Consider the following 233809-nt stretch of genomic DNA (forward strand, 5'->3'; position numbering starts at 1 on the left):
TTCCATCACCTTTCCTGGCATTAAGGTCAGGCTGACAGGCCTGAAAGTTCAACCCATACAGCTAGGACATTACTGCGAGCCTGTATGACTTTAGTAATGGGAAGGAGAGGTGAGTAGAAAGAAATCTCTTCTTTAGATCGCTATACAGAGTCCATTTGGTTGTGATGAGTATGTTGTAGGTCAAAATCCTTTTCAATTAACTGGTTATACACACGGCTATAGATAGCTATAAAATCCTGACCTAATGTTGGATTTTACCTCACAAATTCACATCATTGCTGCAAGTAGTCTCACATTACCAATGACAGAAGTATAGCAAATAGTATAGTATATAATAGTATATAATATTACATAATATTGCTTATAATAGTATAATATCTTTTTTCTAAATCAGAATGACAGCATTTTCCGGTGATGAAATTTCTTACCAAAAAATAAATAAATAAATTAGGACTGATTAGAACATTCTGTTCTGTTGAAATAATAATGAAATAATAATAATAATAAAAGGATTTCTGGTGCTTAAAAAATAATCACCTTGCAATACGTAACAATATATTTATATTATTTTCATTGAGAGTTTGCTAACAGAAATTCTACTGAAATCAGCTTGTTCCTATTAAATTTTTCACCTGAGGGAGAACTGCATTTTCTAGAATATTGTGCAGTCAGCTGTAGTATCCCTGTTACCAAGAGTCCTCTAAGTCTCAGTGCTGGCACTAAATATCATTGCCAATGTGACTCAAATAAGTTGGGCAGCTCTGAACACTGTAATTACCAACTCATAGAATCTTAGAATGGTTTGGGTTGGAAGGGACCTTAAAGACTACCCAGTTCCAATGCCCCTGCCATGGGCAGGGACACCCCCCACTAGACCAGGTTGCCCAAAGCCCCATCCAGCCTGGCCTTAAACACTTGGAGGGATGGGACATCCACAGCTTCTCTGGGCAACCTGTTTCAGTGTCTCTCAATATTCTGAGTGAAGAATTTCTTTCTCATACCTAATCTCAACCCACACTTTTTTAGTTTAAAACTGTTACCCCTTGTCCTGTTACAACATTCCTTGCTAGAGTATCTCCCCATCTTTCCTGTAGGCTCCCTTTAAATATTTTTGATCTTAAAAGCCCAGTGTCTTACAATTAAAGAAATTTTGACTGGACTAAGCCTCACTGGTTAGGATGAAGTAAGCAACCGATTTTAGAGTAATCGTGGAATTGATATGCAAATAACTGTATTGCAACCAGGCTCTTTGCCAAAACATTATTTATGTATTTCATTTCTTAGCTCACAGGGGTTTTAGAAGTGATTTGTGTTAACAGAGTTTATAGGTTCACTGCTAGGTGTCTTCACACTGGTCTGCAAGCATGAAGCAGAAAAAAGCTCCCTCCTGAATCTGATGCTTTCCCAGCTATCTGCCAGGTGTGAGTTGTTCTGCTTCATGCTATATTTACTCAGTTACTTATGGTAAATTCAGAAGGATTGTCCCCAAGACTCTAGCACCGTATGGGATGCTCTAGAAATGGTTTGATAGATTGTTCAGCTAAAATCACAGGAATAAAATTGGTTCAATTTTTCTCAAGCACAACATCTCCATTTTTGATAGGAGTGAAACTCCTATCATATATATTTTTTGATGGTTTGTTTGTTTGACAAACATTTCTTTCATTCAGAAATACAATAACATGAACTATCATAGAATCATAGAATCATAGAATCATAGAATATCCTGAGTTGGAAGGGACCCTTAAGGATCATCAAGTCCAACTCTCGACACCGCACAGGTCTACCCAAAAGTTCAGACCATGTGCCTAAGTTCACAGTCCAATCTCTTCTTAAGTTCAGACAGGCTCGGTGCAGTGACCACTTCCCTGGGGAGCCTGTTCCAGTGTGCAACCACCCTCTGTGTGAAGAACCCCCTCCTGACGTCCAGCCTAAATTTCCCCTGCCTCAGCTTAACCCCGTTCCCGCGGGTCCTGTCACTAGTGTTAATGGAGAAAAGGTCTCCTGCCTCTTGACAACCCCTTACAAGGAAGTTGTAGACTGAAGAACTATCACAAATAGGAGCAAGATCTTTGCTTCTCTCAGGAGACTTACTTATAGAGCTACATCCCATGCCAAGACAATCTGTGGGAAGGTAATGACCACAGCAAGGTAGCATTGGCCAGCATGTAATTTTAATCTGAAGTCAAAGGAATAAAACAACTATGCAGAAGTGGTCAGAACCAGGACTTTGGGGTTTCTGGCAGTCAACTGAGTAGAAGTCTTGAGTCCAAGATGAAGAAGAACTGGGGTTATGGTGAACAGTAGCACTGTGGAAAGAAGACGAGAGGAGCTGAGCAGGAAAGTTGACACGTAGACAAAGACATTTCAGGTAAAATAAGGATACTGGAGAGTCTGGAGTGGCTGGAGGAGTTCTGGGACAGGAAGACCTTTGGGACAGGAAACATCTGGGGAAAGAGTACGTTGGAATATGGGAATATTGAAGAAGATTGGGAGAAAGCAGTAGGAAGAGGTGGGGCATGAGGTCTAGCACTGTGGGAGCCAGAAATGATTGCTCAAGGATTAAAGAGATTCTGAGGAAAGAAGACAAGGAGTCTTCACTCTAGTAATTTCTATTGTGAAGATGAGCATATCACTATTGTGACAGAGCACCCTGTTGACATGTGGAACACACTGGTATGGACAGTGCTGCCAGTGTCTTGCCTCTAGATGAATATAAATGAATGTGACCTTGTGGGTGTCTTGTGCTGTGGTAGCCTGAAAAGCAGACTGAAAATGTATTGTCTCCTCAGAAAAGGAACTTTGTATTAACTGCAGGTGAGTGTGCAATGGGAATGGGGCATCAATCTAAAGGTTCGCTTCTCAGTTTTTAACAGGCTGAAATAGAATTTGTTGACACCTAAATTCCAAGGTATAACACAGGGGAACTACATTCTTCCCATTCTAGGAAGACAGGTCTTCTGAGTTGTGGTGGAAAGGATGCTGAGTCAAAAAGAGCAGCTGAACACCTTCACTGATCTGCTGCCCATCTGACTGAGTTTATATTCACGATCTTCCTTCCATCTCTTTTTCTTCCTTCTTTCCTAATAGATTTAAGATATCTTTCCACAGCTTCATCTTGAAGTGTGATTCCTGACCTCAGATGAGAGACAGACGGTGACAAAGCAGAAAGCAGCTGAGAAGGCCAAAGTCTGAGAAGGTGCTGCCAGATGATGCAGCTGAAAACTAGGTCAGTGAGGAATCTGGAAATGAGTGCAGCAGCTAGTGATAAGAGCTAGCAATGAGGATAACACTGGCCACTGATGATAGCCAGCTGAATAGGAGCCAGCAGTGTGCTCAGGTGGCCAAAAAGAGCAGCAGCATCCTGGCTTGTATCAGAAATAGCGTGGCCAGTAGTACCATGGAAGTGGTTATCCCTCTGTACTCAGCTCTTGTGAGGCCACACCTCAAATAGTGCATTCAGTTTTGGGTGCCTCACTGTACAAGAAGGATATTGAAGCCCTGGAGCATGCCCAAAGGACAACAAAGCTGGTGAGGGGTCTAGAGAAAGTCTTAGAGGAATGGCTGAGGGAGTTGGGGTTGGTTAGTTTGGAGAAGACAAGGTTTGAGGGAGATTCTATCATGCTGTACAAATACCTTCAAGGAGGTTGTAGCAAGGTGGGGATTGGGCTCTCCTCCCAAGAAACAAGTGATAAGACAAGGGGAAATGGCCTCAGATTGTACCAGAGGAGGTTTAGGATGGATTTTAGGATAAATTTATTTACTGAAAGGGTTGTGCAGCATTGGAATAGGCTGCCCAGGGACGTGGTTGAATTACCATCCCTGGAGGTCTTCAAGAAACGTAGATGTAGAACATACTACTTTGTGGTGGACTTGTAACTACTAGGTTAAAGATTAGATGAGGTGATCTTAAAGGTCTTTCCCAAACTGAATGATTCTATAATTCTGTGATTCTATAAACCATCCTCACCAACCCTGACAGAGAGAAAAGACATCCCTTCAATCTAACGGCACCTTAACTGGGTGACATACAGTCTTATTAAATATCTGTATTCAGTATTTAGGCAGATGACTGCTGCCTACATGGACCTGGCAGGAAAAATAACCTTTAAATAGGCAGGAAAATGGAGAATCCAACACTGAATGCTGTTTGGCCAGTTCATGCCCAAGGTGATCAGGATATGGATATAGCACAGCACCATGCCCACAGATAAAAACCAGCACAGAGTTTTGAAGCTGCTTTCACCATGGGCAGGCTGACTGTAGGAATAGACTCTCATGTTAATGCCATCCGTTCTCTACCATGCAAAACACATGACTGCTTAAACCATTTTTGTAGACTAGAATCTAACTGTGTCCCCACAGAAAATGGTATTTCATGTCATTATTTCATCGTTTTCAGCAACTGATCATCTCACATGTGTGAAATGCCTACAGCTAGGGCTAGCCTAGGTCTAGGACATATGAAGATACCCCAATTTATAAACTTGTTTATTCCTTTTTAGAATAGAATTAGATGAGAAAATCAATGGCAGTTTGTAGTTAGGTGACAATTTCTGGGAAACGTTAAAAATTTCATTATTGTCATTTCTCACATAGGCTAAGATAAAAAAAATCAGGCTTGAGGGAGAAAATTTCATGCTCACAGCTCCCAACAGATGGGTGAAGTTTGTTGGTAGGGGTGATACCAGTGTAAGCAGCAACCTCATACACACCCTTGCCATTTAAACTCATGCAGACATTTTACTACAACAAGGCATGAAGTACCAGAAAGGATAATAGTAAGAAGTATGGTGGAAAATGTATATGTGCTTTTCTTTTTCCTCTTTCTTCTTCGATCATTGAGATGTATTGACCCTGACTTGTTTTCCTGCCTGAAATCTCTGTTAGAAGTGTAGAAAATCATAAATGAAAATTAACTGTATTTTTGACAGGTAGTCTGCAGCATTGTTTGTTGAGCATAACAAAGTATCTGGAGGACTAAAAACTTGAATCTCAAATTCCTAGTGCTTGTATTGAGTGAGACAAAGCAGCATGTTGAAGGACAAATCAATAAATGTCTCTGAAATTTCATTAATTTTAATGGCAGAGTTCTTTGTTATTAGTGAAGGCTTAGAATTTAGCTAAATTTCTTGTAAATTTACCTGATTTACTCCCTATTTTGTACCTCTCTTCACATGTTATGTGAACACAACATTTGGTAAAAGGAAGATTTAGTGTGCAGCATGCTGCAACCAGTATGCAACAGAGTAATGGTGGAGGAAAACATTGTCTTTCTGAGTATAGACCATGATGAAGATGCTTACATATATATATATATAAAAGGTTGGAACAGTTGTATTGAAACACAGTGCTCAAAGTTGTCTTGCCAGTAGTTGTTCAGGTTTGTTTCCCTCTCTTGCACTATCCCAGTTGCAGTGCTCATCATTGAAGACAATCATGACTGCAGTCTGGTCTCCATGAAACAGAAGCACCTCAGAAAACTTGGGGAAAAAATAATGTATTTCAGTAATTAAATTATAGGCATAAATAACAGGGAACAACTTAGGAAACCAAGCAAGAGATCAAGCTTGACACAGGTTTAGGAAAATATTCACATATGGTGCTTTAGATAAAACACCTAAATAAGATTCTTGGGAACAGGCTGGAGTAGGGTGAGGCAAAAGGTTTGTTGAGCAGATGTGGATTGTATCTTCATTTTACTCACATGTTTGTGCATATGAATGCAAACAGAAGGCTGGCACCTCTGTTTCCTGTACCTGGAAAGCTGTTACTACAGAATATGGTAGAGCATACTGGGTAAGATATAAGCGGATATCCAGCATTTATAGATATCACCATTTTTGTATAAATGCAATATCATTCTACAAAGGTGAAAAGGTATTTGCCAGGTGATAAATTACAATTGTGAGAGCTCCTTTAACAGTAAATCCCTGCATGGCAAAGTTTATTAAACTGAAGGGCAGTGTTTCAAAAAGTTTGAGCCAGGTAGGAGTGTTCCAGTTGTCTAAGGACTGTGAGTTTTGCAGAGCTCCATGCTGCTACCAAGGTGTAATTGAGCAAATTTAAAACCAACACATACATATCTCCATATGGTATTGCAGACACACACATGCAAACGCTGAGAAGTGTCTTCTCCAGATCACAGACGCAATATTATCTCAATCTAGCCCTGTTTGGCAGTAGCACCGTGATCATTAATATCTCTTCTGTGATGGTTATTCAGTCCAAAGCAGAAGCAGAGCTCTGCAAGGACGGACGGGCTTCCTACACCAAGCAGGTGGAAACTAAAGTTGACAGTGGTGAAGCTGAATACAGTTAAACAAAGCACTGTCAGCTGAAATATGCTGCTGTGGTCTTCATAAAGTGTGTCTGTCCAGGCTGCCACCTGAAAGAATAGCGTGGCACTCAGTAAATGTGCCAACCATCCAAAATCATGGCACAGGCACACAGAGAGGTTTAACTCTTTGTTACCCCATGCTTCTCTGAAAGTTTGTGAGTGACCCCTCAGAGAAAGAAAAGGCAAAAACAGAGCAGAAGTTTCCAGTACCCTGTCTCTAAAAAAGCTGGAAACACAGTGCTCAGGGATGAAAAGGGTTTTGGACATTGAAGTGACTTCTCTCCTGGCTCCAGAGCCCTGCTATTTTCAGGAAAACGGGATGTTAATCAGAAGCAAATAAATAAATAAATATAAAAAATAATAATAATTTTAAAAAATCCATCTATCAGTCAGTCAAACAAACGAACACCAGCATTTATTTATTCACGGTCGCTTCTTCCCCCGCGGGGACCCAGCGCAGTGCTGCAGCCAGGCCGTCAGGTGGCGATGCTCATTTACGCTCAGAAAACGGAGCCGGGGGCCCCCCGCCTTCCTCCCCCGCCGGCACAGGGTCGCCGCGGTTGGTTTTGGTCTAAAATGCCGTTTGCCGATTCCTAAGGGCTATTTAGGGTGGTTTTCTAGCAATGGGAGGAATTATCGGCGCTGCGCAGCGGGGGAAGAAAAGGGCTCATCCCATGCAGCCCACAGCCTGAAAAAAATAAATAAAATAAAATAAAATAAAATAAAATAAAATAAAATAAAATAAAATAAAATAAAATAAAATAAAATAAAATAAAATAAAATAAAATAAAATAAAATAAAATAAAATAAAACCAGGAAAATGTGAATGTGCTTGTTTTTCCTGTGAGCTGCTGAAATGGTTGTATGAACAAAGTTCCCACTGTCATTCAAAACTTCGCTGCTATCTGTTCTGCGTTGTGCAGTCTGTGTGTCACCCTCTGAACTGCGTTTTGCTCCTGTGAGCAGAATATGTCACTTCCCAAAGAAAAAAAATATCCCATGAGATTTTTCAAACAAGCATACAAACAAAAAAGTAACAAGTAGGAGTAACCTATATTGGGTTTAAAAAGCTCATTTTCAGTGCAGAAACTGGGTGGGGTTGCCACGTCACACATCCGTAACGCTCCACGCTTACATAAAGGAAAGACAGCAAACTGTCCCTGCACATTCAGTACTTCCGTCTGTTTGCAAACCCAGAGCACCCCTTCAGCCAGTTACAGGATGAATACCCTGCAAATGAAGAATTAAATAGGCCCCACGTGTGTTTTGTGACATGAAAACCTTATGAGACAGCAGGAGTCAGAACATCCTACCCTCAGTTTCCACTGTGTCTTAATTGCAAAGGATGAGCAAGCACTGCACAACCAGGCACAGCTGGAAGTTGATTTAGCCTGTCTTTATAGAGGATATAAAGAGGATAGTTATTTTTCATAACAGCTGATTGGATTTCTATTTCATGCCACAGGTGTATGCCTAAATGGAGGATTATATCTGTATTTTATTTGTAACAGATGCAACATTCACGTAGTGCTCAAGATGAACTAAGTGCCCTAGAGTAGTAGTATCAAAACATACTTTGGTTATACACCTCTATTTGCAACAAATTTCTGGTTACACACCCCCAGTATATGTAGATTTATTTGTAAGTTATATACATGTACTACTGTACTAATATATAAATAAATCATAAAACATACATACACACACCAAAAATAAAAGCAAACCCAAACCCCACAGAAATTAAAGAAACATGACAATTTACCATACCATAATGATAAAATTATTTTCTTCTGGTACCTTAGTGGATTGTCTGCTGCACCCCATGGGGTGCGTACACCCTTCTTTGGGCACTGTATAGAGATAGAAGCTGTGAGGTCTGATATCCATTGCCCCATATCCAGGCACCCTGCATCCAGGGTGCTTCTGTTCTGATTTACCCAGGATATGAGGTATCTCCCCCTTCCAAAGGACAAGATCCTGCATCATCCATTTAACCTGCTTTATGTATGTGGATGGTTGAAGGCATGAGGCTTTCATAGGTAAACAGGACTAAGAGGTATGGCAAGCCTGGCACCTAGAAATTAATCAGCTCCTGAGAAATCACATGGCAAATGACACAGGTTTTGAGGGATAAAAAGATTCAGAGATATGCTTGTGTGCATATGCATTATAACAGGTTTGTGTAAATGTTTTTAACAGCATGTTGGGAAATGCTTAAAATTGAAATTTAATGGAGAAGCGCTATTAGAAACAAAAGAATTAGATGAAATTAAAGAAATACAGATATTGAGAAGGGAAGAAGAGAAAAATGTGAAAAGCAAAGGGATGAGGAAGGGCAAACAAAAGAGCAGAGAAGGAAGCAAGATGTTTTGCCAGCACTTCAGAAGAGGAACCAGCTCTGCCTTATGAAACCAGATGTTCATAATAGCTGTGAAAATCTCACAGCAGAAATACATGTATAGTTTTCCCAGTGCTAACCCTATATTTTAAAGTATTTTTTTGTCAGCCCTGTACTAGAACCATGCCTTTCCTGCTTTTTAGACAGTATTTTTGTATAATATGATCTTCAGCTCCTAAAATTGAAAATATTCGTTTAACCCCATTTTCTAGCTACTGATGACCAGTTAATAATATAGCATAATTAGAATGAAAAAATATATATTCTGTTAAACTGCCCAGACATTCTTACCATTTGGCTTCCTAAAAGTCAGAAATAATTGATTAAGTTAATTTTAAATGTCCTTGGCCCTCCTGACAATTTTGTCATGCAGAAAGGCCTCTCCATAGCAAAAGTCTCCCTAGGGTTAAATTCTGATGGACCCACAAAAATTGTAGGTGAATTTTTTAGTTAGGAGTTTAAGCACTCAAGGCAAAAGGTCATGAGTTCCCAGCCCTGCCTCGACTCCAAGGCCAGCTCTCATGATCACATCTACCCAGTGACTCCTGCAAGCCACAGCTCTACATCGAGCTGCAAGGCACCTGCTAGCATCTGCCTCAGCAGGGCACAGGAGCAGGTTTGGTCCAGCCCAAGAGCTGGAACCACGAGGAGACTTCACCCTGCCCCCATTTCAGGTTATAACATTCTCAAGCACCAAATTTTAACACAGCCAATACTCTCTCGGTTGCCTAGACCATGTCATAGCTGTTTGGCTCATAACCAAAATCTGACATTTATGCAGTGTTAAGTGATCCCTTTATTCTGAAGTATAAAGGATTACCATCTGGGCCCTATTATCACCAGCCATAAATTAGCATCAGGACCCCTTCCAGACCCAGCACCAATCATAGTTAATCATTCCCCTTGGGCCCCAAATTTAGGTTAAAACTTGAATTTAGCCAAACCATCATTTATCCCAGCAGCTGTTTCTGGACCTGTCCCTACTTAGTTTATTAGCCTTCCTTATGACAAACCTTAATCTCACTCTTAATCTCAATGTCAGAAATAGAACAGTAATGGTTGGAAGTGTGAGATCTGCTAACCATGTGGGAAGTTTTATCACAAAGTAACATCTCCATCTGTATGCAGCCTTAAACCCAGCTTCCTACAAGGCCAAATCCTAAACCAAATATTACTTATAGGCTCAGGGTTTGCCCAATGGCTGCTGCCAGGCAGAGATGCAAACATAACTACTTCTAAACAAGGACCAAGCGACCCCGTGTTTAATAAGCAGTAATTGAGGTTTGCAGGTCACCTCTTAACCCTGATCCAAACCCCAGCCTTCATGTGGAGATCCCTGCCATCCCCCAACCTCTTCTAAACACTGCATCCCCTGCAAAACTCAGAAAGAAGAGAAGAGAAGAGAAGAGAAGAGAAGAGAAGAGAAGAGAAGAGAAGAGAAGAGAAGAGAAGAGAAGAGAAGAGAAGAGAAGAGAAGAGAAGAGAAGAGAAGAGAAGAGAAGAGAAGAGAAGAGAAGAGAAGAGAAGAGAAGAGAAGAGAAGAGAAGAGAAGAGAAGAGAAGAGAAGAGAAGAGAAGAGAAGAGAAAAGAGAAGAGAAAAGAGAAGAGAAAAGAGAAGAGAAAAGAGAAGAGAAGAGAAGAGAAGAGAAGAGAAGAGAAGAGAAGAGAAGAGAAGAGAAGAGAAGAGAAGAGAAGAGAAGAGAAGAGAAGAGAAGAGAAGAGAAGAGAAGAGAAGAGAAGAGAAGAGAAGAGAAGAGAAGAGAAGAGAAGAAGCTATAAGAGTTGCAAAACAGTTTGCAAACATGATCTGAATATAATGAGCAGTCACATCCCTGAGGTCTAGGCAAAACTTAAAAAACGGTAGTTTGAGGCCTGGAATAGACTAGAAAAACTATTTCTAGCCGTAACACTAATCAGCATGTGTTAGCTGAAGGAATGTAAACACCATTAGGGGATGAGACAGAGGGACTCAGCAAATCCCTCTGCAGCTGTGCACAGGGTGGCTGGCCCTGGCTTTTGACCTCTGCCTGAAGCTACAGTCCCCACAGCAGGGACATTGCCAGACGGCTCCACCTCAGTGTGGATCCCACTCCCACTGCCATCTTTCAGAGGCCTGAATTCAACTCCTAGGAGGTTTACTGGCTGCATTGAACCCCAGGGTTTATTGAGGAAAGCAAGGCAAAAACCTGAATAAGGAACCGTCTCCTTCAGAGACATAATTGGCAAGACTGACATAGTTTTATATAGTTGATTAGTAGAGTTTAGCCAAATTATTTACAATCATATGGATTAAATATATATTTTTTAAAGACAAAAACTACAAATTATTAACTGCAGTTGCAATGGAGAACTTCACTGAGTGCTTTTTTTTTTTTTTTTTTTTTTTTTTTTTTTGGCAATTTGCCATTCTATAAATGCTTAATGATATATTTAAAGTAAAACAAAAAAAAAATCTGTTCTCACATTTAGCCCAATTTTACTTTCACTAATTTAGCTTTTTCTTGTCTGCAATCCAAAGCAAAAAATTTTGGAACTGTGTCTGTGTTGTTATTTCACCAATAATCTCACCATTTTCAACTAATAGCATGCATTTAAATCACTTTTAAATATTAACATTAGTGCCAGAGAATACAACTTCAGTACATAAAAGCCTGTCTGAATAAGTACGGAATTTCTGAGTAGGTATGAGCTATGGTTATTTACCTTATATAAATGAATTTTGCTGCAGGTATACCCTGTTATAAAGATTATATCCTCTACTGGAAATTAAATCAGCTTGTCAGCAAATTTGGGTGTCCTGATATTACATTAATTACACAAATATTTAGCAAGTGTATTCTTGCTTCCCACAGAACTCTTTTTGTTTGAATCCATTTTAGAAAAGCTTTGCTACCTAAAATAGCTCGAGGAACGCATGGCATTACAGAGGCCTTTTTAAGGAAAAGGTAAATCAGGGAATCTAAAGGGAGAACTGAAATTCTGGTGTTTCATATTCTAATGCCACCTTCGATGCTGATCTCATGCACACAAAACAAAAACAATCTCAAAAGTTGTTTGGTGCCAAAATGGACAGAACTGTGGCAGGAGGATGCAGAGTTTCTGTAAAACTTCAGAAAGCCTTCCTCAGCCGGTGTTCTCTGAGTTACCAGTCTTCAGAGCCCAGTCACAACTGCGCTTTCCATCTTGAGATCAAGGTGGGAATGGTTGAGAAAGGCAGGCACAGAATTTAAATAACAAAGTACAGAAATGCTGGCATGGCATCACAGCAGGGAAAAGGCAAAGGGCTTGGTTGCCTGGTGGTCTGAAGAAAAAGAGCTCCAAAGAGAAATGAAGTAAAAAGAAGGGTCTGTGAATAGAAATAAAATAACAGGTTTATTTAAAAGAAGGGCAGTGTTTGAATTCAGAACATAATTTAGTGGGATGTAGAGAATCCCTGAATGTCAGGCCACTTCTGTCTACTACAAATTTAAAAACCTGATTCTGGACACTTGTTTTGGAAATGTATGCCTTTGATTTACAGATCTGAGTTTTGATGGCAGGAAAACCCATAATGTGGCCACTGGGATGATCCTTACCAATATCTTAAATGAGGTTCAGTGCATTGCCAGCAAAATGGCACTTGCACTTTCTTTCTTTTTCTCTCTTGGCTCAGCCAATCTGGTAGGTTATTGTCTTTGTTGTTAACATGGCAATTTTGTACTGTCAGCGAAGAGCTTGCTGTTAAGCTGTTTAAACAGTCTTAGAAATTGTTGTTGCCTTTCAGTTTTGACTTTGGATTCTATTTCAGATGTTTTTTGTTTGTTTGTTTGTTTGTTTGTTTGTTTGTGGTGCCAGCCCTGTAATTGTGTTCTTACTGGGTTTGCATGACTATAAGAAAAAAAAGATTCCACAGCTTAGACTTTGTTAATGTTTCTGTAAAGTGGGGAAACAAGGTAGTATGGTTGGTCTTCCCATTAGGTCTCAACCTCCTATATACATCTAAGAGTAAAATGCTGGTAAAGGTTATTTTACTTAGAAAAGCAAGCAATAGGCTCTTACAGAAAAAATAATAATAAAAATAAAAATATAGAACCTTGGACAAACAAGTGGCTACTGCTTTAACATTTGCGCTTTTGGGGGAATTTGTAAGTCTGTTTTCAGTCTGTTAACTTCAGTCTCTACAGGAAAATAAAAGCATAAGATTGCTGGAAACAGTGATTGCTTTGAAGAACCAGAGCAGAGTTGCAGTTAATATAAATGTGCTCACAGCACAGGAGGAGTAAGGACTACCTGGAGGCTGCAATCAACACACACTAAGGAAGAGCATCACATTTTGCATTCTATCATGCTATAGAGATTTTTAGGATCTATATATATATATTTAATGCATGTACATTGAATAAAAATAGTGTCTGCGTATCTGAAGACCTGTGCTTTGAAATGAATTATTGCAATGCTTCATAAATCAGGGACTCATGGTGACCACCATGAGTAGCCCCCCCACACTCTCTAGTAATGGAAAAGTCAAAGCCTTTTCCTGCTGGACTGCTAGGACTATCTCTGCCTCTCTACTCCAAGCGCAGCCACTTTTACATTTAATCTTTCACTGGAATTAAAAAAGAATACTGGAAGTAAAACTTAAGCAAAACATACCAATGTGTTTTGTCACTGTAATTTTTCTTATTCTTACACAATTATCACAACCAAAAGGTCAGGCTATGAAATGCCAAGAACATCCCCATGGCGGATCTGTTAATCCTGGGAATGCATAACAAGGACCACATAGTCAGTCATAAAATTTTAAAGAGCTACAGTAAATCTATCTGCAAAACCTCCTTCATTTTTACAGTAAAGCAGCTGAGTGAGATACAAAGGGGTCACTCATCTCCACTGAGAAACCCATTTAGTCCACAACAGCACACCTTATTTTAGCCCCTTTCTCAGAATGCCTTTTGCTTTCCCAGTGGTATTTCTGAAAGAAAAAAAAAATAAAAAAAAAAACAACAATGAAACACATGAGGTTTAAGTACTGATACTGTAAGCCATTAACTAAGTTTTGTTCACATCATCATTGCTCACTGCAGGATGAGTAACTTAATTGTTTTCTTGTCAAAATGTTTATCTGTAGTTTCCTGGCAGATCTGCTGAACACAGCACATTGACATCGTTTGAAGCCCTCTTGCTAAAACTCAGTTCCATCTTTTCTGCAGTTGATCAGAAGCAACAATTATGTGCTAAGAAAAAAGAGCAGTTTCTATATGGAATGAAGCAATGGAATGAAAACTAAGAGAAATCATTCCGTCATTTTTTCCCTGTATGATTATAGTCAGAGATCCCACATGTACAATAATTACATTTACAAGAAGAGGCAAAGGAAGGAGTTATGCCTGCCCACTGTACAAGCACGTTGAAGCTCCACTCTGTAATGATTAAACTTTCAAAAACAATGCTTTATGAATTAAATTCCACAGAATTGCTGTATGGTACTTCCATTTTTTCTTTCTTATCAGAAAAAAATACAAATGCACAACAAGATTTCTTCTTATCCTTTCATTGCCTTCCCAGGTTGTTTGGGAATTCCAGCTCCCTCCCCAGCATTAGCGATATTTGTTTATGAAGGTTCATCACAGAACAGAGACACGGTACCTCCCTTTTATGTAGAGTTTACAGACAGAGGCATTTGTCCTGCTGTCAGACCTATAGGGGCAGATATTTATATAGAAGTGTAACTCCAATTCTGTCAGCACTGGCCTAAAGGAACAACTTTTTTTTTTTTTTTTTTTTTTTTTTTTTTCAATCAGATTACAGGCTTTGTATGAATGAAATCCCAAAATAAAGTGGTTCCCCAGCTAGAATTTGTTACTGGAAGGGACTGCCCAGTGATCAAAGTCCATTTTCTCATAGCCACAAAGCACAGATAAAAGCTGTCAAACCCAGATCAGTCTACACACACCCACCCTAGCACCAACCTACACTACATTCTCACTTCTAGCTCTGGGCATTCAATGGAAAGGTCATGTTGGCAATTGTCATGGGCATTGTCCCAGCTCCATGCATAGCAGAGGTTTGGGGAGGCAGAAATGCTTGGCTGGCCCCTTGGAGCATACAGCCCTTGCAGCAGAGGGGGACAAGGCCACCCATCCAGCTCCTGCTGAGAGATGTGAACAACAGAGAGGGGAGTGAAGCAGGCAAACATCAAACATCCGAACGTCAGGCCACAGGACTGAACAAGGAACATCCACGAGTGTAAAAATAACAGAATGCAAGTCTCACTGATTCCCTCGTGTATAGGGGAATGGCTCTAATGAAGCAAGCTGAGCAGTGGAAAGGCAGGGGGAGGAGGCTGTGTGAGATGCTGAGGCTGTGGTCTGGTTACGTGTATGAACTGTACCCATTAGCTACAGCATCCGCAACTGCTCGCTAGTGACGATAATAGCCTCTCTGAGGTTACAGGAGTGGGAATGGCCGGTCAGAGCTCAGCAAATAGGAACCACACAGGCTTCATTTCTATCGTGCTGTGGGTGTGCACTTACAGTCCAAGCCCAGGGTGAGGCTAAAAGCAGTCAGACCAGTGATAACTTCTCTCTTACAGTATTGCTTCCCTCTGGAAGGGACAGTGCCGTGCGGACACAATGTGGTGCTGTGGCAGAGGAGTAGCGAGAGTGTTTGGAAAGGAAATTGTTTATTACCTGAGAAATTATCATATTATCATCCTGCTTTGAAGTAGGCATTCAATTCCCTAGGCTTAATGAGAAAAGAGACTGCAGCTCTGAAGTGCAATAGGAATTGTATTGACTAATGAGCATGAACATGGTATCCGAGTAACTCCTGTCCAACCTGAGTTTCTTCTCTTGGATGGCCAGTTATTTCTCAGGAGATAGGGAGTACAGGCTATTCTTCTTCTCAGTCCAGGTCTAAAATCACAGACTCTATCCTCTCTTCACACCAAGCATAGCAGAAAATTTGGCTACCCTTGCTAAAATTTCTCATCCGTTGGAGTAGCTTACAAGTTGATGACCCTTGTCACCTGCTCTGTTCCTGTGATTCTTGGAAAACTTCAGTTCTGTCCTGTGCCCTTCTTTGAAGTTCCCACCCCATAAGAAAAACAGGAGAGAGTTATAAGAAAAAAACACATTAGAAAAACTCTTAATACCTTTTCAGGAACTTTTTCTTCTTTCCCTAGCAGAGAAAAGATTTGGCCTCCTACAGCACAGTTTTGAATTCAAAATGTCGATGAATTCTGGAGGAATCAAATCCTTTTTGTTTTAGACAAGCCAGAGGGAGCTCACCAGAGAGAACAGACCTCAAACATGGAAGGAAATCTGTGAAAGGCTGTAGGGGATTTGGTAAAACTCAGTTTGAAGTCTGTCTGCAGGCAGCAATATTATACATATTGATATATTTTAAAGTCCTTTAGTCAATTTGCATCCATTAATGAGAGAATTGTTCCCCACATATCTGAGGTGCTTATTTTATGATAAATCCAATGTACATAAAAGATAAAGGGTAGGGGAAAATGAAGAGCTTATCAAAGTGTCATTGTTCATGGAAAAATAACTGATGAAAAAGTTAATATGGCAATAAAGTACCAGCAGACACTTCAGTTTTGAATTATTATGACAAGCATTTAGTGCATATTTTTGTGTTATGGCAGACTTGGGTGATCCCATGTTGAACTAATCATACAGTGGTAAGTTCTCAGGATGCTACAGTCATATTTGCTAAGATAACATGACAGCAACTGAGCAAATTCACCACAGATGTAGGCAGACATTCAGAGCTGCAAATCTCAGTTTTTCAGAGCTGTGCTTTGCTATATCAGGATTTCATTTTGGAATAACTAAGTGATTATGACTCTTGCTAGGTTAAGATATAAAGAAACATTCTGTAAGCTAAATCTGATTTTGAAGCTTTGCTCCAATCTGTTGATTTCTTACAATACCTGCAGTACAATAACACTCTTTTACTGCTGAACGTATTTTATCTTAATCAGTTTGTTTATATCTTTACCCATATAGCAATTAAAAGTTGGTTCAAGTATATTCACCCAGCATTTGTGTGCCATTTGTCCACATAGAAGGTAAACATCTGGAGTCAAAGGTGTTGTCTTTCCTTTGTCTGGGTGTCTCTACACCACTGTGATATAAACATTTAATAATAAATTAGAAATTACAGAGTTGCCATGACAGCTATTGCTCATTTTCAGCAGCTAACACAGGATCTGTAACTATTAATATATACCCAGGATGCAGTACTGCCTGTAGCTTTGTGAAGATTATTATTAAAGTTAGCACTGAATTAAACATTATACATTAAGATAATTTGTTTTCTCAAAGATCTTCAAAAAAGTCTTCTAGGATAGGTTAGTATCCACGATTAGCTAGCGTGACTTTTGTAGTATGACTTTTACTGTGTGGTTCAAATAATTTAAGGCAGCATTGTAAAACAGCGTTAATATTTTATATTAAAGAATTCTTTACAAAGAATTAGTAATTCTTTAAGTTTTATTTGATTATATGTAATACAAATATATATACTGTATGTTTAAAAGAGGTATGTATTTTGTGTGTATTATAAACAGTTTATAGATAGAGGACAAATTTTAAAAATAGACAATGATGGGAAATTAATTTAGCAGAGATTATGATATAATAATGAGAGACACAGAGGTGATGACAGTGAATTTATGATTAGTAAGTGAAAATTAAACCATGAATGACCTACACTGCAGTCCTCAATAAATGAAATTATCAACATTGCTTTGCTTCATTGTATAGTTTATTTATATCAAATAAAATCTTACCTTCTGTGGCTTTTGCCTTTTTATTAGATTTTTTCCAGGGACAGCTCTGTTTAATAAAATGAAGACTGTTTGATTACTCTGCCGGCTTCAAGTCAGAATGCTAGTCATTACTTTTACACAAGGATAGATTTGCATCATGTTAACATTTGTTATGGTTAACTAAAGATGGAAAAAGTGTTGTAAACTTTAAGGTCACGCAGCTGCACAAACCATTATACAAGTGTAGGCTTTTACTTGGAAGGTTGTGCACTTTTGTCTTTAGCCCTGTATTTTACCCAATAACTGTTTAATGTAAAACACAAAAATAGGCTTGAATGGAAGGTAAGATGGAAGCAAAGGACACCCTCTTACAAAACAGATCTCCTACTGGTAAGCAGGCAGGCAGCTGGGGAAATTTGAAGGAAGACTGTAAGGGGCCTTTGGGATTTAAGCAGCACCTGAGCAAAGGTTTTCAGGTTCTTTCTTTTGAACGTGGGCACTAACACTCAGCCTGACTTCCCTTCTTAGTAATGCTGACTCCACACTATGCTGTGCAAAGATTGTTAAGCTAATGCCACAAGACCTAATGTCTCCATACTTCTATACAATTTTGAGTATATGTACTAGGTCACTTCTGGCAGACTCAGCCTCCCTAACCCTGTGTAGTCTATTGTACTGCAAACACACACAGCTCAAAATCTTTATGGAATTTTACCTGCATTTCCTGAACAGCAAAAACTTAAAGACTTATCAAGATTCATTTTCTCAGAGATTTAACATCCTCACAGATAACACACACCAAAATATTTTTTATTTTTATTTTTTTCCCCACTGAAGGTTTTTCACCCATTTTTATAGATCTTGACTGCAAAACTGAGCATTTTCAACTGCATGTTTGGCTGTGATTTAGTAATAAGATCCGTGATGTCATTTCCTAGTGCCAAGCATTAAAATAAATCCATCATTGGCACATAATGAACTAAATCACCTCTTCCCTTGAAAATTCTGATTCCAGCAGAATCCAACAGAACAAGCTGGCAGCAACAAACCCCTACTCAGAGAAGACGAATCTGTCTTCCCAACACCTTCTGACTCACTCCATCTTCACAAGGAGATCTCTTTTGAGCTCTGCCAAGTGAAACAACATGTCTGTTGAATAGAGCATCTATGAAATACGGAATTCTCCAGAATTTTCACATTTATTCAGATCATTAAAATATATATATATAAAATAATAAGGCTGCTTTATATGCAGCTACATCTCCTGCATCCCCTTTGAATATGACTGTGTCTACTTGCTACAGACAAGCAGAAGCATTCCAGGGATTTCTCAAATCATTTCAGATTTCCTGCAAAATACATGGATATGAATCCTGCTACTTCGCTGACTGACTCCTTAAAATGGAGCTTGTGGGAGAACTCTCCCCATACTGAAACATTACCTCTGGGACTGCTCCCCCATTCAACCTGGAGGCACTGGAGATGGATCATATCTGCTACTTACAAAACTGGTCCCAACCCTGCTGGAGCAGTGCAGTGGGAAATACATACTGTTCTTGGGAAGAGAGTTAGCCAGTTTCTCCATCGAAAAGGCAAATTTTCATATGTAGTTGAAAGAATATCACAGACTAAAAAAAAGCCTGTGCGTCAAGCAGCCTCACTGAATGACACACATTTACCAGTTCTCTCCCTTTTGGCAAGATTGCTAAAGCTCAGTCTCCTGCAACATCACCATAATAATATATATCTCATAGTCATGCTTCTCACTTAAGCATACATCAAAATAGTCTCAGAAATGCTAACAAACTGAAGAACTTTTTTCTTCTGATCCTCAGAAATAAAGAGGTTTCTACAGTGATCCTTCTAGGTATCACAATGCAACAATGAAATACGATGATCGTATGGTATTGGTGGCAAGCATGTATTTCACTTACAGAGTAAATACAAGGACACACAAAATTCTTCCTCTGTTAATCTACAGGTTTCAGAGAATCATTATGGACACTTTTTACTTTCCAAAATTTTCAGTGTACAAATCATTACCATCCTGTACTTCCATATCAATCAATGGCAGTGTCTTCTCAAGGTTAGCTCCACTTTTAAATATTTATTTCATAAATAATCTTCTAAATAATACAATTAATTACATTTTAACAGCAAGGGCTGAATAATTTGGGTTAGTTTTAATAGAATTATACCATTTCCAAAGCATGTTTATTAAGGACATTGCCTTTTTTTTTTTTTTTTTTCCTTCTATTAAGTATTCAGACATTTCATATTGTCAGTGCAGATGGCAGATCAAGTTTTGAATTCAGAAAGTTCAGCCTCCTTGATCTTCTGGCTTAGAAAAGGAAGGATATATGCTGAGTGCTTGAGAGGTCTCCAGATCTTGAGCGAAACTCATTTTGGCACTGGGCAACCCATACATTTCAGGACTGCAGTTGCATTTCTTTCTTACACATATGAGCTGGGCAAGTTATGTCATCACAGGCTGTTACCCACGATCTGTGTCAGAAGCTTTTGGCCTGTCAAATTATAAAATGTTCTCTAGATCCTCATGTGTGAATATTTATTCCTATCCTCCAGCATCTCCAGTGTTTCTGAACATTTTCTTTCAGCTTCCTAGTGACAAGCTACTATTAACACTCATTGGCCAGAAGGAAAGTATTAAATTATGCATAAGTTTACTTCCATTCTTTGTTTACTTAACATTTGGAGATCAGAGAGTGAGTAGGAGGTTTTTGTGATGTTTCACTCCACTAAACTTTGCTTTTGTGCACTCACCGTAAAGTTTCAGAATGAGCTGACCTGTCTACCAAGCATAATGAAACCCACACTTCTTAGGGGCAGCAAATAATTTTTTGCGTCAGTTGAGAAGGGTTTCCTGAAAGCGAGACTTTTCAGTCTCTTTATCCCAAATTAGAGTGCCTGTATTAGGATTTCATCAGGTCAAACTGGTCTCCAACCTTGACAGCAAATTAAGGCACTAATGTTCATGTGCATTGGACGATGAGAATTACTGCAGCTCAAATAGACTGGATAAAATAAATAATTGTTTCAGGGAAAAACAGGTTAAATTAGATCGCAACACTGATGTGAGATGTGAGAGTAAAACTCTCCAAAAAGTAGGAGAAAATTCATCTTTAGCAATTGTATTAATAGCCAATTCTTAAGTGCTGATCTGCTTGCAATAGTCACTGAATCTACATAACATTTTATCCTAAGATTACATGTGTATTTTTATTTTAAGTCTGTTCTCAAAAGGTAACATCACATGGGAGTTATCTCTGGAAATTCAGAAGATGAAATGTTGTATGTGCCTAGCTAAGGCAGAACACAGCATCTGAGGTTCATTTTTATCTTCTGTGATGCATTTTAGAACAGCCTTTTATTATTTTAAGATGTGCAACCAAGGAAAGATTACCAGGCAAGGTATAATTTTTCCTCTACTGGCTCTCCAAAGATGGTTCCATAGCCAGTTTTCTTTACAGGCTTCCACATATGGTTTTGAAGATTTCAGAAACTACTTTCAGAGGATTCTCCCTTAATGTAAACCAAAATAACGACAAAGCATGACAGCAGCTTTGGCCATTAGCTGCAGAAGCTAAGAAGATAAAGCTTAGCCACAGCAGAGTGCACCCATCACTCAAAACTGTGTTGGAAAAAGCTTCAGCTTTAGTATCAGGCAGCATACCCAGGTGGCAATTCTGCTAACTCCTTTTCCTAAACAATGTGTGGCCTTGAGGGAAAACAAAACAAAACAAAACAAAACAAAACAAAACAAAAAGTCACAAACTTGACCTATGAAAGCCATAAAAACAACAACGATAACAAAAGCAACAAGAACAATAAAACCAAAACCAACAGTAATACCCTCTGAGGCCATGTCTGCTTCCCAGGCTTTTAAAGTCAGTTTCCTGCACACCTGCTTTTATACCACCTCCTCCACACTTTCTTACTCAGCCTCAACTTTCTTTCCTTTCGAAATGCTTTTAATATTTATAACCTATATATCAACACTGCCAGAAGCATCTGGGAGATCCTTGCTGCCACCGCACCGTTCACTCTGCCTGTCTGTAAAGCCCTTTTCCCCTGCACCGTGTGTATGTGCCCTTTCCTTAGATGATAAACTCTTTCAGGATGTGCCTTCCTCTGTGTTTGTACAGCTCTTACCTAAAATGTTTTTTTTTCTTATAGCCGTTACTGTCACAGACATAATAATTAATAGTGTAAGGAAAGCCAAATGTTGAAAGGAGTTTATAAGGAGCCAGTAACCAGTTTCAAACTTTGCCTACAACTGGGCACACCCTCAATCAAATGCATCAGCTTCAATCTTCACATATAATATTCAACAAACATGAAGAACTTAATTTGCAAGAAGTGCCACACTGACATGCAGTGTTGATTTCTGCGGTTCAACAGAGGTCATTTTTTCAGATTCTTACTGTTCTTGAATATCACAATGTTGTAGTGTAATCCAAAAGGAGAAACTATGCACAAGCTCTATTCCTTTTAGACTCCACAGGGTGTGGAGAAAATACCAGTTACCAAAAGGATCACAGGCAGAGCATTTAGTATATTAACTACGTTAGTTAAAGGCAACACTTTTCACTCCAGAATGCAATCCTCCCTTCTTTTATTCTTTGTGGTCAGCATCTTATGATCAATTGAAGGATGATTTGGAATTATAGATGGTGAACTGCAGTCTAGATTCAATTTGTCAGACTGAGTTCTGCCTCTTGTCTGTGTTTCAAGTGCTTCATCATGGCAATAATATGCCATCATTATTATTGTGAAATTGCCCCAAATAATTGATACTGGTGTCACATTTGACACCAAAACAAAGTTAGTCTGGCACAAGTGGCAAAATATTTTAAAAAGTATTTAGCAATTATTTTCACTATTTTGGACACGTAGAACCTACATCTTAAGACTGATTATGAAGGGCATAAAATATTACTACTACGGAAATATTGCCCGAGTAACTTGTTATAAAAATACCCCTTTATGAAATCTTTAGCTTTTTTATTGTGTGAAAGTTACAGTAGGACTTTTACACTAAGCCTTTGTTTTCAATGGCAAATAAGATTCACTGTTGGAATCACAAGCAAGTACTTACTTTGCTCATGCTTCAGTCTAAATAGAGGAAACCTCCAATATTTGTTTACATCAAACTATCCACTGTTCACTTGACAATAGCAACTGAATATTTTATTGCAGATGGGTGGGGTGTAGGCATTTGGACAGTAACAGGAAATGCAATTTGACAGAGAAGTTCTCATCTTTCGAGAAATAAATAGGTTTGTGGTAAATATGGAGCAAGAGAATTTGGTTCATTCATGCTCGTGACAAGGTCCTGCTCTAGATTTGTTTTTAGGCTACAGCAATGTGTTCTCTCAGTCACTGGAAAAGGCTTCCATGCATGTATGCAGCTGATTTCAAGACCTCTGTACATCACTGTTGCATAAGTAGGAATGTTGATTGTGCACTGAAAATCATGAAAACACAAAAGCTGTTGTACATGCAATGCTAATGTAAAAAACAAAACAAAACAAAACAAAAGTGTTCCTTCTCTAGTGCTTGCAAAGTAATGTGTGTTTTCATGGTCATTCATTCTTGTTTATATTTATAAAATCTCCTCAAACTGAATTCTTGCTAACTGAAGTTCCACATGGATTCAAAGCATATACTAATCCTATCTGAAGTGGCACATGATTTCCGTCTCAAACCTTCCTTGATTACTGCAGGTAGTCCTAGCCAAAAATTCCATCCTACGCATGAGTGGTGTGCCTGTGATCCTCAAAGAGAGGTTTGTGACTGGATCAGAGATATTTTTTAACATCTGTCTAAGTACAGCATTACTAGGTGGTCAAGGGAACTGGTTGTCCTGCTCTACTCTTCACTGGTGAGGCCTCAAGTACTGTGTGCGGTTTTGGTTGCTACAACAGAAGGACATAAAACTATTAGTGTCCAGAGGAGGGATACAGAGATGCTAAAGGACCTAGAGGAGATGACATATGAGGAGCAGCTGAGGTCCCTTGGTTTGCTCAGCCCCGAGAAGAGCAGGCTGAGGGGAGGCCTGATGGCGGCGTGCAGCTCCCTCACAGGGGAGCGGAGGGGCAGGCGCTGAGCTCTGCTCTCTGGGGACAGCGACAGGACCTGAGGGAACGGCATGGAGCTGGGACAGGGGAGGGTCAGGCCGGGGGTTAGGGAAAGGGTCTGCACCCAGAGGGGGGTCGGGCACTGGGACAGGCTGCCCAGGGCAGTGGTCATGGCACTGAGCCTGATGGAGATCAAGAAGACTTTTGACAACGCTCTTTGACATACAGTCTGATTTTTGCATGGTCTTGTGTGGAGCCAGGAGTTGGACTTGGTGGTCCTTCTGAATCCCTTCTAACTCAGGATGTTCTATGACTCTATGATCTTCCTATCATTGCTAATATGTTCCAATTATTTTGGGCAGAATATTTCTGACAGCTTTGACATTTTAAAAGCCCTGTTAATCAGGCCTGCTCTGAGTAAGCTTGCATGGCTAGGTCCACAATGGCAATTTGGTAACAATATTCCTTATGTATTCCTGATTTGACCTCCCCTACCTTACCTACATTTCTGCAAGTCAGTCTTTAAGGCAACTTTGAGGAGGTTTACACTGCAACTGATTCAAAGGTCCTTAATCCAGAAACACATGCCAGGTCTGGAACCAGCACTTCATAGATGCATGGTGGAGCCTGGGCTATTTAAACATGGCACTTAGCCCTGGCATTAAAACATCATAAGGCAGATAAATTGCTCTCACGGTCCAAGCTTCAGTGCTGTGTTGCCCATGTAGATATTCCTAAAACTGAGGCTGATCCTTCTCCTTAGAAAGATTCTCTAACTCCTTTCCTGGTTTCCCGAAGTACTGTGCCTTATCCACTGGGGACATCAAATCTGCACAAAAAATGATCTTTACATTTCTTTCCCTAGAATCCAAAGATAATGTGGAGAGGGAAATCTGTTTGCAAATTTCCCTGATTAGCTAGATTCTGACACCAGGTCTCTTACCTCCCTAGAAAATGCAGTAGAAAATACAATTGGGCATTCTGGGAGAGACTCTCACATTTTCTCCTGTCAGTGTTTTTCCACTTTGCATGAATAATTAAATGTTTGTGGAGCTAAAGGGGAGGAGAAACTGACTTTGCAAAGCTGTGGTTATGGCACTTGCATTGCAAAGTCAGGTTTAAACCCCTATTCTAATGAATATTTAATTATTCTTCTGACACAGACGAGCTAGGGAGGCATTTCCATTCCCTCCTCCCCTATTCCATATGTTAGCATCACTGAGGAGCTTGGCACCTGCAGGCTGAGAACATATTGTCAAGACTCACAAAACTAAACATTTCAGAGCTGAAATAGGTATTTCAAAGACCTTCCATGGTTTTGGTTCCTTCCATGGTTTTGGTTTTATGAGGCAGTGTCCTGCCTACCGTTCCCAGACTATCAAGATGTTTCAGTGCTTGTAACAACTGGATGTTTTTAGTGGCTATTCCTATTTCTGACAGAATTTTCAGTGGCTATTCCTTCTGCTGATAGCATTGTCATAATAATTTGCCAGCTGGAAGCATCCTTGGCTTCCTCAGGAGCCAGCTGATGGCTCCAGCATGCAGCGTGCTGTGGGGGGTGAAGCAGGGTGACCGTGCCAGCGGTTAACCAGTGATGCATTTCTCCAGGAGCTTAACCATTCACTGCCAAACTAAATGCGGGAATGAAATAATCTGTGATGCGAAAACAAATTCTTTTAGGTGTCCCCCCTGCTGAGGTCTATACACAACCCTCTGGTTAGGGGCGGGGGAGGGGGAGGTGTTCTTAGGGGCGGGGCGGCGTTGCTGGGGGCGTTGCTAGGCGCGTGACGTCATCGAACGGCGCCGCAGCCGGGGCGGCGGGGTGTCGGCGCGAGCGTGGCAGGTAAAGCAGCGGCCGTTGGTGCCGGTAGCGGCCGTTAGCGACCGTTAGCGACCGTTAGCGCCGCCCGCACCCCCCCTCGGCCTGTGCCCGTGTCCCACTCGTAGGACTCTGGTCCGAAGCGCAACGTCCCGAAGGAGCTGTGCCCGCCTTAAAGCTCTGAGGGGTGGTTAAGAAGCTGCTGTGGTCGTGGGCCGGTGGCGGCAGGGGGAGGCGCACGGGTAACGCTCGTGTGGTAGCCAGGGCCGTCGGGGGGTCTGTCCCGCCCAGCGCCTCGTGCGGGGGGAAGCTGAGGGTTGCCGGAGGCAGCACGGGCAAGGGAAGGTTGATTTTTTTCCACCCTTAAGAAAACAGTTCCTTCACCTTGGAGTTGGTGGTCACAAGCGGCAGCTGTGGTGTGTTAAAAGCAGTCAGGCTCTATCAACTCTTTAGTCACATCCCGTATAGGCATATCCTGTCGCTCATGTGCCCCGTTTTGTGAAAATCAGATCCCCGTCCTCCTTACTACAGAGTGGAAATAATACCCGGTGTGATTGTGCACCTCTGTAAAGCTCTTCAGCATCTCCACAGAGGCGTTGAGGTTGGAAGGGACCCTTAAACATCTTCAGGACTGGTGACCCAGCCTAGGCGCAGCACATTGCTCGGGACTGCCCTTGAAGTGTTCTTGTGAAATTAAAAATTGTGAGCTTTACTCTTGTGTCAATGGGTGTTCTGTAAACTTGCAGATTTAGGGGTAGGTACTTGTAAAAAATTTATCTGTGTATATTTGGACTTCAGTTAACAATTTAGGTATTTGGTTACTACTGTAATTCATGGAATCACAAGTGGATGAAGGATCAGAGTTCATGGGGAATCTCAGGATGTTCTTTGTAGCACATTCACCATAAATAAGCACTGCTTCCACAAACTTCGATTAATTATGTTTTGTTTTTTTTTTTTTTTCCTTTTTTTGTGGGCATCAGTATTTTTGGGAAGGAAGGAAACTTGACTTTTGGAGTGGTTTCATGTCCTATTTGAGCTGAAGGGAGGAGTTATTTTCTTGTAACTTCACCTCGTGGGAAGCAACTTCCACAGCTGCTACCTTGCGGTAGGTGAAGAAGGTCCTTCGTTATGCTCGTTACTGCTGGAGTTCACAGGCTGGAGAGGAGGCTACTGGAAGGGCATCAATTGCTCTGACAAGAGGTGTTATTAATTGGATTAAATTTTCACTTCAAAGCTTCATTTGGACCCGTGCAGGTTTTTTTGTGAGGCACAGTGAAGTCTGCAAGCTCATTTGTATAGATTCATTTACAGTCCTTTAAACAGTAGCAAAGGCTTGTGTTAGTTTCTTTCGGTCTTGCTTTCACCTGTGGTATTGCACTTGCCTGCCTTAAAAAGGCTTAGTTGTGTTAAGTGCTTGGAACAAAAATAAGTTAAAAATTATGAAAAGTATGAATAAATATTATCTGACATTCAGAGAGTAAAATTACTGTTGATGCTGGTGTTCAAAACTGACTTCCTGGTAAGATCTTTAAGTCTTACATTATACAAAAAATATATAAAACTGTATTCGGAAGAAGGCAGTTTAAAAGAGAAATAGTTATAAACATAATTATTAAAGAGATTGTTTATCCAGACTTCTTTTTTTTTCATTTTTAAATTTCTTTAAATGCTAAGTGGAGATAATTGTAGGTTATAATTATGACACCTGCATTTGAAAGCAATTGAGCTAGCTTTTATGTATGGATGAAGCAAATGATGCTTAATTGAAAGTGAAGGGAACCCAAACATGGCTTTGTTTTGCAGTGTATTTTATTTAGAGTTGTTTTATATAAATACATAGCTCTTGGATACTGGCCAGTGGCATGCAGGGAAAGTCTGGGATGGTGAAATACTTGTTCATTTTTTAAAGAATATAATGAATACATAATACAAAAAAGTTGTCTGTGCTCAGAGATCCCTGTTTGCTGCCCAGAATACTAACTTAAGTTACCTGTTATCCCACGTGTGCCAGGGTGTGGGCTGGAGTGACTGGCCATGGGGATGCTCGTCTCTGTTGACAGTTTTTCAGAGGATATGATTCTGGTGGAACAGGCCGCTGGGAGAAGTCTCTTCAGGCAGACTTAGCATAAGTTGGTAGGGTTTGTCTGACAGTCCTTAGCTTTCTAGGCATCTCAGCTTTTATACATTTCTATTTAATTGCTTTAATTGGCTATCATTTCAGGGAATGAATTTGTCTACTGCACAACAAAAAAAAAAAGAAAGCAAGCCTGGGGTAGAAATGACCTCTGTCTTGGGAACCGATGTCTACTATTTGTGTCGGCATTTGTGTACAAACAACTATGTGCAGCTGATTTTGCCCAATTAAAAATACTTTTTTTTTTTTTTTTTTTTTTTAAGACATTAACCAATTGGAATTTTATGAATGGCTTTAAGTTGGGTATTTTCCAGTGGTTGGCAGACACTAAGTACAGAGTTGTAACTACATGATTTTTTTAAGAGATTACTTCTCTCATACAAACCTTTCCTTGATTAATTTCTGTTCTCTCAGATTTTAGAAATGCATGAGAGGAAGCAGCTACGGTTGTGCTCTGATATAAGAAGCATCTCACACACGTTCACAAAAGAGAGTACGCATTTGGCATAGTCATATGATTTGCTATGAAGACTTAAGAAATCGCTTCGTGCGCTTCTCTTTTGGTGTGTTAATGATCTGGGACAGCCCACTACCGCCCAGTCTGGTGGACAGAATGCAATACGATGCAAATCCATGCTGGAGAGGGAGCAGGGTGGAGTGCGTTCTGCATGGTGTGCTTCTGGCTTGTACCACTATATTGTGGGGTCATCTCTAAAGAACATGTACATTCTCTGTTAATTTTTTCAAGGTTTTCTTTTCCTTTTTCTCTCTTCATTTTTTTCTTCTTCCTTCTCCTTTAACTTTTTTTTTTCCCCCTTTGGGTTTTTCTTTTTTTCCTTTTTCTTTCTTCTCTATGTTTCTTGCCACAAATGTTTTCTGCTGTAGATATTTTGATATTTTTAGGAAGTTTATTTTCTGATCTTGTCTACTTTACAACCATGTTTTTTTTTGTTTTTTCTTTCCTCAGGTTTGCTTTCATAGGCTTATGAGTCTAACTCAAGCTGATGCCTTCTGTAGTACCCAGAAAGGCAATATTATACAAGTACCATTCTGTGAAGAATCTCTTCTTCCCTGTTTGCCATTCTTTGTGCTTTTTATGCAACTCTGTTATGCACAGGTGATGAAGAGTGACTCTATTCATGTTGGCCACCATCTGCTATTGTTGTTCTTTCTTTTGCAAACATCTACCTTTTAAAATATTAAAACATAACCAACCTATTAGCTTGCCGTATATTTTTTTATGACTTAGGAAGTACATTCAGTAAGGACGATGCATTGAATGTGAGGTACATTTTTCAAATGTACTAGTAATGTGTTAAATGTTTTGGTGCATAGCAATGTGACATAACACAGTGTTTATGAAATGATTGTCAGTATTTTATAGTAGCAGTATAGTTTTGATGCTTAGAATTCAGCTAGTGAACTTGCCCTTCTAGAGTGCATTACATTCAAAAAAAAAAAAAAAAAAAAAAAGCCAGATATTCCTATTATGTACAGAATATAAATAAAATATTACAGAAGACAGTGCTGTAGAAAAGAAATGTCTCACAAAGCCCAACATACCAGTATGGCTCTAGTGCCTTCTGTGTCATGCCAGGATCTGGATATGTGTATAAAGTAGTGAGAAATTTGTCATATCAAATTCAGTGAATCCCAGCTCAGACCAGCATCCTCAGGAAGAGCAGTAAAAGGTCTACTGTTTCCATGGAAAAAATGAAGCTTGGAAATGCACAGGGAAATTCTGAAAGATACAGCAAAGTTATTGCTTCAGCAATCAAAAATGTGTGCTGCTTGTAGTACATGAACACCATGGTTAGGATTTATTCTCTGAACTTGCTAAGGAAGAAGGAAAGGAAATGCAGAACGAATTCAGCTCGTAGAGTGTATGTTTGGTTATAATACAGTCATGTAGAGTTCAGTTTTAAGAGTGTATAACGTAGCTGGGTCACAAAATATAATGGGATAGTTCAGCTGGAAGGGACCCACAAAGGTCATTGAAAAATAAACTGAATGGTACCTGCGTGCTTTGATGTTGATATAGCAGAATGCATACAAATGCTTATGATTGCCTACAAAACATTTTGGAGGTATTTAAACCATTCTAATAACAGCAAAACACGCATTGTATCAGTGTATGACAAATACACGGTGTATGAATATATCGGCAAGACTTTCCCATCTTTGTGTTGTCAGCATAGTCAGTTCTTTTTTTGAAAAAAAAAAAAAAACAAAAGCTCCATTTCTCTTTGTATCTTTCAGACTCCTACTCCTTCGCCCCATGGAAGTGAGAATGTTGAACGACAAATGTTAGCCCAAATGAGTTTCGTGATCATACACTGTTGGGCAATCAAGATTGTTGCACTTCATCTGAATCTGTATTGAGTTAATCAGAAAAAAAAAAAAAGCAGGGGAGAATGCCGTTTACGTATACCTAGTCTTGACTTTCAAATTTGTGTAACGTTGCAGCTCATACTGATTCTGCTTGGAATTTTGATAAGCTGCATTTTAGTACTTGCAGTTGAAAACATATTGCCTCAATAATTGTACTATGATTTTTGTGCATCTTTGGGAAGACTTGATTACAGAAAAAATAGAAGACTCGTTTGGTCTCCACTGAAATCAAATGGTGAATTAAATAATTATTTACTGCCTATTTTGTTAACCTCTGTAAATTGTTACATATCAAAGACATCACAGTTCAAATGAAGCGGATAGCATAGAGTTTACAAGCATGTTTGACTGTTGTACACATTTTTTTTTAATTTTAACTTTATTCTCACCTGTCTCTTGTACTTGCCAATACATCTTTTTGCTTATGTGAGTGCACACATACTTTATGTCTGCCTCGTGGCTGATGTTGTCATGTTGGACCAAGGAAGGGAAGTCCATGTGTAGATAGATATTAAACCTCAACTGTAAAATCAGTATGTTTTTTTATGTTGAAATAGCAGTACTGATTGAAACATTGTAGATGACTAGGACTTAAATTTGGAGCTAGTTTTTAAACTAGCACATAAAAATGGAGCATATATATATAAAGATATATATATGTATATCTTTTTGTCTTGTTCAGTTAGAGGTTTTTATGGTGGCCCTTTTAAGAAATTAACACATATATATTTATCTGATAATGCATGCTGTTTACCCTCTTGTTTTGCTGAAATATATTCTTTTATCAACTTTTGCTTGTCTTTTCCCCGCCAACCCCCACTTTGTTTGACCTCTGTTTTGCTTTTATGTGATTCCGTTGTCATCTTCTAATTCATTGCTGCAGAAATAGGGTGTGTAGTCATTAATTGCCTCTATCTTTCACTTTTTTTCTTGATACTAAAAAGGCTCTCTCTTTGGACCAGATTCATTCCTGTCTTCTTCTTGGAGAAAATTGAGACATTTTCCTAAGATGTCTCAGATCCAGTTTTTGATAAGCCAAGCACAGCCCTGTGGAATATTCATCTTCTCTGGAACATAGCCATTTATCCATGCATTTTAATTTCATAAAATTGGCAGACTGGTTGAAGCCAATGGATCAGTTCGTCTCATGTCAGGTTACATTCTTGTGTAAAATGGCTTTGGGCCCAAATGAAACATTCAAATAATCTTTCCAGCTCAGGTAACTATCACACATACGCCTGAAAATATTTCTCCTGTATTGTTCTAAATTCTAGGCAGCCTTACATAGTTTTTCTGTATTGCAAATGCTGCATGCTTTCAAGAAATGCATTATTTTATCATTTAATTTTTGTTAATAAAATAGGTGTAAGTAAAACAGGGTTAAAAAAGCACAACTTTATCACAACTATATTAATTTTTGCCCTTCCCCCCCCCTTTTTTTTTGGATCTGGGAAATATATTCTGTTAGCACTACTTATCTTCTGTCAGTTTTCTGTCAGTTTTGTTTGGATGTGAGTCTGGAGTGGCAAGATTAGCTCAAAAGGAGTGGAAGTTCTGTGTATTTAGTAATCACTTGTCATTTAATTTTGAAGAGAGGACTTTATGTCATGTGTACCCAACTGGTGTAATGCATAGTGTTGTAATGTCACCCAGAGACATGAGGGTATGCTGAGTTCTCTAGAATATAAACAGGAAAAACATTTTTTGGTTAGGGTAAATTAATCCTTTCGGGGGGGGGAAGTACACCTAAAATGAATGTGGTGCTATTTATAATTTTTTACATATGTTTTGTATTAATATTTTAACTATATGACAGAAAACTAATCTTATCTTGAAATGGTAAGCCTTTGGGCTTAGTTCAGTGAATATTGTGTATTTCTTTGACTAAAGGTTAGCATTGTTGCCTAAGTTGGAGTAAAGAAAAATAAAAAGCACCCTACCGTGCATGTCATCATTCCTTTCTTACTGTAGTGTGTTTTGTACAAAAGGTTTTCACAGGATCGCAGAATGGTTGAGCCCACCTGGCCCAACCCCTGCCCAAGGAGGGCCACCCAGGGCAGGCTGCTCAGGGCCACATCCAGGCGGCTTTTGCAGCTCTCCAAGGAGGAGACTGCACTGCTGATGTGGGCAGCCTGTGCCTGTGCTCCCTCACCTGCACAGTAAGGGCGTGCCTCCTGAAGATCAGGAGGAACCTCCTGTCTTACAGCTGGTGCCCAGTGCCTCTAGAAATACAAAAGCTCCCATAGTCCCAGGTAATCTTCCCTAACATGCCCCATCCCTGGAGGTGTTCAAGGCCAGGCTGGATGGGGCTGTGGGCAACCTGGTCTGGTGGGAGGTGTCCCTGCCCATGGCAGGGTGTTGGAAGGAGATGCTCTATAAGGTCCTTTCCAACCCAAACCCTACTATGGTTCTATGAACTGTGTCATTCCAAGGCCAAGCAAACTTAGTGGCGTCAGCCTCTCCTCCTACAATGGTATGTTTCAGCCCCTTAGCCATGTTAGTGGCCCTCTGCTAGGCTTTTCTGCAGGAAAGTTGGTCCAGCTTAATTATGGAGTGAACGCTGAGACTCAGAGACTTTAGTCAGAGAGAAGAACCGCTTCTAGTAATACAAATATTTGTCTTTCCTGCAGGGGCTCCACCACCCCTGTGGATCTGTTGAATGACCAGTTATGCAAATGGTCTGAATTTATTACAGGCAAAATTAACTATTTGACTGAGAGCACAAATTCAACTTCCTGTTAATAATCTGACTGTTCTGAACTGGTGTATTGAGTGATCGGGAGTATGTGTGGAGAGCGGAAGAGTGACCTTGCAGTGCAAGTGGGAGATAGAAGGGGTGAGAAGCAAATGAGTGCTTCCACAGTATACATGTACTTCTTTATCCAGGAAACACGACCATAGTGAAGCTTGAAGGACAAAAAATTGTTTGCAGGAAAGAAGATCTGATTAAATGTTACAAAAAATTGATCAAGCAATCTAGCAAAACTGAACAATTCCCTTCTGCAGAAATACTTAAATACAGAAGAGAGAAATATTTCACATGCATCTGTCTTATCTCAATGGAAAGAGCTAGATTCTTCCAACGAGGACCCTTCCAGACAATCTGTCAGATATGTGAAATATATACGCATTAATGGGGGTACAAAAAGACAAACCAAACGAAAAACAAACAAAATTCACAGGGCAAACAAAAAAAGATACACTTGGAGAATATTTTTAATAAACCTAGATTTTGGATGACATTAGTAGGAAAGGCCACATATGATAGAAGTGCAACAGAGCTGTAGGCTGAAAATACATTTTGATGCAAATAAAGGGTAACCTGCTAAAATCATACTTCACATGTACAGGGTACATTTTAGGTAGCTCCCTACATGTATTTGAAAGTTCTTGCTTTTAACAAGTGAGCACTTAGAGCAGTGCAAGGTATCAGTCACGTTATGAACTCTGTAAATATTTTGAACAATGCAAGCTAGGCAGGTGTGCATAGTTAACTTGTCAAACACAAAAGGGAGTTGGCAACAGCTAACTCCCTTGCTTTAGGATTATTGTGGATCCCCAGAGTGTGATGTAGCAGGAGTATTTGGCTGGTATCTGGTGATACTGGGTACAGCTAAATGTTTCCGTATCCAGAGCTATGCTTTAAGCTCCTATTTTTCTTTAAAAATAGATCTCAAAGGACATTTTTGAATGCTTATTTGCTTGTCCAAGAAGTACGGAATTCTTTGGTAATATGAATTTGCTAACCATATGCTGCTTCGCAAATGCATTGTGGTAGCTTCTGATCAGATGATTAAAATATTCCTCAGAAAGAGCTCTTTTTCTTTCTTTCTTTCTTTTAGAACCTGACATCCATGTTTATATCCTCTGAAATAAATTTCCAGTTTATTGGAGTTTTCATTTTATTGAAGTTCTAATGTTCAGAGGTGTCAGCAATTGAAGAAACTATCAGGGATGTAGGAAATGCCTCATTACCATTATATTGATAGTGTTGTACCTGTCTGTTTCTTTACAGAATGATTGTGCAATATGGAGTTTGAAATAATCATATGTTTTAGTGACTTCTTTTTCTTCCGAAATCTTAATGTGGTTATGGCGTTAAGAAATGTTTTTATCAATTTTGGCTCATTATGCTCTTTTATACAATTTTGTACTGTTGCCAAGAGTTAGGCTTCTGCTGTTTTGCAGTAGAAGAAAGTGCGTGGTTCCATTAATTGGCCTCACTGAGGAATTAGTATGTACTTCTCAGCAAGAAGCTTTACCTCTGTAGTTCCCACACACATTTTCCCAGTGAGGTTTTGAACTTCTAGAAGAGTTTTTCATTACCAGAGTGATAAGGAAAAATATGGCAGTAACAGATGTAGAGTTTCTGCCTCTAGAGAACATAGTGAACATAAACAAAAGTGAGCAGAGGTCTTAAATAATAAATGAGCAGAGCAATTACACTAATAGCAGCTTCTTTTCAGTTTGTGTTAAATGTCGAATGCTTTTTGGAATGCTCTGTGTGGACAATTGCAGCTGGCAGCAGGGTGCTGAATTGTGCAACCCAACCACAAGAGCTGTCCTATTGTGGATGAGCTCCTTCACTAAGCTAAGAACTGTCCAGTGCCTGGATGTTACAGGGCAATTTCTTTACAGAAACAGTATGTGCAGTATTTCTGAAGCTTACCTAGAATTCAAAGAGTGGACTTCAGGGTTCTTTCACTGCTTTTGAGAATTTACTTTTGGATACTTGGTTGTATTATAAAAATAGGTATGTGTAAGATACTCAAATTGCAATTTTAGAGATATGGCCAAGACCAGTTTCAAGCCAACTTTTATAAGGAAATTTTTGGAAATATTTTTTGTTTGTTTGTTTAATTTACTTTCTATTATGCTTCTGATATTTCTTAATCTGTACAACTATACTGAAGTACAAAACTGCTTAAAACAAATGCTCCTGTGTACGACTATGAAACACTAGAGAGCAGGGAAAGGAAGTAATTGTGTTTACAATTTATATTCTGTTAACAGTGGATTTTTTTGCTTGTATTATTTGATGAGCAGTAACTCTCTGGAAGCACCAGGCATAGACAAGATAGTATAGAAATGACAGTTTTTAAAAATCAGGCTGCTTTTGTACAATTTTTTTCCCTCTTCTGAATCAGTGTGTGTTTACAATTAGATATTGAAAATACAAATGATGAAGCTATGAGCAAATACGTTCAGTTCAGCTAGACACAGGTACGCTGCAGAGTACAGGCATCCCTTCCATAGGCATCGCGTAGCCAGAAATTCACACTAAGGGTGTGTGTGCCGAGACTGTCAAACAAGGTCAGAGTCATATGCTTCCTTCAACTTCTTCAGCATTCTTTTTAATGTCATTTTCCATCTGTTGCTGGAGATTATGCTATCTGAAATCTGTATCTTTGGAAACTCTACAGTTGATTAGTGTAGTTCTCTGTACCTTCATAATGTCATGCCTACCTTTAAAACGCTAAAATTGGTGGAATTATTGTAAAGTTAATATTTAAATTAAACACACACACCATTGCCTTGTTTTAAAACGTAGTGCATAAGTTCAGTTTCTTTCCTAGTTAAGAGAGCTCTAAATAGGACCATCTCAAATTACGTGAGACACCACCTCACTTTGTGGGTTGCAATTTCCAGTATGAAGCTTTACTGGAGGAGTAAAATTATCCTTCTTAAAAGAAGTGCATTTTGCACAGAAGACAGCACTTTTTTCTAATTCAGTATCAATATGAAATTATCAACATGCAGTGAAAAAATATAGCTAGTTGAGGCTATATTTCCTAGTTGAGGCTTTCTATAGCTAGAAAGGATATGTGCAACTTTTGAAAGATGGGATGTCTAAAGTTAAGGTGATTTGAGAAATAGACAAGACTGAATAGGCAGTGTTACATTTGAATTAAAATTCCATGTCAAATATACACAGTAGTACTTGTTACTTATCTACAAATGTGTTCCCCCTTCTCTGTTCATAAACGTGGTGAGATGTATCATCTCCAATAAACAAAGAAATGCTGACCTGAAACTTTCCATTGTAGGAAATGAATGTCCTCTCTGCAGGTCTTTTAGCATCATTAGGACAGCCAACCTTTGTTTTCAGTTGTCTATGTTTTTGTATTAATAGTTTTAAAGAGGATTTATATTTATAGATTTTATTTTATTTTATCATGCTTCAATTTATTATTATTTTTCCAATTGAGTTCACCTGTATGGTCCTATTTGGCACTTTTTAGTCTACCCTGTTAATTAATTTTAAATAAGTCCTCTAAATACAAACTAAATGCTTTTGTGTAGGCAGTGAGCTGCACATCTACTATTTATTTTAAGGTGTTCAGAGGTACTTCCGATTATTAATGCAAGTTAATGTAATTATCTTGATACTTTTGAGGTAAGAAATTGATAATGCTTTCCAAATGGAAAACAGAAAATCAGGGATATAAACATATGTTACGAGTATAGCATAAAAATTTATTGTTAGTATAGTACTTAAGTTTTATAAAAAGTAGCAATATTGTATATATACAATATATTGTATATAATTGTATATAATAATAAATATATTGTATATAATTGTATATAATATTGTATATAATAACAATATATTTGTATATATATACAAATATTGTATATATACAACATTGCTAAAACAGGTGCTAATATTGTATATAGTAGCACCTGTTTTTCAAATGAGAAAGTCTATTTGTGCAAAACGGAGGTTCTTGAATGCCAGTTCAGTATGCTTTTTTCTATAAAGTTACCTTATTTCTTTGCTTTAACACCAGTGCTTAGTTTACCTGTCAGAAGTCACAGGGTTTTGGTAATCATAAAACATTCAGATAACATCAAGTTTGATCCCTTGTGTCAGGCACAGACATTATAGATGTGCTCCTCACATCACAGCATTTAGAACCTTTGATTGCTCTGCCAATTTTTCCAATTAGGTTTTAAGGCAGGAAATGGTTTTAATGGCCATGTACTATTTATAGATGTTTCTTGTTCAGAAAGCTGAGGTTTACTGAAACTTGTCTCAGCTTTTCTTACTAGTCTTCCTAAGAGCTTTTTTTTTTTTTTTTTCCAACTGATATTTTTCCCCCATTTCCAAACTTCTTTAAGTAGAAAGCAATTGCTGTTATAATGTTAGCTTATATACATTTCAGGGAACTTAATGCTTCACCTTTATCTGGTTTTGTTTATTTATTTGTTTCCTTATTTTAAGTCAAGCTGACAAAACAGATAAACATCCACACAGTTATCTGCAAAGATAAGTCATCTTTGCAAAGCTAATGAGACTCTGCAGGAGCCCATGAATCTGTTTTTCGATCCTGACAAAGGTTGAATTCTAGAAGAATTCTCTGACTTACACATCAGTGCAAGATGCAATGTGATTTCTTGCAAATATGTGAAGTTTGAAGTACTAGAAATAGTAAACTGTTGAGATTAATAAGAATATGATTAAATTCAGAGAAGTTTGGGAAATCTCTTGAATAGAGAATTATCTGCTGGAGGTAGTTCCAAAAATGCCATGAGTGTCTTTATCAGGTCATCTTCAAATTATTCTGAATTTACTGATTTACTGGGATATTTTCAGGAGGAATGACATAAAAATGAAAAAAAAAAAAAGAAAAGAAAAGAAAAAAGATTTTTCTCTGCTTGTCTTCAAAGACATTCCTGTTAGAGCTGTTTCTGAGTGGTGGAAAGCAGTCAAAGAAGGAAGATGTTTGCCGTGCTTTGTGTGAAGTGTTGTACTTTAACCCAGCAGGCAGCTCGGCACCACACAGCCATTCGCTCACATCCCCTCACCCCCCAGTGTGATGGGGGAGAGAATCGGGGAGGGAGTAAAAGCTTATAATAATAATAATAATATGTACAAAACAAGTAATGCACAATGCAGTCGCTCACCACCCGCTGACCGAGGAGTGGTTCCCCCACCCCAGCCAGCACCCCCATATGAATTGCTCAGCACAGTGCCATACGGTATGGAGCACCCCTTTGGCCACTCCAGGTCAGCCGTCCTGGTTTGGCCCCCTCCCAGCTCCTGCTGCACCCACAGCCTCCCCGCTAGCAGGGCGGTGTGAGGAGCTTGGCTTAGTGTAAGCACTGCCCTGCAACAATTGAAACATCAGTGTGTTATCAACATTGTTCTCATCCTAAATCCCAAACACAGCTCCATACCAGCTACCAGGGGGAAAAAGAACTCTATCCCAGCTGAAACCAGGATGGTGAAGCCAGTTCAGGGAACAGTTAGGTGATTTCTTGTCCTGAATCTTTCAGTTATGGATGCTAGCTTGATAGCATGCTCTGGATTCTTACAAAAGAGTTAGCAAATCTTGAGGGAATCTAGGTTTTCCTTCTTGAGAACTCAAAAAAAAAAAAAAAAAAAAAGGATTTTGGACACTGTAGTCTATGACAACACTGTGAAACTAAAATGGCACGAGCTGATATCTGTTCATTGAAGACACTTAAAACCAGACTTGGCTGTGTATCATCGAAGTGTCACTAATCTGGCAGAGAGAGAACTGCGAGTCTTAACATGAAATTGCTTCTTCCTTTCTCTGATTTCTAATTCTGCTCTAGAAAGTAGTCAAAAAAGTACTGAAGTGAGATAAGAGTGTGTAATTTTAGCTCAGTGGCCATAGCAAAACAGAATCCATGACAGTTAAACTTCCATGATGAACTTTTGCCTCTCGTTGCAAAAAAATGTTGACGCATTTTAATATTTTCTTTTGTAGGTTTTTGCATATTTTTCAGTGGAAAGACCTTTTGTTTTCTGTAAGATGCTATTATCTCAAGTGCTAATGGGTTTTCAGCTATTAAGATGTAGTCATATATCTTAAGAATATAACTATAAATTCAAAAAATCTTCATGAACAATCTCAAAGGAATGCTTAGAATGCCCTCATAGTAAACGGGCTTGTTTTCTTTTAATTTACTAGAATCGCTGATACAAGAGTGGTTGTAATGTGGATAGTTTATTAATCCATACTCTTGCCTTGTATATATTAGGTTATTACTTCCAAAATTTAAAACGTATGAAGGGATTTAGGCTCATATTTGTTGTGTAGAATCACAGTTGAAAAATGATCACTATCTTTTCAGCTAAGGCACTTGAAATAAATGCAAAAATTTTAAAAACAAACAATGCAGTAATAAATAAAGTTAGATGTTGCATAATGATGTATTTTTTCTAAAGTATTTTTTGGGGGTGTAGAGAGTCGACAGAAGGACTTTATTAAAGTGTGTCAGTTTATAAAAGCTGACTAGAAATACATTAACTTGGGATCTTCCCTGAAAACTAAAGCCTTCTTGATGGCAAATTCGGAAGCAACTAGCTTGATCTCATTCTGTGGAACTATTTTTAATAAAAGCAATTGAACTTTAAATAATTTCTCAAAATGCTTGTTTCAGAAATAGTTGTGAAATAATTATGTGATATGTTTTTGTTTTCCTTCGCAGAATGAGAGGAGTGGAGGAACTGCAATTAATTTCTACAAAGTAATATTAATGTTTTTGACACTGGAAGGCTGAGTATCCTTGGTCTTTGTGGAGGCATCATAAGTAAGAACTGGCCAAGGTTTTGTAAAGCTGCCCAGCAGACTGGAACATGGAGCCGCAGCTAGACCCCATGAAGGATGACCTGCCCTTAATGGCCAACACTAGCCACATGCTTGTAAAGCACTATGTATTGGACTTGGATGTAGATTTTAAAAGTCAAGTTATTGAAGGCTTCATAGTTCTGTTCTTGGAGACTGGGAGCAGGTACAGGAGAGCCAGCAGTACTGGAGAAGAAGGCTGCCGGTCACAGTTTGATGAAACCTGCAAAATTAGGGCATCAGAACAAGGCCACGTCCCTGTGTCAAATGCAAGTGCCTGTTCATCTAAAATGGAATATAATGATGTTGCTGTCTGTGGTAAAGGTGAAAAAGATACTTCTGATAAAAATGGTAACCATAGCAACGAGGAACAGGCTTCTGGGATTTCTAGTTCAAAGAACTGCTGTGACATAGAGAATCATGGGAACGAGGATTTTCTGCTGGTGTTGGACTGCTGTGATTTGTCTGTGCTAAAGGTTGAGGAGGTAGATGTTGCTGCTGTGTCAGGCATTGAAAAATTCACAAGGTCTGCCAAACTAACTGATGTTTCAAAGGAGCTGGCAAATCTCAGGAATCAGATTGTACATGAACTTGTGACTTTACCTTCGGATCGCTGGAAGGAACAGCTATACTATTACACTTGCTGCAGCCAGGCACCTGGCTGTGGAGAGCTTCTGTTTGCTACTGGCACTTGGAGCTTGGAGATAAGGAAATCAGGAATTCGGACTCCAGCAGACTTCCCTCACGCAATTAGAATACGGTACAAAACCAAACCAGAGGGAAGATCTGTTACGTGGACTACAGACCAGAGCGGCAGGTACGTGACTTATCTCAAAGGCTTTGCAGACATTAATTTTAAACCTAGATGCAAGAATGTGCAGTTGTGTAATGCTGAGCAGCTCTGCGAAGATGATGAGTGTTCTCTTCCATTGTATCTGTTTTGTCCTTGTTTTGAACCCTATTGCTGTCCTGTAGGAGAACAGATAAACTGTGCTCAAGCACTTGCAGAGCTCAAGCCTGTCTAAATGATTGTGTTTTCTCATAATGAGTGGGAGTTAATGTTTGTTGTTGCGTTGGAATAAGTGTGTTTAGGGAATAGGGAATTATCACTTTGGAAAGAGAAGATATACATGACAGGTTATTTTCATTCGTATACTTTGTGTTCCCTTTCCTTCCTGGCTTAAACAAGTGATCATGCAGCATAAAGATCAATATACATAATAATTAATAGAATTGCTTTACAACCAGTCTTTTGTCAATATTGTAATAAGTTTAGAGATGCAGTCTTTTCCTGTTTAGTCTCTTGTAATCAACTTTTAAAATCTCCTTCATCTATTATGTGAAATAAATTGATGATAGCAAACAAAGTGTAAGAGGATTTTTTTTTCTAAATCTGGCTTTTATGAATGTACACAGTGCTATACAGAAATCTTCAAGATAAGATCTTTACAGGAGGGAAACTACTATCTATTCTTGACTTACACAATGGTTAATATTGCTTTACTGTAATGCTCAAAGGTGGATCTTAATGTCTGTTATTTCTTTAGTCTATGATATCTAGAAACCACGAGCAAAGTTGGAAGATGAAGAAATTGTGTCTAATTGAATACTTGCTTTTCACTCCCAAAGTAGAGATGCATGCTTACCTTTCATTTCAGTTATGCTAATGTAAATTAAGAGTCTTCTCACTGATAGCCGTGTTAGGGAAGAAAATGAAGCCTTTAAACTGCACGTCTGGAGTATTTAAGTAATTCTACTGGTAAACCATGATCAGCATCAAGCCCAGGAGTTTGTCAGTCATGTTCATTACCTATTCCCCTTCCCCTCCTCTCCTCACTCCCCAGGAAGTTATTTATGGTATTAGTGTAGGAAGTTTAACTCTATATAATATCTTTAGTTATGAAAATTCTGAATTTTGACTCAGACAAGCAAATGGAGGGCAATTGCCTGTAATCATGCAGTTTGTCAAAGTCTCCCTAGTCTTTGCTAAAGTCTTTGAGACCAATGTTAGCAACACTTAGCTGGCATAGAAATCTTCTGTGTGTTGCCTCATGAAAATTCTTATTTCAAGGTCTTTTTTAAAACATCTAAATCACTAAGTCTTTTAGTTTTGACTTCTTTTTCCTTTCACTGCAAAATGTTATGCTTTCTTTAGAGACAGTTCATGCCAGTTTTACACAAAAAACCGATATTTTATGAATCAATAATGAAGCAGGAAAAGATGGCTTGGCATGGGTCAGGAATTCTGATAGTTGCTGTTAGATAGTCTCAAGCTGTTTTAATTTCTGCCTTTTGTAGAATATTTGAGAAATTAGTACCTACCAGAAAATAAGTTTTTATGTCACAGTTGTTAGAATCCTTCTCACTGCGTTTTCTAAAAGCAATTTCTGTACATGATGAACACATAAATATAGTGGTAAACCTCATTCTACAAAATGTGGTCATATTTTTCTTTTCTTTTCTAAAATAAAACCCATTTTTAATATATGGGAGAAGTACTATTACATTTTATTCTCATAGGGGAATTCTATAAATTGTTCCAAAGTATGTGCGCTTTTTTAGGTAAAAGTCAAATCATTTCCCAAAGGAGCCTATAATCTGTGGTTCCAACCCCAAAGAAAGCAAAGTAAAGTGGACAACAAAGCACAAGCATTGTGTGGCCACCTCAATACATTTCCTCTAATTTAGCTCTAGTTCAAGTGTTTGGAAATTTACCCTATGTGATAACCATTTTATGAAGACTTGCATTTTTTTTTTTTATTTTAAACTATGCTTGAATTATAATTCACAAAATAATCTGTTATGACAAAGCTTTGTGAAGTGTGTTTAGGCATATCGTATGCAAAGCTGATGTAAACCCATCAGGGTACGCTTCTGTTTTCAGTGAAGGCAGGAGCTGAACACACAGAATTTCAGCATTTCCCTGTCTGTTCTTTGATACTAAAAAATGTTTTGATGATCAAGAGTGGAAGTGCTATTTAGCCCTTGGACAAGATTTTTTGTAATAAAAACTTCTCTGTGCCTTTATGCAGAAGTATTAATAAAAGGACAAAACAGAAATAGTGAATAACATGGGTAAGCATGTGTAGATGCATACATTTGGAGAGATTCTTGTCTCTCCAAAATCTGAAATTATAGGCAGTGTGTCAGTTCTTAAAATTGGCAGGTAATTTTTAATAATGATCAATAACATTATTATTAAAACAGGAATAATAATAATAAAAAATGTTTGGTATATTATGTGTAACATACTTACCATGAAAAAAAAAAAAAGAGAGAAAACAGTTCTGTTTCAAAGCTTTTCAATTGTTTATTAGCATAATGCAGCATCCAGGTTTCAAACTAAGAAGGTAGTGTTGCAATTTTAACAAAAATTATACTTGTGTTTGAAGTATTCTCACTTTTATATTTATTAAATATAGAAATGTTTTAAAATAAAAACATACTTTTGGCACCATACTAATGTATATGCCCTTGCAGTATGTATAAAACATATTTAATTACTGGGAAGGAGAAACTTGGTGTCAGCCCATCAAGGTGCTTCAGCAGGTTTGTCTAACTCTTAGGAGTATGTGGCAGTGTTGCATCAGCAGTGCTGCCATGCTGGAGACAGAATCCCACAGTAATATTTTAGCAAATAAGGATTCTTATTGATGATCATGAGGTAAAGCATTTAATTTGGTACTTTTCTTTGATACTGTAGTCAATCAGACTTTCTTATGTATTATGTTGAATACAGTAAGGAATAAATAAAAACTGTCTAAAAATATACATAGCACCTTTGAAGAGAAAAATATGCCCTGTATTAACCTTGTCGTCCTTGCTTTCTACTGATTACTGTACCAAAAGATACAACTTTTCAACAGGAGATTTTGCAAAGTACGTCTAGATATATCTAGATATATCTTTGATATATCTGATGCAGACCACAAGTTAATTGGCACAGGTCCAAGAAATTTGCACTGAAAGGTTGGTTTAGAAATTTAGCCATCCAGCTGTTGGAAAAACAGAATCACAGTACCAGAGGTTGCTGGAAATGTCTGTGGAATCCCTCATCTCATAAGCATATTTGCTACTTTTAAACTGGAGAACAGTTTGTAAAAGGCATGGATAGTTGCTGACTGGTGTTTTGTTCAAGAGAAAAATGAAAACGAGAATGCCTGGTCTGTTGGCGTCTGATGGCAATCACTGGCAACTCACAACTGTGTAAAGAGATAAGTTGGTATGATTTAGGTGGCAGGAAGCCCTGCTGCTTCATGGAAATGACATCGTGTCATTTAGAATAAGAAACAGCCGCAAGCAGCAGTGGTTTTACAGGGAGTAGCCTTAAAATTGCTAGAGGCTGCCACCTTACTTGCAGACAACTTCTGAAGAAATAGGTGTCCCTTTCTCCAAATACAACAAGTGGACAGGTTTGCTGAGCTGGACATTTTCCTTGAGAAAGCTTCAAACAGACAATAACCAGAGCATGTTGAGATGGCTGAGCCTTTGAATGTGGTTCAGGTGTTTTAAGGTGCCTCAGAGAATACCTAAGGATTCCTGTTCAGAGAACAGAGTATTAGTGCTATTATTAGCTTGTAGTAGCTTAATTTGGTATTAAACACATATTCCTACATGGGAAAGGGAGATCTGCCAAGAGCTGGTTTGAGCTGGTTATGTTATGTTATGACAATATACAGAATACTGATGAGTTAGAGTTGAAGGAATCAATTTTTCCTCAGAAACCTTGCCTCTGGGAGATTACTGCACAACGCAGAGCCCCATGTCTCATCATGGGGCAGAACCAAAGAATATCACAACTACTGCTTGATTTCTCCATTGGTCTGGATTGTCAGTCACAGGGAATTACTAGTCATAAAGTTTGCTGGATGAGTGACCTGTGACCTGCTTTGTTTTGTGGATGCTAGTCTTTCCATTGTAACAGCTAATCAGACAAACAGCCTGAGTTCTCTGCTTAGCTTATTTGTGCTGTATTTGATTTCCTTATCTCTTCCAACCAGTAGTGGCAAAGATTATGGTTGGCATAACAACATGTTACCTAAGTGCATGATTTGAATGTTTCCAGACCACAAAAACTAAAAGAAGAAAGGTGGAGAGAATAGAGAGAAAAAAAAAAGACTAAAAAAAAAAAAAAAAGAGGAACTGTGAAGTTTCTTGCTAGTAGTGGTAACGATAAATCAGGAAAAAGCAAAGTTTGTATCTGTTGATGGAAACAGTCCGAAACTGGTTATTTGTCACTGATATTCTTTGATGTATCTTGGCTAGCTAGTAATTTTTCTTCAGTATCAGATGGAAGGAAATCCATATCAGGATAAGAATTTTCTTTCTGATACTCTTTTTGCTGGAATTGTGCTGCCTAGCCTAGAACAGAGAAAACTGCCAGCTGCAATGGGCATTCTAAAGTAACACTTTGCTGTTACCAATGTTGTTAAATTATTACTGTAAATGAAGTATAAAAAAAAAAGCAAAGTAAAACAAGATTCCTCAGGAGAAACAATAAAATCTGTGGAGGTATGTTTTAGGGTGAGAAGAAAATAGATTAAGAAAATTCCAATGAAGGAAGAAAAGATAATTCTCCATAATCATCAGTTCATCTTATAAAACTTCCTCTCCAAAGCAGAACAGCAGACTGTTCGGTGTTAGCTGACATCTTAGTTGATGGCATACTATCAATCAGCAAGTCTCCAGGTGCTCTAGCCATGAATATATGAATGTCTAATTAGAAGCTGATGTAATCACTGTTCTGATAGTTTCCTCACAAAATCCAGAATGCTTTTGTATGTTTCATTGCTGTTTTCTTAGCAGACTTTGACATTTTGAATAAATTTTCATTTTAAGTAATGAAGATAATAAGTACCTCTCGACAAAAATAATATTTTCCATAGGTGGGAAGTGGAAAGGACAGTTTTGAAAACAAATCAGGTATTTGACCAGTCTTTCTCCACCATTCTAACTCAGTTTCTCCTTGGGCCCTATAGGGACTTGTGACCTGCCTGTGTGTCTCTTTCAGCCCTAAAATATTTAAGGAAAAAGGTTATTTATGTAATACATTATTATTATTATATGTTATGTAAACTGACTAAGAGGCTTGAAACTAAGTTTGTAGGTCCAGTGGCCACTAAGTGACCATTCACTCATTTCCCTTTTCCCACCCCTAAAACTCTGTTAATTTGTAAAACATTATGGTCTGCAGGTTAAAATACTCTCTGAGAATGAGATAATATTAATAGTATAAATAACATCTGTGTTGCTTGTGTTATATTTGACTCTGGGTTCCCAATCTCCCAACACTGAAATAATATAGATTTAAAAATTAACACATGGAGCTTTATTCAGTATTTTTCTGAATTCTGATAACTGATATGCTCTTACCTGTGTGAGGCTTGGGCACTTAGAATGTTAATATTGATCATTCTTTTTTTTTTTTTTTTTTTATTTCTACATACATCTGATCATTCTATTTTTTACAGTGTGATGATATATGACATACATGCTTGTTTACAGCCCAAAATATCTCATCCCCTTCTCTGCACCGTGAGTTTTAACCTCTGCTAGCATTTAAGCACAGCGTTACAACATTCTGTTCGGTGTTGTTTTGCCAGCCCCTTTTCCAAGTTGTAACATTTTCCTCTGTAATTTCTTCAGGTTGAAATCATAGTAACTGATTCACTTGCTCTTGGTCTCACAGTTGTGAGACAGACAGTATGCCTGTTACAAATCTAACATAAAACACATCAATGTACACTGCCTTTAAATATGTTGTGTTTGCTGTGGGTTAAGAGCACACATACAGAAACTTGAAGCAACTGAGTTGGCATGCGTTAATTAGGCTATAGAAACTTGGTTGCACCATGGACAACTCTGGATCCAATAGCACAGGTAACCCTTAGAAAAGGAAGAGAAAAAAAAGCTGTAGAAGTAATATTTTCATATTCTTTCCTTCTGTGTGGTTGAGACTTGGCTTTAGGGAAGGAATTATTTGAATGGAGGAATTATCTGGGGAGAAGTAAAGAAGATGCTCAGATCTTAGCCATTGCAAAATAGAAATATTGTTGAGATAGCAAAGGGGCAGCAGATGAAGAGGGTGCAACAGTGAGAAGGCTGGAGAAACTGCAGAAAGGTCAATACCACAATGAAGATCACTATATGGAAAAATCGAGAGAAGCTGAGGCTGATATGGAAGAAATACATCCTTTTCATTACATGTGCCGTGGTTGGAACCCTGCAAGGCAGCTGACTTAGCATGCATTTCCTTAATTACAATAAGAAATGCAAAAATGTCAAGTTTTATGGAGGCTGTGACTGCATGAGGCTCAGTGCTAGATCTATTGCTCTAAGTCTGGACAAGCCACCAGGTTGTACAGAGAGATGGGATTAATGGTAATGAAAGCACTAGTGTGATGACAACAGTGTGTCACAGATGCTGGTGAAGACTACAATGGCATCTGTAGAAGATACTCAGGAAAATTCGTTGGTCTTGCGGTTCCAGTGTAGAGCTATCGTATGAGGCTGGAAAATATTTCCTCATGTGGAAGAAGGAAATACTTAGAGTTATTCTTTTGTTGTATGGGCAAAAATTACTGTAGTAATTTTTCTTTTCTTCATGCTCTCTTAAATGGCTAAGATGATAATTTGGTTGGTTCATGTCATACTGTTTTGATATCTACATAGCTGAGAAGGTTAAATGTAAAAGCAGTACAACAATATGTTTCATTTTTGACAGAAAACTTAATTCAGTCTTCCTTATTGTAACTCTAACTTCAATCTCTATTCCTCCAATTTAGGCCATGTGTTTATACGATGGGATCACCAATAAACAACAGAGCTCTTTTCCCTTGCCAAGAACCACCCATTGCCTTGTCAACGTGGCAAGCATCAGTCCGAACAGCTGCAAGCTTTGTTGTTTTAATGAGTGGTGAAAACTCAGCAGAACCAGTCCAGCTTCAAGAAGGTGAAATATATTTTCTACAGCAAAGTAGTTTCAGTTATTTCATAATTAGAGATACAGTTTAGTGAATGCATGATTTTTGAAAGGATGTAAAAGCACATAAACCATGTCTGTCTGTAATCTCCATGTCATTCTGTGGAAATTACCTGTGCCAAGAATTCAAGGATTCTTTTACTTTTTCCAGACCTAGATTTCAGTTGTTGTAAACTGACTGTTTTCAATCTCTCTGTAGTTGAACATTTGGCAGATAAAGTACCGTATCAGGCTCTTGACCACTTCAAGCCTTAGTAATTAATTAAACTTTATGTTTTAGTTTTTCAGTCCGATTGTAGCGTGGTGTGGCAGTGATTAGGATCTATCATTGTGTCATGTCCGTTTTCTGAAAAATATTGAATGAATGAAGAATATCAGTTCATATGTACCTGATATCTGATCAGTTCTCATGTACCTGATATCCTGTCTTCTTCTCTCATTTTGTCTTGTCTCATCTCTTCTTGTCTCTCCTTTTTTTCCCCTTCTCTCATTGGAAGATCATACCATGTGTGCAAGCAAGCAAGCATTTTTCTTCTGTATTGGTAGTACTTCATTCTTTAACCCTCTGTCTGCACAGAGGAGGAAGTTTTTATGGTAGCGATACACATAACAAGAAGTGTGTCTTGCTCCCATTAGTTTTGAGACTCTTTGGGAAATACGGTCAGTATTTTCTAGTGTCAGTTGTTCTGTTGTCAGGCCTTTAAATATGTAGCCTGATTTATGGAAGTGGTACTCTTTGGTGTTAAGTGGAAAGTTAGGATAGTCATGCATCTTAATAATATTAGTAGTTAGAATCACCTTTCCTTAGTTAGGCCTCGTTTAAGTACAGTTGGTCCAATGCTAGCCCCAGGAGATAGGTCATAGTTTCTTCTTTACTTTAACTCACTTTCCCCCAGCACATGTAGTAACAGTTATGCAGACAGCACCGCTGCTGATTGTAATCAACATTCACCAGTGCAGAAAGCCCAGCTCTGTGGTCAGACTGTGGACAGGAGAAGAGAGCTTAGTTCTGACACACAGAAATGGAGGTAAATTAAATGTGAGCATTCTGTGGGATGAATCTAACATCCAGACAGTGGTTATGTACACTGATTTTTAGAGGGCAATGCCAATAGATATGCAGCATGGCATCCGTCTCAAAATGGAAGTCAATCTTGACATTTGTCTAAGCTTTACTCAGAATTATGTTTTATTTAGGGAAAATTAAATCCCTAAATAAATGTATACACTTCCATTTGTAATGGAGAAAGGTGCTGTTACCAGTTACATGGTCCTGCTTATATTTGGATAAGGCCTACCATTCCACAGGCATGTACTCTAATTGTAAATAGATGAAATAAGGTTTATAGACCTTGTATCTCACTCGTTCTGATAAAATAAGCTCTTAAAACTCAAGGAAGATCTTCCTCCAGTTGAACTATTTCGAAGTGTTGGTTTTGAAGTAATTGAAGATCTTAATATTTACAATCCTAAGGAAGGTAGGGGAGGATTGGAAAACACGCAACAATTGGGGCCAGTTTTGTTTAATATTTCAATGATCTTGATGAGGGGATCAAGTGCACCCTCAGTAAATGCATGGACAGTACCAAGTTGAGTGGAGATGTTGATCTGCTTGAGTGTAGGAAAGCTCAGCAGAGGTATCTGGATAGGCTGTATCGATGGACCTTGTCCAAATACATGATAGTCAATGAGGAAAAGTGCAAGGTGCTGCACTTGGGGCATAACAACCCTATGCAGAGTAGTAGGCCTGGGTAAGAGTATTTGAAAAGTTGTCTGGCAGAGAAGGACCTGGAGATGCTGGCTGGGAGCCAGCTGAACATGAGCCAGCAGTGAGGCCAATGTCATTCTGGCTTGTATGAGAAATAGTGTGGCCAGCTGGACTAGGGAAGTCATTGTCCCCTTGTACTTGGCTCTGGTGAGGCCGCACCTTGAGTACTGTGTTCTGTTTTGGTCCCTTCACTAAAAGAAAGATACTGAGTTGCTCAAGGATGTGCAGAGAAGAATGTACAGAGAAGAACTAGAGTTTTATAGTCAGAAAACAAGAGGTTTGAGGAGTGGCTGAGGGAACCGAGGCTGTTTAGTCAGGAGAAAAAGAGGCTGGGAAGGATACCTCCATCACTGTCTACGACTATCTAAAAGGAGGTTGTAGTGAGGAGGCTGTTAGTCACTTTTCTCAGGTGACAAGTGGGAGGACATGAGGAAATGCTCTCAGGTTGCACCAGGAGAGGTTTAAATTGAATATCAGGAATAATTTCTTCACAGTGAGGGCAGTCAGACATTAGAATAGGCTGCCCAGGGAAGTGGTGGAGTTGCCATCTCTGGAGGTGTTCAAGAGATGTGTGGATGTGGTGCTTAGGGATATGGTTTAATGGTGCACTTACTAGGGCTAGTTTGTTGATTGGACTTGATGATTGCATGGGTCTTTTCCAACCTAAATAATTTTATTAATCTAAAAGGCATGTTAGTCTCACGTCTCACCTCCCTTTCTGCAGAGTCTTTAGAAGTATCATGTTATTAAGTGGCACTAAAGATTTTTTTTTTGTGAATCCTTGAAAAAATATACAGCAGCATGTCAACCATGTGTTTTTTTTTCTAAATATTGACAACATGTAAGCAGGTTCCAAGCTTGCAACACTTACAGCAAGATAATACTTTACATTATATACCTGTCCTGAAAGTTAACAACTCCTTTTTATTATTTTTTTTATTTTTTATTTGTTCCTGGTTTGAGGAATTGTTTGCTCAGTTGTATTCTTTCACAATTTCAAATATTAGTCAAAGTTTAAGAATTTTTTTAGCTACTGCTATGATGAACAGACTTCTTGTGTAATCCTTCATAGCTTATGTGATAAAATAAATTTGTCTCTCAAGACTTGCAGAATGAGGCTGATGCCTATATTTAGATATGGCCAAAATTTTCTTTAAATGAGAAAGATACTCAGGTGTTTGGATACTGAAAAGGAGCTTAAGCATACTTCTGATGTACATAATTTTTCTTCTTTTTGGACAAAACAAATGTAGAATTTAGTGAAGTTTTCTGCAAAGGTTTCCATTCTCTGAAAAGATTGTTTAAAAGTGGCTCATTGAAAATATTAGAATTTGGTGTTTCAGTGAAGAAAGTCTTTCTTCTATTCCCCTTTAAAAAGGCATGTTTACTCTTTAGGGACCAAAAAAGGAATGAAAGTTTCCTTGATTTCAGAGCCATCATTTGCATTAAATTATCTGGTTATTTTTGGCCATATGTGAAGCCTGTTTCAAGCCTTGTCTCTGCTCTTGAAATATGGAAAAATGCCACGATGAGCTTCTCAGCTCATTTAGGCAGTAATACTTTCCTGACTTGGCATCAAGAAAACAAGAGTGCTCTAGGTTTAAGACTAGGAGAACAGCTCTGCCATTATTGTTTAATTAATTTTATTGACACTCACACCTTGCTAATGAGTTGTTGCCTGTCCCTTAGTAGTGGCTGCATGGTTTGAAATATTAACAGGAAAAAGGATGCTTATGTGAGTTTATAGAAATGGAAACCTGGGGAAGATTTTCAGGCAATATAAATAGGTATAGGTAAGTTAAAATCAATATTCTCGTAGACCAATTAGGTAGTTGAAAAGTCTGTATTGTGAAAGAATGATTTCCTCATTAACATTGTTTCATCACTAGTTTAAAGAACCCATTAAAAATTTATAGTGGAATTAAGAGTAAAAGTAATACTGGGGAAAAACATTTTAAAAATGCTGTTGATGGAGTGTTGAGAACGTTGAGAATGACATCAGGGTACCATATCATTAATGACAGTATTGCGGCTTAGTCACCCAAGGCCAGCCTTGTCACCCTGTGGAGAATAGATGGGGTTTTTGTTCAAACCCTTCTAGTAGTTGCAATGGGTCAGTTTATATTGGTAATTCATGTGTCTGCCTAAAGATATGCTTATTTTTTTTTCTTTTTTTTTTTTTATAAGGCTAACGTGGTGTATATCTTTTACTAAGATCTCTGTGAAAGCAAGAAATAGCGTAAGAAGTCTTTAATGGAAAGGCCAGCAGCGAGGAAATGACTCATTTTAGCTTCACAGTGCTAATGATGTGCTGAGTGAAAAGTGTGTAGTGAACAGGGAAGAACCAAATGCAGCATTAAAGCTGTCTCCTTTAGTAGACATGTAACAATAGCAAACTTTTGTACTAAACTTTACTGAAAAACAGCAGATGCACCTTCTCTATTTCTGTCCTTTCCCTCTCTCTAGGATAGCATTCCCCAGTGTGTGGAAGACTCTACTTTTGAATCTATGTGGTGCACACAAAGCTCTTCACTTATCCTGATTATGGTGTTGTGATACAAACAAGATTTGTTTATTTATTTATTTTTTAAAGGTACTAAGCGTTGTGCTCTAGTACCTCTCAAAGACTCAGTAATTGATGACAGCCTCATCATCTATCATCTGGGTGTGTATATACAGATAAAAATGGCAAATGCTTGTTAGAGAGCTGTTTGGAATTTTTAAAAGGTACAGAAGAGGTACTGAGGAAAGAAAAGAAAGGACTAATATTCTGAAAAATGATGTAAAAACAAAAACAAAGTTCAAGTGTTAATCTGGCTAAATTCTTATTGAATTCAGGAGTCCAGATTCACTAGTTTCTTTAGTAATACTTTTGGAAGTTAAAAAGATAAAAATGGCCTGTGCTGTTAAATGGCCTGTCCCACATATGTTGTCATTATGCAGTTATGTGAGGCATATGAAATCTATCCAACTTACATTTTTTTTTACATTTATAATACACACCTTGAAGCCTTTCAGAGTGCCTTCAATGGAAATTATTTTTCCCTAGATTATTTATGTACAGTATGCTATGTCTGTGCTGCATATTTATAAAATTACATATAACTGGCAGAACACCAAAATATATTCTTTAAAATGCGGTTTCTTGGAAAGAATAAGCATTTTGGCAAGCAGTTGTGAATGAATTTATTCTGAACAGAGCTAAAAGTTAGCTTAATACTTTTTTCCTTTAAGAAATGCATTTGTAACAAGCATGCAGGCAGACAAGAGAACAAGCAAGGTTTATACCTATATGCATTTAAACAGAGATCTGCATTCTGATTCATGGAGCTACATCTCTTGATGCACAGATGCTTTGATCCCACACTGGGGCTAGATTAAGCTAGACTAATCTCATGGAATAGTCAGATTCCTCCTTTGCTGTTTGTAGTTTTTGGAAGTAGTGTATCCTAGAATCACAGAATCATTAAGGTTGGAAGAGACCTCCATGGTCATCTGGTCCAACCATTGCCCTACTACCACTATCACCCACTAAATCACGTCCCTAAGCACATATGTATGTGCCATATAAACCATTTAGCTGTTGTATTTACTTTTCAATGCTTCTCAGTGTAACTTTTATTCCATTACTGTAACACATACACTGTGCAAATATATGTAGTCAGAAGCACCTTAATGTTGATTTTGATTCATATTCAGGGGGTAGATATTCAACCATTAATTATGAAATCCAGTGGCTTGCTCTCTGTGTGATTACCTTCATATATTCCTTGAGTTTCTGTCTTGTGCAGACTTCAATGCCAGCTAGAAGATGTGTTCAGTTATTAGAAATACAGTGATAGAGAAGCCATCACCTGCAACATAGCTAGCAGCAACAGCTTTTATTTAGGCTCTTCTCACTTTTCCCAAGGCAAAGTGTAAGAGTCTGGTACGCATGTTGATTGATCTCCAATGTATATCAGGAATTACAGCATGTGAGTTGACAGCTTGTCACATGCTTCATTGGAGCACCACTCTCATGAAGAAAGGCTGAGAGCTGGGGATGTTCAGACTTCAGAAGAGAAGGCTCTGGGGTGACCTCATTGTGACCTTTCATTACTTAAAGGGGACTTATAAAAAAGATAGAGAGCAACTCTTTGCTCGATGAGATAATGACAGGACAAGGGGGAATGGTTTAAAACTGAAAGAGGGGAGATTTAGATTAGAGATTAGAAGGAACTTCTTCACTCAGAGGGTGGTGAGGCACTGGCACAGGTTGTGCAGAGAGGTTGTGGATGCCCCGTCCTTGGCGGTGTTCAAGACCAGGTTGGAAGAGGCCCTGAGCACTCTGATCTAGTGGGTGGCATCCCTTCCTCTGGCAGAGGGGTTGGAACTTGACGATCTTTGAGGTCCCTTCCAACCCAAGCCATTTTGTGATTCCTTATGCTACTCATCCCTCTGTGTCAGTGTTGAAGTAATGCTCCAGCATGAACGTGAGAGTGCTGGATGAGAAGTTCTGGTTTTCAGATGAGATCAAAGATTTCTACAAGTTACAAGGAAAGCTGGAGGGTTCTTCACCCTCGTGCCTCAGTCAATTAGTAGTTTTGGGATAACTGCTTACTAAACTGCATTTTTACATACTAGTGCTAGCTCTTACTTTGTATATCAAATTCTGGGAGAGTGAGGTACCTTTCTTTTTGCCTAGAGGTAGCTGAGTTGTGGGTTTTTTTTTTAGTAAATCATGCAATTTGTTTTTACTTATTGGTATATTTTCCCCTAAAATAGTTGGCACCAACATAAACACCACAAAATACAGACAATTTAAATGATCCATCAGGCATTAACCAATACTGACTCTCAGATGTTTCTTCAGTTACGATGGACTTTGCAGGACTTGAACAATTTTCATGATTTGAAAGATAATGCATTAAAAATTCTAGTAAGTAATTACATGATCCATTATTATTTCAAGTACAGAAAATAAATGTCCTTTAAGTTGTTCTTTTGAACAGTTATAAATAACTTATGGTTTCTTTCTCTTGTTAAATGTAGTCCTAAGTTTGGACTGTGATGTTTTCCAGTTTTACCTCCTCGAATAGGTGATTGTTGCTGAATGGTTTGCGTAATTGTGATATGATAGATTTGCTATGTAAAACTGGAAAAAAATAATTTTTGGAAAATGAAATATTACACCAAAAGTAACTATATATAGGAATATAATTACTTTTAAATTGTTTGATTTTAAGGAGAGGAAATAAGCATTACAAATAAAAGGACTCGGGTGCTCTTCCTTTATTTTTCCCATTGACTAACCCTTGCCTAATCTCTTGTTCCCAGGGTGCCCTTGCTTAGTCCGAAAATGTGTTTGTTTTTTTATTGGTGGTACAAAATGTTATTATTTCTAGTAGAGAAAGGGTAGCCATCTTATTTTGATCTGCACTACTTTCTCATACCCTAGAGGTGGTGCTGTCTACAAGGAAGCCACTGGAAATTAGAGGGCAGGCATGAGAAATCCGAAAAGGAGCAGAGTGGAGCTTGTGATCCCGAGGCATAGTGGGGATATAAAGGAAAACAAAACAAAACCACTGGTCTGAAGGAAGTTAACTAAAGGAATTAAAGTTATGGAAGAAAATGGGAAGTTGGGAGATAGCCTTACCAGGGAGAGGAGACAGAAGATAAATGGGACTCTTATTTGAAACAGTACTTCATGGTAGCTTATGTAGAGAAGTGTTGCCTATATAAAGACCATTTAAGTCACTCATCAGTTAACACATTTTAGAGAGAGCTCCCTTGCATGGCTGGGTCAGGACCTCTCAACCAAACAAAAGCGCAAAATGGAAATGGATAGACAGGGGAAGCAGTGACCTGCATACTGGGAATATTATAGGGATCCAGCCTGGTAGTGTAGGGATCAGGAGAGACAAGGCATAGCTGGAGTGAAGCTCGACTAGGGATGTGAAGAATAGCACAAAGACTTTCCACAGGTACACAAGACAGCAAAGGAAAACAAAAGAAATCATAACCCCTATGATAAGTGTGACAAGGAACTTGGTTACAGCTGACATGGAGAAGGCTGATGTACTCAGCAACTTTTTTGCCTCAGCCTTCACCAGAAATTGCTCTTACTACGCTTCCCAAGTCTCAAGGCAGGGACCAAGAGAATGAAGTCACATCCACCATCGAAGATCAGTCCATGAGACCCAATTGGATGTGTCTTAGGGTTCTGAAGGAACTGGCAGGTGAAGTTGCAAAGCCACTATCCATCAAGTTTGAAAAGTCGTGGTAGTCAGGTGAGGTTCCCAGTGATTCAAAAAGGGGAAATGTAACACCCATTCTTAAAAAGAGTAAAAAAGAAGACCTGGGAAGCTACAGACCAGCCAGTCTCACTTTTGTGCTCAGTTAGATCATGGAGCAGATCCTTTGGGAAACCATATTAAGATGTGTGGAAGACAGGGAGGTGCTTGGTGACAGCCAACATGGCTTCAGAAAGTGCAAATCATGCCTGGCTATCTTGGTGGCCTTCTACAACAGAGTGACAGCATTGGTGGAAAAGGAAAGAGCAAATGATGTTGTGTGTTGACCTGTGCAAAGCCTTTGATGTGGTCCCACACAAGATACTTGTCTCTTAATTGGAGATACATGGATTTGATGCATGGACTATTTGGTGGATAAGGAATTGGCTGGATGGTTGCATCCAAGGAGTGGTGGTCGATGTCACAGTTGCTAGGTGGCGATCAGCGACAAGTGGTGCCTCTCAGCAGTCCCTACTGGGACTGGTACTTTTTAATATCTACATTGGTGAAATGGACAGTGGAACTGAGTGCACCCTCAGCACGTTTGTGGATGACACCAAGTGATGCTAAGTGGTGCAGTTGAACAGAGGGAGGGAGTGCTATCCAGACAGACCTTTGCAGGCTTGAAAGATGGGCCCACATTAACCTAATGAGATTCAACAAGCCCAAGGTACTTCACCTGGGTCAGGGCAATCCCAGACATGAGGGCGGACCACAGAAGAACTCATTGAAATCAGTGCTGTGGAAAAGGACTTGGGTCTGGAAAGGACTTCTGGTGGATAAAAAAAGTCAACGTGAGCTGGCAATGTGCATTTGCAGCCCAAAAAGACAACCGTATCCTGGGCTGCATCAAAAGAATCATGGCCGTGAGACCTCACCTGGAGTACTTCATTCAGCTCTGTGGACCCCAGCACAAGAGAGTCATGAACCTGTTAGAGCAAGTGCATAGGAGGGCCGTGAAGATGTTCAAAAGGGTAGAGCACCTCTTCTGTAAAAACAGGCTGAGAGACTTGGCATTGTTTAGCCTAGAAAAGAGAAGGCTCCAGGGAGACCTGCTGGTGTCTTCCAATACTTAAAGGGGGCCTACAAAAAAGATGATGAGAGACACCTTGTCAGGGAGTGTAGTGGTATGACAATACCACTAAAATAAAATGAGGTAGATTTATATTGGATATAAGGAAGAAAATCTTTACCATGAGGGTGGTGAGGCACTGGAACAGGTTGCCCAGAGGAGCTGTATATACCCCATCCCTCGAAGTGTTTCAGGCCAGGCTGGATGGGGCTTTGAGCAACCTGGTCTAGTGGGAGGTGTCCCTGCCAATGGCAGGGGGGTTGGAACTCGGTGATCTTTAAGGTTTCTTCCAACCCAAACCATTTTGTGATTCTATGATCATGACAGTGCTTGTGATTCAGTTGTTCAAGAGAAAACCACTGTGGGATAAATATACAGTTATCATGTACAGTTCTAGAGTATGGATGGAGAGGGCATCTAAAATCCCTGCAAGAAATAGAATGAGCCCAAGCTGCATGTGTAAAGACAATATAAATCTTGGATCTTGTTCTAGGAACATCCAGAGTTTGCATGGTCTCTAAAATGCCTGTAAAATATACAGGACTTGGAAAACAGAGGAGGAGCTGTATGTCAGTTTCTCGTCTCTTCTTCAGGAAACCCAAGTTTACATAAATCTGGAGACACATATCAAGAAAACTGATTTTCTGTTTTCTTTGGTGCCTTCATCCTTTTTCAAGGTTTGCTCTGGCTCTGAAAAGCATATGTTTGTTGCCAGCTCATATTAACTTGTGAGTGCAGTACATGTTGTTCTTCTCTCTGGACTGCTAAACTGACTCCCCATTCATTTCGACATTCTGTTCAAATGAAATTAAAAAAAAAAAAAAAAAAAAAAAGCAAAACCCCCAAAACCTCTATGGTCTTGCTTGCTCCAGCCTGCCTTGCTAAACATGTTTCTCACTGTAACCCTCTCCACCGCCTCTGTTTGCATGGCACAGACCTCTTCCCTTTCCTTTTAGACAATCTTCTCGCTGCTGTGGGAGCCTTCTCCTTTGTACCTTCTCTGCCATCGTGAACAGTTTTTCTGTGACTGCCTTTTGACTTTCATTCTTCAGAACACAGCTGAAAATGCATTAGTTTTTCCTCAAATTCTCTTCCTTTGCTGTTTGAAGGCTTTACTGTTAACGTAACTGCATAGAACATTTTGTAACACATCTTACATAACAGATACTACACTGAGTGAAGTTTTTTAGACTACCTCTCAGTCTTTTGTTGCGCCCATTGAAGTGAAAGGAAAAGCTGCTATTGGCTTCAGTGTGAGCAGGCGTGGGCTTTTTAGCACAGTTTATATCAGTGAAGCTCTACATTGCACTACTACATGACAGTCTAGTATTTCAAAAAGATAAATTGCTGCTCTCCTGGGTGGCATCTGTCTCTCGAAGTGGGATCTGCTTTCCTTGGCTGTTTGCTAGCCTTGGTAAGTTTAAAAATAAATAAATAAATAAATTGGCAAAACAGTTGTCCTCTTTGTTTCAAATGTGTTTGGAGCAAATAAGTTCCCTCTACTCCCATGCTGTTGGAAGGTTAGGAGAATTACAGGAATAATATATGTTCAGCTGACAATACAGATCAAAGCTTTCTGATGGTAATGGTAAGTGTTGCCAGAAGCAGAATGGACTGAGGGAGTATAGGTGGTTGCTAGGGCATGTAAGAGGCAGAGGTTTTATCTTCCTCTTAGATTGCTTTATACAATATTGTTTTCTTATACAAAATAGTAGGTGGCAAAATTTACTGAGGCTATGCAAAAAGGTTTTTTTATATGTCATTTCTTTGAACAGCTTGATGTTCTGTGCATTAGGGGACCCACAGGTAGTTTAGCTGTGCTGTTGTTTCTTTTCTCTATGCCTTTTGGCAGCCACAGGATTTTTTTTTCTTTTCTTTTATTTTCATTTTGATAGTGTTCCGTAGCCCTGGTTAGAATACCATTGCAAGTATTAATGTTCTCTTAAAACAACTGAAGTTTGTATGTTTTCACAGTTTCCATGGCTACACTTATTTGCGCATGATTCTGTAGTTTGTAACTCATTTTAGGCTCGTTCCAAGAGCAATTAAGGTATTAATATGGTGTAGTAACTGTATTTGGGTCCATAAGGGAGTACTTGAATTTTACCCTTAAGCTGTATTCATTTTTAGAGGGACAAATGGAAAACCTAAGTAACATTTAAATTCATGAAAGGTATGCTGTCCTAAAATATCCTCTAGTTTGTCCACACATGTTCACAGATACAGTCAGCCTATAGTGTACTCTCTGTCTTCCAGCACTGTGTTCCCATACTGATAAGACTCATCTTTTTAGCTTCTAATAGACTCTCTAATCTTGTTATAGCAGCTCCTGGATTATCTTGACCAAATCATTGACTTTGGCAATATCCCATCTGATTCTGAGCTTTGATTTCTCACTGCCTGTTTGGCACATCATGTATCTCAGATTGCCAGGTCTGATTCACAAGCACTAGTGTTGTTTGTTAAATCTTTCCTGTCAGTTTGGTACTGTCCAGAACACAAAGAAAAGTGTTTGTTCTGTGCAAGGTCATACAGATAAGACAAAATCATGAGGTGGTGATCCAGGGTCAAAAGAATTAAATGTTAATCTTTTTGTGTCTGAAGATTCTATTAGATTTTGTATCTGATGCACTTCTTGGTCAGTAAGAGTACAGTCATGTTAAGTTGCATTAATAACATCTCAGCAATGATTATTTTTTTTTATAGATAGAAATATCAGCAGACAGAGGAATGTGGGTGTAAGTGAACAATACTGAATCTGTGGTGGTTACATATGACTGCTTTTACTTGTCCCAGTGGAATTATTTTCCCTTCTTCAACGTAAATAACCATGATGTATGGCAAGAGGTTTGGTCCACAGTCTCAAGTACATAAAAATATCAAGTACTGTCTGTGTTCTGTGACTGATGAGTCTGTACAAATGTTCTTTTTACTCACAGGTGTCATGAGCTGGTACTACTATGTGACTATGCCAATGCCAGCATCCACCTTCACTATCGCTGTGGGATGCTGGCAAGAAGTTAAACAGTCCTTCACACCTGCTGTCCAGACAAACAATGAGTTGTCTTTGCAATGTTCACAAGCTGATTTCAGGTTGGTGTTTAGATTATTGTTGAAAAATGGTATATATGCATAGCGTTTTCATTTACTCTGTGGATTGGAGCCATTTCAGTACAGGAATCAAAATAGAACTTTTTAAATGTGAACCAAAAAATCTTTACATGGAAATAATTCCAAAGGCTTTATTTCACAGGTAACGATGTGGTTCTTTCTATGTGAAAACAGCCTGCTTAGTGAGTAATAGGTCTAATCCTAATGTCTTCTGGATTTGCATCCTACATCCTGTTGTGCTTAATGCCCTGCTGTAACAGTACCAGATTCTCCATCTTTTATTACAATGCCTGCCTGCAGTATCTGTGATGCTACTAGGCTTGGGCTATTCTGGATGCGTAGTACCCTCTAGTACCATCGTGCCTACTCACTCCAAGTCCCCTACTTTTCCCTTCCAGTCCAGTCCCATCCCAAAGTTAGAGCTGGCCTTTGCAGTGTTTTGCCTAGGGTGATGTGTAGTATTGCAGTGGTCCTGTGAAAGAAAGATGGATTCTTCATTCTATTCAATAAAAGAAATAGCTTGTTGTCCAGTATGTGCAGTGGCTACTTAGCTATTTTTCACCAAATGTGTAGAAAAGTAATTATTACGAATGCATCTATCCCTCTTTCCAATCCAGTCAAAACTGATCATAGTGTTTAAATTATTACGGGGTTGTGAATGAACATCACAATAGTACATAGGCTTGCAAATGAGAAATGAAGTTAAAAATTAATGTTGTGGAGCAATATAGCTTGTTTCCACATGTGTTCACCTTAGTTAACAGCAGTCTCAGACATGGCACATGATTTTCTCACATATTACTGTCAGCTTTTCAGATTCCTTAAATGTTTTTTCTATTTTGCAATTAGAAGCTTAGCCTAAAAAAATGTTGTTAGGTAACTGTTTTGAGGCTAATACTGTGTTAACATTAAGACTGTGGAAGTCCTTACCATTTTGACAGAGTTAGTGAGACTTAGGAAAATGAGGACATAATTATTGGAATTTAAAATTAAAGGATTCTGTGGTTTGCAGCTTGACTAATTTTTTTCAAATGCTAATAAATCTTGAGAATAGGAACTTTCATGCTTTGTCCAAGATCAGTAAGACATGCCTAGTCAAGCTTCAAAATAGTTTGTAGGTTTGATAAACTTTTAGAAATTGTTTTATGTTTATTCATCTATATGTTTATATGTTTCTAATATGACTACCTAAACAGGAATACTCAGTAATTGTTAAGTACAGCCTGTTCAGGAATAGGTATTTTTTATCAATTTAATGCAAAAGATTATTCTGACAAGTGTGGTGATAGAGTAAATGAGTAAATGAGCTTTTTTTTTTTTTTTTTTTTTGTAAAAAATCTGGAAACTGGGAAATGTATTTGTAACTTTTTCTAACAAAAGTTACTGCAAGTTTTAATCAGTATGATGGTCATTATCATTATCCCTTTTGGGTGAGTTAATTGACAGAGATGAGGTGATGTATCTACAACAGATAAAGTAGTGACAGTGAAATAAATACAACTAATGTCTTGAAAGAAAAACTGCCAAAAAAAATATGTTTATTTGGGAGTTAGCAAAACAAATACTTATTATTTATTTAGTTATTAAGACTATGGAACCAAGCCATTAGCGGAGCTTTCTGGAAAAGATGTGAAATGGATATAGACAAGCACATATTAAGGTAGTGTCTCACAGAAGGTAATGGGGATAGACTCTTGTATGGCAGGAAGACGAGGGATTTCTGAAGGAGGTGTTTAAAGGTGTAATGTAATTTATATCCATGTGCCAGTGAGTTTGACATAAGGAGACTGTGTCAAAATATTAAGCGGAGCTAGAATGTAAAATAAGTTTTTTATCTTCTTAAGGACTCCATGGCAACTTCCACAAGAGATAGGGTGCTAGTTTTCAGGTTCCTGCCTAGTATCAACTCTGACAATTAAATACAAAGTTACATTCTTTTAGGGAAAAAAATATTCTGGTTTAAACTACCCTTTGGAAAAAAAATGTATAATGATGGATGTAGTTTCTCTGCTAATATATGTAATCAATGTCTACATCTTTCACTAAAAAAAAAAAAAAAAGTTATATAAGGTGTTAAAAGTTTTGGCACTTCTGTAAAATGTAGTTCTTTCCTACGTGATTTCATTTGTTTTTGTGTGTCAGCACTCACCTGGAGCATGATCTTACAAATATAAATGCTTTTGGTGATACTTGGTGCAGTAACAGTAAATGCTTTGCCTGTCAAGGCATAATAGAACCAGCTTCTTTAAGATGAAATCTGAAACCAAGGAGAGGTTCTGTGCTGCACAGAAGACTACCTAGGAGGTGAAAACATGAAGCTGATTTCTGCTTAGATACAAGTCTATTTGGGCAGATAAATTATTGTAAAGGTATATGACTCAGTGTTTAGGAAGGATCAAGTTTACTCATCTTTCCAGCTACAGTTTTGAATATTCTGTAAGGATAATGTAAAATAATCTGGATCCTAATGTGATAGCTTGAAATGTCTATGATGATAAGACTGAATTGATATCTAATGTTTTACCTGAGAAAAAAAAATACTGTAAAAACTCCTAGCAATTTTTTTACTGACAACAACAACAGAAAAACTTTAAATTTCATTCTATTGCACCTGATATGTTTATGGGGTAAATAAAAATGTTATGATTTAAACAGAAATTCTCTGAACAAATATTGTTGTATTATTACTTAGTTTATCTACATTTTCAGCACTTGTTCAATTGATTCACATCTATTATAAAAACAAGGTTTGACTACTCTCATCTTTTTTAGTTATGAGTAACTATATCAGTTTCAGTAAGGTATGTAGTAAAGATTCTGACCTATGTTTTCACAGTGCTTTGCATGAATGAATGGTATGAGAAGATAAATGAGATGGTTTTATGTGAACTAACTCTGTGATTCTGGTGACTAGAAAATATCATTCCAGTGCTTAGGAAATATCCTTGAGTTAATATACTCTGTTGTGCATGTTTCTGATATCGTATTAAACCATTTTTTGTTCTTGTTATTATCAGATGGCATGAAGAAAGCTGTGGACATGTGGAATATCCCTGCCGTTTCCAAAATCCTGCTGCCAGGTTGCAGAGAGTCATTCCTTACAGAGTCTTTGCTCCCTGGTGCCTTATGAAATGCTGTGAAGAACATCTACTTCAGCTCATTCCTCAGTGCCTCTCAGCTGCTTACACCACACTGGGCACCCATCCCTTTTCCAGGCTTGATGTTTTGATAGTTCCTTCCAACTTTTCCAGCCTGGGAATGGCTAGGTAAAGAAAATTCTTGATATCTCACCTTCTATATTTATTTAGACTCCTTTTTATCATCTAATTAACAGTGTCAAATTTCTATCAATATGAAGTTGCTGTGTTATTTTTGTTAAATCAGTTTTAAAACTCTAGTTGTTGCTGAGTAGGTTTTTCTTAGTTTTCTTTACTTACATCCTTTGTGCTATGAACATTAGTTTTCATAAGGCTCAGGAAGAAAAATATAAGCTTATTAGATATGTCTCTGAATTTCCTCATTTGCAAAACTGAAGTTCTTTTATTATATCTATTCATTTCAGTACTTGATACTGCTATCATTTTGTTATGTTTTCTTTTGTCAATGACTTCACCATTATGTCTTGACAAAACAGGAGCATGTTAAAATTCAGATGCAGAGTTTATTGATAAGCTGTTTGTGATTTATGGTTTTATAGTCAAACACTGGTCTTTGGAAGCTGAGGAAGGCAAACCTTAAGGATTATATTATCAAATTTTCATGTAATTGTGGAGAATAAAAAGCTTAATTAAATATTTTTCAGTTTCCAGTTGTGCAGTGACAATAAAATTTTAGTTCTACTAGTTGTACTAGTATAGCAGTGTCTAACAATTAAAATTCCCCTTTTTTTGTGTGTGTGTGTTATAAGAAATATGCAAGTTGGTAATCAGATATAGTATTTATTCATAGCAGAGAATGAAACACTATTTTTATTCACAGTTTGCCTAGTGCCAACACTAGAATTGATGCTTTTAGGCATATATATTACGGAAAAAACATCTGAAGGAGGAATTAAAGGCAATGTTATTTTGAAAGGGGAGGACTGAAGGGAAAGCTGTATTCACAGACTATTAGTTTTGTATGGAACTATTAGAGCAGTTGTCAACTGCCAGCCTAAGTGCTTAGATGAACCAGAAGTTCCAACTGCTAAGCTTACTGTGTTAGATTTCATTTTACAAACTGTATAATTAAGCAAGTGATGAAACTTTTTGTTTCATGCTACGTTGTGATTTATATTTCTGTAGATTTCTTTCTCAGATTTCCTCTTGCAATCTTACTTAAGAAAAAAAGCAGAAAATACTGCTGGCATGCAATAATAATATTGTATAGATTTAGATTTAGATTTAGATTTAGATTTAGATTTAGATTTAGATTTAGATTTAGATTTAGATTTAGATTTAGATTTAGATTTAGATTTAGATTTAGATTTAGATTTAGATTTACTTTCACTTTTAAAAAGATCTGTAACATTTAAGACTTTGGCATTCAGTGACACTCTCCTTTGTCAGATAAGCCTCATTGCTTTATAAATAACTTATGAGTTATTTATACTCATAAACTGAGTTTGCAATGATAGTTCTTTGCTCAATTAACCCATAAATGAAAGTGTCAAGAGATCTATATGACTCCTGGTTGCTTTGGATGCCCACTACAGATTATATTTTCTGATGCTTTGCATGGAGGTTTGATTTGTAGGTAAGCATGATGTTGAGTAACATGTTCTTGAAGCCGTATGAAATGGAGAGAGCAGCTTACTTTCTTATTTCAAAGACATGATGCTTAAAGGTTGACATGGGTCCTTATGGACCCATCACTGTAAATGAGTAAGAAGATAGCCATTTTACTTAGATGTATGACAAGAGTAGTGATCAGTGGAACCAGGAAGAGCAAGATGTACACACAATGTAAAAGGAAGGAGCAAGGGACAAGAGCTGTGTAGGCCAAAATGACAGCACACAGTAGATGAAATCTTCAAGATTCATTTGCTGGTATGCTATGTCTATTTAGGAAGATGTCAGTGCTTCCCCAGCATGTACCTTTCCCAGAATCTGTAGGGAATGCCTGCAGGGTGTTCTGTTGCAAAACCATCTGTGGTTATCCAGATTGCGTATTCTGAATATTGTAATAGTGCTTTCTTTGTGAAGGAGATGAGAAAACCTATAAGCATTATTACAGTATTTCCTTATGCCTCTTCTAACAACTGTCTGTTCCAAGTGATCCATATCATTGAATATAAGTGAAGGATGAAAGAAAGGACATGCATACTTCCTGATGCTTTTCTTTCAACAGTTCATCAAGCCAAGCACATTCAAATTTTTAAAAATGGAAATAAAGGAATAATTTAAGCTGTTTAAATGTCAAGCTGTTTGGACAGCAAAGGGAATTATTAAGTGACTCATAATAGCTCGTTTGTTCTTGTTTCATGTGATTTTTTTTTTCCAAACAGAGGTTCTGTGCATATAGCAAGCTAACGTAAATGGTTAATTCCTGCCCATGCAATGATAATTACCCAAATGACTTCAGTTAAGACTAAGCTATGTGCAAAACTGTGCCCAAAGCCACATTAAAAAAAAAAAAAAAGAAAAGAAAAAGAAAAAAAAAAAAGTGCTATTATCTTGGGTTAAAAAGGGTGCTGTACTATTTACTTTTTTATCTTCTAGTCTATCTGTAGCAGTATAAACATAACAGCATGCCAGCACAAAGGGATTGTTGTTTTGAGAATTCTAATTGTACTCCTGTCTGCCAGGGAAGGAAGCAGTCATAAATTTTAGTCATTATCTTAAGTTTCAGGGCTTTACAGTGTTTGGCACTTTTCTTTCTCTGTTCCTCATTAGCTGATACTTACTGTGTTTTTTATATCCCAAAATGCTTCCCTTTTCTTAAGGGAGTTGTTTCCCCAGCATGTTAGAGTGGTATGAAATGATGATAGTGCATGCATAGAGTGACCTAATTAGGCGTCTTAAGATGTCAGTTGCAGCAGCCACTACTGTGAGGCGGCTACGTTTCTCTTGAAGTCTGACTTTATGGGAAAAACTCTACCTGAAAGCATGTTCATTTTACTTACACTTTCTGTACATCTCTTCCTGTCTTTTTTAATTTGCAATGGATTTCTTTATGGAAACAGAATCTTGATTGCATATAATAATTACAGTCATCATCTCTTGCTTCCTGCAGATCTTTGAAGTTGGAAAATTTAATTTTGCATTCTTTTTGGTTTTCACGCTATTTTAGTTCAAGTGACTTCAGTATAGCTTCTCCCAGATTTATATTAGTAAGAGAAGAATGTGGCCCACGTCTTTGTTGGTGATGTTATGTTAAACCATACAATTAAAAAAAAAATCAAATTAATAAAGCATTGTGGAGCAAATTTACATAGCTGAAAAGCTGGAGATTCAGTGCTTTCTGTAGAACTTCCAATTACATGAATACTTAACGGCACTTTTCATCTGATTTAAAGTTCTCTCACCAGCAGAAGGGAGAGAATCGGGGGAAGAAGAGTAGTGAAAAAAAGGAGACTGCAAAGACTCTAGAGCCAGGGAAGAGCCATTACACCATAAGATGGCTGTCATTTTTATACTTTGGGAGCTAACAGGTTATAAGAAGGAGATTACAGGTAGCTCCGTGGTTTTGTTGCTGTTGATGACACTGAGGGATTGAATGTAGACTCCACTGGCATTTAAATACCTAGATTATTCCACAGTTGCCAGTAGAATTGCATAATCACTGAATGCTTTGGGTTGGAAGGGGCCTTAAAGACCACCCCCTTGCCATAGGCAGGGCCACCTCCCACCAGCCCAGGCTGCCCAAAGCCCCATCCAGCCTGGCCTTGAACTCCTCCAGGGATGGGGCATCCACAGCTTCTCTGGGCAGCCTGTGCCAGGGCCTCACCACCCTCTGAGTGAAAAATTTCTTACGGATCATAGAATCACAGCACAGTGGGCCATGAGTAGAGTTACTCATGTGAACAAAACTGGTGGAAAGACTTCAAATAAAAAATAGGTTTTGTGTGTTCCTTGGGCATACACTGTCTTCAGATCAGTTCATTCCCAGTCCAGTTTTGTTGATCTCATTTTCAAAATCTCTTCCCACTGATCTCCAGCTCTCTAATCTCCTTTCCTTTTGGCAAAACCTACAGAAACTCTGAATTCTGTGTTCTTTTTCATTCCATCTGGGAAAAAAGAGTTCTTTCAAATATAGACCCTGGCTTTATGTGCCATCTGAGCTTGGGCTTGAGACTTTGACTGTCTTGCATAAGCCCTCTTTTTCCATGGAAGTCTTTATTGCTTCCTTGCCCATAGAGGGCCTTTCACAGTCACACTGATCTTTTGCATTTTTAGGGCCTTCCATACTGCTTACCAGCCTTCTACTTTTTCATGGCAAATGCACTGATACTTATTTTATTCCCTTGGAGGCTGTAAGCCTTTGTTTATGTTGAGTTGAAGGACTTTTTTAGAAACAGTGGTCTTCAAATTTGTTGTGTGTTTGTTTCCAGCACACATAGTTGGAGTAACATAAGGTTAGTACTTTTTCTGTTTGGATTTGAAAACTGGAACTTTAAATGTACTGGTGCTAGCGCAACTAAAGATCTGTACGTGAAGCACCATGTATCAGTTATGTGACTAGTCACATCACACATCGCTGGGAGCTATGAGAGTACGATGAAAAGAGTGCTCTTTGGTATGTACCCTGCTCTTATGTTTTTCTATAAGCGTTTAATAACTTAGTTTTACAGCACTAGTAGCTGCTGAAAATAGAATAATGGGGTGTATTGACCTTTGAGCTTAGCTGTTTGGTTGTTCGTACAGCAGTTTTGCTCAGCAGAGCTAGCAAATAACTAAAACCAAAGAACCTATAAATAAGATACTGATGTTTTCAAAGGAAAATCCTGATAGGATATTTGAATCCTATTTCTAAAATAAGTGACGTTATTTTCAAATATATTTGACACCCTTGAAACTCAAGTGGCGTTTGATGACTGAAATGTAGAGGGTTCTTAGAATCATTGAATAATTGTAAAACACATCAACTTATATTGCTGGCTAACAGAGGAGTTAGCAACCCAGCTTTGTCTCTATTCTTCCGTCATGCAAATGGTCCTAGATGGTATATCAAGTAGAAGGAATATCCCTTTTTTCTAAACAACATATTTCAGCAGTACTCTTGAGTCTTTCCAGGCCATTTCACTAAGGTTGTTAACTTTTTGAATTGAAAAGGAAAACAACAACAAATCAGGCTCTTTGATCTGTGTGTATGTAGCCATCATTTATCCAATCTGTAAATCTACAGTGTTCCAATGACAACTGATAAGTCTATAGAAAGCCACTATGATTGGAAACCACCCAAATGTCAAACCTAAATGTCAGTCTTTAGCATTGTTCAGTCTTGCAGAGCTGTGACTGACCATTTGCCTCAGCTCAAGCCTTTTGTGAGAGTATACATTTATATAAACTTTTTGGTCAGCATTTTGAGTTGTGTTAGTTTTAGGAAATATTTGCAAAAGTAAAGCTCGAACATGAACACTCCTTAGTCTATTTTTGGTGTATCACTAGTTAGTTATCCAGACAGAAATAACACATACAAGAGTTCAAGCTAAAAATATGATGTCTGGAGAAAGAAAAATGGATTTGTAACCTATTTTTGATGCATTATGTAGTGAGAATCTTAACTGGAATCTTGTGTACTTGGTTGCTTGTATGTCTGGTGTGATTTTTTTATTTTTTTTTCTCCCTTTTTCCTTTTTTTTCCCCCTTTTTATTTTTTCTCTTCTTTTTTCTTTTTTCTTTTTTTTGTCTAATTTTCATTTTTCTTTTGTCTTTTTTTTTGTCCTTTTCTCCTTTTTTCTTTGTTCTTTTTGTTTATATATGGGAGTCTGCAAGTTGTATGAGAATTTAATGCCCGATACTACAAATGATTTTGTATGTCCTCAAGTTTACATGCAAGAGTCCTCTACATTTTGATCAAAAAACATGCTTGCATATCTGCTTTATATATTTGTTGCCAGGATTGTGACTCAGTTAAAGTCCAAAGTTCATAAGCTAAATTTGGTGTAATGATGCAAGTAAATTTAATGTCATTTGAATTTAAATAAAAGTTTGTTGAGCTTATACCTCCTACCAATGTTTGCAAGTAGTGGTCGTTTGTTTTGCTCAGTGCTTTTTTTTAAATAGAATTTGGAGTATAGTGGAGAGCACCTAGGAGGAAATAGTATCTGTCATTCTTGTATTTCTGAGATGAAGAATCAAGCATGAAATTTGGCTGAAAATAACAAGTAGTCCATTCATCACTGCAAACAAAAGTGCTAAATCAGAATAAATCAGCATAAATCATTTTTTTAACCTTAGGCTCTCTGTTTTCTTTCTGAGTACAATAACACTTAGGCCGAGTTTGTTACAAAAGGTTGCAAATTACCAAGGTTTTTCAAGAGGCAATTTTTACAATTAGCATTTTTTCCTTTGGAAAATTAAGTATTTTGTAAAATCACATGCAAATAAGCAAAAATTGTTTATTTTAGTATTGTGGAAATTATGTATGAAATGCATATTGTCTAGCACAAGGACTACCACAGTGAGTTGTAACTGTAGAGATTCATTTTAATTTACATGGGTTTTCTTTTAAATAGTAGTTCTTCTGGTAGATACTTGGAGTGTTTGCTAGCTTTAAATGCTCTGTTGCAATAAAACAAAGCTGCTATAAATAATAATCTCAGTATACCTGTGCTTAGCAAAGGGACTCCAGAGATTTGCCTTGTGGAATGGAGAGGGGGAAATGTGATACCAGCTGAGTAAATACTTGGCAAGAGAGGAAAAGCTGGGTATCTATTTAAAATGCTGTTTTTGTTTTTAATACCGGAAAAGCAGTCAGACATGATATTCAAAACTGACTGTATGGCTATATTGGCTATAACCTACATTCAGTTTTGAATTTAAAGAGATCTGGGACATGTCTTCTAGCCATCTAAATATCTAGCACATTATGTTTGATTTTTGTCTGTCTTTCCCTCGATTTTTTTTTTCACTGTTACAGAAATCTGGATCTGGTCTCAAATTCTTCAGAATTAAGTCAAATTTTTATGAAATTAATATTGATCTAGTGGCAGAGTAGCAACTTAGTAATTTTTACTTTTGCTGAAGCATTATCATACTATTTCAAAACAATAAAGCTGTACTAAATTCATCTGTGTTGGAGACTTATCTGTTAGTAGCAGTAATTCAGAGTATGTGTCTGTAAAACACGTGTATATTAACTTAGTGGTATTTTCACATTCAGAACATTTTCTGACTTTTATCTGGAGCCTGAGGTGTAATTTGCCACCACGGCAATCACAGTCCTTCATGCAGTTGTCATTTTGTGATCAAACCAGGATTTGGAGTACTTCAGGCACAATATATTCCCTTACTAATGTGCCGAGCCATCTTGTTAGCCTATTAACTATTAGCAGATGCCCTTTTGAATGCAAACCTGCAAGAAAAATAAAACAAGATCATCTCTTGATAGAAACCAAAATTTGTTTTTCATCAATTCGAGCAATGATAAAATTGCTTGTCCTGGTTTTAGCTGGGATAGGGTTAATTTTTTTTCATAGCACCTGTTATGATATTCTGTTTGGGATTTTTGATGAAAATAGTGGTAGTAACATGCTGATGTTTTAGTTGTTGCAGAGCAGTACTTACACAAAGCAAAGGACTCTGTTTCTTGTGCTGCCCTGCCAGTGAGGAGGCTGAGCGTGCACAATGAGCTGGGAGGGAACACAGCCAGGACAGCTGGCCTCAAATGACCAGATGGATATTCCATACTGTATGACTGGCTGGGCATTGGGCAGCTGGTGGTGAGCACTTGCACTGTGCATCACATGTTCTGTGTATTCCCTTCCCTTCCCTTCCCTTCCCTTCCCTTCCCTTCCCTTCCCTTCCCTTCCCTTCCCTTCCCTTCCCTTCCCTTCCCTTCCCTTCCCTTCCCTTCCCTTCCCTTCCCTTCCCTTCCCTTCCCTTCCCTTCCCTTCCCTTCCCTTCCCTTCCCTTCCCTTCCCTTCCCTTCCCTTCCCTTCCCTTCCCTTCCCTTCCCTTCCCTTCCCTTCCCTTCCCTTCCCTTCCCTTCCCTTCCCTTCCCTTCCCTTCCCTTCCCTTCCCTTCCCTTCCCTTCCCTTCCCTTCCCTTCCCTTCCCTTCCCCCATTATTTATTAAATAAACATTCTTAAAATTGGCTGTTATACAGAAATTCACTTACATGAAACGAGTGAAATAAATATTACATTGTGTAGAATAAGCCTCTTAATATGTCCCATTACTTTAAACTGAGGCTTTAAGTTGGAACATGAAGCAATTCCTTCTTCATTCCCTCCATCTCTCTTGGCTTTAGCTGCAAAAAATGTTATTTCTTCCTGCAGTAATTGGAGAGTTAATGGGGCTCTTTGTGCTGCTACTGTAGAATAGCGACTGCATTTTATTAAATTCTGAGATTGGAGTTATTGCAGAGCCCACTAGCACCGTTATAGTTAAGCATTTCCAATATAAACTTTTATTCCAGTGGTTTATAACTGGCTGTAAAAACTTGTCCCTGGCTTAAAGCTGGCATAAAATGCTTTGGCTCATGAAAAGTATGTATATATACACATATATGAAGGGCAGCTATTTGATTATGTATCTTATATATAGTGTATATCATACAGATTATGGATGCTTAACCATGTATGTATACATAGTCATACTGTTGGCAAACAAAGGACTTGTGGATGGTATGTTGGCTGGAAACTGTCTTGGGCACAGCCATCATGAAGTGATATGGTTTTTGATCTTTGGAGAAGTAGGGAAGGCAGTTAGCAGAACCGCTGCTGTGGATTTCCAGAGGACAGACACTGGCCTGTTCAGAGACCTGGTTGACAGGAGACCCTCGAGAGGCTGTTCTAGAGGCAGAGCAGTCCAGGAAAGCTGAACTTTCTTCAAGATTGAAATCCTAGAGCAGTGGGAACTGGCTGTTCCAATGCACCAAAAGTTGTGCCAGCCAGGAAGAAGACCAGCCTGGCTGAACAGAGAGCTTCTTCAGGAAGTCAGGAACAAAAAGAGTTTATGAGCTCTGGAAGAATGGATGGAAAATTCAGGAGGACTACAGAGCTGTTGTCAGGTTGCTCAGGGAGCAAATGAAAAGCGCCAAAAGCTGACTGGAACTCAATTTGACTAGTGCAGTAAAAGACAAAAAAAAAAAAAAACCTTTTGATAATATATCATCAGCAAAAGGAGGACTAGGGAGAACCTCAGTCCTTTATTGGATGTGAGGGGAAACATAGTGCTGAAAGATAAGGATGAGGCTGAGGTACTTAATGACTTCTGTGCGTCAGCCTTTATTAGTAAGGCCAGTTGTCCTCAGGGTACCCAGCAAATATGACTTCAGACTACAAAGACAGCAGGAAGGAAGAGCCAGGGAACTACAGGCCTGTCAGTCTGACTTCACTCCCATGGAAGGTTATGGAGGAGGTCATCCTGAGTGCCATCACATAGCACATAAAAGACTATCAAGTGATCAGAAGCAGCCATCGTGTTTTTAAGAAGGGCAGGTCCTGCTTGACTAACGTGATCGCCTCCTAATACAAGACGAACTTAGTAGATGAGGGAATGGCTGTGGATGTTGCCTACCTGGCTTTTAGTGAAGTGTTTGACACCATCTCCCATGGTATTCTCCTGGAGAAACTATCTGCTTATGGCTTGGACAGGTGCTTGGTAAAGAACTGGCTGGATGGCCGGGCTCAAAGAGTCGTGGTGAATGGAGTTAAATCCAGTTGGAATCCAGTCAGCAGCAGCATTCCACATGCCTGGAATCAGGCACGGATCAGGGGATCAAGTGCACCCTACATAAGCTTGTGGACAATACCAAGTTAGGCGAGACTGCCTATCCACTTGAGTGTAGAAAGGCTTTGCAGAGGGATCTGGATAGGCTAGATCAATAGGTCATATCTAATCATACGACATTCAACAGTGTGATGGGCAGAGTGGTGGAGTTTCCATCCCTTCAGGTGTTTAAGAGATGTGTGCATGTGGTGCTTAGGATTATTCTTTAGTGATGGGACTCAGTAGGTCAGGCTGATGGTTGGACCTGGTGATCCTGATGATCTTTTCCAAACCAGATGATTTTGTGATACTAAGATCACATATATCCATGACTGCCCTTCATGTATGTGCATGTTTATGTGTAAGTATGTAGTGCTAATGATTTTTTTTGTTACAGGAGTTGCACAGAATTTAAAAAGTAAACTTATTCTTTTTCCTCAAAACAGTTGTGTATAGAGAGATAGAATATGGAGAGATAAAAGTAGTAATTACTGGTCATTATTGAATATTATTTTTGAGATTTTGAAACTAGATTTCAGAACTGAGTTTTTCTCTCTCTGTCTTTTTTATCTCTACCTTAACTTTTTTTTTTTTTTTTTTTTACCCTACTAACAGAACTGCATAAGATGATGGAAAGTTTTGTTGCAGATCAGTATTGAAATAGCTCAGTCTTGTGTTTATTATTATTATAACAGTCAGTAACACTGTAACGTTTCATTCCAATTTCTGAGTCATATAAATAGTAAAGTGCTTATAAATGCAGATTTTTGCCTTGTATGTGCTGTAAGTGTTAAGAAAGAAGATAGTTAACTTTGTGGCCAATTTTTTTGATGCTGTATGATTACTTTGAAAAGGGCCAAAAAAAGTCAGTGTTCAAAGCAGCCACAGACTCCTATCATGAGGTTATTTCTGACCTGACTTGCTGCTATAGCAGGTATTCTAAGCATTCTTTGTCTCTCTGTCTTTCATAATCCCTAATTTGCTGGCCACACCTGTGGAGAAGCAAGCAATATATCTTAGATTTTAAATGCAGTCTGCAAGATAAGTGATGCTCAAAGCAAAAGGAAATTTATGGAAAGCTTTAAATCCATTAAATCCACACTTCTTTACTTCTGGCACCAGTTGCCAGCTGCAAATGTCAGTCTACTTCATTGCAGCCGTAGTGTCAAGTTTAAACAAAACACCAAAACTATTCATATGAAGTGGTCACTCTTTTTTTTTTGTTTATTTATTTTTTTTTTCCCAAAGGAGTTGGTCTAGGTCCTTTGAGCCCAAAACCAGTGTTCTAACATTGTACAGCCTTCCTGGACTCTTCTTGGTTTTAAGAGTAAGTAGTAGCTCTTTGCCAAGTTTGAAATGCATACTCCAAATTTCTGGGCTGCTAATACTAATAAAAATATGTTTTGAAATAGTGTGTACTCTTTGCTTTTTTTAACTATTTTTTTTTTTTTTTAAACAAAAACCACGGTATACGTTTTCATTATTAATTCTGATCTTGGAAATGCTGATTACATGTGTAGAAGTTTCAGTACATTAAAAAAGTGAAAGCTATTGAAATTGTGGATAAGGTATGGGATCTCTAGTGATAAGATCTAATAGTCTAAGGATGTGCATTCGATAGTATTACTGTCTGTGGTGTAATCTTGTATGGAATGTTTCTGCAGTAGGGCAATAGAATGATTTAATTTACTAGTTTAGAAATTGTTTCTGAATGTGGTTAAGTTGTTGGAAATGCTTTATACGACATACTTATTTCAGCAGTCACTGCTTATCAGTCAGTATGAATGAGGAAAAGGGGGTGCTTCTGTTTTTTTTTTCTTACTATGAGTGATAGTAGCTTTTGCTGATTTTACTGTTTGTAAAGTAGCCAATGCTGATTTTACTGTTTGGTTTGATTGGATGAAAGCAGCAGAGATAGATTTCTTAGATTCTTTTTGGGCTTCCTCTTCAACTGAGAAATTATTTTAGGTACAACAGAGTTATGGTAAGGGACATTTCGTTAGTGTCTAGGTGTAAATACATCTATCATGACTATTTTTCTAAGTCTTTTTCTATCTTATTTTGATTTAAGCCAAGCAGAGACTGAACTGGCACTACAGTGCCAAGAAAAATCTCTTGAATTTCTTCCCTTCTATGTCTACCAATCCCTCAGAACAAATAAACAAGCAAACAAACAGAAAAGCAGGCCTCTTCCTACTAATCCTACAATGAGTGTTCATATGTAACTCCAGAAAGAGAAGTTAAGCCATGAGCCAAAGACCTGATACCTATTTTGGAACACTAAGTATTTGACAAAAATGTAAAAGTTATCTAAAATACCAGTATTTTACAAATAACTACATGCCAAACAAGCTCTGTTCCCTTCCTATACTTATGACAACTGGTTTATAATTTAATGTTTTGATTTTGTACTGATATTTTTCATACAGTTTTCCAAGTATTATTTACAAAGAAGCAATTTGCTTTTGCCCATATAAGTGCAATTTCAGCAACCAGGCAATATATGCAGCTGACAATTTTTCTTATTTTTAGTCTATTGAAATGAATGGTGTGGTCTCCGTAATGCTGGTGTAGATCATGAGTAATTCCATGAAGTTAGGAGAAGATCTGTCCCATGTGCTTAGGATCATAATTTATCTATGAAAGTTAAACTGTAACAGATTAATCCTGAAAAATATAATCTTGTATATGTTTGGCTTTTTTAGCTCTTAATGATGATGAGTGAGTTATTAAATGTTGTTTCTAATTCTCATGAGGTATATTGTTAGAAAAAAAAACACAACACAGGAGATCTTGTGCAAATCAGTAGTGTTTAACTGAGAGTTTAGGGCTCAGTTCACAAAAGATTCTGATGATGCTTTCTCATGTAATTTATCTAATACTTTTGGAACTCTGAAGGAATCAAAAATTCACCCCTTTATCTTTGGTTTAGGTGGATTTAGTTTTTGTTAGACAGTTGTGCACAAAATAACTTCCTGTGAACACAACAATTAAGCATCTTATCCTTGAGTCCTTGTTAATCACATAAAAAGCCCTGCATTCCACTCAAAAGAAAAAAAGAAAACAGAGTTGGGATGTCCTGCTACTTCTGTTATTTATGGGCATCCCTTTTAGAGAGGTGGGAAACGTAAGGCTGTTTTGAAACTGAATGCCCATCTCTGCTGTGCAGTGAGTTACCTGAAGCACCACTTCTAATACATGGGGAGAATAAATACATAAATAAATAAATAAGGAGATAATCCTAATACCAGTTCTCCTTGTCATGCTTGTAGTGTATGTTATGTTAAGTGTGTCTCACTGCTTTCCAGCTGAGAAACAGGGAGAATTAGCATGTGATACCAATCCTACCAAGTATGGACTTCCTCCAGTGCTCACTGCAGCTATGTGTGTCCATACTGAAGTGCCTTGTGCTAGGCAGTTCTGTGCATAAAGACTGCTTCCAAGCATATTGTTTGTAATGTTTTGACAGAGGCCAAACCGCTGACTTTCTCTTGTTTTCAGCTGCAGGGGTGTAGAAATCAGGAGGCAGCAAGGAGAAAGACACAGGCAGAGTTGTGAAGTAGTTATTTATCAATGTTGTGAAGACAAACTGGTATAGGAGGTGCTGAGAAGTGATATCATGAAGTAAAATAAACAGGCATGAGCAAGGACATAGGCACCCTCAAGAGAACAGACTATAAGATGATATAGAGCTAGTGAACATATTCCAAGCAGAGCTAGATCAGTAGGTAAAGAAAACAGTTTTGATTGGTGTGTTTTGCATGGCACAGTGAAAAATACTGAATTTCCTTCTGGTCCTCCAAACTGTATATTTGACACCAGTGAAGTATAAACGTTACAAATGTAGTAAATTGCTGCAGTACCAGTTCCTGCATGTTATTTCTGTCTGTTACTATTTTAATTTTGGGTAGTGACCAAGAGACAGAGTAAGGGAATAGGTCTTCCAAAGTACCTAATTACAGAAGAGAACACGTAGCCCTTTCAAACAGTTCCTGTGGAGTGCTTTTCCTTTTGGTCTTGCAACGTGAAGAACACAGCAGTAGTTTCTTTCTGAAACTTGCAAATCTCAAAACTTACATTTATGTAAGGCTAAAATTTGAGTAAACTTCAAGATGGGGTTAGCACCCTACTTAAGACTTTTTTTTTTTTTTTTTTTGTCTCATTAGAAAATGTTTGTGTGTTAGAAATGCTCATTAGGGATCTCACAGCCCCTGACATTTTGAAGTGACAAAAAGTCAATGATGGACAAGGGAGAGGAGTGTCTTCAGGGCCTGTTGCAGCATTCTGATTATCCTATTTATGCTATTTGTTAGATTTGTTTTTTCTATTATTGTTATTAATAATTGCATGTGCCATATCTTGGGCTCTTTTGAAACAAATTGGCCTAAAAGTGTCTTTTAATTAAGAGCAAACCCATAAGCCTGCCCAAAACTGTGAAACAAGGCTTTCAAAGTCCTTACATGCATTTTTGCAATTATATGATGTTTATTCTCACTTCTGTTAGAAAGGCTTTTTTGAGTGGATTTTCTATGAACTGGTGCTAAAAGGGCTTGTTTTTAATGTTGTTCCCTTTCCTTCTACAAGATGAAATTCGGAATAAGCTTATATGAGGAAAAGTTTAAGATGATTGTGAAGCAAGTGGAAGGACCACAGAATGTTTACAAACAAAAAGAGAGTTCAGCAGAAGATTTATGTTTCTTCACGTCTGTGGGTTGAACTCTCTGCTGGTTTTGACGTTTTTCCAGAAGTGTGATTGTCAGGTAATTTAAAGTGAGCAACATACACAAGGTTTTAGATCTTGTGCAATACAGATAGTGAATTACTTTGGGGCAGAGATTCAAGTGTTTTTTGTTTTTTTTTTTTTTTTTAACTTCCAGAAAGTTTGGGAAGAAAGACAAATAAAAAGAAAAATTAACATAAGCTAAAAATAATCCAAGCAGAACACTTAGAACATGTGTTATGAAATGAAAATTAGGTCTTTCTCTGCAATGAATCATTTTTCTCTCAACTGTATGTTCTTTCCACATGTCTCCAAAAACCTTCCCAAATATGTATGTTAGCTTGTTTCTAGTAACAGTATGCATATTCACATAGTCTGTGGCAGACTGTGTCAAACAAACACACAGGAGAACAACAACAACCGTAAAAACCCACAAACCTTACCATAACCGTCTTCAAAAATTAATGGAATAATTTAGAATATTTCATCTTCCATTGCCACGAATACAACTTATTAAGTTATTGTTATGATCAGATTGTTTTTCTTACTGCATACCAAGTGGTTGGATGTGGGTTAGATGAGGCTTTCACTATTACACACCTTTGCAGCCAGGATTCAAAACAGAAATATGCTATTTTTCCAGTAAATTCTTGTATAAACAAAATTTGGTGCTAAAGAGCTTACTTCATATGAATCAGTCAGGAGGGAAAGCATTTCTTGTCACAGTTCCCTCCTCCCCTCCCCCCAACTTTGAGACTGTCTGCAAAAACTTTATGATATGCTTACTGCCTCTGACCAAGGTAACTTAATACTCCTAGATTTCAGTGTAGCTTTTGGTCTTATTTATCATTGTCCTCTTTGAAAACTTATCTCATGATATCTCTTTTAATAGCATTGGCATTTAGGATTTTTTTCACTTCTCTCAGCTGTTACATGTCTATTTTTTCCTCTTTCATATCATTCACCCCTTCTATGCTACTGTATAGTCTCCTTTCTTCATCTGTGTTGTAATTCAGTACTAACTTTGATCTTGACCATTCAGCTATGTCTCCCTCTGCTTAATGGCTTGCATCCTATACTTCCTGTATTTGCTATTATTTTTCTTTGCTGTTGTAACATTCTGTCAGTTGGAAAACTTCGTTTCTGAAGGACAGTTTTATCAGATCTGTGGTGGTCAGCAGTATACTTCATCCTTTTGACTTTGTCATTTGTTGAACTGTTTCTTTCTCTGCTCAGTCCCCACTTCTGTTAACATGGGAATTCACAAACACCTGGGCTGAATTTCAGTTACCCTTTATGCGAGGGAATAACCAAACCTTTCTTTAGTGTCTTGTGATCCATTGCTAGTTTCCTTAGCAAAGTTCTGACTTTGTTTGTGGTGATACGTCATGTGAGGTCTGAGGTTTTCCCCTAACTTCAGCAGCAATGGGCTGGACATTGGCCTGGGGGGGCTTTACAGTTCTGAGTTGGGACTGTAATCTTTGGGAGTCTCCAGCATGTGTCAAAAGGCATCTTTTCCATCTGTCACATGTTCTGTGCTTTTAGAATAGTTAATCCAGTCTGTTTGGCTAGTGTTACTTTCTGACATTTATATGCTGATTAGTTAAATTTGCTGCTGAATCTGCTGCTGGGCAGTGACTACAACCTTCAATAAGCTGCTGCTGCTGCGGCTGCTGTTTGGCTAAGGATGTAGAACTCATTTTTCAACACGGCCACCATCAGATGCTGGCAGCTTTGGACCCATTTTGCCAAGGAACATAATTTCCTTTTTCTTTTTGGTTTCCTTCCACAGTGTGTCACTTCCAACTACTTTACGCATTACTGCAGTAGTCTATAATGTTTTTTCTTTAAAATTAAATAGCCTTCCGCTTCTTTGTTTTGACCAAGAATGTTTGGAGGTGAGTGTTGATGTGGCTTACCACACCCTCCACAAGAAAGTTTTCTATTTTTGGATGAAAAATTCTGGTTGTTTACAGGGTCTGGTGGATGGCCAAATTTTTAAGAACAGCTTAAGCAGTGTTAATTTGTCAGCAAAGTACACATTTTTGTTACTGTAGGAAAGATGGGGTTCAGCAACTGTGGAAAGAACTTGTGATCCTTCACTGTTATTTTTGGAGAATGTGTTGAGGGGATTGGCTGGCCTTTGCTTTTGATTTTTATTATTTTTTTTTCTGCCTGTAATAAACCAGGAAGGGAACGGATGCTGAAGTACATAGTGTCATGGATGTTTTGTCATGGAGAAATTCAGCTGAGCTGAGTGAGTTCACACAATCAGTTCCTTTAAGCTAGTTCAGATACCAGATAGTAAGTACATTATGTCCTTTTTTACACTGAAATCAGATTCAAAGGCTGGGACAAACAAGTTACACAATGTTGAGCTAAGCTGTAATTTAGAGATCACCATGCTTAGACGTGATCAGTAGTTGCAAGCCAGTAACTTTACAAATGCTTCTGGACATTTTTGCTTCTGAATATTTATTTGTATTACTCTTTTAAAGAAAAACAAACAAACAAACAAACAAACAAAAACGAGAAAAATAAAGATGAGATGAAAAAGCAGTCTTAAAATACTTGCCCTATTATTGTAATTGTCTATATTAGCGAGTAACACAGTGGATGAATAGGTTGAAGTAGTCACTACAGAGGCCCCTACATCTACCTTATGTACAGTTGGAGGGTGTACTTTGTACTAGATTCATTCTCACCCCCTGAGTTAAATATCTGTTCCTGTACATTGAAGCTGCCCCAAGGAGTGCTATTTGTTTAGCCCCTTTCTTTCCTGTTGATGTGAAATGGTGTGCACAACTGCAGCACAGATCCCTGTCTGGCTTCCTTTAGAAATAATTAGTTGGTCTGCAACAAAATCTCTCTGAAAGCTGACACAGTCACAGTGAAGCATGTGCTGGAATGTGCATGGTGTCCAAGAAGTCTGTCCAACAGTCAGGCACCACAATACTTGTGTCCAGGCTCGTTTTGGGTCCTTAATGTGTCTTGGGTTCTTCCTGGGTTGGCAACCATGTGCTGCAGCTTTTGGATATGCCTTTTTGGATATGTCTTTTTGTACCCTTTTGAAGCTGACTGTGATCAGCATTTCCATTCTATTCGACTTGGTGAGTCATCAGGCTTTGTTCACCATCCTTTGTCTTCAAGCCTGGGTGTCGTTGGAAACTGCATTTAGGTGTGCTGGTCTTGATCATCCACTCGCTAATCAGTGTGCCATTAGCACAGCACATGGAGAGCCTTTTCCTTACTGTGTGATCCTCTTATTGCCTCTACTCCTAGGCATCCCAGTTCATGCTGTGTTCATGCATACCATCACACTAATCCACTATAGTGCTAGAAAAAAGCAAGATAGTAATGAATTTGAGACAACAGGATAATAATGAATAATGGCTTTTTTTTTTTTTTTTTTTTTCTCCCCTATGTTCTGTTAAACAGCAGTAGCATCAGGACAACCTGCAGCTGCAGTGTTAAGTTCAGACTAAGCTATGACTAGAAACCAAGAACATTGTCTGTAGGACATGTGAGCCAGTATCAACCCTGTAAGCTGCAGTTATGTGAGGCATGGCCTAGAAGTGGAAAAGTTAGAGAGCCATTGCCACACTGAGTCCTGTGCCTTTGTCTCAGCAAGATAAAGGTGTTGATCAACAGCCTACAGAACTTCTGACTGGAGAATATAACAGTAAGACAGGCGTACTCAGGAACCTGTGTGGCCCAAGAAACTCTATAGAAAGAACCAAAATGGAACCTTTGACTAATTTTTATCTCAACAACCTGGACATGCTGAGCCAATAGTACCTGCAAAGCCTCTTGTTTGACGGCAATCAGGTCAGAGTCAATGACCTCCAGAATGAACTACATTTATCTTCAGCTAATTGGAATGGTTGCAGAGATGTGTGTAGACACCAGCGGGCAACGGGTACTGAATGGGAAACTTGACAAAAATCTACACGTTGATATCATCTTTGTGGTTCAGAAGTGTGAAACAATCACACTGAGAAAGGCTTTTGCCACGATAGTAGGATATAACAGATTTATATGCAGAGGCTTTGTCAGAAACCTATCAAACATCTGCTTTTCAGACTGGCTTTCCATAGGATTTAGAATGTATTTCAAGGTCGTAGGTATCTCAAAACCCTCCATCGTACCAATGTAAAACCCTAAGAGCCCATGTAAAGTTTTACCATGGTGAAATCTGTGTTGATCTGCAACACAGGAAAACTGAAGAAAACGAGCATATCAGGCAGACAAATGTCAGTGGAGTCGATCTAATCTTGCCAAGTGAATTCTCCCAATAAGTAAGAGACAGGACATACTGTACCATGTTGCTATCAGGAGCAAGGGGAATGTTGCCTACGTTTGCTTTGCATAAATATTTAATACTGCAGATATATTTATATATATATCCCTATCAAAACAAGAAACATCTTTGCCTCTGCCTTTCCCCTGAAGGAAGGATCAAAGCAAAAACAATGTGCAACAGATGTTAGTCACATGGCTTAATGCAGTGTGATTTATAAAACTGTACAGAATCCAAATTTGCTTCTAGTCATATTGTTGTTAGTAGATTACCTCAACTGAAAGCTAGTCAAAGTACTCCCAAATTATGCAACTGTAAGAGACTGGAATTAGTCCTGCCCCCACGTATAGTTTATTTAGATTGTAAGGCTTTAGGAAGACTTTCCAAAACTTTATGCTGTTGTGTGTTTATGTTGATTAAAACAATTCTGTTCAGTCATCAGCTTTTGTTTATACAGTGTGTATTTTCAGGAATAATTTTCTCAGACATGTAAAGACTGTTAAAAGATTCTGAGACAAGTCCTATAGCAGTCTGTTTTTATCACATAACTTACATTTTTTAGTGTTGTTTTAAAGCGTATAAGACTGTATAAAAGTTTTATTTTATACAGTCTACATTTTTTTCACTTATCAAAACTATGAAGAAAGCTTGTTTTACAAATGCAAGTATTTGCACTGTATCTTAGTTTTGCACAGTAGTAAGGTGAAAAATATGTGTATTTATTAATTTTTATTTTCCAGTGACATGGTATTTTAATTCTGATAGCACTGTCATTTTAGTGCTTCATTCTTTTTCACTTGGGAAGTGGTGCAAAAGCTATCAAAGCTATTAGGACACGTTTACTTCTTGTGTAGTAGAGTGTAAAATAGCCACCAATAACTTCATAGGTAACTCAGTAATATGGCAAGAAAACCATTAGAAAGTGACTTTAATGGTAAACTGTTGTTTTTATTGTTTGGTTGCACAACACGAGTTAATAAAAAATAGATCAATAAGGATAGATCAATAAGGAGGGGCTTGGTAAGTCTGTATGATACTTTTGTTTGTATACACATACCTACCAGGCATTGTGTATGCAGTAAGATGAGCTGTTTAATACTTTGCTGATTTGGTGTGAAACTGTACAAGCTTGTATAATACATTCTGGATGCCCTGAAATTACTTGTTTAATGAAAAATAGTTCAATTAAAAGGTGTGAAAGTAGGTGGCGCCATTTTCTAGAAAGCAGGATGGAAACGCAGAGAGAACTTTTCCAGGGATTATTAGCAGGGATTATTATATCACATAAAGTGGAAGACAGATTTCCCTTTCTGGGGAATTTTTCATTTGCTTGACATCAGGGGCACACTATGGGTGCTATTTTTTAAAAGAATTCAGCAAATAAATGCTTCATGCTTAAAAATGCCTGGCATCTCATGGCATAAGAACTTTTCGTTAAGGATGTCTGCATAACAAGACTGAACCACCCTGAGTTTGTATATGTTCATTCTGAATTATTGATTAATGCGGTGTCCAAGGAGGGTAAAAGCAAGAAATATACATAATTTGTTCAGTTTCAAAGCTAATTGTTTTGCTTATGTTTTTCTCATTAGTTTTATATTGTCTTAAATGTGATCCATTGCTCTAAAAGCACAGAAAGGAGCTTGTTCTTATTTTGTGACAGCTTCATTTGTTTATGAACGCTTCTTTGTAGGCTGTTGTAATAATTGGACCTAAAATGGATAGATGTTCAAACTGTTACATGAAGCCCTATTCTAAACGGTGTAGCTTACTTCTCAGCAAGAATGCTGAATGTGTCAAAACAGAGTACCTTTTCAAAATAACCACCCGAAAAGCAGGAAAGAATAGTGCTGTTAGGTCATCCAGATAAAGATATCAAACTTCAGCCATTACATTTTCTCTCTGCTTACAATTAACGTCCACATAAATCACATTGTCATAATAATAGACCATTAAAAGCTCTGCAAGTCACAACTGTGGAACTTGCAAGGTGATTTCAACTTCTTTGGTTTTTGCTTATTTGTCTGTTTTTCTGTGGTATACTGCTACTTAGAATTAGTTTTAACATAGGTTTCTCAATGTGTACAGTCTCCCTTTAAAAGATGCTCTTTTAAAACACATACATAGATCTCAATGCTAATGGGCATTGCATGCTCACAAGGAAGGGAAAGAATAGCCATTTGTCTGAGATTTACACAGTCTCTGTGATGTTATTTTTAAAGACTTCTGGGTTATATTCTGGTTTAAGATTTCCTTCACGGGGTTCCTGTTGACGTCAGTAGGAGGTATGCTTTCATATCTGGAGAGTGTAGTTGTTTGTTTTTAACTACATAACATATGGGTCAGTGGTGAGATACCAAGAGTATAGGAGCCAGAGAAATCTCAATAGAGCTGTGAATAGAAAGGCTAAAAATATACATATAGTTTTAGATTTTTAAGCTACTATAGTATGTCTAAAAATGCAAGACATTCCTAAGATAATCATATTGACACTTTAAAAAAAAAAAAAAAATAGAGATTAATCTGCATTCATTCACAGTCCGTTTATAAATTTAAGTTTCTTTTGCATTAAAAAATACAAACAAACTAAATCCAGGCATTGAATTAAACTAGTCTGAGTTGGCAGATAAATGTGCTAGAAAGCTTGCCCTGTACCTTACATCTTTCGCATAGCCAGATGTAGTCAAGCACAAATTATCCAGATCTGAATGTAATATTGTTGCACTGTAATCTTGTTGTGAAGGTAATGATAGAATATCACATTAAAAAATGGCTGTATTACATTAAGGTTTTCTTAGTCTGTCAGTTTGTTCCTTTTCATTCTGATTAGATTTTGCTTTTACCATTCCAAATTGAAAAAAAGAATAAATCCTTCCTGTTTATAAACTGTTACCACACTGATCTTTTTCTTTTTCTGTTCTTGAATTGATTGAAAGCATCAGTTATTATAAATCAGAGCCACCTTCACACTCCATTTTAGCATTTTGTTTTTCATGTATTCATAATAGTTTGTTCTGTTATATTTTTAGTAGCTGATTTTATGCCTTTTTATGCTGGGGAAAACAAACAAACAAACAAAAAAACCCAACAAGTTTATGTTTTGGAATATGCAACATGTATCTACTTGTGTGTATTTTTTTTTTTGTATGGAATATTGGCATAGTTACTACAGAAACTGCATACGTAGTGAAAACAAGTGAATTATATGTGCAGTGTGTTTTTATGTTGGGGATATCAACAACTTTCTTCCTCCTGAAGTATCAGTGCTTCTGGAAGCTCGGTGCTTGGAATACACTAAAACTCTAAAAGACTAATCTAAATCTAAAAAATCTAAAAGATTTTTCATTGCCGCTTGGTTTGTTATAATTTTTAAAATGTTTTTCTACAGGTGGACACTGTCATCCAAATTATCTGTTTGTGTTACTAGCTATGAAATTGCATTACTAATAACCGGCCTGAAGAAATCAGATTTGGCATGTTTACCTACAGAGATAGTCATCTCTGAATGCATCAGGAAAAGTGTGGATGAGAGAATTTGTCTGCATATTTTCTGTATGGTATCAGCTGTAGGACCAAGTTTTCTCATCTTGTGTGCAAGTTCCTGTCATGAGACTAAACTAGGAATTTTTGCTATAGCAATTGCTTCTTAACACCCAGGCTTTCCACCTGAGCTGATAGTACTAGTCTGACAGTGAAGAAGTTATTTAAGCTGTTTGCTCTGGGTGACTACAGTATCTGTGTTGCTGTCGCCTGTTAGTAACCTTAGATCTCCAAGGCACTATGAAAACTGTGTCTCAATAATTTTACCATAAAGATTGGCTGTCTTTGGACTCCTAAATGAGACCTGGAAAGAAGGAGTTAATAGCCATGCATTTATCGTGGAAGTATCTGCCTTCTTATGGTTCAGGTCAGAGGCTATACCCACTCAAAATAGGTGGCAGTGAATACCTCCTGTAAGAGACTGTCAAAATACACATTCCACTTCAGGGGAGCATTTGCACATGTGCATCTGATTGGAAATAGTCTTTGCTAGAGAAAAAAAATCCTTACCTTGTACACACCCAGCATATCATCCTGATATTCTGCCCTGAATATAGAGTTGTGGAGTCTCCTTCTCTGGAGACATTCAAAACCCACCTGGGCGCGTTCCTGTGTGACCTGATGTAGGTGTTCCTGCTCTGGCAGGGGGACTGGATTAGATGGTCTTTCAAGGTCCCTTCAGTCCCAGCATTCAGTGATTCTGTGATGCACATAGGGTGACACATGTCTTCCATTCTTCGCTACCTCTCAGGTCTGGCATTCTGTGACTTCTGTTTAGTTTTTAACTCTTCTCAACTTCTGAAGGAAATAATAATAATAATACAAAGAAAAAGTTTGTAAAATTTTGGAGATTACAAATAGCTAGTCCTCCTAATTTTGTGTAGTGCCTTTAAGTCAACTCTGTTTGCAAAAGCTGAAAATACAAATGGTATATGTTAACATTTATGTTACTTGAAATCTAACTGTGGTGCTGGAAACAATTATTTCTGTTTGGTTTAAGATTCTCTCCTACTCTTTCCACAGAAATTAGGCAAACAAAATGTTGTGATATATTCAGCATTTGAAAACCCAACCGTCTTTTCCCAAATGCATAATTCATAGGAAGACGTAGCCAGTGTTCAGACAGAAAGAATTGTATGACTATAGGCTACTGTTACAGTTCCGTAGTTATGCCATACAGAGACAAAGCGCCTGGAGATAATTTATTTTCTTTGGTCCTGGATTTGCTGAGAGAGCTGCTACCTGTGAGCTGGGGTTAATCTATTGCCATGTATGGCCAGGAGAAGCCTGTGTAGGAGATACGGATCTAGCACTGGCAGGCTTGTTGGAACTTTCCAGTTGATCAAAGAGTGCCACATATTCTCTTTTACAAATAGGCTGTGTTTTATTCTGTTCAATTGTCAGTGCTGACAACATAGTTAAAAATGCCTGCCATTTACTTACTCTTTTTGTGTACAAAAGTTGGAAAAGCACAGTGAAGCACCTCTGGCAAATGCCAGTGCTGGATTATCTCATGTCACATGATGTTTAAACTGAAAGCCTGGAGCATTCACTGGACAAGGAACTTGTGCATATGATGGTTTGGGGTTTTCTTGTCACGGTGCTAATTGCAGAAAGCCGTGTGTTTCTCTGGAAGACTCTGAGGAAGCTCTTTCTATTCAATAGTTGTACATATTCCTTTATGAGATCCTAGGTACTTGAGGTTGTTGTGTACTCATTATTCCTGAGGTCTGTTTTGTAATGTGTGTTGCAAAGATCTCTACTGGCAAATCCTTTGTGTGGTGCTTGTGTAGGGCCAGCAAGGGACTGTTGCTTCCGTGCCAGCACTATGCTGAAGTTATCCACCTCCCTGTTGTCATACCCAGATGGTGCAGGCTCCGCTTTCTCAGCATTTGTTTGATACATGGGCTTGCATAAGAAGGACTTGGCAGAGTTTGAGCTGGATGTAGTGGTTATAGGAAGAATATTTAAAGAAAAAAATCATGCTTCATATGACTCCACTGTTCAGAAAGGCTTGCTCTCTTCCAAATATTAACTTATACTCATTTTTTAGGTTCCACTAATGCTATTAGCAGAATGGAAACATAGTTGGATACAACTTTTTTTTTTTTTTTGTAAGAGGCATGTTTTTACCAAACAATAAGTTTGTGGTGAGAATTATTGGTCAATGAGCTGATCTGCATTTAGCTCAATTTATACCCTCCTGTTTTAGTTCAGGATGTGGATAGTCTCTTTTGTGGGTATTGGAAGCCTGCTGTCAGTCACTGCAAGTCAATTGTTAAGGGTTTTTTTGTTTGTTTGTTTAAAACTTCAATTATAAACTTGGCCAAAGCTTTATGGACTGAAATGTGCTTTACACATGTGAATCATAGAATCACAGAAGTATTAGAGTAGATAGATACTAAGGCTCTGATATATATTAGAATAAAATTATATTTTCAAATACACAGATGACTCCCACTGAAATAACAAGAGTCAGATGTAATACATCTGAAGAAATGAACTTGGCTTTTTAAGCATTTTCTCGAATGAATACATGTAATGAATATAATATACGAACATAACTTTCTTTTACTTCTCTGCATGGGGTTCCCTAAAAGGCCTGAGAACATAGTCAGCAAAGAGAATCACTGTGATTCCTGCAAGTGTTTGCATTCTGAGTTGGATTTGTTGCTTTATGCTCTTCTCCTTTACAGCTATCTTAGAAGTCAGCCTTTTTCTGATTTGGATGTAGGATATGCTCTGTAATTGTGAGAAACCCAAAGCTGATGAACCGCTGTGGGTCTGATCAGCACCCTGCCCCTGCACAGTAAGTTACTGATCACAGCTATGTGCAGCCAGTCCCTGGACCTCTAGGGAGCAACAGTGTGTTAGCATCTTTGCTTATGTCTCCTGCATTTACTGCACATTTGCTCTGCTGTTTATGCTTTGGTAATATGACCAACATAAATTTCATTCTAACTATGTCAAATTATCAAATAAGGCTACAGCACTGCAGTGGATGGGAAAATGAAAGACCTGACAGTATGATCTTAATTCTTCCTGTTTGTCAATTCCAAGTCTACTGACATTTTCTCACTTTACCTGTCCAATGTATGTGTTCAGGACTTGTTTGCAGATGTCTATATTAACTAAAGAACTTTTTCTTTATACTCACGCACATATATATATGTAATTGGGGGAAATTCTTCCTAATCAAATAAACAGAGGTGATAAAGTTTGAGAATTATTAAGCGGAATGATTCTTGGCGTTGAGTTGTGGGCTGTATTATGTAAGTGGTACCATAATTCAGTTTTTCTGCACCTAACTACCTGATACATGCCTTTGGAAATTTTCAACTTAAAAACAGTACAATACGGAGTTCCTTGATGAAAAGTGTATTCTGCTTATATTGAATGAACCAGCATTATAGATTGTGGATTGTCCTTTCCTGGGCTCTTTTATGCCTAAATCCAGATTTCTGATGCACATATGGCTCAATGATGCCAATATCACATATAGAATACATGTATGTATTTGCAGAAGCCTTGTAACCATCCAGGAACATTATGTTGCTAGTTCTTGACCCAACTCGGTGTCTGCTCCTGTGTAAATAGCTCAAATACTATTTAAGAAATACTTAAATAGCATTTCTGTCTTGGATTGGAATACCACCTGATCTTCCTGGTAGTATTTTGACTGGCAAATGTTGTAGATAGTTTAGGGAGCTGGTTGGAAAGAAACATGTAGTCCTTCTGAGGTGTGGTGTAAGGCTCCAGAAGGAAACCCCCCAAAAGCACTAAGCTTTAATCTGTCACCTAAAATGCTTTGTATCTGCAGTTGTTAGCAGGTACACAGAAACCTCCAGGCTTGACCAATATCTTGGTCAGTTCCTTCTTGTTAAAGGGGCAGAATTAAACAGCAATGACAAGATTACTGAGATCCTTAAATAAGCAACTGATACTTACGGATCTTAGTGAGACTAAAGAGTTTGTTTGTGGTCATGTGTATTACTTCTGGCTCCCATCTGAAGCTAATAACATAGCTGAAGGAGGAACTAGAAGGGATCTGTAAGATGTTGCCAGACCTGCCTCTTCTAGAGAAAAGGATACGACCATGTAATCTATTATTAACTCAGATCCTTTGATATTTCAGCGCAGTTGTCATAGAATTGGGATTTAAAAAGAAAAAAAAAAAAAAAAGTTTTAATCCTGCTTCCAGACGCTAAACTTCCTTGCAAACTCAGTTTGAGTATAAGCCTGAGATGTGGTTTGAAAGTCCTCTGTTGTGCCTTGCTCCAGTTGTTACATGCTGGCAACTTTTTATTTTTTTTGTTTTCACATAGTCTTTTTTATGCTTATTGAAAAAAAAAAAAAAAAAAAGAAGAAGAAAAAAAAAAAAAGAGACAGAAAAACATGTTGGTGATGCACCAAGATAGTATGATACAAAAAGACTCCCTTTCCCTCTCTCACGCTCAGGGAAACATGCACCTTTACTCCAGTATTCACTCATTAAGCTTGAGAGGTCTGTGAGAATATGAAGACACCTATGCTGACACCGTAATTCTTACAAAGTGTCAGTGAGTCTGTTGTTGTGGTAGTTTCAAATGCCCTTGTTTTATCTTGCTATCATTAGTTTTGTTAACTTAAGCCACGGGAAAAGGTGTTACTATTATTCTGGCAACTTTGAGCATACTCCTATGCCTGTTGATTACAACAGGAATGATAGATTGGGTCAGCTCCTTTTTACGTAATTACCTGGTTATTTTTCAGCCTGTGTATTCTGAACTTGTGCTTTATTTATTATCTGCCTAGAAACCATTCTCCTGATTTCATAATTTTTAGACCTTTGATATTTCTGAGTGATACATATATACAGTTCTAATGGTGGGTGGTTTTAATCTTCGCAGGGACAATAAATCTGGCAAATCCTTTAAGCAATGGTTTGAATTTCTTGATGTTTTGATCCCTTTCTACTTATTGCTGAAGTTGCTTGATTTAAAAACATCGGGCTGGTGTCTGTTGTTATCATTAATGCTCAAACTGCAAACCAGGTATTCCAACAAATTTTCCTTTGAATTAATTGTTGACATCTACTTATCCTAAGCTTTAACCAAGGTGAGGGAGGTCTCTTGGCAGTGGATTATTTGTCTTTTATGGTGTGTAGGAAACTGTTCAAATGTTCATTATTTTCCTTAAGTGCAAGTAGAGAAGACTGAATAGAACTGGCTTGATGTGATGTTTTGTCATGACATGGGTGTCCACATGCTCATTTTGGAAATGTTCAATGGTATACCTAAGAGCATTCCTTAAACAACACTGACAAATCTGTTGAGAGGACAAGGGACATTTCGAGTCATACGGGTGTGTCGGGGGGGAATCTGGGCAGTTTTTATATTAATAACTTGTTTATCCTTGTACTGAGGAACACTGATAAAGCTAATGAAATAAGGATTGTTATTAGATTATTTTTATACTCTTTTAATTTTTTATTCTTTTACTCTGAAGAATTATTTGCTAGCTTTTGTACTTTTTCTGCCACTGACAACTTTTTAGGGTTTTTGTGTTGCAGACAGAACAGATTCCTCTGACGTGTTGGCCATCTCCAAATTATTCTGCACCCTTGTACTTATTCACTGATGTGTGAGGGAAGGAATGAAAAACAGACTCCTGTATCCTGAGAACGATCATGTAACCTTTCTGTCTGTTCCACTATATTTGAAGTCAAAATAACAATAGTTCTCTAAAAAACTGGATTAACATGTGTAGTGCAATTTAAAGATTGGAATATATTCTCATAAGAAAAAATATTCTTTGAAAGGTACAAATAGATTCTCAAACCTGTGTGCATGAGTAACTATTTGAAGCTCTTAATATACATTAAACTGTATCAGCTATCCTTCCAAAACAGTTCAGTCTGCACTCTCATTTCATTCATCTGTTCCATCCAAATAGTTGAAACAGTTTAATTTTAGAAGAAAAATATGAATTAAAACACACATTTCGAAAGTTTTGTCAACACTACCATCAAAACCTAAACCTTCAATATATTTAAAGATGTTTTGATGCTTTATTTTACATTTCAGTGACTGAATTTGTTACATAGATTTCTTCTGGTTGTGCTTGCACAGGAAAAGCATTTTTATTTTATTTTATTTTATTTTATTTTATTTTATTTTATTTTATTTTATTTTATTTTATTTTATTTTATTTTATTTTATTTTATTTTATTTTGAGAAAAGCTGAAATGTCAAACTGCTGTATGTTTCAGAATATTGTTAAAATTTTATAGCATGTCTTATGAATATTAGCATCTATTTTATTGTGGATTATATTTTAGTGGAAATTTTAAACATGGTTTTTCATTTTTTCCTAGGGCTGATATGTGATACAGTGTAGTCTGAGTATTCTTGTATGAATTTTCTCCTCACATACCCATGCTACCCATCAATTTGTTGCTGGTAATTTGCTAATAGGGATCTTACATGTATGATAAAGATCAAGAGCTAACCCATTGAAATTGGTGGAGGAATATGTATAGGTACTTTCTAAATAGACTGCTGAGAGTGCTTACAAGGAAGAGAGAAGGACACTTTTTTTTTTTTTTTTTTTTTTAGGGATTTGGAAGTGTGATAGATTTGGGGGAAATTAATGAGATGTGTGTTTGAAAATGTTAAAAATTTGCTTGGAGATTGTGGTTTGTGAATAAAAGACTACCTCTGTTTTTTTTGGGATGTTTTTTGGATTTCCTTTGTCTGTGGTAGCATAAAGGATGGTTTCATTCCTTTCAATTTCAAGGGCAATCCTTTTTCTTGCCAGGTGGCAGGCATCTGGTTTGTGATGACTGCTTGCTCTTTGCACAATATTGCATAAATTATGTCTCTGCTTAACAAAGGGGGTTACTATGTGCTGTGGTATGGCAAGTTAATAATATTTTTGACTTCTAATTCTAATTTTGAATGTTGAAATTGAACAGTCTAGTCATATTCACTTTATAGTCTGCCTCATTTGTGGTATGATGTTGTGCTGCTATTTCTAAAGGTTCATTTCCCTGTAGCTTAATTTTAGAATTTCAAACATCTTTAAGCTTACTCAGAAAACCATCTTCTGCTTAAAGTGTGTGAAGCTGACATTCAGGGTAGTATTATGGCTCTCTAGTAAAGAGCCAGTACAGTGAATGTTCTGGCATATTCTTTATCACTTATTGTTTACATATCTGTTATTTACACACACACACACAAAAAAAAGTTAAGGAGTTCAGGAATACATTTTTGGTGTGATCACCAGTTTGTTGGTTATAGATACTGAGTTAAATCTGTGATGTAATTCTGAACAGACTTGTTGGCCTTCTTGAGGATGTCACAGACCACCAAAAGACAGCTTTGTATGGCTTGGTCACCAAGCAAATTTTTAAAAGCCCAAATTAGACTTTAGCATGATGAAGGAAGGGAGGAGACTAACTTGTCAGTGACTGAAATGGCTTTGCTACTATTTTGTATATCTTTCTTATTATTTCAAAGGTTTCTATGTTTACGCATAAAATGTTATGTATTTCTGAGTGCTAGCTTGAGCTCAGTTATACTTTAATGGTGCTCCAGACAACAACAACAACAAAGAAAAAGGAAAAGGCAACATATAAAAGGCAATATTGTTAGTTTGGAGACAGAACCAAGTTATCTCCAAATAACTCTGGAATATGATTATGAGCTGTTTGGGGAAAATCTTTCCATTCCTCACTGCCTTCAGTAGGTCAGTAAGGCAAAATTATTAGTGACAGTGCTGATGCTTATGATTTTGATTTTCTGTGATGTATTTGTAATTAGTTATTAATATGACACAGTATATAGGTGATTTATGTGCAAGCTATGTCTTGGAACAGAAAGATTTACATATGAATTCCTCCCTCTGAATCCCACAACTTAAGTTCAGGTTATCACATTTTGTCTGCAATGAATTTGAAATGCTAAAGACATCTTAAAACAGCACAGAGAGAGCTTCTCTTGAGCACTCGTACAGAGCAATATTGGTATTCTGTATCAATTTACTGGTGTGAATACACCTGATTTACACGTACTAAAAAACTGCCTGCCTTTATTGGAATGAAAAGGCAAAAGGATAAAAATGAAAGCTGTACCATAATACTATAGTCTACATGAAGTCTTAGTTTCACATGATTTTCTGAAAAATGAGCTATTGCCAGAGAAGGTGTGATTCACATAATTGTGTTTATGGTCTGAGCGCCTTCATTTTCGTAAATACCACACTGGGCACATACTGGAAATTCCAATCATTCTGACATTATGGACAGTATAAGCCACAGTCTCTACTTACTGCTATCATATCTTTGATTTTTTCTTTGTAGTATCTGAGAAATGGGCCTTAGATTTTGAACAAATCCTGGTGTTGATGTGCTGTTCAGTAGTGCCAGATTAGATATGTTATTTGTCTCTAGGAAATCAGTTTCTGTTTTCGCTCAGCCAGGTGATCTGAGCTAATACAGTAGTGCATATGCAAAGTCATTATCACAGAAAACAAAATGCACTGCAGTCAGAAAGGTATTTCCAATGCTTTCTGAGAAGAAACAGCAACGTCCAATTTGCATACATCAGCATAACTGTAACATTTGCAATTAATTCCCAGTTAAATAATTTTAAACCTGTTGGAGGTAGAGTTACAGAGTGATAGCTGCTGGCGGGGTGGGAGGGGGGGTGGGGTAATACGTAGTGCTGTCATGGAAGAGCTTTTCTCTCCAGAGCTTGGAACAGAGCCCAGCAGAAACAGACTGTGTTGTCCCTTGGTGTGTTAGGCCATGGAGAGGGTAACAGCTTCTTTTTTCTACCTACAACTTTGCTAATGGGTGGTGAGGACGGTATGATAGACCTAAAGATTTCAACCTAGAACAGGACCTCAGTATGGAATCTGTCTTTTTAAGTGTTCTCTGCTCCAAAAATGACATGCAACTGCTGTGCTAAAATTCAACTTGCAGTCAAGCAAGTATATACCCAAGTCGGAGATGCACTGGTTGATTACTGATGCAAGTCTCAGCGAGCGTTCTCACAGTTAATAATAAATTCTGCTAGTATTAAAACTTTAAGGTAACTAGTGTCTGTGGAGATTAACTAGATTTACAGCAAAGTGAGTGGATTTGGCTGGAAAACTTAACTTTGGAAACTTCAGTCTGTACTTTCTGAAAAATCATGCAATTTTCAAAACATTTTGGTCTTTGGGTTCATAAATTCAAACTGATTTGAATGTCAAATACCATTTGAAGTTAAAAAAAAAAATCTTAATGTGATCAATACTGACTGCGTGGAATATATAGAAACAAGACCATCTGACAAAGTATAGAACCAACTGAGTCTCCAAGGGAATATCCAACAGGAACTACCTGTCATGCAACTAACGTTAAGTGTTTTTAACTGGAAAGCTGATTCTACTTGGTCTTGGTGGAAATTTGGGAATCTTGTTTGGTTCTTATGAGTGGTTGGTAACCCCATTCAAACATGAAGGTATGGCCTTGACAAAAATTTAACTGAAGAAGAAGAGAATTTCTAGTGTATCACCAGAACTATTCACAGAAGTATAGATGGGTAGCAATCAAATTTCTCCTCCTCCTCTTCCTTTTTTTTTTTTTTTTTTTTTAAACCCTGCTGATTGAAAAATAAAATAAAATAGAAATCTCAAAATTATCGTCATTGGACCCATGGCAATTTATTTGCTGTGGCCAGAACCCTCACTCCCCACCCCCCACCCCCTTTCTGGAGTTGTAAAAATACAGAATCACAGAATTGTCTAGGTTGGAAAAGACCTCAAGATCATCGAGTCCAACCTCTGACCTAACACTAAAAAGTCCTCCACTAAACCATATAGCTAAGTTCAACATCTAAACGTCTTTTAAAGACCTCCAGGGATGGTGACTCCACCATTCCAATACCTCACAACCCTTACATACCAACATAATCTGTATTCTCTCTATCATTTTGCTAAATACATAATTTGGTGTTCTCAATTCAACAACTTTAAAAGTGTATATTTTTAGGGTTTATTTGATGAATTTGCAATGCACAAGTTATGTGGACATATCTATATGTTGAAAAACTCCAGAAGAAATGATGGATTCAGTAGATGCTTGTAATGTTTATAATGGTGTTTGCTTCCTTTTGGCATCCTTAAAAAGAGAAGATAAAAGTATCCTGTGGTATTGTCCTGGACAGCAGGGAATAACGTAATAATATATAATGTAATATATATTATATAATATATAATACTTATTTAGTACTTATGATGGACTGAAACTGATTAGGAAATGTGTGAAAAGCTAAATTCATGAAGATGCAACAGTATAAAAGCTCATTTCTAGGTAATACTTAATACTTAGTGACATTAGCTCAGTTTTTAGGTATGCTAGATATTTCAAACTTAGCTGTCCCATGCTGTACAATACGGTAATAATAGCAAGATGCCTTGTGTGACAAATAAATAATTCACATGCAGACTAACTACTTCCAGTTAAACTGTCCTTTTACTGTCTGATTCAACAATAATAGCTGGATGTCCTGCATAGTAAAGTAATTTGCATGCACACTGAAGTTCTTCTGTCGTTGATATGATGTAATTTAATCTCATTTTTCCACCAGCATAATAAATGTGACTGTGTGCGAAAGAGAATGTGTGTGTGTATGTACCATTTTACTTGGAAATAATCTCCCGAAAAGGAGGAAAATTACTACATTGCAAAGAGTTTGGTGTTCCCAAAAGACTTTGTTTACAGTTTTGTTTGACTGCTAAGCACTTATTGTAAGGAGAATAGATTGTTCTAGTTCAAGTCATTATAATACTGTTCTGTTTTAATATTGCATGATCTGTGGGCTGCCATAAAATTCTTACAAATTGAAGGGCTGATATAACATGAAATGAGGCACCTCGTCTGAATGTTGCTTTTGTTCCGTATATAACAAATTAGTATGTTGACATTTGTCACTGATGGATTTCATTATTTGCTGAAAGGGGTTTAGGAGGTTTGACAGCATGAATGGTTTGTCCCACAGACTTTTGAGAATTGATAAAGGCATCTTTGTTCTTTGTGCAAAAGCACAACAGATATCTTATTGACTTGATGCATACAAAAAGGAAGGCTTGCATAGCTGCTGCACAAAATAAACTAAAAAAATAATTTTGAAGCCATTACTTAACTCTTGTATGTTGTTCTGTCTCTCTCTCTCTCTCTCTCTCTCTCTCTTTTTTTCTCTCTCTGTCAGCTAACAGCATTAGGTAGCATTAATCAATGTAACAAGAACCACATTTTTTACATCACTTACAGTTTATGTATTACTTATAGATGACAAAAATATGAAAAATGGGTAATGGAAGATAGCAGTATTATTTAGTTAAACATATATTGTCTGAACCATTTTTAAGACAGGAGAGTGCAGAGTGTTGTAGCATTTTTTGTCTAGAAAGAGGATGAAGGCATAGTAGAAATAATGCATTTTAGCACGAATGTTGAGAATCAGAATAAACTTGGCAGCATTGGTTTTGTAGCCAGTCTTTTAAGTACAATGAAAGGCTTCAGCAAGTGGATTTGTAGATACTACTAGGTACCACCAGGTACCAGCAAGAATTGCTGGCGATACTATATATTGGCAAAAATTCTGTCACATGCAGATAACTATCTTCACCTCACTGTTTGCTCCCATATGTGTTGTTGGCACAAGCAGCAAGAGATATGAACTGAAAATTTTGAAGAATTGGACCTGTGCCTCTTTTATTGCATGAGAAGACATTCTGATCATTTTTAAAAAACTCTGAGCTTTATGTTTTTATTTATTTGCCTTAGAAATATCAGGTATTTGTAGCTCTGTCTGCTCCTGTGATTTTAGGGATTTCCTGGATGATTCAGGGATATAGCCAGAGTTTTCTCAGTCTTCAGGTGAAATATTTGTGATAGAAAACTCTGAAAAGCAAAAACGTTCCTCAGGTTTATTTTGTTTTGGGATACTAGTCTAACTGTAGTTTGTAAAGATTTAATAAGAAACACTTCAGCCTTCAAGCAGATTTCATTTCCTTGCTGCTTTTAGAACAGTGATACAGATGCTGTTAGAATAGATAATAGCATTACACTGAGAAAACGAATCTTTAAAAATTCAAAGAACAAGTAATCACTTCTGGTGTTGCTGTTTGTTTGGTGCTTTGCTTCTTGTGTTTGTTTGTTCTTGTGTAGGTAGATAAAAGCTGTCTTCTGTATATTAAATGAAGAAAAAATGACACCTTCTTTATTTTACTTTGTCTTGTCCAAGTCATCTTTTGAGACTTTCAATATACTGGATCTTACCTTGAGTGAATTTTATCTGAATATGGAGAAGCAGATAAATTTTGCCCCTTCTGCCTGTCTATTTATCATAGTAGCTGATTTGTGTTTTGGCTCTCAGCTCTGTTAGTATCTGCCGGAAGCTTCACAATGTAGCAGAAGGAAATTCAGGTCTTCCACTAATAGCAATGATGCAAAACTACAAGTAATGAAATCCATCCATGATCACGTAATAACATCCACGTATCAGTGACAAATGTCATTGTTTAGACTGGAACTGAGAAATGTTGTTTGTGACTGTTGTGATAATATAAAGAGCAGTTGGAAAAGACTCTGAAAAAAAAATTCTATGTGCATTGCTGGTATAAAACAAGAACTTCTCTTTTAGTCTTTAGAAACCAAAAATAATTATTATCACACACACATGGAAAACAAAAAAGAATAAAAAATGAATGTATAAAAAGAGAGGTGAGAGTATCTATGTCTCTTTCTATTAGCCTCCTATTTAAATAAAATGATCAATTAAAATTATGAATTACAATGTGGAACAGTTTCACATGAAATCTGGATAAAAAATGATAGTTCCATGATAAATTCCATATCCAGAAGTACTTTTCACTGAAAAAAAAAAATCAAAATACATGTATTGTTATTTTCTTTATTTTTATTTCTTTGCTCTTTAATTGGAATAATCTACATTGGTTTCCAATCTATGTTTATTAAGGGGGGCGGGGGGGGGAAGGCTAATTGAGTTGTACAGCTTATATGATTTATCATTTGGAAACACAAAACAGTATCATTTTGTAGTATGAATACTTAGTAAGGAATTTGGGAATTGGTAGCACTAGTTCACAAATTATTTTTCAATTTTAACAATGTCAATACTTTTTGAAAAGTAATTGTATGCATGGTGTGAATGTTAAAAATTGAGCTTGCACTTACTCCTATCAATAAATCAGTTAAATATGAAAAAATTGTTATATGAATATGAAAACATGAAAATATGATATGAAACATGAAAAGCTTTAGTCCTCAAGATGTTCTAGAGAGTTCTAGCTTGTAAGATTTTCTAACAAGATTGTAGCCATGGAAATATAGTGCTACTGAATTTTATAAGAGGTTTCTTTTTTTTTTTTTTTTTTTTTTTTGTGAGAGGGAGGTTTCAAACAAATAATAATGAAAAATCTTGATGGGCAGTAGAAGGTTTTGAAACTGTAATTCCTTCTATTTTCCCCTATAATTTTCTATGTTTGTTTTTCTTTCCGTACAACAGCAGGCAATTTGCTTCATGCCGCAAATCCTGGGAGTAGAAAAGTCTAAATGTATAGATATTGTTAGGCTTATGTAAGACATCAGGAAGTGAAATCTAAAGAGCTCCAAACAAGCACTGCAAGTTCTTCATATCTGAAGGATGCGTAAGATGAAATGATGTGAACTAGAGCTGCTGTTAGGCATCCTGGGGAATATCAGAGGTCAAATGGAGAATAACTCCTTAACTCTGTTTCTTACTTGGGTTGACTGATGGTTGATCTTGTCAGCTCCAGTTCCTGATGAGCTTGTTACAAACTCAGGTTAGTGCACCGGCACTGCTTGGTTCAGAGGCATTTATCAAACAGACACCTACATGTGAAATATGTCCTTTCTTTCCCTCTTGGGGGAAGGTCCAAGGTCAGGACACGTGAAGCAGATAGGATTTATTAATAAGCTATGACTGCATGGTATCAATCACGTATAAGTTGTTTTGTCTTATGAATTTCTGTAAAATCACAATTAAAGTTTTTGTCTTAGTGATGTCAATGTGTGTGCTCTGTGGATTAGACAGATGATGAGACAGCATTATTTAAGTAAATTAGTTGCATTATTAATGAATTGTTTATTTTGTGGTGTGTTCTGATCTCAAGAGCTCTATCTAGGGAAATTCCTATAACCCTTCTGTTGGAAGCAATATTTTCACTCTATCATTTTAATACTATATATTTTGGTTGGATTATAGAGGACAGTTCTTCTGGAGCTGAGCACCAGAAGAATGCTAGAAATTCAGAACGGAGCATGGTTTAGAAAAAAATAGAAAAGAGTAAGGGCCATTTTTTGCAAGACTGGAGTAAAAATTAAATCCTCTAAATGTATTTCTTGTCTGCTTGATGTGCACCTTGTAAGCCAGCTGGATAAACATCTTGGTTTAGTAGGTACAGCTCTGCATTTTCTACTTGAAGTTCCGTAGGGTAGAAATATGAAATGAGAACCCCCCTTTTAGATCGACTGTCCTATGGTCTTCAAAGACACTAATGTGTGGTATCACACTGCATATGGTTAGTTATTTTTGATCTAATTTTAAATGAAAAAATACATTTTTACAGGTTGGTTTGTTTCTTGACTTTTTTTACATCTTCATTATTTAAAAAAAAAATCAGAATAGTGGAGATTCATTTTTAATAGTGTGACCTTTTACTCACATAACGTTTCAAGCAAGTTGTGATTGGAAATGCTTGCTGCTGCATGACAGGATAATACATATCTATTCATTTGTGAACAAAAAGTTAAGAGAATTGAATTATTATTAGATGGGTTGATACAGTTTACCTTTATGTTGGCAGATTAGTGTTAACTGTGGGTGCATGGAATTTTCTGTTTATTTTTTGAAGCATTTAAATCCTGTGTCCCTTTTTGTTCAGGTCAGGATGATTGGTCCTTTTGCAATTGCAAAATGAGGAGGTCCTGGCATAAGAAAGTACCATTTGTCAATGCTTGGCAAGGTTTTCAGTGTGTTTTATTTCATTTTTGTCAGTCATGAAATTCCAGAGCTATTCTGATTTCTGAGGAAAACTTATAAAATTTCCTCTGTGAATAAAAATCAACAAGTCAAATCCACAGTTGATTTGTAATTCCAAGGATATTTTAATTAAAATAAAAGTTGTGAAATGTGGTGTATGTCACAGTCATGTGGGATCAGTACTGTGTTACTATATAAGTTTTTACTTCGAGGCTGTTCATTTAGCGTAATTTAGAATGCAGATATGAGAAGTATCAAGAGTTGTTACAAACCCAGATTATTATTATTATTATTATTATTATTATTATTATTATTATTATTATTATTATTATTATTATTATTATTATTATTATTATTAGTGTGTGTGACTAATCTGGTTTGGTATAACAAAATAAGCAAAACTAAAGTAATTGACAATTCATGGAGCAGCTGCTGCCCAGTTTTCTGATCAGTAAGCAGAGGCTAGATTCTCTGTACTTAGAGATTGTCTGATATCATCCTCCTTCCAACACATGAGAGCTCCCTGTTGCCTACAAGAACGCTGTATTACTGCAGGATTTATGGAACAAGAAGTTGTTCATCTGCTCTGGAGTGACTGTCATCTGTCACTTCCATTCACTTGGTGGTTTGTTTCCCAGTGTGATTATAGGGAGGGAAAATGTCATTACAAAGTTTCCAATATTTCTGGTGCAATTTTGAGTTTTATAACTACAAGATTCTTGTCTCTACAACTTCATTGTATGTATGTTTCAGCTTCTGGCATACAGTAAACTTGGGAGATCAAAAAGGGCTGTTCATCTCTTTAGTTCTCTCAGTACTGAAATGTAACATATACCAGATTGCTGGAGATTACAGAGGTAAGTAATTGGATGTGGCACGTTCTTGTGCCTGCTTCCAATGACACAAGTGTCCTCAAAGATAAAGTAAGCTAACATTCAAAGTCTGATGTAGATATTGGAGGCAATATGATAATATTGTTCTCTGTATCACTTCAGTAATGTAGGTTGAAGGCAACTGTTGAGAGTTTGCATAAGATGTTTATAAAGAGCTGTCATTTACTTGTCTAACTTTCTGAATTTCAGTAATCCTGAAATGTATGTCTCAATGTTAGCATGTTCCTATGAACATATTTCTGAGGTATTTTCCCTGCTCCCTTTTACATGGGAATTTTCTAGAAGTAAAATAACTCTTTAACCCATTTACTATCTGACTTCCTTTTTATGAATAGGAAAACATAAACAACACGTGGAGTGTTATCAAGACATGAGAAGTATTTTACGTTATAATTTACTTCTGTAATAGTGGTTTGGGGTGCTAGTTTTGACTCCAGAAGCATAATTTGTGTCTCAGCTCTGTTGTTTCAGAAAGTACATAAGGAAACGTATCTGCAAATCCCTGTATGCTTAGGGGGAAAAAGTTCTCCTTCAAAAGGAGTGGAACAAGCCTGTTAGAAATGTGCTTCATGTTCCTAGCTTAAATGTGTACTTAAGTTCTTGCACGTACATTTGGCTTGAGCTTATGCTATGTGTCTCTTGTCTGATTATGTGTGAGCAGCCAAAAATAGCACACTGCTGCAGCCTCTGTGCAAAGCAGCACCTGCATCAAGTCATAAGGCTGGAGAAGAAGTTTTGCAAAATTGCTTTCAGAAACTTGGCTTCTAAACTGGTCATATTACTGCTCAGAGCTCTAGGACTCATTGGAAACCTTTTATTTGTTACAGAGAACATTTATTAAGAACATCTACTTGAGTGGATTCAGATGATTAGAACACAAGGACCCCTTGGCCTTTCCAACCAAAAAATTCTTTCCCTTTGGAGTTCATATTTTCCTTCATATGCTTCCCTTCATACCATAGTTACAGAGTTGATATTTCCCTTAACTGTAGTTTTACTTGGATAAAGAGCTTGTTCCTTCTTTCTGTACAAAGATCTAAGTTATAAGGGTGTAATTCTGGTCAGAATAATAACCTTTTGCTTTAAAAGTATAACCAAGTGTATACTTGTTGAAAACAAGTCATTAACTTCTATTTTTCTGTAAGAGCCATTGGGAAATTCTCCAGCTTCCTGGGAAGGACTGGTGGGGTTTTTCTTTTTCTTTCTTTCTTTCCTTTTTTTTTTTTTTTAAACTGGGAGAGGTTTCCCACCTTCCTTACTGCATCGAGCTAACCTGTTCTGGCCTGCTTTAGAAACTTGGGCCAGACTTGAAAAGACACCAGCTCGAGTCATATAAAGGCTGGGCATACCTTGTCAGGTCTTGATATAATTGTGGAGCTGAATCACCTTTGTCCCTTCCTAGTGCATACACAGATTTATTTCCTTTTTAATTCCAGTGAAAGCAACAGATATCAAGCATTATAATTCATTTCTAGTAAATCAGATGGATGGTATGAGGTTCAAATTCCTATTCTGGTTTAAAAATATATATGTATATATATTTCATTATATATAATATATATATATGTATATATATATAATTATTGCAATTTAATCATCATCCAAATTATCTTAATTTTCACATGGCCACTTTCTTGAATTACTGAATTTTTGAGCAACACCACTAATAGTAACAATGAATGATGTTGTACATCCCACATGTTAAAAAAATAGACTTAGGGATTTAGGTGAGATGAGTAAAGGTGGAGCAGAGCTTCTGGAATTCAAACATGTATTGGAAACAGAGAATCTGTATTTTAACATAATACATAGAATCAAATTTCTCCCCAAACTAGTAGGTGCTGGACATAGTATAAAAGCACGTTCAGTCTTTGAGAAAATTATTCTTAACATAAATGGGAACTTTGCACTGCTCTGTAGTGGTATCTGCTGCTGTATGAAGCTCTGAGTTGGACGTTTAGTTGTTTGTTAAGGGAAAACAGAATAAAGGGATTATTTAAGGTGTTCTCGGGAAAGGAAGTTGTTGGCTGTACTGAGACTCTAAAACGAAATCCTGCTGCTGCACATAATCTTATTTTTGACCTTGTAGAAAGTTGTATTCATATTCCTTGCCCAAAATTTAACTCATGTTCCTTTTTCTCCCTAAAGTGCTTTTTAATCCTTTTGTAAAGGAGAAGATTTTCTGATTGTGGCATTTCTATTATTTAATTGGAAAGAGAAGGAACTAGAATCTTTACTTTTATTATATGTATACCTACAGTAGTCTTAAAGTACACAGCGTTCTGTGAGATTGTTTATAAGGCATGAAATTACTTGTATTTTGCTGAAATAAATGGCCAAAGCACAACCAGCAGTATGTCCGGAATGTTATTTACTTGGTCCATTTCTGCATTTTTTCTTTGTAGCACTGTACACATGCCACAGTTAGGGGTCATTTACTTACCACTGACCAAAGTGGTGCCCCCAAAGCTGCAGTTATTCTTCTCAGTAGGGGCTTGTAATAAAAGGCTCATCATGTTCTGCAGCTTCTGTGCTCACTCTTCCCTTCTCTCTCCTTTACTTCTCTCAATCGGAATTGCTTTTGGCTAAGATTTCTAGAGCTGCATTTTTTTTCTTGATGTGTTCTTTGTGACTTGATTCCTCTATTGGTACTTACATTTCAATCATTTGGCATTGCAAGAAATAATGTAAGAAATCAACTTGTTTTGCTGGATTATATTTACTATTACTATTACTATTATTATTCTACAAGGAGATGGTTACTGAGTATGTTTTTCTACTTAAGTGTGTGTCATATTTTACGTTCTCAGTTCCAGATACTTAACCAGTTGCAAGAAAACTGTGGGTGTTATAACATCTCCAGCGGAAGGGTAGGGTGGGTGGGGATGCTCTATGGAACGCTGACGAATAATATTTGACTCTTGGAAATGTCTTAAGGCCATGCGCTCCCCTCCCACGCTCGGAAAGCTAGACTTAATTTTAAAGACCTGTAGTCTTGAAGGTATTACCATTGTTCTTTATTTCCTTTCTAACTGACTGGAACTGAGAAAACAGTTGAAAAGGAGATTATGGATGCCTAGGGTTAGTGCAGGAATACTCTGCAGATGGTGTTGGTGGTTTGTGTCCTTGCAGGTCCCATTAGTAGCACCATGCCCCTTTAATCCCTTCTATGTTAGTCACAGAGGTCTTAGTTCTCCTACTCTTTTTTTCCCAGGCGTAAAATTATGTAACTTTTAAGACATTAACGTCTACAACATCTGTAAGCATAACAGAAACTGCCTTACAGCAGAACAAGAGCTGGGAACTGCAGAAACTTGCAGTTCAGTGTGTTTTCCATAGCAGGGCAAGTATGCATAGTAGGTTTTTTGTCCCAGATTTCTTCTTTTAGTACTTGACTGCAAAGCAGAGTTGATACAGATTGTGTTGTTTTCTCCTGTAGTGAAAATGAGACATTTAGTCTCATCTAAGGCTTCTTTTCACTTCTGTGAAGGGTGCTCTCCTTCCACTGCATTTGTGCAAACCATCACCACTTATCATCAGTTGGTATCTTTTTAACTTGTTTTAAGTTGTAATGAGCACATGAGCTCTACTATACATTATCTTGTTCTTCTGGGTAGTGATTTGTTTTCTTTATAAAACGTTTCTGCTTTATTTATTTCCAGCTTTGATCATTTAACTGATAAATACGTACTACCCGTATTCACACCTGCTCATCTTTTATTATTGTGGCTTATGTATAAATGCTTCTGTTGAAATAAATCAGTCTTGTAATTTGAAAAATATAAAACTTTGGTTTAAGTTACTTTCTAAAGGCAATAGCTGTTTGACAGATGAACACAAAACAAGTGCTTGGCAGAATTTTAATTTAATTATCTGCCAACATATGATAAAGCACAACCCGACTCCTAAAAATGCCTGAACTATAAACCATTTGTCATGACCTAGCATGCATATAGTAATAACAGGCTGACAAGGCTAATAAAGCCTATATATTATTATGGTCATAGAATGTGCGTTACAACAGGTCTATAATGTATTTTGTCCTTCATTCCCATTGTACAGCCCACACATCATCTTCCTGTCACAGAGTGTATTACCTGGGGGGCACCATCTCTGTGGAACACGTCTGTGCCATGAAATTGCTCATGCTTGGTTTGGACTGGCCATTGGGGCTCGTGATTGGACCGAAGAGTGGATAAGTGAAGGATTTGCCACTTTCTTAGAAGACGTATTTTGGGCTAGGGCACAACAGGTAAGGTGATGATGTGTCACTTCTCAACTGAATCATGTGGAAACCAAAATTACATATATATATATATATATATATATATATAAAATATTATACTATATATTATATATACAACATGCATAATATAATATATAAAATATATTATACAATTATATAATATATTAAATATAATATATAATGTATAATATATATGATATATACAATCAAAATTAGATATAAATAAAACCTCGTGTTATGAGACTAAGTTTAAAAAAAATATATTGGAATTTGCATGCTAATTTGTTTTTTAATTCTTTCTTTCCACAATGAACACTGATCTTTACAGAGGTAAAGGTTAGTGCAAATAGGAATGGAAACATCTGCTTGTCAATGATTACTTTCCCACAAATACACGACTTAAATAATACTGTTCAGCTATCAAACAGGTGCTCTGCATTCTCTCCACTTACATCGTGTTCCTGAAAGTGGAGTAATCAGCAGCATCTTACTGAATATTGTAATATTTCAGTTACCTGATGTAAATGGTTTGCCTTTGGTCCGTGTATAGCCAAATGGCAAGCCTTAAAACAAAATGAATTACAGTGCCAACGCTTATACTTTTTTATGTCTTACAGTGTCTAGCAAGAGCTACCATCTTGTCAGAGGCTTAGAAATCATTGCCCTTCTTAAAGTGAAAAGCTCATAAATTGCATGTCACCTAGTAAAGCGGTTTTCTGATTCGACTCTTATTTTTGTCATACCTCTGCTATTTCAAGCATTTCGTGTGTTTGTGATTTCTTCTTGTGCTGGTGTCAGTTAGTCTCTGACTGCTGTTAGAGTTTGCAGAGCTCCATCTTTGGAAGAGCAGGTGGGACTGGGATCTGACATCGCGAGCTCTTCTGAGCCTCCGTTTTATTACGTATCAGGCATATTTCTAGCATTGAACAAAAGAGAATTCCTTCTCACTTACCATGCTTCTGCAATGAGAAAGAGGTGAAGGCTATCCAAACACTTTGCTTTTCCATTCTGGTCCTAAAAATTCGTTTCTGCTCTTACATTGAGCATCACTCCTCTACTGTGGGCTGCCTATATTAATCCTGTATTAATCCTGTTATACTTGTGTGAGTCATTGGAAAGCATTTTCATTGTAGTAGGCATCCTTCCATATAGCTGAATAGAAAGCAGTGAGCAGCAAAACAGGGTGATTATTCACGGTTACTTTAAAAGATCAGAAAATCTTTTTTTTTTTTTTTTCTTTTTATAATTATTGAGTAGTTTTGGTGTTGTGTAATCCTAGAATTGGAGGATTATCGGTGAATTCTTTGCTGCGTGACAATAATTCATGTTGTGACTGAATACTGGTGTAATGCAGGAGAACATTAGCTGCTTTTAGCTTCTCCCATTTCCTGTCCTTTTTTGTAACAAAAAGTGTAAATTAGTTGTTGATTTGTAAGCTGACAATCTAGCATTTATTTCATAAGCATGCATCTCTTTATGCTGTGTTAATGTGGGAAAATGCAACAGGGAGCTTTCACCAGGGTGGCAGAAGTAATAGGGAAGAGGGGTGAAGTCAGGACATAGAGCAACTCTTTGCTTTCAAGGCTGGGAAAAGTAAAGATGCAATCAGAACCGATAAGCGAGGTATCTGTACGGTATGTTCAGTTCACCTGCAGCCAGTCACTAAAGGGAAAGCAACATGCCTTGCTCTATCCTCAGACAGAAATATTTAACCAACTATTGATTTGATGTACCCAGTGAGGCTTCTGTTTTTCATAGTGCTGCTGTTAACTCTTAGAGCATGAGGTGTGACTATATTTTTTAACACGGGTGTTTATACTGTTTCTTGCATTGCCTGCACATTAAAGGAAAACAAAACGTGTTTCTCTCTGAAAATTATTGTTGTCTCTTGTGAAATGGCAATCAATGATCTGTGTTTTTCGTACACTAAGCAGCTGTCACATGATGAAGAAAAAGCACAGCAGGAATTGAAAGCTTTACTTCGCTGGCGACGGCTCAGAGATGAGGTGCAGAATTCTGAAGAAGAGCTGCAAGTTTTAAGGTAAAGCTACAGCACTGTAATCTTCACTTTTGCATGTTCTCCCCCTCCCTCTCCACCCCAATCCCGTTTTCTAACATTTTCTCCCTTCAGAGGACATACATCCAAATCTTCTAATTAAGTTACTGCATTTCCTTATTTCCTTCTGAAGAAAAAAGAGAAGTCAACTTAAATTGAGTAGGTTATTCATCTTCTATATAATGCAATTGCTTTTCTGTTTGTTACAGAAAGCTTTCCAAAAGGATGGGATTTAGCCTGATATTAAATGTCTCTAAGCAGTTTACAAGAGCCTCTATTCAGGGGAGGGAAGAAATAAAAGAGACCATTTCCTGAACAAAGTTCACTGTTTGAAGCTGTAACAGATTCATATTGTGTGGTTGAAGACAAGCACATACAAGAGTGTAGCACCTAACTGCCAAGGTGAATGAAGCTTTAAAAAACAAAGGAAAATGCATAATAAACAGTATAAATCTGCTTTCTCTTTGGAAATGACTAATGCTATTTAAACAAGATTTTGGTCTTTAGGTACCAGATGCTAAGCTGAAGGCTTCTTCTCACGTTGCTGAAGATATTAGATCATGAAAGGATTCCTGCTTTGCTAATGATTTAATCATCTGGGCTGTTCTGATTGGTGTCTTGGGAGTTTGCCATAGTCTTTTATCTTGAAGTATCTAGAGTGGCTGCCTAACATCTCCACTGATTGTCTCTCCACAGTCTTTGACCAGGAAAATCACATTTACTAATCTGAACTCAATTTAGGCATACATTGACCAAATCACAGAGGTAAATCAAGAGATTATGTAGTCTCCTATCCTCACATACAGGCAATATATACAGATAATCCTAAGCAGGTATTTTCCAACAGGTTCTTAGGGACCTCCAAATGAGAAGTTTACACAGCTAAGCTGTTTTGGTGCTAACAGTTAAGAATTGTTTACTAATACTAATTTTAAATCTTGATCATTTCACACTATGTAGATTTCATCTTTTTCTTCACAAACTGGAACTGAAAAACAAACTGGCCCCCATATTTTTATAATCATCTTCTGCATGTTTTTGGAAGACTGAAGCCATTTCTTTCATTTTAAGGTCTTCCCTTCTTTTTTGCTTTTCCATTCAGACCTAAAAGCCTTTTGCATTTGGGCATTGGACACTGTTTGGCAACACAGAAATTCCACTCAGTGGCCTCATGCCATCTTAAAAAAAGTAACCAACTTTGCATAACTGTAGCCTTTCATTGATCTGCTCTAATTCATGTTTATTAATGAATTGTGTATCATACTTGTAAGCAGAGTCAGTGAGCAATTTGATGATAGCTATAAATTCAAAAGTCAGCCTTATCACTAGCTGCCGTACAGCTGCTAGAAATGTAACTATTGACTGACGGTCTGTTTTTTATTGCTTTATTTGCTTTAAAATAAATTATTTTTATGAACATTGGTTCTTGTGATATGACACTTATCTGGATGTATGTTTTCCATTTTCAACATCATGGAATCATGTTTATCTTCTTTTGTGTTAATTATGTAGTTGTTACTTTTAATAAAATGTATATGTGTTGTAAATTTTTTAAATTATTTTTCTAAGGGTCAAGATATGAGTTTGAAATTCAGGAAGTAACTATTTATCTAGGAGGTCCAGGAAGGTGATTCTTGCCCTCTAACCCACTCTCATGAGACCCCACCTGGAGCACTGCATTCAGCTCTGGGACCCCCAGCATAAGAAGGACATGGACTTATTAAAGCAGATCCAGAGGAGGGTCAAGAGGATGATCAGAGGGCTGAAGCACCTCTCCTGTGAAAACAGGCTGAGGGAGTTGGGGAAGTTCAGTTTGGAGCAGAGAAGGCTCTGAGGTGACCTTGTAGCAGCCTTCCACTACCCAAAGGGGGCCTACAGGAGAGATGGGGAGGGACTCTTTGACATGGGTTACAGTGATAGGGCAAGGAGTAATGTTTTTAAACTAAAAAATTGGAAATTTAGATTAGATATTAGGAAGAAAATCTTTGCTATGAGGTGAGGCAGTGGAACAGGTTGCCCAGTGAAGCTGTGGATGCCCCATCCTTGGAGGTGTTCAAAGCCAGGCTGGATGGGGCTTTCGTGGTCTAGTGGAAAGTGTCCCTGCCCACAGCAGGGGAGCAGAACTGGATGATTGTTAAGGGTCCCTTCCAATCCAAACTATTCTATGATTCTGTGATCTTGAATTTGAAACTTAAGTTTTCAATTGACTTACACAATTAGTAGTCAAAAGTCTCTGTAATAAGCATGCTGCTTACGTTTTACATAGTGGTGGTATTCTCAATCCTAATACAAAAGAATGACAAGTCATTTCTTTTCTGAAAAGTATGCCACAACTATGCACTTTAGGAGAGGATCACATTGCCAGTTTGGGATTCTGTCAGTTCCTGCGTAATTTCGTTAGTTTCCTGTGGTTGCATTTAAGGACTTTCCTCTGTTTTCAATTCAGATATAAATATTTTTACTGTTTTTGTAGCATGGACTTGAATATATTTGCTCTTTACATATTTACTGTTTTGTTTTTTCACCTGAAAATATATGTGTGCTTTCCAGTGTTGGTCTATAAGAGAGAAAATTCAGAGTATTTGAATTGCATGAGGTTTTGAATGTGTATTGAGGCTTGTGCTGGTTCAGGCTTGTGATTTTATGAAAGGATATTAAAAGTAAATGATAGCTGTCCCTTCCTGCCAATTCTGTCAGGAATACAGAAACCAGCCAGCACACTTCCTTAGCATAAGCTTATTCTTCACCTGTTTCTCTTGTTCCCTGCTAGCTCTATGATTTTCTGTGCTTTCTTCTGACAGCAGGAAAACCTTGCTCAAAATTTGACAGTTGATCATATTAACTCTTGATCAAGGAAATGAATAGCTATTCACATGAGGTGAAAGCCACTCAGCAAACTGATCATCAGCTTATTATGATGATCATCAGCTTATGATGGTGATTATTATTCTTATTATGAATATTTGATAATACGTTATAGTAGCATCTTGGATGCTAGAGCTGTTGAAAAACTGAAGCTAGTTGTGAAAGAAATAGGTTAGTGTCTTTTCAGTAGGCAGCAGGTCTGAAAGGCTGAACCAGCATATCTTAGTATTGAAGAAATAGATTATGACATTGAAATGTAGTGCTCGTATCATAAAGACATAATATCAGACAAAATCATGTGTGTTTTCTCACAGAGTTTGAAGGAAGCCTGAATGATAAAAGCACCTACAAAGTATGTCGTGGCACTCATTTTAGTGGCCAGCATCAATGACAACACTGTCATCTTATTTGAAAACAAGGAAGACTTGAGTAGTCCATTCTATTCAGTGACACCAAACACTTGTGTTGAGATTGTTTCTTGTCCTGGTCCTTGTGACTGAACTTCAGCTTGAGATCTTTAATGAAGACAAACCAGTGTTGACATCTAATTCTGTATTTGTCTCTGAGTTCCACTTGAGTCAAGTCAGTGACCTTACCTGTTTTCCTCCTGAAACAATGCTCTGTGCCTCCTCTATAGGTGTTTTATTTTATCAATAATCTGATAGGAAATGTGCCTTTTAGACTGTCTCTCATAGTCTCTGCATACCTTTTCATGATCACATCAGACCATTTAATTACCATCCAAGTGATTTGTAATTTTACTTTGTATAATGTAGTTTTCTGCCTGGCAGGCAAAAGCAGCATCTTTTGCTTCATTAGATATACTGCCAGTATCAAAAATCTGCCAGGTAGCAGATTGAATAGCTTGAATCAGCTTGTCTTAGTCATTATGCCTAGCTGAATCTACTAGGTTAGATGCCAGGTTTTGTAGGTCAGTGTAACAAACTTTCAGTCTCCGTACCTTCAATGTGTTGTAAATATACTCAGTGTTGCTTTAAATTAGTGTGCTGAAGTACTGACACTACAGAACAGGGTGCCTTTCTGAATATTCACACACTTTTGCAGACATTGTCTAGGATATATATATATATATATCCTTGGCAACAGGAATTTCCTGAGTTGCAACATCCAGAAGAGAGATGGCTTTCTAGTCACCTACTAGGATTTACACAGACACAAAGTTGGAAGAGGAAAGAAAGAAACACAGAATAGTAGAATATCCCAAGTTAGATGGGACCCACAAGGATCATTAAGTCCAGCTCCTGGCTCCATACAGGACCACCCAAAAATCAGACCTTATGTCTGAGAGCATTATCCAAACACTTATTGAACGCTGGCAGGTTTGGTGCTGTGACCACTTCCCTCGGGATGCTGTTGCTTAATTTAGAATAACTCTGATTATGGGAGTTACATCGGTTTAGTGTGAATCCTGTAGCTTGTGCTCAAGCTCTGGTTTTCAAAATCTATACACTGGACTATTTATTATGAGAGAAGCAAGAAGCATTTTGGCTGTCTTTCTGTATATGCAGTGAAAAATGAAAAGTTGCATATGAAATTCCAGCAGGCCTTACATTCAGGAGAGTGATCCAAATGGCAGATAGGTGCATCTCCTCTCCTCTGCAGTGGGTCTGCAATGGTTATCTTGTCTTGAAGAGCTGGAGTTGCCGTGGGACGTCAGTTATTCATCTCCATCCTTCAATGTTGAAGGAAAATCTCCCTTGATAGAAAACAAAAAATATTGCATTGTAAAGGACTGTGTTAGGAGCAATGAAAAAAATGAAGCTGCATTTACTTTTTTATTTCAACCAGTTAACTTTTATCTGTGACTTTAATGTGTGTAGGGAATTTGATGTGTACAGGTTCTGAACAAAGCACTTGAAGAGGAAAAATGGCTTAGCACTCTTTCTTATTACTGGGAAAACTGCACTAAGAAACTATTACACAGACACAAAAAAAAGGAAGAATGTTTTTCTCAAAGCAGACGTGGCCCTGAAAGAAATTTGATCACTGGAACTGGCTCATGAGAAGTGTGTGGACGATGTGGTTTGAAGAAGCCTGAACTGCTGTGGTTTGTGTTGCCCCTGTTCTATTGAACTGCGGGAAAATATGTTTGGTTTCTGAGGCTGGCCCTTCAAAATCCACAAGAAGACTTGGAGATGTTGTTTTCAGTCACGGGGTAGGCTGCAAAGACAGGCATCTATTCTCAAACCACTGTTAGCTGGCATGTTTTCTGGATGGAAGAAGCAATGTATTCATAGCTTCTCTTTAATCTTAGTTTATGCTTCTAAGAGTCTAGGAGCCCTCAAAACTTTACTAGCGTAAACTTCTGGCACACCAGATACTATATTGCATTTTAAAATCAGACAGTGAAGAAGTAGGTTTGTTCTATACTTGTTTAAAAACCCCAAATGTGTGTGTGTGTTTGTAAGGCCTCCTCTTTTAAAATTTCAAAGCTTTTCTTCCAACACCAAACAGCAAAATGAAAGCCAGAACACGGTTTCTTCTGCACTGTATTACATGCAAATGAAAAAGCTTATTTTTGCAAGTATAGCTGTTTAAGCTGTTAAGCCAACATTCAGGAAGGAGAAGAGAATCTGTAGTTGAAAATAATTATTGCAATATCCTTTCTTCCCTTCCCTTTTGTTCAAAACATATTTTATATTTTTCTGTTTGTTCATACTTTCCCTGTACACTGTAGGAAAGCATGCAACATGATGTCATGCTGGCAGTGAAGAGAGTATACCAGCTTGGTGATGGCCTTCATTTTTACCCCAGCTGAACTTCTCACGAGTTACTATGACGTTCACAGTGCTTCAGCTATAAGAACATGTGGTGTATGAGTTATTTCTTTACTTACTTATCCAAGACTTCATTAGCCTGTTACCATTTTAGGCCTAACAAGGAGAGCACAGGAGAAGTGAGTGAGTCTGGTGCCTCCATTGTCAAGCATGGTCTTAAAGCAGAAAAAATCTTCATGCAGGTTCACTATTTGAAGGTGAGTGTTGTAAGCTGATTTTTATTGAGATTGCTTTACTAATATTACAAAGACTTTTTTCTTTCTAGATATCAGCAAATTCATGTCCTGTTTGTTTCTGGCTTAATTTCTTGCAGGGTTATTTCCTTTTGCGGTCTCTGGCAAGGAGAATAGGAGGGGCTTCATACCTTGCATCTTTACGAAAATTTGTCTATAAGTTCCATGGACAGCTTGTCCTTTCTCAGGTACTGTGTTTAGCGTTGCTACTCTTTGAAAAAACAAATGACCTACATTTTCTGCTTGACTGTCTAAATGACTGCTACTGGTTGTGGTGGAAAGACAAAGGAAATTGTTGCTTATCAATATTGATGAAATTTCTACCTACTAGGAGGCAATAGCTTTTTTCAGGGTGATCCATAAATCTGATACCCTGATAGTATCAGATAATATAAGTAATTGATTTTTTTTTTTTTTTTTAAACCATCAGCTTGATACTTGGGAAGGTCATGTTCATAGGTACTGATGTTCTCAAGCACAGGACATCTACTCTCCCGTAATTGTCTCCTGTACTATTTTAGCTTCTGGACTTTGGCTGTGATCATTCAGTCTTTTACCAGATAACTCTGTTTCTGACAGAGAAGAAACACAGAGTAGGAATGTAACTGAAAATCTCTATAAATAGTAACTGTGTGCATGTTATTTTCTGACTTTATTTCCTTCCTCTCTGCATGCAGCTTCATTCAATTCTTTTATTTTCATGGTAGTTCTTACGAGGACTGCATCCTTCCCACAAAATCTGTGTCCCCATCACTGTATGGCATTGCACCCACTGTTATAACAGTCTTGTCACAGCATCTTTAAAGGTTTCCTCATCATGCTCCGTTCTCCCACGCTTTCTAAAACAGTATTCTTTTCTTTTATTACCAAAGCATAAATCCACAAGGGATATTTAAGATGCACAGCTTCTTTCTTTCAATAGAGTTTTTCTGACAGTGATAACATGCAGTGGCAGCCTATTCTTAAGAACAATTATTCTTCTAGAAGAGGATTCTCCTAGAATAGGATTTCTTTCTGGATTGGTAAAGGCAAGATTTAAAAAAAATAACATTGGATTAGGAATCAGAATCTGCCCTCTCAAAGTCCAAGTGCATATATTAATCACTTGAACTACAGACTTAGCTTGTTCTCTCTCTGACATAAATGGTATGTAATTATGTCATACAACGTAGATCAGCTTTAAAAGGAAAGATTGAGCAAGACATACAACAGAATATTGTAGCATCAGTTAGGTAGAAAACCTATCTGGGATTATACATAGAAATTAATCTCCCCCAGGCTTTTCTGAAAGAGTTCTGTAACCCATGCTATAGCATTAAAAGAGAGATGGTCTTGTCTTCCAGTGTTTTGTTTTGAGAAAGGAGAGGAGGAATAGGTCTCCAAACCCAAAGTTGTAGGAATCGTGTCATTGGTGATGAAGTCAGCACAGCAGCTTGTTGCTTTGGTAATGCTGCGAGCACAACCATTCGTGGAGTGTGTGAACCAGTTCACTAAATTCAACGCAGCTAAAAATGGGACTGGAACAAAAGCCACAACGTGACAAATAGTTGGCATAACTCTGAGAGCAATGTGATGAGAGTGGGGAGCAGGGAAAAAGAGGACAGGAGCGCCATGAATGAATTTCTGAAACCAGTCAATATTACAAATAAATGTTTCCTTGCAACACATAGAAAGAGGTCTCTGATCTTGAGTGAATGGAGACTAGGACATTCCTATCTCTTCCAGGGTAGTAATTCCTTGCTCAGTGTGCCTGGTATCACTCTGAAGGGGCCATCCGTGCCTATGTGTCTTTAAAAATAACTCGCTGACCTGTGGATTCTTTCATATGCCAAGTCACACAAAATGTAGGCACAGAAGCTCTACTGCTATATCTCTGCCCCGTGGAAGAATATTTGCAGTGCTGAGGGTGTTAATGTTTCCACTGCTGCAGCTGTTTCCTGTACCATGTTACCCAGACCCAGACCAGTTGTGCTTGGCATAGAGTGGAAAATGCTAGTGACTCTACTAGCCTTGTCCCCATTATGGTGTCTGAAATCATAAATATGAGCTTCAGCTATTACACAGTTGAAAACTTTTGGAAAATTACAGATATCATGAAACTGCCAAAAGCCAGAGGCAGCCTAGTGTTTTATTCTGGTTGTATTCTGGTGCTGGGATTTTTGTGAGAAAAAGCTATCTTGTTGCTCTTAGATCAGTCTCCTGGTTGACATGAGATGAGTTGTGTCAGCAGGCTGTAAATGCTGCAAAACATCCCAGCACAATATGCTGTGAGTCATGGTAGCTAGGTTGCATTGCAATGGAACTAACCATCAACTAGAGACTTCTCCTTCTGTCCAGCACTCTGCTAAAAAATGTCAATATAAAGTTTATCTAAGTCTAGTCTCATAAACTAAGATACTACATGCTGCTTCCACACTGAGAAACCACCGCCTGGAGCTGTTGAATAGAAACCTTTTCATCTGGGGCTGTTGGATAGAAACCTTTTTTTTATTCTTTTTTTTTTTTCAAGCTTTTATTTCAGGTTTCTTAGGCTACTTTTTATTTGAATGTGTGCAATATGTGCGCAGCTACGTATGTAGGTCAGAAACAGATGCTTTCCATCATTTGAAGGGATTTATTTGGTGAAGAAGTGTAACTTTTACTGTATACAATACTACCGAAGTATACTGGTTGTGCACAGTAAATATTCTTAGCAAGAGCCTTGAACGTTCCTAGATGCCTGTTCATGAGTCATGTATAAAGAGGTCACAAGGCCTTGGTAATGCTTTTTGTGCCTTTACCTTGTAGCCTACCTAGCAGCCCAAATCCAGTCCCTACTGAAGCTAATTGGAAGAGTCAATCTACAGCGTCGGCAAGTGTTAGAGCAGGGCAAGACTGAATTTTGACATCATCCTGTTTTTCGGTCACTATGGTAAAAAACACAAGCGAGATAGATCTAGATTCAACTGCAAATGTATTTACTTTCTCTGTAAGAAATATTAAAGATTATATTTATGTTGGTATCTGGTATAGGGAGATAAACAATCACAGCAGGAACTGAAAATGCAGAAGCAATGAAGTCAAGTTAGTACAAAGTTTATTATTCAAGTTCCTTCTTGAACAAACATGCTGTCGGGGTTTAAATGAATAAAAGATTTAAAATAAATAGAGGTGTGAGTGGCAAGTTTAAATATCAGAGTGTTGTACCTTCACCTTGTCCAAAGTAATTGTAAAGGTTCCCAGCTTTAGGAATTGTGGGAAAGAAGGAAAGTAAAAACAGTGAAAATAATTGCCCACATTCTGAATACCAGTCTTGTTTTCAGTGGTGTTTGTAGTATTTTTCCTAGATGAGAACTGCAGGTGCAAGGAAATGACTTCAGATGTGAAACATTAATCAGTTTTCTTTTTTCCTTCATTTTGATTACATGCTCAGTATGTTCTTAATAGTAATTTTTGTTTATTTTAGTTGAGTTATCAACAGACAAGTAAAACAAGTCTGGAATCTTTGAGAAGGATTTAAAAAAAATAAAATCTTCCATTTTCCTTTCTCTGGGAGTATTCACTTAGTAGCTGCTTTGAAAGAACTTTTTAAAATAATGAATGTAGTGTTCCCTGACTATAAATAAATAGAAAGGAGGGCAAGCTGCTGATATTCTTAATGCAGTTAAAGATGTTGTTCAGTCTGATATTGAAACAAGAACACCTTGGGAACTGAATTGTTTGCAGGCTTTCGTTTTCATGTAGTTCTATCTGCTGTAATAATAGCCTATGGTCTGAAGTGTTCACCCAATCTGACAGAGCTACAATTTGCTCTTGTAAAATGACAGTTAAAAAGACAGCACTGCAAAAAATCTTAATTTATGTTATACTTGAGAATAGTAAAGACAGATGTATGGATCCAGGCTCAGTGCATATACCTTCATCAACATGTTCCTGCACACCCATTTACACATGTAAATATCATTATAATCCTGTTACACCAAAAATTGGTGTCTGCACACACAAATAGCCATACAACTGTCTATTTGCTTTAACTAGAACTGGAACCCTAAGCATGCAGTCTGTGTGTATTTTGGTGTTTCAACCCCTAGAACATTTACATAATTCTTTTAGTTAAACTTTTATCTTTGCAGTTTGGCTTCAGCTGTTCCATGCTTGCTGACCTGTAAGCCTGAGTGAACAACTGTTGACATCTGTGGGCTTGATGTGGATTTTAAGTCTTAACAAAGATAAGGAAATAAAATCACTTTACAAGCTCAGACATTTTAACTTCAGATTGACTGTGTTTAAATTGTTAATTTATATGGCAGCTGATTAATTTACGAATCAGTTCGTTGCACTGCACATTTTGACAATATATTTTGTTAATACATAAAATCTATTTAGCTTTAGGCTATATCTTCATTTGAGGTACAAGTATCTTGAAAGAAGGAATCTGTGAGGTATTTTTCTTGAAGTGTCAGTATGACTGCGTTAAAAAAAATGCGTAACATAGTGCAATGCTTTTTTTTGGTGAGAAAACATCCTATTTTTTTCTGAAATACTGTTTCCATAATTAATAAACTTTGTATTTTAAAGGATAAAGAGATCATAATGAAGTAGGGATACTGAAGCTGGAGAACATAGCAGAGAGGAGTGAAACTAAGAGGAGCTCACAAGTTTTATAATCATGTCTAATGCAGATGAAAGAAGAAAAAGTGTGCTAATGTGTCACACATGTAATGTCCAACAAAATGTATATAAAACAATTATAAATATATAAAAAATATTTATATAAAAATATATTTATATAAAATGTATATAAAAATCCAAGCATATTTTTGTACCTCTTGTCTCAAGCGTGAAGATCTTAAAAGGAGCACTAAGTTTTACAAGTAGAATTGTTTTCTGTCAGGGAAAAGATCCGTATGTCTGAAAATGCCATGACCCTTTATGATACAGTACACAAGTTCTTCCCATTGTTGCTGAACTTACTAAGTCTCAAACTTCGGTCACCTGCTGTGGAATATCTTTTTACATTTCCGTTTCTGCTGTAGTAGTCTCCCACCTCTGCTGACCTAAAGTTTTTGTATTTGCTTAGCTTCCATTTAGCATCCTTCAAGCTTAAAACTGCTTGATAGTTTGTTAAGCAATATCATTTTACTGGAAAAAAAATTCTTGAATTGTGATCAGAGCAAACTGGCAAGGGAGCATTTCAAAAGTCGTGCCTGCTGAATCACAGCTCCAGCTTTTGCTTGATTTAGGTGGATGTAATTTAAATAAACAATCAAATACATCTTACATATGATTTTCTGCTGGATAGTCTTAAAGAGACGTTGTAAGAATGATTAAGAGCTGTAGGTAGAACTGTTGATATATAACATTTAATTCTTCATCTTTTCCATTGACATATATATATGTTCTTAATGTTTATACATGTTAAATAGAAGGAATCTGTGTTTATTTCAATATTTTAGGCAGTGGTATATTCAGTATTTTTAGTGGACAGTGAGAATTTGTGTAACTTCTGAAGAAATGGAAACATTTTTAATGAGTTCGAGACAGCTTAGGCTCTAGAGTCAAAGTGTTAGCAGAAAGCGTGTACAAGCTTGGATTTCTCTACTTCCCTTTCTGGGCTTTACTTTGAACTTTTGCATCAGTAAGGGAAGGAGGAATGCCAAAACTTTGTTCACTGAGTTAAGTAAAAATCAACATACTTTTTCCAATTTATCTGGTCCCCAAATGAGCTTGTGTTTGCTCTTAGGTGTCTTGACACGACCCCTGTACTACAAAGATGGTAAAGTCAATAAGAGAAATGTGGAGGAAAGGACTTCAAGAGGTTGATACCACCTGAAATAGCTACAATATCTAGATTTGTGCTTTTGTCTATTTAATATTCAGTGTTCTGTATATAATATCAACATGTGTGATCAGAGATGGGTAGCTGTGTGGTGCTTCAAAACAGTTCACGGTGAAAACATGCTGGTTAATTGCTCAGTACAAGAACTGCATTAATCATATAGCATCTTTAGTTATGGAATTAAAGGTCTTCTAAATTTGTATCTGCCTTGTTACTGCTTCAGGTAGCCTTCATGCCCAGTGTTCTCAAAGTCATATCCCTTGACCTTCTTCATTGGGTCTCCACTCTTCTTTGCCTTTGACCCAGACGTGCTATGTGCGTTAATGGTGCAAGGAAACCTCCTTGATCTCAGTGCACAGTGTGTATCCAGATTTGATCTGGTCAGCAGCAGCCCAGAGTTGCAGTTGTGAGCAAAAATGTTGGCTTCTGTCTGGAATATGGAAATACAATATGGTCTTTAGGGAATTAGCAAATCCTTTGTGAACATGTGTGAACTCATTTTTTCAAAGGCTTTTTCAGTTTAACCAAAGAAAATTTCACAAACTTCAGAATAACAGTTTCTGTATATAGGGAAAAGTTGTTTTCTACCCTCTGGGTTTCCAGCCAGGGAAGAGCAACAGAAGTAGCTAGGGAACTGAAATTATTTAATAATAGGATACTATTAAATATTATAAAATAATTGAATAATATGAATGTAAGCCAGTTTGATAATAATGCAGCACTGCAGTGATGTGATTGCTAACTCCTATTTTCTTTCTGACTTCATTGAATTACTTGTCACAAAGACAAAATGCAAACTTTATTTTATGATTGCAACTACCTTGGCCACCCATCCACAAGTCTTTGCTTCAAAGTGTAAGGTCACTAGAACCTCTTAAAGAAATGGCATCAAAGCTTAAAAATACTGTGTCCTCTAAATTTACTATTGAACCCTTCTGAACTGTTTTATCTGGAGAGGAAGACTAAAATAGCCTGAGGATGAAATTTCACTCCAGATGGTTAAAGTTTGACAAAATTATAAGCAACTGAAACTTCAGACCTATAAAGGGATGTGTCAGGCAGACTTGATAATAGGCAAGCATTAAAAGACATGTAAATATGAGGTAAGTGGTAATTCATTTTCCTATTCTGTTTTGAAGCATTGAAATAGAAGCAGTTAAAATAAAACAGAAGAGATTAATCCTTGTTTTAAAAATGTGTAGAGTGATTTCTATTCTTAGCAGGTATTCGGTGAGATGAAGACAGCTTTTATCAAATAAGGATATGTTTAATATCAAAGTAAAATACACAGAATATAAAACCACCATTAATACCAAAGGTATCTTCAAGTATACCATTGGACTGATCATAAAAAAAGATGCAGTCCAATCATTTAATGTGGCTGCATTAATGTATATCCAGTCTATACATTAATATATACCCAATCTATACCCAGTGGCAAGGTTGACCACTTCTGTATTACTTTTCAGACACTTAAGTCTTTGAAACATTTCTAATGGCAATCTTTTCTCCATTTTTTATGTTCTTTAATTATATGTGTAAGCTTACTCTGTACCTCCAGGAAAGTTTCCACAAGCTGAATGAGACAGAAGTTCTCTATCGATATACAGAACAATGGTAGAGAACTACAAGTAGTAGTAGGAAGTCACAGAATTTCATGCATTATCATCAAGTCATCTGTGCACTGTAGTTGGACAGAACCAGTGCTAGGGCAGTTACGGCACTCTTGCCGCAGTGAGCTTCGGCACTCTGTAATTCAACTTTACTCATAAGCAGACTGTGCAGCAATATAGTCCGGATCTTGATTATAATGTAAAGGAAGAAGACATAACAGTGTTGCTCAGTTGTTTCAGTTGTGCAATCACTCTTTCTTTGATTCCATAACAACGCCAGAGTCACACAGAAGAACAGCATCTTTTGTTGAATGCCATAGCAGTCCGTAAATTAAAGCTTCCTGTGTTTCAGAAAACGTTCTTCAAGACTTTAGAAAGCAAGTACTCACAATTAGAAATCAGTCTCTACTCATATAATGCAGTGAGGAACATCGTTATGCTATGAAATTTGTCTCCGCAGAAATTAGTATTAATAAAGTGGATTGCTTTATGAAATAGTATATAAACAAATAATTCATATTAATAAATCATCTTCTTATGAGGTTATTCAGAAGAGTGCATTGTGTCAAAGCGATTGCCATTAAAACTAGGGCGAATGTCTTGTATAGCACGGGGTGCTGGAGAACCTTTGAGTGATGTCATGTGTAGCTTCTATAAAGAGGGCTGTTTTTTGTGAGGATGATAGTAATACTGTTACACTGGCCTAGCACTTTCCTTCTAAATTCAAGAAATTCTATCTACCTTCTCTTTGAAGAGTTTGCTTTGTAGTTGGTGGTGGTTCACAGCGACATGAATTTTGTCAGGGAATGAGAAGTAGGTGTTGTCTTCTGCTCAGGAATGTGCATAAAAGAAAAGAAAAACAAAGCGTGGTCATATAATTAAAGACAATGTGATAACATAAGCACATTGAAGAGAATGCAAGTGACGCTCTTAACTCTGGTGTTTCTTAGCCTTTCAGTATGTGTAAAAGTATAACTTTTAACAGCTTTAAATATAGTTTGCATGTGTATTATAGATTAAATAAAAAAGGGAACGTGGGATTGTGTTAAAATAGTCAGCAGGCTTTTCAAGCCCATTTTCTATCAATATTGACACTTTTTCCTTGAGTGGGTTGGAAAACTGACAAACATAATGTGTGTTGTATAAATAATTGAGCAGTATAACACCAGAGCAGATACATAAACTTTCTTCTTACTGTTCTGCTGTCTGCAGTCTTTAAAAATCTATCACTCACTAGCAATGTAGATGTGCAGCTATCTCTTCATAAACATACTAACTGTGGTGCTTTGTTCATTTTCCAGGATTTTCTTTCCATGCTGTTGGAAGATGTACCTGAACAAAAAGAGTAAGTGAGAACCAGGCCAGGAAGGTCAAAGGAAAAAGTAGAAATTAGATCTGTTATAAATGGCTCAGTCTTCAAAATAGGACTATAATCAAAGTTTACAATTTATTAAAGGAATAGAGGTAAGCAAACAGCGCTGGGTGCACCGGGAGTCTCTGCTCCACCAAGACGCACACCAGTTACATCAAGCAGTTGATTTTTATGCTCCCAGGCTAATACATATTCATTACTACTTCTAGAAAAAAAAGGGTTATTATAATTAGTTTCTGGAATCCAACCCCTCCTACGGGAGCATGCGTATCTGTCTCTGGGGGTCCCTCTGGGGGTCTCTCGTGCTGAAGGCTCATAGTCTTCCTCCCTCATGTCCTTCTCCTGTGTCCAACTTGGCTGTATGTCAGAGACTTGTGCAGCGTCCCCCGCAAGCTTTGCCTTCTAGTTGTCCTTCAGCTTTCTCCTTCTTCTTCAGCTTTCTCCTTCTTCTTAATCTCCTGGCCAGATATCAGAGACTCGCATAGTGTCCCATGCAATAGTCATAATAGTTAGCAGTTGTTCTGAACCCCCCACCCCCAGATATCAGAGATTTCAAGGAACAGCTTACAAATACACTTCCCTTCAAGCTCTCTATTGACATGAATTGCTAAAACATTCCTCACAGATCTAAATTTCAGCAGTGCTAGCCATAAATAATAGAATTTCATTTAGTAATATTCTGAATGTTTCTTCCAAGCATATGTGTCTCTCTTTCTCTGTAAATTTTCATTTATATATACACACAACAATACAAGACTTGTGATGTAGCTATCCTGTGCTTCCCCCAGTTATTTAACTCTTTGCCTTTAACTTTCATGTTAGGGCAGCACTGAGATCTTGTGTTCACTACGTGATCTGAAGAGCCAGGCACAGCTGCTCAACTTAATTTGTAATCCTCCTGCCAGCTGCTCTTGGAACATGGTGCATGAAACAGAGTGATGGGGCCACAGCTTTGCCCCAGATCTGTGAGAGCAGAGAAGATGGTTGTTTTTTTTTTTTTTTTCCACAAGCAGTAGTCTGGAATCATACCCTCCCTGTCACACTGTGTGCGAATGGGGAAAAGATGGAAAGCACTAATGGAAACCCAGTGCCACACAAGTCCTTTGAAATCCTCCTGTGTGTGACTGGCTGAAGACGATACAGCCAGTCTTTAGCAGAATTTTGAATCCATCACTGCTTATTTGTTGTTTTGTTCTGTGCTACCTCAAACTGTGCTGCATATGCACGTTCCTTAAAACTAAACATTGCTTACTTGAAAAACATTAAGCACTCTAATATTGCAATGGAGGCTGGACTTTAAAAATAATAATAATTATAAAAAGAATATAAAAAATAACTATATTTAAATAACTATAACTATACAAAATAACTATATTTAAATAACTATAAATAACTATAAATAACTTTAAATAACTATAAAAAGAATAATAATTATTCTCAGCTGTGCCAACAGAGGCAAACTAGTGTGTAGCTAAGAGTAGCATGTGGCTCATGGGAGACTTCTGTAATGAGAACCGTGTTAGAACTGGCAGAGAGCAATCATACAACAGTGTGGAAATTTTCTGTAATTATTACCTTTGAGTAGTGCTACATTATTTTCTGCTTTTTGATACAGCAGACTATATCTAAAAGATTCTCTCTCTTCCAGTACATAAGTCCTTTCATTTTCAGTTACAGGAGTTTTTTTCAGTACATTCCCAATAATGAACAGTTCCAAAATACAGACACAACTGCTTAAGTTGCAGTCACTGATTTTTCCTGCCTTCTGTACTCAGAGGAGGAGACCTACATGCCTACAGGGCTACTTCACTGCCTGCTCTGACTCAATTTTCCTAGCTATAGGAATCCACTCTCCAAGACAGGATTCTTCTATTCCTGGACTGTGACTGAACACTGACATCAGACAGGCCTAGCACTACCTTTTTGTCCTTCAGCATCTTCTAGCTTGCCTTGAAGGTACATTTTTTCCAGTTAGGGGACTAATGGCAAGAAGAACAAACAAATAGCTATCTATATTATCCTTACCTGTTTTCAAATTCTTTTGAAGTGTAATATGCAGTGACTGTAGCCCTATATTAACTTGGCCTTTCTGTAACAAATCTACCATACTACTTGCTTGTAAATGAGGCATCTCTTTTGCTCATATATATTTTGAAAGCTCGCTGCAGTTTCTTCAAAAAAAATAAAATAATAAGAAAACCCCTCTTACATGTCTGTGTAGCATGGTGCACTAAATTTGATTAAAACTCTCAGTGGTTCCTTTTTCCCCAAGGCTTACAGCTGTATTCGTTGCTGTAAATTGATCCTTTCCACATCTGCCTAACATGTGAGCCATGCAAAAACTCAGTGTTTTTAAGGCCCTGTAGCACAGGGTGAATTTCACCAGCCTCAGATAAATCAGAGTTGGAGCTGCCTGTGCTCTTTATGAGTGCAAAAACAGTTTTTGAGTAGGTCAGTTCTGTTCTTTGGGGTTTCCTCGTGGTGTTTTTTATTCAATAACATAAACAAGAAGACTAATAAAGTTATTGTTCTAATAATACATAGTAGACAAAGGAAGGCTTGTGCTACATCTCTGCTATTTGTACTGTTAATAACTTGGTCTTACTAACCACATTCCTTGAATGTCTTTATAAATTGTCAGTTAAGTACCAAACCAGTGTTAAAATAATGCTGTGATTTCAAAGCACCGTTCTACATAGGTATATGTCTCTTTCTTTCATATTTGCTCTCTTGGATACTAACATTAAAGGCTACTTGCCATGAAAGTGTTGATTTTGATGGAGACAAAGAGCTGGTAGGCACCCAGCACCCAAAGCAAATAACTGGGAAAGGTTTTTGGTTTTATCTGGTTTGTTTTTGTGTTTGCTTTTTTTTTTTTTTTTCATTATTTTTGATTCCTCTTTTTTTTTTTTTTTTTTTTTTTTTTTAAGCCAGAATATATATATTTTTGGGTGGTCCTGTGTGGAGCCAGGAGTTGGACTTGATGATCCTGGTGGGTCCCTTTCAACTCAGGATATTCTATGATTCTATGATACATATGCTGGACACAAAACAAACACATAAAACAAACAAACAAAACATATCTGGAAGGTATGGGTACTTGACAGAGTCACTGATCTGTCACTACTCTTTGATTTGCCCTAACTATGTCTCCACATAGCTGTAATGGCTCATTTTGAAAATGATCAATGTAAATGAATGTATGTATACAGATAAAGCAAATCAGCAGATCTGCTCATTGAAATATTTTTAGCTGGATATGTTTACTTCTTTTCTTCCTTTAACACCCCACCCCCACCCCACTCCACCCAAAAAAGTTATGCACTTTCATGAGCTCTGTTTATTTGCTGCAAAATTTTATTCTGAAGGGACAAGATCCAGTCTCTTCCTTGAGTTGCTATGTAACAATCTTCTATAAGGCTAACTTTGAAACTATCATTAGTGCTAGTGTTTTACAGAGCTTTTTCTGAAGCATTGCATCTGGCCTGTACTGTATGGATGGATATTAGGAGCTCATTACTTGGCTGATCAGGTTATAGTCTATACAAATCAACAAGGGATGATGAGATAATGGATACACTAGAATTCTTAGTTTTCAGCAAGAACTGTGGAACAAAGCAATTAAAAAAACTGCGGTCTTGACAGAACTCTGCTGTAGTGCAAATCAATTAAACCCAGATTCCCATAGCCCAGTGCAGTACCTTGACCAGAAGGCCATTCAGGAAATCAGTAACACACCAGATTTAAGTCCATACAGATGCTTAAATGCAATATAAGCAGGTTGTATGTGCCCTTGGCTGGTGAAAGCTGGTAGCAACCTTTCCAAGGATTTCTCAGTTAAGCACTGATGCTTGATACATTCATAGTAGGTCTTTACTATAGTCTACATATTACTAATTAAAAAAAATTGTTATTTGTTGACTTTTAAAGATATATATATATACTTTTTTTTTTTTTTTTTTTTTTTTTTTGATGAGTGCTAATAAGAAAGTCCTAAATTGGGGCCAAAAAAGTGAACAAAACAAAGTGTGTGAAATGCAAACAAACAAACTGCATATGGGAATATGAAAGGATTTTTAGCTGAAGGCTGAAGGTGAGGGTGCTGTAGACAGAGTTATGGCAGTGTTGTAATTTTTACCCTTGAGATATATGTCAAAATTTCAGGAGAGACTAAACAATTTACAAGTGGTGTTTCTGCCTGGATTAGTGTGTTGTCAGGACAGTGCTATTCCTTTCAGTTTCATAAGCTTATTTCAAAGCCAGTGTTCTGAAGTGAACCATTGTAGGCTTAAAAAAAAATAAAGGGGAAGAGGGAGGAGTATATAATAAATAAAGGTACTATGTAGCAAAAGCAGTGTTATTATTTTTTTCCGAGGAAATCTTGACTTTTAATCTTTCTTTAGGTTCTGAAGAAGAAGTGGAGAAACTGGCAATGTAAAGCTGTGTTTCTTATCCCTAAATAAAACAATTAAATGCACAAGTAAAGGTATTTTATCCTATCTGCTAGTTCTGGTTCAGCATTGAAACACAAAGCTGTGTTGGGTTTGATTCATAAAATAATAAATTAAAAAATTGTTATTCTGATTATGCTACTTGAGACAGAGTAAGTAGTATGATCCACCCAATATACCTTTGACTGTATAAAATTTGTGTGTTCAATTTTAAGCTAGTCCTGTATGTGCTTTTTGCACTAACCAAACAGTAAGAAGCACTGAAGAAAAAAATGTTGTCTTATCTCAATGAAAGTGAATTGACTGGCTGTTTGGAGATACTTTGCTTTCTCTGTTCCCTTTGAAAAGGACTCAGCTAACTAACTTAGATTAGACACCACTATTGATAACACCGCATGAAGTATCTGGCATTCAAATGCTCTAAATTTCCACAAATAACAAGGTACTGTTAAAAGCTGACCAAATCTAGAAAAAGTGAATAAGTAGTTCACTTGAACGTAGAACACCACCCCATTATAAGCACGGTATCTATGCTCAGTTATCTGTGTAAAATCAATTTCCATAGTGATCAGACATGCAGAATGGCAATTTCCCTAAAATTTGGAATCCTGGCCATGTAAAAATGCTTCTACTTGAATGCTGAGATCATTTGAATCATGTGATATAAGGGGTTTATTTATTTACTTATCTACTGGTCTGTGGCACATCTCCTAATGTTTACAAGATGTATTTTGTCATTTCAGACAGCGATTGGGAAGATTTATTTTTCTCTTTGGAAATCATTCTTCTCATAGGACTTTTTAAGTCATCTCAGCCAGGCTAATAATGTCATCCCTTACTTGTAAAGACACTGGAAGAAAGGCTGGGACCTAAACTGCATGAACTGTCAAAACGTGTTACTAGCAGTGAATAGGCTAGTTGTGCTTCCACATTAAACCTTCTTGGCCTGCACCAAAATGTACAACTGATCAAAACCTGAAAAAAAATTGAAAACAAAAAATAATCAACAACAAAAAAAAATAGAGAAAAGAAAAGAAAAGAAAAGAAAAGAAAAGAAAAGAAAAGAAAAGAAAAGAAAAGAAAAGAAAAGAAAAGAAAAGAAAAGAAAAGAAAAGAAAAGAAAAGAAAAGAAAAGAAAAGAAAAGAAAGAATAGAGACTGAAAACATTAGATGTCATTAGTGTTGTTGTGACAGGAATGTTCTTTTTCTTTAATATGTATTTTACAGTTTTCACTAGGATGCTATATCCTGTGTATACAAGCATGTCCTGGTAGCTGAAAGACATAGGGCAGCATTTGTTAGTACAGGCGTTTTTGTGTTTAAGGCCCTTGGTGATTGCTTTTTGCCTTTGTTACAAAATTCCTGTGTAAAATTCCTTTTGGACAAGTATATTAGGACCAGATTGCATATTTTCTGTGGTACTGTTGAACAACTCAGTGCATAGTCAGCTGACTCTATTTTCATCAGGTACTCCCAGCCTTTATACGCATTAGCAGAATTTTATTCTGTCAAGTGGATTTGCTCATTTGCTCATTTTGCTCATTTTAATTAAGCTTCCTTCAGAAATCTGCTAAGTAGGGATGGCAGATCTAACAGCATGGTGGTGTGGCATGGAGGACGTAACTGTTAATTCTACCTCAGAGGAATACAACGCATAATACTGTTGAAAAATGGAGGGTAAATTTCTCATCTTGGATTCAGCAAAGAATATAAGTCAGACTATAACCCATGTCTGGATAAGTGCTGCTGCTACACATGTTAATGTCAATAATTTAAATCTTTGGTCACTCCAAAAAAAACTATCCAATTAAAAAAAAAAAGAAAAAATAAAAGGAAAAAAAAAAGTAATTACTATGATTGGTAAACGCATGGAAATTTTTACTCTATAACTGTGCTGACTGTGTCATCCAATAGCATATTGCTTGACTGCTTTTGAGACTCCATAAGCTCTCTAAGCATTAGTTTTCCCATTTGCATGTCAGGCATAACAGTGAGTGATCCGTCTCTCATTGGCGTAGTGAAAGTTAATCTTTTAAGGTGTTTTAAAATCATTCAGTAAAAATGACTGATGGATTCATTACTAATCCTTCACAGTCACTGGTACAGTACGTAAATAAGCCTCTTTTATGGTCAGAATTTCAAGCAGAGTTTTGTCAGGGTATGTGAAAAAAAAAAAAAAAAAAGCAAACAGGCTTCTTTGTCATGTAACTCTATTAAAAACTGTCTTGAGATGCTTGCCTTCCCACTTCAGACCTCAAATGGGTATTCTTTTCTTGGGTGCTTTGTTTAGGGGTCTACATTATACACATGAAAGTGGCTGCAAGTACTACAATGAATCTTGCCAAGTCATTACTATGCTCAGGACTGTGCACATAATTTTCCTTCTCAGAATATTTACATTCATAGAGAGCTTACTCAAGTGTTGAGTATTTTCAGTATTGGAATGCAGCATGAACACTAATTTACTTTTTTAAAAATTGACTTCTCTGTAATTTGGGAAGTTTTTAACCTGGGTTTAAGTAAATTCAACAAAAGTTTCTTACAAAAACAGAAGGGGAAATATAATTAATGAATGCACATATAATTAGCATGTGTTTCTTTTAGTCCATACCACACATAATTAGCATGTGTTTATTTTAGTCCATACAGCTTGATCATGACAAACTACTTATAGTTCATAGTAGTTGAGTCTCCAGACTATGCTGTGACTTCCCTGTGAAAGTTATCAGGGTATAATCAGGGAAAGTGCAGAAAAGATGAAAGTGAAACTGAAATATATTAGATACTTGGTAATTCTGAGGATTAAAATCCATCAGTGCCTTTTAAAATCCTTAAGTTTAAAGAAGCTTTGTTTCATTTCATCTTCTTTATGTATTTACATTTAGGCTGCTTCTATAATAATACTCTACTCAAAAAGTCAAACACCTGTTCCTAATTTATGTTTCATGACTGTAGTTTACCATCTTACACTTTCTCTGTCAATATTCATAAATTCTGAATTTATCCTTTTTTTAAAACACACAAAAAAATGGATCTGTCTTTAACATGGTCATATCACCTCCGATAGTATTATCCCATTAAAAAATAAAGAATTTATTACTGCATTACAGCTAGTACTTGGAATTCAAGGTTTTGCTCAGCTTCTATGTGGTTAATTGTCACATGAAAAATTGTTGGTTTTCTGTGTGTCCTTTAACTTTTTTGTTTATTTATTCAAGGTCTGGGTTAACTGTTGAAAGTATCTTCACAAACTGGCTTGACACTTCCGGAATACCAAAGGTAAATACAAAATATCTGTTCTCAGTTCTTTGTGGAGTTTTGCACGTTATATCATACTTTATTTTTAAATAAACAGTTTTGATGATGACTGATTTCCAGATATTTAAACACTGATCATTGACTTTTATTTAGTTATTTAGTGGTCACAAGCATTTAGTGGTCACTTCTACCATCATCTCAATGAACCTGCAAAAAGACAAATCTTACAAAATGTATCTTCCTGCTTAATATTGTAGTCATTGGAAGTATGCTTTACAGTATAATGCTGGTTTCTACTAAATGTTAGAAGCATTGCTCATAGTTGTCATTATAGAAATTACTGACAGTCATATGAACAGCAATGACTTCACTATATATTAAATATAACTATTTGTACTTTGATGCTTTGTGAATAGTGTGAGTTGCTTGTGAATCTGCTGCACAGATAACATTTCTTTGGGGTTCCAACTGTGTTGCAGTTGAGACCGAACATTATTTCCTGCTTTTAATGTTGAGAACTTTTTCATATTAATGTTTTAAATTATGTGAACTGAGAATACTTAGTAGTCTGTGGTATTTGAACACTTTGTATATTGCTTTTGTTACAAAATTGGCATCAGCCAAAGAAAGGTATCCCTGTAGAAAAGTTCCTAAAACAGCTTTTTCCAAAATATGTTTTTATTTTATATTTGGTGCTCTAATTATAATTGGTTTGCACTACACTGGCTTTGCTTAAGTTTCTTGGAATTTATCTTAAGTAGAGCTTGCATTGGTTTCCACTTTGCATTGCCATTTTTAAGAGTTAGAATGATAACCTGGTTTGTATGTGCAAAAGTGAGAGGTATGTAGGCAGCATGGCTTTGGCTCTCGGGACTGAGCATGTTTGCAAATAGAATTGTCAAAATGGGTCAAAATGACAAGCAGTGGTCTGTGAACCTGAGCCATACCTGAACACTGTGGTTGAGTTCTTGTCAGCTTCAGAGGTATCGTGCACCTTCATTGTTCTTTTTATGCTGTACAAGGTTCTCTGGGAAGTTTTGTCCGGAGATCAAAATGTTTGAAGACACCGTAAAATCATTATGGAATTTGCTTTTTGCTGTAAAACTGTTGAAAGGAATATTAGCTTTAACTGGAAGAGGGGAAGGGAAGGGGCAGTATCATCATGCATCTTCATGTTCGTTCATTTCTTGAAAAAGGATTTTGATTTTAATACTAAATTTCAATCAAGGTTTTGTTCCTAATAGAAGATCCAATGGGTTGTAGAACAGCTGCTTCAAGTATTGCACAGAAACTAAAGTTGCACAGTTACTGCTGTAAGATGCTGAACTGGCTGCCTGAAATGAAAGACTTTTCTGGCATTTTACTTTTAAGTATGTCTCTGAAGATGTCCCTTGCCAGTTTCCTACAATCAACTCTAAAATCACAAACAAGGAAGGTGAGAATAGACTAAATAATTGAAAATAGTGATTAGTGTGAAAACTGAACTCTCTGTTTATGTGAGCGAGTAGTATGGGCTGTTCAGAATGTCTAGCAAGTAGTTTCATAATACCCTGGGAGTATCTACTGGGTGTGTAAGCAAAATATACAGCAAAAATATTGGCACATTCAGTGGGCTTGTAAATCATCGTAAATTTTTGTTAATGACCAAAGAGATTTTCCTGATAGTTTGGCTGTTCTGTAAAATCAGCAGTGCCAACTGGAATAGTGCTGATTTAATTTTCTGTTCGTTTGAGAATCAGCATATGGACTTCGTCCATTTCTCTCTCTCTCTCTCTCCCTCATCAATAACCTTTTGACAATTTACTCTTGTTGCCTTCAGCACATCTCAGGCTCTTGCGGGAACTGGTTTCCACTTTACTGAAAGAAATGGAGTTATCATTCAGTGAATACAAAGCCTCGTTCACTTAGTGCTTTATTAAATCATGTGGGGAGGCCTTATTCCTGAAATCAAAACTGTAGAGGTTGCTTAGCAGCTCCTAATATGTTGTTAGTATCTGTAATCTGAATATGACTGTATTTACTGACTAGAGAACTATAAATACACTAGTGTGCTGTACAGGAGCTGATACAGAACCCTCCTTTAAAAGTATTTAAATTACTATCTTTCCAGCAAACTGATTTCTTAGCTCTCATGACAGATCAGGGCTGGCAAAGGCATGTAATCCACTTTCTTACATTCAGTTGAATTACCTGCATCAAGGAGAAGCCCAGGGACGCCACAGAGTTGATTTCTTCTCTTTTATAGGTTGCTAGGTGAGTAGACAAGGGTGTTTGTAGAGGAAGGCTTCTGTCTGCTCCTCTGGATGAAATGACATGGCTGAGCCCGCCAGTCAGGCAGTGTGAGCTTCGTGAGGCATACGTTGCAGCTGATTGCCTTTCTTGTGTGGTGGGGCAACCAAAAAGCAGCTGGTGAATCTTTGCTCCAAAGATGTCTCAAAGACAGAAAAGCGGCGTCCTGTGCCCTACACAGGATTTGGCAACTTTCTGCTTATCACCCTTACTTTGCGGACTGCTCTATGTCCTGTAGCATGGTAGTTAAAATATCTCCTGATTTACAAATAGTATCTAAGAGTTCACTGCATTTGGAGTGGAAACCTCCCTACTGAAAAGATTAACCTATGTTACAGGGTCATGCTGTCCATTCTGAAAATTACATCAGAACATAGTTCCTCTTGTATCTTTCCCATATGTGGATTTATATGTTTTTTACTGTCTTTGTTTGTTTCCATGGTGTTTTTATGTTTGGGTGGGTTTTGCTCAGGAAATCCATGTCGGCAGTTAATACAAAGAAAATTTACCAGGCTCAGCTGATTTGCAGCAGTATCTACCAAAGTGAAACTCCTAAAAAGAGTTTTCTTCCATGGTTATATCCAAATCTAAAGTACCCGTGCTTTGTATCATTTGCCATCCCTAGTCCTGTTCCCAGTTCTGTGCAGGGAACAGTATGTGTTTGTATCTATTTATATATATACACTCCATTATACTTGTAGTTTATAATTAGCAAAACTTTAATATTAGTCAATCTCTGTTACCATTGCAGTCTTTGAAAAGGCATGTTGTCTTTTCTGGGCCAGTTTCCAGGCTCTTATATATATCATTACTAATCAAAAGTAACACTATGTGAATTAAGGGAGTCATACTGATAAATAAAAACAGAATTTGGCCTGCCGCCATTAAAAAAAAAAAAAAAAAAAAAAAAAAAAAATTCTACATGCTAATTTACACTTTCAGCTTCTGTATTTTCTAAACCATTAAAGGTTAATCCTATAAAAGGAGTGTATGTGCTAATGCCTGGCCAGTCTTCTCATAAATGGAAGAGTATCACAGCACAGTGGCTCCCTTGAAGCTTGCTGTGTGGTAAGATTTTCTTATACACAAAACAAAAGGATCATAAGAGATGAAAAGCAAGCATTTCTGAAATATGAGCTTTCAGGAGGATTTGTTTTTCCAGGAAAGCATTGTGGTGGTGTTAAGTAAGGTGAAGCATGGTGTGTTGTTGAACATACAATCTATCAAACCACGTATCAGCAGCCTCCAGTCTGTAGTTCAATCTCAGAAGTGACTCACCGGTACACTGTAGCAACTTTTCATCAGGCACAAGGCTAGTAATGACTTAACGCCACTAACTGTAGTCGATGAGTTAAGCTGGCAGGTAGAATCAGAAATACCAAACAGTATTTAGAGCAGGAAAACACCTATGAAACTACTTAAATCCACTTAATTCCTGCCAGTGACGATTTGTTCTCTGAAGTATGGTTTCTGTTGTATCTTTCAATCTGTGTAATGTCCTACCTTAATTAGAGTTTAAAGCTAAAGAACTGTATGCTTGTTGAGCAAGATCTTCTTCTATTCTGCACAGACTTGTTTTTGTTATATATTGTCCATCTGCTTTTATGAGAATTGGTTATTCTATCATAGTGAATTAATCTTTTTTAAAAATAAATGTGAAATGTTTATTTTAAATTCTTGGGAATTTTTAAATGAGTAGTAGAAGAAATAACATCAAGTAGTATCTGCATCTCATAAACTCCCTACAAGTACTTTTTTTGCTCATTCCAGTTTTACCACTTCTTAATTTATTTATTTATTTATTTTCTCTGTGAAGCTACATTGTTTCATAGGTTGCTATTATTTACTGGTAAACTTGAAATCTATCTTGAGTGTTCTTGGGGCGTGCATTTGATTTGTTACCTTGTGTTACAAAAGTGACCCTCAGGTTCCCTCTTAAGTTGCCGCTTTATCCTGTTAAAGCGTAATTCTTATCCCCTCTTCCAGCTTAAGTTGTATTTCCTGATTGTAGTAGGTACTGCCAACAGGTATGTCAGAGCATGTGCATCTTTCTGAGAGCATTGGGAGAATACTACTCCATGATTTCTAATTCTGAATGAACATTGGAAGACTGCCTCCTGTTACAATACTAAGAATTTTACCACTGAAAAAGAATTTGTATTTTTTCGTCTCTGCACTATTTCTTGTTACTATGGTGAAGAAGTAGCTTAAGCTCTGCCTACTAATGTTACTTTTGTAAACCAACTATACTTCTGGAAATATGCAGGCGAAAGAATTCTTTCAGTGGTGAATATTTACTCATAGTATTTCTAGTTTTACTTACATGTGACTGGCTCTTGTGTCTCATACCTGAAGAAATGAAATGCAGAACTAAAGGAAACTTCATAAACTATTAAAAAAAAAAAAAAAAAAAAAGAATTAAAATGTAGTTTGTGCAGTGTTCTAAATCAATGTAGGTAATATCTTTCTATGGTTTCATAAATTTTAGGGGATGTTACAGCAGCAGCTCAGGCACTTAATATGATTTCTCATGAAGCAGTCTGTTACTAAGACGGCTCCTGGCTTTTGCCCCAGTTATAAGCTTTATAGATTTCCTGTTTCCTTTTACTAAGAGAAAATGACAGATGAAGGGATAGCTCTGCAGGCATAGTGGCTGTGGCATGGATGCGTTGTAGCATAGCGGTTAAAGTCGATTATTAACAAACCAAGCAAATTAAAGCATTTTTTAAAAGAATTGTCTAATGCTTTGTAACTATCCCTAGCAGTTGCTCACACAAGCTTTACAGAGGGTACTAGAAAAAAATTTCAGCAGAAAAATTCTTATTGTATTGGAGTGTAACTAAAGGCTTACATATGTTAATGCTTGGTATTTCTAGTCAAGCCTTATCTTGTACTTTTTCTCTCTGGATATATACAATAACTGCTTATTAGTGGATGTCAACAATGAAACAGTAAACAAATGAAATCCGTGTTGTTTGTTGAGATACGGTGAATTTGTAGGCATTAGCAGAAAACACGACCTGCTATGTAGAAAAATCTCATTTAAGCTTGTAATTCGGGGAGACAAATGGGAAAGGGCTATGAAGAGGTACAAATTTTCATACTTATTTAATAAATTTTAACTGTGAATGTTAAATTCATTTCAAACTTGGTAATAAGTATTAGTCACAAGAATAACGTGCTGCTGCTTAAGCACTGAAGTTTGCTACTCACTATTATCTTTGATTATTTTATCTGAACATAGAATCATAGCATGGAGCCTTTTGTGTATGTTTTCATATCATTGCAAGGGATATAACTGACAGGTACTGAATTCTAATAATTCTGATGAACATATATATCAGAATTAATCTGAAGAAAATGTAATTGCTACTTAGCAAAATACACATTCTTGTACATGGATGGAAAGCACCCTGAAAAATAGATGCTTCCCCTCAAAAAAAAAAGGGGGGGGGGGTGGTGGTCCTATTGATATTAAACTGCTTGCAGATTGGCAGATGAAAAAAACCTCTCAAAGTCCTTAAAAACTTAAATCAGCACAGATCAACAATATATATAATTTCATGGAATCTCTAATGATAACAAGAGAATGAGAAAAAACTTTTTCAATGTTAATCATTAATGCTGTGTATTTTCAAAAATTAGTCAACATTTCCTCCCATTTCCTTAAAAGAAAAGATGGGATTTAGGAATATACTGCATAGTACTGTAACATGCATAAATGAGAGTTGAATTACAAAGAGAAACAAATCAAAACAGATTGCACAAACAGACTTTCTCTCTACACTGTAAACTCTTTGAAAGCTGTTTTAGATAAAGATTATGCATTTGAAAGTCTTTCTAGACAGACCAAACTGGAAAAAAATTGATATTTTGTTTGTGGCAAATTATCAAATAAGTTAAAAGGTCTATTATTATTTAAATAATAATAAGGAGGACAAAGTGATCTAAAGAAAGTAATTGTCATAAAATGTAATTATAATTTAATTAGCTGTTCCTATAAATAATACTTAATACTGCTAAACAAGGTCCAGACTGATGTGTTTTTGTTTGTTGGATTATTCAAAAGCCCAAGGAAATTGCTTATATAAAATGATGCATCACCAAATTTATTTCAGATATATATATTTCAAAATCAGGAATATCTTATAAGATTGTTACAGTTTTAGAAAGTTTCAGGTAAATTTCTTCAGGATTGCGTGTGATTGCTGATTTTAGGGGCAAAAGAGATATTCATCATCAAAACAACATTTTAATGAATTGTTGTGTGGTTTCCGTTCCAAGATTGGAAAACAGGCTTTCTCAGGTTTGCCACCTACATAGTGCTGACTACCTTGAATGTAGATGTTCATTTTTAAATATTAGAGTTGAAAATATTGGCCACAACATTTCAGTGCCTCCCTTGTTCTTGTTTCTAAAAGTGAAGTTTAAACTATAATTTCAGTAATCTTATTTTAGCCATTAATTGAATGATTCAGGAAAAAAAAAAAAAAAAAAAAAAAGCGCTTCTGAGATTCAGAGCTGGAATGCACTTCTGCAGTAATGCTGAGGTGGATACTTCACTGGATTTAGTTTAATGACCTGCTAAAACACTGGCATACGTCTCCAGTCAAAAGTGAGATTTTCACAAACATTTTTCTGTTTTCCCTCAGGATGTCCATTGGCATCATGTAGCTTAGAGGTACAACAGTAGTACTAGTATAGTAAATCTGAATGAGTAATAGCTTGTTCAAAAGGTTAAAGTGCATTTGAAATAATGTTCCATTTCTAAAATAAAGGTGGACTGGATTCCACACGTTTGTTCATTAGAATCTCTTTCAAAACAAATCTCTAGCAGTCGTTCCGATTCCCTTTTCCTATTAATTGCATTGCTGAACACAAAAGCTATGTTATGTGCAGAATGACTGGGCTTATCCCTGCTAGAAAGGAGCTATGTTTGGTATCTCAAGAACAATAAGGGTTTGCTGCCTGGTTGATCAGTGCTGGTTCAAGTTCACATTCCCAAGCTCCCATTCCCCCACCTACATATGCAGGGGGTGGAAACAGCAAAGGGAGGGAGGACAGGTCCTTTTTTTACACAAAGATGCAGAACAGAGACTTGCCAAATATGTACACAGCCAGGCTTGCATTGCCATAAACACTGATTTTAATCCATTGCTTGTAAAAACAATGAAAAGAGCAGAAGTTAGTAACCAATTAGTTTTTGCTGTGTCTGTTGTTTTACTTGTCTAGTGGAAACAATTCACAGAGACTTAAAATATTTTTGTGATACCTTGCAAGAAAACAGATTTTCTATATTGATTAGTGAAGAGTAGTCCTCTAAACTTATGAAGTCTCTCCAATTTAACATCCATTATAAGTAGTTTTAGCAAATTGGAGACCAGATATGAAATAATGAAAAGTCAAATTCTACTTTAGTAAATACATGTAATATTTGAGATATATTTAGTGCCGGAGAATGGAGAGTTGGCCATGAAGCTCAGGGAAATATTGTATGTGACAGGAACAAGTTACCACCTTCCACAGTGGTCTAGGGCTTTTGAAAGAAACACACATTTCACTGCCTGGAAAATTTCCCTGTTCTCTGGCCTTTTAGAGAGACACGCTTGTGAATGGAAGGAATGAACATGTAGGGGAGATGTGTATTTGTACGCATGCACGAGGTACACCATGTACCTGAAATCCATGTAGCCCCCTGTAATGCTGGCCAATAAAACTGTGACCATCTGATTCAAGCAGAGGTCAGAAACTCAAAGTGCGCCCGCCACTGCATTCCCAGCTGGCCTGAGCTGGGGAAGGAAGCTCTTGCTTTTGAGCTTGGTGATTTTTTCACACATTCTGCAAAAACACTGAGCTACTGAAGTACCTCTAGAGAACAGATTGTAACAAAACATTATAACAGCCTTCATTCCATCTGCATCAGTTTGTTGTCCTCCACAAAAGTAGATATTAACAATGTCAAGGTCTTTCCTGGTTTATATTACCTTCAGTCATCCCCTTATCATTTAGCAGGGCTTTCTGGTCATAAAGATACTGTGGTGGTTTTACCATGCTAGGCAGCTAAACACCACAACTGCTCTCTCAGTCCCCCTCCTTAGATGAGGAGGGGAAGAAGTAAAGTAAAGAGCAACTCACGGGTTGAGATATTTTAATTAAAGGGAAAAAATAATTATTAAGGAAAAAAATATTATTAACTAAACAATTTAACTAAAGGAAAAAAAAAAAAAAAAGGAAACGGGAAAAGGGAGAGGGAAAGGGAAAACTCAGTTTTTCTCACCTTTTTTGCCCACCCCCTAGGAGGGTTAAAGAGTATCCTGATGCTGTGCCAGCACTGCTCAGCAGCAGACACAACACTGGTGTGATACCACTGCTGTTCTAGCTACAAGTGCAGAGCAAAGCACTGTATGGGCTGCTGCAGGGAAAGTTAACATCCCAGACAGACCCAGTACAGATACAGATGATGATCACCTTCTGTTTACTAGTGGAGAAAATAGGTGATCCTTCTAAAACCCATTCTATCTGCATAAGAAAGTTTGGTGGGTTAGCCTGGGCTGGCTGCTGGCTGCTCACCAAGCTGCTTTCTCACCTCCCCAACTTGAGAAAAGTACAGGTTGAGATAAGTACAGGGAGATCACTCACCAGTTCCTCTCTGCCAAGTGCTGTGGGGAGATGGAGAATGGGACCTGCTGTCAGTCCCTCATGCTTTGGCTGTGCCCTGCCACTCCTTCTGCCTCACAGAATCACAGAATCACAGGATTTCTAGGTTGGAAGAGACCTCAAGATCGTCGAGTCCAACCTCTGACCTAACGCTAACAATCCCCACTAAACCATATCCCTAAGCTCTACATCTAAACGTCTTTTAAAGACTTCCAGGGATGGTGACTCCACCACTTCCCTGGGCAGCCTGTTCCAGTGTCTAACAACCCTTTTGGTAAAGAAGTTCTTCCTAACATCCAACCTAAAACTCCCCTGGCGCAACTTAAGCCCATTCCCCCTCATCCTGTCACCAGGCACATGGGAGAACAGGCCAACCCCCACCTCGCTACAGCCTCCTTTAAGGTACCTATAGAGAGCAATAAGGTCGCCCCTGAGCCTCCTTTTCTCCAGGCTGAACAAGCCCAGCTCCCTCAGCCGCTCCTCGTAGGACTTGTTCTCCAGGCCCCTCACCAGCTTTGTTGCCCTTCTCTGGACTCTTTCGAGCACCTCCATGTCCTTCTTGTAGCGAGGGGCCCAAAACTGAACACAGTACTCGAGGTGCGGCCTCACCAGAGCCGAGTACAGGGGGACGATCACCTCCCTAGCCCTGCTGGCCACACTGTTTCTTATACAAGCCAGGATGCCGTTGGCCTTCTTGGCCACCTGAGCACACTGCTGGCTCATATTCAGCCGACTATCAACCACTGCTCCCAGGTCCTTCTCTGCCTGGCAGCTCTCCAACCATTCCTCTCCCAGCCTGTAGCTCTGCTTGGGGTTGTTGCACCCCAGGTGCAGGACCCAGCACTCGGCCTTGTTGAACTTCATGCAGCTGACCTCAGCCCATCGGTGCAGGCCATCGGTGCAGCCTATCCAGATCCTCCTGCAGAGCCTTCCTGCCCTTGAGCAGATCGACACACGCACCTAACTTGGTGTCATCTGCAAACTTACTGAGGGTGCACTCTATGCCCTCATCCAGATCATCCATGAAGATATTAAAGAGGACCGGCCCCAGCACCGAGCCCTGGGGGACGCCACTAGTGACTGGCCTCCAACTGGACTTGACTCCATTCACCACGACTCTTTGGGCCCGGCTATCCAGCCAGTTTCTAACCCAACGAAGCCTGCGCCAGTCCAAGCCAAGAGCAGCCAGGTTCTTGAGGAGAATGCTGTGGGAGACGGTGTCAAAAGCCTTGCTGAAGTCAAGGTAGACCACATCCACAGCCTTTCCCTCGTCCACCCAGCACGTCACTTTGTCATAGAAGGAAATCAGGTTTGTCAAGCAGGATCTGCCTTTCATAAACCCAATTTCTCTGTTCTCTGAGAACAGCCTTCCCCTGCTCCAGCGTGAGCTCCATGCCATGCAATGCAGCCCTTCATAAATTGCTCCAGCACAGGTCCTTCCCATGGGCTGCAGTTCTTAAGGAGCTGCTCCAGCTCGGGTCCATACCACCTGCACCACAGTCCCTTCAGGAGCAGAGTGCTCTAGCATGGGCCTGCCACTGGACACGGCTCCTGCTGGAAAACCTCCCCCTGCACTCAGGACTTGTCCATTAACCAAAAGCCACTAAGTTTTGTTGTTGTTGTTTTTGCCTTTTCTTAAATACGTTCTCACAGAAGAATCACTGGCATTGCTGAAGGGCTTAGCTTTGGCCAGCGGGAGCTTCCTTTTGGAGCTGACTGAAACTGATTCTGTCTGAGATGGGGACAACCCCTGGTATCTTCTCACGGAGGCATCCCCTGCATCCTCCCCTGTCCCTGCTACCAAAACTTTGCCACATAAACTTAATGCAAAAGTGATGTGTTTTTCTCCCCCAGAATGCTTTAGCTATTTTGTCTACTCTCTTCTATGCCCACAGTGAAATTTAAATGCCAAAATGAAGATGTCTTGGGAAAGATAGTTTTGAAAGGTCTATTGGCGGACAAAACTAATGGTCAATATAAAAATTAGTAGTAAAAGCCATGGTTCAGCTAATAGTTATTATCCTTAGCATACAGGCCAACAGAGAACTAATTGACTTTTGTCTTGAATAAGTTTCCTTTCTGGAACTGCTGGAAGGGTTTTTGATTGCTTCAAGAGATCAGTAAGACTCAGAGGTCAGTGTCTCTGAAAGATGTATTTTATTTCTTAAACAAGAAACATAGCCTTGTTTTCTCTGAGTCTCTTCACGCTGGAGGAGGAAGGAAAACACTACCTGTCATGAGTGGGACAGGACTGTCCAGTGTCTATGTTCAGGCATGTTTATTTTTGTTTTTCCCTGTAATTTCAGTTATGAGAGCAGCAGCAGCAACAACAACATAATAATGCCAAGGGACTTTCAAAGTCCTATGTATTTCAGCCAGCCAGCAACTATCCACTGACTACCAAGATCTCAGTGTTGGATGGAGCAAAAGTGAAATTTGTAGAGGTTTCTCTTATGTCACTGATAGTTGAGCCCTGACATTTTCCTCTGGGTTCAGAAAGTCTGATTCACATTACTTTTAAATTAAACAAGTGCAGGGCCAACCTGAAATGTGAGGCCTCATTTCCATACATGATTGTATTAAAGAGCATGACATCTTTTAAATATTTTCTTGCTTCTTGTAGAGGAAGGTGTTGTAATTTACAGTCTGGACTGTGCTTTATTGAAAAGTATTCCCACACATGGGAATACTTCTCAAGCAGAAAAGCCTAAATATAAAAAACCAATAATATACTCTTCCAGTTGCTCCAGAAGGTCACCTAGTGAGAGTACCTGATGAAATCAGAATTAAAAAAAAAAAAAAGCATAATCAAAAGTATTATTATAATATATATGTGATATATAATTTATATGTCATTATGTGCTACATATTATTATTTACTAATAAGTAATAAGCCTTATAATAATCTAAGTAATCTAATTATAATAATCTAAGTAATAATCTAATATTTAGAGATCCCATGGGCATGTGGTCAGAGATACTTTCTTTATCAGATTGTGAATTTGATCTGGGACTAAAGAGGCAGTTGCAGTGATTCATCTTTAGGTAGAAACTTTATCCCTAAAGAAGGCCTGTTAATATGGATATGAAGGACGTATTTGCAGTATTTCCTGCCACAGTATTTGAAAGTCATGTTGAAGTGTACTGAAAGTACATCCTCAGAGTTTTTGTTTCTACAGATTTTTATCTCTTGGAGGTAGATATATTTTCAGGAATGGCGAGTTTGATTTGAACATAATGTCTCTGTAGAGGTGTTTCATTGAAGAATGTTAAAAACAGCATGCTGATCTGAAAAGAGTATGTTAACACCACCACAGACACTTTTGGAGGAATTAGAGCACTTGGATTTATGTTATCAACATAAATTACCATTTTTCCTAAAATACAAATACAATCTGATTTCCCACTTCAGTGAATGAAGTTGTCCCCATGAAAACTGCAGTCAATTGGAGGACTTGCTGTTCTTAAAGGAGCATAGTCTGGACTGGATTGCTTTTTCAGTAATTTTGATCAGCCGTTGATATACTGTGTCTTGCAAGTAAAGTTGCAATGTGGATGCAAGCAGCCACCTTCTGATTTTCAGTGGTAGCCTACTGCCTCCTGAGTGTCTCTGCCAGATTTTGGTAACAGTAGGTCTTTAAAAGGCTTGAAAATATTGCCCTTGGAGAATTATATAATCCAATGTTTCAAGCCATTATTAATCATCTTGTTAGCTTCTGGATAAAATATTGCTTTAAAAATTTATTGCAATTTTCCAGAGATTTTTCTTTTCTCTTGCTGTTGTCTACATAGACCTGAATATATATACGTATATGTGGGCGTGTACACACAGTGTAAAATTCAGTAATTGAGAGGAATCGAACGTCTAGAAATTAGAGACTGGAAAATATGACTCGACTGCATTAGTTACTATCCTCAGCTTTGTAGAAGCTCTTCTAAAATTCATTTACAGTAGATAGTTTTAGTTTTATTACACTCTTTTCAATCTTTTATCTGTGCTTTCCAGTATCTGAAAACTGCTGCAGGCAAACAAAATGGCACCGATTCAGTGTCCTCCAGAGATAAAATGACCTTGGTTGAGCAATACTGAATGCTTTAGCATTAGAGTGGCACAGACCAGCTGAGATTATAGACAATTCATGCAAAGGGAAAGTGTGCAATTATGATTTTTCATTGATTCATGAAATATCATTAGTAGTCATCACAGCCTAATTAATATAAAATCATTTTGTGCTTCAATTAAAAAGGAAATGGTTGCCTGTTGCATAAATATCCTGTTGTTTTCTAGCCTACGTACAATCCTGAAAATTCATTGTATGCTTGGGACCTGGTCTGACTTGAAGAATAACTGATGTGTAAATCCCTGTCTAAGTCATGTACAAAGGGTATTGGGCCTATCTTCATCCAGTTGGTAGAAAGTGCGACCTCTTCCCACATATTTCAAAATTCTGCTTTAGTCCTGGTTCTGCAAGAGTGAAGGATCCTAGGATCCTTTGAGATGGATAAATGCTTGCTCCCAGTCTAAGCGTTACAAACGATAGCTCCATTAGCAGTTTCTGAAAGCTGTGCCCAACAATGACATGCAGGATGGACTCAACCCTTAATTTCAGTTGTGAGGGGATTTGAGAATGACAGGTCATGGTCATGAGGACACCACCTAGGACTGCTGGTGAAGAATGAGGCAGTCACAATCCCGTTAATTGGGGTGTTCTATTGCCCTTTTATCTAGTGTAAGCTCTTTCCTTTTGGGGTGTGGAAGAACATGTTGGAGATCAAATATTCTTAAAACAATCTTTCCTGTGCTGTCTTCCCCTCCTCTTCCTTTCATTCTTTCCATTCTCCCTCTCTTTCTCTCACTCTCCTACTGTTTTCCAAGCAAATTTTCCTACTCTGATCATGAGATAAATCTTACTGAAGCCCGAATAAGTAGAGTTAACAGCTGACTGCACAGCTGGTGTGCTGTGACCACAGCTCGTTCAGCCCACCCTGCTTCTCTCACTGCTTTCTTTACACTGCAGTCTGTCTGTGTGGACACATTAGTTCCTATCTTAAGCAGCAGTGCTGTCATCCTACAGTAGATGAGTGTGGAAGCTATGATGTGCACAGCAGCCACCACCAGGGAACCCCAGGTGTTGGCTCTACAAGGTATATTTCCATTATAAAAATCAATAACAGCTCCTGGTGAGTTGCCTTCACTGCTGTGCACTACTGGCAGGAAAAGAGGAGCTACTTCTGAGTTTTAACACACATTCTGTTTGTTTCAGAAAGTAGGCATTTTCATCCCAGGCCGGCCTCAGGGTCTTTGGATCTGCAAATCAATGTCTCTTCTTACCTTTTTTCCCCTACTTTTCTCCAAACTTTTGACGGGAGAGAAAGTGTAATTCTTTAAAGTATTTTGGGAAAGTGTGTCTCACTTTTTCTATGACCCAGTCCCTCCCATAACTTCTGTGGGAATACATGATCTAATCTGCTAACTGATTAAAGGAACGCTGTTTTTTAGGTAACTGCATTAATGCGTGTTTGCCATTAACATCACTTTTTTTTGTTCATGTTCTTGTTCGGTTTCTTTGAACTGTGCTCTATTATTTGCTTCATTCAGACACGCACAGTTCAAGAGTCAATTTATAGCAGCTTTCCAGAGCTACTGTTTAGTGGAAAATCTGTTGTTTTACGAAATAAAAATATGTTGTTGTTACTGGTTTTAAGTGGACCTGTTGTGTGTGTGAAATAAAAATCTATAATAAGATTTTCTACTGTGATAGCTCTATTAAAAAGTTCTTTGTATAATAGGTCATGGTGAAGTTGCTTCTATTTAAAGCATTGAGTTTGATCTCAGCTTTGATCTATAGCTTTTGATCTTGAAAGAAGGATGTTGTGGCAGTGAAACAAAAAGAGTAGGAGAGAGGGTTATTTTTTTTTAATTTTTTTTTTTTTAGTTATAGAGTTAAAGGGATACTGTCGAGATTTAGCACACACTAATTTGGACCTACCTTTATTTGCTTAAATCTGTTTGCAAAGTCCATCTATTTCTACTTGAGAGGGAGTTTGCTCAAGCAGTTGCTTTGATGAGCCTTCTTTTTTTTTTTTTTTTTTTTTTTTTTTTTTTTTACAAAAGCACAGCTTTTCTTTTGAAGTTTTCAGGGAATTGTCACACAGAGCACAATCTAGTTTTAAAATCCTGAAAACACCGTAATTACACCAGGTGGGACGCGGTCTGCCTTTTCGTGTGCGTGTCTTGTTTCAAGTGCTAAATGCGAGGCGTGCAAAAAAATCCCTAACCCAGGAATTTCTGGCGGCTGACACCGCTCGGGTGGCTCCCATCGCGGCGGGGTTTGAGGATCTGGCCGAGGGAGCCACGGGAACATCTGCTGGCAGCCCCGTGCCTACATTTAGTCACCTGCTGCTGAACCCAGCTTGTAACAGAGCCCTCAGCAAAGGGCTCGCTGCGCCCGGGGAGGAATAAAACGCCTGCATCGGGTCTCGCTTTTAGGGCGCGTTTCGGGATTTCCAAGGCTTTTCACGCAGCAGCCGCGCTCCTCAGGTGGCAGGCGTGCTGCGGGGGACAGCAGTGAGTGGGGCAGGAAAGGGCTGGGCAGCACAGCGTCCCTGTGGGGCGACAGACAGCGATGGATCCCGGGGGATCCGTCCCAGCAAGGGCCGTCCCCGGGGACAGCTCGGGGCCGGCCCGGGGGCGGCGCGGCAGCTCCCCGGCGGCCGCCCCGCTGCCTCCCGGCCCCTACGTCTTTAAGGCAAGGCTCCTCCTCTCCGCGGGGCTCCGGGGCCCGAGCACGGGGGCGGGGGACCCCGCCGAGGTGTTTCATTTCCGACCGAGGGCTGCGGGGCGGCCTGGGCTGGGACGCGACGGGACGGGACGGGACGGGGCCCGGGGACGGGGACGGGGACGGGGACGGGGACGGGGACGGGGACGGGGGAGCGGGCGCCTCGGGGCGAGGCTGTCGGGGTGGGGGCTGCCGCCTCACCGTGCTCTTTCTCCCCCCGTGCAGCCTCTGCTGGAGGAGGGCGAGACGTGGAAGGAGAGCCGGCTCGTCCAGCAAGTGAGCGGCGAGGTGAGGGGGGAGCCGTCTCCGCGGCTGGGGCTCGCTGTCCCCCGGCCGCCCCGTCCGGGGTCCCCCCCCTGCTCCGTCCCCTGCAGGCTCCACCCGACCCCCCTCCCGCCACGCTTTGATGCAGTTTCAGTTAAATAAAACCAAACCTGCGTTCGGATCAGGAATAAAAACATTCGTATTTGGGGGGGGGGGGGAAAGCAACACCCACGTGCTGTTACCTGATGATTTAATAACAACCCCGCTGTCCGCAGTTGGCGTTGGTAGTCTGCAGCAACGCCCGAGGGGGTGGCAGGAGATAAATTTTGTGAGAGGGGTAAAGAGTAGGGCGAAGAGGTTTTCCCCAGGATTTTTTTTGCACACAGCAGTGGTAGCTGTCCGTTTGGCAGCCTGGTCTGGCATCAAGCACGCTTCCCTTATGCAAAATGAAATAAAATTCCTAAGCTGAAAGCTGTAAGTTTGCTGTAGGAAAGAGCAGAAGGGAAAGTGCTTTCGTAGGATGAAGAACAGCATCTCGCTCTGACCATGCACGAGTAGCTAAGTAGATTACCTAAGAACATGTCATTCTTAGGGAAAAACGCTTTTCCTCTTTCCAATGAAGCAATGGAAAAACGTGTCTCGCGTCTGTTTATAGCTTCTTACTAACGCTGAGTAGCTGCACCCAGGTTGCACCTTCTTCCTAAAAATCCACTACGGTTTTGAACTCCAGGTCACAAAATGGATTCGGGCAAACCAGAGGATCAGAAAAAGCGGCAAAAAGAAAAGAAGACAGGATGAAGGCACTTTCCAAAAGGTAAGGGATCACGATGTGCGTTTGTGCAAACGGACAAAGGGCAGCACGACTGAAATGCTTTCAGCTGATTCCATTCTAAACGTTAAAGAGGTGGTTTTGAGCATCTTTGTCAAGGTGATAGCAAAAGAGTGTTATTGATAATTTCAGTGTTTCATTCTGATTATTATGGAAATCAATTTATAGTCCTCAGATCTGTTTATAATTCCAGGGACAAAAGTTCCCTGTGTTTGCATTTAACTTGAATGTTTTGCAGAAGTAAGATCAGCGCGCTCTCATCAGAGGTAACTTGAGAGCTTTTGTCAGGATCTGCACCATTATTTGCAAGTCTTCAAGTACTGTTAACTGAGAAATGGTTTTTCTTGGTGGGTTTTGGGACAAAAACGTAATATGCGTGCATTGAAAAAGGTGCTATAACTGCATCTGGCTCGTCATTCAGAGGGTGATCTGAAAATCATATAGGGGCATTCACGAAAATGTGTCTTGGTGGTTATTTTAAAAATAACTACAAAGGATTTTAAAACCGAATGCAACCTTAATTAAACTATTTTTAAACTAGTGACTTTTCATTTACCCATTGTGAAACATTTGTGCTATAATATTAAGCTGACCATTTAAAATACAAAGTAGAGAGGTAAGTAATCAGCCGACACTTGTATTAAATAACTATTTTATGTCCTCTGGGGAAAAAAAAAAACGTTTCTAATAGCTATCACAAATGAATAGGGATATATTTCCAAATGCATTATTAGAATTGTGATTTTTCTTGCTTGCTTTGGTTATAGAAATATATTTTAATTATTATTTTTAAACCCTTGTTACCTTTAAAGGATTAAAATAGCAGTATGTTGTTTTGCTGTTTCGACAGTGCTTCTAGAATGTATGATGAATCATTGCTGTTTCTGTAGCCAAATTCTTGCTGATAGCATGACTGCCAACTCCTAGGATGCGTTGCCTTAGTATGGGCATTGCTGTATTTAACAAATGTCTACAAAGTGCATTGTTGTATGTGGGTGACTTCCCAGCTCCATGGTGAGTTTAAAAAATCACCAAATTGCATCCTTCAGTTTGCTATTACTTTTAATTTGTAACTGGTATACATCACTTAGGAAAAGGTGTTTTGTATTTGTCGCACTTCAGAATGACATGATCCAAACACAAACGATTGCACCAAATAATTCCATTCGTTTGTTTTCCCATACGTGACTTTTCTTTGCACGTTTACCATTTGTATTTACAATCATTTATGTTAAGATTAAGAACAATTTCTTAAAGTAGAGTGTAAATCGTTGAGCAAAATGCATTGAAGGTCCAAATAGCCCTAATATAAGCTACAGTCTGCTTACAGTTTGAAGTAATTTTGAAATGATACAAAGTAGGTCCACATCTTCCAAAGTGCCGTTAGAAGTATCTTGCACTGTTACACCGTCTTTGTCTCTTTTTGTAGGAGAAAGCTTCCTCAGTGCAAAAACCTCTTTATGACAAATTTCCATTTATATCTGAGAGATTGTTCAGCTTCTACTGTTCCAAGGGTTGTGAGATAAATCTATAGGGTGTAGATCAGCTGTGTTAGAAATGCAAATACTAATGTATTAAACTGAGATATTACTACTTTTAAGAATAAATTGTTTTAAGGTCTGTAAACAGAAATGTGAACTAAAATTAAAGGCAAGAATACACATTTTCTTCTAATATCCTTAAATATCAATTCTCGGAGATTCAGTGTGGATTCAGAGAGATGCATTGGCAGGGCACTCTACTGCATGGGAAAGGAAAGGCATGTAGATAAGCTTACATTTGGTACTGAGACTGTTGACTGGGGACTGAGGATGGGAATCACGTTCCTTGGAATAATGACTTTTCCAAGAGTTAGAGATGAGAAAAAGAGGAAAAAGGAGTGAGATCTCCCTGGTGCTGGCAGAACCTTATTGCAGTATTTGGATTCAGGCTTTTGGTTCCAGCTAAGTTTTTGATACAGACTTTACCAGTCCAGGTAGGTGTTGCCCAGGCAGAGTGGATGGGGCTGATCTCCATTCCTCTAGAATTCTTGACTTTCATCTGGCTTCATATTGGCCTGTAGTAGAAACAGCACGGCATAGTTCAAGTAATCCTTTGTGGATAAACAAGAAAATAAGAAAGAAAAAAGTACATAATGAAAGAGGAAGGTGCCTTTGAAGAAAGCAACAGAGACAGAGGTAAAACAATGGAGTGAAAACAGGAAGATAAGAAGCAGAGCAAGAAGTAAACAGAAAAGTCAAAGATTGTGTATCAGCTTATATCACAAATGTAATTAAAGTAAGGTTACTGGCCTGTCTGCTACAGCTAGAAAACCAAGCTATAGATTGATCTTGTTGATCTTAGCCTTTCAGAATGAGCACAAACTTTAAATACAGCCTCTAAACTTTCACGTTCCTGTGCTGTCCAATTTTCCTCTATAATTTTTTTTCTTTATGATAGGAAGTCCTATTTCTAATACAAGATGGATGACTTTGCTATCCTGAGACACCGCCAAATCAAAGCAACTAGTTCTGCATCCAAGTACAAAATCTAGGACAGAGGTATCTAACTATGGAATAAGTGAAACAGAATTGTGGAGGAAAGGTTGCTGACAACTGTGGGGGAATTGCTTCTTGAAAAAACTCGTCTTCTAAACAGTTAAGTTTGCAGGAACTGGCTGTGCATGCACGTATCTGCATTTAAAGAAAATTTGAAAATAGCATGTGCTGGGTAAGAACTGTGTAACTGGTAGTGCTAACTGCACTCCAGGGTCATGTGAACCAGTGGGGAAGCTTGTCTAGAAAGGTGTGCTGGTGCTCTCCAGCATGGACCCTCACGCAACGGATTAATGCAGCGTAATGAATTTTATGGATGAGAAGGACTCTCTAGACAAGTAACTAAGAGTTCTTTTGCTTTTCTCTTTTTAAAACTTTTTTCCATTTCAAACATTTTACTGCTCTTTCTCTCAAATGTTTTATTTTTTTTTTTTTTTTGTAGCTTTTACTAAAATCTGTTTTTTCTGCTTCTGTTTCAGTGATCTTTCTTCTTTGTCTCTTTTGGTCATCTTCAATACCGTTTATTACTTCGTATTTACTCTTTTATACTTTTTAAGTTCTTCCTTTTTGCTCACCTTATTTGATCTAGTACTCTATATAATTGTTTGACACTCCCACATTCGGACACAAGTACATACATGCATTTCTGCTTTGGTCAACCTTCTTGTAGTTTACTCCTTATTTAATCTTATGCTGTCTCTTTGTCCCTGTAATTTAGCTGGTTGGCAAATTCTTCAGTCAGTATATGTATTGGTAAAGAATGTTGTTTATTTGAGAAATGTAGAGGAGAGTAGAACCAAAGGTTGGAAAGGATTGGTTAAAATGAGTGTTCTGCTATGATGAGACAAGTGGGAGAAATGCTAAGCATTATGTATTTTTTTGTTGTTTTACTGGACTGTGCCTGTTTGAAAAGGTTTCTGTTGTCCATACCAATTCTGAGTGTTGGAAGAGAGTCATCTTTCAGTCTGACTAGTGGAAATGTAGCATGCGAAACGTATCCGCTGTCGAATTTGAGGAGAAACATTTCTTTTTATGAGGAGAGTAATCCACTTTTACATGAAATGCAGTGTTAAAATATAAAAGATACTTTGAAAGCACTCCTGTGGCAGTAAAAGTGTCATAAGATGAGATGCCAAGCGTACACACAAGTTAGGGAGAGAGCATTGAAAAGTGTATATATATACAGTAAGGAAGCCGATTTGTTGCAAATTATCAAACTAGAGGTTGTCTGCTTTCAGTTTTAGTTTGATTCTGTACTGAAACTTTGAGGGATACTTCAACATCTCCAGAATAATTTCTTCTGCTTTATTGGAAGTACGTTTTTCATGTGTTTTAAGTTTGTGTTAGTTTACACAAAATTTGTCTTTGATTTTTTTTTTCCTGGTGGTTGTTGCCATTGATCATTCACTTTCTTCTCACTCCAGAGGTTTGCAGCTGTAGTAGTATTTAAGCTCTGTTAATAACCTGAACAAAAATTACTTTGAAATAGCAATTAAAATTTTAATAAAAAAAAATCAAAATAAAAGTTGTGGTATGTATGACTAATGCCAAATGCTATACCTCTTTTGTACTTTAACAACGAGATCAACAGTGTAACTAAAACACAAGAAATCATTCTTGCAATTCATTATAACGAGTTGTGATGTTACACCTGAAGTAGAAAATGTTTTGATGTCTCTGAAGAGAGGAAAAAAAAAAAGTAGAAGAAAATACAGTGTGCTAAGAGAGCTTCCATTTAACTAGGGAATTTATTCAGGATAATGTCCTTCTGCTAATTCAGGTGAAGGAATAGTAAAATACAAGGCATTAAAGTTTCTTTAAAACTTTGGTTATTATGTACTCTCTGTTTCTCAAAGTGAATGCTTTTACTTTAATCCACCAAGCTGAGAATCAAAGCAAGGACCAAATCTGAAATATGTATCTTGCACTAGCACACTGCATAGACCATAACAGCTAAAGAAAAAAATGTAACAAGTCCTAAAGTGTTCTTCAGGAAGTGTTCAGTGGAATCACTTGTGGTACCTTACATAGCCAAATTTTCCTAATCCTACAGAACTGGAGGAACACTGTGTTTGCTGGTATCCGTTGTTAGCAGATAACATTTATTTCCTTTGTCAAACATGGAAAGAAAATTAGAATGCACATCATGCATAGAGTAGAATTGCAGTAAATGTTAAGTCATTTTAGAAATAGTGTGTTGTTTTAAAAAACTTTCCCCCTGAATACATAGGAATGCAATTTCAGGCTGTTAACATTAAACATTTTCAGTGTTTAGCTTTCTATCTTCATAAAAAAATATCTATATTTATGGGTTGTTTGGAAACTGTAATTGTACAGTTCCAAAACACTTTATTTTTTAGGATTGTTTGGAAACTGTAATTGTACAGTTCCAAAACACTTTATTTTTTAGGATTGCCCTGCCTCAAAGCTGACTTGAGATGCATTTCAGAGCACAAGCAAATACCCGTGCCTATAGGTAAAAATATACACATTTAAAAAAAAAAAAAAAAAAATCCAATTCTGAATCCAATATCAGCTATGTCTTATATTGACATGACACTACTGAAAACATTGTTTTCCTTTTCAATAGCACCTGTCTTCATTAACAAGTATAAATGTATAGCATATTTCACACTGAGTCTCCAAGATGGATATTATTATTCTATTGTCAAAGGTTGAATATTCCTATTAGGCCCCATTCAAGCTGCAGTTTTAGATCAATGCTGCAACTTATCACCACACATACAATGATGCACCTGCTCCCTTTCAGAGTCTGAGGTGACAATTCCTAAATTATGAGAACTCAGGCCAGCATGGCCATGCGTTGAAATAGTTTAAAGTTTAGAGATAATTACATCACTGGTAATTATGGTGGTTCAAACCATTGGCCTGCTCCCTCCTGTGCAGTGAAAGATTAAGGTCACTCTAATGTAAAAAATGAGACTTGTGAAGGAAAGAAAAATGAAGTTTTAGTGGAGGGTTTTTTCCCTTTTGATTTGTAGAAAGAACTGGTTATACTCCTGTGATAGAACAGTATTTGCTAATCAGCCTCATTGGAGGCATTTGAATGAGGCAGTGTTTGCATATGTTATCACATGATAAATTACTGCAATCGACTAATGTCACCAACATTTGAGTCTATTGCTGATTCTAGTTAAAAAGTCATTTTTAGTGGTTGATATGGGCTCCTTTACACCTTAGCTTACAAGTACCTTTTGTCCTTAATTAAACAGGAAATGGAAAATGTGGGAACAGATTTGTTCTTTCCAAAATAGCAGAAAGCATTTGATTCTTTTTAGTACTTCTCAAACGTTTTACTGTCCACTTCTTATACAGGTAATTCTGAGTGGCGGTGTAGTGAGTTTTGGGAGTAGAAAGACAGTTGTCTGTTTCAGGGCATTTGCAACTGGACCAACTTAACTACGTTTGAAAAGTGTGATGTAGTGCATTGAAATACTCCATAAATTGTCTTCCCCAGTTTTTCATATGTATTTTTTTTGTCATTACTTGAGAATATACACTTGGGCATGAATAATTGACTTGGTCTAAATGTCCCAAAGTTATTCCTGAAATACCTGACTCTAATGACTCCAAAGGAGTTTTAATGGGTCTACTGGCTCTAATATGCTTTATTTCAGTATTAAATGTGTTGTATTTGTATGAGATTTATTATTCATTGTCCAGAATAGGTTTAATAATTTCTCACTGATGATTCTTAGCTATTGTTCTCATTCTGTGTCTTTATCAGTTTAGATTATGTTCAGATACTTTATAATGAAAGCACACGTAGGTGTTTGTAAATGTAGATATTGTCATTTAAAGGAAGAAATACATGAGTGCAGAAGGCAAAGGCTAGAGCTTTTACAGAACTGGTTTTAAAGATTTTGGAAGTAGTTAATCTGCTTTTTCATGGCTGTACCCCTTAATAGTGGCCACGGGTGCTTCTTACATCACCTTTCTGCCCCCCATCTACCTACTAAAAAACTCTTAGATCAGTAAGGTGGCCCTTAAAAGCAAGTAAATCCTGTGAAGGCTTAATTGAACAGGCAGAGAATCAAATTCCTAAAGTTGTGTAAATTATACTGTGCTTATTTTGTCTATGCTGCATATATTTTCTTGTTTTACTTTTCTTGTGGTTGCAAATGTAGTGACTACTCACAACTGTCTAGCTCCTATCTTCAGACGCATTGCTCACAGGTTTTATGTGACCTGTACAAGTGTGAAAAATGAAACTACAGTGTCTCAACATTACCATGGATATTTATAGGTTATCAGTATAGTTATCTGTGCTTCAGTTTTCCATGGTTTTGAATCAGAAGTGATTGTCAGTGGCGATTAATAAAGTATAAGAAATTTGTTGTCTGCCTGTACTATAGCTGTGTTGTAGTTAATAATTAGCCCTCAAGAAAAGCTTTTACCCAGAAAAATTACTGATCAAAAAGAAGCTTCAGCGATTATATTGTTCTGTACATGTCTTTCTTTCCATTCTGCCTTTAACTTAGGCATCCGCTGGCTGTTCACACAGATTTGTTAGTGTTCTAAATCAGCCATATTCCTGTTGCTATAAGGAAAGTCCAAATTAAGGCAAGACAGAAGTGTGAGCTCCGGGAATCTGAACAGATGCATGAGGGAGATGTTACAATTGTCTCAGCCACGGGAAACTTCAGGTTGACGCTTTGAGCACATGAAAAAGTTTTGTCATGAGACACAAGTTTCTAGGGAATTGGATTTCATTACCTTTGCTTCCTACAGAATTTACTGTTTTGATTTTATGAACCACATTCTATCTGCTATTCAGGTGATGTGCCCTACTTGCGTTGAACACCCACATAATGAATTTGCCTTACAGTTGGTTTTCTCCTCCACTCTAATACATGAGAAGATAGGGGTTTAGGACTTAGCTGGGAAGACTGATGAGTATCTTACTTACGTTGTCTCATCTGTATTGCAAAAGAAAATGAAATAAGCTTCTAGAATATTAAATGTTTCCGTGCCCAGGATCCTGTTTATTTTAAAGGAAAGATGGCCAGGTCAGAGCTAGTTTTGTAATAACTGTGATAGTCTTTTTGTTTGAATTCAAGAGACTTCTGTGTTTCGACTTTAGTTCTGATGAATTTAGTAAAGCTACTCACATGTGTAAATGCAGGCCTTAGTTATTCATTCTAAAGATCATCTTTCCAAGAAAACACTTCATTGGTTGAAGGACAGATCTGACTTCTAATTTCCTTGATTGTCTTCTATAAGAGAGAAAAAAACATTTTTTTTCTCTCTTATAGGACAGAAGAAACAATTGTGTAGGACTTTGGGGCGGGTGCAGAGATAATAATAAGGGGGGGGGGGGGAGGTGTAACTGTAGAATTCCTTTGTCTTAAACTCAGTTTCCTTTCATCTCCTGCCATTTCCCCTCTCCTGTAAAGTAGGTGCCCTTCCGAGCATATGCCAGCTTATAGTATGAGAAACCTGTAAGGTGGAGTTTGTCACCCAAATTTACCCTCATTGTGGCTTGATAAATTAGGTCTATGTCTCGACAACCTTATTTTGTGTTACCATGAGTAAGCCTCCTAGGTTTACAAATGCTTATAAAGAAATAGAAGGAAATACTTTTTTTTTTTTTTTTTTTTTTTTTTTTAATATTCTCTATTTTGGGGCACAGGCATTCACATTTAGGAGAATTGATTGCTTGAAGAAACTAAGGAAGTCATTGATAGGAAAAGTGGTTTGGACCTACTTGAATTTATAGATGCAGTTACATGAAAAGATGATGTATTAATTTTTTTAACCAGTGTAAATAATTTATATATCATACTTTTATTCTAATACACCCCATTATTCCACACCATCTGTAATATTTTTCTAGGAATTAAGCAATTGCTCCTTGAAAAACTGCCATGTCTGTTTATCAGGACAGGAGAGTAGACGTAAATAACAACAAAATGCTTTTCAGTATCATGTTCATTGCTCCTATTTTACAGTTGCTCTAAGTTGCCGGGTTGAGTTGTATAAAATGTAGAGATTCTAGACTTTTCAGAACATAAAACCTAGTAGTCTGAAGACACAGTTATAATGTGCCTGTATGTTTACAAAGTGTCTTCCATAGAAGGAGATGGGATGCCATCCAGAGGGACCTTGACAGGATTGAGAGGTGGGCCTCTGTGAACAAGGTCAAGTGCAAGATCCTGCACGTGGGTCAAGGCAATCCCTAGCACAAATACAGGCTGGGCAGAGAATGGTTTGAGAACAGCCATGAGGAGAAGGAACTGGAGGTGTTGGTTGATGAGAAGCTCAGCGTGAGCCGGCAACGTGTGCCTGCCAAATGCAATCCTGGGAGGCACCAAAAGCAGCGTGGCCAGCAGGGCAAGGGAGGGGACTGTCCCACTCTGCTTTGCTGTTGTGAGACCCCTCCTGGAGTACAGCATTCAGCTCTGGGGCCCCCAGCACAAGAAGGACATGGACCTGTTAGAACAAGTCTAGAGGAGGGCCGTGAGGACGATCAAGAGGCTGGAGCATCTCTCCTATGAAGACGGAGTGAGGGAGTTGGGGTAGTTCAGCCTGCAGAAGAGAAGGCTCTGTGCAGACCTAATAGCAACCTTCCAGTGCCTAAAGGGGGCCTACAGGAAAGCTGGGGAGGGACTCCTTGGCAGGGGGTGTAGTGAAAGGACAAGGAGTAATGGCTTTAAACTAAAAGAGAGTAGGTTTAGATTAGATATAAAGAGGAAATTCTTCGCTGTGAGGGTGGTGAGGCACTGGAACAGGTTATCCTGAGAAGCTGTGGATACTCCATCCCTGGAATTGTTAAAGGCCAGCTTGGATGGGGCTTTGAGCAATATGATTTAGTGGGAGGTGTCCCTGCCCATGATGGGGGGCTGGAATTTAATGATCTTTAAGGGATCCCTTTAAACCCAAACAATTTTGTAATTGCTATGTGCCTTTTTTTATCTAAGAAAATCATTAACATTGCATGAGATGCCTCAAAAATACGTGGTGTTTCTAATATCACTGCTGAAGGGTGGGGAATTTTAACACAGTATGGTGGAGTGTTGGGCGGCATGTTTCTTAGTTTAGAAAACAGAAATATGCCATCATCTTGTGCCTGCACAGCATAGAAAGAGATATGAATGAGCTAGAGGTAGTGAAGTGTTACTATGAGAAATAATAATTCTATATATAATTCATTATTACAGAGGTATAATTATCTTAATGATGTATGTTGCTTTACAGCTATGAAAGATAGAAATGTAAATGTAGGTATCTTGTGCGAATGTCCTGTGCCTGGTATACAGTGGCATGTAAGTAAATATTTAAAGGGTTATATTTAGTTAAAAGTATCTGTTTGGGCCATTGAATTTCCCTATGGTTTCCTGTGCAGTTTGTCAGGGACACAGGGACGTCTGAAAACCAACCGTTTTCTACTTAGAGTTTATTTCATATCTTGCACTTGTTTTTAATCAGTTAGAGCCTGTGAATGTCCTGCACAGGAATCTGTTTGAAGTGTTTTTAAAAAGGTTGTGTAATACCAATGACCTAGATGGCGTGTAGACACTAAGTCTTTTCATTTGTTTTCTCTTGTCCAGAGCATTGAGACAGGAAGCATTCTTAGAATTATTTTTAGATTTTTAAAAGTCAACCTTGATTTCCTCTTGTAACAGTAATCCTTTGGCTAGGTCCGAATGCAATATTGTTCACTCTTTCATGGTGCCATATGCTTACAATTCTTTGCTTTATTTTTGGTGCCTCATTTTTAAAGAAAGTACGCAAAAACTTCAGTCTATCTTGGATTGTCATACTTGAAATGTCTGGGTACAGAAGAAAGCACTCCCCAATGTGTCCATGATTCTTTCCGCCATGGGTCTAAATCAAGCACAGTAGATGGGTTGATTTTTTTTTTCAGACTGAAGAGATGATCATGTCTAAAAGACTGGACATTTTCTTGCTCCATAATTGTAGTGTTTTTATGACATTGCATTAATTGTGAGAGAAGGATGGCTAAGAGGAAAGTAGTCTGGAATTCTTGTCTCCCTGTTACCTTATCTCCTTCTCATTTCCCATCTGAACTGAGAAATGATCTGTAGGTATGAATGTATCTTATGCCTGGGCTGTGGTGCTGCTGTTGCTTCAGCCGATATGTCTTGTCTTTTTCAATTGAGGAGAAATTGGGTGCATCGCTGTGTTTCTGTAACCGCTACCTTTTGCTCCTTGTACCATTTCCAGTGTTAAGATCTGGGAAACCTCTTCAGAGATGTCTTTGTCTCTGAAACTCCGCAATACGTTGCAGTTCCTGAAACATACTATCCTTTCTTATACCACATAAATGAACTATGCTATTTGGAGAAGGTGAGCAAGCCTGAGTTCTGCTTCTTTTTGATGTAGAGATATACTTAGCTAAATGTTTTGTTACTTGTCAAGCCAAGTTAATATTTCTAAACCATACTGAGATTGGTAGAGGTGATGGCTGTGAGAGCTTAGGGAATGTCTATTTGGTGGTGGTGGTGTCTGAGCAATGACTGATGGTTTTCAGCAAGGGAATTACAACGGTATTTGTCCTTTGTGCTAGACTGCAGCTTTGCAGTATCTTACTTGTATTCATCTTGCCATACAACGTCATGTTTAAAAATCATATGCTAGCCAGTGTTGGACTGTGTTCCTTCCATCAATGAAAAGCTAGTTTTTCAGCTTACTGCTTCCTGAATCATCTTTATCTGAATGTGCTTTTTATTCATGTGGCTTGTTCTAAAGTTTGAGAGTAATAATGTTGTAAAATTGTCTGGATGGCAATGGAAATCCCTTGTGACTAAACAAATCTGTGGAAGAGTTACTTTTGGAAGACTATTGTATGAGGTTTAATTGGCCATAACATTGTGAGTATTTGTTAAATGTTTATGAAAACCTGACCATGGACAGAAAAACATGAACTCTTGCTAACTTGCCTGCAGATTTCAAAAATGAAATTCATTTCACAGAGGAGAAACTGGAAAATGAGAGAAGGTGGATCAATATATTGTTGTCTTCATTACTATGATTCTAGTTACATTTACAGTTTGTACAAAATTGGAGTGATAACATGAAAAGTGACCAAGCCATGAAGTGTAATCAACACAGATAACATCCTTGAGATTTTGTCATGCTTGTTGGTGTCTTGGCTGAGGAGATCCAGGTAGGTTTGTGAAAAGAATTGTTGATTGTAAGTTGAAGCTCAAGGCTTTCTGTTTGTGTTCTCACGCCCTGCCCCATTACCTACATATTACACTGGGGAAGCTTCTGTTCTCCTTTGGGAATATTACAAATAGTCCCATCGTTGGCCTGCAAAGCACTCCAAAACTGGACATAAAAGTAAAGTTGCTTTAAGTTGTCATGGGGCACAACAACCCCATGCAATACTACAGGCTGGGGGAAGAGTGGCTGGAAAGCTGCCTAGCAGAAAGGGTCCTTGGGGGTATTGGTCAGCAGTTGGCTGAATACGAGCTGAGCCAGCAGCGTGCCTAGGTGGCCAAGAAGGCCAACAGCATCCTGGCTTGTATCAGAAGTAGTGTAATAAACAGAACCAGCGAAGTGATTTTCCCCCTGTACTTGGCTCTGGTGAGGCCACACCTCGAGCACTGTGTTCAGTTTTGGGCCCTTCGCTACAAGAAGGACATGGAGGTGCTCAAGTATGTCCAGAGAAGGGCAACAAAAAGCTGAGGAAGGGTCTAGAGAACAAGTCTTATGAGGTGTAGCTGAGGGAGCTGGGGTTGTTTAGTCTAGACTAAAGAAGGCTCGAGGGAGATACTACCGCACTGTACAATTACTTCAAAGGAGGCTACAGTGATGTGGGGTTTAGGCTCTTCTCCCAAGCACCAAGTGATAAGGGAAAATGGCCTTAAGATGTGCCAGTGATGGTTTAGGTTGGACATTAGGAGGAAGTTCTTTAGTGAAAGAGCTATGTGGCATTGGAACAGGCTGTCCAGGGAAGTGTCTGAGTCACCATACCTGGAGGTCTTCGAGAAATGTGTAGATGTAGAACTTTGTAGCATGGTTTAGTGGTGATCTTTAGTACTAGGTTAAAGGTTGGACTAATGATCTTGGAGGTCTTTTCCAACCTGAATGATTCTATAAGTTACATGTAAGGAGAATTTGGCTACCAAATTTTGTGTTCTGTTTGCTTTTAATGCTAGGAGATGGGGAATAGAAATAAAAATAGAGGGGGGAATGTCAAGTTAAAGATGTCCTTACAAGGATATCCTTCATATTCTAGAAGCTAGCGTATGGTGCAAAAGGCTCTTTTCCTGTTTATTGAATTTATTACCATCTTGGCTTAGTTAAGAGTGGACTGGGTGGGTGTTTTGCAATGCAGACTCTTTTTCCAAAGCATTGGCAGAGATTTAACAGTAATCCAGCTGAGTTCCCCTAAGGGTTTGTGAGCTAAAATTCTGACTTTCATATTAAATTAGGCATAGTTACAAGACAAGAGTTATTTGAAGTTTTTGAGAAGCATGTGACTAGCAGAGCAGGCAACTGGGATGCAAATTGTTTCATGTATTTTTTCTTTGTTGTGTCAAAAAATTATTCAGGATGCAAAAGGTTCTTATTGAACTTGAAGGATCTCTCCTCAATTTTTTTTTTTCAATCTTGAAAACAAAACAACCCTCTCAAACTACCTCCCCCCAGTTTCCCATACTTGAGAATTGCTCCCTAAAAAGGGCTTACCCCTTTTTGCTAGGCTACATACAACTATCAACTAGATATGTTTTTCTTTTTTTTCCTGTTTATACCTCACTTGTATTTTTGAAGTACTTTAGCAGATGTTGTCGTTTATGTGATAATGTCTGAATTAACTTCCCCTTTCTTTCCTTGGCCTGTGATACTTTTTGACAGGGTGCTGGAGCCATTTCTGCCAGTATTATGGGTTATGTCACAAATTAGAATCATGAAGTACATGTTGTTGCATGCAACTTAAGGCAGAAACTTCTTATAAAACTTTGAAATGACCTGTCACCACACATTTTTTTTTACTCAAGAATTGTGTTGTGCTTTAACAATAGTGTAGTAACTCTGTATTTGATGTGTTTAGATTGATGTGGGATTAGAGAAAATGATAAAAATTCTGGCCTATCTACATTTGAGTCTTCTCTACTCTTACTGCTGGATGGTTCCGTTGTTGGTGTCAGGTTTAGCAGCACTGGGTGATTTGGGGGAAATGGAAGGTAGAGAGACACAATCACAAAGTCAGTCTTTCCACAGTGTCAAATGCAGTCCTTTTATTTCCATTTCTTGTCTACCTGCATTATCATATTGGTTTTTTTTCCATGTTTTCTTTCCATGTTCTCTACCCTGAGTCTCTTCTTTAGTTCATAGTGAAGACTTGATTTTCAGCAACCTATTTCCTCTGTTTGCAACAACAACAACAACAAAAAAAAACAAACAAAAAAACACCTACCATGAGGGTGAAGACTCCTTTATAAACAAAGAATGTTAACAGATACACCATTGTAATGAGTGTTCTAATGAATGTTCATTGTAATGAATGTTTTAAACCATGCTCTTTACATGGTTAAAATCTCTATCAAGCTCTTTTTTTCTTCTCTGCTTTACCTATGGAAAGAAGAGGGAGAAGGAGGAATGTTAATGTTTGCTGGTTTGTTCTTTTTAATTGAATAAATGAGAAGAAAATACATATTTATCTACAGAGCAGGTCTGCACGATTACCAAGGCACTTGTCCTTATTTCTTTTCTTTTTCTACTCTTATTCCTGTCTTCTTATGGATGATGATGCTGAACCATGTAAACTGCAGAGAACAGATGCTTCGTGAATGTGTCTGTGATAATTTTGTAAAGGATTTAGGTGGTTTTTGGATGCACAGAAAATACTAAAACATAAAAACTGAAATAACATGAAGAATATAGTGGTTTCCTTTTAGCTCAAATAGAAGTGGCACCTCATGATGACACCTTGATGTCATCTGCAATGAAACAAGATTGTAATTTGGAGGTAGGAGTTACATATGGCCCAAAAGCCTGTATATACGTTAGCTCAATCCAGTAGCTCTCCCAGTCATTTTAGATACTCAAGGAAGATTCACTTACCTGAGGAGGACTAGCGCTTCTGAGGTAGGCCTTTCTCTTACAAAGTAAGAGAAAGTAGGCTGTTGTAAAATAGTGCTGTGGCTTTTCTTGCTTTTTGTTGTGTTTTTATCAACCCAACTGGCAATAGAACAACTATTAGTCACCCAGGTTGAGTGTTTTTACAGTCTGCTGGTTGTTTTGATAACTGGACTGAATTTTGGGGGAAATCAGTAGCTAAATAGAGCCTTTTAGATCTTAATTTGAGTATGGACAGGATCGGTAATGGCTGAAAATGAGCGGTATCTAAAGGTTGCTCCATGTAGGTTTCTCAGTAGAAACTGTTCCTAAAACAGCTAACAAGGAAGCTGGTTTTACTTAAAATCCTATTTTGATTGTTTCAGCAAAAGCCAAGGATAGGGTAGATATGAAGATATGGAACATCAGAGGTTCTGAGTTGATGCTGATGCTCTCGGCTTTGTATCTTCTGTAAGCTTTAAAGTCATTCCTTATGAAAAGAAAAAAAGAGCTAGTTTTCCATTATTTACTCTGGGGGTTTTGTTTCAGTGATGTATTTCTTTTTTTTTGTCTGTCTGTATATGGCATTCCTTCTGGATATCTGAAGAGAATATATATCTGAACTGAGCAAGCTGTATATGACTGTGTATATGACTGTGTATGTTGCATGTAAGCCAAAGTAAGTGATCAGTCAGAAATCTCTTTTAAAAATGACATTTTTTAACATTGATTTACAATTAATTTGATTGTTTAATGAAGGAAGGCAAGAAAAAGCTGACTGACTTTCAGCAGGAGCTGGCAAGCTTAAAGTGTACGTAAGAGAGCTTGCAGTAAGAAGTAGTGAATTTACAGTCAAAACGTAAGTAATTGAGAGTGGGCTGAGGGAGATGCACAGTTATTAAATCAAATAGAAGGAAGAAATATTTTTTAAAAAGACAGAAGTTAACCTGTGTTTAAATAGGATCCAAGCTGTGAGTTATCAAGGGAAAAGTACCCATCCTTGTTAAGAAAGGCGTTGTCCCAGAATATTCATCTCCCAGGGGGTGTTAAGGGTTTGCAGCAATTCCCATCCTTCACAGCTTCGTGGCTGGTTTTCTATTAGGATATTTCTGCATAAATTGTTTTGAGTTTTGTGTTCTTTCTAATGCCCTGGGTCCTATGGAGGTGCTCTGTGTTACAATCTTCCTTGACTCCACTGCTTTAAGACAGCAGAGAGACCCATTTGAAGTCATAATGAAAACCTGCATCTTTGCTTCTCAGGACAGCTCATGAAGTGCAGGTCAAGCACTGGAGTTCAGGTAGGGAGTGATGGTGGGGAGGAACTCGAAACTGACAGTGAGAAGTGGAATTTATAGACACTTGGATCTCTGGTAAAGTATTTTTGGATTAACTAACTGCAAGATTAATTACTTCATAACAACAAGCAAACTGGTCTAACAGGGAGTTCCCGTTATTAGCATAATAAAAGTGTTAAAAATAGAATTCGCAGCAAACAGGATGTCGAGTCATAACTGTGCAGTTTCGGTTGCCCGGTGTTTGTGCGACTGACCTCCTGCGCTGCAAGCAGGGAGCAGAGAGGAGCTGCATGGCTGTGAGTAAAATTGCCTTTCACCTGGCTGCACCAAGGTGGCAGCTCCCAGGGGCAGCGGGCTGCTGCCTGAGGTAATGCGGAGAGGTGGGTTGTCACCTCCCAGGGACAGCAAGCGCGCTGCTCCCATCCCAGAGGTGGCACAGCTTTTTCAGAAAAAGCTGTTCTGCTTTGAGACCTGGTGGGTTGAACGGTGCCTGTCCGTGTTACTAGTCACGTCAAAAATAGTGTTTTCTCTGTGTTAGTAATTCCAGATAGCCACTGTCTGGAGCCTGGAGAGTTTATTCCAAGCTACTGAACTCGTTTTACCAGATGAATTAACAAACCAACAGTTCTGGGAGATGGGTTGTGCTTCTCAGCCAGAATGACATAGCAAGCCCGCCGTGCGCTGTGGGAAATGTCCCTCACTGACCATTTAAAGTAGAACTATTAAGAAAATTCTTCAACTCTGTAGACAAACAGGCATGCCTGCAGCTTGAAGTCTGGACCAGACAGCAGTGACATTTCAGCCCAGAGAACAATTTCTGTTCACAGTTCCCTGCCTGTTGTATGACTGCAGATGAGACAGACTCACTCCAGAAAGCTCAAGAGCACAGAGCTGTTCTCAGTGCCATATGCAAATTCCTTTTTTTTGTTTTTTTGCATCCATATTGTGAAATTCAGTCAGCTGTGCCAACAGCATTTAGCTGAAACCAACCTTCTCGATTGCTCACCTTTGTGTAATGAAAATTTCCGTGGCTTTCAGTGCAAAAAACCTTAAGTTTTAATAAGCTAATCCATGAATGCAACCAAAGATATAGTAAAAAGTATTTGAGATGCTACTTTTAAGAGTTGATGGGAAATATTAATGTTGACAATACTGACAGCACACTTGTGTAAAAAAAAAAAAAAAAAAAAAAGTTTATTAAGGTTTCTAAAATAATAAGACTCCTAAAGATTGTGCTATATGTATTTGGAAGAAACAGGCATTTTCAAAGTTGGCATATCTCAGTATAAAAACATTTTTTCTTAATTTTCAGCTGACTTTCTTCTGAGTACCATTTTAAGAACTTCTGAAACTGTTTAGCATGTCAGAGCATATGTATGCAGTGTCTATGAATGGATACATTCTAAAATTTTTTTCCAGGTACCTTGGTAAATAAAGTAATTATAGAAGTATTGATAGAGGCTCAGATATTTCCCCAAATCTATGATGTAGAACAGCTGCCTGTCAGTAATAGACAAGACCTTTCTCGGAGAATGATTATGGCTGCCACGAATTGGTCTTCTGGGGGGAGGTGAAGGGTGGGTGTCAATTTTGTGATGCTTCACTAAGGGTAGTAAAGCTACATAAAGATCTGTATTTTGTCTCTGCTCCAAGTTCTTAGGTTTTGATAGTGTCCTACTTTTTGATTTTTTTTTTTCCTCTTTCCTCCTGTTAAAGGAGGATTTTGGCTTACAGAACCAGAAATTCTGTTGCATATCAACATATATATTAACACTGTACTTGAAATAAAAGTTATTTGAAATAGGCATTCCTGGCTTGCTTCTCAGTATCTTTTTGCCAAGCCATGTGTTTACTGAACCTTTGAAAAGCGGAGAGATAATTTTCAATTAACTGAAGGAATGTACAACATTCAAGTACCACGCCCAACCAGCTTAGGAGGACAATATTTTTTGTGTGCTTACATGCCCTTGAATAGTTAGGGGGCAGGTTTTGGGTTGATGTCAGTTTATAGTGGAAAAATACAAGTCTGAAACTATTGCTTGAGAAGGCAAAGTGTGTAGGTGAAAGCAAAATGCTGGAAGAACGTATGGTACAAGGAGAGGTACAGCCTTCTAAAAGAAATGTAGCTGTTATTAGTGGAATAGGATTTACATAGAACTCTAGTCACAGTTTGATTTCTTCTCAGACAAGGGTACCTTTCTCTAACGTTTTAGTTTATTAACTGACTTATATGTGGGAAGAAGGCACAGTGTATATATGATTTGACTTTTCCTCCCTTCCCTCCCCCAAAAAAGAAAAGTGTTTTAAGAAACATGTTTGTGGTTTCGTAATTGGTTTCATTGTAACTTTTGTAGTTTCCAAAGTGTATTTAAGAAGAAATTCCTCTTAAAACTATATTTGATAACGCTACTTGTTTGACCTTGTTATACAGTAGACAAGATTCAGGGCTATCCACTGCATTTGATTATTACTGGAGTTTCTGGGAAGTTATAATTAATCCCATCTCTCGTTTAAATTCCTGCAAATCCTTGTGTAGTCCTCTGCAAGAACAATTGTCTGTTCATCTATGCTTCAGCAAAGTAACTGGGCTTGGGCAAGAATGTACACACGTTTGGGTCTGTGACAAGAGGAGATGTGGGCTTAATTCTGAAAGAGTGGGTTGGTCTACATCAGATGTGCTCAACACCCACAGAGGGTTTTCTTCCTTCCTCCCCACCTGATGTCCTCACCAGCTGTCCCGGCTCACTGCCCATGGAGGCTCACATGGTGTGGTGTGGGCACAGCTCCACTGACAACCTGACTGATACTTCTGAGAGGCTGTGCTAGGGGCACAGGATGCTTTACTCGAGGTTGTGGGGATATATCCAGGATGATGCCACGTCTGAGATGGTTTGAATCTTAATCCTCAAGTCCAGGAGGTTAGGTACTTACATGTACGTACCCAAGACTACATGGAGCGGGTGGTCAGGGTCTGCCTTTCTCCCCGCTGACCTGTAAGATTGCAAGAGCTAGCCAGCTCACCAAGCCCCTTCTGCTTTGAAGTAACCACAGTACTTCTCCAGAGGCCCCTCTGCCAGCCCAGTGCCAGCACGGAGTGTTTGTCAGCCCTTCACTGCAAACAGTGGCTAAAACGCTGGATCCTGAAGTCTTTGAATATTTGTTGAGTCTCAGCATTATCACTAGGGACTGTATAAATTAATCAGATGGATGAATTGCAGGACTTCAGGAGAGGAAGCTTTCAGACAAATACCAGGAAAAAAAATGCAAAGTGTGCTCGTTCCTAGGTTCTGGTACTAAATGATCACTGTTGTCTGTCCTCTCTACCCTCTTGCCTCTTGGAATTAGCAAAGCTGAAGGTTTATGTGTTTTCTATATGAGTTCATGGGGCAATGCGAATCAACAGCTATAGTTTGGTCAATCTGTAATACTCTTACCTGACAGGAGGTTTCCATAGGTTGGATAGTTAGCTGGCACTCCTCCATGAGGAACTGATAGTAACTTGGTTATTCTTTAATGGGCCACTTGGCCTGATTTAAATTTTTTCTGCTTAAGTGTCAGTAAATACTTATTTTTGTTTTTATTTTTTGACCTTTTATGAAAAGAAGAAAAAAAAGGTTAATACAACTAAAATCTCTATTTTGAGATTCAAGAACTTGTTTTCATTGGTCAGAAGCTTGATCTTCACTTTCATATACAGACCTCTGGTACAAACAAAAATGGAAAGTGCAGGGTAGTAGAGTCTATTGAATGTCGTTTTGTAAAGCAGAGTGCATGAAAGAGTAAAAGCAGCTTATTTAGCCCAAACTTTATTTTGTCTTTTGTTGGTCAGACATTGTAATACTGGGCCAATTTCACATAATTCTACAGTGATGTGCTATTTGCAGGGTCTCAGTCCTTAACAAAACTCATTGCAGACACGATGCTCATGTGCCCTGTAGCTCCAATGTTATCGCTATATACCCCAGTTGAAGGACTGGTCATTTCTCAAATGGCAAGAAAGGTGGAAGGATCGAAGAGCTCAGATTTGTCTGAAATTACTGCAAGTTTTAATAAGAGAGGTGAGGGCACATTTGCTGTTGTGGAAATACAGCCACTAGATTAATGTTTGCAGATCTGGCCTTTAAATTATTTTTTGTGGTTTTAAGTTTGCTTTTGAGTATGGAGTTTAAATGTGAGGACTTGGGAAGAGCAGGTACATCCCTCAAGTGTGATAGTGAAATGCTGTCTAGTCCCCTGTCACCTTTTGTGCTTCAGTGATCCCATGTTTTATAATCCACTTAAAGGAGTTGCTTTATGCAAGCTAGAATACAGTATTCCCTCTAATGAAAAGTATTCTTGGAATGAAACTATGTTAATTTAAAGCAAATGCCCCTAGATACATTTTCTCTTATGAAACTGTGAACTGGTATCAACTGTGTAACCTACAGAGCGCAATGGCATTATACCGGGTGTAAAATAGTATAGGACATGGTGCTCTAAGTCAATTTACAGAGAAGCTTGATAGTTTTGTGATTTAGTTCACATACTTAAAATGTTCGTGCTGCTGTATTTTAGCCATGGCATGACAAATAATTTTAAGTTTTAAAAGGTCGTGGAACAAATATGTCAGCTATTGTTTTAGTTTTTAATTCTCCCCCTTCTTGAGAATATTCACTTGTGTAAACAGGAAGGTAATTGAGATATTCCAGTAATCCACTGTAGGTTCGCTGTTTGTGCCTTTAAAAATTACAGCAGGTAGATGTAAGCAGTGTAAGTTGTTCAGCAAGCTGTTTAGTGTGTATGGATAGAATGGCTTCACCCATCATTTTCTGGGTATTCATCTACAGTGCAGAAATACCACATTACATTGTAATATTGGAAAGATTGGTTTGGAGAGATTGGTGTAGGATAGAAGCTAGAATAGTCTGTTGGGCCACACTGTATTGGCATGGCTGTAAGAATAGTTATGTCTAGTGACTTGAACTTTTCATAGTTCTTTACAGATATGGCCAGTACTTTGCTTTCATAGAAAAAGCACATCTGTAACAGGGAAGAAAAATGATAAGTAAAAAGTTAACTGCAAAGAAAAAAGAAACCTAGGTTTAGGCTAACATGTGCAGGATCAGACATCTGTGTGCCAGATACACATGCTTTCGGGAGTGTTTCTGCTCAGTGGTCTGCACAAGATGCTGTTCTTTATTTAAGCTAGCTTTAGATGGGTATCTGTGAAAGAAGGAGATTACAGTTCAGACAAATCATTTTTCGTTCTTAACAATTCCTCCATCTCATCTGCCTTTCCTGTTTTTTTAGATATTTTTTTCTCCACTCTTATAGAAAGGAATCAGATTCATATGAAAGGACTTAACTTCCCCTAAAACTGTAGTGCTCACTGGAATTAGTCATTCTTCTCTTCTCCGAACTAGTAGAATCTCATTTGTATATTAACAGTTTTGCTATTGTTGTTGTTTTTACAAAAATTTGCATTTGTTCAGCAGTTTATTTATTATTCTACTCGGCTTACTCCAATCATGTCCTTCTGAGCTGCTGAATACCAACTGCCAAATAATTTTCTGCATTCCATATTCTTTTTTTTTTTTCCAGGGAGGATGGCATGTATGCACAATATATGATTTCAAGGCATGATCTTACAGCCTGTGGAATTGTTGACTGGTTTCATCTTAGGCTGAATTTGTCAGCCTTAGGATTCTCTGAGGTGCAGAATTGTGAGTAGCTGGTGACTCATGTCCCAGTTGGTTTAAGAAGTCGTTCTAGTGCCGTACAGACTTTTCTCTCCTTTCTGCTATAGTGCGGGCACTAGTCTGCCTCACGTGTCCCCAGCACCACTACCAGACAAGAAGCTAGATTTGAAAGTGTATTCCTCAGTCCATTACATAGCTATCAATGCCAGCCACAAGGTCACTTACTCTGAGTGTTTTATCTAAATTACATAAGTTGTTCTTTCTTCCCCTTTGCCCTTTTACTTAATTGTTTCCTACAATGATATATGTGCTTCAAGGACATTCCCATCTGATTTCAGAGGAGAGAAGAAAGCTGATCAGCTCCCAGGAAATTCTTCTGGTAACTGCAGGGGCTGGGCTTATGAGATTGTGGTATTAATAGATGCTGTTAGAGACTGTTGTGATACACGCTTTAATTGTCTTTCACCTTCCAAAAAGATTGGAGATCATTTTAATTGTGGTTCTCATCAGATATGCTCACATAGAGCAAGTTTCAGTGTAAACATGTTTATCCATATGTCTTCTCTTGTAACTTGGCTTATTTACATCAGGTATGACAAAAAGACAGATGTCAAAGACAACTGATAGAGTGAATGCCAGTTACAGGAAAAAGAGTCAGTTGCCATTGAAAGATAGCTTGTCGTTTGTTAGACAGGAGGAGTTTCACTCTGTAAAAGCCCTTAAAATACCTGAAAAATGAATTTACAGTCAACCACAAGACACAAATCCTGGGGAAAACTGAACTTCTCTGCATCTGATGCTTCTGGAACAATATAGTTTTGTTATATGATGCTTCATTGTGCTGAAGTGAAGCTCAAGCTCTTGCAATTTTATCATTCTCTTACAGCAGCATCAAAGGTATGGTAGGACAGGGGTGTACCCAAAAATAGGAATCAGGATGTGCAATCTGGTTCACCTTTTGATGCTGGTGAGCGGACTGCCTTTTGGTAAACTAATCCACCTTAGGTTTTCTACAAATGACTCAGTATGCTGCTGTATACTTCTGTACAGATGAACCCTCTGGAGGTCTTTTCCAACCTTAATGAATCTATGATTCTGTTTCACTGGGTATCATAAAGAATGTACACCTCTGTGGTTCCCAGTGTGTGACCTGTAGTCTGGTGTTGAGCAAGCTGGTTGGGCATACATTACTGGCATTATCTTGCAGTTTGCAAGACTCACTATCCCTCTTTTCCTGTACATTCTGGTACTTTTTCAGAAATGCTGTACATGGACACAAAACCAAAATGTTTTTTTTTTAAAAAAAAGTGTTAGAGGTCATTCAAAATTACATATTGTTGCTTCTGCCTGCACTGCATCAGTTCCTCAAATATTATCCAGTTACAGCATGTAAACTTGTATAAGGGAAGATTAGCAGCTCAGCTTTTACTGCAGAGTGTTTCATGAACAAAGACTTCCTGACCACATACTTTTGTTTTTTTCTTACCTTCAAGTAGGATAACATAATGTGGTCTGTCATGGCAGGAAGATGTAAAGACCTGTCAGGTTGTGATTAGGTCCTGATCCAGGCTTTAAAGTAACTCAGGATGTAGGGCTAACTGTTGAAATACCTTGTGAGAGGATAGAAGGAGATTCAGAAATTTCCAGTACTGTATTTCATAGCCTTCTTTTGTGGAAAAAAATGTTAAGAAAAGTCAGGGTAAATGATGGGAGGGAAGGGTGAGGGTGTGTGTTCTTTCAAGCGTTGTGGAAAAATGGTACTCAAGCCTGAGGTTTTTGTCTTTTGTTTTCTCAAAAGTTCGGTTATACTGGATGTCACTGCGTTTAGGCAGAATCAGTGCTGAGGTCCACCCATGTCATCTAGTCATCACTAAACTACGTGCTGTGAGACTGGCCTGGTGCTTGGCCCCTCCCACAGTCTGCAATATGAACGATATTAACCAGAGAGAAGTACTTCTCAGACTGTCTTAAGCACTAATTTAAAACACAGGTGGAATCTCTTCCCAGCTTGGTTAGGTACATGTCTCACAGTCTAGTAACTCACAGTATTCAATTAAGCGTGCTGCATGTGCGTCATTAGTTGTGACAAATTACACTTCGGTAATTAAGACGAGCTTTTAACTTTCAATACAAATAACAGAAATCCATTTAATTTTTGATTTATTTTTGATTCGTCTATTTTTGATAGCTAAAAATGCTGTGGCAAATGTGGCTTGGTTTACTCAATTTCCTCTTTGTGAAAAACCTGATCAGGCGGGGCTTTTACCACATTACTCTTACTAAATTTTACCAGTCATCAGTTTCTTTGCAATGAACTTTGACATGTGATAGAAAAGAGAAGGAGACAGAGACAAGCTAGCATTTATGGTGACTTTGGGTAAAAGTGTGAGGAGCCCATCACAGCAAGAGCCTGTAAGTCTTACTGTCTGCATGGGATGAACAAGTGTGCAGGTCTTTCTTGTTCCACCTGAAATGAAAGTGGCCTGAGGAACAGATTCTTTTTGATGTAGTGAACAACATTAGAGGGCAGGAAAATCTTCACTCTAGTGCTTGTTAATTGTATTAACTCTGTTCCAGGATTTTTCCTGTAGTGTTTCACTTCTTTCTTAGTCCTCATGTTGTTGCAGAAGCAAATACTGTTTCTTTCTAAATATTTTGCTGCACATAAATACATGTAGGTTGTGTGTGTGGGTTGTGTGTGCTAGCATGCATCAAACCTGTGAAAGTTCTTAAGATTAATTTTTAAGATGTCCATCTCTCTCTGTCATGGACTGTTGCAGCTGTCAGGAGGAGTGGATCAATGAGCAATTAAATTGGTTGAGATCCTTCCTTTTTTTTTTTTTTTTTTTTTTTTTTGCCAGTATTTTCTGTTAGAAATCTTCCAGAATTTGTCAGAGCTTACAGGCTGCTCTTTCCATGAGTATGCATGTTCCTTCCAAGTTTCCTTACAGAACTGGAGAGAGAAGTCACCTGATCAGCTTCTCCAAACCTTCCTTGTGTTTTTCCATGGTGTGCACCATTACGTTCATTAAGCTAATCACAGAGAATGAAAATGAGCAAAAGGTGTTATGCCTGTGCATCTTACCCAATCTATTTGTTCTTTGGTATGTGATAGGCACTGAGGAGTTAACAAAGATTTAGGATTTGCAGTCACCATCTGGCCCTCTGTTGGTTTGTCCCTCTGTTGCTCTTTTTCTTTTGTTCTCTCTTTTCCTTTTTCATCTCTGCACCTCTCTTTCTCAGCTGGGTGGGAGAACTGTTCTAATATCCTTCTGCCTCTTAATAAAATGTAAAGAATGACCTCTTTAAATCACTCCTTACATTCATCGCAGGAGCACCCTGTAGTTATGTCAGCTGGGAGATCCCAAGTGCAGTATGTTTTATTGCTTTGCAGGCCAAGAGGTCATGCAGTGATGGTGATCTTTGTTGTTCTTATTTTCTACCCAGTGTACAGCATCAAGTGCCTTCCAGATGATGAAGGCAAATCCTTCAAAGACAAGGCTCAGTGTTCTAAACTCTGTGAAAAAAAGGAGACTATAGATGACTTCTTTTCTTGCAATTGATGGAATGCAGTGCTTCTGCAGGAGTACGGGAAGAACATTAGTAATCCTTGGTGCTGTTGTGCAGAGTAGTTTCATATGTTCTGCAGAACCATTACGCATAGTGGTACAATACATCATGCTTTGGAAAGTTTTCCAGCTTTGATAGTGTAGTTTGGCCATGTTTTCCGTGTCAGAAAGAATAATGTGTAATATCCTAACAGCCTCTGAAATTAAAATACAGCTAAGAAAAACAAGCCTGAACCTAAATTCTTAAATTAATATATCCTGATAAATTTGATTATGTGACTGTCCTAAGGATAGGGTTTCATCTCTGGAGTGACTTGTGAGACAAGCCCGGCATAGTTAGCTGAGAGGACTGTTGGTAAAATGCAGAATATACCAAATAGCTTTCCATTTGGTGCTTTTTAAGCCTATTATCAGATATTAACTTATAATTTTAAAAGTGAGACTGTGCCAATGTGTTTGCTGTTGAGAACTTTGTGCTTTTCTTAACTCTGCTTTGCTGAGCAGTGCTGAAAATTGGTGTGGATCAGACTTCTTTTTTCCTTGATGATTTGTCTGATATGAAAGAATCTAACTTGTGTGAACTTCTGTAATTTCAATATGAAACCATTCCACTCAAAATACAGATTTCGGAATAGGTGATGTTGATATAGTCCTTTTTCCTTTTCTGAAAAGTTTCAGCATGAAAAATGAAACGTTGCATTGCCTGTCAAGATTTTTCATGATGCATACCCTGTTACAGTGAGTTCAGTTCTTGAGGTTTTAAGCATGCTGTTTTTGCATTGATACCGTATTCACACCCAGTATTACAAATGTGTACTGACTAACAGTGCTCAGCCCAACAACAGTAGCAGCAATGCTTCTCCTTTTTTTTCCTCAGGTAATATAAAAACTTTCCCATATTGAGCATCTGTGCAGTATTCTTAATTCTCACTTTGGTAGGAGCTGAAGGCAATGTAGAATTGAGTCTATAGAGTACTAGCATAAAATTTTCCACTGTGAGATGGTAGTTTCCTAAGAAGGAAGAGAAGGCAGAAAATACAGATGTCCATTGGTTTATTAATAGCACTTGAGAAAGTGTCTGCTGTACCTGTTTTCCAGGGAGCATTGATTTCAGCAGTGGAGGGAATAGGGAGGAACTAAAGTCCAGCCCTGAACGCTTTAATACAGGCAATTTTGGGGAGACAGGTAAATATTTAGATATACTCAATGTTCACACCACTTCTTAAGCTCAGACTTGTACTATCTTGAAATAAAGTGCGATCCTTAGAAGTTGCATGGTCTTGTCATTATCCCTTTGTCCCTCCTGAAAAATACAGTCATTGTTATTTCTAGTTTCTTTCACGATTCTTCTACTTCTCTGGCAGCTCTTCTGGCATCTAAACCAACTCTTTATTTGATTTGTATAAGGATCCAGAATCTGACTAAGGAGACTGTTTGTATTGTGGTCTGAAGGTTAACTGATGCATTTAGACAACAATAACTCTTTATTTTACCCTAAAGCGGTGCTTTAGTTGTGTACTGACACTTCACAGTCCAGTTGCAAGATCTCAGTGTCTTTGAAGTCAAGAATGAGTTTCAGACGTCTCTTCAACAGTGACTGACACTCAGCCATCTCTATGATGGAATCTGGCACGTGCATAGCAGAATGGCATCACCATGGCACGTGTTAAAGGTGCCAACAATGCCCCCCCTTTACATCGGGACACAGAACTCTACCTAATTCATACAGGGCGGGGGGATTGAAAATAAGCAGTATGTTGTTGCTGTGATAGAATATGGTCAGCATATGTTCTGTGTAGGCTAGCTTAGAGCAGAAACCTGTGGGAAAAATGCCAAAACTTCTGCTGAATAACTCATTTTAGGACTCTCAGTTTTAGACAGAATTGAGTGGAGAGAGTAAGGCAGGTGGGAAAATGATAGAGTGGGAAAACTCACAGAAATAAATACAGTATTTTGATCCGGTAGGCTGGTGGCTTCCAACAGGATGAGATGGCAGCTGTCCTGTGCTCTCTGTGAATGCCTTAGCTAACATAAAGCAGTGGTCTAACACTGTCCAGGGATGTGCCCACAGTACTGAATTGTGTGTTCTGGGGACATTCGCTAGAGGGGTGCATGATACAAGCTCTTGACCTCTCAGGCAGGATTTGCTAGAACCCATTTTTCCCATATTTAGGTGTGGGTTCATGGCAGCAGCACTGTATCAATCACCCCAGGCCCTGTTCTTCTTATCAGCTGGTTCCCCTGGCAAGCCAGAAACCAGAAAAACCTGGAACCGGACAGAAACATTACATTTTGCCCCCCAGACCAGGGGGGTTGGAACTAGATGATTTTTAAGGTCCCTTCCAGTTAAAACCATTATATGATTCTGTGATTTGTTTGAAAGTGAAATTCTGGGTGAAGGCTTGTCTTGTTTGCTAAACAAGTAGTGAGACAATATTTTCTTATTTCAACCTTTTTCTGCCTTTTTTTCCCCAAAGTCAGTGCGTTACTACGTCTAGCAATGCACTTCTGACGCTAATGACATAGTGCATGGGTTGTTGTGATTGATGGGATTTGTGATAAGCAGTAGGTTCAGTTTTGATCAGTGGCTGATCAGCAGGTGATTTTAATTCACTCTGTGTTTCAGGCACATTTCTGCCATGACAAGACATACTTTTGGACCTCATAGGCCAAGCACTGCCATACTACTTGCAGTGTTCTATGGCTGTTTCTTTCCCCTATGTAATATGTTATGGTTTGGTTAGTGTGTATTTCAAATCTCTTTTTGCATCAGGAATGTCTGTAGAAAAGGGTGTGGGGAGTGCTTTGCATGCCAATGTATTCAGAATTAAGCACTGGAAAAACCTCCTGTGCAGAGCTTGATTCTTCAGCAGTGTTTCTACATTCCAGTTGTTTTGATGTCAAAGCACGAAGACCTATTCTTGAATGATTTCTTTGTTCTTCTCAATCGTATTGACACAAAATGAAGTTTCAAGTCAATGACCCAAGTATCAGCAATGACTTTGAGAAATAGTTTCCATAAATACTACATAAATTATTCCATACTTGGGAGTTCTTCTTGCTCCAGATGTAAGAACCTCCTTAGTTAAATCTCTTTCCCCTTGGTTATTTTTTGGGGGGCGGTGGAGAAGATTTTTTTCTTCTGTGTCTTTCAGAGGGTTGATGGGAAACCACTAGGGTGTTCCTGATCCATTGTACTCTTTCTTTATTAATGAAGGATTTTGTGTGTGTGTATGTGTGTGTGCTGAAGTTGATCGTGCTGGAACCTGAGGATACCAGCTCAATCAGTTCTTCATCCTATGTAACTGTCACTGCAAAGTGTTTACATCTGACAGTTCTGGCTATAGGTAAATGGAAATTCTGTAAAATGGCTTTCTGCTTGAAAATATTGTTTTGCATTTGATGGGGTGGGGTGTTGCACCTGAAATTGTGCCTCATGAAAAGAGGTGACCTAGGACAAATGCCAAGCTCCACCTCCAATTTTGCATCTGGAGTGGCTGTTTCACTTCAGGTTGGCACTAGAAATTACCATCTCATTGTTCTGTGATGCCTGTGTTAAGTGAACATCGTGGATGCCTGACCCCATTATGCAAATGCATCAAAAACATGTTGTTTTCTATATTAAAAGTGTCCTGATTACACACAGGTGCTGATCAGGACAGGCCTGTTGCTTGTTACTTTCTCTGCTGTGTCCTGTTGGAAGCGTGATGTGAGGAACTTGAGAAGAGAGCATGGTTTACTTTGTACATCCATCTTCTTACTCTAGTGCAAAGTCTAAAATTGGGGTCAACTCAGAACTTCCTGATTTTTGTGCTGTAAGTATGCTACCTCATCTGAGTCACCCTGTTAGAGCACCATTTTGCTTTAAAACTGAGAAGCCGTCACGAGGGCCTTCTGCTTTGCTAGATAGTTAAGTGTCGTAACTTTGTTTTACTCTAAAATGGAGAGCAGGGGAACGTGTTTATCAGCTTTCAAACATATTAGTTCTGTATTGTGGGAGGATGTGAATTGTTTACTTTAAATAATTTGAAGTTCTTCTCTTGTTTTCCTAAACTCTCTGTCCTTTATGTGTCTCGTAAATTACACATCAAAATGAAGTTCCTGCTGTGTTTCACTTGCCTTCCTGGAAAGTCATATTTATATGAAACTAGCCGTGACATGGGACGCAGACTCCTCCATGGACTGTGACTGTTTTTAGGAGGCAAGGAGACGGGATTTATAGCAGATGCTGCAGTGGAGCTGGGCCTCAGCAGCTCCATGAACGCCGCCCTGGCTGCGCGGTTTTCTCTGCGAGGTAGCAGTGAGACTGGAAGGTGCACCTCGCCCTCTGCTTGTGTTGGCCTCATGTCATGGAAAGGTCTCCTGCCAGGAGACGACTTTGGTGTCCAGTGAAATCAGGGGATAAAGCTGTTCTCTTATATGTATTTAGGCTAGTTACTATACATCGCTTTTGTATTATTTTGTGTCACAGTGCCAGTCACAAAGGGCCGGAGTCCTGTTTCTTTATTGCTGATTCAAACAAATAGTAGTTGCTGTTAGCAACTGAATGACAAAACAGGGTTTAGGAAGAATTATAAGGTTTCTATGGCTTCAAAGTTTTATTGGCAGAGTTAATAGCTCGCAGTGTTTCTTCGCCTCTCCTCCCACCATGTAATCATGAGGCTACGATCTATCCATTTCCGGCCACTTTTAACAGATATTAAAAATTATGATTCTGGTTTGCAACCAGAGTTTATTTAAGGAGAAGTAAAGAGGGGACAATGTTGTGTGCTCTGTACTTTATAGAGTCACTTTGTTTCTCTTTTCTTTCAATTTTCTCCAAAGTCTTCTGAGTCCATCCTAAGGTCAGGAGGCAAACTGGAAATAGATCAAGTTTTGGAGAAATGTTCCTGAGCGAGCATTTAAAAATAACTCATTTTTCTCCTTATTTGCACATATTTTTCAGCTTTATATTTTAAATTCTTGGGAATGTTGTCATCAAATAAAACATAAAAGTGCAGCCATTTCAAACTGTGAGGTGTGGAATTTCCTGGAAAAAAAAGTTTCTCAGTAGTTTTGAGACATCTATACTAGAAAGTAAATTTCTGTTGCAAAGGTTGAAACAAATACCACTGGTTTCACTATCATATGCATTTCATTAACAGTAGGTAATAATTTCTAGTACTTTGGTTAAGGCTATTCTTTGGGCATTGTAAAGTGAACGCCATAGATGTTCTCTTCAGATTTCAGCTTTCCAGGATTTCAGGGCTGGGTTTTGTTCACTAAATAGCTGTTGTAGAATGCCTGCATGTGTGGAACACAATTCTCTGCTATTGATTGCTGTTGATCATACTGGGAGACATCAATGTGTTTCTGAACATAAATCCCATAAATATTTTTTTATAAAATTGACTTGTTTTGAGAGCATAGACTCCATAATGTGGGTATTTATCACTTCTGTTTGACAAGAGGTATAGCTTATAATTTGAATGATATCATTGTAGCTTTTTCTGTTGTCTTTATATAGACATAAAATAAAAACTTGAGCATCCATGCTCAGTGGAAGCATGAAATGCCTGTGGAAGGGCATGGCCACTTTACAGAGCTTGCTCTAACTGTGTGCTGTATAATTGCATCTCCTACATGCTCAGTACAGCAGTAACAGGAAGGGCATCTGAGCCTGAGCAAACAGAAAGGAGAGCTTTGTTTCATACGCTCTGGAATAATTAGGTTGCTAAATTAATACCTACTTGTCTGACTGCTGACTCATATGAGCATTGCAGTCATAGAACTAATCCAAAATGAGGTATTTCTGAAACATTTTCAGCAAGTCAGTGTGGCCTCACCATGCTGACTCTGCTTTCTATTTTTGCTGAATAGCATGTGGGAACAACAGGGAGCTAGAATAGGGAGGTCACGGAGCCATCCAGGAGTTGCAGAGGCCCTTGGATCCCAGCCACAAAATGGGCAAATATTAAGTATAATTCTTAGGTAAGTAATTTCCTCTCCCACCACCCTTCTTTTTCTCCCATGAGGGCACAGTAAGGATCTGATAGTCTAAAACCATGTAGATACATGCTGCTCTTAACCCGCAGCACAGTGATTGTTTCTTCTATTACTTAGACCTCTTATCTTTGGTTGTAGTACAGAGCTTGAAGTTTCAAGTACAGCACTAAATAAGTTTCAGTCTTACACAGTCATTTGGGAGATGGGAGCCCTTGCTACCTATGCTTGAGCCTCTCTGTCTGCTGCCAGCTCATGTCTTAGTGGGCTCAGTGAGCTCTTATTGCCTACTGGTGTGGCTGTCAGGGCAGGGAAGAGCAGGACAGGTGTTCATTTCTGTCATGATCCACTGTCCTTTAGCTTTGGCTTTCAACTTATCCTTAGAACTAACACCTTGTCCCATGTGCACCTGATTTGTGCCTGGTGGAGAAGGAGCCCTCCTAGGCTGTCGGCGCTGAGATGGGCTGCACACATCTGTGCCAGCTCTCCTGAAAGTGCATTCCTGAAAGCAGAAACCCTCAAGTGTGCCAGAATAATACAGTGCAGGGAAACAAGCTTTACAATATGTTTCCATCTTGCAGAACGTTTTCTGCTTGTTGTCTTTGAAATCAAATGCTTCTACCATGACATAAACCAACGAGACAGTGCTTTTCTTTGCGCAGATGTTGAAATTACCATGGCTAACTTTCCTGAGAAGGAAACCTCTGTTTACTTCAAGTGGTACTGAGCATGATACAACTTAGATGTTGAGGGAAAGCTTTGTCCAGGGAAGCAATAGTCTAATATCATAGGCACAGTGTGTAATGTCACCCTGGTGGGGCTGCCTTTGTATGGTTCCTTTGATCTTGTCTGCATTTTAGATGGGCCACGAATGTTGCATATACAGTCATGGCCACATGAATGGTCTGAAAGATGATGTGGTTGTCATGAGATTAAATTGCATCCTGAGACTGGCAATTAATGAATTCTGGATGCGTCTCTAGCAAATAATTTTATTTCTTTGAAAAATGCAGTTGAAAGCTAAGAGGAGGCAATATTTTACCTCAGCAGCATAGATTTGGATAGTTGTCTTAATTGGAAATCACGAATAGTTGGGGAATCACAGTAGAAACTGTTGTAACATGCCTCTATATAAACACAGGGCCTGGTTCTGTCTTGTTGAGAATATTTTAATGCCAATTAGATTATCTGCACCAAGACTGATGTTTGCTTTCTTTGATAAATAAAAAAGAATGCACAATTTCCAGGAAAAGGCAGGCTAAAAAGGTGCTTGGATATCTTGTTTACAGTGTAATAAACAGAGGAAATAATTTCAGTTCATTTCACTCCCAGAAGTATTTTCCATGAATGAATATATTCTCTAGATTTTCAGACATTAGGTAATAGTATATTTTCCTTTTTGTTTTGTGGGGAGAGGGGTTGAGGTGTAACTTACAAAGAGACGTCAGGTTTTACTGAAACTTTATTTTTTTATTTCTAGGAGTGTAGCGAGCTATCATCTTACAATATTTCCTGAACTGTGTGTTGATTTTTTGTTCTAATAAGAAAGTCATAAAGAAAAGTGGGCAGGGGCAATACTTGCCACTCATAGATAGCAGCCTTGCCATATCTGCTAGGATTAATAAGCAATTTAGCTTAAGATGGTGATTGTTGTTATCACGCGTAGGCATTTCCTGCTTTGAAGTGATGAATGAAAACACCTAGGTGTTATTTTTTTGTTTGTTTGTTTAGTAGTTGTTGTTGTTTTAAACAATAAAATGCCAACTATGATAGTCATACCATGATTTTTTTTCATAAGGACAAAGCATGCCCTTGTATTGAGCTAGCAAAGCAGGAGTGGCATACGAAGAGAAACAGACCTGACCCTCTGAATTAAGTTCTTCTAGTTAGACATCTAGTTGATCAGTGATTGTGGCAGTCTTAATGTCTTGTCTCAATTTGGTTGTCATTACTTACCTTTCATTTTGAAAGAGACAGTGGAAGAAAATTCCTGCAGCCTTGTTTGTTTGTTTCAGATTTACTTGATGTAATTCTCTGTGTAATTATAAAAGTCTCGAGTGTACAAACAGCCTTCATTTAAAAGCTATTTAACAAGTCTCTGAAAAACAATGAGAGGCTTCATTCTGTGCTTCATACAGTATCACCTCTCTGTTCCGGATTTTTGATTATAGTTTTTGCCGTGCTCATAAGTACTCATCACAATGTCATCTTCCATGCAGCAGATGAAGTAGCAACAACAATTATTATTTTTTTAATTGAAGGGTAGTCCTGGACTGAAAATTCACTGAATTTTATAGTAGTAATAATTACTATAGAACAAGAAAGCAGGTGACAGTGAGAACTCAAATCATGTCCAGCTTCTTAATGTTGGGGTGCATTACTAACAAAGTCTCATCAGTGTGGGGAACATGCCAAAGATTTTGTCACAGCTGGTAATTTAGCATGCATGAGGATCTGAATTCTTCTGTTTTTCAGTCTCTAGGCAATCTGTGCAAATCTAAAAACTGAATGTAATGGATAACTGTAATAGTATAAATCCCTTGTGTAATGGTAGCTAAAGCAAACAAATTTTCAGCATAACCTGACTGTGTAGTAAATGTGGCTGTTGAACTGCAAACTGTAGTTGTGAGCCACTGAATACTTCGTCTTTCTGTACCAGTGTTCAGGAACAGCTAAATTAATTTAAGCTTCCTGAATGGAAACAAAATCATGCTTAAATCACATTAGCAGGAACCTTCAATGGGAGTTCCTATTGCAAATGTCTATTGCAAACAGACATTTATCTTAAATTACTGTTTCAAAGTGAGATTTTTTTAAATGGTATTTAGCTCTCTTGAATAGTGTCATACTGAGCAAGCAACAGTCTGAAAGATTGTGCCCACAGAGCAGATGCATCACGCACAGGAGCAGCGCTGACTTCTGACGCTCTTTCCCTGGTAGGCTGATCTGTAGGGACCACCTACAGGGAGAGAGGGTGTAATTCAATTTCCACACTCATTGAGCCCTGATGTCCATCAGCGTTGCTGGTTGTGAGGGCAGCTTTTGTGATACAGATGCCTTTTTCAGTGGGATCTGAGCTAAGGCAACTAAGCTGATTTTGTCTACGTACCTTCTCTTGCTTTTAACGTGGCAATTCTACAGACAGGAAGTTTATGTAGAAAAGAGTATTTAAGCTCCACTGTAAATGTTTAAGCCTCTCTCTTCCACTTGGTAAACCTTTATTTCACAGGGAGCATATGCCAAAAGTACACTCATCCTTGTATAAAGTTGGAGGAACATAGACACTGTGCACATGCTTCCTGTAGCTCAGAAGCCAGGATTCCCACAGTTTACAAGTGGCTTGTGAGCATCTAAGTCTGATTTAGCTAACTCTAATGAGGAACACTAGAAAAACAGGAGAAGAAAATGTCATCTTGCCATTGCTGTACAAGCAAAAACATTGGAAATATGACTGCGTAAATTTGGCAGGATTGGCCTCACAGTACGTGTATAAATTAAAAATTAAGTCAATTTTTCATGGAATGAATTATTATGATAATACATTACATTTTGGTTTTGTAGCTGACGTGTAAATTGTAAACATTCCGCCCAGAACCTTTCACAGTTCCTGTTTTCACTGTTTCCTCACAAAAATCTGGCTGCTTTCAGTTGTAAAAGCCAAGACTTAGCATTTGTTTCTTTGCCTACATAGCCACAATTGGTTTTATAAAGTATTTAGTGCTGATTGTCTGAAATCAACTTCCTAGATCAAGTTTTTGGGTATATGTCCTGTGACTAAAGTGTATGTCAGAAAATGTCTTTTTAACACTATACTTCTAATGTGCTTTCTTGGTTTAGATTCTATAGTAGCTTCTTGATACTCTTGATGCTTTCTAAAATATTTCTGTGATATGGCTTGCAAAATACCCCTACTTTCACTAAATTTCATAGTTTTATTTGTGTAGGTTATAATTTTTTACTGCTCAGCACATATATTATTTTTGAACCCTTTTTTCCTATATTAAATTAATTTAACGTATATCAGCGTATGTGATATCAATAAATAAGAATTGACAGAGTGTGCATATGTCTTCAATAATAAATGTTGTGAACAAGGTGGTTAGGTGTATGTTATGCGTTAACTTCAATCTCTCTTAGATTTGAGCAAGGTTGTCGCCTGCAGCACTTTGTTTTATTTATGTTATGCTCTTTAATGCTTACATGTTTCAGCTTTGCTCTGAAAGTTTAAGGCAAAGCAAAGAACATAAAATGACAAAATAAATTTACATGATCATAGTATGTGTATGTTAAAACAATTACTCAGAGGTACTGTGCGCCCCACCCTACAATCCTTATGCAGATGAGTTTTATTGAAATCTATGGGAATTTTGTCTCAACAAGTACTGCTGCAAAATCAGGTTTATTATGTCATAAACGTTTAATGTATAAATCTGATGCAAAACAGTTGCAACTAAAATTCCATAGTTTTTAAAAAGTGCGTGCAAGTCTCCTTTTGCACAGTAGATAGCCCATGTAGAATTGTGAAAAATAGTGACATTGATATCCACTACCCAAACTTGTATCTCTTATAAAATTGACAGAAATCTCTCTCTCCCTCTGTCTCAGCATTCTGTTTCTTATAATGTTGTTACTGCACAATTCTCTTCAAAAATTTTTAGTCTTAATTCAGTGCTGGCAGTTCAGTCAAATCTGTTCCATCAGCATTCATATGGTATTATGTTTTAAAGCTGGTATTACATTGTCCTGTTTGTTCTTGTAGGGCACATATGAGATGAATTTTTTTCCCAATAATGGTATTTTTTCCCCAGTAGTGGCATATTATGTACACCAGTTGGAAAAGTAGTGTAAAACTGTATAATTGCTTTACACCACAACTACCTGATTTGCCTTGAAAAGCAGTTTTATTGCAAGTTGTGATGAAGACAAAAATGAGCAAAAAGGGTACATAATATTTATCTGAGTGGTGACTTTGCTTCTCGTTCCGTTCATGTTATGATGAAATCTGTATTTTAAAGAGCGTTTCTGAGTAGTTTTGAATATAGTTATGTAATTTGGGAAAATTGACTTACAGGTATTCACAGTAGGATTTTTTTTCACAGCAGCAGTGGATCAGGAACATGCAACTAATTTAAATACGTAGCCAAGCTCTTTTGTGTTAAAATAGAGTGTCTTTAGTATTTACATAATACGTTTAACAAAGTGTATGGTTTATAATCTAATTATGAAACTTCATGTAGTAAGTTAATACAGCTGGAAAATTAAAATAAAACTTAATGTAGAAAAATGCAGATCCTTGAGTTGAAGCTGTTGTTTCTATCTTTTATCTTCTGTGTTTTGTTGCAGGGTAGGTTGTTTGTTTGTTTGTTTTTTAAGTTTTCATTGAACAGCAATTCCATTTGTGTCAAGCCTACTTCTATCTGTGTTGCATAATAAGGTACTTTGAGCACAGATTTGAGCACTGTTTATTGAGGAGTACTGGAAATACTTTGCATGAGAAATAGAAGTATCTATTTTTTTTTCATTGTAATTGCATATTAATTGCACAAAATCCAGCATTTTAAAATTCTGATTATAGTTATTTAATGACTTTATATTTTCTATGTATCAAAACTTGGAAATGAAAATGTATCTTCGAGTCACAGAAAACTGTATTTGCAGAGTAACAGCAAAATACAGCTGGACTGACGAACTCCTTCTGTAGCTGCTGAGAGGAATCATGCAGTGCATGATTATTCTACCTTGAACTGTGCGTTGCTGAACTTGGTTCAGTCGCAAATAGTGACAAGGTGAAGAAGCATAGCGTTTTCGGATTTCCAGGTTTGTTTTCCCGTCTCCCTCACGCAGGCAGTGCCATGGGAAGCAGTTAAACCCAGGTTAGGAGAATGGCACAGAAGCAGCGTGCAGATGAGTTTTGGAAATGTGGCAGGAATATTTCCTGAGGCTGGAGTGCCAAGAGGCACCCGGGGCTTGCGGCCTGTGCCATGGTGTCTGGGGGTGCTTCTCCCCACCACAGGCTGCATTCGGGCAAGGGCCTCCTTCGGGAGGCACATGGTCTAATTTTTCCTAATCAAGTGTCAAAAACAGAAAATGAGAAGCAAGGGAGAGTTTCAGCTTCAGTTATATTGAAATACTGGAAAAAATATGGGGGCTTTGAAAAGTGGTGAAAGGGTGGAATGTGTAAAGTCTCTGTGGGAAGAAAATGTCATCCTATCAATGGATTATTTTTTTTGCAGCGTTTTCGTGCCTTCTGTTGAATTTCATAAAACAAGCATGCTTCTTTGTTCCTCTAAATTCCCTGCCAAAGCCCTCTCTTTTGATCAAGCAAAATATGTTTCAAAATCAGCATTGTTCATTTTCCGCTTTGTTTTTCTAACTCTCAACTTGAAATCCAGTCAGCTTCAGAATGCTAGTTAAAAATATGTAAGGTCTCCCCCTACTTTGTCACTCTGTTAGTTTTTGTGGTTTTATAATCCAGTTTCCTGCGGAGGGTTTTTAGTTTTTTTTCTCTCCCCTGTTGCTGTGTGAGTAATTTAAAAAACAAAACAAAACAAAAAACATTGGAGAAACTGACTGTTCAGAGGAAACAGTAGGATGTCAGACATTAAGTAAACATTCCAAAAATAAAGGAAAATCCAATGACAAGGAATTGGAAAAAATGTGTATCTAAGTAAAAAAGAAAAAGAAGGATGCTTCTGTATAGAGCTCACATTTTTCTATTAAGGATAACCTGCAACCTATTTTTAAAAAATAGACAGTAGTATTTGATTTACTGCACTAAACAGTAGCAGGTATAAGTGGAGAGGGGGAGAGGCATTCAAGAAATAATTGGCTAAAAGCCAGCAGTATATTTTCCCATGATTTTGAGGTCTCAGCAACCAGACCTGACAGCTTTCCATTCTGTCTTTTGCAGTTTTACAAATCCAGAATCTAGATTAAACTAATCCCTCTTGCTGTTTGCCCCTGCAGTTTAGAACTGTGCTGTGATATATCGTGCATATCTGCATCATCACAGTGCTGCTGGCCTATATATGCTGGCACATGCTGCTGGAATTGGAAACCTGAATGTAAGGGGGGGGGGGGGGGAAGACGTAAGGGGGTATTGTATATGTTGTGGGGCCCTTATTTTGGTTACCATATTATATGCAGCAAATGTTGTCCTTCGCAAGGTTGCTAAGTAAGTCAGTAATGTTCTGGATTCAGGCAAATAAACTGTAATTACGTTGGTGATATAAATTTAGCTATGCAAATGCTGAGAAAACCATTCACGACTGTTTGGTTTTTGTCTTTTTTTCCCCGTTTTACTTTTCAAATACATCATGGGGAGCTCAGTTCAAATTGTACAGCCAAGGATCCCATGGGGACTTAAAAAAAAAAAAAAAAAAAAAAAAAAAAAGTTTTCCAGAGAAAACTAGTCCTCTTCACTCTATAGAATTGAGACAAAAAATATGCATGATATTATATCGCAACAAGTCTTTGTAATCACTTCCCTGTTCTTTCTCTTGAGACACATCTCAAAAAGGTATGGGTCCCTATTATTTCACTCCATGCAGATATATTCAAAACTAGTCAGGATGGACAGACTATTTTTTGACAATGAAGGTTAGTATAGAAGGATAGCGCGTAATAGAAATGCAGCTTATGTACATGGGCTATGTTAATGATAAGGACCTGGTTGAATACCATTGCTTTATTTGTTTACTCCAGGCAGAACCCTATAAACTGAGATTCTTGTTGTGAAATCATACAGACCAGCACTTATGATTTTACTGTAAGCATACTAATCATATAATATTCCTGATAAACAGGAACTACAGTTCCAGTTTAAACAGGCTGTTACTTTTTTATTATTATTTTCATTTACATTAAAATTGTATATGAAATAAGGTGCAGTTGTCCCAAAGATTAAGAAATATGTGCTGCCCTTGGCAAGTATCAGTATACCTGTATAATGTGTCAGCTATTAAAGACAAAGGATATGTTCATTTCTTATATTTCCTTAAAGTCAGTGTACTTGAGATTAATATTACTTTTATGTTACTACTGCCTGTGGAATTGTAAGATTTGTCAAAACTAGTTTAATGTTGTTTAAATGCCAAAATTTAAATTTAAATTCTAATTAATATGATTATTAGATGACAGAGAATGCTCCCAGAAAAGCATTGAATAAAAAACAATACAGTATGAAAAAGGAGGAGGGAAAAAGAGGTGGAATATGATCACCAAAAGCAATATGTAATTGCAAGGGTGGAGCATGTCCAAGACTGGTTTGTGATTGGATTTAGATTAAGAAGAAGAGCTTGTGTATTTAGTCTGAAGAGAAGATAAATGTTATAGAGGCACCACAGTAAAGGTATAGACAGGTTAAAGGACTCTGTGCTCTGGCCAGCTGATTGGAACTGAAATTGCATTTTCAGTAAGTATAACCTTGTCTTTCAGCTTTTTCACAATAGCACTGCATTTCTTTTGTCGTGTGCCTTAACAGTTCTTGGAGTAATTCAGCTATTGCTGGTTATGGCACTTGTTTTGAATATTGGTGAGCTTCATTTCATATCACCTTCTTGCCTCTTGCCCATTTGCATTTAGCAGTGTTTAAGAACTTAGATTTACCGTGAATCGCTTGTTTCAGTGGTGTTTATGTAAGGATATTGCTGCCTGTTGCAGGGTTCGATCGTGATACTAGAACAGGAATACTCAGCTGAGACTGTTTTACCTGCCAGTGCCAAACTGGGAGTTTGCAGCACGGTTAATATCTATTCTGCCACTTTAGAGGTACATACAGGCAACCTCTTCAGGAATAGTTTACGTGTGTGTGTGTATGTATATATGTATATATATATACACACACCCATGTTATCAGCCTCCTATGTCTGTTCAGATGTTTTTTCAAGGTGGTTTTTTTTTTTTTTGTGATGAGATCTAAGGCAAAGCTTAATATGGTTTTTCCTTCTTTAAAGTGAATCTTTCAGCTTCTTGGGAATTTAGACAAAGAAAATTGGCAAAATGAAGACAGATATACTGATTCATAGCTAAGCTGATTGTGTGCGGGATTTTGCCCTCCTAAGAGCCCGTGGTGAAATAACTATGAGATTGACAGAAAAAGAGAAGAGAAGCAGATCTCAGTGTACGTTGCCTGGTTTGCTTGGGCAATTATAATGTGTACATTACGGTTGTGATGTCCTTAATTTCCAGAGGTGTGGGGTGCTTTTGGCTCCCAGCTTTCTAAGGCTTGTGGGTATAAATACATCCGAAAGTCCATGCTGCGGCAGCTGCCCAGGCTGAATCTGGTGGTATGCAGAAATGGCTTTAAAGCCTGGCATATTGTTGTAGCAAACACATTTGTGTTTAAAAATTGGTGGGGTTTGAGGCATAGGGGGTGGTAATAAAGGAGTGTTACATTTCCAAAAATATATTGTGTTTATTTCAGTACAGAAAACTGAATGGTCTCTGAAAGTTTTACGAAAATTAGTGAATTCATTAGATTTTACAGAGAAGGAACAGTATTTAAAAGGAGTTACTCTGTAATCTATGTAATATATTATAATATAATATAGACTCCTAGTATTCTGAGCCTCTTAAAAAAAAAAAAAAAAAGTGAATGTATTGCTGCTTTAAAATTCTAAAGCATGACTTTGCTATTTGTTTGTTAAATCCCATAATGTCCTTTCAAAAGTGACATATAAGGGGGCCTGATCCTGTAGACTTCTTCACACGTGTATGCTACTGTTTTTTTTCAGTGGAGATTCTTGTGCACACAAAGTTAATTACACAAGTGTTTGCAGGGCTGTGCCCATAAGCTGCCTTTGTCTTGCGTTTTTTGGGGGTTAGGTGATGATGTGGATAGGATTCTGAAAGAGACTTCAGGGGACTACTTTTAAACATGGGGGGAAGAAACTTAAATCTCTATCATCTGCCTTAAAAGAAAGAAAAAAAGTGATATACTTTAAGGAATATTTATTTTATGTTATTTAAGATGGAGCTATGAAGGGTTAAATTTGCCAGTGGAAAACATACTCAAGTAGCCAAACTTTTGTGGTGTTTGTTGCCATAGCTGTCCTAATTTCATTGATTTACATGATTAGTCGAGTTGCTTTTGCAAATCTATTAATTTTTAAGTTTTCATTTCTAAAAGGTAGGAATTTAGTTATAGATACTTGTCTTAAATCAATAAACTGTCACGGATACTTTATTTGCAATATTAATAGTGGAAGTAATCTTTTAAATCTCTTATAGGCTGAGAACTTTAATGCCAAGTTTTTTGCTCAAGGGAATTTTTATAATTAAGTTACGAACACCTGAGAATTTAAGTTCATAAGGGAAACTACTCACCTACTGCACCAGCAACCCACTGCTCCCTGGTATAATCTGTTTATTTTGACTGTTTTCACATTAGTACACAAGTCCAGTGATGAAGTGCCAGCCTTGCACTCCTTACACAACTAAATATTCCAGTGAAATCATGGGTGTTTTCCTTGCGATAAGAGTATGGAATGATGCCATAGGTCAGCAAGTTTTCCATATACGCTTCCTTGAGATCAATATTTTTTCCCTTCCCCTTTTCCTTTCCTGCAGAAGGAGAAGTTAAATAGCATGCAGCCTTACCGATACACAAATAACTAAAAGCTGTTTTGTGGAAAGTGGGTCCCTCCATGACTGATTGCAGTGCTTTGCTCAACACCTGCTTGTCAGGAAATTTTGGGCTGTCCCCCAAAACAGCTTGTCCAGGTCTACGTGAAATAGCCCGAGCTATGCAGAGCAGAAGCTGTCTGGAAGGGAATCCAGGGGAGCTCTGTGCTTTGCACCTGCTAGATTGTTTTGTGGTGTGCGAAGTAGTATGGAAATGGGTGGCAATAAATTGAACCATTTCTCTGCATGTTCCTGGAATAAAATAAGTAACTTCAGAGTGGGACTTTTTGGTCCTGTTTTCTGCAACATCTGTTTTGCCCTTTGCTTCCCCCGTCATTCGTAAAGCACCAGCAATTTTAAAATACCTTTAAAAATGAATGGGGGAAGTAAACGGTTGATGGAAAATACTGGAGAAAGTATGCAGGCTGTTTGAAAATGGAGAACTTAGAACACTGCATCATTTCAACAAGAAGACTTGTCCACGTGCCTGCATCTGGAAATGAAACTGGATTTTATCGATGGAACTTGGATTTTTATATAAATGTTAAATGACTCCAGGTACTCTGGAACATTAACACGTACCCTTAATGGAGGGGGGTTATGAAATTAAGGGTTTTTAAGCAGCTCACCGAATCGCTCTTAAAGGTAAATAACTACTAAAAAAAAAAAAATCAACAAACCAACTTGTTATTAAAAAGAGGGATTTAAAGACATGTTAGAATTTTCACTTGAGAATATTTGTTTATTATGTGCATATACCAATATTAAAAATAAGCATAATAAGTTATATTTATCTGCATTTTACCTATTTTATAAGGAAATTAATGTATTTTTGGCCTCTAATTTTACCCCAGCTGTGAGGGTGAATTTATAAGGCAATTGGTGCCTTACATGTCTGTATTTTTTTAATTTACCTTCATCAGCTTTGTAGTTGCATAATATGTTCTAAAATACCTTTTTCCTTTTTGAAGTACTTTTCTATTTCTCTCACTTGCATTGCCAAAAAAGCAGCACACACTTCTATAATCATGAGAAAATACTTTGTTTGCTTTTTAAAAGAGCTCTTAAGAAGTTTGTTCTGTTAAATTGAACAGAATTGTTCTCTCATGAAGCTGCAGTTATGAGACAAGAAACAAATCCATTAGATGGATCTAAAAGTAATTATTAATGTTATACCTCTATGTGGAAGTACTGGTCAGTACACACGATAAAATAATTCTTCCTCTTTTATGCGCCATTCTTGGCATTGCAGAAAGTCGCATCTGAGAAACATGAACTGAGTTTAGCACTTTTACCTTTTTTTTAATCACATTTCACCTGCTAATTACTTCTGAAACCATTATCATTTCAACTATTAGGGTGTTTGTTGCCTTTTTTAAAGAAATCCTGCTCCTACACACACTAATGGTGTGCAAATCCTGTGTCAAGCCACTCAGTTTCTTGCACTCCTTCAAGCCAGCAATATGTAAATCAGATTGCAGTTTGGAAAAGTTCGTTTCCAGAGAGTTTCAGCTTAGATTTATTTTTATAGTAAGTTTTAATGCTCTTATATAGGATTTTGAAACAGAAAATCTGGCAGCTGGATCCTTGCTAATAACTATAGAATCTTTTTAAATAGCACTGGGCATAATAAGGATGTCGTGCAACACTCATTCACTTGTCCTCAGATCTTTTAAAGGGCTTTTTTTTTCCAATGGTAATTGTCTTTCACAACAGTTTTAAATAAAATCTCATCCATATTTTTCAAATCAGGAATAAAAAGTAATGGGATATGCTTGTTCTGTTCCATACCACACTCATTGCCGTAGGATCTGAGTAGCTTCCACAAGTGCATTAAGCAATGAACTAACATCTGTCATGTGGTGTTTATTGTCTCATCCTCTCCCCCTGGAGAGAGCTGTGTGCAGTGGAGTGTTTTTGCTTCAGAAAGCGTTTCTTGCAAAGGAGAAAGGGTTACTTTTTTTTTTTTTTTTTTTTTCTTTTTTAAGTGTATGCTGCTATGTATTTGTACTAGAGCAGGCAAAACTGAAAAGCTTGTTATGCAGCTGGAGTGGGAAGTGCCGGTGGTTGTGAGCAGCACGTAGTTTAGATCACCCTATTTAAAAGCTCAGTCCCTGCCCTTCGAGAAGTCTGTGGGCTTTGCATGAAGAGTTGCAGGACAGAGGCTCCTGCATGTGATTCTTGGTTGGCAGTCACAGGTGGCCTCCTTGGGATCACGGGCACAGGCTGCAGTGGCTGGGTGAGAGCAGTTCTGGGGGAAAACGCTGCAGAAACAGGAGAGCAGTATGATGGGCACATGATAACCTGTGCTGCTGCAGAGATGTCCGTGCCCAGTCATTGCTGAAGTGCCAAAGGCTTATTTTTGAATTTTTGAGATACTGAGGTAACTGGGATGAGGAGCAGCAGTGGTTATGGAACTCAATCAGTTCCAGCCATGGTGAACAAGTTCTCCCAGACAACTGGAGATTTTAAGTTATGGTCATTGTGAGAGCTTGGTTTAAAAAAAAAAAAAGAAAAAAAAAGAAAAAAAAAGAAAGAAAAAAAAAAGGATCCAAGAGGACTGTGGTAGTGGATCAGTATCTTTCCATCTTTGGTCAAAGGAGACTATATAATGACTTCAGACTCTGCATGTGTCTCCGATAAAACCCCAACATCAGCTGCATGGACCTGGGTTTAGATCTCACCTGTTTCAGCTACATTGATTTTAAGGTCGTCTGTGATTAGACCTTGTTTGGAGGTATATATGCGTTTCTGAAAATTGAACCCACTTAATCTGGTTGGTTAGCAAATAAAAATAATTGAATAAAAACACTAAGAATCAAAGAGACATGATGTGTTGGACAGACTGTTGTAAAGATGTGTAGGTTTTCTTGGATGCAGAAGGCATCAGAGCCAGATTTCAGGTCAGAAGAAATCCTGCTAGCTGACGTCTGGAAATGCAATTGATCTACAACTGTTAAAATACACAACTGACATAATTATTCATGAAACCACTCATCACCTGTTATTCTGAAATAAAAAAGGATGGAAAAGTGTTTGTTCTTGTGAATTCTAGGAGTAAAGGATCATGTGATGAAAGTGCAGTTTCCCATCTGTGCTTTCGTACGTTCCTTCAGGAAGACTCATGACATTATTAGTGCTTTAGCAGTGAACCTCTTACAGTGACAGCCCTACATGGTGAAGCAGTCACATATGCTACAGCCATGAGATACAGCTTTCTTCATCAGCAGCCCTACCAATGAAGGGTTAGAGAAGGAAGAAAGTGTATTCAGTTTTCTCTCTTTTTCAGGTTCTTTCTCAAAATGGTGCTTATAGTTTGTGGCAAATACAGTACCTTTGTCCTTGGTTTGTCAGGAAAGAACGTGTTCTGGTTAACAAGTCCTAGTCCCCACATGACCTGGCCAGACAGAGAGAGAGTCTGGAAACTCCAAGTGAATGCCTGCGATCCCTGAAGAGCACAATCCTAGATGAGTTCTGGGCATTGACCGGATCGTGTGTACTAGGCACAGGTAGAACAAATTTCTCTTCCAGAAATTTCCATGTATGTGCCAATTTCTCAAGGGAAAAAATAAAATACTACTTTAAGCTAACCTCGGCTCAGTTCTGTTGCAAGAATATTGTATTGAAGAATTAGCTTAACTGGCCCAAGGTACGTCCTAGTGATAGACTTTGGCACTTCCAGCGCTAGGTGCTGAGGTTACTCAGTAATTTGCACAAAGCTTAGAAAAATTACTTAGTTTTTCTTTTAGCAGTCTTTATTTTTTTTTCTTTTTTTTTGTGTCTCTTTGTCCCTCTTTTTATGTAATACATACTGAGGGTTTGTATGTAGAGTCAAAATAACAACAACAACAAAAAAACAACAACAAAGGAACTCTGCAGGTGCTCTCAGTGATGGTTGCAGCAAGCATACCGTGATAATTTTACTCCAACTTTTCGTTCTGCAGACTGTCTGGCTTTGGTTTTTGGTGTCTCTTGCAGCCTGTGTAGATGCCTTTTTTTCCCAAGCGTCTCACAGGGCATTCACTGGCCTGTATGTTCTCAGAGGATCTAAGTGATGGTCATTCAAGGTGAGATGGTTTATACTGCCTTTGAACTCAACATCAGCCACATAGTTAGGAGTGGCTGAGACCTGGAGTGTTTTCAGTGGGGTTATTCATAAGGAGGCAAGTGCTTCCACATCAGCATCTACTACAATTCATGTAAGACATCTTTCCACCAATTGTTAACTAAGACTCGCCAGTCCTCTGTATGAATCTTTTTAATTGTAGTAGTCTGAGTGTCTGGCAAATAAAATCAGAGTTCTCTTCGTCTTTGTTTTCCGCAGTTAGATGGAGTCTTTGCTGAACCTGAACTGCCTCTGTTGGGTTTGCTGTTTGATGAGAGGGTGGTCTTGGTGCCAGCTGCTTTCACGTGCTCTGAGAGTGGGTAACCACAGGGCTGATGCTCTGATTACCTTGTCAGGCGCTGGGCGCTGCCTCTTCTGAGGTCTAGAAGTAGCTGAAGATCATACTGCTGCCAGCTTCAACACCAGTTTGTGTCAGAGCTACGCTGTCTGCTCACAGTTTCTGTAAGTTGTGGTCCCATGGAGTATATGATTTCAGAGCTGGAATCTGACTTCCTGCATCTACTTCTCCTTTGCCGTGTCCAGTTCATCAGAAGCTAGGAGCAGCATGTGCTGAAAGCAAGGTAGTGAGTGGCAGAGATGATGATGATCTGCATAGAATAGACAATGTGTAGCCTATTATGCTTAAAAGGGAATTATTATGCTCAAGGGTAAAGTTATGGTGAAACATTGCTTTGAGAAAACTAGAGCTGAGGAAAAGCACTGTGCAACCTGACTGAACCTGCAGTGGAAGCCACCTGGTTTTCATTTTGCTGGCTCAGCACTATGTTAGATCATAAAGGTTTAATCATTTTTGACGTTTCAGTGCATTTATATTAGATTGCAGATGTTGAATTTCTTCATAAGTGGATCTTCTCTCCATTAAGTAAATTATGGGAAAATATTTGTACTTTAGCTTAAGAAAAAAAAAAGTTTATGGACTGGTAGCAATGTCTGGCCTTTTAAAACCACTGCTGGTAATGTGTAGCCAGGTTATCAGGCACAAAACATGAGACAGTTTAAAATATTAATTTATGCTGACTATTCATCTATTGAGAGTCATCTTAAACTATTGATAAAATGAAATCCTTTTATTCCTATCTCAGAATATTGTAACACATATACCCACAGTTTCCCTGCCTGCTTTGGCTTTAATGCTTTCCTACAAATATTTTTCATTTGTTTAGAAAATCAAATGTTAAATTTCATGCATAAGTACCAAATGGGTGGGTGGGAATAGCACGGTAAGATCTGCACAATAGGTTGTACAATGTCAAAATCTCATGTAAAGTGTCACAGGACAAAAAGAGTGATGAGTATGACAAAATGCAAGCATGTAAGAGGTCCCAAGAGCCTTTTCAGATTGGGTATCCATAACATTTAGGGAAGTACAGCACTGGTTATGCAAACATTACTTGATAAGTGAATGCTAATTTAGGACAGATTTTTGAGAAGGGTGTTTCAAAGAAGCAGCCACATTTGTAAAGTGTTTTTCTATCAACTCCTCTTTCAAAAATGCTGAATGAATTGCTTAGAATAAGCTTCCCAAGTTTTATTGCTTTGTGAACACATTAGTGTTACATATGTCAGTTCAAGTTGTAATTAAAATCAAGCATGCACAAAAATTTCATATTGAATCCTCCAAAAGCCTGCCCGAAATTGTAGCAACGTCATCTGGGATAACATTTATTACTTGCATATTGACAGTTTCATTGTGATTACTACTATTTTTGTCCTTGTATTCAAAAGGGAACATTACAAGTCAGTGAACATCAAGTCATTTGACTTATGTGCACGTGGAAGGTTGTGTTGTTCTTTGGCATTTGTGTCCTTCATCCAGCAGTGCTTTCATAAAGTGTGGCCAGAAAATCAAAGCTGTATATTTGAGTAGGTACTGGCCTTAAAATGATTTGTGACAGGGATGATCTTCCTCCAAAACCAAGAAATCATTAATGTTGATGTTACGAAGAGGAAAATAGCTGGGAAACTAAATGTAAGTGCGGGTTTTTATTAAATTACTCTCGGTTTCGTTTTTATGTCCAACTAGCATGAAGAAAGAGATACCAGACCTCCTAAATTTCCCAGAATCAGTATTTTTGAAGCAAACTTAATAGGAATTTCTGTTCCTTGAATTAAAAAACAAAAACGCTAAAATTCATGTTTGGTCTTTTTATTTTTAAAATAGATGTTGAAAAATGATTTGCCAAGCATAGTGAGATTACTCTGAGCAGAGACTGAAAACATTTGCACACAGTGGGAACTAGTTTCAGAGAACTGTAGTTCTGAAGTAGAAGATAATGTGTTACAGGCAGATATTTGTTTTGTTTTTAAATTTAGTGAGGTCTAGTTATCTTTGTAAACGTTCGAAGGGGAGCTGATTTTTCAGCAAGAGGGAAGTCATAAACAGGCTGACCTAAATAAAGTTAGGCAGAACAGTCTGCTTCACTGTGCTCTTCAAGATTTTTGTCAGCCTTTGGAATACATGGGTTCTATTTTGCGATCCAGTTCAAAGCATTTTTTTTGTCAGCTGCAGATTACTTTTTTTTTTTCCCCTGTGTATTAATCAAACTGTAGACGAGTTCTTTCAGACTTAGAATCTCTTAAGCACAGTGTATCGCACTTTGCTAGTTAACAGCTGTTAGTGTGGACGTTTTTAATGAATTCATATGTTACATGATATGAGTACATTTTAGCCCCTGGGGGGGCGGGCAGGGGGAGCCTTGCTTTCATTTAGAAGAAGTCGTCATGCAGATGAAAACAGCATCTTAAGGATATCGTTTGAGGTAAACAATGACAACGTCTGTCTAAAAATGTTGAGTAAATAATGTTTTCTTGAATTTTCAAGCTGACAGTCTTCTAAATGTTTTAAGGAAGGGGGGGGGGGGTTCTTTTATAAAGGTTTTTTGTTTAATTGCAGATTGGAGAAAACAGCCCTCGAGGCAAATTGTCTATGTGGAGAGTTTATAAAGCGAGATTCGTTCAGGGACTCGTTTGATCTGTTCAGAACATGGGCACAGGGATGGCCTGGCCCTATAAATCCTGTCTGCTGGACTAGTAGCAGTGCTTTCTTATCTGCAATTAATGAGGAAATTCTGTCTGAAGGGAGCTATTCACTATTGAACACTGGGGTGGGGTTTCGCCCTCCCTTTCTTAAGAGAGGGGTGGGAAGGAATTTGGTTTGACCTTGGAAAATCTTGTAAAAATGTAAATGAAAATATATATAATGTTTTAGGGGACTACCTTCTCCCAGAGAAACACTGCAGAAATCTATTGTGTCATAGAAACTTGAAACTTTTTCTGTATGATTTTCAAAGGTCAAATAGCATTAGTTCTGTTTTGGGCCTCGTTTGCATTGTATTTCAGCCAGCATTTTCCAGTATACAGTAGTGACATTTTTCCTTTTTTTTTTCGTTTGCTTTTTTTATTTTTTTTTAAACTTTCCCCCCTGTTTTTGCTCAGTATAAACAGTTCCTTGCTGTGGTTACACAGACAAATATAGCAGAGAACCCTTTTCTGGGAGAAGAGTCTCCCCATGCATTTCTTAACCATTTTTGGGAAGAATTGATCTATCTGTGCATGTGAGAGAGGGAGGCAGTAGCTGTAAATTGAAGTGACATCATATATATTACTCCCATTGATCCGCTTTTAGACTAGAGCCAGGATAAAAGGAAATGGCATCAGGGAGGAAGTATGCTCATTTAGGCACAGATCCCAGTGTGATAATGGAGTAATAATAGAAATCACGCCACTGTCAATTGGTTGCTGCATTAGTCCCAGGCACATTTCCCCTCCGAGGAGGCTTTCAATGACTTCATTCAAGTGCAGGCTGGAGCAAATGGGATATTCAGCATACCAGCTGTACTACTTTAGTGATTTGTGTCCTGGCTAAAGGGTGCCGTGCGAGCGCTGGTGCTGCGGATGCTCAAGTAGATGTATCTGTGTCACATTTAATGGCTGTGAAAGGTCAGTAGTCAAATGTTTCAGTGGCATTTTTCTAGTATAAAGGGTGAATCTGGCGTTTATTGCATTTGTTAATGTAGGTTTGATAAATACGCTCCTTCGTGTGGGTGGTCTTCTGGGATGTGAGGATGACGACCTCTGTGGCTGCAGTGCCAGGTCTTTGAAGAGACAAGATTTGTTTTCTTTGTGCTTTTTACAGGTTAGGGGTAGGATTCAGAAAACTCTCTGTTCTGTTCCAAGGTTATTTGTGGAAACTTTCAAAACTGTCTTGAGTTTTTATTTTAAGAAAGTGTAATGGTTTAAGTGTCTTGTGTACCGGTGTGAATAAAATACGAAGTAATGCTTTTTCTTAGTTCCTGAATATTTAGTATATGTTGAATCTCAGCCCCAGAAAGTTGCTTTGATAATAGCCTCAGTTATATTTTCAATTTGATGACATTTACATTAACTCTTTCATCTTGCCTTTTTCAAATACTAGTTTTGATACTCCATGTGATTTCCAGTTTGAGTTAGAGGTAAGAGCCTAATTATTTAAACTTTAAAACCATCACATCAGGTAATGCAAGGGAAGCAGGGGACAGACGGCAATTTAATGGAAAGACAAAGTAAACTTCTTCAAAAGGCTGAGTAGTTGCGGGAGAGGTTTAAGGGCAAGGTAAAGTATGCAGTGTTGGGATACAGCTTTATAGTGGGGATGATGTTTAATTATATGGAACATGACAGAAAACTTCTGGTGTGCTTGATCACAACACACTGATTTATTCCCTCTTTGTAGCGTCGGTACTCTCATCTGGGGGAGGGGAAATCCTGGGAAAGTAATATGATTTCCATGCGGCAGGCGTAGTTTGGGACTAGACCCATCTACTTTACAATATAAACAGATGGTATTGCAGCAATCGTAGCCGTCATAAATACTAACCCTTAATATTTGCCGCATTTCCTGGTAGAAGTGATCTACTCTAAGAATCACGTCACATTTGAGCATTTCAATTGAGTATATTCCCGTGCGGTTCAGAGAGAAATTTTATTTATTTTTTTTTAACAGGAAGACTGAAATGTTGTGTTTGGGGTGTTATGGTTGTTTTCAGAATGTTTTCATCAAGGAGAGGAATATTGACACAGTGTTTATCCTGCTGTATTTTGCTGTATCTGTGCTGTGTGATTTTTATGCACGTTAGGTATCCAAGGTGCGATTGCAGAATATAAGTTGTCATAAATGAAAACAGCTTCACAATACCTAAAGCAAATGGGCTTTTAGTTTCCTCCAGCATTTACATTTTGGTAACACTTAACAGCTAGGGCCTCTTTGTATTAAAAATAAGACAAACAAATGGAAAATGGACAGCATGCACCCCAAACAATTTTCATAGTGCGAAAGATGAGAAGTAACAGGTGGATGGGACAACTAAGGACGGTGGCAAGGAAGATGAAGAACAATGGTTTTTTGTTTGTTTTTAAGGAAAACTTTAAGTGTAATTTTATGAAGATATTTATAATCTTTGGAAATGTGCTTTGGAGATACGGGAAAACCCAAGAGGGATTTTGTTGCAGTCTGTACCCTGAAATTTCAACTGAGGTTTCTGCGTCTTTCCTTTTGGATAGATTTTTTCTCAGTCTTTCTTACTTAAAGAACAGGGGAAAACTGAAATGAAATGTTTTTTGTTTTTTGTTTTTTTTTTGGAAGTAACTGGGGAACAGAATGTAATAGCTGCACCTACTAGTGCCACTTCAGTTCCAGGTCTGACAGTGTTTCTTCTTCAAGTGCTCCCACCCTCTCTGCCTATGTTTGCTAGATCTTAACTTGGACTTTAATTAAACTGCGAGCAGGAAACTAGTGTATAAAGTCTCATTTTGGGCATCTGAGACGTGGGAAAATAACTGAAACCATGGTCTCAGATTTTTTGCTCTGCAGTCTCACATAGATGAGTAAGAGTTTAACCTGTAATTCTGAGAAATTTTCACCCATAATGCAGCCCTAGACAAAGGTAAATTAAGGACATGTCTGTTGTTTTGCTGCTTTGCTTTTGTTGGCTTCATTTAGATTCTGTTATCTGAAACAATAGCTTTCTGTGGCTGAATCTGTATAGCAATTATACTGAGGATATACTATAATACAATAACCCAGTTGTTCTGTACCTCCCTTAGCACATAGTTTTATATATATATTTAGAAACGGTAAAATAGCTACTTGAATGCATATATATGTGAGTGTATATATATTTATACACATACATGTGTATATATTTATAAACATGTATATGTATATATATATTTATTCAAGCAGCTGTTCTAGTTTCTAAAAATTAAGCATTGCTTTGCTTTATAGTTAGTAGAGAAAGCTTTCTAACTAGGAGATTACCTTTCTTTATGTGGTGCTCTGCAACATTTCAAATTTTATTAGTGTTCAAAATGAATTCGGTTTCCAAGCAGAGCCACTTCCCAGAAGCCTTCACGGTTTTATTTTTTAAAGTGTCTCCCCACCCTCTAGGCAGCTGCTCTTGGACTGTGCAATAAACATTCAACTTAGCGTATTAGTGGTTGTCCTAAAATTGAAATAATTCAATATTTGTGAATGTCTGGCTGTTTTTAACAAGTCCATTTTGTTGGCAGGCTTGGGTATCACTTAGAAAGTGTTCCAGTAAGAGCCAATAAGATGCAAATTTTTTTTTCAGTTCCTAAGAATACAGCTTTAACAATAAAATGCATGGAAGGGAATGCAAGGAAAACAAATCATTGAAATCCTAGAGATCTCTTCTCCTCCTTATTTTGATTTAGATATTAACATTAAAGTATGTCAGACTGAAAGGGAAGAAAATGTCATATTGCTTAATTGTTAACTGTTGTATTTTGGTGGGAGTGGAGCATCTGCACACGGGATAAAAATTGGAAGTAGAATTAAAATAACAGGGTATCTTTTTCATTAATCTGGAGGATTTTAGAAGTAAGCAGTGTTAGTTTCTTTTTCTTTGCAAAAGCTTAAATTCTTTTTCCCTTCCCAGTTCTGATTTTGGTGCCCTATGATGATGAATAGTGGACAAAGCTTTGGGGCATGTAACAAACTTCTGACTGAACTCTGAATTTTCAATATATGTTTCCTGGTAGCTAGTCTAATTTCTCTCTGAGCTCTGTTTGAATTATTTATTTGTTCATCCAATAAGCCTTTTAAACAGAGCACTTAGGCACTCACTACATCAGACTTCATGTGCTTTTTCTTTTTCAGGCTGTATTAGATTCAACTTGAAAATGAGTCAGGCAACTAACTGCTAAATATATATCTGTGTGTATATATGTATTTATATATTTGTATATATTTATATACTTAGAGAAATGCCATCTAGAATATGAGTCAAAATATGTTATAACATTGTTTTATGGGTCAGTTATTTGTGTTGTCTTTGTTCACTGAAAGCATGTTGAGAAATTCCACATGCGATGGCTAATATTGCTGCTCTTAACAATTAATTACATATGCATATATTTGGTTGATTCCTGAAATAATGCACTATAAAATATTCTTATTTTATTCCTTCCAAGCCCAAAGAAAGTGTAATTACTTAGCATACATATTCCATAAAAATCTTAGTTTAATAAGCTGTGATTATGTTTCAATAAGATAAACATGGCTTAGATCTGATCTAACTATGTAGTAATGAAAGCCATGGAAAATGTGTCTTAACTGGGCCCCAGAACAAAGTCTTTCAGAAAATGGACATGTAAAACCTGAGGATTCTCAGAAATCAGCTGTGACTTCTTGCCATATTTCACACACATGCTGGAAGTACATAGGTTATAGCAATCTTGTCCTCTTTGGTTTGTTTCCGTTTAATTGCTTAGTAAGTAGAGCTCTATTCACACATGGCATTTAATTTTCTCGTAGCTTCTCCCTGACCAGCTGGTCCTGCTTCTGGAGTATCTCTTGGAGGAGAAGACATTATGTCCCAGAACACTACAGGGCTTAGAGAAAACGTACCAGCTCCGGGACCAAGATGCTGAGGTAAGGCACTAAAAAAATCTTGCCTAAAATAAGCCATTGCATTGTTGACTGGAAATAATAGCTGCCCACTTGAATCCAGGCTCGACCAAGTTGTTTTTTCCTTGTCTAAATCTAAAATTGCACACACTTAATTCCAGTGGTGTTGCAGCTCAAGATGTTGTCTGTAGGTTCATGCCTGGTGTGCCCTGCCAATAAGCACACAGAGTGAGAATCCACACAAAAGCCTTTCTAAGGCCACAAAGATGCCTTAATTGTCCAGCATTTGTGTGTATGTGTCGTGTAGGTGCAGGTGTGTTTGGATGCCATAGCAGGAGGAGAAAATACGGCATAGATGTCATACACTGTCAGATGCATACCCGAGGCAGCACATTCAGTAAAGTGTTGAAGTTCTCACTATGAGTGACTGTGCATTACAGCTCAAGTTTGTTTTAGTTCTGTGTGTTGCCTCCAAATGCAATCATATCTGCTCCAGTCTAAAGTTGAACTTCATTGTGGTTCACCCAAGTTGTTTCTCTCTGAGAGCTCCCAATTCTCACTGACAGTTTTGAAAAGTTTGCTTTCCAGAGAGACTACAGCATGTTCTGATTTGGGCCATGAAGTGTAAGCGGAAATCAGTTCTCTACAGATGCACGTAGTGTGTTAACAGTCACTGGGATTTTATAAAACACCGTACAAGTACCTTACCCATCACAGCCACACGTGAGGCTAGTATCCCTGCTCTAAAAAGCTTAACATCTTAGGGGGGCAAACCAATATATCCTTATTACCACATACAAAGCTGGTCATTTTGTAGAGTCACATAGGTGTCTCTGGCTGGGAGAGCTGTGACAATTGAAGCAGCAAAACTAGTTGCTTAAAAGCATCCTTGCAATGAATGTGTTTGCTTCAAGTACTCAGGAGGGAAGATAAAAACATAAAACCAATCATGAAAATAAAGGATGTGTAGGTTTTATACATTAAAAAAAAAAAAAAAAAAAGTTAGCTATTAAGGAGCATATAACCAAACTAATGTACAGTGAGGAAGCATGGTAAACTTAACATGACATTCAACTCCTGTTTAATTAAAAGCTACTGTGAAGTATGTGGAAAGTCAGTGTGCATGACCTACCCTGTTGTAATTGGAATTTTATGGGAATAATTGAAATTGAAGAAAAGGGCAAAGTCTCTCTTGTTACTCTTATGCTAAAATTGCTGAGCAGATACTTACAAACACCTAGAATTCCAAATACTAATAGAAAGATTGATTGAACAGAGGTCTAGCTTTTTCTTAGTGTAAAAAATAAATAAATAAATAAATAAAAGGCAGTCACTGTTTACTGCACCTTTTTACTTTTTCTATTGATAGGAATTTCCAAATGCTAGACTTGTTTTTAATTAGTACTTGAACCAACATTTCTATTTATAGGTATTAGAATATATTTTAATCACATATGAATACCAGGGAAATGTCAGGGGTTCTATAATGGGAAGAGAAATAAATAGAGAAGTACATCAAAGTAATAGCTGTGGTGTTGCTGCTTCATGCCAACGAATTGTGAACACAAGGCCACAAGTTTGGGTTTCTTAGGTTTTTCCTTTCCATCCACTTTCATGCTTGATTTCTTATTTGCAATGTCGTATAAAAGTACACAAGTGCTCTGTCAGAAATGTTTCTTTAAAGAAATATATAAATTATGGCCTGAGTCAAAGGAGCATAATCTCAATTTCATTTTACAAGGTGAAGCCAAGGGCTTAGCAGATCTTCAGAAGTACAACTAAGATAACATTACGATTAGCATTTTACTAGTCATTGGATCACAGACACCTACAGTCCTTTAAAGGGAATGTTAGCTTACACACCCTGCATACCTGAGGGAAGGACTATTCATGCCTCTGACTCCAGTATGTGCACAGGGGATTTTCCTTGTATAATGACCCAGGGACAAGGAACCATAGTCCAAGCTTCTAGCTGAGCTGCTCTTGTCTAAACTTGATTAGTGAAGACATTAATTAGTTATAGGGATCCTGTTGTGTTACTGTATTTCAAATGTTTTTAGTACCTGGACATCAGAAATGGATCATTAGAAATACAAGCATAAAAAAATTGCTTGCTGGCCAGTAGAAAAAACAGCCCTCCATGTCAGAGATTTTATTCGGGAATTCTTGTAAGTAAGGTTGTCAGTTGTGTTCCACCCCGCAACAGAAAGTGAAGAAGTAACTTTAGCTTTAATAACTAGTTTTCTTGTATTTGATGAGTAATGTTTATGCTCACATTAATCTTCTGGTAGCGATGATATGGACAGTAATATGTGAGAGTAGTTGTATACAAAGTATGTCAATTTGTATTTTAAACAAAGTCTTGTCATAAATATTGCATGTAAAATATTATCTGCACCATTGGGAGTTGGAAGGTTTTTCTGTAGGTATTATAGACAGCTAGAAGATTGTCTTACAGCATCAGAGGGGATATAAAGAATAGTCTCTACATGTAGAGCTGATTACTCTTGCAATATCAAGAATGTTCCAGGCTTGTTAATACTAAGAAGAAAAAAAATCAAGGGTTTGAATAATCTCACTTTGTCAAATAAGTGTGTTGGGAGGAGTAGAGAGGACTACTCTCTCTAAAAAAAACTGTTGCCTGGTAGAGATATCCCTTATGGGTGAGAATTGAGTAAACACAGAATATTCATTCCCCTTCCCTCTGCCGATTGTCAAAGGAGGGGAATGTTCTGTGCAAACACTCCGCTCTTGTAACACACGGCTACTGGAGTACCACACCGAAGCTAGAACCAGGAAAGTGCTGGGAAAGAGCTGCAGTGAGCTTGGTTGATGAGCAGTGAGGTACACGTGCATTAGGCTTGTTTTTCCTTTGAGTTATTTTACAGCTCGCTCATCTAGAGCTCTGTGTAGCCCAGTGATGAGATGCCCTTTCCTTGAATTTCATAAACGCTGCAAGAGAACTAATTTCTGGGGGTGTCTTTTTGTCCTGCACAAGTACTGCGTAGAACATCTTGGTTCCTGTTTCTTAAAGCTTTTTATATCTGTATTTCTGAAACGTCTTTATTTCAACTTCACAGTTCAACACTCTTATCCTAAGACTGCGTGCACCTGGCCATGTCTGCACTTGCACACAGTGGCATGCAGGTTTGGGCTCATTCAGTGAAGATTGCCAGCAGCAGTATTTGGTGTTCCTGACTGCTTGTTACTACTTGCATGTCCAGTCTTACCAATGTAAAGGCTACACCTCACCTCAGGAAGGAGAGGATAGTTTGCAGCAGGTTATCTGCCCTGTTCTGAGCTCTTTGTACCAGCCAGGAGAGGAGAGAGGTGTGAGTCAGCCTTTGCCTGGAATTTAATTGTTGAGCTCTCTTCAAGGAAAGCCCAAGATATATGCTTACTGGGATTTCCTCAGCAGCTCAACGTAGTCACTGCCCTCTCTCATGTGAGGTCTCTCACCACACATACATAGCTTCAGAGAAGAGAAGGAGGTAGAGAGCAGTAGAGTTTTCAAAGTTCAAAGGCATTTTTCCTTCACCTGTCAGTGTTCTGAGCCCATCAAGGCTCAGACCTTGTCAGACAAGTGGGTGGCAATTGCACAGAAGAAGGGTTGAGTCAGTTTTCTTTCTTTGTTCCCTTTTCTCTTGCTATGCTCCCTCATGCTACATACGTGGCCTGTATCTACATGGTGCTCTCCTGCAGCTCTGTGTGCAAGAGAAGCATTACAGAAGTTGGCTGCAGGGAGTCAAAAGTGACAAAGTCCAGCTGGAAGTTCAGCTGATTGAAGAGAGCTGGGATACCTTACAAAGCAACTACAGCTGCCATCAGACAGCGGAGCAGGATAAGCAAATTGAAGGCCAGTCAGAGTTTTTTTGCTTTTTTTTTTTCCTTTATTTTTTTCTTCCTGAGGTAGCCGTTTTGTTCACATAGTTAACTTGATATCTAGCTTCTGACAGAACGTAGATTGGGTTTACTTGGGAAGTGTCTGTTGTTAGTATTTAAGTCCTCTTAATTTTGGTGACACCTCTTTTGATACAAACTTTTCATGTTTGAGCATAGGCTGTTGAGGACTTCCGCTTAAAAAACTGGAATCAGTTAGTTACAAATGCCTAAAGACACCACTGACAGCTCTGGATAGCAATTGATGAGTCTGTTAATTAGCAACCACAGGATCACAGAGTGGTTGAGGCTGGAAGGGACCTCCGGTGGCCATCTGGTCCAGACCCCAGCTCAAGAAGGGGCACCTAGAGCAGACTGCTCAGGAGCATGTCGGGAAAAGCACTACAATTATTTCCATTATTTGTGTTCTAACATCTTCATTTGAAGGGGAAGAGGCCTATAACATGTGTACACCAGATTACAGGATGTGTAAACGGCCTACAGAACAGTAACAAAGATGTTAAGAAAAAGGTTGCTAATTACATGGGAGAAGGGCAGGGGATGTATGGACTCGATGGTCTTGAGGTCTCTTCCAACCTAGAAATTCTGTGATTCTGTGAAAATACAGAACGTAGATGAAGCAGAAAGATTTATCATGTATTTCCCAAGAACTTTCACCATAGAGTTAGTTTTCTTTCTTTCATACTGCAGGCATCACTTTCTTATAAATGTCTTGCCTGCGCAGCATATGGAAAGTTGCTTTGTTAGTTTTTCTTGTCTCAGCAAATTGGCTGAAATGCTCTTCACTTACATAATGCTTTCCCTGTATTCAGGATCATAATGTGGTATATTTGGGGGAGAGGAAAAGGGGAGAGGCTGTAACTGTTTTTGCAGAAAATGTGAGTAAAATGAGTTAAGATCATAATATCACAAGTCATGTGGGTGGCATAAAGCCATTCTCACACAACTACTTCATTGTGCCTGAGGTCTGCCTATGAGACCAAAGCTATAAAGCGGTGGCATCTTATTTCACTGACAGAAATCCATTCATGCTAATACAAACCATATAAGGTGCTTGGCGTCCTTAAAGTAGCAAGAGTTGGGTTTAGGACAAAATAACTTCTTTTCATTGATCTTTCCTAGCCTGTGAAACACTGGCAGGCACATAAGTACAAGTGAATTACAATGCAATATCTGTCTTGCTGCTCCCCATCTGGTAGTCACTGGATTAAGCTGAGCACGTTCCCGCACTGTACAACTCAGTGGTCCTGCAGGTTGTCACTGAGCATTGTTAGAAGGCACCCTCATGGAAGAAAGCTCTGTAGAATGCCATGTAAAATTGGATGGGAAAAGGGAGCTGGTCAGAGAAGGTCAGTCCATGTGAGACAGCGGAAAAGGCTCTTGGTGAGCTTTCCTTCCACGCCAAATGCACTTGGGGCAGGGGTTAAGGAGTGATCTCCAGCTTCTGAGTAAAATTTGCAGGTTGTTGCAAATACCTCCTTAGGCTTGGCAGTCCTTATAGACTAGGCCATAAGGCAATATGCAGGCATGTTTCAGAGAGTGTTGTTACAGCTGAACACTGTGATCCTTCCCCTTAACATATGTCAGTGTTAGTGTGAACCACCAGTTCACTACATGAGAAAGACAACAGCTTAAACAGGTGACCATTTTAAAGAACAAGAAAAAGACAAGTGAATACAATAATTTCTTGTTTCTGCAGAAGTAGAAATAGTTTCTGCACATAGTTTATGCAGACGGTTTCTCACATGTAAACATACAGCTCGTTATTCAGTTTCAGCTCAAGTCAGGAGGAGATACCTTATTGTGTACATGAGAGCGTGTTTTATAGAATCTACAAAGCTGCTGTGAAAATTTATCACTGATGCAAAATAAATTTCGTCTGCCTTTTTCTTTCTTCCTTCTTCAGAGTGCTATTAAGAGCTTATCTAGATAGATAAGATTACATTGAAGAATGTTTTATTTTCACTTACCAGTTCAGTATATAGGAATTAGGAACTTAGTAAAAGCCCCATAGAACAGTCAGCCTGTCTGCCAGATTTGTTTCTGAAATAAATTAGATTTGAGGCTTTCACACCAAGCTGTTTCTGAGGAGGTATGTTCATTAAATAGAAGAGAAAGAAGAAATATGAGTTTTTATGAAGTGAGATCTCTGTACTAGTCAAATCTGCTGCTATTCACACTCATCATCACATAAATATTAAATTTTACACTGCTCTTCTCCTCATACTTTTCCTGGCAAATACCTAGCAAAGACTTTCTTAATGGTCATTGGAAAACTTTCCCATTTTTACTAGTAAACAGAATAAGGTCAGAGTACAGTAGGCTATCCTCATCTCAAAGCAAATGCATTGACTGAAGCAGCAGCCACTTGTCAGAAAGTCCTCTGTGGTCCCTATTGTTTTCCATCTTCATCCTGTTACAGTTCTTACTTATGTTGCATCTAAGTGCAGTTTGCAGACTCTTCAGACAGGTAGTATTGGTATTTTTCTCTCTTCCTTCTCTCTCTCTCTCTCTCTCTCTCTCTCTCTCTTCCTCCCCTCTTTTTCTTTCCAGTTAAAAAGCAGCTTCTAGGCCATGGTACTTGCTTTCCAAAGGTGAGTCCCAAAATGCAGTGTGAGACCAAAACAATTGGAACAGAATGAAGAAAAAAACGTTTCCAGTAACAACAGGGGGAGTTGTCCCCTGGGGCTGACACTGGTTTGTGTGCCTGTCATAATGGAGCGGATGTGTTGGGATTAATTTGTAAGACTGATCAAAGGATAGTCTCAAATTGCCATGATTGGGGTTAGTTTTGATGCTACATGTAAAGTACGGGGACTTTTCAAACCACTTGAGAAGAACCGAAAACCCCTCAATCAGCATTAGGTCTCTGAAGGGCACAGTCAGAACACAAGATTTATGGAACACTCAAAATAGCTTTTTACCAGTCAGCACTCCTTATCCCTAGCCCTCCAGGAGCCAGCAGCAGCACGCCTCTTCCAAGTGATCTCACTTGCTGCTGGGTGGCATTCGCAGGAGTTTCCAAGCCTCTGTCTTGTGCTGGTGCAGTTCACTTATCCTCCCTTATTTTTCTAGCTGGTTTTAGCACTTAATTTCATCCTCATCAGGCGACCCAACAACTTTTTGATACTCGATGGTAGGAAGGAACCATGTACTTAATGTTATTTATTACTACTGCTGCTACCACCACTAATTCTACTGCTATTTATGCAAAGAATCTGCAGAGGGAGGGATTGGAAATAGTTCTTGCTTTTTCTGTATCCTGGAAAGGAGGATCTTGTGGTGGAGGCCTCTGGACTTCTGAAGTCAATCTCAAAGGTGTTCTGAATTGGGTACAACTGCTTTATTTGAAATGTTATACAGTATTTCTGTGTAGGGCGATATAAGCCTAGCACTGTAATATGAACCTTGTCCTGAAATTTAAAAGGTTGTGTATGTATGTTAGCTGCCAGGATGTTGAGGAGGATGCACTTATAAAAAGAAAAAAAAAATAAATAAAATAAACAAAAAAACTAACAACACCTCTTAGCTATCAGTAGTAGTTTTCCCCAGTTGTTTCATTATGAAGCTGTAGACATATTTGTGCTTGTATGTTGCATTTTGCAACTGTGAACAAGATACTTCATATTTAAAAATAAACTGATTTTGATCCTACATCCAAACAGTTCATCTAGTACTTCTGCCTGCATAAAGGTTGACTGCAAATGCAGATAACCCCTGGCAGAGACAACAGAGCAGGAAAAGAAACACGGCACGCCATAAGCTTGCAAGGTCTATATAGCACAAGAAACGGGGCAGTTTGAAATTGCTAACCCTGGCTGGTTCTGGCATCCCTACCTTAGCCACACAGATCTGGTCACACTGCTGAGTCACTGACTTAAATATATTTGTGTGAGTAAAATCCTGCTGTCCTCTTTTCAACTCTGTGCAATTTAAATGCCTTTGGGGTTGCAGGGTCCTGGAGGGGCGTCCTGCTGCATTCCAGGTGGGGTAAGCATTGCCCTGGGCAGCAAGGGTGATTGTGTTCTTGGGAACTGAGAGGAGAGAGGATGACTTAAAAATCTAAAACACAGAGTAGAGTCTGTGTTCCCATTTCAGCAGCATGTTTTTTCTGAGCATATGCAATCAACATATATTTCTCTTGAGAGTATTTTCTGGGATGTGGGAGAGGGATGAGTATGAGTGATGTGAAAGGTCTTTAGTGTCAAAACCTCATGTTTAATTGTTTTGAAAATTAGAACCAAAGTTTTAAACTATGCAAAACTGGAAGGATGTGAGCACAGGGTGGATGGGTTGGCTGTGGCCGAAGCTATGGAGAAACCAGGCGGCCACATTATTCACTGCCTGGAATTTGTGCTTCATTCGCACATGCAGCTCCAGATCCTGTCTGTGACAGTCATCTTGCCTGGAAATGACAAATGTTTGGACCACAGTCGCTGTGGAGACCAAAGATAAAAGGAAGGCACTGTTTTTTTTTGCCTCTAGATATGAGAGGGAGGAGGCAGAAGTAGAGGAGAGAGGGGCACAAGCTGAGGGTGCAGCTTGCTGTTGTGCTGATGCTTGCAGCAGCGTTGCCTTTTGCTGAACGGGAGTTACGACTCAGTTATAATTGGTAACAGAAGGTTCTTGTGCTCAACATCAAACTCTGCAGGGCTGGGGTTCTGCTTCAGATGTATGAGTGTTTATGTGCTTTTTCCCACTACAACATTTGGTTTTATAAGCCCAGCATGCTTTTATTTGCATTTATAAATAGCTTGTGTTGAAATATATATGCAAACACTGTACGGGTAGGAACTCTAGACGTATTGGGTTTGGAAACGGGGGTGATGGGCAGTATTTGAACCACTTGTGATCTTGATGCAGAAACAAAATCATGGTGATACCACAGGTATTACAGCCACTATTGTTGCTAAGCATTTTGGTCAAGGAGTCAGAGGGAATTTGGATGGGGTTTGTGCATCAGACAGAGAGGCAGTTGTGGTCTTACATTTTGGGTGAGGGGCCAGTTTGGACATACACGTGTGCCCAATCCTGTCTCACCTCCCTGACAGACCTTGTCCCTGCGGCCTTTTGTGGCCTGAGGCTGGGACCTGCCCTTCCTTCCCTCTCCTCCAAGGCCCATACCCTGTACCTCAGGGTACTGTGCTGCTGTCCCCACCACCACACATGGGGCTGGTGCTGCAGGTGGTGGTGTGGAGGCCTGCCATGGGGCAGGGCATCCCCAGCACCAAGGGCGCAGGGCAGTTTTGGAGGGCAGAGCTCCTTTGTTCTGCAGCGGGGCAGAAGGCAGCCTGAAAGCAAGCAGCACCACAGCAAAGCCCAGCTCGACACACATCTCTGGTGGAGTAGTTAAAGAGGCAGCTGATGACATCGCTTCTGCCATCTCCCATCTTGCTGCAAGCTGTGAAACGCGCTAACAGTACAGCCTGCTGAACATGCAAGGCTAAAAAAAGGCAGGGGCAAGGGGAAGCACGTGGTTCCAGTGTAAGTAGTGTATTTATGTTTTTAATTAAGGCTTATTTTTAAAAACCTTTGTTTTTCAAACTAAATGGTTTCACATGCTGTGTTAAACACATCCTTACCTCACATGGCATTACGATATAGGAGCTACTCTTCCTAGAAGAGAGATCATGGCAGCCTAAATGGAAACGCAGTGGAAAAGCCTTCAGGCGCAGTGGGGATGAGCTCTTCTAGCAGGCGCTGTGAATGCTAACTTGGTGCTCGTGCACGCTGTTTTTCCCTTTTCCTCATATAACCTCACTATAGATTGTTGTCCTATCATCACGTTATTGGCCCACAGTAGAAGGAGAAGGAAGACTTGAGGCCAGCTACTGTTGTGTTTGAGCCGTCTCCTAAATGGGAGAGAGGAGAAGCAGGCGGAGGAGCGCATGGGATGTCAGCATTGTGTCTTACCATGGTTACTGGTTCATGACAAGCGCTTTGACACCAGGAGAGAGGCACAGCCGGAGCCACCTTTTAAGAAGGATTAGACATGGCTGCTTAATTTCTCACATTTTCTGCCTTCTTTTGGAAAACTTCTACGAACACAGATGTCATTGATCACAGATGTGGCCCACATAGGGAGAAGAGTGGTCTCTAATTGGGAGCTCTTTTTTTGTGAACTGGAGATGGGGTAGAAAAGGGTATTTGTTTTTTTCTAAACAAGCTCTTGGCATGCACTTCATAGAGCCTTGTCCTGGGATGCAACTCCCCAGTCAGTATGCCTTTCTGATCAGAGAAAGCAGCAGCGATGTCCTCCGCTCTGCTTGGGCATTCCTAAGCAGCGTGTTTTGTGATTCCTAGGCTTCCGTATGTTTATGTGGGAAAGAGTTCCTGCGCTGGTTGTGGATTAGCATATGTTTTATTTGGAAGCAGGATCGTGTGTTAGCAGCGTGGGGGACTCAGACAAGCGGGACCTGCCTGATTGCTCTTCAGCAAGGCCTAGGGACTGCAGTAAGTTCGGGAAAGTCACTGGGATTTGTCACAGAGGAGTGGTTCGGTATCCCGCAGTTGGACGGAAGGTGAAGGGACAGGAAGGAAATGTGTGCCCATAAATCAGATTTGTAAAGGGGAGAAGTTTCAAGCCCACGCCTGTTGGTAGCTAAGGCTTGCAGCAGCTGTGGGAACACACTGCGTGGCTTTCGGGTGTGCTGGGGCAGTGACAGCTCCAAATGCTGCCAGTTGTCCCATGGCCTGCAATTGGCCAGAATGCAGAACTTGTTGCCTTTTTTATTTTCTTTCTTTTCTTTCTTTTCTTTTTTTGTTTAAAAAAAAAAAAAAAAAAAAAAGCTAGATCATACAGCCCTTTCTTCTCCCATATTAAATGGAGGCAGTTACTGCATGAAGCTCCACCCAGAGCCTCTGTCAGTGCTGCTGCAAGAGCTAAGGAGAGGCAGGACTTGGAGTGCTTCTCCCCTGTCACACGAACACCCGTCATAGCATGCAATTGCTTCATTTATGCAGAAACAACAATCAGAAGGAGCAAAATGAACTAAGGAAGTATGATATTGTTACTAATGTTACCAAAATCTAGTTTGGTATTCTGTTAAAACTATGTTTTAAATAAGTTTTTTTACAGCCAGTTCATTACTTCAGGTTTTACAGTATTTTGACCTCTACATAGTTCTTAAAATGACAAGTATCTCCTGACAAACATCATTTTGATTAGCTCAGCCCTTCATTAGCTTAAGGTTTCCTGAATGACCATGTTCCTGTATGCTGGGCTGCACATGGGCTAAAATACTTGTGCTGGGGGACAGAAAGAGGAATAGGATGTTGTCCAAGGTGGCAGTAATGGTCCTGGAGCTACCTGTGCAATCGCTGTCCAATGCAAAGTGTGGTGGGGATCCCTGAATTGATCAGGCCTGGGTCCTGCCAGCCCTGCTCCCCCTGAACATGGATTCTTCCCAGCACATGGATTGAAAAGCAGCACAAGTAAGGCTAGCAAGAGCCACGTTAACATTTAAGTTGTTACCATAGTTTTGCCCACAGTGCTGGAAAATGATGTGTTTAGTACTGGGAGAGCACATTACAGTACACAGCATTAAGTCTTGGCGCTATGAGGGTCTCAGGAAAAAGGTTTGCTGTCAAAGATGCCTGCTGCAGTGGTTCTCTATCTGGCCTTGGTTTCCTTGGCCCTGCAGTGTTGTCAGAAGGAGTATTACCATTTACTGCCTGAGAAGTAATTACGCAATGAAGACTACCAAATTTTTTGGACCTGATTTAAGCTGTTAGGCAGCTTCTTTGCTCAGATTCTTCCTGACAAACCCTTGGCATATACAGTAATCCCAATTACAGACCTCTTGTCAGAGTGATGAATCTGTTCTGCTTGCATTCAGTAGGTTTTTGGCTATTGAGTACATTTTTTCTAGATTGCCAATCTGATACTGTGTCAGCACAGTTGTAACACACATGGCTGTTTCGTTGCTCCTTTCGAGCTCATTGAGCATCCCCGATCATCTTACTTGGTAAATGTTCGTGAAACCAAATTTACATGCTAAAGCGTGCTTATACTGTGGTTTAGAGCATAGGAATGCTCATGTGAAAAGCAGATTATATAGAATGAAAAGTCACTGATGCAACCTGGCTGGTGTGTTAAAGAGTAACTATTTCAGCTGTTCTTAAATGTTTGCTGTTGCAAAGGCAGCGGGGAAAAAAAAAGTCATTAAAGCCACTTTGCCACAATAACATTGTAAAATTTGCAGTTTTTAAACTGTAATTTGTCCATGTTAGCCAACTGTAAAAGACTTTTTAGTCCAAATATTGCCCAGTAACATGTGGCATTGTTCCTTAATTGTCTGAAAATGATCTAATATTTAAATCCAAGTTGTGTGTGTATAGAAAGAGACTGGAGATAAATACTTTCAGATAGAACAGAACAGTTTTCTGGTGCTCTGGAGATACCAGCTTCCTTTTTGTTAATTAAAACTAATCTATAGTAGGAAGGCATCATTATTTGAAAAAGTTTCATTGTCTTTTTCTTCTCCAGATTAGACTGGAGTCTGGCAACTGAGATCTGTTTAACATTTGTGATTCTGGTTGTTCAAATACTTTTTTTTTTTTTTTTTTCAATCAAGTCTGAACTCACGCTTTATAAAGATCACAAATGCCTCCTACCTTTAATAAAGATTCCGTTTTGGTGTTCAATAGCTCTTAATGTATTTCACATTAGCCTGTTTCCTAGGATCTCTAAGTAAGTTGCTTTTGTTCTGTGATTTAGATTTGTTGTCTCATGGCGCCTGTTAAATTGGATCCAGCTATTAGCAAAATGTACTCATTTTCCCTGAAGCTAGTCTCTCATTCTGCAGACCAAAAGCTTAATATAAAACCCTCCTCTCCTCCTTTCGTCTTCTCCGTAAAATATTTATTTTGCTTGCATACATATTATTGAGAACTTTAACAAGCTAGATTACTACAATAGAACATACGGAGCTTTCTGTGAGGGTGTTTGTTTTAGGCTTCCTTGATTGTTTGTATGAGGCACAGGAGAATAAAACAGATTAGGCAAAGTAATTAATCACATGGGTCAGAAAAGAAAAAAATATATAATTTAAGACCTGTTTAAAATAGTTTAAAATTACAGTTTCTCAGATTTGGTTATTAGTAGCTTTTCTTTTGGAAGTCGAGGCATGTGTTTGATGCCTGATAGGAGTATACTCCATCGTCCTCAAGCAGCATTTACCAAAATATCATGGCCCAGATTGTTAAAATGAAAGGACTGTCTTAGAGCTGGATATTAATATATATTAATATAATTTATTATGTAATTTATGTAAGACTTAGTTCAGTTGAAGTCTTCTCATGTAGCAATTTACTTTCTGAAAATAGACCAGGGTGGTGTCACTTTGTTTTCTAAACATTTCCCATTTCACTGTCAAAATGCAGGTGATGTTTGAGTTCTTCATAATGTTGTGCACTGATGTGTATTCTTCCAGAAGTCAAATTAAAAGATAAAGTGAGAACACTTAAGTTCTTTGTATAAGCTTCTAAACTGGAGATTGTGTACTTTGTAACAGTAGCAGCCCTTCAAGATACTTCACCTAGATGTTAGCCAACACATAGATCTTGATGCGGCTGGTATTTGTGGAAACCTATCAGTGGTTTTCAATCATCACACCTGCGCAAGTGGTTGTCTGGGTGTCTTCCTGCCGCTGAGGTGTGGCTCAGAAATGCACTGCTCGGATGTGTGGTGTCTTGCAAACCTCAAAGAAAAGCGATCCCTGTTTAACTCGAGAAGGTGGTTGCTCAAATATCAGCATCAGTGGTGAAAGCTGGATGGGAGGAAAGAGATGAGGAGTGGGTCAGGTACTGGAGGTGCCACAAAAGGCCCCTGCCACCTCTACTCTTGCCTGGGAGGGCTCATCAGTCTGAGGCTGGGAAAACCAGCGGCATTTCCAGCATTGGCACGTATGTCCTGCAGCTGCTGGACCTGCAAGAGGGTGGGCGGGCGGCTGCAGGTGCGTGCTTTCTGCCAGCAGCAGGGGGAAGGATGGCTGCAAATTGCTTTTTGGGGCTGTCTGGTGCCGAGGAGCCAGCCAAAGGGACATACGGCGTGCATCTCTGCACCATGCAGGAGAGCACTGGGAAGTGTGCAGAGGGGGGACTTGGAGGAGATTAATGAATTCTTATTTTCACTACTGAGTATTTGCTCCTGGGAGGAAAAGGAAAAGCCAAGAAGAGCGTACACAGGATGCGGTTCGGTTAGCTTGGTCCTACAACAAGCTACTTAGCTTTCAACATTGCCTTTTGATAGGGGTTTGTTAGAGGGCCTGGTTGCATGACACATGCATTACGCTGCAGAGCTGCGGGGCTTCTTGTGCTCTGAGCGCTGGAAGAGACACTGGGAACCAAACTTATTTTTTTTTTTATGTCTTCCTCTTATATGAATAAAGTTCTCAGCTGTGCGGTATTAGCCTAGGGCTTGGATTGTACCAGAAAAAAAAAAAAAGTGGCGGCCTGCGCACCGTACAGGCCTCGCGAGACATCAGCCAGGCCGTGCCTGCTCAGGCCACCCTTGAGGCTTTGGTGGCAGGGCCGAGCAGGTCACACTGAGCCCCTGCCACATGCTGGGACAGTCTCAGTGCCCACAGCTGCCCTGCAGGTTGCCAGGAAGCTGGGGTCTGGCTGCCCCCACAGCTGGGTTTTATGGCTGCCTCGGCAGCGGCTGGTTCTCCTGCAGCTCGCCACGCCGTGACGGCATTCGGGGCTTTTTGGGAAGCAGGAGGCAAACGTGTAATCTGAGGATAACAGACACGCTGCTCCTGCCCCAGCTGGAGTGCCTCCAGCACTTCAGGTCTGGGAATGTGCCAGGGTTTGTAATGACCCTGAGAAAGAAAGAAAGAGAAAAGAGAGAGAAAGAAAAGTGTGCGCTGTACTAAACCTCACTCAACAAATCAATGCTTCTCTTTCAAACTCTTTGAGAGGAGGTGTACTGCCAGGAGTGGGAACCCTGTGGAGGAAGGGGCGATTAAGGAAAGGATACAGCTTAATTGTTCTTTGTTTTGCAAAACAGTGGGAATTCAGATAACCAGGCAATGACAAAAACGTAAGGCAGACGTGCATTACGTTAGTATGTGAGTGAGCAGAAGCATGTGAGTACATCCACACCGATAACTCCTGCTCTGTTCTCCGTGCAGGTGTTATGGTAACAATCACAAAAGGGAGTGTTTGCACTCTGCAAACCAGGTGCCGGGGTTGCTATTGAAAGTACTTAGAAATTTCGGCACCCAAGGGCCTCTGACTATCTCCTGTAGGATTCTGTAATTATTAATGCTTTAATAATTACATGTGGGGAAAAAACAGCTTCACCAGGAGGTATGAAGAGAGCCCTATCTCAGAAGACTTCGTAATTTGTTTGTTGGACGTTCTCACGTGCTGGGCCACAAGGCATAGAAGCGCAATGATCACAGCAGAACACTGCAGTCCCTGTCTCTCCTCCTTGCCTATTCCATATGTGCCAAGAATACATACAGAAAATTTTATTTCTTCTTAAATAGTTGACATCAGGTGCTGCATAGGTAGGATAAAGTGGTTCCAATGAAGATAGACAAGCTTTTCAATGTTTCCTGTTCTGCTTGGCTAACTCAAGCTGCAGATGAGAGAAGGATATGCTTAATTTTTGAGACTAAATTTCTAAGGCTTGTTCCAGGCAGGGAGCTGTTTGGTGCTATGAAAAATGTCCTGTAAGGGAGCTGGCTTGCCTGGGATGATTTACTGGTGATGCGTTTAGTGTCTCCAGGGAAAAGCAGCAGCTGGGTAGGGTTTTAAAGGCCCATATTATAGATGTGTGGGCATCTATGACAAAACGAGTTGAAGCTTGGAACACCATTTGCTTTTGTGGATTTAGCGCTGGTTCCCCATGCAGGAGTCTTAACAGCTGTTGTTTAGTCAGCAAAAACCTTTCAGAGACAACTTTTATCCCCCACCACGCATTACACTTTAACTCTGCAGTGTCTTAGAAGCTGTGAGTGCAAATTCCCTTCAGCCACAACTTCACGCAGCGTTTTATTTAATTCAGAAGCTGTGTTCAAACTGTGTCATGTAACAGGTAAGCTGGGAGGAGATTCCAGCTACCCAAAAGGACTCTTCCAGGACCTCTGAGTATTTATTACTTCTTAATCATGTTAATGGGGTTATTATCTAATCACATATGACTGTAAAACTTTCTTGAGACATAAAGTTAGTAAGGATTAGGATGACATGGAAAGTATGTCCAAATACCTTATTTTCCAAAGCAATAAGATATTTAAGTTCAATTCTTTTTCTTCATTCCTGGCTTCCACTCTCAATGTTATTGGTAAATCTGTCATTCAGAAAAAGGCTCATTCACAGTGACTTGATATGAACACAATTTGGACTTGGTTTTTAAAACTATTAAAACTGCTGACATTTTATTTTATACAAAGTGATTGTTGTTATGTGCCCCATATTATAAAAGATAGTAAGACCACAGGGTAAAACAGAAGGAGCGGGAGGGTGGGAGGGCTTTATTGAACATAATTGTTTTCCTTTAGATCAGTGCTGTTCCAGTAATAGAGTAAAAAACATCAGCCTGGTCACTGCCTACAACTGTGGAAGCCTTGCTGGAGTGTAAGATGACTTTTAATCCACAGGAGTGTTGAAGAACAAAGTCAGAAATTCAAAGTCAACCAAAAAAAAAAGGGCATTTCAAAGACATGTTATTCACACTACTTAAAGATAAATATTTTTCAATTGTGATTGTTTTTAAAAACTCTGTATTTTTCATTACATTATTTTAATAACTGTTTCCGTCTATGTGCATTTGGTAGAACAGCCTAGATTTTTGAGTGTAGACAGATTTTAAACTATTTGAAAGGTGTTCAAAATGTAGTCCTGGAAAATGATGGTGGCAAAATTATGTTCCACTTAACTGAACCTTGCTGCATGGTTTTATATATAACATGCTTTTAACATGAATTTAATCTTGGTACAGTATTATATTTAAGCCTTTTTATTACATGGATTTTACAGTTGCGTAGAAGAGATGATTAATTCTGTCTTGTGGCTCTTCTGGGCATTTCTAGCTATCATCTGCCTGTCCTGCCCCCATTCCCTACTTCTAACATTATAAAATAAGTAATGTTTAGGCAAACATAAAGGAAGGATAATAACATTTAGACAAACTTAAGTCTAAAGATGCTGCAAACTGGTGTCAGGATATGGATTAATTTACTATTCTAGAATGAGAGGTTTGTCTTTAGGTCTTGTGGGGTTCTGAAGCCCAGAAAGACACACATACAATTTCATTTATTTCTTTTTTTTTTTCCTCTTCCCGAAGGTTCGTCATCGGTGGTGTGAACTTGTTGTTAAACACAAATACGTGCCTGCATATGGAGATGTTGAGAAATTTCTCAGAGAAGATCAGGTTAGTTACATGTTATTAGCATTTTCAAAGTAATCACATTTAAAAAATTTTTGAGACCCTAATGTGAAACTGAAAATTAATATATTTTCTTGCTGGAGACAGCTAAAAAGTGGAATGTGTATTCAGTTTATGCCCTTTCCTTAAATAGTGCAATTTAAGGAATCTGCCTAGGTATACTCAGCCCCACCTAAGTATGCTAATCACCTGTAAAGTGGTAAAATAGGATATATTCTCTTCTGTTTCCATTTTATACAAGTCAGATGTAGCAATGATCCTTGCCAATGCTAAGACACATTTTCCTCAATTTGCAGGGTGACAAGGCAAGTCTACCTGTGAATATTAACCCACATAGATAAGAGTTTGGTGCAAAACAGTGACTGAAATTTTCAAGACAATGTACAGATCGTTTTACAGGAGAAGCATAGCACAAGGATATTCATCCAAGGATGCATCTGCACCGTTAAGAAAATGATTTGAGACAATTTTGAAGGTCTTAAAATGCCAGCTATATAAAATGTCTTTACTATGGCTAAGCTATTATGAAATCACAGTTGTAATTGTACCTCTGCCTTGTTCTTTTGATTTCACTTCCCATTTGTTTTTATTCAACCTTCACTGCCTAGGATCACAGCTATATTTAAAATATAGGGAGAAAAAAAAGGAAAGAAAACATTGCAAGGGATATGAAAATCAGTGAGAGAGATATTCATGCCTTTTCCTTTAGTGTTGACAGTGAACAAAGCCATTTACAGCCTGTGAGCTTTTTTTGCTTTCAGACAAATAAATACATTTTGTCACAACAGCATAATAAAGTTACTGCAGTCTCTTAGGCTCTTTCTTCCAGCTCTGGAGTATACCTCCTATTTATATCTCAGCCAATAAACAGTCTCAAGACTTCCTGGCAAGCTCTTTGTTTGAATTTAAAAAAAAAAAAAAAAAAAAAAAAAAAAAAAAAAAAAAGCATGTAACAACAGCATTTATGACAACAAGGAATTTATATGTATTGTGCATATTTTTATCATATGGAATGATGCAGGTGTCTACCAGCAGAAAGGCAAAACAAAAATCCTGACGTTCATACAAACATATTGAATTACATTACGTTTAGAACAGATACAATGCCAAACAAAAACAAATGTTTTCTGCAGTGCAGGGAAAGAATTTCTGCAATATTTTTTTTTTTTCATGTAATCCTCAATATCTTTCATTTCATTTACTCCAGTGGTGGAAACAATTTATAACGCAACCAGGTTCAGAATCATTACAACTCAAATCAGAGTAGTTGCATGCCGTTACTGATCATGAAAGACTTTTTTTTTTTTCTTTAAAGTCTGGGAAAAATGTAAATGTGATTATTTAATCCTTTCCAGGATTACAAACACCCAGTGTTTTTACTGCATTTTAATGTTTAGGTTTGGGGGAAAATTATTAATAGTGGGTAGAGAAGATAATTCCTATTTGGAACAAAATTCCAACATTTTGAAATTCTTTATGAAAGCAACTGGAGCCCAGCTCCAAGGCAACGTTCCTGGTGTGATCTGCAGCTGCAGATCCTGGAAACCTGAGGTCTGTGAATGCAGAAGAAATGCCCATGGTTAGGGCACTGTCACAGTGTCTGTCAGATTTCTGTCTGTTTGGGACCTTTTTCTTTAATTTCAATCACTGTTAAACTATAAATTTCCCCTCTTGTTGAAGCTTAATTTTTAACCTTATCAGCCAACACTAGAAATTGTGAGGAATTATATTACAAATTGTTTTTTTCAATGCTGTCCATATTCTTCCTCTTCTGCAGCTGTCCAAGCATTAAGTTTGCAGCTGTACAAGTTAATCTGCTAAGCTGCTAAGTTTTGTCATTATATATATAATATATGCTACATATAACGATTATACATAATATATAACATATATATAACATATGCCACATTTAATAATTATACATGAGTGGCATATATTTAATATATGCCAAATACAATAATTATGTCATATATAATATCACACGTCTTATGTATATAAATAATATTTCACATATGTGGCATATATTGCATACATAATATATATATATTATGTATGGCATATATATAATAATAACATACATACAGTGTTTTGATAAGTGCAGCTTAACACTTATGGAACTCCTATAACAAGATGCAAAGCTTGTATCTTCAGGAAAAAAAAAAAAAGGCAATCCCCAATGTGTTTCCCATGAAGTTAGCTAGTGCTTCGCTACCTGCCATCAAAGGGACTCAGATCTTACCCCCAGGTACTCAGTTATCCAGAATGAGCACTAAGGGATCGTCTGCCTTCTTACAGAAAGGTTAAGCTGCATCTTGGACTTAAAGAAAAGGCTCTGAAACACAGACCTGGCCACAGGTGATTGATTTCCAGATACAGCATTGCCAGATGGGGATTTCAGAGTGGGGTGTTTCAGCTGTTCTGCTCTTTATTAGTGCATGTGGAAACATCCCAACTGGAAAGAAAATGTGTATCCTGTTGAAGGAAGGACAAGCTGTTTTCTTAAGGGGCATTTGGAAGTACTTCAGGTAGTGGATAAAAGAAAACAGATTTCAACTTCAAAAGTGGCAAGAAAAATGGAGTGAGAAAGCATTTGCTTGTCACAACACAATGTACATTTCTTATAGTAATGTTCTTTTTTTACACACTCAATACAACATATAGCCAATCTTAGGCTACAGAGAGCCAAAGAAAACTACATTTTTTGGGGGAGAAAGGTATGCTGTTGAGTATAAGGCTTTTTCCATGGTGTTTTTGAATTAATTGGGTACTTGGAGGTCAACAACATGAAAACTGTTCAACTAGTCATAACTGGTGACAGGATGACTGTGTGTTGTGTTCCTCTTTCAGGCAATGGGTGTGTATCTCTATGGTGAATTAATGGTGAATGAAGATGCAAAACAACAGGAACTTGCATACAAATGCTTTGCTGCAGCACGAGAACAAATGGATGTGTCCTCCGCCAAAGTGGTGGCAGAGATGTTGTTCTGAAGAGGTGATTTTTCTTTTTTAATTAAATACCCTGATTTTGCCTTATAAAGAAACTCACTAAACACTGTAAACTTTGGCATACCACAGAGTTTGTGGCAGCTTATTTAAACAAGATTTAATTTTTGAACTATCTTGGTTTTTCTGTTTGTTTGTTTGTTTTTAAGCCCAGCTGCTGGAGCAGTGAGTTAGATATGCATAGGCACTGGCTGGAGAGCACGGAGGGGCATTGTTGTAAACTTTGTAATGGATTGTACAAGAGGCAACTGTAAGTCAGAATGGCCAGGGAAGGCCAGGCTCCACCTGCAGTTGTTTTCCATTCTGTATTCTTAATTCTGTCTACAGCATACACAAAATCACAACTGTATGAGAAGCATTTCTACTTAACAAAGCTGTGTGCTGACTTGATAGGTAGCACAAACTTTGAAAAGAACCTGATCCCACAACAGAATTGTGAAGTTGTACACTTGCAACCAAATCTGAATCATGTGAGAACAATTTGTTAATTCAAGCAGATTAAGCGTAGTCAGGTCTTTGAAGAATGGTTATAAAGTAAGAACAGCCTTAACATAAAGAAACTGGTTAATGTCATACATAATCTAGCTCGTTTCTGAAATTAACGGGGAGGAATCAACAGAAAAAGCAAAATTGAAGGAAATGTTCACAAAATAAAGATTGCTGCAGGCTATAAATGGGTCACTTGCAAAGATATTCTCAATTTCTCAGTCTATTTGAATAGCCTGAGGTAACCTCACAGTGTTTGTACATGCATGTTTAACACATAGCCAATTAGGATTGGTATGAACGTCTCTTTCAGTACTGCATTCTTCAGATTTTTGCTTCGTAAATTAACTCATCTGACAGAGTGATGATTGCCTTGGCTGTTCACCTAACTCTACAATTGATTTGTGGTATCAAAATTAAAGCATCTAATCAAGCAAAATCATAATTTTCTAACTGGTATCTAGCAGGAATCTTGACTTTCTCCCATTCAAGCCTGTACATGTAGTAGTACTTGGTAGTAAGTTCAAATTGAATTCATGGCATTTACCTCATTTATATGAAACATAGCAGATACCATGAAATCAAGGTTGTTCTGTGTTGACAAGCACTGTGTCTGCCAGGGAAACTTTACAGGAAATATGGGTGAGACTTAAGAGTGCCAGGATAGCAGTCTTGGGAAAGGAGGGTTGCCTTCTAAAACGGGTAGGGCTAAGAGATTTGCTTACATGCTGCCAGTTGTCAGGAACCCACAGAAAACTTGTGTTACGTTCAATATTTTACAATCTGGTAGATAAGAGAAAGATGGAGATGCAGTTCATTCTGATACTTCCGTGCTTGGAACTGTCTTCGTATAATCCTTAAATAATAAAATAAAAATTTCTGCAACTTCTGGTGGTAAGTATCTACCTAGCACAGGAATATTGTGTAGTATGTATGTGCAGTAGTGTAGAATTGCCTGTTTGACCTTTTGGACTAGAAATGTATGGCAAACTACAAAAAATAAATCTAAAGATGCCATTAGGAGTGTGACTGTGTGACTGCACAGCTTTCTTGTAGTGTTGTGGCTGTTTGGGTTCCTGGCATGATGATTTGTGAGTTAAGATTAAAATCACATTGCCAGGGATTACCACATAGCCATGACCGCAGCTGCTACTCTGAAAATCTCCGTAACTATCTGATACGTGTACCCTGTGGCATCCTCTCCATCCGTTAAGCAAAAAAAAAAAGTCCAAAGAGGAAAGGAGCAGACGCGTCACGGAAGAACCTCATCTGAAAAATAGTTGTACTCAGACGGAGACCTCTCTGGCGAGGTGCAGAGCTTAGCTGATTGGTGAACAGTGATTGTTTCCCTCTTTGTTCACAGTGGCTAAGTTCTGCACCTGAAGAGAAGGTGAGATGAGGACGTTTAAGTATCAGCCTGCGTGGGGCAGGGAGCACTTGATGCCTGAGATACGTTGCTTCTTGGCGGGCAGTGTTACAATAAGTGCTTGCGCGCAGATACAGGACGTGGAGGCTAACGAGCAAAAGGGGCTTAGGAAGGACCATAGACTTGTTTTGTAGTTGAAAATAAACATCGCTCCTAAAATTCTCAGCCTGACTGCAAAAGGAGGGTATGCCCAAGAGTAACTTGGTTGCTGAGCTTTTCTAAAGGTCCTAGGAAATAAATGTTTGCGATGCTAAACTGGAATTGTCTATAAAGCTTTGTTTTGTAGGCTCTTCTTTAACAGACGCTCTCGTGACTTCTCCGCAGTTGTAGCTTAGTGTTGTGTACCATTCACAGGAAGGTGGTTGTTTCCGACTGGAGCTGCCACTTACGGCTGCTGCTGTTGTTCCAGGCGTTGATGGACCCGTCCTCCGGTGCCTACTGAGCTGATATCAGTTCTGATTTTACACACTGGCTCAGTTCAGCAGGAACAGGAGTCGAGCCCTAGAGCAAAAATAAATAAATAAATAAATAAAATAAAGTACCTTTCTAGGAGCCTTTGAGAAATGTTGTTACTGTTTTCTCTCTAAAACCAAATCAGTATACATTGCGCTGTCCTGACGTTAAACACCATGCGCTTAAGGTGGACAAGCTACCTCAGTACTGTTTAGAGAACTGTTGGCTTAAGAAGAGAAGGTATGTGGATATGTGTAACATCACACAGCATTGCTCCAGTGACTGACCTCCAGCATTGTGCTCAGAGTAACCTGCTAATAACCGGGGGAGGTGCTTGTCCTTTGGCTCTTTCATGTCTTCTCCAAACATTGTTGTGGTAGCTCTAAGGAGGTCCCCCTTCTGGGTACCCAGGCTTCTTATCTCAGAAAATATAAGGGGAAACAGTGTTTTTAAAAATACAGTTATAAATTTAGCTTTGTTAACTTTGTAACCATGGTTATGCTCTACTAGTAAGCTTAAAAAACACAACACAAACCTTCATTTGAAAGACTGGGCCAATCAAGAATGCACAGATAACCCTTTATTGTGACAGAGTAATAACTTTTGCTGCTGTTTCCATTGCAGGAAAGATCACAGAGAAATTCTTTTAATATATCTCCTACTAAACCCCGGTGGTACTAGGATTTCATTGACCCAAGACATCAAAGGAAGGATTATGTGACTGCTAAAACAATCAGCTGACAGAAACATTTACCTTTCAGTATTTATGTTTTCCAGAGGCTCAGTGTAACCAAGAACAGGTAAAAATGCACACGCACAAGACCAGCAACACACACAGGTACACACACTCCAGTGTGCCTCTAGGTAGTTTTTTAATACCAGCAGCTGGGGTCTTATCCTTGCTGCTTGGTGGTACAACTGGTGCGGTTTGCAGAGGCCCAAGGACTCTTGACTTGAATGATTTTATGTACTCCAGTAACTTGGCCAAAGACAGGAACTACTGAAATTTGATAACACTGTATGCTGTGCTTAAAATTTTGTTTGTAACTTCAATGCCAAATTAAAAGGTTAATATAAAATCAAATGGATGGCTGGGGTGGGGAAGTTGACTGGAAGATGGAATAATCTGTGGAAAGTGACCAACCAGCGATCTGGTGAATGGATGAACTCTGAAGCAAAAATTAAGATCGGGATTTTGTCTCTGTCTTGTTTAGGTTGACTTCTACCAGAACTGTGCCTTTCATTTTCTGGACTTTCTTCCGTACCTCTGTGCTCCCCCTTTTTTTTAGTGATGTATCAAATGCAGCTCTTCTTTTCTAGGGATGTACAGCTCCACTGATCACAAGACATATAAAATGTGCCTTTCAGAGAGGGACTTTTAAAACGAAAGCATTTGTGAATATATTTACTTTGTGTACTATTGTTTTACATTGTATACTTGTAAAAATAAATATTTTTTCAAATATGTGTAGTTCTTCCATTGCACAACTGTTCAAAGTTCATTTATAAACCTAAGAAAAAAATCACCTCTTTTCTACTTTTGTAGTAAGACAGAAGAAGCTGAAAGTGAAGATTAATGGATATCAACAAGAAAAATTAAGTGTGGAAATTGCTTTTCTTTAAAGGTCCATCCAGAGTCTATTAAAAGACTGCCTTAATAATGACTTAATTCCAAGGAGCCCCGTTCCTCTTCACCTCCCTCCATTTCCCAACCTCCCCTTCTCCAGGCCCAGGGAGTTGTTACTGGAATCAGGGGACAGTCAGCAGCTTCTTTCACATGCATCAAGAGTTTGGAAATGGTCCAAGCGCTTGCTGAGATACTGCAGTGACTTCTAATGCAGTTACACTCATAGATGTGTTTATTAAGGGATCCTCCTCTCTTATAAAAGAGTTATGCTTCCTTTCACAAGGTTTTTCTGCAAAGGCCAGCAAAGAAAATCAACTTCCTTTTTGACTTTCCCCTGTGTAAGGGAAAGAACACAAAGCTGAATAAAGTTTCTACACAAGACGTGTCAAGTAAATGTGTTGTAAGCCACTGTTGGTAAAATTGTATTGCAAATAAGACATTCCACACATTGCACATATCACCAAGTTTTTTCTTCCTTGGAACAATTATTTTTCTTACTTTTTTATTATTTTTTTTTTCATTGAGGACAGTAGTGGTTTAGATGCTTACCATGGCTGTTGCAGTTTGTTTAAACAGTATTAATGAGAACATTCATGTGAACATTGATGGTCCTCACAACAACTTTGTGCTCTATTGTGCATTGCAGCAACAGAGGAAATGAATGGCAAATAAAACTCCATCACCACGTAGCCCACAGACGGCAGTACTGACAGCCCTGGTTCTGTACCTGGGGCTCTGTGACCTTTTGTTGCTAATCCAAGCATTCCTAAGAAGAATGAGGCTCCAGATTAAGAAGGAAGCTGAGGGTAGTGTCAAATAGATATTATCACTAAAACTCATCATAAAAAAAGAGAACAAAGGAGACTATTCAACATATGAAAGAGTGGCTTCATCAAACTGATAGAAGCGTTAGCGCTGGTGTCATATCTTGGTGAATCATGTAGAAAGTCTTGGGAGTGAAATACGCAAAATGCCTGTTAATTATTTAAGTTCTTAATAAAGCCTAGCAAAAATTGTATCTATATATTTATATAAATATATATAAGCAGAAAGTGTAGTACTGTTTTTTTTACTCAACATTCCCGCAATGCGGGGGTTCCCATATTAATTTCCTTAGAGGAAAACTTTGTGGATACTAGTTATACAGTAAACAAAGGTAAGCCAAAAAAAAAAATCCAAACATTGTAACAAATTAAAACCATTAGTGGAAGTGATATCAGGCCCTAACTCTAACAGCTTTCACAGTCAACACGCTAAAATCCAGTGAAATTACCATGCTATTTTTTAAAACATTATTTTCATTAATCAGGCCTTTGGTTAAAGTGGCAGAAATGTCACAACATCATTGAATCTGTCTCTTCGGAGGTGAACGCTAAGACTTTAAGGCTGTTGGACATCACACCCGTGTGTGTGGCTATGACAAGCACAAGCAACCGTGCAGGTGCATTATTGCCCTGCTTACTTTTCCTCCTACTTTTGTTACACAGTCATCAGAGAATGACAGCACCGCAGAGTGCTTTGGGTTGCAAGGCACCTCATGGATCACCCAGTTCCAGCCCCCGCCATAGTCAGGGACACCTCCCACCAGCCCAGGCTGCCCAAAGCCCCATCCAGCCTGGCCTTGAACATCTCCAGGGATGGGGCACCCACAAGCATTTCCCCACCCCAAGCTCAGCCTTGCAAAGCACGCTGATAGTTTTATGTTGGATTGCATTAGAAGTCCCTGTACAGAAGTCTGGACTGTGTCCCACCTATATCATCAGGTCAGCAGCTGGTTAGGATCTAGCTGATTATGTTTTCAGGACATAGCTTTAAACTGTAAAAATGAATCTCAGATTAAGTGAAAACTGTGTCTGTCCGTACGGTTAGGCAAGGACTGCCATCTATTTTCTTGCGGGTCACTTGTTTAGAGTAAAGCCAGGCTGTAACGAGGCTGTGAGCTAGATAACTCGTCCCTCTCAGACAAGATGCATTCCTGATCATATGCTTTCTGTTACAAACATGGTTTAAAAACATACCAATTTGCTGACAGCAGTTCCTCTGCTTTGTTTTGTCTTCAGCTTTGCTGGGATGTGTTTGCAGCTGCTTTGGCTCTGCGCTTTCTTCTTTAAGGGGGAATTAACTGTACCATATTGCATGTTCCTCTCACATAACGGGGAAGGAAACAGGTCTAGCCTGGAAGCAGGTCTAGCCAGAAAAGCAGCCTGAGCAAGTGGGCAGCTTGAGAAAACAGCTAGGGCTTCAGGCAGGAGGAGCCAGCGATGGACCGCTGCCACCAATCCTACGCTGCAGCAGGGAAGGGTTACAGTGACCAGCACAGCCCTGATGATGTTACAGCTACAAGTATGTGCAGCTGGGCAGCCTGACAGACACAAAATACCCCTTCACTAATGAGAGAGATTTTAACCCCGAGCTTTGCTGCCCACACGGAATGTCGGGCATTGAAAACAAAGGATGCGCCAGGAAGGAGCAACAAATTGTTCTGTGCCACACAGAGGTGCAAAAAGATTTCGGAATCTGGAAATCCCTCCTCGGTTAGCACCAAGATTAAGGGGATATATGGAAAAGCATAACACCAAAATAATCATAATTCACAGAGCGAGGTCGTCATAACACATAATGTAGCCAGCCAGTTTATCTCCAAAGCTGAACAAAGTGTGAATGAGTGGTAAGGAAAGTTCTATCGTGGAATGTTTTTTTTGTTTTGTTTTGTTTTTTTGTTTTTCCTTTCTTTTATATATTTATTTATTTGTTTGTTTATATATTTATTTATTTATAAGTATGTGGGGGGAAACCAGTGCATCTTTGAATGATCTTTGAATGAACCAGCAGCTATGTTGCTGCAGAGACGTGGTGGTGATTTTGTTTTTGTTTGTTTGTTGTTTTATAACTTTTCCTGGTAACACATCACCCTTTAGCAGACACCCTCTTCCCCCTTGCACACCATGCTTTACTTTAAAAGTGGCCACATTTTCATTCAGCTTTCCTTGCTTCTTTCTCCCCATTTCCCCCCGTGTCTCTTTCCCCACTGCCACTGCAGCTCAGTGCTCCCAGACCTGCCCAGCTGTTACATTTCCCTGTCCTCATGGGCCCAAGGCTTTACAAGTCCTGACGAATTCCTTCCATAAAGCATCTTGGCAAGCTTTAAGAAGTACCTGAGTACAGCCCCACCTCTGAGGACTGGGCTGCAGATGCTGTCCTGTCCTGCAGACCCAGGGGATGCCAGTGGCGGGCAGAGGAGGGCACAGCACCGGTGCAAGGCTCTGGTGCAGACACAGCCAGGTGTCGTGAGACAGCTTTTCCTACTGCCTAGCACTGCTGCCTCCGCTTCTGTGCTAAAAGAGGGAGGGATTTCCATGCTTTCACAAGCCTGTGTTTCCATATGCACAATTTCAAAGTTGGGAAGAGTTGTATGTGGATTTTCTGGGAACGTTCACATTTTACTTCTGTAACTTAATGGTATTTTCCTCTGAGCAAAGCACTCCCTTAATGTAATAATGTGCTTCGACAGTAAGACTAACATGTGACATGAACCCACATTCTGAGCACAAACCCTTGCTCTTTAATTCACTGCACACACTGTTCCAGGACACTGAGTCTTAATATCTAAAAAACGAATTAATATTTAAACTGTAGTATACTTGCCTTTGCACTATAATTGCCAGTAACCATGAGATTTTGTCTCTTTAAAACACATAATTTTTAACAGACACATAAAAAACGTAATTTTGTCCTTGGCCCCAGACTTAGATGCCCAGACTAGTAGTCCAAAAAATAAAGAATTGATTGCAAGAAAAGCCAAGGAAGCAAACAAACAAGGGAGCCTGAATCATCTAGAATTTCACCATAACTAAACAGAGTTTGGGAACGCATAAATAATGAAGCACATGTATACACTAATGTGGATATGGCCTGCTGTTTCCACAACCACATTATATCGGAAGAATTATTCTAAGGAGCAATCTTGCTGGCAGACTGACAATTTTATGCTGGTGAAATATGTCAGCGCATAAGGAAATTGAGAAATTTGCACAGTATCTGGGAGATGAACTGCGTTTATCCATCTACTGTGACTAAAGCTGACCACATATCTGCTGCACAAAATTAAGGTCTTCATTCCTGCTGCTTCTAGCTGCCAGAAGACCTGGCATCTCTCATGTTATTTAAAGGCATCAGAAACTGAAGTCATGTGAATAGGTGCTTTATCATGATAATTTACACATCAGAAAGCAGAACTTGATTTTCAGCTCGCCACCGTTTTGTATTCACTCCGCACCCCGGTAGAACTCCTGTCCACGGCTGCTGCCTTTCCACAGCTGCTGTTGCTTGTGCCTCTGGGCTGGGGACAGCACCACTGCTGCCCTCCTGTGCACCACTGCAGCCTTCAGCTCTGTCGCTCTAATAGTCAGAAAAACATCTCCATTTTCTGTTTTTTGTTGTTTTGTTTTTGTATTATACTACCCAATGTTACATCACACAGTATCATCCATTCTTTCTTTATATATTATATGTATATATATATATATATATATTGGTAGTGACAATTTTCTGCTTCACAACTGTGCCTCCTTTGCAGTAAACTCTTGCAATCACAACAAAACTGAAACATATACTACATCAGCATCCATCTCACTCCACTCTGTTTCTCTTGATGTTCCTAAAACTCACCTGTTTTAACTTCCAAGTTCGACCAATCAAACTTTATTCCTATTTGATTTTACATTGGAAAAATAATTCTCCTTTTTCTTGTTCTGTGATATAAGATCTTACTCCCCTCCTCCCTCATTCTACTTTCCTTGTGCCTCCTCCTTACAGTCATGGCATCGTTGTTCATTTAGAACTCTGTTCTTCACTTCTGTAGTACTGCAGGACTGCTCTGCTGTACTGTCATTGAGATTTTATCATTGCCACCACTTGTACTGAAACTACCTGCAGTAGAACCATCAAATGGTTTGGGTTGGAAGAGACCTTAAAGACCACTCAGTTCCACCCCCCTGCCATGGGCAGGGACACCTGCCACCAGCCCAGGATGCCCAAAGCCCCATCCAGCCTGGCCTTGAGCTCCTCTAGGGTTGGGGCAGCCACAGCTTCTCTGAGCAACATGTTGCAGTGCCTAACCACTCCCGATGTAATGAATTTCCTCCTTGTTTCTAATCTAAATCTACCCTCTTTTAGTTTAAAGCCATTATTCCTTGTCCCATCACTCCACCCTCTGACAAGGAGTACCTCCCCACTTTTCTGTAGGCCCCCTGTAGGTACTGGAAGGCTGCAGTGAGGTTTTCCAGAAGCCTCCTCTTCTCCAGGCTGAACAACCCCAACTCCCTCAACCTGTTTTCATAGGAGAGGTGCTCCAGCCCTCTGATCATCCTTGTGGCCCTCCTCTGGGCCTGCTCTAACAGGTCCATGTCCTTCTTGTGCTGGGGGCCCCAGAGCTGAAGGCAGTGCTCCAGGTGGGGTCTCACGAGAGCAGAGCAGAGGGGGACAATCACCTCCCTCACCCTGCTGGCCACGCTGCTTTTGGTGCAGCCCAGGATGCAGTTGGCTTTCTGGGCTGGAAGCGCACACAGCCAGCTCGTGTTGAGCTTCTCATCAACCAACACCCCCAGGTCCTTCTCCACCAGCTCTCTGTTCAGTCATCGCTCAATCTGCATTCATACCTGGGATTGCTCCTCACACCCTAACTCATTGTCACCTCCCAGTCCTTCTGACTACAAAAAGGCTGTTCAATAAGCTCCCAATTTTAGTCGAGTTGTCCCCACCTTCTTGTAGACAACAAACAAACAAACAAACAAAAACCCTACCATATAATGCTCTTTTTCTTTTTTTAAACATACGTGAAGAGACAGAACACCTCACAAGGTTGTCCACATTATGTAAAAAAATAAGGAAGCCTGTCTACTAGCTTTTTCTAGTTTCTACACACACCTGCACAGCTTCCTTAGCACACACTTCTCCTTTCTTCAATCAAGTCACAGGACTGCACGTTTCCCACTTGAGATCTGAGAGGAAGGAGTGGGAATTTGGAAGTAGTCATATGAGGAAAATGGTAAGACCTAAGTCTTAAACCAGCTGATTCTCATCCAGAAATGGCAGCATCAGCTATGGGGAAAATGTGATGCTGAGAAAACCAATTGCTCTACCCCAAAGAGAAAATGTCAATGCTGGCACTTCATGTGCATTTAGTATTATAACTTATGTCTTGGCACTAAGAGCTTCCCACACCACAACCACATGTTTATAATGGGCAAGAAACAAAATTATTCCTCTCTATATCCTGAAGCACAGCTGGTAAGGATATGGGTTGCTGGCATGTTTTAGAGGTGGTGAGCACCCACTGCTCCCAGGGCATCCAGGGAAGAGGAGCCCACTCTGCAAACATCTTAAGAATCACAGCTAAACAATGCTTCATATTCATGAAAGAAACATGAATGGATGGAAAAATTATGAACTGGAACCACAACAGCATATCACATGGCAGTCCTTTCCCTATTTTATTTATATACACTTCGATTGCCACACTCTGCGACAGATTTTGACAAACTGTGTTGAAACAGAGTCACTGTATAAATGGCAGGCATTTACTGGGCTGCTCAAATGCCTGGTTTTGGAAACAGAGGGAAGAGAGAATTCATATAATACCAAACTCTCTTCTGCTTCAGTATCTTATACATCTAAAAGGGTTGTTATGATTGTAAAGTTTGAAGAAATCAGGGCAGGGAAGAGCTAACATAGAGACTGATGTGTGGTTACAAGTATGCATGTGATAGACGTTGGTAGATGTTTGGCTTACATGTAGTCTTATGTGACCTTCAACTTCATTCTATGACATCTGAATAATTTTGCAGTATTCCACCTTAAAAATACATCACTGCATTTAAACTGTCGGATATACTATTTGTAGAACCTGCCCATCCACCAAGAAGAGGCAGCAGATACACTTTGGTCCCCTGCTCAGCTGCTGGAAAGGCAGAACATAGAGCAGTCTGTGAAAATAACTTTATATGTGTGAATTAACAGTAATTAACATGCTAAAATTCATATTAGGTTAGTGGCTGGGAGCAGAGCTGGCACCACATACACAGGGACACACGAGGGACTGAGACATGCATCTGACTAGGTACGCTGGATGATTCACACTACTCCCTAGCTTGGCCTAGGAAAAAATGGTCAGTTTTGGTTGCTTGATTCACATTTACCTAGTAACCTGTCATGGGCGATACCCACGTTTGTTTTGGATCCTGAGCAGACAGGGAGAAGAGGGTGGAAAGGGAAAGAGAAGGCAATGCTCATGCCTAGAGAGTACCTGAGTCTGAGAGCTCGCTCCCTGCCAGTACAGCAAGTGGAAGCAAAATTGTTGAAAAGAAATTGAGATCAGAAGAGCTATGATGACAGATAATGAAAAGCCATCATCTGAAACCTTGAAATTCCAACAGAAATGTTTTTCCAAAGGGGTTGTTATAGCCGTATCACAATGTTTGTGCTGGCTATTTGCTCAGCATGCTCCTGTGGGTTAAACAGGCCAGGGTAAGCAAGGATAGCTATTCCGCCTGGCCCTAAAAGCATGATACACAGTATACAGCTCAGCACTGATCACTTGTGTTTTAGCAAAGAAGCAAACCAACCAGAAAGAAAAGCTGAAATGTAACACTGTTTTTTTGCAATGTATTTCAAAAATGAATTTGTTGGTCTGTGGTAACAAAGTTTATATTTTTGTTGTGCCTCCAGAAAAGATGGCAAGGACTCTGCCTGCTGGGAACTCACAGACAATGCCTGAGTTAAGCCACGTATCAGTAATTTTCGTCTTAAGAATTAATTCCATACCAAATTGCAAGGCCTCGCTCCTCATCGACGAAATTTGAGAGTGTATTTTCTCTCTGTATTCACAGACTTCTGGAGCTGATATAGGAGTGAAGCACAAACACAAGACTAAGAACAGTTAAACATTATCTTTTCTGGTAGTCTCTACCAGGGAAGATAATACAGATGGGAAATGTGTGCTGTCGTGCCATTACAATTCTGTTTGGAATAAAACAAAGCAATGACAACAACAACAAAAAAATAAAAATCAGGGGAACCTTTACCAGTAGCATGTAAGTGACATGCTGAACACATCTGTTTTGGGATGCTCCAAATAAACCTATAAAACTAAGGAATAAAAGAGCAAGGAGTGGGTAAGCTGTACACACAGGTTGGCTGGGCACATACACACAGGAAATCTCAAGCACAGCACAATTCAGAACACGGGTAACTTAGTGCAGCCAATTGTTATGGCCAAGAACACGTAAAACTGTGTTGAGGATGGAAATATGAATATGCAAAAGTTCATGGTCTAACTGGATATTCTTATTCAAAGCAATATAAAAGAGAGGAGCATTGTTTCAAAGGGGCTGCATTTTTATGAAATGAGTCTATCTAATATAACACAGATGAGTTACGAAGCACATTTTTGAAGTAGCAACATTTATTGAGAAATTGGGAAGTTAGTTAAGTGCACAGAACTATTAAAGACATAATGTTGTTGGATTTTTTTTCTGCAACTTGCTGATGTTCAGGTTAATTGTCATATGGAATTGTTATTTCCTAATCCTATGAGTACTACAGTTAAACTGAATATAAAAATCAAAGACAAATTTCTGCAACTGGGTTTTAGCATGCTACTTTTTTCCTTCCTTCTCACCCTCTCTCCCTTCACACACGTGCAGGAGTACAAAATACAAAGGCGCAATCCGTGCCCACTGCCTGTATTGCTAGAACTCAGCTACAGCCAGCTGATGTTTCAGGTTTTTGTTCCAGTGTCTGATGGCAATTCAGAGCTATCCCCACTTGGATCTTGGCCATTAACAGGACCCAGTCACCACGAGTACACTTAAGCCATGGTGAGGGGCTGGTGGGGTTTGTTTCCTTCAGCAGCCAGGCAGCTGGTTAAAGGAAGATGGCCAAGGCAAGCACGGGAAACTCCTTCCTTGGCATCCGCCAGCAAACAGACCACCTAACTGTGAGTTCCCAGAATAAACTACTCCCTGCTAAGGCAGCAACCAAAACGGCCACCATCAGCAGATCTTTTAAGGTTCAGACAAGCATGTGAAGGAAAACATTGATCACGAGTA

At 38.4% G+C, this 233809-nt stretch overlaps 1 protein-coding gene across 9 annotated transcripts; it reads left to right on the plus strand.

The window, feature by feature from the left end:
- Nucleotides 1-25392: 25392 nt before the first annotated feature.
- On the plus strand, nucleotides 25393-224540 carry AOPEP (aminopeptidase O (putative)). 9 transcript variants are annotated; one of them, XM_084504750.1, is made up of 19 exons: nucleotides 25413-25443; nucleotides 26403-26527; nucleotides 39410-40363; nucleotides 47331-47497; nucleotides 59579-59732; nucleotides 62768-63016; nucleotides 105179-105368; nucleotides 107294-107403; nucleotides 113176-113278; nucleotides 113395-113502; nucleotides 122047-122090; nucleotides 129787-129847; nucleotides 131055-131261; nucleotides 145777-145839; nucleotides 146546-146629; nucleotides 200316-200432; nucleotides 217606-217692; nucleotides 220555-220699; nucleotides 223700-224540. In XM_084504750.1, exons 3-18 carry the CDS (start codon nucleotides 39558-39560, stop codon nucleotides 220693-220695), a joined length of 2691 nt encoding a protein of 896 aa, XP_084360876.1. In that variant the 5' UTR covers nucleotides 25413-25443; nucleotides 26403-26527; nucleotides 39410-39557; the 3' UTR covers nucleotides 220696-220699; nucleotides 223700-224540. The 9 variants fall into 9 exon arrangements, 8 of the variants coding, with proteins under 8 accessions (XP_084360877.1, XP_084360876.1, XP_084360883.1 ...); XM_084504751.1 differs by lacking the exon at nucleotides 26403-26527 and having other exon boundaries at nucleotides 25393-25443; XR_014687343.1 differs by lacking the exons at nucleotides 25413-25443; nucleotides 26403-26527 and having other exon boundaries at nucleotides 223700-223875; nucleotides 224290-224540.
- Nucleotides 224541-233809: the final 9269 nt, after the last annotated feature.

This window comes from Aythya ferina (genome assembly GCF_964211825.1).
Source record: "Aythya ferina genome assembly, chromosome: Z".
In the NCBI taxonomy this organism is placed as follows: Eukaryota; Metazoa; Chordata; class Aves; order Anseriformes; family Anatidae; genus Aythya; species Aythya ferina.

What these genes read in the sequence shown, in the direction of transcription:
- AOPEP (XM_084504751.1), top strand. Translation starts at nt 39,558, where the DNA reads ATGGAGCCGCAGCTAGACCCCATGAAGGATGACCTGCCCTTAATGGCC. An exon ending in GAAGAGCTGCAAGTTTTAAG is followed by an intron (nt 107,404 to 113,175) that starts GTAAAGCTACAG and finishes TTACCATTTTAG; the next exon opens with GCCTAACAAGGAGAGCACAG. An exon ending in GATGTACCTGAACAAAAAGA is followed by an intron (nt 122,091 to 129,786) that starts GTAAGTGAGAAC and finishes TATTTATTCAAG; the next exon opens with GTCTGGGTTAACTGTTGAAA.